This window comes from Euleptes europaea, chromosome 5 (genome assembly GCF_029931775.1).
Source record: "Euleptes europaea isolate rEulEur1 chromosome 5, rEulEur1.hap1, whole genome shotgun sequence".
NCBI classification, from domain to species: Eukaryota; Metazoa; Chordata; class Lepidosauria; order Squamata; family Sphaerodactylidae; genus Euleptes; species Euleptes europaea.
In genome coordinates, this window is record NC_079316.1 from 95,879,458 (window position 1) to 96,167,815 (window position 288,358).

General features: G+C 43.3%; 2 protein-coding genes across 3 annotated transcripts; one reads left to right on the forward strand and one right to left on the reverse strand.

Annotated features, from left to right (window-relative positions):
• Positions 1-4,343: 4,343 nt before the first annotated feature.
• Positions 4,344-204,944, forward strand: JMJD1C (jumonji domain containing 1C). Its single transcript, XM_056850359.1, has 26 exons — positions 4,344-4,499; positions 58,642-58,806; positions 104,864-104,977; positions 154,019-154,124; positions 162,167-162,291; positions 163,287-163,430; positions 163,519-163,705; positions 163,789-165,470; positions 166,715-166,887; positions 167,196-169,375; positions 173,265-173,466; positions 179,420-179,634; positions 181,382-181,534; positions 181,846-181,935; positions 183,959-184,086; positions 184,304-184,517; positions 188,062-188,276; positions 191,000-191,278; positions 192,332-192,500; positions 193,354-193,444; positions 193,539-193,669; positions 200,414-200,536; positions 201,182-201,321; positions 202,475-202,651; positions 203,941-204,072; positions 204,730-204,944. The coding sequence occupies exons 1-26, from the start codon at positions 4,353-4,355 to the stop codon at positions 204,817-204,819; spliced, it is 7,572 nt and encodes a 2,523-aa protein (XP_056706337.1). The 5' UTR covers positions 4,344-4,352; the 3' UTR covers positions 204,820-204,944.
• A 14,519-nt stretch (positions 204,945-219,463) lies between these two features.
• On the reverse strand, positions 219,464-231,237 carry NRBF2 (nuclear receptor binding factor 2). 2 transcript variants are annotated; one of them, XM_056849769.1, is made up of 4 exons: positions 231,156-231,231; positions 221,873-221,957; positions 221,122-221,162; positions 219,464-220,255 (listed from the first exon to the last, which is right to left on the reverse strand). In XM_056849769.1, the coding sequence occupies exons 1-4, from the start codon at positions 231,201-231,203 to the stop codon at positions 219,536-219,538; spliced, it is 894 nt and encodes a 297-aa protein (XP_056705747.1). In that variant the 5' UTR covers positions 231,204-231,231; the 3' UTR covers positions 219,464-219,535. The 2 variants fall into 2 exon arrangements, with proteins under 2 accessions (XP_056705747.1, XP_056705748.1); XM_056849770.1 differs by lacking the exon at positions 221,122-221,162 and having other exon boundaries at positions 231,156-231,237.
• Positions 231,238-288,358: the final 57,121 nt, after the last annotated feature.

Below are 288,358 nucleotides of genomic sequence, written 5' to 3' on the forward strand. Positions count from 1 at the left end.
TTATTCCAGTAAGACCAGAAATAATTTAAGAAAATTGTTTTCCAGATAAACCAAAGGATAGTCAAGTCATGTTTTTCCATATACCAACAGTTGCTAGAACAAATCCTGCGAGATATTGGACAAGCAATAAATTCCCTGATTTAAATAATTGGCTTCATAAGGTTAAAGAAACCTATGCTTTAATTGACATATTATAATAATGACAAAAATACGGAAGAACTGGACACTTGCTGGAATTTAACTATTTCAAGGATGGAAAAAACACTCCAGTGTGTAAATCGCAGAGAGGGAGTGATCCATTTAGAAAATATTTTGTATAACTATGTATTGACTGATAAACTTACTATACATAAGTGGAATTATATTACAATAATAACTGATTCATGTATCCAGCATGAAGATACGTTAATATTTTTAGATTCTCCCCTCTTCCTCTTTTAAAGCATTTTTATATTTTATATTTTAGACAAATAATTTTCTAGAATGGCAGAATGTATAGATTGTTAGAGAATCGCTCCAAAGTATAGCTGATAAATGTCATAGCTATGTAAAATATATCTATGTTGTGTGTTTTATGTTGTGTTGAAAATAAAAATCTTTACTCAATTTTCTTTTTTTCTTTTTTTCATAATCTAATCTGACTAACTGGACTGGCCGCACTACAATTTGATAAATTAATTGCTTACAGTTCTAGAGTCCTACACTACTTGTAACAAAGCAAGCAAGCAGCATTCATAAACTTCCATTTCTTTATTGGCCAATAACAAATCAATTGTCTCACAAAGCTTAACAGACTTACTTGTAGCCATCAGAATATGTAAGTTATCCCATTGGGCAAAGAGCAACTCCACAGGGCAGCTTCAGGTTGCTAAAATGACATGGTGTAGGCCCGGGGGAGGGGACTTTCTCCCACATGCCATGGCCCCAATCTAAATCAGGCCTGCACATGCCTGGGTGGTACAGAAAACATTAGTCTATCCTGAGGATACATTATCTCAACCCTCTATCCATTTATTTTCTGTTTTAACAGGCTATAATAATTTTATCCAGTTGCTGTAGTAACTTTAGGATCCTTAGCCTATATGCCATTGTCTCTTCCAAAGGCATAGAGGCGGTAGCTTATGGACAGGACGCCAAAACAGATTTCTCACAAATTTGGAGTCTTTTAACTGCTGTTGGAGTTGCTCACTGCAATGAGATCTAATTTCTTACCCGTACAGGCAATTTTTTGGAAGAATACTGTTTCGTTACTCTGTACCACAATCTGGCAATTGGAAAAATTAACAAATCTAGCCCCTATTGGCCAACTAAGATTATGTGTGTATATTTTGGTGCTAAAATTGTGAAAAAGCTTTGATTTCTTAGTAAGATTATATTTTTATATTATACAGCACTTTCTACAGGAAGCTTAAGAAATATTATATATCTGTAAATAATTTTAACAGCATACTAGCATTAATGTTTTGTTAATTCAGATCAAAATGTCTTTTCCTCCTGGACAGATTTAGGGTGGAACTACAAGCACAATTACATTTCAGAATTATAAAATCTCCTTCACCATCAAAACAACCTTATCAGGCATATAATTGTTACTTCTTTTTATTATTAAAAGTCTTAGTGATTTGTCCAAGGTTATCAAGTTAAATCCATGGCTGAACAGGAATTTGAATCCATATCTGCCAAATATCAGTGTCCTTTATGCACAATTTGTTTTTTGTGCGATGAATGTATATATGTTAATCATTTGTAACACGTGGTCCATATGGTCCTTGAGACTAAATTTCTGTTGTGGAGTTCTGCATTTTCTCCCAAACTCACCAGGACTCTAATCCTTTGTACCTGGCAAAATGCAATTTTGTCCCTTCTTGTACATCTACTGCTACACCAATTGCCACTTGGAATGCAATTGTACACCTAATGGATATCGACTGTTGTAATAGTGAGTGTCTTCAGATCTGTGAATTTCTATTTTTTAAGCAAGAGTCCTCAGGAACTGTGAAGAAGTGAAATCTATTACTGAAGTTACATGGTTTCCAGAGTACACCAGATTTGCTTCTTGCCCAAATCTTCCAGTTAAGCAGGAGCAACAGCAGCCACAGCTTTCCGCATCCTTTTGTCCCATCCTTTTGTCTCCCCCCCTCTACTGGCTTGTTGTGCAGCACACCTGAAATCTTGCCTGCTGCCGCAACGGGGGGGGGGGGGAGTACAGATGAAAGCACCAAGGAAAGTAGGCAATGAAGCTGCTATATCTTCTGCTTAAGCAGTAGCTTTACAGTAAGAGAGCAAATCTTCAGGTTGCCACCCAGCAATCCTAATCCCACCTTTTAATTAACCTTATGGAGAAGCAGCAGCAGTGCAACACAGCAAAATATTTGTGTATTACATGGGGACAGAGTATCCTGCTATTGATTCTGAGCGGAGGCTTGCTAAGTATCATGCTTCCACACAAAGGATAAAATGCAGCACTCATTGTTTGATTATGAGAAAAGGCCCCATACCCGTTTACCTACACAGACTGTTTAGTGACAGCTGTATGGAATATATGCTCCCTTTGCTGACGGACCTGGAAATTTGAGGCACATACTGTAATATTACAGCTCTCCTCCTGTGCCAATTAAGAAACACTTCGCAGAATATCATGCTAGTAGAGGCTGTCTGTATCTTCCCCCTTCCCCCACATTTGTTTCCAGCATTTAGCAAAAAGAAGCATGGCACTCAGCAGTACCCAGAACACAAATAAAGCTGTAATACCATATAACCTGTCAGGGCAGGCTGAACTATTTTTTGCATGACAGCTGTTTCCAGAAGAGTGGTATGAATCAACTCTATTCTTCTGTGTGCCTTCCTGAGGCTGATCCAGCTCTTCCAACTGCAGCAGAATCACCACAGCGCAGTAACCATGGCAAGCCTATGTTCAACACACACACACAAAAAAAACATTACTCTGGATAGGTAGAATTTTCCCTGGGTGGGTGTTTCATTCAGCAAGAGAGACGGTGACCTCAGCTGCCGTGAGTCATCCTGCAGAGATGCGAGGGAAGAGCACGGAAGAAAAGCAAAACAAAAAACCCCAGACGAACCCCTGCATGGGCTATAGGAGCAGGCAGCGTCTGGAATGGAAACAGGGCAGCAACCGCTTTGTGTGCGTTTGGCCGGCTCTGCAAGCCTAACCCGGGTAAGAGCCAACAGCAATGAAGCAGCCAACCACACCGGCTCCCCACGGCCTCCAATCGCCCCCTCGAATTGCTGCCGAGCTCTTCTCATTGTAGTAGCACATTTACAGCATGTTTACTACCACAGCTGCTGCTGCTGGACACGCCCGTCAGTCCCTGAAAGCGGGGGGGGGGGGAAAGACCCCCTGATGTGTGGAAAGAGCCGCTGTTGGTCTTCCCTCGAACAGGCTCCTCCGCCCCCTCCCCTAGCAACTCCCTGCTATTCCAGCTGTTCGCTTCCAGTGGCGCCAGAAGGGCTCAAGGAAGGAGGAGGGAAGGGGGGTGGGGAAGAGTGTTAGTGAAAAGCCCCCCCCCCCAATTGCATTTGTGTGTTTCAGAAACGGGGTGGGGGCGAGGGAGGCCTTCAGGGCGGCCTGGCTCCTGCCTTTCTGGGCAAGCCTCTTCCATTGCAACGCTGGCCCCGCTCCTTGTTCTCTTTCCTCGGAGGCAGCCAGGGTTAGGCGTCCTCCTCTCTTCACAGCGCCCACCCCCAAACGCCTCCCCTCTCCGTGGGGCTGAGAGCCACAAAGCCCCCCGCGGAGGCAGCTGACGCTTTCCAACCGACGCCGCGCCAGGCAACGGCTCCTTCTGCGGCGGCTCCTACGCTCTGTGGCGCGGCCGCCGACGGACTCTTTCCCGTGCGGCGGCGGCGGCCGCCTCCCGCTCCCTGCCCACATTCCGGCCCTCGCGTTTGTGTCTGGCGGAGGGAGACTGCGCGTTGCGCCGGTCTCCATGGCAGTGGGCTTCTGTGGGCGGAGTGGTCGGGGCCGCAGCGCGGCTCTGAGGGACTGAGCGGCTCCCCCGCCCCCTCCGCTCCCCCCCTCCCTTCCGTGTGTTTGTGTCAGGCTGCTCGCGGCGGCGGCGGCGGCGAAGCGGCTGGCCGGGGGCGCCCGGCTCGGAGCGGCGGCCGAGGGAGGGGAGGCAAGGAGGGCCAGGCGGGCCGAGGCGGACAACCGCCACCGAGCGGGCCGCGGGGGAGACACACGACGCCGCAGCAGCCTCCCCTCGTCTCCTCCCCGCCCCCCCCCTTCGGCTCGCTGCCGCTGGGCTCCTCTGGGCATGGGCGACCCGTAGAGAGAAGGCAGCAGCTTGGCGGTTGGTCGGCTGCCTGGTCGGTCGGTCTGTGCGGCGGCGTCCGCCATGGCGGTGGTTGTGGAGTCGCGGCCGGAGCTGGTGGGGAAGCGGTTCCTGTGTGTGTGCGGAGAGGAGCCGCCGGAGAAGGGGCGTTGGAGAGCGGGCGTGATCCGCACCGTGTCCCACCGGGACTCCCACAGCCCGGAGTTGTCGGTAAGAGGCGGCGGTTTTTCTCGTTCCCGGCCCTCTCGCTCTCTCTCAGCCCCCCCCCCCTCCGTTCAGTCGGGGGGGAGGGGGAGAAGGGGCTCCCCCCCTCCCCCCCCTTTCTCCTCCAGCCGTGGAAACGGTTCCTCTTTACAGGGCCCTTCTGAGGATTGTAGTGAGTGTGGGTGTGTGTGTTTTGGGGGGGGTGAGGTATTTTTCTCACCCCCCCATCCGAATACACGGGGCCTGAGAAGTGGAGGTGGTAACACGACACCCCCCCCCTCTGCTCCTGGAGAAAAGGGGGGGGAGAGGCGACGAGGGAGTTTAAACATGACACATCCGCTCTCATTTCCCCTTTGGTAGGCCCCGAAGAGAAGAGGGGGCTGCAGCGGGAAGCAGCACGAGAAAATCTCTCTTCTCTCTCTTCTCCCTCTCCCGTTTCTCACCCCTGTCTGATCTGTAGAGGAGGGAAGCGCCTGTTAACCCGTTTCTTCTCTGTGTTTGTGTGTGTTGGAGGGGGGGGGGATGTCTGGTGTAGAACCGGGTGGACGTGGATCGCTGAACGTAAAAAATTAGCGTGAGTACAGGAGCCGCCGCCAACTGTTGGTGATTTGCCGATGGGAGCCTTTGGAGAACCAGGGTTTGTGTCCCCCCCCCCCTCCTTCTTTCACACACGCGCGCGCCCCTTTTGCTGAGTCGCTCCCCTCTGTATTAATGTGGGGTTGTGTATGTGCCTGGCATAGGTGATAAAAGGAAATAAGCTTCTAAGGCGTTGATTTCGATATATTGTGGAGGCACTCTTATTCCTTTTAAATGCTGTGTTGTAAAACGACAGGCGTTGTCGTCTAGTGGCTGTAGGGAATTTTTTCCCCTCTTTAAAAAAAAAAAAAAAGCCACAGGTTTGATTTACAATCGGGCTGAATCTCTTAGTGTTTTTTCGCCAGTGCTTGAAAAAGCCATTGTGCTTTTTAAGCGACTGTGTTCTGCTGCTAGTGTTTTTCTAATGAATATAGGAATGCCTGTGGGTGGGGGAGGGAAGAGCCAGGATATATTCTGTGGTGGGAGGAGGGAAGGGGAAAGTGTCCAGGATTTCCTTGGTCAGCATTATGTGTAAACTGTAGGTAGAATTGTAGTCTGTAAAGGATTTCTACTTTATTACTTTTATACTCTTTTCAGAACCTAGTTTTGTTACATATGTGATGTTGCTCAAATATATGATCAATTGTAGTGCCTATACAAAAATTGGCTTCTCAGTTCTCCCAGTGATCCCCAGATTGGCTTCCTGATTGTTGTGTGTAGGCTCATAGTATTGCTAATAACAAACTGTTCAAGATTTTCCTCCTTTAATTTGATGGAAAAATAAATAATCATTGATTTTTTTTGGATGTTAAAATTTGTTTCTGCTAGTATCCTTTCTACTAGTATCCTCCTCTCAACTGTAACTCCAGTGTTGTGTGCCTCTTTGTCTTTCACATGAAAGGGTTTACTTTTGTGCTTGCGTGTACATTTTCCCCTTTTAGTACTGGTTTTTTGTGGATGTGTGTAATATGCACTTACAAAGTACTTCTTAATTAGGAAATCATGTATGGGCCCTGACCTAAACACAGTTGGGGGGAAATATTCCCTCCTATCCAGCAGAAATGAAGGCAAGAAAAATAAGACAGAGGGGATCTTTGTTCATGGGGCCCAGCCTTGTCATGATTTATGAGGGCATTTCCAGAAAATAAAAATATTTCACTTGAGCATATACACTCATATTGGTCTCAATCCCTCATCAGTCATGCAATATCCTGCCCCCCAAAAGATGAAAGGGTGAGAGTTAGTGTTGCTGCATGGGTTCATGGCTGTGGTGTTTTTTTACTTGAAGAGGTGTGAGGTAGAGATGGTGAACATGGCACCTTCAGAGAACTAAACATATTAAAGAGCAAAAAGTGTACAAAAAACCTTGGCAGTCCATTACTATGATAATGCAGAAGGGTAGCCTTGTTAGTGTTCATCACCTTCATTTGCTTTTGAAAGAGCTGTGCATTCCCGCACATAAGTGAGGCACTGGAAGGAATGCTGATTTTCTAAAGAAGGATGTAAAAAAGTCTTATAAAACTTTCCAATTGTGGGATCGGGGGTTTGAAGATGTTATCATACTAACTATTGACCAGGAATCTACCAAATTCAGTACACTTCTTAAAATATCATGGCTATGCCGGTAGGAGAAAGAACAAGATTTTCCTAGTGCGGAATATTGCTGCTTGAATCCTTGGGAAATGCATCTTAAACCTTCACGAAAGATGTTTAGCTACTTTGTACAAATGGTTGGCTGCGGTTGCGTTGTAAAGGACCATGTGGAGAGACATGGTCTTTCCATGCGCATTCTGGAGGCCAGGAAGGTACCGCGCTGGTGTCCGGGCAGCTAACGCTGGCGTTAGTGGCCCGAACGCCGGCGAGAAGGCCTGGACACCGGTTGCGGGGCACTGCCATGGAAGTGCTGGCCCGGGACACCGATTGGGCCTTTTGCTGGCATTCGAATGATGTCAACGGCTGCGCTGGTGTCCTGGGAGGCGTTCCCGGGGTGTTGTGGCGTTGGGATGGGGGCAGGGCTGCCTTTTGCTGCCTCCAAAGCTGGTTTGGGCCAGGAACGCCCCTTTTTATTTTTGGCGAGATATACCACCTTTTATTAGGTGAGATATCTCCTGTGGAACCCTATTAGGGTTGCATGGATTTTTTGCGCCGAGAGGAGGTTTTGGGGGAGCCGAAACCTCCTTTGGAGGCAGCGCAGCCATGTTGCCTCCTAAGCCCGGCACAGTCATTCCTTTCAGGAATGCACTGTTAGTTGCATTCTTGGGCATATTTACCTGGGAGTAACTATTGAACTAAAGGGATTTGCTTCTTTCAAGGCTAGAACTGGGCTGACCAAACTGCTCCTTTTCTCAACTGGTGCAACAAAACAGAAGGGTAAAAGAGCTCTGCAATTCAAAGTCCTCTTAGGGTGTTACAGCATTATATATTCCCAGCGATGTATTAAGAGTTTGAAATGTTATAAAAAATACTGTTCGCACTTTGGCCCCTTTAGCTGTTAAGACGTCTTCCAACCATTTTTTAGCCGTGGCATCCAAAAACCCTTTTAAAGCGATGTTTTTTATAACATTTTCAAACCCTTAATACATTGCTGGGAATACATAATGTGGTAACCCCCTTAGGGAATAAACTGGTTTTAGAATAGTTAAATTTTATGATATCAAGGCTTTGGGTCTGTGATCAAAAATACCAATCTTGTAGACTGGGGGGGTTACCGCATTATGTATTACCAGCGATGTATTAAGAGTTTGAAGATGTTATAAAAGACATCACTTTAAAAGGGTTTTTGGATGCCACGGCTAAAAAATGGTTGAAAGACGTCTTCACACCTAAAGGGGCCAAACAAAGTGTGAACAGTATTTTTTATAACAGTTTCAAACTCTTAATACATCGCTGGGAATACATAATGCGGTAACCCTTCCCGTTAACGAAAGAGATCTGTTTCAGTTGCTGGAATGTAGAAGGAATTTTCTTGGTCACTATTGGCTTCTCTAGTGTTTGACTGCTGTTGTGGGTGGAGCATTTTTGCTAATCCTTCTAGGCTTCCATTCTAAGATTGTTTCTATGAATAGTTTCAAAGCCTGTTGGTGCTCAGAGTTAAATTTAATTTTCTTTTTAAAAAAGCAGCTTTGTTCCGGTGTACAGGATTCCTATTAAAAACTGCCCAGTCTTGTCAGTTTTATGCAACCAAATTTAAGCTACCAGCATTAAAACTATCTGTAACATTTTTTCTAAAACTATTGGTAGTAGACCATTATTATGGCTTGCTTTACAAGCCACCTTTTGTCCTATGATGTCCCAGGAGGCCGCTTGAAATGTAACATGGAAATATTGTAAATCCAGAGTATGAGTAAGTGAGCTAGTTTTCCCTTTAAAGGGGGCGGGGGGAAGCTATATTCATGTCTTCCTTTTTCTTGGTATTTTAGTGGGATACTGAAGTGGTGTAACAAGGAGGATGGCTAAACCAGCTGGCAACAATTATTATTCTGCTGCTGGCATTTACTGTCTGGAAAATAAGTGTGTTGTCTTTGTATTGCACATTGCTTTATCTGATCCAAAATGTGGATTGTTGGTTAGCTTCAGTTATATTTCAGCTTCTATTATAATGTATACCATCCTTGTATTGAATTTCTAGGACATGTGTATGATGCATGGTTTCTTTAATCCAGACATTTTCTATGAACTTTAGGAAGGAATGTTAAATTTTGCCAGAAATTCAGCTCACAATCTTTCAGACCAACTTAAATCTCCTTTCTCCAGTCTTTCCCATCCTTTCCTGATCTTGGAAAATGGAGCTATGGAATATCTATGATAGGGATAGATCTTGGCTAGTCAGATACACCTATGGGACCTGTGTTGCCTTTCTTAGTGTAAATTACACTAATCTAAAAAAAAAGTAGTGGGTACTAAAATATTGATTCACTCATGTCTTTATACGATGCTAATGGGTGTAACTTTTTCTTCATTCTGTATTTAGAACTAAGGGTCTCTTTCCCCCTGTCATAGGTGACCATGTGAGTGGCTTTTACAAGTCTGGATTAATTTGGCAAACATCAGGGCAGAAGAGGCATCTGCTGTGAAATTGGGGTTGATGGTAGAGGGAGGATCCAGGGGTTGCCCGTTGGAGTTACGGTAGTTTTGTGTTCAGCACCTATCAAGATGAATACTTTAAAAGTCATTTGTTAATATTAAACAAGCTTTTGGAACACCATTAGTGACATTCACTGAAGAAATCAAATTTTTGCTTTGACTCAAGTAAAATGTATTGCATAATGGACTAAACGAGTTAACAATTGGAACTCAAACTGTCAACAAATGAAAGATTCCTGTTTATCTCTTCTGTTACTTATAAACAGAGGTTTGAGCTAGTCTCCAGATAACATGCTATAGGGGCAAGAGGTTTGCTTAAAACACATTTGAGAGCTGTTGTATTTTCAAATAAACCCCAAAGCATTTTAAGTGTTGAGTTGTATATAACTTATGGAGATTTAAATGTTTTGTGATTTTGGATGTTTGGGGTTACTTAAAACTTCGTATTGTCAAGATTGCATGTGTGAATTTTACTGTGAACCAGCTTTCATTTCTATTTTCAGAACACATGTACATACAGTAAAATATACGTGCAATTAGTGCACACTACATGCACCTGGATATGTTGTAAACTTCTCAGAATAAGCCTGGTTATGTTTGACTTACTGTATTGTTACTGCATGCTACATTGTTGTTCTCGCAGAAAAGAATTGAGAATGAGGGCAAACTGGGATATTCATTATTGGGGGGCTATTCATCATTGGGGGGCTGTAGACATGCTGTAGAAGGCAGCTAAACTGCAGTCAGCGAGGTCTTCAGTATTTGATCAACAATAACTAAAATGATATTTCACAGAGAAGGCGATGTTAGGCTTTTTATGGTTTAAAAAGGTAAAGGTCCCCTGTGCAAGCACCAGGTCATTCCTGACCCAAGGGGTAACATCACATCCCGACGTTTACTAGGCAGACTTTGTTTATGGGGTGGTTTGCCAGTGCCTTCCCCAGCCATCCTCCCTTTACCCCCAGCAAGCTGGGTCCTTATTTTACCGACCTCAGAAGGATGGAAGGCTGAGTCAACCTTAAGCCGGCTACCTGAAAATGGTTTACCTTCTAAAATACTTTCCATTGTGTGTGTTGCTTAACAGAAAGTTAAAATACGTAATTGGTATGTGGTTTGGTGAATTCACTAAGCTTTCAAGGAATGTATTGTGCTGTGTATGCAAATCAGCTTGCAAGGTACTAGGAAAGTTGTCTTGGTGAGAAGAGTTGATAGGACCAAGGTTTTCATAATTCCATGTGAGTGTGACAACAGTTGAAGGTCTGGTCCCTGTGGGGAGAACTGAGGGGGTTTTGATACTTTTGTATTGTATCTCATTTCATACATAGAGCTGAATATCTGGATCATGGATATATTCATATACTTTTTTATTTACATCCTTAAAATTCAGATTCCTTGAGATGAGGAAGATCTTGGTTTAATACAGGAGTTTAGATAAGATCAACATCAAGCCTCTTTGCTATCTGCAGTTGTGTAATAGTCTGCTTTTTTGTACTAGTGATAGTTTCTTTCTCCTTATTCTTGTCATATCCATTTTCCATAGGGATATGCCTCTATTAGTGTAGAGTTAGTATACTCCATATTATAATACATTGATGTCTTGGTGTTCCCCCCTGCATATTAAATTTTAAAGTTAGTAATTCTTTTTTATAGCCGGATGCAATAATTTCTAGCACCCCTATTTAATGTATACATGTGTGTTTTCTTTCCCTTTGCACAGCTCTCACATATTCTTCCTGTGCTAAGCAGTCTAACAGTAAGACCACATGCACTTTCTAGACATTTCCTCCATGAAACATGACTTTAACATCCCTTATCACTTGGCTGAGGGCTGAAAAGCAGGACCACCAGGAAGGGGCTTGAAATAGTTTTTTTTTTTAAGGGAGTAGGTGGTAGCTGACTGCTTGAAAAACAATCAGTTCACTAGTACTCTGTTTGACTGCTAAATGGGTAATTCTAAGCTTTCAACAAATTAAAAAACAAATTACTATCCACAATAGTGAGAAGCAAACCTTCTTTCTACTTAATAAGGTCTTCCAGAAAAAACGGACAGTAAAAAACTTTCTTTACTTGTTACTAAAATAGGCCATTTTGCATAACTATGAGGTTAACAAAATCTAAACATTTTAATTTACCGCTTCTGATAACTATCCTAAGAAACCTGAGTTAGCTGAAGAGCCAGCATGGTGTAGTGGATAGAGGTGCCAGAAGAGGATCTGGGAGACCAAGGTTTACATCCCCACTCTTCCCTGGAAACTTACTGGGTGATTTTTGGACAGCCACACACTCTTAGCTTGACCTACCTCAAAGAATAGTTTTTGTGAGGATAAAATGGAGGAGGGAGAATGATGCTGTAAGCTGCTTTGGGTATCTATTGGGTGAAATTGTGGGGTATAAATATCTAAATAAATTAATAATTTTCAAGATTCTCTCATAGCCTGTTATAATTGCATCCGAAAGATGTGGAGCCTGATGCTGCATCTTGACCTGGGGATATGGTGGTCCATGCAGTTTTTAGTAAAAGTCCCATGAGGCAGCATATTGCTGGATTTGGACATAGTTTTAATCAATTTTCATAAATTTATGATACTTCTATGAAAACTTTGGCGTCTTATAAGACAAATGTTGTTGTACTCTTGAGACTGCTTGTTCTGGCATTAATAGATTTGTATCATATTTTGGTGGTTCAGAAAAAACGGTGCAATCCATTTAGACAAATAATTCAAATAATGAAAAAATAAGTAGTATAACAAACTTTATCAATAAATAAGAATAAATATGCAACTTAAATTAAGTAACCTTATATAAAATACTTCACTAGTCCAGTTGAAAGTTAAAATTGTGCTTTAAAAGTAATTTTGCCATGTTTATGAAACCCAACCAAAAAGGTTGCCTTCCTTTCCTCTAGGGTGAGGCATGACATTTCATAACTAATATCTGACTTAATTGTGTTTTTTTAAAAAAAACTTATTTCTTTACAAAAAGAAAAAAAGACCAAGCAGAGGAAAAACACAAAATCCAGCAACTAAATAAAAAAAAAGGAAAAATGAAGTTTGTGTGTGTGTATATATATATATGTGTGTGTAAATATATATATATAAGACCATAAGAAGAGCCATGCTGGATCAGACCAGGGCCCATCGAGTCCAGCAGTCTGTTCACCAGTGGCCAACAAGGTGCCTCTAGGAAAGCCACAAACAAGACGACTGCAGCAGCATTATCCTGCCTGTGTTCCACAGCACCTAATATATTAGGCACACTCCTCTGATCCTGGAGAGAATAGGTATGCATCCAAGCTAAACAGCCCTAAGCGTTTTAACTGCTCCTCATAGGGCAGTTGCTGTAGCCCCTGATCATTTTGGTTGCTCTTTTCCACACCTTCTCATGCTCTGCAATATCTTTTTTTAGGTGTGGTGGCCAGAACTGTACACAGTATTCCAAGTGTATATATGAAGTTGGGATTTTTTGCCCCAATATGCATCATTTTACACTTGCTCGCATTGAATCTCACTTGCCATTTTAATGCCCATTCTTCCAGTTTGTGGAGATCCTTTTGGAGCTCTTCACAGTCCATTTTTGTTTTAACCACCCTAAATAATCTGGTGTAATCTGCAAACTTGGCCACCTCGCTGTTCACCTCTTGCTCTAGGTCGTTGATGAACAGGTTGAAAAGCACCGGTCCCAACACAGATCCCTGAGGGACTCCACTGCTTACTTCCCTCCATTGGGAGAATTGACCATTGATTCCTACTCTCTGCTTCCTATTTTTCAGCCAGCTCTCAATCCATAAGAGGACTTGTCCTCTTATCCCATGACTATGAAGTTTGCTTAGCAGTCTTTGGTGGGGGACTTTGTCAAAAGCCTTTTGGAAATCCAAATACACAATGTCTGCAGGATCATTCCTATACACATGCTTATTGACACTTTCAGAAAACTCTAAAAGGTTAGTGAGACAAGACCTACCTTTACAGAAGCCATGTTGGGTTTTGCTCATCAGGCCTTGCCCTTCTATATGCTTGACAATTCTATCTTTAATAATACTTTCCATCAATTTACCTGGAACAGACATTAAGCTAACTGGCTTGTAACTTCCTGGGTTCCCCCTGGAACCTTTTTTAATAAATGGGTGTTATATTGGCCATTCTCCTGTCCTCTGGTACAGAGGCTAATTTAAGGAACATGTTACATATCATCATTAGGAGTTCAGCAATTTCCCATCTGAGTTCTTGAACTCTAGGATGAATACTGTCTGCTCCCAGACACTTGTTAGTTTGCAGTTTGTCAAGACATTCTAGGGCTTCCTGTCTTGTTACCACTATTTGCCCCAGTTCCTCATTCTCCCGTCCCTAAAACCTCTGTTCAGGAGGAGGAATCTGCCCTATATCTTCAACAGTGAAGTCAGATGAGAAGAATTCATTGAGTTTCTCAGCATCCGCTTTATCCTCCCTTAGTGTTCCTTTACTCTCATTGTCATCCAATGGTCCAACCACTTCCTAGCTCGTTTCCTACTCCTAAAAATACTTAAAGAATTTCTTATTGTTTGTTTTGATGTCTTTGGTGTTATGTCCCTCAAAATCTTTTTTTGCATCTCTAATAGTTTGCCTGCATTTCCTTTTGCAAGTTTTTGTTTGCTTTTGTTTCCCTCATTGGGGCAATCCCCCCTTTTTCTGCAATTGCTTCCTTCACCTTACCCATTAGCCATGGTGGTGACTTCTTGGACTTATTACCACTTTTTCTGACCTGCGGTATACAATTTAGCTGAGCCTCTAGTAATGTGGACATGAGCAACCCCAAGCCTTTTCCAGAGATTTAACCCCCCTAACTGTTCTTTTCAACTTCCTCTTTACCAGGTTCCTCATTTTAGAGAAGTTTCCTCTTTTAAAGTCAAAGGTAATTATGTGAGATTTCCCAGGCACTTTCCCACCTACATATAAATTAAATTAGATGGCATTGTGGTCAGTGTTACCAATTGGCTCAACTACATTCGCATCCTGCACTAAGTTGCTGGCAGCACCACAGAGTATTAAGTCCAGGATCGCCTCCCCTCTGGTTGGGTCTATGACCAAGTGTTCAACTGCGCAGTCACTGAGGAGGTCTAAATATTTTGTCGCTTTGGCTTGACTGGAGCATGCGTTTATGTAGTCTAGCTGTCTGTCTATCTAGTAGAGACAACAAAATAACAGTGGTGGCAGATCTATACATAGAGTTCTATAAAAGGTTTCCAGATATTTAAAAATAAGAACATACATAATTGCAGTCTATATGCCATGCGTTCAAATATTGATAAAATTGTGATGTACTCAATCCACTGATTTATTGAAAATCCATAGATTTTCAGTACATTGTGTTGAAGTACATTGACCAGGTGGCCAAGGGCTGAAAAAAATGTAGAGGATAAAGAGTAGAGATGAGGCTGATTGGAGATGGGTGGTTGGGGAAAACCAAGAGCTAGCTACGCTGTTGATTTGGGGCTTGGGTTAGAAATCTGAGCTGAAGGCTGCACTATATGTACATGTTGCAGAGAATTGTGGTTGGTCTTAGGCCTTCACTGTGTATATGCAGTAAAAGAAGGTTGCAGGTAACAGCTTGGGCACACACAATTTCTATCCCAACATGTGCCTACTTATTCTTATAGCTTGTGAAGTCTCTGTAAGAAATGGAGACATCCTAGAATGGTGGGAGCAGGATGCAAATTCTTGAGGAGCAGAAAGGAGGCATGGAACTGAGAATCTGAAGATTAACAAAAAGTCCTTAAGAGCAGGAAGGGCTGTCTGTGTACCATTGGCAAGAAGACAACAGATGAATAAGGGAATTTTGGAAGGAAAAGGCACTATTTGGCCTTCTGCTGGAATGATATTGTTTGTTATTATATAAATTCTCCAACATTTGACTGTTTTTAAAGTCAAACAATTAAAATTTTTCAGTGTTTCTGACTTCAGATTTTTCTAGCAATCAGCATATTGTGCCTGAGTACATACTGAGCTTTCTGAGTGGCCTGGAATAATCTTAGTCATTTTGTGGCATATTTATGCAAATATCTTTCTTTTCTTTTCCTTTTTTTTTTTTTTTTGGTAATCAGCATGCCTTGAAATATTTGTCCATCATATTTCATATTTGTAGGTTATATAGAAGCTCCTAAAATATTTGAAGGTAATGGGTTGGGTTGAATCTACTGTTTTGTGTTAATGGAAGGCGCTTGTAAAACAGAACTTTTCTGTCTCCCCTCTCCCACAGCAGCCTACTGAGCTCCCTGGAACAAGAACAGGGAGACATTTCATGGAGTCAGTAGGCTGGAGTGAAGGGTGGGGAGAGCAGAAATGTTCCATTCTGCTGATATAAGTGCCTGCCTTCTCTTAATGGAAATCAAATTTTGGATCCAACTCAATGACATGCTTCCATGAAACCTAATCATAACCTCTGTACAGTTCCTTGTAATTGTATTAAAGCTATGACAAAAGTGTTGCAATATATAAATATAGGGGTAACCCTGGTTGCCAAAACCTCCATTTAATTGCATAGTGGAACCAGGATATGAAATCATCCACCACCATGGAATGGTATAAAGTTAAATGTACACATAAACAAGCACATTTATTTTTATGTCCTACAACCAAACGTTCTGGTGCAAGAGTTGAGTTTTGAGTTGAAACCAGCCAGCTTTGTGTGTGTGTGTGTGTGTGTGTGTGTGTGTAAAGTGCCATCAAGTCACAGCCGACTTATGGCGACCCCTTTTTGGGGTTTTCATGGCAAGAGACTAACAGAGGTGGTTTGCCAGTGCCTTCCTCTGCACAGCAACCCTGGTATTCCTTGGTGGTCTCCCATCCAAATACTAACCAGGGCTGACCCTGCTTAGCTTCTGAGATCTGACGAGATCAGGCTAGCCTGGGCCATCTTTTCTACCCTTGAACAATTCCTATTCTTATTATAGTTTCTGTTTTCTATTGCTATTGTCTGTGCAGGTCCCAAGATACCAAACATAACCTTTTTTGTGATCAAAGGGGGGTACCCTTTCCTCCCTTTTTATCATTGGAATAGCTGGTTGGATCCAACCCTTTGCACTTCCACTGAGAATTGCTGAAAATTCTAAGTGCCACAATGGAATGTCTCAGTGCTTGGAACTCATTGAGCCCTGTTCTAACACCATAGGAAATACTGCAGTGAGGACTATTATGAAATTGGATTATGGACATATGGTAGCCATTTTATGAGGTTATTAATTGCTGAGATATGGTGATGAAAGAGGATGTATTTTTGGTGGTATGTGTTAAGTTCCATGAATCTACCAAGCATATATGTTAAAAGGGGCTTCTTTTCCTGCTTTGCCATCTCAAAATATTCCAGCCAATGTGGCTATAATAGGAATTAAGGTCTATAATAAAAAAAGGATGAACATACATAGTTAGCTGCTAGATCAGTGGTTTCTACAACTTTCTAGCTGTAGGGAATTTCTCCATGCCGATTATAAAGCATTCTTGGGCACTTTCAATTCTTACAGTGTGTGGGCCAGGCCTACTAGACCTTATTGTTGCTGTTGATAAATTGAAAGTACACCTTAATTCACTCTTTCAGCTGTGCATTGAGGGTGACGAGGAAACAAACTTTCAAGGAACCTTGAAAGTGACTCTCTCACAGAGTAACCCCTGATAAGCTTCTGAGAAATCCAAGGATTCCCTGGAATGTAGTTTGAAAACCGCTTGCTAGATGATTTTCTAGATCAATTGATGAAATAGCCTCGTTTGGGGAAAAGATATTACAGTATTAACTCATTGTCTTGGTGAAAGTTAGTAAGAAAAAGCAAAGACATAGGTGTCACATGTTCTTCTGGAATGGTTTCTCTTATGCATGAGTCCAAGAACATCATAGTAATGAAGTCTATATGGTGCCCCTTCAGCCATTTTGGCAAAAATGTTGCATTTGGCTGCCTCACAGTCTTATTGGATGGAATGGATATTTTGCTAGCCTTTTAAGGTGGGGCTCTGAACTTGGAAAAGAGAGTGTATCTCAGTAATCTCCTAATTTTGTAGCTGTCTGTGGCCATGTTATAGCTACCTGTAATCTTAATAGCAGTTTGTCAGTTTTTGATTAAAAAACAGAAACCTGTCTAACTTCGCTGGACCAAACCAAATCCAGCAGGCAAGAGGGTGGAGACTAGTGGAATAATGATCAAGGCCTGAGCCAGGATAGAATTTGGCAAGACAGGTAGTGCTTGGCAGGTCCAGTGGTAGAGAAAATGGTGAAAAGACTGTAGTAGATGGGCACTGAAATTTGCTGAATTCTCAGAACCTAGTACTTAATATCCTCCAGAATGTTGTTTCACTGATTCTACCGTTAATAAACAGCAAATTAGGATTTTTGGCAACCCTAATAACAATGAGGCATAAAAAAAAACCTTATGCATGTGTATTATGTGCTCTGTGTAGGGACAGAAATCTTTCCAGTGCTTTTCAGGGGAAATTTTTCCATATCTAAATATTTATTGCTTTAAAATTAATTGCAATGAATGGATACTACTGCCAATACAATGTTAGGCATGCCTGGTGGTTTCAAAGTTGTAATTAAGTTTTTTTCTGATGAATTATGGGAGAGAGGGTACATACATGTTTTATTGATATGTAAACTGGGAGTTTGGGATGAAACTACAAATACATAAAATAATCCAAAGGGGGGGGAAATCAACCTGATTGGCTATGCTCGTTAAATGAAAATCAAAGCTGATTTTAAATTTATAGGTCTCTCACAACGTGGAAGGGGTATTCTTATCGGTAATCTGATATGAAACATGTAAAGCAAGTTCCAGTGATTTCCATGAATGAATGTTAAAGTTTGTTGAAATAGAGGAGTAGACAACCATGTCCATGGTGTATCCTGCGTAGCTCTTTGAATGTACTAAAATTAGTATGTCAACAGTTCTTAAGCGTCTTCATTTCCCCCTCTTTTAAATTTGTACAGTGTAAAGGAAGTGCATATTACATTGGCTTTAAATTTTTACAAGTATTATTCCAATAAAAGTAATTTATGTATAAAGCTTTGTATTTGTGTTAATACATTTAAACACTACTTGATTTAATGTATGATTAATACATTTAAACACCCCCCCAGTCAAATACTCAGTTTAAGTATTGCTTTTGGAACACAAAATTTATATGAGGCACCCCGTTTACAAAATATAAGTAAAAATAAACAAGCTACATCATATCACACTCTATTTAGGCTTGGGTAATTTTACAGAAAATTTTCTTTTATTTTCCAGAAAACCAACATCACTGGATGAGTTCCTGTGGGCATACAGTTTACAATTGAGTGTTCTCTAAAGCAGGAGACATTCATGTAAACAAGTGATGGTGCATTCTACTAAATTTTGCTCCCTTAATTTGTCTATAAGAACAGTGGTTGATGAATTGGTTGCTGTTATTAGCCACAATCCCCCTATCTCTCTCCCTTTCAGTTTATATTAGTTAGTGTCTAGCAGTGTTTAAACCAAAAGAAGATGAATCTGTTCAAAGGAAATGCATGCATGCTTTGAAAATCTTAGAAAAAAGCAGATGAAAACCCTTTCTTTATGCCACCAAAATTAAGTGGGTAAAGATCACTAGGGGAACAATATTGTCTTTTCAAGGCTTTATGTATATTGTGGTTTGACTGTTAATGTGGGAGGATTAGTTGTGTTCAGAATTCTGACTATTATGCCTTATATGTGAAAGAGATCTGCAAACAAAAGAAGAGACTTTATACTTAAGTATTAAGCTTGTACTTTTTTTGAGAGCTTTCATTTTGGGGAGTGATTTAGTAATTAATTCTGCAGCTGATTGGATTTGATCTCAGATAAACATTAGAGTATAATAATTTCTACTGTTCCCTTTTCATGGAGAGGTCATTACTTGGTGAGGTTTAGTCTTTTCACTAACTTGAAATACTTGCAGGATGGGTGACTACGATGATCTACTCCCAGAGGCTGATGGATCCAGATGATTTCCTGAGGGCGCTTGGGGAGTTTTAATGCAGATAAGGCTGGTGCTAGGGTGCCTGCTCGGGGTTGGGAAATACCTGGAGCTTTGGGGGTGGAGTCTGAGGAGGGCGGGGTTTGGAGATGGGAGGGACTTCAATGCTATAGAGTCCGATTGCCAAAGTGGCCACTTTCTCCAGGTGAACTGACCTCTGTTGCCTGGAGATCAGTTGTCATAGCAGGAGATCTTCAGCCACCACCTGGAGCTTTGGAAAACAGCACAGAAATTAGGGTACAATTAAGCACAAAAGACGGGGTACAAAGTAGAAAAAATCTTATTGTGTGATTATAACATGAGAGACAATATACAATAGTGCACACCAACAAACGTACTAGGTGTACTATCCTATAAATATATACATATGTACAAAGCATACATGATGCAAACTCTATGCAAGGCAGAAAGTATGGGTTCTTCTGAGTAGCAGATAAGAACAGTTCCTGTAGAATATCCAGTAAATGGTATAGTCCAAAAGAATAAGATGGGGGACGGCCGTTTCACATTATTTTCTTCAGCTCCATATTCAATCCTATATTTGGACATATAATTTCAATGACCCAGGCCGTAGATATGATTTCTCTTCTCCTAGATACTCTCTTCCATCTTACAGAATTCAGTGGTTAATAAGAAGTGGGGTGATGGTGGAAGGGCAGATCACTTGAAAGAGGACTCAAAGCAAGTATGACTAAGCACAGTTTAAAGCACATTTTAATGCCTACTTTGTGGCAGTAGCAGTGGCAAAGCATCTGCATTTCTCTACCATCACACATCTGCACAGTGTTCCAAATTGTGAGGGGGCTAAGCCACTGATGGTCTGTGCTCAGATAATAGGGGGGCTCACTTTGGCTTGTTTGTGATTGCTGGAAGGAATGTGAGCTTGGAAATATGAGGCCTACCACACCTGACTCCTGCCCATCTCGGTTTGTGATACGTTGCAATAGAGGATTGCCCAGTTAGGTTCGGGGAACAGTGAATGCTTCATTAAAGGAGGGAGTATCAACCCTGGACCTGAATTATCAAAGCTATTGGTGGATAACAAATAGCCTCTTATTAAACAAGGAATTCAAGCAGGTGGCAACAGTATAACTGCAGGCATTCTTGGTTGCAATGGACCCATTTCAGTCAGACTTCTAGCCTTGTTTTCAGACCGAAATTGTCTGGATCATTCTCATTGATTATCTTTGCCAGCAGAAAAACAGGGATTGTAGCACTTTTTATTCTCCAGGCTTTTGATAGCATACTTTTGGATTGGTTGGTTTTTTATTAAGGACACTCTGCTCTGATCCAGACTGACAGACCTGTTCTAGAAGGTACAGCTGGGAGACAACTTCTTGACTCCTTGACTGTTAAGCTATGGTGTCCCTCAGGGTTCCCTTTGGTCTCCTGTGCTATTTGTCAACTACATGATACCACCGGAAGATGTCATCCAGAAATTTGTGGTGAAGCATAATCAACATACTGATTACACCTAACTCTGTTTCTTGTCACCAGATTCCAATGAGTCAGTGAACTGGAATTAGTGCTTGGAAGGGCCAACAAATTGATATCTGTCTAGATAGACTGAGGTGCTAGCATTTTGATTGACAAAGCTTGGGAGCAAGGTCTTCCAGATCAGTCTGTACTCCCGCAAAGGAACTTGTGGCTGCTATTAGACACAGGTTTCCGCCGTGGCATGCTTTCACTAGCTTTGGTTGGTGTGCTAGCTGCAGCCTTTGCTTGGGAAGGGAGATTTACCCTCAGTTATCCATACTGGTAACATATCTTGGTTACATTACTTTATGACTTTGAAGACTGTTTGGAAATTATAGTTGGTGCAAAATGTAGCATCAAATTTGTTAACTGATGTGAATTGTAGATCATATCTTAAAAGCCTAATTCAAAATTTTGTTTACCTGTACAGTTGTAAACCATTAGGAGCCATCTTGAAGGACTAACTGTATCCTTAACTGATAGTTAGTCCTTCAAGGTGGCGCCTGTCCCATGTGCCTCCAAATTCGGTGGCAAAGATTTCTCCACAGTGGTTTGCCTATTGCTTAGCTCAGTGGTCGGCAAACTCATTAGTCAACAGAGCCAAATATCAACAGTACAACGATTGAGATTTCTTTTGAGAGCCAGTATTCTTTTGGAATACTGTGTACAGTTCTGGTCACACCTAAAAAAGGATATTGCAGAGCTTGAGAAAGTGCAGAAAAGAGCAACCAAAATGATCATGGGGCTAGAGCAATTGCCCTATGAAGAGTGGTTAAAATGCTTAGGGCTGTTTATTTTGGAAAGAAGACAGTTAAGGGGAGACATGATAGAGGTCTATAAAATTATGCACGGTATGGAGAGAGTGGACAGGAAGAAGCTTTTCTCCCTCTCTCAAGCTAGCCTGGGCCATCCAGGTCAGGGCTACCTGAATTGCCCAGGCTAGTCTGATTTTGTCATATCTCAAAAGCTTGGTAGGGCAGCCTTGGTTAGTACTTAGATGGAAGACCACCAAGGGATACCTGTTTGATCCTGGTGAATTATTCTGTGTACAGAAGGTCTGATGCTCTGTTCATCTGTGTGACTGCCCCTCACAAGAGGAGGGGAATGTCACGAGCTGCCATCAGCCATAATATTAGAAAGTGCATCGCATGGGCTTACAGAGCAAGTAACATTGCTATTCCGCCTGGTATTACTGCACACACTGTGCAAAGCAGAGCCACATCCACTGCCTTCAATTGCCAAGTGACGGTGGAGGAGATATGTAAGGCAGTGACATGGTTGTTCATATCTACCTTCACCAGAAATTACAAACTAAATTCCTCCTCTTCAGCTGACGCAGCCTTATGACGAAGAGTTCTGCAGCAGGTGGTGGAGAAAGAATAGTACCCACCCAGTAATGGGACACAGCTTTTGGAGATTGCAAGATGCCCTCCTCCTCAGAGTGAGAATGGAACACTGTTTACTTACCGTGAGGGTTCCTTCTGCTCTGGGGTAAGTAGGGCATCTTTCCCACCCCAGATGGAGTCAAGAGCACTGAAAAAGGAAGTAGTAAAAGTAAATATCTGCTTTAAAAGCCTGCTCAATACTTTTAACAGACAAACCTCAGTCAACAGGTTTCTGTCATACACAAATTAATACCCCCCCAAAAAGGAAGACAATTAGTAACACCCTAATTTCCTACTGTTCTTCTTCACTCTGTTGTGTTTAACTACGTTTAGCACCTCGTTCTGGTTATCGTTCCGCATGCCTTGCTTCTGGTTCCTTCCTGTCTCATTTTAGCTCGAAAAGTCTTTGAACTGAGGAGGAGTGGCATATTCCCACCCAAGATACAGGAAGTTGAAGATTAGTTCCTGTCTCCCTGAGCAGCTAGTGGGAATCACCCAAGATGCAAGATGCCCTTCTTACTTCACTCTATTTTATCTGGCATATTAGCCACAAATAAAAATTATTTATTTATTTATACTTCTCTCTATGAGTGAAGCCAACAGGAAGACCTGCAGATAACCAGTGTGAATCCACCTGTTCATAAGTGGGGTTTCTGAACTTCTTGTTTTAGGGGGTCTCCTGTATCTTTGAAAGCACAAAAGGCAGCTTTACGTAGGAGTGGGGAAATAGTGAAAGGGAAAGCTGAATCTATAACCCTGCTGTCTGGCATACAGCTTTTAAAGACACAGGAGCTCTGCTAGTAGAACACGAAGACTGGCAACTCTGTTAAAATTGTCTTAATTCCAGAACTCATTCTCATCACTGATGCTGTTCAATTGACTGTTTACTTTGACTGTTTCAGTTGCATGTCTGTGGTAATGAAGACAGGGATCTTCCTGCACCCCCAGTCATATTCAGTGTCTGGAATACTATGTGTGTGTGTGGGGCAAGGAGTTCAGTATCTTCACCGTATCTACACTTTGGCCACTTGAGTACTGATAAGAGGTCACAAGCTCCTTGGATACTGCTGGAGTGATAAATTGAACAAAATGCATTAAGAGGATGGTGGAATGATGTATGATAAGGTCTGTTGGAGCAATAACAAACAAATAAGCATATGGGGAGGAGTGGTTGCATGGAATGAAGGACAAGATAAAAAGCATCCTGAGGCTTGTATGAGCCAGGCAATTAGCTAAATGGGGCTAATGTTTTCATATCTTGCTGCAACTGATTAGTTGTGTAAATATTATTTTTTTGCCGTCAAATCACAGCTGACTTATGGCAACCCTGTAAGGTTTTCAAGGCAACAGACTTTCAAAGGTGGTATGCCATTGCCTGATTCCACATCACATCCCTGGTCTTCCATCCAAAACTATCCAAGGTCAGGGCTGAGAGTGTGTGACTGGCCAAGGTCACCCAGCAAACTTCCATTGCGTGAGTGGGGATTTGAATCTGGGCTTCCCAGGTCCTAGTCTGACACCTTGGTTTCTCCTTGGTTGTGTCATTACAGTCTTTTAAATATGCCTGTGTGTATGGGTGAGTGGACAGTTCCTCTGGGTCTTTCCTTATGAGAGACCATGCCTAGAACTTGGGACCTTGTATGCTAAATTTGTGCTGTCTCATAGAACTGTTCTGTCTCATTGACGACTCCTGGTTCTAGTCTGTGTGGTTGGACCCTGTGATGTGTCATGGTTCCTGTGACTGTGGGGGTATGGATTTGACCTGTGGAAGGGGAAATCTAGGTTGTAGTAGTCCTTGTTCACCTTTTCTAGTGCATGCCTTGACAAATTTCCTTTGGATCTAGGAGCATGCACAAAACTTAGGAGCCAGACTAATTTTGGAGCCCTCAGTACTCTTTATGATCACTTCTTCCAGTTATTACTAGGCGGCGGGGGCGGGGGGGGGGCCTTGGGCAGCCTCCTGCAGCCGCAGGATGGCTGCCCAAGGCCCCTCCCGCCCGGGAAAAATGGCGGCGGGGGGGCCTTGGGCAGCCATCCTGCGGCTGCAGGAGGCTGCCCAAGGCCTCTCCCACCCAGGAAAAATGGCGGCGGGGGCCGGGGGGCCGGGGCAGCCTTCCTGCGGCTGCAGGAGGCTGCCCCAGGCCGCTCCCGGCGGCAGGAAGCGGCACGGGCCCGGCGGCGGCGGTAAGTTTCCCCCCTCCCTCCTCCCTCCCTCCCCCCGTATTGACCCGCGTAGAAGCCGAGGCCGGCTTTTTCAGCCCATTTTTGGGGCTGAAAAACTCGGCTTATACGCGAGTATATACGGTATTCAAATGCTAGGGAGAGTTCTTTAGCTTTTGCTCTTAACTATAAACAAAAACGAGTCCTGGCACCTCATAGAATAGCAAATATATTGAAACATAAACCTGCATGTCCATTTCATCAGATGCATCTTCTGAAGTGAAACTTAGCTTCAATAAATGTTAGTCATTAAGGTGCCACGAGATTTTTTCCTATTTTTGTTGCAGTGGATTAGTAAGCTACTCCATTGCATTCATAGCCAGAAAATGTTATGAACCACAAAGGAATCTGCTTTCCAAATGTCCCCCTTTTCTGCAGAGTGCAGTTCCAGGAGACATGGATTTTTGTATAGGTCTCTTGTTTCAAGTCCCCCAGTTCATGGCAATCTTTAAATTTGACCTGGCTACCCTGCAGGGAGACTTAAGTTTTGCAGCCACCCATTCCAATCACTAAGTTCCTTATTTTTCGGAACTATCATCTCTTCCCCACTCATTGGTATAATTGGACAACTGTAGTAAGGCACAGGCCTGGGGAAGGATGTGAACAAATGCGGTAAGAGATTCCAGCTGACTGTTCCTCCACTCTAATTAAACTGAAAGAAAAACGCAGAGGCAGGGGAAAAGATGCTACTAAGATATACAATTCTGGGGCAGGGACTCTTATGGAAGCAAACATGCCTGTAGGAGGAATTCTATCAGTTGTGGGCTCCTTCCACCTCACCCAGCTTCTCTGGGTCTCTGGTTTTGCCCATGCCACACACTTACCGTATATACCCGTGCATAAGCCGACCCACATATAAGCCGAGATGCCTAATTTCTCCCCAAAAATGGGGAAAAGTTAGGCACCCACGTATAAGCTGAGGGTCGGCTTATAACCCCTCCCCCCCAGCAGGCTTACCTTATCCAGGTGCGCAGGCAGGCGGCGGTGGCGGGCCCCCCCCGGGGCCCAGGAGGCCCCGCAGGCCGCTCCTAGGCCTCTCCAGGCCTGGCGAAGGCGGTGGCGGGCCCCCCCGTGGCCCAGGAGGCCCTCATAGCCCGGTCCTGGCCGGGAGGAGCCGCGTGCGCCCAGTGGGGGCGGCGGCGCGGCCTTCCCGCGGCCGCAGAAGGCCCTCACAGGCCTGTCCTGGCCCGGGGGAGCCGTGCGGGTCTGGCGGCGATGGCGGTGGTAAGTTCCCCCCTCCCTCCCTCCTCTACCGTATTGACCCGCGTACAAGCCGAGGCCGACTTTTTCAGCCCTTTTTTTGGGCTGAAAACTCGGCTTATACGTGAGTATATACGGTATTTCCCCTGCCCGGGAACTAGCTACTGTACACTGTGCTCACTCACTCACCTACCTCTTCCTGGCTAAATTTCAAACAAGCTGCTCCCTTTGGGTAGAACAAAAAGCTTTTGCATGTGCCATGTAGGAGGCAATACACTCATGTTCAGGTTTATGAGGCAGGGGAAGTTTTAGACAAAGGCTGTCTGTTGCCAGTCACTTAAGAACTCCTCAAATTTGGTGAGGGGGAGGGGCCATTAAAATTACAGAGCAAGGCAAAGCTGTGCCTGTGAAACTTTCCAGGTTACCAAGGAACAGGAACTTTGCTGTGTGGGGGAGACAGTTGAGGTTAATAGAACATGGGTGCTACAAGGCATTTTCTAGACGCTGTTGTGACTTGGCGTCGGTGTTTGTGGAGCTCTTCTCTGATGTGATGGTCATTGGTTAGGCACCTGAAATGTCAGTTTTGCTTTGTGTTCAATTCAGCTCTTTCCATGACAGGATTTTAGTTTTCATCTTCACTTTCCCACAGTTATCTTACCTGCTGAGCTTCTAGAAAGCTGACAGTAGTGTTCTCTCTGTGCTTGCTGTTATGGTTTCCATTGTGGCTTTTTTTTTGTGTCTCCCCTCCTCCTCCTGCAACCCCCCCAGCAGGATTTTAAATTCTTCTCTGGGGAACCTATGTGTTGTCTGTGCCCACTTCCTCCCAGGTAAGCTATGTGTTGTAATTAGAATACTTGCCCTTCCTCTGCTGTGTGAGTCCTATGTGTGCCCATCAAAAGAATGTTCTTTAGAATTGTCTGTGTTTGTGCTGCATTAGAATTAGAGCCATATCTTCAGGCCTCCTAGAAATTAATGGCTTATTGCTGTGCTTTGCTGGACTCATGGTGGTTGTACCACAATGATATGTACTGGTGAAGGCACTACTGGGTATTGTACAGTATTTATAGTATGGTAGGATGATGTCATAGCTTATCTGCTTATCACTGAGTTGCCTCCCCAGTTCCATATGAGGGAGGAGGTGGAGGATAATTCTTCCTCCTATCCATTTTGTAAGGTAAGATAGGAGTAGGACTAACTAGTATTATATGTTCTAACATGGACTAGATTATAATTGGGTAGGTGCAAATAAAATACAGGTAGTTGTAATTCTTGTAGTGGATACTGAAAACTTAAGTTACATCTTGTAAATGAACCATATCCTTCTTGGCTGTTATTGTTAGAGAAGCAAATGTTTCATGTGAAGTGGACCATTATGTCTTTTCCAAGTAATTTTCATGGTTACTGAGACTTCTCAGTACCGTAATTTACTTCACTCAAACTTCCATGTATTTCAGTGGAGCACATCAAAGCTGGTATTCTTGTGGCATTACTTTATTTTGAGTCCCCTTTTGTTACCTATTGCTCTGGTACCTTTATTATGTCCAAATACGCGTGTGTTCAATACAAGATTTGACAGCTTCTGTTGTGGCTTAGAACTCCCAATATGCTATTTTCAAGAAATCATAATGTTAAGAGTATTACAAGTGTAAGTTTCTTTGTGTTTTCATTGTCTCTGTTATCTGAGACTTTCAAAAATCATTTTACTTGACAGCAGTGAGAAAAGAGGATGTAAACTACTTTGACATAAGCTTAATAACTACTTTCCCTTCCATCATATCCTTCAGTTTACAAACCAAAGGATGTTCTATGAGTGTGTGCCAATTTAATTGAAAATAATTACCGTATTTTCGCTCCATAACACGCACCTGACCATAACACACACCTTGTTTTTAGGGTGCCACAGACAAAAAAAAATAAAGTTTAGAGGTTTTGTCCCTGAAAGGCCTTCTTAGATCAATGGGGGAAAGGGTTGGTCTAGAACAGGGGTGGGAACCTTTTTTCTGCCAAGGGCCATTTGCATATTTATCACATCATTCGTGGGCCATACCGGTGACATACCGGTTGTAGATCTCCTGGCGGGGGGTGGGAGGGGAGAGGCTAGGGAGGTTTTTGGGGAGAAAGAGAGAGAGAAAGAGAGAAAGAAAGAAAGAAAGGCCATTTATGCATGGGAGGTTTTGCCTTGGGTTTGCTGCTCTCTAGATGCACATTTTTTCCCATTTGAATTCTCAAAACTCTGCATGGGGGCTTATTGTTGAGTTTTGAGAATTCAGATCGGGAAAATCTGCATCTAGTCTAGAGAGTGGCAAATCCAAGGCAAAACCTCCCATGCATAAATGGCAGAAGGAGGGAGGGAGGGAGAAAGAGAGGGAGAGAAAGAAAGAAAGAAATGCTATATATTGGTTGTGATTGGGAGTGATGGTGTGCTTCTCTCTTCAACAGCCCCTTGAGCTGAGGGGGGGGGGCACCTTATTTGTGTGCACATAAATAAACTTTTATTCCTTTCACCACCATGGTGTGGTTGTCTCAACAGCACCAGGGTGAAACCTTTTTTTGGCCTGGGTATCAGGAAGGAGGGAAGGGAAGGGAGAAAGAAAAAGAAAGAAAGATGGAGTGGGGAGAAAGAAAAGGACAGAGAAAAAGAAAAGGACAGAGTGTGACAGACCAAGAAAGAGACAGAAAAAAAAGGGAGAAAGAAAGGGAGAGAAAGGAGTGACAGAAAAAGGAAGAAAAGAGAGAAAAGCCTCCCCCGCACACACACACCGGGCGGCGCGCGCAACCCCACGCAACTGGGCTTCAACTTTCCCACCTCCCCATCCCACCCCACCCCCAGAGTGCCTAATCGGCTCCTGGGAGCGGCTGGCTTCTTCTTCTCCCCCCCCCCTCTCGCCGCCTGTCAGCTGTTGAGTGGCAAGAGGGAGGGGGGAAGAAGAGAAGAAGCCAAGCCGCTCCCGGCGGCGGAGCATCCGCACGGGAGGCAATTAGGCGACTCTGGGGGTGGGGTAGGGAGGCGGGAAGGTTGAAGGCCGGTTGTGTACGCCGCGGCGGCATGCAGGAACAGCTGAGGCAGTGAAAGTTTTTTTTTAAGTGTGCCGCGTTCCTGCACACCGCGGCTGTAGGGGCAGCCTTGGGGGAAGCGTCTTTCTCCCTCCCCCCACCACTCGGAAGGAACCTGGGACCTTCTGCAAGCAGGTGCGTGCCTGTGTGTGTGTGTGTGTGCAGGGGAGGGGGGAGCCGGGAAGGAACATGGAATCCTTCCCGGTTCCTCCCCTCCCCAGCGCGCACACAGGCACGCACCCGCTTTAAGAAGGTCCCAGGTTCCTTCCTGGTCCCCCCCCCTCCTCCAGCCGGCTCTGGGTGCCCCGCCCGCCTCCCAGCTGGGAGGCGGGCGAGGCAGGCGGGGCACAAGGCTGGGTGCGCTGGAACGGGGCGCCCAGCTGGTTCTGTCCGCACATTCGCTCCATAACACGCACAGACATTTCCCCTCACTTTTGAGGAGGAAAAAAGTGCGTGTTATGGAGCGAAAAATACGGTAAGTTGCTATATATGATGTTAAATGGCATGTCTTAAAGAATACTCAACTGTAAAAAATTTAGCTTCTAACAAATTTTAAACCAATATTGTTATATACTTGTATTCATTTTTTTTTTAAAAGCTGTGGATCTTAGGATTATTTTCTATTAATGTCGGAGTGTTTCTAGCAAAAGAGATGTTTTCCACTAGAGCAAGGGTGTCAAAGGTAAGGTCCATAGGTTGGATCTGGCCCTTTGAGCACTGTTATCCAGCTTGCAAGCTGAGGTGGCCATCCCCCTGCTCCCCCCACCATTCCTGATCTGGGCTGCAGACTTTGTTTGCACCTGCAGTCGAAGAATCCTCCCTTGTACAGTTCTTTTTGGCTGGGGCTTGAAGGTGTTTGTGTGGAAGGCACAGGATGATGTCAAACTGTGCCTATCGGGCACAAGTCACATTTAGCAAGAGAAGTGGGAGTAAAGTTCTCTATGCTGTGAGAGATCAGTAGGTCATCTTATAACTCAGCAAAGTGATTCTGTCTGTTTCTTTTCTTCTAACGTCTGTCCTGAAAGCTGGGAGAAGACCGATAAAGGGTGAACCAGACATAACGTGCCTGGGCTGCTGTTCGAGCCATGGGTGATCAAATCAAAACTTTGTTTTGATACAAGATCAGCTCTGAATAAAAAATAAAAAGTTAAAATAATAAAATACGTTGATGATTCTGGGAAAGATGGTTTGTGTGTGTTGGGGAGAATTCCCACTCTGGGGACAGGGCATCTTGAAAAGCTCGGGTGATTCTTGTCTGCTGCTCGGGGAGATAGAATCTAAAAAGTTCTGACTTCCTGTCTCCTGACGTGAATCTCGTGTAACTCCCAGTTTTACTCCTGCCTTGCCGGGGAGAGCGCCTCTCAGCATAGCTGCTGCTAGATTAGTCAGTATTCGGTCTTTAGGATTGTCTACTGTTACCTTTTCTTACCTTTTCTTAGTCTTATTCAGCCTATACCTATTCTTCTACATCCCCGCCTAACTTACCCGCCTCTTCTTAAAAAACTGTCTTTCTTCTTGGAAGAAGGAGCTCTTAAAATGGCTGCCGCTTCATCTTCAAGGGGAGAAGATGCAGGCTTTCTTTCCGATGGTGACCATGACCCGGCCCTGCGCGGTCAGGCCGGTAAGACCCTGGGTGAGCCCTCTGATAGTCGCCTGAGCGAGGCTAGTGAACAAGAAAGGGCAGAAAGGCTGAAAGCGGCATAATCAGCAGCAAAAAAGCCGTGGCTTGATCAGCCCGGTAAAAAAGGCAGGAAAAAGAAGCGGACCTGGAAAATGGCTGCTGAGGTCCCTGACGGCTCCCACGCCGTTTGGCAGACCCGGGGAGAACGTTCCAGCTCAGCTCCAGCCGCAAAATCCTTGGACAACAAGGCAATGAGTAAAAGTAAAAGTACATTTACTCGCAAGGAGGTTTCTGGTATGTTTACTGTAGCCCTGCAGGATCATTGTAAGGCCATACAAGCCCTGCAATTCCCTATGCCACCTCCAGGTTATGCCATGGCTCCAGCTTATGCTGCCTCTATTACCAATTCCCCTTTGCATGCACAAGCCTTTGCAAATTCCCCTTTGCACGCCCAAGCCTTTGCAAATGTTACATCAGAGGAACCTTGCTGCAGTTATTCTGCTCAAGGCAGACAATGGCTTACTAAGGCGGCAATGAAAGCCCCTTACATTCCAGAGTGTAGAGGATTGTCTTTCTATGGACCAAAACTCTGGGAAAGAAATTAGGGAAGGGGAATTTGTCCCTGATGAGGAGACTCTCACTGGACAGGAAGAGCAACCAAGGCTCTTTTCCTTTGAGGATTTTCAGTCTCTTTTGGCCAAAGCCCTATTTGCGCTTGACTTGACAGATGAGCCTGAAACACCCAGCAAGCCAAAACCAAAGTCAGGCCGCAAGGGAAAAAAGGAATATTTTTTGCTATTTGACTCCCAGAATAGAAAGGTTCTGCTCCCGGAACATTTTGAGAGGGTCATCAAAGCAGAGTGAGGTAATCCCACATCCAACAGACAGTTCTCAGCTAACACTAGGAAGCTGTATGAGATGGCCCCTTATGCTATGGAAATGCTGAAACTGCCAGTAATGGACGGACCTGTGGCAACCTTACAATATAACGACCTAATGCCTGAGGATGGAGTTGGGTCTATTAGAGATCAGCTAAACAAAAATGCTGAGTTTCAAATGTGCAAGGTGCACGAAGCCTCTGCGTTATCTATCGAGGCTAATATCACTGCTGCTATTATGGCTAGGGCATTGATTGTTTGAGCCAGGAAAATAGTTCAGCTGATACCTAACCCAGATAAGAGGGTGGCAGAGGTACTGTCCAGAATTTTAAAGGCTTCTTCCTTTTTAGCCGATGCTTCCTTGGACGCTCTTACCTTCCTGGTACGAGCCATGGCTGCCTATATTACTGTCCGCAGGGCTCTGTGGTTGAGACCATGGCAGGCAGACTTCAGGGCCAGAACAGCTCTGCTGGGCCATCCATACCAAGGTCAGAAACTTTTTGGAGAAAGACTGGATGCCATGCTGACACAAAGAAAGGACAAGATAAGGATGCCTAACAACAGATGCAGAGAGTATCGATACTCTCAATCTTCTCAGCCCTTTCAATCTTCCAACACCTGGCCTAGGTTCAGGCAGGAACAGAGAAGGTTTTCATGGAACCCCAGGGGTTCCTTTCGTCAATTTGGGCATGGAGGAAGAAGCACTCAACAGTTCTTCTGCATAGGTCAGACAAGACAATCAAGAACACCAAGTAGTGACGCCAAAATATTGGCGGTGGGAGGATGTCTACAGGAGTTCCTACCCCAGTGGATTCACTCCCAACCTGATGCTTGGGTGCTTCGGGTAATCCAGCAGGGTTACCTGATAGAATTTTAGCTTAGCTTCAGATGGCTTTGTACAGTCTTCAAGATCTCATCGACAGGAAAAGCCGATCTTGGGGTCTTAGTAGACCAAACACTGATTATGACTCAGCAGTGTGATGCAGTAACTAAAAAGGCAAATGCGATCTTGGGCTGCATCAACAGAAGTATAGTGTACTGAAGTGATGGTACTGCTTTACTCTGCTCCGGTTAGACCTCACCTAGAGTATTGTGTTCAGTTTTGGGCACCGCAATTTAAGAAGGATGTAGACAAGCTGGAATGTGTCCAGAAGAGGGCAACAAAGATGGTGAGGAGTCTGGAGACCAAGTCCTATGAGGAAAGGTTGAAGGAGCTGGGTATGTTTAGCTTGAAGAGGAGGACTGAGAGGTGATATGATAACCATCTTCAAGTACTTGAAGGGCTGTCATATAGAGGATGGTGCCGAGTTGTAATTGGGAGTAATTGGGACCACTATTCAGCAAAGTGTGATGTCCTGTAGATTATGTACAATCTGTAAAATTGTAGCTTGTTTTTTTGAATTAGACTATCTTGGGAAGGGGGGAATTATATGGAGCAAAAAAAGGTTGAGAACCACTGCTATAGAGCTACAGCAAACCAAGCAGTTCTCTGGAGATGACTACCAATGTCTCCTGGCAAAGGCAATCATGGCCCTAGAGCTCTCTGAGGCCACAGACCCAGGGGAGGAAAAGAAGAAGTCATTACCCAAAGGGTCCAAGGATTTCCCTCCCACACACTCAAACCTCTGCCAGGGCAGTTCCCTTCCCCAAACTCTTCGAGCAACTGCTGAAGAGGGAATGGGAGAAGCCTCTAACTAACAGGCAGTGCCCAGCCAGCTCTAGGAAGCTGTACACTCTGGCCCCGCACACCATGGAGTTGCTGCGGCTCCCACTAGTGGACGCTCCCATTGTGGCACTCCAGTCTTCTGGACTACTGTCAGAGGACGACTTGGGGTCATTTAAGGACTCCCTCAATACAAAAGCAGACCTTGCCTCATGAAAAACCCACAAGGCTGTGGCCACCTCCATACAGGCCTCGGCCACAACAGCCCTGTTCACCAGAGTTGCTATAGTGTGGGCCAGGAAACTGACCACGCTGATCCCACAAGAACATCACAGAGCGGTTGAAGGCCTTAACAGGGCCCTGAAGGCCGTCACCTTTCTAGCGGATGTTATCCATGACACTGAGCGCCAGGGCAGTGGCCACCAATTCAGTTTCTTGCAGGGGATATGTGGCTCGAAGCCTGGCAAGTGGACCAGGCCTCTAAGTCTCCTGGTCTACCCATTCCAGGGTGGACACCTCTTCAGGGACAAACTGGATGCAATATTAGTAGAGACCAGGGACAAGAAGAAGTCTATGCCACGGAGCCTCAGGAAGGACAACAGGAACTCACTGCCCTTGTGCTTTCTATCCTTCCACGTTTGAGATCCAACACAAGATGATCCTCCCGGTCCACTAGAAGGGGACCCTCCTGAGGGGGAAACTGATTTAGCAGGGCCAATCAGTACCAGAACCAGAGGCTCGATAAGCTTGACCACTTCTCCAAACAGAAGCGACAGTGACACTAGGGTGCCTCCAGTGGGGGGCCGGCTGTAGCACTTCAGCATCCTATGGGAACATGCAGAGCCAGACTGGTGGGTTCGAGAGGTGACCTAGAAGGGTTACCTAATAGAGTTTCAACAACTCTCCAGGGCCTCATGATAGCCTGCATAGGCTCAGTTCCCTAGGCTTGACTCCACTCATGGCCCCTACAGTGGTTCCTCAAACTCTATCAACAGCAGATCCTATAGAAGAGGATCATCTACCTGACCCTCCAAGCCTCAACCAAGCAAGCTCTACTTTGGTGGTTCCACATCACCAACCTGCAGAAGGGACAGATGCTAGCCTGCAGGGCTGGGGAGGCACCCTCAACCAGAAGGTTACTCATGGCTCAACTGACTTATCAGGGAATTTACCAAGTAGGGGGGAAATAAGCTTTGATCTGACTTCGTGGTCAAATACATTGCTTAGTGAAGTTAAAGAAACTGTGTGTGACTGTATAATATAACATTGACTATTAGCCATAGTAGCTGTTCCTTTTTTATGACATTAGCTATTCCAGCTCAAGTGATATAGCTTTTGATAAACTGGCTTCTGTCGAAGAAATATGCAAAGCAGCCATGTGATCCTCAGTGCCTACTTTAGTGAGACATTACCGCCTGAATGCCTACGCCTCAGCAGACGCAGCCTTCAGCTGCAGAGTGCTCGAGCACACCGCACACGAGGCCTAGTTCCACCCAGAAGATGTCACAGCTCTTGGAGATCCCATCTCTCAAGATGCCCTCCCCCTCAGTGTGAGAATGGAACCTTGATTACTAACCATGAAGGTCGGTTGTACTCTGAGGTAAGGAGGGCATCTTGCCCCACCCTGGGTAAAGACTAGAGCACCTGCATCTGCAAGCATCAAAATTGTGGCAGTTCATCTTCCACAAGCTATCATAAGGAGGTTCACACCTCCTTAATCAGTGACTGAACCTTTACACTGATCAGACATTTTTACCTGTTGAATTGTTGCCTGTATATGTTGTTGTTATTTCTCCCGTAAACTTGATGCAGTTTCATTGGTTGATATCGTGATTCTTTACTGACACGAGTATTAATGTTAACCTATCACATTCTTCCTGCCGGGGTCCTAGCTCAGAAAGTCTTGAAACTGGAGAGTGGGTGATTCCCGAGCAGGAAACAGGAAGTTGGTAAATTGAACCCTGCCTACCCTGAGCACTGGAAAGAAATCACCTGTCTCTCAAGGTGCCCTCCTTACCTCAGAGTAGAAGTGACCTTCATGGTAAGTAATCAAGGTTCCGTTTTCCATCTCTGCCAAGTTAGGCACCTGGCAGCCTACCTGTCTTACCTTCACCTCACCACATTGATCCATGCAATGGTCACCTCCAGGTTAGACTACTGTAACTCGCTCCATGCAGGGCTACCCTTGAGGCTGACCTGAAAACTCTTAACTTGTCCAGAATGCGGCGGCTCGGGTCCTCACAGAGACACCATGGGGAGCACACATTACACCTGTGCTCCACCAGCTGCACTGGTTCCCAGTTGAATACTGAGTCAGGTTCAAGGTTCTGATGTTAACCTTCAAAGCCCTAAAGGGTCTGGTGCCATCGTATCTGTGGGACCGTCTCTTCTGATATACCCCCCGGAGAACGCTATATTCTGTGGGAAACAACTAGCTGGTGGTCCTCAGCCCAAAGAGTATCTGGCTGTCTTTACCCAGTGCCAGAGCCTTTTTGGCTCTGGCCCCGACCTGGTAGAACTCTCTCTCTAATGAGACCAGGGCCTTGCGGGATTTATTGCAATTCTGCAGGGCCTGCAAGACTGAGATGTTTCACCAGGCCTAGGGTTGAGGGTTTTCCATCTTAGCTGACCTCCCTTCCCTTCCCTCTCCCCCTGCTCTTCCCTTTTCCTACTCTCATTTATATTAGTAGTCATGCTTATTCCTAAACTTGATCCCTCCCCTGTTAAGATAGTTCTTTATCTCTACTTGACTGGCACCCACCACTGGAATGTTTAAGGGCACCATTAGAATTTTTAATATGTTGAAGAATTTTAACTGGAATTGTATGTTTTTAAATTGTGCAATATGTTGTGAGCCACCCTGAGACTGGCATTGCCAGGGTATGGGTGGGATATAAATCAAATAGATAAATAAAACATTAGGACTCTGAACTCTCATCCTGACTGTATTCAGTTTATTTGTGGTTTGCCCGTGCTTATCTCCCCATCCCAACGAATGCTATAATTACTTCATGCTTAGTCTAAACCATAGTTGCTATTGTACTAAAATTTGCCTTCCACACAAATTGCAGATGAGCGGAACAGTTTGGCCGTTTTGATGTCACAGCAAAGTATGGTTTGTACTAAATAGGAAGTATGTAATTTAGGCTGAGCTTGCTATAGAAGTTGGGGGTGGGAAAGGGGCTGAGGGAGCGTGCAAACTCAAGCATTGTTTTTGTACTGCCAAATCATTGTCTCAGTTATTGGCAACACATTACATTTGAACATGTAACTTGAGCACAATTTGTAGCTAAAGCAGTGTTGAATATCCACAATATAAATGAATCTGAAGTAACTTTAAATTGTCAGAGAAGTAGGACATCCTATAGCAGAGGGAAGGAATAGTACTAATATTTGATAAAGTTAGCTGGTTGTCGTGTAAAAAAGTTCCTTTTGGGGCAGGGATGGGAACTACTTACAGTGCTAAGAGTTGTGTAGTTCCATTGATTGGTTCCATGAGGGTGAAATCTGACCTTTAGCAGATGTTTGAAAACTTGCCAGCACACGGTGTGATCGGTAGACTAGACAGTTTTTTCTCTCACTTTGGCAGACAACATACATTGTGTTTAGTTACTTAGCATAGCACTTTAAAAGGTTTTAAAAAACACTTCCAGTACTTTGAAAGATTTTTCAGGTACTTAGAAGTTCTGATATTTATATCAAAGCAAGTTAACATCTGAATCAAATATACCCTGTTGCATAAGCTATGAGTTAAGTACATCTTGCAGAGAAAACTGAATTTCTAAATTTTGGACCAGTTCTCTTGAATGTTACAGCATTTTAATACTTTTCTGGGCATGTGTGGGTGTGTGCTCCCCCTCCAACCAAAACAAAGATTAAAAGTGAAACATGGACCATCTGGAACTTTTGGCCAACAACTGGTTGTTGCATGACTCTTTGCATTTCCAGCAGTATTTTAAGGGGGAGGTTCAGCTGCTTAGATGTGGAAATTTAAGAAAACAGCTCCTGCTTCAGGAAAGTGAGTTATCTGATGAATACTTTGACAATACCACCAGTTCCAGGGCTGGAGCTTTTCCTGCAGATGTTCCTTTTCCTATGAGCTTTACAAATTCTTCAAGGTTATACTGAATTTAGGATTTTTAATGAAGCCAACTTTGAGATGGAATTACAAGAGTCATGTTTCATTCTCACATGTACAATGGCTGTAAAACTTTGTACTACACTTTTTAAACTCTGGATTTAAGAAAATTCTTATGTAAACCAGAGTGGAATTCAAAGGGGCATATGGGAGGGGAAGGATCTTATAATGCTAGTAATATATTGGTTTAATGAGAAGGGAGTAACCTTTGCTTAAACTGGGCCCTGCTATCTTGACTGGCTCTGACAAAAGTCCAGTTGGCGCATAGCTTCTCCTAATTACTGTTTCCTGACATTAAACTTCAAACAGAGAATCCATTTGGCCATCATTCATTCTTCTCCAGTCAGCCCAAATGTGTGTGTCTCTCTGCTAGTGTCCATCTGGGCATGTGTCTCCCTGAGTCATCCTTAAATTGTAGGGTGCTCCAGTTGTACATTAGCTGAGCAGTTACTTCCTGACTTGTATTATAATTCACAGTGGCTTCTTATAACTGAGTGTGCTCAAGTTCTCCTAGCCAATAATCTATTTACTTGTATCAATTTGATCTTCTGTTAGTGGATGCTGAATATCGAAGCTGCATCTTTGGCCAAGTTGGCAGAAAGGAAGATTATGGCCACAATTGACCAGTCTTGAGCATATGAAGTTGTCATGTACTGTCAAAATTGTACAGTCAAATAACATAGTATTGTCTACTATAATGGGATTCCACTGTCCAATGTTCAGGCAGAGAAAGTTACTATTTGAGATGCTTTAACTGTTGATAACAGGGACTGGTACCTTCTCCATTCAATACATGTTCTGAAATGCACAATGGCCACTCCTAGGGTTTTGAATCTGCTGCATTGTACAGGTATAAATTTTAGCCATGGTGTTGTAATAAATGCATTTGTAGGACAGAAATTGGATTTATTATTATTTGACTGTCTTTAGGATCTCTTGTGTATGTTAAGAAACCTTCCCACGTAAATGTACCCCAGACCTGATGGAACTTTGATTTACCCCACATTTATGTAGACTTTCTTAGTCTACTTATTGAGAGTAAGCTTTTAGTTGGCAGGGATTTTCTTGCATTGAGATCAAAGAATCTTCTAGTAGCTACTTAAGTCAGTACAGTCCTATTGTATATTGTTGGGGAAGGTGGGATGTACTAGTTACAGCTGAACTAACTTTACCAGCGGCCTGGGGTTTGCTAGGATAAGGAAAGGGATAAGAACTTAACTAATGAAGCACCAGTTCATAACAGGAAAGAAAAGGTTTGGGGGAAGCATGAAGATGGGGATGGCAGAATTAGGGGCTCTTGGGGCTTGCCACTTTCCCTTCAATCCCTGATTCTTCTATATTTTGAAGGAGTCATCAGGTTTCAGCAGACAATTTTTTTCTTGATGTGCCTTTCAGAAATGCATATATGCTAAGGTTTGAAATGGATTTAATTATATTTGATGGGTGGGTATGGCTTTTTTGTTTCTGATTGCACTGGTGCTGAATACGAAAGAAATGACCATACTTTAATATTTCCCTAGCAGTATAGAAAACATTTGTTATATTAATGAACAACTTCTACCACCACCTTTTGAACTTTCACTTAGGGTTTGTCCTATGTGTCCATACGTGTGTCTGCATGTATAACTGAGCTATCTTTCACTCTAGACTCTAACAATGCAGCCTGCTCTCTCGAGGCTTTCTTCTTAATGGAACTATTACATGTGAATTATCACATTTCATTCCTGTGTTTGTCAGTGTTTTATGAAATGAGGAAGTCTGTGTAGAACAAACGTTTCTGCTCTGAGGGAAGGGCATCTTGAAGCTTGGGTTTTCCCGCCCATTGCTTGGGGAGGAAGGATCAATTTTCTACTTCCTGTCTCTCTGGCAGGAAAGCCTGTAGCTTCCACTTTCCTTCCTGCCTTGCTGGGGAGAGCACGTTAGCTGCATAGCTTTGCTGTGCTCACTTCCTTAAAATAGTTTTGGGTAGTTAGGAGTCTCTTTTTTCCCCTGTCCTTTCTTTCTTTTTGTTTCTTTACTATAAAAAAGGCTTCTGTCCTCAACCCTTTTCACCTGTACGTACATTTGGCATTTGGGGAGAGGGGTCATAAATGCCAAGCACAAAATGGCTGCCACAGAAGACAGAGCCAAGCACAAAATATCCAGCATCCATCCAAAGCAAGCTGTAGAGATGCTTCCTCTGCACCCCACCTTGGCGCATGCTGGGGTATCACCTACTAGATGAGCCTTTTAATTGGAGATGCAGGGATCTTCTGCATACAAACCCCATGCTCTGTGTATGGCCCCAGTTATCTCTCAGTAGGACATTCCTATAAGAACACAATAATTTTATCAGTGTGCTGTATTCATTAGTTCACGACAAAAGTGTAATATTTATAATATATGTTCTGAAACTGGATTCCTAAGCATACTTATTTGGAAATAAGTTAACAGAATGGGTGTTACTTTCAAACACACTGTTTAAGTTTGGGATAAAAGAGAAACAAAATTGCACCAATACTTCAAAATAAAGCAAGCAAAACTTCTTATGCAACTTTTATGCAACTTTTTATCCTGCTCGGCCAGATTCATGGCCTCCAATGTAGCAATCCTCAGAGCCCTATGGCTCAGGGCATGGCAGGTTGATGTTAGATCTAAGTCTATTGTTCTAGACCTTCCTCTCCAGGAAGGGAAGTTGTTCGGAGATCGTCTGGACAAAATGCTGGCTGAAACTAAAGACAAAAAACGCTCTTTCACTCATCCCACAACCTCCCTCGCTTCAGACAAGACCAATGATACTCATCCTGGACCAACAACCTTTCATTGCTCCTGCCGTTATAACCGCTCCTCTCAGCAACAACAGTTCCGAGGAGAAAAAGGGGTCAAGTTTGCAAAAACCAGGAAGCAATGACGCCACCCCTGCTCCTGTGGGAGGAAGACTCAAGCTCTTCAGCTCCCAATGTGTGGACTCCCAACCCAACGCATGGGTGCTTCAAATTGTCCAGCAGGGATACGAAATCGAATTCAGCACCACGCCTCTGGACCGCTTTGTCCCATCTCCAACGTCTCGCTCTGCAACAAAGCACTTGAGAACCATGGATGCCATACTTCATATCTGCTTAACATCGGGGCCGTGGAGGAGGTCGCCCCCGAAGAACGCTTCTTGGGGGTGTATTCGATCTTCACGGTACCCAAGAAAAACTGAGGTTGGAGGACCATTCTAGATCTAAAATTTGTTAACAGGTACGTGGCCTCCAAACACTTCCGCATGGAGACCCTCACATCCATCACGGAGGCACTCCACCATTATATCCTATATAATGTCCATCGATCTACCAGAGGCATATCTGCATGTCCCCATCCATCCCACCCACAGAAGGCTCCTAAGGTTTGTACGTCAACAAGCACCTACAGTTCAGAGCGCTTCCTTTCAGCCTCAGCTCCATGCGGAGAGTCTTCTCCAAAGTCCTGATTACCTTCATGGCCTTCCTGAGAAGGGAAGGGATTCGGGTCCATCCCTATTTAGACGACCTTCTCATCTGCGCTCCATCATACCAATCGGCGAATGCCCACACTGCCAGAGTCATCCAGGTGCTCAAAGACCATGGGTATCTGATAAACTTAGAAAAAAGTCACCTGGAACCTACCCAAAGACTTCTCCACCTGGGGGTAGTCATAGACACTCGAGCAGACACATCTGTCTTCCAGAGAAAAAAGCAACAAAGATCGCCTTATTCGCAAGGGCAACCTCAAAGGTCTGCCAATCTCATCTCAATCTGGCTCGGCTGCAGGGCCTCATGATTTCTTGTACGTCAGCCGCCCCCTGGGATCGCTTCCATGCCTAATCACTCCAATGGCTTTTGAGACCTCACCAATCCCACATCACGCAGAAGATCAACAAAGTGATCTCCTTAACTCCTCAGGTGAAGGAGAGCTTGTGCTGGTAGTCGCACATTCCCAATCTTCTGAAGGGGAAACCATTCATTCTTCCGGATCCCATGCAGATTTTCACGGACACCTCCTTAGAAGGCTGGGGGGCAACTGCCAGGAAACAGATGGTTCAAGGACAGTGGTCTCCGTCAGAAAGTAACCTCCACATCAACATCCTGGAAATTCGTGCCATCCACCTGAGTCTCCGGCACTTCCAACCCAGCCTTCAACTCAAGAATGTCCTCGTCAGGACCGACAACGTCGCAGTGAAGGCCCACCTAAACAAGCAGGGTGGGTCCAGGTCATCATCTCTCCATTTAGAGGCTGATAAGATCATCCTCTGGGCAGAGAAGAACCGCCTGGATCTCAGAGCTGAACATGTTTGGGGGACTCTGAAGGTACAAGCTGACTGCCTGAGCTGCCACTCAGTGGACAAGGGGGAATGGTTGCTGTGCCTACAAGCCTTTCAGATAGTCTTAGCAAGATCTGGTCCCCTCGAGGTAGATCTCTTCGCTTCCAGGACGAACCATCTTCTACCCAGGTTCTTTATCAGATTTTACCATCTTCAGGTGGAGCAGGTCAATGCCATCCTGGCTCTCTGGCCGCAGGGGACCCTGTATGCCTTTCCCCCGCTGCCCATTCTGCTGAAGGTGCTCAGGAAGATTCGAATCGAGAGAGCCACTGTATTCCTGATCGCTCCAGACTGGCCTCATCGGCCAAGGTATGCGCACCTCATGGAATTATCCATCCAGAGTCCCTGGCGCTTCCCACCACTCCCAGGCCTCCTACATCAGGGGCCCATCTTCCATCTAGCTCCTGGTTGGTTCAAACTAACCATCTGGACATTGAAAGGCTCCGGCTAGCCCAGCTGGGCCTGAGTGATGATGTCAACACCACCATCCTAGAGGCCAGATGCCCCTCCACCAGGAGAATATACAATTATACCTGGAAGGCCTTTGTGAGGTGGTGCTGGAGGAAGGCAAAAGATCCTCTTTTGATCTTCCCTCTCTGCTCGCCTTTCTACAGGATGGAGTATCCCAAAATCTTAGACCAACTACTCTACGTAAACAGATTTTGGCCATCTCTACGATTATCCCAACTCTGGACAGGCACCAGCTAGCTAACCATTCACAGGTTAGAGCCTTCCTCAAGGGAGTCTCCCAAACAAACCCACCTCCCATCCACCGATTCCCCACCTGGAGTCTCAACATAGTCCTCCAGGCCCTCAGCAATGCTCCTTTTGAGAAGGAGAAGCCGCTTAGAGAAGTATCTCTTAGAACTCTCGGGATGAAGGTGTTATTTCTCACTGCCATCACCTCAGTCAGAAGGATTTCTGAGCTGGGAGTGCTTTCCATCCACAAAGAACTCTGTGTCTTTCACAGTGATAAGGTGACCCTTCATCTCAACCCAACCTTCATTCCCAAGGTGAACTCCCTTTATTCACAGGTAACAGGAGATCCATCAACCTTCCAATTCCAAAGAAAGATAATGGCACACCCTCGATGTGCGACGGGTGCTCAGAATATACATCAATCGCACTGCTCCTTTCAGATCCTCCGACGCTCTCTTCATATCCCAACAGGGAGCGCATGATGTCTCGACACTCCCTGAGTCGCTTGATAAAACTGTGCATTGCAGACGCCTACCATGCAACAAGCTGCCAGTCCCGGACGGCATCACGGTGCATTCTGTCCGTAGTGCGGCAGCCACCGCAGCTTCCAACAGCCAAACCTCGGGGGAGGAAATAAATAGAGCGGCCACCTGGTCCTCAATGTCCACCTTCATTCGCCATTACCACATCAACACCTATGCTTCCGCTGAAGCTGCCTTCGGCAGAAGCATTCTGCAGTATGTTGTTGAAGATGAGGATGAGTGAATTCCCACCTGTAATATCAGCTCTTGGACATCCCAAGCTTCAAGTTGCCCTTCCTCAGAGCGGGATTGTAGCCTTGCTTACTCACTGAGAGGGCTTTTTCCGCTCTGAGGTAGAAGGGTGTCTTGTGTGTGTGTGTAAAGCGCCTTCAAGTCGCAGCCGACTTATGGCGACCCCTTTTTTGGGGTTTTCATGGCAAGAGACTAACAGAGGTGGTTTGCCAGTGCCTTCCTCTGCACAGCAACCCTGGTATTCCTTGGTGGTCTCCCATCCAAATACTAACCAGGGCTGACCCTGCTTAGCTTCTGAGATCTGACGAGATCAGGCTAGCCTGGGCCATCCAGGTCAGGGCAGAAGAATGTCTTGCCCACCCAAAAAAGTATAGTTAACATCCTGGGTGGCCTCCTAATGTTGGCAAGGGATGATCCTACTGTATATAGTTCTCCCTTTTTTGTATCTGTCACCTGGAACCTTTCTTTAGTTGTCCAGTGACATAGTTCTGTGTTTTTTCACGTTGTGTATGCTACCATATTTGTACCTAGTTCTTAATCCTGTCTCCACTAGTTGGCTTTTGAAAACTGGAAGCTACAGGCTTTCCCGCCAGAGAGACAGGAAGTAGAAAATTGATCTTGCTTCTCCATGCAATGGGCGGGAGAACCCAAGCTTTAAGATGCCCTTCTACCTCAGAGCAGAAAGAGCCCTCTCGGTGAGTAAACAAGGCTACATTGCTTGTGAACTGTTCCTGACATATCCATGGAAGTGGGTAATGTTGCTTTATCTCTGTTTTGGTTCATAGCAACTTTATATTCTGACTCTGCTGGCGGTAAGCCAGCACAGTGTTATTGTTAATAGTATCAAACAAGGTGTGGTAGTAAGATGAAGGCTCAAATTCTCATTCAGCCATGTAGCTCACTAGTTGACCTTGGGCCAGGCACTTTCTCTTAACCTAACCAAACTTCACAGGGTTGTTGTAAGGGTAAAATGGAAGAGGGAAGTAGCCATGTATGCTGCCTGAATTCCTTGGAAGAAGGACGGGATATAAATATAATAAGATGTGTTGTTCTTTAACTGAGGGCTGTGAGGGTGCTCTAGGAGGCCTACAGAATAAGCAGCAAGGAATAAACCCAATTATAGACAAATCTCTTAACAGTTCCCGAGGAAGACTATTAAGAAATGTCTTTCAGTATATGAAAGAACTTAATCTGGTGGATGCATGGATAATCAAGAACCCGAATGTTAGAGACTATACATTTTACTCAGACGGTCACAATTCATATTCCAGAATTGATATGTGCTGGATTTCCAAGTCTCTGTTGACAAAACTGAAAAAAGTTGACATCATTCCTAGAACTCTTTCTGACCACAATCCACTGTAGGTATCTTGGATACAGGTACAATCCAGTATGAGAAGATGGAAATTGAACGAACAAATTTTGCGTAGAAAAAAGGTAGTGGAGCAATATGAACGAGATTTTGAAGAGTTCTTCAAAATCAATGACACCCCAAATATCTCAAGTTTCATGGTTTGGGATGCCAGCAAAGCTTTCATAAGAGGCAGAATGATTATTTTTAACGCCAAAATAAAAAAAAAATAAGGAAAAAACCCACAGAGACCTTCAAAAGGAATTGAGAGACTTAGAGAAGAGGCATCAGATCCTTTTGGACAAGAAAACAAAGCAGAAAATAAAATTGATTAAACATAAGATTGAAACCATTGAAGCGGAAGAACTACAAAGAAAAATCAAATATGCCAAGCAAAGATATTTCAAAAAAACTGGGAAGATATTTGGCAAATCAGATAAGACAAAAAACAATGAAAAGGAAAATTCTGGGAGCCAAAAAGGACAGGACAACATACAACAAGCAAGAGGAAATTGAAAGAATATTTAAAGACTTTTTAAAACAACTCTATGCCAAAGATAATCTGCAGGAAGAAGATTTAATGTCATATCTGTCTCAGGCTGGTCTGCCGAAATTAATGATGGAGAACCAAGAAAGTCTCAATCAAAAAATTACAACACAGTAAATTGTAGACTTAATCAGAGACTTGAAAAAAGATAAGGCGCCGGGTCCAGATGGGATTACCCCAACATTTTATAAACCTTTTGAACAACAACTTATTCCTAATTTGCTCAAGATGTTCAACGACATGATTGAAACTGGGAAAATCCCTAATTCATGGCAAGAAGCTCATATTTCCTTAATGCCCAAAGAAGGCACAGATCCATACTTACCAAAAGGATATAGAGACCAATCTCCCTTTTAAATGTGGACTGCTAATTATTTCTTTCCATTTTTACCAAAGGATTGCAGATGCATTGCTAAATTGGTGCACCCAGACCAGACCGGATTCATCCCCAAAAAACAGACGAAAGATAATGTTAGACTGGTTCTTAGTGCTATCAAATACATAAAATTCAATTCATTGAAGGCCACACTTATATTCTTGGATGCTGAGAAAGCATTTGATAATGTTTCCTGGAAATTTATCTCGGAAACATTAAAGCAAATGAACTGCGGAGAAGCTTTTAATACCATATTTCAAGCGATTTATTCCACCCAAAAAGCACACCATTTGATTAACGGAAGTCTATCTGAAGATTTTGATATTGCCAAGGGTACGAAACAAGGTTGTCCTTTGTCTCCGATGCTATTCGACTTGACAATGGAAGTTTTGGCAAACTATATCAGAATGGACTCTAACATAAAAGGAATGAGATACAAGAATGAAAAACACAAAATTAAAAGTTATGCTGACAATGTGGTATTAATCTGCCAAGATCCAGTGGAAGTGGTATCTAATATACAAGCTCACATTGAAAGATTTGCACAGTATTCAGGTCATAAGCTCAATAAGGCCAAAACTAAAATTTTAACTTTTAATCTTACGGAAGAAGAGCAATCGCAAATCAAAGAGATGACCAGATGCCAAGTAACCCAAAGACCCAGTGAGCTGTTTAGGCATATTTATATCATCACAGATCTAAGGGTATGGAAAGAAATAGAAAAAGACCTGAATTGTTGGTCAAGACTTAACATTTTCTTGTTGGGCAGAATATCGATGGTAAAAATGAATGTGCTTCCAAGATTAAACTTTCTGTCCTTCAGTGTTACTCCTCTGAAGATGCCTGCCACAGCTGCTGGCGAAATGTCAGGAAAGAAAATACCAAGACCATGGTCACACAGCCCGGATAACCTACAAGAACCAATTAAACTTTGTTTTAATTTCTGCAAATGGCCCAAATTGAAAAAGTGATAGATGGTTGGCAAAGAAAGGTAAATTCATCTGGAACGGAAAGAAACCTAGAGTCTGACTTAAAACACTACAAGACTATAAGAAAATAGGTGGCTCAGGGCTGCCTAACTTTAAGCTGTATTACCGTGCTTCCTGTTTGAGTTGGATCTCAGAATGGATCACATTTCCAAAAAATAGGAATCTTGTTTTAGAAAGAGCCGATCTTTGGTCTGGGTTTCACAAAATTTTATGGAATTCTAAAACACCAAAGACTCAAAGACAAATTCTGGAAGATTGCGATATTAAACCAACATTATTAAAAGTATGGGATAGCTACAAGAAGAGAATTACTCCCTCTACGCCATCTATAATGTCACTGATTGAAGCATATTATGAAGATCTTGCGTGGAAAAGTGATTCTTATCTTATAAATCAGTATATGATTGATGAAGATGGTGAAGTCAAGAGTCTGCAAACGCTCAAAAAAGAAATCAAAGATTTGAACTGGCTAACTTACCGTATATACTCATGTATAAGCCGACCCGCATATAAGCAGGCCCCGCTGGCCTCTCCCAGGCTGCAGAGAAGGCGCGGGGGGGCGGCGGCGGGGCCTTCCTGCGCTCAGGCAGGCCCCACTGGCCTCTCCCAGGCCGCAGAGAAGGCGCGGGGGGGGCGGCAGGGGGGCGGCGGCGGGGCCTTCCTGCGCTCAGGCAGGCCCCGCTGGCCTCTCCCAGGCCGCAGAGAAGGCGCGGGGGGGGCGGCGGGGGGGGCGGCGGCGGGGCCTTCCTGTGCTCAGGCAGGCCCCACTGGCCTCTCCCAGGCCGCAGAGAAGGCGCGGGGGGGGGGCGGCAGGGGGGCGGCGGCGGGGCCTTCCTGCGCTCAGGCAGGCCCCGCTGGCCGCTCCCAGGCCGGAGAGAAGGCGCGGGGGGGGGGCCTTCCTGCGCTCAGGCAGGCCCCGCTGGCCTCTTCCAGGCTGCAGAGAAGGCGTGCGGGATGGCGGCGGTAAGTTCCCCCTCTCTCCCCCCTCCCCCGCCTACCGTATTGACCCGCGTATAAGCCGAGTTGGCTTTTTTCAGTCCTTTTTTGGGGCTGAAAAACTCGGCTTATACTCGAGTATATACGGTACCTCCAATTAAAGTCTAAACTTAAAGAGGATTGTTTGAAGACTGGCACGATGAGAACCTTAACGGACTTAGAGGCAATAATAACTGAGAATGGTGATCATTTGCTTGGAAAATTTTACAAGTCGTTAAGATACGATACTGAAATTGCAACAATATTGGAAAACGACTCAGTGAGTAACAAAAAACGTTTCAGCAAAAATTTGAACTGAGACCCCAAACCCTGCTACTTGGGATAATGCCACCTGAACTGTCTATACAATTGAAAGATTTATTTAAGTATGCTACGACAGCTGCAAGAGTTATTCTTGCAAGAAGATGGAAGCAATCGACTTTACCTGACGTGGAAGAATGGAAAGATAAAATGATGGAATACGCCACAATGGCCAAACATGAATATAACTGAAGAGGAAACTTCTGGTCAGTTTAGTGATAAATGGAAACTGTTTTTTAGATACGTAGAAACTGGTGGCTGAGAAAAATACACAAGGAAAAACAGTGATTATGATCATTATATGTAGGTCTTTTCTGTCTTTAGTAAAGTTAAAGTTATAAAAATGGGTTAACTAGTCTTATAAAGCTAAAATTTTGTAGAATTGAAGTTAAAATGTTTAAAGATAGTCTGCTTACTTAGTTAGAAAAAATAGATGCTATATTCAGGTTATTGTTTATCTATCGATAATGATATATATAGATAAAGATATATAAAAGATCTATCTAGCTATCTAGCTGACGGACCCATCCCCTCTTTCCTTCTGTATCCCTTACATAAATAAATAAATTTAATTTAAAAGGCGGGGAGAATAAGCAGCAAGGGAGGAGTGCCCTTCCACTGTTTTTCTGACTCTCCAGAAAAGCTCCCTGCTTTCAGACACTATGATTCTTCCTAAATGTGATGACCAGGCAGTGTCTAATTCCAGCTGCTGTTTTCTGAGGTCAAGAAGATGAAATGGACTTGAGACAAACAAAGGCCTTAGAATTGCTTCCTACTTATTCATTATACCAGGCTTTGAATTTAGAGCATCCAGATGCAATTGATGGGTTCCCGCTCTCAGATCAACAATATGACTGCAGACATGAGGGCTGCACACCCCACTTTGGATCCTGCAGCAGCAGTATTCCCAGCCAAGCTGGGAATATTGACCTCTGTGGGTATGGAGTTTGCTTGAAGTGCTCTTTTATACTACAGAAGAGCCTTTTTTGACTGGGTTCTTGCGGATGGGCTGTTATTGATCAGGAGTTTCGTTTCTTGTTAAAGGCCTGTAAAATTATGCAGGAGAGAAAATTCCAAACACACACACACCTTCTTACTAATTTCCACATCATTCTTAAAATGTGCCTCTCACCTTTGCCCCATTAATGGAATGAATATAATTTATCCAATTCATTGCTTATTCTTAACTTCTGTAAGATTTTTCCCCTATCTTCCAACTGTTATTTTGTTTCATCAGCCTTTTTCATTTGCTGCTGTGGTGATGTGTAAAAGTAGGGTTTAGAATGGTTCATAGTGATTAACACATGTAGAATTTAAATGGAGTATAGCTGAATAATTATTTACAAAAACATGTTGCAAACATATTTTATAGACTATGTAAAATATTTTTCATTTCATTTCCCACTTTGTATATGGATGTGGCAGTCGTTTCTTTATGGATCATTTTAAGGAACAGTATTCTATACAAGATCAGAAATGCAGAGTCTAATTATACCATGCACTGGTCTAAGAATATGTATTTGAGGTTTTAGTTTCTTGCATGCTTTCAGGTTCTCTGTGCTAGCATACTGCCCGTTTAATATATTGTCTTTGGAGAAGACGACATTGTGCTGTGTTTAATTTTATTTACTTCTAAGGATTGTCTGTTCATGTCTTGATATGGAAAGCTTAGCTAGCAGTAGTGATGCTTAGCCTTCACTTAATGTTGTTGTCTCCGGTCAGCAGATAGAAGCGAGATATACATCTAATTCAGTGGTTCTCAACCTGGGGGTCGGGACCCCCAAGGGGGTCGCGAAGTGTTTTCTGGGGGGTCGCTGCCATTGTCCTGGGACAGCCCCCATCCCAGGCTGTCCAGGACTAACCCAGATGCCCTGTAACCCTGATCCGTCCGCGAGGGCAGGGAAAACCCCAAGCAGAGAGGCGAGGAACTGGCGGGCCGACTGCCGGAAGGAGCCGGGCTGCAGAGACGCGGCGGTGCGCCACCGCACACCAGCTGTAGCCCCGCCGCCCAGCTGAGAGGCGGGCGGGCCAGCCCTGGGCGCGGTCTCACCTGCGCCAGGAGGATGACGTGGCAGGATTTGTGGGAGGCCGAGGAAGCTCCCCTGGCTCAGTCAGTTCAGGTCTCGGAGGAGAAGAGGGCGGTCCCCCTTGAGGCCGCTACAGCCACATTGTTTTTACTTTTAGCCGCACTCAGGTGGGGCGGGAGCTTCAGCCTGGAATCCAAGTGCGCATGTCTGTAGTGTGGCTTCACTTTTCTGCCCCGAGTCATCAGTTCCGCTCTGGCAAGGCCAAGGGGGAGAGAGTTGAGATGCATGCGCAGTTCAGGATTTCCCCCTCGAGTGTTCAGGTTCGGTGAGGCGCAGAAGGAGCAGTGACTGGCGGAGGGGAGAAGAAGGCACGAAAAGTCTGAGCGGGATAAGCGTCCCTCGGCTCTTTCCTGGCCCTTTGCTCTCGTGAGGTGATTAAACGGAGCTCTGTTTTGAGGGATAACTGCAGTTCTGTGCACAAGCAGTGTCCCAGTCACGAGAGGGGGTTTCCTCGCGAGAGCCCCGGCCTGCTTGGAAGAGTTTTTGGGGAGAGAGGGGAGGACAAGGAATGCAGTGCATGCTCAGAGGCACTCTTTCCTCCGTGCCAGGAAAGGTTGCCTCTCCACACAGTCACAGCCGCTGCGCAACAGGTGGTAATACCGTTTGCTTGTTTGTTTTAAACTTTAAAATTTAAAGTAATTATATATATGGATACCCTGGACTGCCAAAAAAACAAATGTGTTTTCTTTATCCTATTGAAAATGTCATTTATGCAAATTTAGGCAAATTTATGCAAATGTGACGAGGGTCACAGGTTACTTGGCAATTGTAAAAGGGGGTCGCGACTCGAAAAAGGTTGAGAACCACTGATCTAAGTGAAAGCAAGACATTCTGGTATGCTGCTTTTGCCATAAATATCCGGTTATGGCAAAAGCAGGACAGAAACACTCTTTTTCTCATCTTTATCTAGCCCCTTGCACTGCTGTCTGTTTTTGTGTGTTCCAGGCATCCAAATCTCATTGTCAGTGCTCCACTGCATTTGGCTTTGCTTCTATCTGCGCTGTTGCATCTTGTTCTATCCTGTTATCTGGATGCTATTTGGGACTTGATTTAACCCTCTTCCAAATTGTACACACCCATTCCCTGTGGCTACTTTTAGGGAACATTAAAGACATCTCTCATCCAGCTTCATCACTGATTGCTCATGTTATTTGGTTTATCCCTAGCCTATCTGTTTCACCCTCTTACTTATTGCAGCGCGCGCACACATTAAGACAGGACAGCAGATGCTGCCTATCACCAAGGGGGTGAATGTGGCATTTCTCTCTATTCCAGTCTGCAGTGCTGCCTGCCTGTGTCCAAGCACTGTGTCCTCTGCCTAACAGCTGTAGTCCAAGAGAGAACAGAACAGCAAGCAAACAAGAACTGCTGCTGCTTATATAAAATAAAATAAGTCTTCCTCCTAGGCCAATGATCCAGCAATGTGATTGGTGTAAATAATACTTCTGAAAGACAGACATAATCTCCTTTGAGGGCAAGATTTATGAGTGTAACTCTGCTTGATTGATAATTGTCCCTGTCAGTTACATATCTGTTAAGGCACTCTTCACCTACCTCTGACCTTGAGTTCTAAGCCCAGCACTTGGTCTGATTGTTTTCAGGTATTACTGAAGTGATTTTTTTCAATTACTATCAATGAATGAGGCATTTTCATTTCAGTTTCTGATTACTTAATGTCCAAATAGAGAGTTCTAGCAGGTTCCTGATCCACACTGAAATTATTGTCCTTTATTGCTGCCATTGGAAATATGAAAATGCCTGGTTTAGAGAACTTCCAAGGTTGAGCTACAAACGATACAGTATAACAAAATAATTACATTTATTGCAAAATAATTACATTTATTAAAAACGCAGGGCCTGAAATATAGGCTACAAATAAAAATATCAGATATAATATTCTTATACATAGTTGATATAAAATCAATGTAAATGACTAATGCTGGACCAGTCATGTAATTATTTTGCTATAGTGTATAGCTCAACATTGGAAGCTCTCTCCACATATTTGGTTGAGTTTCCCCCCTTTTTTGTTGGTTTATTCATAGGGCCACATAGCTTGGCTTTCCGGGGAAAGAACTTTTAAAAAATGCAATGTTATGTCTGTTTAGTTGTGGTTTTTAAAAGTTAAAATTATTTCAGAGATGCAACCCAGTAGCTAAATTCAAATATTGTAAAGGAAACGAGCCTTGGACTACATACCGTGAAGGCACCTACTGCTCTGAGGTACGGATTGCATCTTCAGATCCAACCCATACAAAGAATTTACAGTTCAAAGACGAGTCAGCCTCTCTAATATCGCTCTCAGCGTAGGAAACTTAGGCTAAGTTTCCTACGCTGAGAGCTATGTTAGAGAAGCTGACTCATCGAGAGTTTGAAAGAATCATGAAAGGACAGTAAAAGAGACAGATATTCAATGGTAAATATGTTTTGAATTTGTTGAAACATTTTTATTATGTCTTTGAACTGTAAATTCTTTGTATGGGTTGGTGGCTGATGAAGCCACTGGCACAAACGGATCTTAATCTTTTATCCGGAACATCTACCTCCCTTGATCTACCTTTATCACTGCCAGTCATCCATTGAAGAGTACATTTTCCTGATCATTTTGGCAATTATTCCCTGCAGAAGACACTTTAACTCGAAGTTCATTGTGTGTTTGTTGGACTATATTTATTTTTACCTCTTTTGTGAGGTTAGGTTAGCGCATTTGCGCTTGTGTGTTACAATTCTGATACGTTTGATCCTTGTTATTATGTATTATGCTAAGTTTCTGTTAATATTGGTTGTTAAGTTTCCATAGCCTGGTGTTGTTTTGTTAAGAACAGAACCTTTATCCTGAGCTACCTGAGGTCAACAGTATGGATAGGTTTGAATGGTGATTTTGTAAGAGCTGAGAGAACAGTATGAAGCTTCCAGGTGGGAAACCTATGGCCCACTGCTGGGGAAGTGGACATAACTCCTTGCAGAAATGCCTTGATGTTGAGGGTGTTTAGGCAAAAGGTATCCTGAAACACAAGGAACCAGCGTAGTGATAGCTGCCAGCTGCATGGTTGCAGCTTTTAAGCCTAGTCGTCAGCCTTCCTGGAGAAAGGACAGAAGGTTACCCACCTAAGGTTTAAGTGGGTTTATCAACTTGCTATGACACCAGGTATCATATGCCTTCCAGGTGACGTTATAAATGCAGTGAGTGGAAGGATGCTGTGATGCCAGAATGGTGTCTGTGATGTCAGAATTGTATTTGAGCACTAATAACCTCCACCTCTCAATGACCAAGCGGTCAACTTGTACCACCCCGGGTCCAGATGGCAAATGGGTCCCTGGAGCAGTAGGTCCTGTCTGTCTGGGAACCTCTAGGGGTTCCTGAAGGACATTTTGGGGAGGGCCAGGTACCACGGCTGTCTTGGCCAGTCTGGTGCGATCAGAAGGATTATGGCCTTGAGATGGATGTGATGCAGAACCCTTGGGATCAGAGGAAGTGGAGGGAACGCGTACAGAAGTCCCGGAGGCCATGCTGCCAGAAGTGCATCTGTTTCTTCCACGTTGTATTGCTGGTAGCAGGAGAAAAACCTTGGGAGTTGATGATTGTGTTACGAGGTGAACAGATCCACCAGAGGGGTACCGAGTGTCTGGGTTAACTGATGGAAAACTTCCCGATTCAGCTCCCACTCTGCTTCATCCAGATGTTGACGGCTTCCAGAGGTCAAAGTGAGGACTAACTTGGCTTCCTTGTAAGGATGGAAAAGCATGACCTGCCCTATTTGTTCATGTGGGCCTTTGCTGCCACATTGTCCATCCTGATGAGTATATGCTTGCCTGTGAGCTGAGGGCCGAAGTGGTGAAGGGCCTTTAGGATGGCCCTGATCTCCAGGGCATTGATGTTTAGGCTTTTTTCTGGTAAGTTCCATAGCCCCTGTGCCGGTCAAGCAGATCAATTGCTGCGATAAGTGGCTATGTTTCTAGATCTTGTATTTCACTAAAAATACTTTATCCTATTTAACCAGCCATCTCAAGCAATGACACAACTTTTGCATTGTATTAAATTCCTTTTTATTGTTAATGCTTCAATACTATTAATAAAAAAGTAAAAAACTCACTAATGTATATGAAATATATGAAAATTAGATCACATGGAAAAATCTAACAGATTCTAACAAATTACTACATATCTGAAATACAGTAAAAAAAACTACAATGAAAAATACAATAGAATTACATACCCATCAATGTGTCATGCCAGGGATAATTCTCAGACAGACAGCATGCAAGCTTGCCTGGCAAAAAATATCCAACCTCTTACAATCTTAAGTCCCTTTATAAACCCTTCCAGAGGTCAACTATTTTGAGAACCAATGAAAATTGCTTTGAGAATCAGTAGAAAATTTTTATGAGAATTCTACAATATTCTCAGCCATCAAAAGACATAAGTCAAAATATCCCTTTAACAAACATCTTTCCTAACTTTGATCTCATGTCAGGCAAACAGATGACATAGGAAATAACACCCAAACATAGATATCAATATATTTTCTCAAAATAAATTCCCAGTTTTCACACTTTCATCTTCAAGGCTTATTAACCACAAAGACCAAACAAATAATCATATTGGACTTAAAAGCAAGAGAAACCACAAAAATGTGTTTTCCTCTACATCTGTGTTTTCCCCTACATCTACTATCAGCAACCTTGACAGCCTGGTTTTGGTTATATTCCCAGACTTCAAATGATTATCCAAGGTCTGGGAACATTGAAGATGACCTTGCTCTGTGGTTTTCCAAATGCCTTCCAAACATCTTTTCTCAGACAAACAACTCACAAACAACTTATTCTTTCCCATGCAGATTTACATTTGAAGCTTAAAATCATTACTTGTAGTTTAAATCCATGCTGCAGTTTGTCAATTATCTATACTTTTAACCATAAATGTATTGAAAATACAACACCTGCTGGTCTTGAAATGTTGCTCCCCAGCCCAATAGGCTTTCACCGGTGAATAACTGACTTTGAGACTTGTGAAGGTACAGAAGGCCCTTGGATAGGATGGTCGAGATGGACCACCAATTGAGGCTTTGGCGGGTCTCCTTGGAAAAGAGGAGCTTCCTGCTCTTTTTTCTCAGAATGTCTTGCTGATGTGGGCAAAGGAACCACTGCAGAGGTCTCGCATGGAACTGACCCAAGGAACTGCTGTAATGCAGGAGATTATGACACCCTGTAGTTTGGCAAGGGCCATAAGATGAGCAGCTGGTGATCTCTGAGTATGCTTGGCTATAGTTGCTAGTTTGACTACCTTCTCTTGCAGTAGGGAGTTTAGGGTTGTATCTCTCAGGACTCCCAGGTGTAGGAGCCTTTGAGAGCGCTCCAGATGACTTTTGCTCTGATTAAGAACTCACGATCTTCCAGCAGTTGCAGAACGAACTGCATATTCTCTGGAAGGGGCGCATATGAGGATGTCACCCTGTTTGCAAATTAGTACCACTAGGGTCACAAGAACCTTCGTAAAGACTCTTGGTGCCGAGGAGAGTCCAAATGGTAATGCACGGAATTGAAAATATTGCTCCTGGAAGAGGAATCTCAGAAATCACCAGTGACTGGGATGAATGGGGATATGAAGGCATGCTGCAGTAAGATCTATCGATGTAAGGAAGGAGTCGGATCGGAGAGCCTCTGTTATGGACTGCAGTGTTTCCATCCTGAAATGCTTCTGGCTGATGTGCCAGTTGACAAACTTCAGACCCAGGATGGCATACCATTCTTCTTGGGAACTGTGAAAAACACTGAGTATACGCCGGAGAACTGTTCTGATGGAAGGACATGTTCGATGGCATGGATGTCCATGAGGTGCTTTACTGCCATAGCGGTGCAAAAAAGCTTGGTTCTGCTGAGAGGCAGGGAGAGGTGATGAGGCTGTCTGGAGGGATATGGGAGAATTCTATTCGATATCCTTGATTGACAATCTGAAGTACCCAGTGATTTGCCTGGGCAGCCGCCCAGCAGTTGGCAAAGTGGCTCAACTGTCCTCCCACTGGTGGTGGAGTGGCGTCACTGCTTCGTTGGATGGGAGTTGTTGTTAGATCTATTCCGTGGAACTGGGAGTAATGTGATGTTCTCAAAAAGGGACCTCCCATGCAAAAGGATCCTCTGGACGGCGCCCATCGGCCCCGTCTTTGATCATTGTGGAACTGGGGGAGTGAGTGGAAGGAACGAAAGGAATTAGCAGGGTAACCCTTGTGCTCCCTGCGTATGCTTCTGGGCAAGGACTTCTTTTTATCCTTAGATTCCACAAGGATAGATTCCAGTGGATCCTCAAAGAGCTTGCCACCTTGGTAGGAGAACCTCATCAGCTCAGATTTGGATCATGGATCAGCTTGCCATGGGCAAAGCCACAAGGCCCTCCTAGCAGCAGATTGTGTGGTCAAGGCCTGTGCCAAAAAGGATATGGTGTCCAGAGTAGAGTTTGCCGGGAAGGTAACTGCCCTCAGAACTCTAGAAACTCCTAAAGCCCTCTTGTTATCCTCTGGAATAAGCTGACTCAACTTGCACGTCTACTATGGAAATGAGGGCAGAGGTAATGGAAGTGCTAATCGCCAGTGAAGAGGCTTCATGTGCCCTTTTGATGGCGAGGTCTGCTTTTCTGTCCAGTGGGTCTTTGATTGCCCCCAGGCCATCTCTGACAACGAGATCAAAGAAATGGAGTGCTGCGACAGGAGCCTCCACTAGGGGGACCTGCAACAACTGCATGGTGGAGTTGGCTAAGGAGTAAAACTACTTTGTAATTGCTGGAAATTGTTTATTGGCCAAGTGCTTCTCCTATTTGGCCTTCAGCAGAGTAGTGAAATAATCTGGCACTGGGATTGCCCTTGAAGAAGTGAAATGCCTATGAAAGAACCTTGGATCCTTTTAACTTGTCAGCAGAATGAGGATCATAGTCCTCGGACAAATCCAGGGTGGCTAGAGCCTTAGAGAGGAGGGGCTGGAACTCCTCTTGTGTAAATAACGTAGTCTGCTTTTTCTCCGTAGATGGGATGTCCTCGTTGGATGAGAATTCCCCCTCCTCCCTACCCTTATCATCTGAGGATGTAGGGGACATATGAGGCTCTGGGCGTCTGGCAGGGGGGCTTTTTGGGCAGTTTTTGTGAGCCACCGTTGACCCCCACACCCTTGGCAGTCATGGTGTAGTTCACTAGGATTCTCCCTGGGAGCCTGTAAGGTTGCCTTAGGGGGAAGGGAGCCATGCACCAAAGGAGCTGGGGAGGAGATTTGAGGGGCTTGAAGCCCGTCTGCATAGGCACTCCTCATTAACTCGGCCAGCTCTGATCTTAAGGCCGAAAGAGCTCTGATCTTAAGGCCTCCATCTGAGCAACCGCGGGGGTGGGAAGTATGTTACCCACCGGTGCTTTTCTGCCATCGATGTGTGAGGCAGGTTGCTCTGATGAAGAAGATCTCGTGTAAAGGTCTATGGCCAGCTGTTAAACTCTGGTTGTTGGCTTGTAAAAGGGGCTGTTCTGAAGCTTCAGAAAAAGCCTGAGGTGCAAGGGGTGTGAGGTTAGCAGCTACACCGCTTACCTTTGAAGTAGGGCTAGAAGCCACGGCGCTTCATTTTGCGCCGCTAGGTTTTGAGCCGTCAGAAGGTCCTTTCTTTTTGGCGTCCTTGCTTGATTTGGTTGAGCTGACCTCCTTAGGTTTGGTGCCAGATTTCATCTTTCCCTTCTTTGCCAAGTCACCTCCATAGCTACAGGAGGGTTGGTCCTGGCGAGCCCGGATCTAAATCCTCTGGCGAGATCTCATCATTGTGGGCCTCCGGCATTTTGTTTAGGTGGGAAAAAATTGCCTAGCCTGAGGCAAAAAGAGAGCCACACAGAACAGAAACTGGGGAAGATGGACTAGACTTGGGGGATACACAAAGTACTAACACTAAAGCAAGTAGATGTCGAATAAAAGCTAAGCAAGTAAGTTTCCTAAATATAGAAAATACCAAGACCACGGTTACACAGCCCAGATAACCTACGAGAACCAATGAACGCTGATCGTGAAAGCCTTCGACAATAAATTTCCTAAGAACAGCAGAGGGCTGCACAAGCTGCTCTCCCTATACAAGGCAGGAAACAAACTAGCTAAGGAGGAGGGAGGAGTCATTTCCCTCAGGAGACAGGAAGTATAGAGTTTGTTGTTCCTGCCTCCCTGAGCAAGAGAAGAAAATAACCTGATCTGAAGACACCCTCCTCCTCAGAGTTAGAACTAGATTGGCAGAAACTTCCAGTACCAGCCACAGATTCCCTTATCCAGAAATCTAAATGCCCAAAGTGTCCCCTTCTTTTCCTAAAGGAGTAATCATTTCTTACAATCCATGGTTTTAATAAGTCTTCACCTCCCAGGAATTTGTGTATAGTCCTGCAAACACTCCTTTCACTTTTTTTTGAGCAAGTAGTGCCTCCTGTATCCTTCATGCCAAATGCCACAAGATTCCAGTATTATTGTTTATGGTTCTATTTAACAGTAATTTGTCTGGCCCTTGAAAGGATAATAAAAGCCCAACAATGGGACCACACACAGACAAGGTCCCTACTCAGGGGCCAGGTATACAGAAAAATATGACTTTGGAAATTAACTGAAAGGAAAAAAATGAAGCACCCTAAAAATGGCCTGATGAGGACATAGTACAGCAGGAGGAGTAAATTGTTGAGAACGGGTGAGTTACATTTGAAGTAGAAAAGGGAGAGGAAGAATCACCTTGCTCAGGCCCATGAGAGTTTGTAGTTTCCTAGAACAGAATTTCCAAATAGTTCCTCACTGGGAAGTTTGGTTATAGGTCCCCAGCTCTTTTTTTAATTTTTAAAAGTGTGTACCCAACTTTCTGTATCTCTTTGGCACTTACGTAAAATAGTCCATTTATCTAAAATCATATTTACATCTGGACAGCAACAGTGTTCATGATGGCATCCCCATAGAGCCTTCAGAACTACTAATGCTGTTGGCACCACCATCTATCAATGGCACAGTAGCCCTTATGGACAGGAGGGGAGGCTGAGCCACCATTTGCTCAGGTACTAATAGCTGTAATCCTGGCAGGGAGCTAATTTATTGTACCTATGAATGAGATTGTAACTGAGTGCCCTGTTGAATTTCTTTCATTTTTATTAGTTCTAATAAGTTGTGTTGTTGTGTTTGTTTTTAAATTAGAGGGTTATATTTGGGCTTGGGCTATAATGCAACGAAGAATTTCAGAAATAGTATATTTGTTACTAATGATGTGGAACTTTCTTTTATTTGCATGTATAAAGTGCCATCAAATTGTGGCTGATTTATGGCAATCCTGTAGGGTTTTAAAGGCAAGAGACTAAAAGGAAGAGTTGAAAAATAATAAAACTTTTATACCTATTATATTGATCTATGTATCATTGCTTATGTCTCAATTTATTTCCTCAGGTATATGTGGAATTTGATGACCTTGCATGGGAAAAACGAGAATGGGTTAAAGTTTATGAAGATTTTGCAGCCTTCCTGGTGGAGTACCAGCTGGTCTGGGCAAAGAGAAAGGATCCTAGCCAGACTCAGGGGTCAAAGATCAAGCATATTCAGTGGCCTGCGTTGGTAAGATGTGTAACTGTTTTTATGAATGCTTTAGAGAAAATTTAGAAGGTAAAACAATGTGACTTTGCAACTTGGAGTTTATAAATTGGTGTGTTCTTTTTCCATACTCCTGGCATTGCCATAAGTTGTATTAGAAGTACTGTAATTGTAGTTATCTGAATGTTGGAAAAAATATGTGACCTGCTTTCCTTTATTTTATAGAATCAGAGTTGGAAGGGACCACCAGGGTCATAAAGTCCAACCCCCTGCACAATGCAGAAAAGTCACAACTACCTCCCCCACACACCCCCAGTGACCAAATGATAGCCGAAATTCCCTCCCTCTCATCATCGGTCTAAGGTCACAGAATCAGCATTGCTGACAGATGGCCATCTAACCTTTTCTTAAAAACCTCCAGGGAATGAGAGCTTACCACCTCCCGAGGAAGCCTGTTCCACTGAGCAACCGCTGTTAGAAAATTCTTCCTAATGTCTAGATGGAAACTCTTTTGATTTAATTTCAACCCGTTGGTTCTGGTCCGACCTTCTTGGGCAACAAAAAACAACTCGGCACCCTCCTCTATATGACAGCCCTTCAAGTACTTGAACATGGTTATCATATCCCCTCTCAGTCTTCTCCTCTTCAGGATAAACATACCCAGCTCCTTCAACCTTTCCTCATTGATTGAATTTATTGGCTCTTGCATTTTTCCTCATAGGACTTGGTCTCCAGACCCCTCACCATCTTTGTTGCCCTCCTCTGGACACGTTCCAGCTTATCTACATCTTTCTTAAATTGTGGTGCCCAAAACTGAACACAGTACTCTAGTTGAGGTCTAACCAGAGCACAGTAAAGCGATACCATCATTTCGCGTGATCTGGACACTATACTTCTGTTGATGGAGCCCAAGACTGCGTTTGCCTTTTTAGTTACAGCATCACACTGCTGACTCATGTTCAGTGTTTGGTCTACTAAGACCCCAAGATCCTTTTCACACACACTACTGCTCAAACAAGTCTCCCCCATCCTATAATTATGCATTTGATTTTTCCTACCTAAATGCAGAACTTTACATTTGTCTTTGTTGAAGTGCATTTTACTAGTTCTAGCCCATTTCTCCAGCCTGTCAAGATCATCCTGCATCTTGGCTCTGTCTTCTATCGTATTTGCTACCCCTCCCAATTTAGTATCATCTGCAAATTTAATAAGCATCCCCTCTATTCCTTCATCCAAATCATTTATAAAGATGTTGAACAACTCAGGGCCCAGCACAGATCCCTGAGGAACTCCACTATTCTCTCCAAGGGGACGAGGAACCATTAACTAGCACTCTTTGGGTACAATCTGTCAACCAGTTGCAGATCCACCTAACAATAATAGGATCTAACCCACATTTTCCCAATTTGCCAACTAGAATACTATGTGGGACCTTATCAAAAGCCTTACTGAAATCTAGATAAACTATGTCTACAGCTTCCCCTGATCCAGCAAGGTAGTAACTTTCTCAAAAGAGATAAGATTAGTCTGACATGACTTATTCTAGAGAAACCCATGCTGGCTCTTAGTGATCAGATCCATCCTTTCTAAATGCTCAAGGATGGACTGTTTGATTATTTGTTCGAACACTTTTCCTGGTATAGAAGTCAAGCTGATGGGTCGGTAGTTACCCGGATCCTTCTTTTTCCCCTTCTTGAAGATGGGGACAACATTTGCCTGCCTCCAATCTTCCGGCACCTCACCTGTTTGCCAAGACTTTTCAAAAATAACGGACAGAGGTTCCGAAATTACATCTGCAAGTTCTTTGAGTACCCTTGGGTGCAATTCATCTGGTCCAGAGGATTTTGTTTCATTTAAAGAAACCAGGTGTTTGTGCACTATCCCAATGCCAATTCTAGGCTGCAAATCCCTTCCCTCATCACATGTTCTGTTTATGCCATGTTAAGCACCACTTCCCTCACGAGAAAAAACTGAGGAAAAGTAGGAATTGAGGAGTTCTGCCCTGTCTTCATCTCTTGTTACAGTTTCACTGTCTGGTCCACGCAATGGGCTTATCTTGTCCTTGTTCTTACTCTTACTCTGTACATAGGAAAATAACCCTTTTTTGTTGCGTTTAGCATCTCTCGCTAGCCTAAGTTCATACTGAGCTTTAGCTTTCCTAACACTCTCCCTACGAGCACTAGTTATTTGCTTATATTCCTCTTTGGTTATAAGGCTCTCCTTCCACTTCCTAAATGAGTCTTTTTTATTTCTCAACTCTTTAAAAAGCTGTTTATAGAGCCACCCTGGCCTCTTTAGGCTCCTCCCATTTTTCCTTCTCATGGGAATGGTTTGGGATTGCGCCTTCAGTATTTTATTTTTAAGAAACGCCCACCCTTCTTGAACTCCCTTCTCCTTAAGTATTTCTGACCATGGGATTCTACCTAGCATAAGTTTGTTAAAATTTGCTCTTTTGAAGTCCAACCTACATGTCTGACTACGTACAGGTTTTCCTCTCCCCAAGATTGTAAATTCCAAGAGTACGTGGTCACTACTACCCAGGGTGCCTACTACTTTAACCTCATCAACCAGTTCTTCCCTGTTGGTGAGAATCAAGTCTAAGATAGCAGACCCCCTTGTTTCCCTGTCTACCTTCTGGAATAGGAAGTTGTCAGCAAGACAAGTCAGGAATTTATTGGATCTTGCATTTTTAGCAGCGTTGGACTTCCAACAGATATCCAGGTAATTAAAATCTCCCATGACCACCATGTCGCGTCTCTTTGAGAACTTTGTGATCTGGTCTAGGAGCATCCCATCCAAGTCCTCTGCCTGGTTTGGCGGTCGATAGCAGACCCCCACGAGAATATCACAATTATTTCTTATTCCTTTTATGTTTACCCATAGAGTCTCAACTGCACTACCATGCTCAGATTCATGTACTTCACAAGTGTACACATCTTTGACATACAGTGCTACTCCTCCCCCCTTCCTTATCAGTCTATCCCTTTTAAACAAGTTGTACCCCTCAATCTTAATATTCCAATCATGAGTGACATCCCACCAAGTTTCAGAAATGCCTATTAGGTCAAAATCTCCTTCCTGTATTAGGGCTTCAAATTCTTCCTGCTTGTTTCCCATACTCTGCGCATTAGTGTACAGACATCGGAATCCATGGTTTATGTGCCCCGTGGTTTTCGTTTCTGTACTTACCTGTGAGTTTATGCTTCCTTGCATACATGCCACTCCCTGCAAATCTTTATTGTTCTCGTCTCCAGGTATTATCAGCATACAAGGCTTTAAATTGTTGTCTTGCTCCCCCATAGGATTTAGTTTAAAGCCCTCCTGATCAGGTTTGCAAGGCTCTCCCCAAACACATTTTTTCCTACCCTCGTGAGGTGTAAACCATCCCCCGACAGAAGAGCTTCTTCTCGAAAGCGTAAGCCATGGTCCAGAAATCCAAACCTTTCTTGACGACACCACCTACGCAGCCAGTCATTAATTTGGAATATTCATTTCCCCTTCCTAAGCCACGACCTTCAACAGGCAAAACTGACGAAAACACAACCTACGCCCCCAAGTCCTTCACCTTCTCACCCAGAGCCACGTAGTCTCTTTTAATACGTTCTGGGCTGTGCCGGGCTATATCATTTGTTCCCACATGAACAAGTAAGAAAGGGTAATCTGTGGGCTTGATGAGTCTTCCTACACTTTCCGTCACATCCTGGATGCGTGCACCCGGTAAACAGCAGACCTCTCGGGACAAGGTCGGCATACTTTAGACTCTACCCCTCTCAGGAGGGAATCCTCAATTACGAGAACACGCCTTTTCCTAAATTGTGGGGTGGAAAATCGAGTCCTCTCATGCGCAGGAGCCTGAGGAATTTCTTTCACGCTTTGGGGGGATAGCCCTTGTTCCAGTGGTCCAGAATCAGTATCTATTGGGAGATCCTGGAACCGATTGCTGAGCAAGAGAGGATCAGAATGTGTCCTGATTCTCCTACTCCTGTGGGCCACATTCTTCCATGCATCCTCCTCCTGTGTTGTTTGTACCTCCATTTGTTCAGATTCCTTACTCTCCTGCTCCTGTTGCTCGCTAAAGAGAGCTTCATGAGTTCTGTCCATGAACTCTCCACCTTGCTTTAAAAAATGGAGTGTGGACAAGCGTGCCTCAAGACCCTGTATCTTCTCTTCCAGCAGGGCTACCAACTTACACTTGCTGCAAGTGTAATTAATCTTACCCTCAGGTAAAAAGACAAACATGCCACAGACCTTTCATGTTACTGCCTCGGCTCCCTCACTAGCCACAATGCTGTGATCCATTTCTGAAGTTTCTTTCCTAGGCTGCTCTGATAATTCCCCTGACAAACCTTCTTTCAAGGCTCCCTCCTTGAAGAAGTAAAACACTCAGCACATTAAAAAAAATATTAGAGCCCCCAGGCCAGACCCCCAGGCTAAGAGCCCTAGGGCAAGAGCCTGTTTAAATACTCTCAACCGCACCCTCAGCAATCAACAGCACAGCAATTACCTTCAGCCAGCTACAGCTAGATAAAACAACAAAGAGAACCAGTCAGAAACCCCCCTCCAGCAGGCGATAGGCACTCACATGCACCCAACAACCTCAACTACTGCTCCCCAGCCACTGAGGAAAACAAACACAAACTTTACAGTAAAACTTTCATTGACCTTTCTCTAAGCTCCTCCTCTGTCTCTCTCCCAGCTGCTCAGGCCAGCCTCTGGCAAGCAGAGCCTGTTTAAATACTCTCAACCCCACCCTCAGCAATCAACAGCACAGCAATTACCTTCAGCCAGCTACAGCTTTCTCTAAGCTCCTCCTCTGTCTCTCTCCCAGCTGCTCAGGCCAGCCTCTGGCAAGCAGAGCCTGTTTAAATACTCTCAACCCCACCCTCAGCAATCAACAGCGCAGCAATTACCTTCAGCCAGCTACAGCTTTCTCTAAGCTACTCCTCTGTCTCTCTCCCAGCTGCTCAGTTTTAGAACTGAAATATGAATTTCAGTTCTAAAATTCATATTGGCCTGGGAGGTAGGCAGCGCAGTCAAAAAGTGTTATTGAGTTGTGTGATGCTGCCAGGCAGAGCTTAAAGCAGGCCTGGGACTTAATGCATGGTAATCGAATGTTCCACCTCCCAGTTTTACTTGTATTGTGTAGTAAATTATCATTGACCTCTGTGATTTGGTACTCTCCTTTTTTGGCAAATTACTTGTCTCTACATTAGCTCTTGATAAGATCTGTACATAATATGTTCTGTATTTTTGCTTCTGGATGTCCAAAGCTATATGAGAAGTGGCTGGGCAGTTATTGCTTAGCAACCGTGTCAAATCTGTGTGATTATTACATCAGCAGACTGACAGGTTCTTTGAAGATCAATTTCACTAAAACTGCTTCTTTCCCTTCCACTTGGTTGGTTCTGTAGAGACCAACTGAGAATTGAATGGGCAGAGGAATGTTTTCTAGTTCTTCACTTTACATTAAGTATCTCCCGAAGTCAGTCTCATATGCCTTAAACCAAATTCAGTTATGTCTTTGTTTACTGTCAAAGGGGTAGAATCCAAAATATTTTAGTGAGAAAAACATAAATGGTGAAGTGAGAGTAGTAAATATTGTTGAATTATCTATGCTGACCTGTACCTTTGAACATGAGGATTTTCTAGAACATCTCTTCTGTTTTCAGTCCCAAAGGAGGTTCAGATCATAACATGAAAAATCTGCTTCTTGAAAAATCTGCTTCCTGTCATACTGTCTTTTAAAAAAAACTTGTAACATTCAGCCTGATGAAGCGTTCTGGTGAGGTGGAAAGCTTAACATAATGTTTTGTGTCAATATAGTTGGTCCTAAGAAGCTAAGCAGGGTCAGCCCTGGTTAGTATTTGGATGGGAGACCACCAAGGAATACCAGGGTTGCCGTGCAGAGGAAGGCACTGGCAAACCACCTCTGTTAGTCTCTTGCCATGAAAACCCCAAAAGGGGTCGCCTAAAAAGGCCAGGGTGGCTCCATAAACAGCTTTTTAAAGATTTGAGAAATAAAAAAGATGCATGTAGAAAGTGGAAGGAGGGCCTTATAACCAAAGAGGAATATAAACAACTAGTGCTTGTAGGGAGAGTGTTAGGAAAGCTAAAGCTCAGTATGAGCTTAGGCTAAACACAACAAAAAAGGGTTCTTTTCATATGTCCAGAGTAGGAACAAGGACAAGATAAGCCCATTGTGGGGAACGGAAAGTGAAATTGTAACAGATGAAGAGAGGGCAGAACTCATCAATTCCTACTTTTCTTCAATCTTTTCTTGTGAGGGAAGAGATGCTTAACATTGCATAAACAGAACACATGATGAGGGAAGGGATTTGCAGCTGAGGATTGGCATTGGGGTAGTGCACAAACACCTAGTTTCTTTAAATGAAACAGTCCTCAGGGCCAGATGAATTGCATCCAACGGTACTCAAAGAACTTGCAGATGTAATTTTTGAGCCTCTGTCCATTATTTTTGAGAAGTCTTGGAGAACAGGTGAGGTGCCAGAAGATTGGAGGTGGGCAAATGTTGTCCCCATCTTCAAGGAGCAGAAAAAGGAGGGTTTGGGTAACTACCGACCCATCAGTTTGAATTCTATACCGGGAAAAGTTTTTGAACAAATCATCAGTCAGTCAGTTCTTCAGCATTTAGAAAGGATGGATCTGATTACTAAGAGCCAGTATGGATTTCTCAAGAACAAGTCATGTCAGACTAATCTTATCTCCTTTTTTGAGATAGTTACTACCTTGCTGGATCAGGGGAATGCTGTAGACATAGTTTATATCTTGATTTCAGTAAGGCTTTTGATTAGGTTCCCCATAATCTTCTTGTTTACAAATTGGGAAAATGTGGTTTAGATCCTATTACTGTGAGGTGGATCTGTAACTGGTTGACAGATCGCACCCAAAGAGTGCTTGATAATGGTTCCTCATCCACTCGGAGAGAAGTGACTAGTGGAGTGCCTCAGGGATCCGTCATGGGCCCTGTGTTGTTCGATATCTTATAAATTATTTGGATGAAGGAATAGAGGGGATGCTTATTAAATTGGCAGATGATACTAAATTGGGCGGGGTAGCAAATACAGTATAAGACAGAGCCAGGATATAGGATGATCTTGACAGGCTGGAGAATTGGGCTAAATTGCACTTCAAAAAAGATAAATGTAAAGTTCTTTGGTTCTTGTAGGTTATCCGGGCTGTGTGACCGCGGTCTTGGTATTTTCTTTCCTGACGTTTCGCCACCAGCTGTGGCAGGCATCTTCAGAGGAGTAACACTGAAGGACAGTGTCTCTCAGTGTCAAGTGTGTAGGAAGGGCCATTAAACCAAACAAAAATCAGAAAACTCAGGAAAAACAGTCTTCCATAGGAAAGATATTCTTGCCATTTATTAAAGGAGTCACCGATAGGATGGAGAAACGTTTGAAAAAACATAACCTACAAATAGTGTTTAAACCCACCAAGAAAATACAACAAATGCTACGATCAGCAAAAGACAAAAGAGGCCCCCTCACTTCTGCAGGGTATATCGTATACCCTGCAGTTGTGGACAAGTTTACATCGGGACCACAAAACGCAGCATATAAACAAGGATAAAAGAACATGAAAGATACTGCAGACTTGGCCAACCTGAGAAATCAGCAGTGGCTGAACATGGACTGGCACAAACAGGACACAGGGTCTTATTCCAAGACACTGAAAGACTGGACAATTCTACCAACTATTTTGTCAGATTACACAGAGAAGCCATTGAAATTCATAAACATCAGCACAACTTCAACAGAAAAGAAGATAGTTTAAGAATGAATAAGGCTTGGCTTCCTGTCCTGAAAAGCTCCAGACTAACAAAGACTACAGTCCACAATAGCCATGCAGATTAGCCTTGGATTTCACACATTAACAGATCACTTCAGGATACAATGGTTCCATATTAACATACCACACCCTCATTAGCACATTATCTTGATACTTACAGGACAATGATTAGCACATTACCTTTGATACTTTTTGCAGGACAATGATTCAGCTCAAACCCAACCCCTTTCTGACTATATATTACTCTTCCTACACACTTGACACTGAGAGACACTGGCCTTCAGTGTTACTCCTCTGAAGATGCCTGCCACAGCTGCTGGTGAAATGTCAGGAAAGAAAATACCAAGACCACGGTCACACAGCCTGGATAACCTACGAGAACCAATAAACTCTGACCGTGAAAGCCTTCGACAATATTTTGTAAAGTTCTTTATTTAGGTAGGAAAAATCAAACGCATAATTATAGGATGGGCAAGACTTGTCTTAGCAGTAATGTATGTGAAAAGGATCTTGTGGTTTTAGTAGACCAAACACTGAACATGAGTCAGCAGTGTGATGCGGTAGCTAAAAAGGCAAATGCGATCTTGGGCTGTATCAACAGAAGTATAATGTCCAGATCATGCGAAGTGATGGTATCGCTTTACTCTGCTCTGGTTAGACCTCACCTAGAGTATTGTGTTCAGTTTTGGGCACCACGATTTAAGAAGAATGTAGATGAACCAAGCAAATTGTTGGAAATAGAAGAGACATTCTTCCATCAATGGTGGACTTGTAAGAAGAGTCAGCAGTATTGGAAGGTGATATACATAAGGAGATTCAAGACCCTTTAAAAGTAAACTTTGACTTAAACCCAAAATACATGTTGTTGGGTATAGTACCCTCTCAAGGGCTGTGGAACACAGGGAGGATGGTGCTGCTGCAGTCTTGTTTGTGGCTTCCTAGAGGCACCTGGTTGGCCACTGTGTGAACAGACTGCTGGACTTGATGGGCCTTGGTCTGATTCAGCAGGGCCTTTCTTATGTTCTTATGTTTTTAAGTGAGCTCAGAACGAAAGGAATTTTTTCAATATGCGATTACTGCCGCTAGAATTTTATATGCATCATATTGGAAAACTCAAAAATCCCAGTTCTGTTTGAGTGAATCCATAAGCTATTAGACTTTGCATCGATGACTGCAGTACTGCAGCTTAACACTCTGTGCCACGGGGCTCCTTTTGTTTCTGTACCCTATTATATATAGAAATAATATCTATCTGTCGATCAATCGGATGTAGACACCCAGAGGAGGGCAACAAAGATGGTGAGGGGTCTGGAGACCAAGTCCTATGAATAAAGGTTGAAGGAGCTGGGTATGTTTAGCCTGAAAAGGAGAAGACTGAGAGGGGATATCATAACCATCAAGTACTTGAAGATCTGTCATATAGAGGATGGTGCTGAGTTGTTTTCTGTTGTCCCAGAAGGTCGGACCAGTACCAACGGGTTGAAATTAAATCAAAAGAGTTTCCATCCAGACATTAGGAAGAATTTTGTAACAGACCGGTTCCTCAGTGGGACAGACTTCCTCGGGAGGTTGTAAGTGCTCCTTGGAGGTTTTTAAGCAGAGGCTAGATGGCCATCTGTCAGCAATGGTGATTCTGTGACCTTAGGCAGATGATGAGAGGGAGGGCACCTTGGCCACCACCTGGGCATGGAGTAGGGGTCACTGGGGTGTTTGTGGGAGGTAGTTGTGAATTTCCTGCATTGTGCAGGGGTTGGACTAGGTGATCCTGGTGATCCCTTCCAACTCTATGATTCTATTACAGAAGCACTTGGTCCATGAGACTTCAAAGTTTCCATAGACCTCACCAAGTCATAGCTCCACATTCTTTATAGTGAGCCTATGAATTAATGACCTCCAAAAGGTCCAACATTAACAGCCTTGCTCAGGTCTTACAAACTTGACTCTTTATTGAGTCAATCCATCTCATGTTTGGGCGTACCTCTTTCCCTAGTGCCTTCAACTATTCCATAGCACTGTTGTCTTTCCCAGTAATTCTTATTTTCTCACCAGAGAATGATTGCCTTACTTTAGTCATTTTAGATTCTAGGGAGAATTCAGGCTTGTTTTGATCTAGAACCTACTTACTTGCTTTTTGGCAGTCCATGATATCTGTAGAACTCTCCTGTGAACCACATTTCAAATGAATTGGTTTGCTTCCTTCCACCTTTCTTCATTGTCCATCTTTCACATCCATACATAGTAACGGGGAATACCATAGTATGAATTATCTTGATCTTGGTCTCCAGTTATAAAGGATTTTTCTAGTTCCTTCATGTCTGCCTTTCCAAGTTTCAGTCTCCTTCTCATTTTTTGGCTGCAATCTCCCTTTTGGTTGATGATTGAGCCAAGGAATAGAAAATCTTTAACTTTTTCAATTTCTTCATTGTCAGCCTTCGTTGTCATTGTAATTCTTCAATAGTCATTACTGTTGGCATCTTCATGTTCAGGTGTAATCCTGCTTTTGGTACTTTCTCCTTTAACCTTCAACAATAGTCATTTTAAGTCTTTACTATTTTTTCCAGTAATGTGGTATCATCTGCATATTCAATCAAACCTAAAACTACTTCATACCAACATCAATGTTCTGCTTAACAGAAATTCAAACATAGTAACAAGATCCGGAAACAAACCAAAATGTCAACTTTGTTGTCATACACATTGATATTTACTATGGTATAGAACCTACCAGTATTAGAACTACCATCTCTGGCTCATCCACTTGATCATTCTCAGATATATGCCATCATGTGCCAACAATACCATTCCACTCTTTGTGTTGGGCAAACAGGTCAGTCCTTATACAAAAGATTAAATGGACATACATTTAATATTAAAAATTACAGTATTCAGAAACCAGTAGTGAAAATTGTCATCTTCCAGGGCGTTCTGTTGAAGATTTTGAAATCACTGTTCTTCTACAGAAGCATGTCAAAGGGAGAATGTAAAGAGAAAATTATTGAATTAACATTTGTCAAGAAGTCTACCACTGTCTTTCAACCAGGTCTTAACAATGACTTGTCATTTCTTATTCACTATCGATGCTAATATCTTACATTTTCTACCCCATGCAGATTGTAATTTCTACAGTTTAGCCCTTGTAACTTCCTATTGTATCTGCTCATCTCACTTCCTCGTGCACTAGATTTCACATTTTACTAATAACAGTCGGATGTATCTCACATGTATGCTGAGAGAACTGATTACTCTTTGGATTGGATCTTGTTTTGAACAGCCTCTTTATAACACCCCACCCACACATTTCTGTTGCATGTTGAGGGCCTGCTGGGCTTACAGTCAGGTGCATCTGATGAAGTAAGCGCTGACTCACAAAATTTTGTTAGATAACACTGAACTCCTGTTTTTATGTTGTGAAAATTTTAGGACTTTTCCAAGTACGCGTTTTGTTTTTGTACTGAGCGTATGATATTTTTGGGAATCCAGATAGCATTTTCAAGAGTAGGGCTTCAGTTGCAGGAAAATGAAATCATGTACCCAGCGAAGGTCTATGTAAATCAACAGGGAGGAACTCACTCACTGACCCTTCACCTGGAAGCCAGTCACATCATCAGGTGAGTAGCAAAGTAATTGGCCTCAAGAAGAGCCAGAGCATCTGGATGGAATTTTAAATACTGTAGCAGACTGGTTGAGCAGGAAGAGATTTCAAGAACCAGAATGGACACTACGTACTGAGGTGTCCAGGAGATACTCAAGTACTTCAGCATGTCATGCATGTTTGTGAGAGCAGAAAACAAGCTGGTAAAGAGGTTCATAACTCATTTCCAGTGTACAGAGGAAAAAGGAACAGATACTCTGGAACAACAGTAGTCTGAATGCCTTCTATACACCTTCTCACCTTCCTGATTCTCCAACTATTGACATGCATCAGATTCCAGAAGGCAGAGTTGGTATTCATAACACTGCATTGGCCCAGGATACCTTGGTTTTTGGAGCTAATAGTGTCAGTGAAGCCACATTGTTTGCTCTCAGAGTGAGAGGATCTGTTGTTGCATGGGAGGAACCTCCTTTTTCAGTCATATTTTCAGCATGTGGTCTGGACAGGCACCTGGTTGGCCACTGTGTGAACAGACTGCTGGACTTGATGGGCCTTGGTCTGATCCAGCAGTGCTTTTCTTATGTTCTTATGACAGCAGTGACTAAGGGAGTGTGATTACCTGAAGCACTTCTTGAGTGCTAGAAGTGCTAGTGTTTTCTCTAGAAGGAAAGGGAGAAAGGCCTCATTGCTACCATGAAGTAGCAGACCTTAAAAGCATACTGGGTTGTAAGGGCAAACAGTCTCTTGCAACACATCCTCAGTTATGTAGGTTTTTTCAAAAGACATTATTATTAAAACTCCCAGTCATTCATTGTTTTCCTAGTGGGAATCTGAACTGGGTGCTCACAGTCCTCATGAAGGAATTAACTTTGAATTCCCTCTTTACGGTAGCCATTACTTTGGCTTGGATGGTCTGAGAATTGGGGCATTTTTGTCCAACCTGAACACGTTTCCCACACTGATGAGGAGGTCCTTAGCATTGGGTTCTCATTCATGCAAGAAATTAATGCCATGTTCTGTGTGTATTCAAGAGAAGAGGAGGCACAAACTGGATGTTAGAAACCTCAGGTTTTATTTCGACAGGACTTCAGATATTAGGAAGACAAGTGCTCGTTTATTTCAGGGTACATCCATGAACATGGTTTCCAAATCAGTTTTCTTTAGGTGGCAGAAACTAGCAATACAAGGGCTTCACATCTTCACCTGTAGGGGTCCAGGTTCACTGCACTTAGGGTTGCCAACAGGCCTGGAGAAAAATGCCCTGTGTCTGTAACAGCGATTTAATGGGATGTTATTTACCAGGTGGTGAAATTTACTTCCATTCTATGAAAAGTCTCAACTGCTCATTTTTACACATTAAGCCTTTTTAAGAGGGCAGGGCACTTTTCCCGGTCTGTTGGCACTCTAATTGCACCAGGGAGCAGCTATATCTATGGCTTTTTGAGGAGTGATGCTGTGGATGAGATTGGCAGGGCGGCCACTTGGGCCTCCATATATTAGTTTTTTAGCCATTATAAAGTAGATAGGTTCTCATCAATGGAAGCAGCAGTTCTTGGGAGAGTTCTGCAAAGAGTGTGGCCTTATAAGGATGTGCAGGCAAAGGGATGTTGCTTTTTCATGTGTTGAAGGATATAGAATGCCCTTCTCCCTCTACTGGAGAAAATGAGCATTTTCTTACCCTTCTCAGCGTGGTGTAGTGGTTGAAGTGTTGGATTAGGATCTGGGAAACACTAGTTTGAATCCCCACTGTACCATGGAAACATGCTGGGTGACCTTGGGCCAGTCACACACTCTCAGCCTTGTCCCTGGCAAGTATTTGGATGGGAGATCTCCAAGGAATACCAGGTATGATGCGGAGGCAGGCAGTGGCAGTGCCAGGAGCATCACACAGAGGCAGGCAATGGCAAATCACCTCTAGATGTCTCTTGCATTGAAAGCCCTATGGAGTTGCCATAAATCAGCTATGACTTGTTGGCAAAAAAAAAAACACATTCCTTCTTGACAACACATTATGCTGTTTGCCTTTTACTAGATTTTTGTTTAGTTACAACGGGTCAGAGTCTGATCTTTGTAGCAGTCACTGTGATGAGCAAACATGTCTTTAGAGCTGAAGTTTTTCCAAATTCACGGAAAAAATCTAATGCAGTCCTATTGTCTGTTATCTCAAAATCCAGTCCCCTCAAAATTCAGGAATGGCCTGCTTTCTTGATACAATTGAGAAGAAACAGGTAATAACTTCTGAGTGCTTAAAGACAGAGCTCGGTCCAGTAGAGAGATTGCTGATTCTATATCCTTCAGTTACTGATAATCAGTCTTTTAAAATGATTTACTAAATATACTAACATTTAGTTCTTTCCATGTGAATATGTTATGAGTTTCAGATAAAAATGTTATAATTATGACAGCCTCACATATTATGGTGTTACATTAGTCACAAGCACTATTTGACATAGAAACATAACTTCACATTTCCTTAATACTAACAAATTCCAAGAAGGTAATGAAGTTAAGAAGTACATTTTTCTTTTTGTTTGCTGGCGAGTGGAACTTGTGTGTTCATCGTCGTGTCTTCTGTGCAGTCTCACATGGGGACTGCGCACGCGCAGAGCCAGTCATGGAGATCTTTTTAGCTTCTAGAAGCCCCAGTTCTACAGAGCGCTCAACTCCCCCCATCAGTGCTGCAGTTTCCCACCCGAACAGTCACGTGACAAAGGGGGAGGGGGCGTGTTGTGTCTCAGTCCTCGCCGGGCGAGAAATCATCAGAGGAAGAGCCATGCCAGGAAGAACCAGTCCCCCCTGAACCTCAGTTGGCCGAGAGTCCAGGCCAAGTTGAACCCCAACAAGAACCACACACCAGTCCTGCTATGCTGGAGTAGATACAGAGCCAGCTCGCTTCGATGACTCAGCTCCAGCTGTAACTAAGCAGAGCCATGACCCACCCAGCTCACCTGAAGCAGTTAAACATCATAGGCAACGAGGGAGAGCTTCAGGCTAAAAGACACAGTGCCCTTTTAGAAGTCCTAAGGAGAAGGTTGGAAGATTGCGAGTCATCAGAGGATGAAGATGGCAATGAGCGGAAACTAGCTTAAAGCCTTGCCTTGGACACATCAGCATTGCGAAAGCAACTCTGCAAAAGAGCTATTGACTTTTGCTGCTGATGCTTCCCTGAGACAACTTCTTACTTTTGGACTGAATTCCTGACCTTGCTCCTGCCTGCTGACTTTGCTAGCAATGTTTCTGTGACTCAACACCACAGATTTCAGACTCTTGGACTGGACTATTGACCTTGCTTCTGTGTGCCAACCTCTAACTCTGTTTCTTAGCTCTAGGCAAGCCTCAAACCGGATGTTGGTTCCAGTGCCTGCATTCAACCTCCTGTGAGCTCCATTCTTTGGTAACCTGAGACTCACTGACTAGGCCAAGCTAGCACAGGGCGCTCTTCCCTCAGTTCTCTTTCTGCAGCTGCGGAGAGAGGACTTCTCAGCTTCAGCTTTTTTCTTTTACCTCAGAGATGACCCATTGTTTCTGAGAGGAAAAATGAAGGAAGGAGATTCCGCTAAGGAAAAGAAATCCAAGGCAAAAAAGTCATCTGGGGCCCCGTTTAAAAAATGGGTCAAATGTAAAACCAAAATGGCAAAGAAGGATGGCCACTCAGAGTGTGTCCTATGCTTAGGCGAAGGCCGTATTCCCTTCTTACCAACAGGTCTCGCCAAGAGAGAGCTGCTAGGCTTAAAGCATCTCTCTGGAAGCAATCTTTGGAGCCCCAAATGGTCCCTACAACCTCTGCAGATCGTTTGTTGGTGATCTTGGTCCCTGTTTCCACACCGACTCCCCCCCCCTTTGTGGAAAGAAGAGCCTCCTCCCTTCCCACCACCATACATACCAAAAAGAGGTTGGGGGAACCGCAAGAACAAACATCTGCTAAAAAGTTAAAATTCATAATTTCCAAGTCGACAGCATCTGCCCCGGAGGGCACCAGTCGACGTCATCTGGAGCCATCTTGACGTCAGTCTCCTTCTCCACGTTGGTCCCCTTCCCGACATCTATCTCCATCACTTGGCGCCTGTGCGGTATGTGATGTCAAAGCTCAACCTTCGTCCACTCACACTGAGCACCAGATTTCACCTTCTCCATCTTTGGAAAGTCCCGTCTCTGGTGACTCTAGCTACGGTGCCAGTATCGTGTCGCTGCGTCACAGCAGATCTCTTCGACGTCAGCCCACTTCACCTCATAGGGATGCTTTGCCGCATTGAAGCCGCTCCCCGAGGTGGGATACCTCTCCTCAATGTCAGGAATCCCATTACCAGGAGGGACCTCTACTCAATGTCGATCTGCAATGCTATCTCCTAGGCCGAGGACTCCTTCCCATTTGTAGAGGGCATTGCGCTCTAGGTCCTCTGATGACAATGTGGTGGAAGTGTCGATGTATCCTCGAGCCCATCACCATGTCCGTTACGATTACCATCATGATCACTACAGACACAGTCCAAGGGAGCACAGATACACTTGCCCTTATTATGACTGTGATTGTTCTCGATGTCACTACTCCACGTCGACAGACTTCCCTCCTCGGTGTCATCGTTCGACGTCAAGAGACTCCCGTGAGATGCGCTCGGCGTCGAGGAACTTACCTTGGGAGCCACCTTCTCGGCATCGCTGTTCGAGTTCGAGAGATTTGACACATGAACCTCCTTCTACATCAAGGTCCTTACCTGCTCGCTCTCTTCCTACAGAGCCGACCCGTCGCCGGGAGAGGCATTCCATGTCAAGAGGCCGCACTGCAGCTGTTTCCTGTCACCACTCGCTGCCAAGCCCGGGCCACTCTTGATGCCAGCATGCTTCGACATCGAAGCAGGCTTCTCCACCCCATCACTCCAGGTCTGCGTCTACCACTGGCCAAAGACCTGCCAGACCAAGGCGTTCCTTGACTCCAGAACTGGATGTCTCAGTCTGATACTGGTCCAGGGAACTCGGACCATGAGTCAGAGACTGCCTCATTGCCCTCTCTGGAGGACTTTATAGATGAGTCTATTGGGACCTCCCCTCCTGACACTGTCAGGTCTTTCATCGATCAGGTTATGAGGATGGCAAAGTCCTTGAACCTAGATTACAAACCTATCATCACTGACCCTTTGGATACTATATCCGATATTCTACAGAAGGCGGATGGTGGCCCTGTAGCCCTTCCATTTGTCATGAGCATCCTTGACATAATTCAGTCCAACTGGGCTAGGTCAGCCTCGGGTTCACCTTCAGTGCAGAAGGTGGATTCATTATATAAGAAAAGTCAGGAAGGGTGTGATTTCATATCTCACCATCCTACTCCCAACTTGATGATTGTAGAGGCCCTCCCTGGCAGGTTTAGTGCAAGCTCCCATACTTCCCCCTAGGACAGGGAGGGGAGGAAACTGGAGCTAATGGGGAAAAAATCTATACAGCTATGGTCCAGTTGGCAAAACGTTTTTGGCTGTAATGAGCTGGTACCAATTTTTCCTGTGGGACAAGATGTCCCAATATAGAGATCTCTTGAACAAGGACAAGAAGGCCCTGGCCAGGGTTTTTCCAATCTGAGGGCATGCCCATTGACTGTAGCCAGCTCGTGGCCTCCAGACATGTGGCCGACAGCACTAGCAGAGCTATGTCCACCTCTGTGGCACTTAGAAGGCACTCATGGCTGCATGTTTTGGCACTCCCATACGACACCAGGGTCTGCATCGAGGACCTCCCTTTTGAGAGATCTAATTTATTTAGTGAGCAAGCTGATGTCTTTTTAGACAGGTTAAGGAAGACCAAGTCTAGCTCTAAATCGCTGGGAATCACTGCAGCTCAGCCCTCCACCTTTAAGCCCAGGTACTTCCCTAGGCACACCCAGGCCTTCACTAGACCCTACAGGTACCAGGGTCAATCACATACCCAACCGCATTTCCGACCCCAATATGCCTCTGGGCAACATGATAGATTTCCTCCCAAGTCAAAGGGGAAAGGGGGGGCATGGACCTCACCTGGCAGGTCAAACAAAGGTAAAATAGCCTGACTAGAGAGTGTAGTCTCTTTTGATAACCGCTTGTCATTGTTTTTTCATTGTTGGATCACAATCTCTTCTCTTAGTTGGGTGTTAAAGATAGTAAAGTTGGGTTATTTTTTTGGAATTTAATACAACACCTCCCTGTTTTTCCCCCACGGCCTTGCCTTCTGTTGTCCCCCATCTCCTGCGGGATGAAGTCTGTGACCTTTTGAGAAAGGGTGCTATCTTGGTAGTACCTCAAGGAGAGGAAGGCCATGGTTGCTACTCCCGTTATTTTTTGGGAGATAAAAAAGATGGGGGGAAGAGACCAATCCTTGACCTGAGGGATCTCAACGAGTTCCTGAAGGTTAAAAAATTTAGAATGGTCTCTCTCACTGACGTTCTGCACCTGTTAGAAGTCAACAGCTAGTTTTGCATCTTAGATCTAAAAGACGTGCATTTTCACATCTCTGTCCATGAGAACTGTCAGAAATACCTCTGTTTTGTGTGTGGTCAAGAACATCAGTTTAATGTATTTCCTTTTGGCCTCGCTACCGTGCTGCGGGTTTTTTCAAAATGCATGGCGGTAGTGGTGGCACACTTGGCTACGCAGGGTTGCATCTTCTACCCATACCTAGATGATTGGTTATTTGTTGGTAACTACCCTGACCAGTTATCATCCCAGATGTCCTTTGCCATTCGTTCCTTGGAAGAGCTGGGCCTGGTCATAAACTACTCGAAGTCCATTTTTGAGCCTACCCAGAAGGTTGACTTCATAGGGGCACCACTTGATTTCGTTGTGGGTAGAGATTTCCTCCCTCCAAAAAGGATCTCCTCAATTAGGCAGGTGGTTCATTTTTTCAAACTAATAGGTTTCAGAGTGCCCTGTGCATCCAGAAACTCCTGGGGTTAATGGCCTCCACCACAGCGATGATTTTTGCAGCTAGATTGCACGAGGCCTCTGCAAAATTGGTTTTTAAGAAGGTTTAACCCTGCCAATGACTGACAGTCTAAGAAGTTGTCTATCCCCAGATATGTGCTCCGCTCTCTGCTTTGGTGGGATTCCCCTTCCAACCTTTCGGGGGGGATACCTTTTGGTTCTCCTTCGCCTCAGGTTTTCATGATCACAGACGCATCCTTCTCTGGTTGGGGAGTGTTTTGTGAGGGTCACTCTGCTAGTCTAAACTTTACATTAACCTACTTGAACTGAAGGTGATCCGATACGCTTTGCTTTCTTTTTTCAGATATTGTTGCAGGCAGAGTTGTACACGTAGCCACAGACAACATGGTAGCAAAGTGTTACATAGCAAAGCAAGGCGGTATTGAATCCATTGCACTGTGTGCGGAGGCCTCAAAGTCCTGGCACTGGGCCATTTAACATGGCACAACTCTCCTTCCCATCCACATTGCTGGGCACTCAAACACCATTGCAGATGCCTGGAGCAGGCAAACACCCGACCATCACGATTGGAGGTTGAACCCCACCTGTCTAGAGAAAATCTTCAGGGAATGGGGAACCCCTCAAATAGATTTGTTTGCCACGCCAGAAAACGGCGTATGTGTGAGCACTTGTCCCGTGATAATCCCATAAACAAACATCCACAGACGAGTAGTCCAAAAAAGAGTTGATTTATTTGAAGAGCTACAGGTTAACAGCAGCTACGAATCAAGATAGCACTAATGGAAACTAAAAGCATGGTGCAGGACCTATATCAGAGAGCATAGAACTATTCAGATGCCATGGCAACCCCCTCCCACTGAGGTAAGATTCTTACAGAGTATTGAGACAAAACAAAGAGTTGACAGTAGAGCCGACCTTGGCCAGCACCTGGAGATAGCACAACATCCTCTGTTAGATCATGCCTGGCATTCTCTGTATACTGCAGAGGCTAGGCCTGACATTCTGCCCCCCCATTATCCGGGCGCCGGCTTGTGCGGGTAGGTATCATGGAACTCACGGACTAGGAGAGTGTACCCACTCATCCTGAGCAGGACCGAAATGTTTCCAACGAACTAGATATTGGAGGGACCCATGATGTATACGGGAGTCTAAGATTTTAGCAACTTCAAAATGTTCTTTCCCCCCCCCCCACCAGTACAGGCACCTCAGGCGGTGGTTTGGGATGCCATTCTGGGGAGGGACAATGCGGCTTTAATAGACTGACATGAAACACAGGATGAACCCATCTCAGTGACTTCGGGAACGAGAGTTCTACAGTAACCGGATTGATGATGCGGGAAATAGGGAATGGACCTACAAACTTGGCACTGAGTTTGCCGCATGGGCGGGTTGACCGGAGGTTCTTGGTGGTATCCCCCACCCCGTAAGTCTTGCCCGGTGACCGGTGTTTGTCAGCTTGAGCCTTATACTTGAGCTTGGCTCGTTCCAGATTCTTTATCAACCACGGCCAGGTTGTTTGAATTGTGTGCACCCAGGCAGCCACATCTGTACCTCCCTCCTCCCCAGACATGTCAACATGGCCAATGGGGCCGAAGTCTTGTCCATACACAACTTGACAAGGGCTAAACCCAGTGGACTGGTGCACAGCATTATTGTACGCATACTCAGCAAAGGGCAACAGTTCTACCCAATCATCTTGGTGATAATTGACATAACAGCGTAAGTAGCATTCCAATACAGCATTCACCCGTTCTGTTTGGCCTTCCGTTTGGGGATGGAAGGCGGTTGACAGTCCTTGCTCCACCCCAACCAATTTTAGGAGCGACTTCCAAAATTTAGCCACATAACTACTTCCGCGGTCACTGACCACCTTGCGCAGAAATCTATGTAATCAGAAGATGTGCGTCACAAAGAGGCGGGCTAGTTTTGGGGCGGACGGGATACCTGCGCAAGGCACAAGATGCACCTGTTTTGAGAACAGGTCTGTGACTACCCAAAGTACAGTTTTACCCTCGCTGAGGGGTAGGTCAGTCATAAAATATTGCAATCACTTCCCAGGGTCTGGAGGGGGTTTCTAAAGGTTGCAACAATCCGGGCGGCTTGCCCTGGGGTCTCTTGGCAGCAACTGCGGATGAACGAATCTACGTCAGTTCGCATGCCCGCCTACCAAAATTGTCTTCTTAGTAAGTGTAAAGTCTTAAGAAAACCAAAGTGTCCCGTGGTTTTGGCCCCATGAACCTAATGCAGAACTTCCCTCCGCAGTACCTTAGGTATGTATAACTTGGCGTCTCTATACCAATAGCCCCCGCATTCAACCAACTGAGTTGGGAGGGTTTTTGCAGAGAGTTCGGCTCGGCAACTCTGGCGGAGAGATTCCCTAAAGGAATCGGTTAGCCCCTCTATGTCCAGCGTTGTGGGTGCCACGCTAGCAGGTTTTGATGCCGGGGATGGTGCCGTCGCCGTCGGGGGGGTTTGGGCGGTTGGTTCGCCTGGGCGGGCGGGCCCGTGCTTCTCGGGACTGGCAGTGCGGGATGGCCTGAGAGGTGGAGCCAGCGTCGGCGTGGAGAGTGGGGTAGACGGGCCGACCATTGTGGTCGGGCTTTGGGTTACCCCCCTGCGAAGACTGCGTTGGGAGCCGGGTCTGCGACCGGGTTTGCACTGCCAAAGTGGGCAGAAAACCCCTCTGAGCAGGAGTGAAAAGAGATTCGGTGGGGCGCTCAATCTTGGTAGGGTATTGAGGCAGTCTAGACAAAGCATCAGCCAGCAAGTTTTGCTTCCCAGGCACATATTTTAATACGAAACGAAATTGGGCAAAGAAGTCCGCCCAGCGTACTTGTTTTGCGGACAGTTTACGATCCCCCGTTAACGTTTCCAGGTTCCTGTGATCGCTCCATACTTCAAAAGGCATTTTAGAACCCTCTAAGAATTGTCTCCACACTGTGAGGGCATGCTTGACTGCGGCTGATTCTTTTTCCCAGATCGGCCAATTGAGCTGAGACTGCGTGAACTTCTTAGAGAAGAATGCGCATGGATGAAGTTGACCTTTCCTCCCTTGCTGTAGCAATGCACCCCCCATAGCAACATCTGAAGCATCCACCTGTACTATGAACATTTGTTCCGGATCTGGGTGTTTCAATGCCGGCTCGGAGGTGAACAATCGTTTGAGACTGTCAAAAGCAGCTTGGCACTGGGGTGTCCAATTCACTTTCGCCGAGGGCAGGACGGCTGCGCTTCCCTTCCCTTTAGTCTTAAGGAGCTCTGTGATGGGTAGCGCAATTTGAGCAAAGTTTGGGAGGAACCCCCTGTAGAAATTTGCGAACCCGAGAAATCTCTGAACCTGTTTACAGGGTTGAGGGTGGTTCCCAATTGGTTACGGCCAGTACTTTCTCCGGGTCCATTGTGAGTCCTTGGTGTGAAATTATATAGCCCAGAAAAGCCAACTGTTTTTGGTGAAACTCACATTTGGACACCTTAGCATAGAGTTGATTGTCTCTAAGCCATTGTAACACTTCCCTAACCAGGGCGACGTGTTCATCCATGGTTTTAGAGTAAATAAGAATGTCATCTAAATAAACCACCACTCCTTTATACAACAAGTCATGTAGTATCTCATTAATGAGTTGCATGAAGACCCCCGGAGCCCCCTTCAATCCAAAAGGCATCACCAAAAATTCAAACTTACCAAAACAACTGGAAAAGGCTGTGAGGGGTTCGTCCCCATCTCAAATTCTGATTCTATAATAGGCTTCGACCAAGTCTTAACTTGGTGAAAATGCGTCCCTCCTTTAACTGCCCCAAAAGATCTGAGATCAGAGGAATGGGGTAGGCATTGGTTTGGGTGACTGCATTGAGTTTTCAAAAGTCAATGCACAATTGCAAGTCACCAGTCTTCTTGCACAGGAAGAAAGCGGGGGCTGAATATGGAGCGGTAGAGGGTCGGATAAAACCTTGAGCTAGATTCTTGTCTAAGAAATCACAAAGCACTGTTCTTATAGAAGCGCTCATGGGATAAATTTTGCTTTGGGGCAGTTTCCCCTCCCCCACCACCTCAATAACACAGTCAGATCTGCGGTGTGGGGGGGTAGCACATCGCACTCTTGTACATTAAAGACATCCGCAAAGTCCTGATATTCGGCAGGTAGTTGGGGTGACCCAGGGGTGTCTGAAGCCAAGGCAGGGATTATCGGGAGTGTGGTTTTAACAGCCACTTCGTACCGATGCTGTTCGCAACTTGGGCTGGAAAATGTCAAAGTCTCGGGGGCCCAGTCGATGGAAGGGCTGTGTCCCCTTAGCCAATTTATTCCCAACACCACAGCGTATTGTATATTGGGGGCTATAGTGAAGTGATCTGCTCCCAATGATGGCCTATGCCCATTGCCACACCCCAAGTACGACAGTCAACGGGCCCACCTTTAAAGTCACTGCCATCCATCTGGGCGAATTGAACAGGGGTTGGTAAAGGTACTGATTTTACCTTGAGTGCCTTGAAAGTGGCTTCATTGATCAAAGAGCGGGCACATCCCGAGTCTATGAGGGCTTTAACTTGTAACTGGGGTCCCTTTCTATAATGTTGTAAGACCACGTCCACATATACAGTCTCTCCCAACTTCACTCACCATTATAGGAGCTTTGGGTTTGGCAGAAACGTCTGCAGGGGTCTGCGGGGCCGCTCCACTCACCGCAGACCCAGTCCGTTTTTTGACAGATCCAGGGGAGACTCTAGGTTTAAGGCTGCATCCTAGTGGCGGTCCTCATCCGACGAGGCGGAACCATCCCCTATTGGGGCAATTATAATCTGGGACCCCGACGGGTCCGTTGGTGAAGGCTCGTGTGTCGGCTCCTCGATGTGGAGGGCTGGGGGTGCTTTCCATCCTGGTGCGTCCTAGTGTGATTCGTCGCTGCGCTTCTCCTCTGAGTGCGTCCTCTTACGCGACGTGTCCCCTCCGGGCGGGGAGCGAAAGTTGGCTGTTCCAAACGAAATGGGCAGGCTGCAGCAAAATGACCCATGGCACCGCAAACGAGGCAGGCTCCCCTTTGAAAGCTTGACACTCGGGCGCGGGTTGAGCCGGTCTCCGTGGGGCAGGAGCTGCAGCCCTTGGAGGGGTTTTCTGGCTTCCTCCCTCTTTGGCCCCTGTTCCCTCATATAGCTGTCCACTTGGTGTAGAAAACAGGGCAACGTATCCACGGAGGCGTCATATGTCACCCGCAGACGAGGTTGATTCCACTGCACAATCGGGGCCACCGGAGGTGGAGCCGGTGGTTGCCCAGGTAGTGGTTGAAGCGGCGGCACCAAGGGTGGCTGGGCTGGTAGCGCTGGGGGCGCTTGCGGCGGCACTTGCGGCTGCGGCGGTACTTGCAGCTGTGGCACCAGTGTTTGAGTTTGCTGTAGACGGTCGTATTCATGCATCAGTAGGTCCATTTGGTCCTGCATACGAGCCATACGATCCGTTAAGTCCCGGTTTTGAAACCGTAGGACATGGATCTCCTCCTCGGATCCTCCAGTACGTCAGGGCTGGCTAACTCGGAAATGGGTATTCCATTCCTCCCCTGTATATAAGTCCTCGTCATCCGAGTACTCCAGCACGTCGGAAGCGAAGGCGAGTCGTCGTCTGCATGCCACATCTCGAGGCAGGCCACCATCCGGTGAAAACGAGGGGAAAGGCTATCCCAGTCCCCCGACTACCTTCGGTCGCACATCGGCTTCTGCCATTGCCCGTGCCTGAGTGGCAGCCGTGTCGGCCAACAGTTGCTCCTCCTCTTGCTTCTGGTTGGCGAGAGCTCGATCCTTTTCTAGTTGGACGGCGGCAGCCGCCATCATGATCGGTAAGGCCTCTTGCTGCAAGAGCAGTTCAATTTCTTTAGGTTGGCCCAACAGCGGTTGGACCCGGGGAGCCAGATCCACCGAGGCCGAGCCGAACTCAGGGATCAGCAGTTTCTCGACATCGGCCGCTGTCGTCGTAGCCGGTGGCAAGTCCAGAAAAACCATGATCGTCCGGGCTGCCACGTTCCGTGCCTCCTGTTGACACAAGGCGGGATCCAGAACGGTTTGCGGAACCTCTCCCCCCGGAGCTCCCGCCATGGGCAAATACTCGTCAGGTCCCTGGATCGGGACCGCTGACGCCTGCTGTGTCTTGCGGAGCGTAAGTCCCACCAACAAACGAGTCAGTGCCTCCAAGTCCTCTTGCGCCAGCCAGACCTCTTCCAGCAGAACGTCCAGTTGCCGGAGGTCGTCTTGGGCACAATTATCAGCGTCCGGAGTCTGCCAGGGGGCCTTTGCAGCCAGGCGACGCCACTGATCACCCACAAGTCCGATTAGGCGGGTGGCCTCTGCATCCGTCCACAGCATCTCTTCCAAAACGTCCTGCAACAGGTCAGGGTCATCGGGGAACTTGTCTGGTGTTCCCAACAAAGAAAATGAGCATCCAGGCGAACCCTCCAGGGCTCCAGCCAGAGGCAGTCCACTTGGGGAGCACGTCCTATGCTCAAAACTGAGATCCAGGTGAACCCTCCAGGGTTCCAGCCAGGAACAATTCACTCGGGGAGCACGTCCTCTGCTCCATTCCGAGATCCCGGCTATCCCTCCAGGGCTCTAGCCAGGGATTAAAAATCAGTTAAAAGAGGTAAGGACCATTAGTGCCATAATGTGAGCACTTGCCCCGTGATAATCCCATAAACAAACATCCACAGACGAGTAGTCCAAAAAAGAGTTGATTTATTTGAAGAGCTACAGGTTAACAGCAGCTACGAATCAAGATGGCACTAATGGAAACTAAAAGCATGGTGCAGGACCTATATCAGAGAGCATAGAACTATTCAGGATGCCATGGCAATCCCCCTTCCACTGAGGTAAGATTCCCACAGAGTATTGAGACAAAACAAAGAGTTGGCAGTAAAGCCGACCTTGGCCAGCACCTGGAGATAGCACAACATCCTCTGTTAGATCATGCCTGGCATTCTCTGTATACTGCAGAGGCTAGGCCTGACAATATGCCCCAAGTTCTGCACCAGGGCAGCTATAGGTCAGGGGTCCCTAGAGGACGCATTTCAGATTATATGGAGCAGCACCCTGCTGTACATGTTCTTCCCATTCCCCCTGTTGAGCAGGGTGGTCACTAAGATCAGGGAGGATGGGACTGACTGTATACTAATTGCCCCATTTTGGGCGCGTCGGCCCTGGTTCCCCATGGTGGATGCTCTGGCCAAGGGGAACATTCTGCTCCACCCATATGATGATCTTCTGACACAGGGACCATGGCAATACCCAGACATGAAATCTCTGCACCTAGCAGCGTGGAGAATTCAGCCTTGACGCAATGGCCCCAAAGGGTTCTGGATATATTGCTTGCTGCACATAAACCCTCCATGAGACGATCTTATGCTGCCAAGTGGCACAGGATTTCTGATTGGGCTACCGCAAGGGGACTTGTCCCTGTGTCTTGCCCTCTACTGAGTGTATTTACATTTTTGCTTAGTTTGAAAGACTTAGGTTTGTCTAATTCATCCATTAAAGTTTACCTAGTTGCTATATCCTCATTTCACATTGGTATTGACTCTAGAACTCTGCTCTTAAACACCTTCTCAAAGAGATTTCTTAAGGGACTCAATAATGTTTCCCCCCCTATTTTGGCACCCACACCCAAATGGAGCCTGTCCCTCGTACTTAGCAAACTCATGGGTCCCCCCTTTGAACCTATGGCCAAGCGCAACCTGCCCTTCCTTCATACAAGACAGCCTTCCTGCTGGCCATTACATCTGCCAGGAGGGTAAGCGACATGTCGGCTTTGAGGTTCGACCCTCCTTTCCCTAAATTTTACACTGTCCTTCAGTGTTACTCCTCTGAAGATGCCTGCTACAGCTGCTGGCGAAACGTCAGGAAATAAAATACCAAGACCATGGTCACACAGCCCAGATAACCTACAAGAACTGATGAACTCTGACCGTGAAAGCCTTCGACAATAATTTGTTCATTTGTTTTAAAGGCCCGAACAAGGGCAGAGCAGCCTCTTCCTAAACTATCTCCAGATGGATTGTTTCGGCTATCACCCTGGATTACCAACAAGCAAATGGCCCTTAAAAGTCACAGCCCATTCTACCAGGGCGCAAGCTTCCTCTTCTGCTTTTTCTTCCAGGTTGAGTCTTCATGACGTATGCAGAGCAGCAACTTGGTCAAGCGTGTCCACCTTCGTCAAACATTATGTGATGGACATAGACTTTGGCAGGGACTCTGCAGTGGGTAAAGCAGTACTCCAATCAATATTTCTCTAGAGGAGTCCCACACCCTCCTCCTTGGTAAGCAAGCTTGCTACTCTCCCATGTGGGACTGCACAGAGGACACGACAATGAAAAACAGAGTTGCACTTACCTGTAACTTGTTCATCGACTGTCTTCGCACAGGCACACACACCCGCTGTGGGACATGTAGTTTTTTCTTAGCATCTGTCTCCACGGCGGCTGGATGGAAAACTGAGGGGAGAGTGCCCCCTCCCCCTTTGTCACATGACTGGGCGGGAAACTGCAGCACTGACCGGGGGGGAGGGGAGCACTCTGTAGAGCTGAGGCTTCTAGAAGATAAAAAGATCTCCATGGCTGGCTGTGTGCGTGCGCAGTCCCCATGTGTGCCTGCAAAAAGACACTCGATGAACAACATTTACAGGTAAGTGCAACACTGTTTATTTTGTGACAAACATAACAAGTTTATCTGTTTTTAAAACTAATTGACCAAAGACCATCTGATTTAATCCCTAACACATTTCCTCAGCTTGTTAAATGAGAAAACAACAAATATAAGTATAATAAAGGACAACTAACTTGCTTTCTGTTTTCTTGGTGAGGGCTGTGAAGATTACTGTTTTACTCACATTTTGAAAAACTGTTGTTAAATCATGAAATGCTGAAAAGCAATCTGATATAGAACATGGCAACTGAATATGAAACAATGTAGGTTTCTATTTTAATGGAATTTCCCTTAATTTCGTAAATTGAAACATTTACTGCTTGTCATAGCAGGTAGTCTAACCCCATGGAGGACGCTGACAGAGCATTTGCTCAAAGTTTGTTATTTTTTAAGATGATGAGCTGTTTCTCAAGATTATTAATAAAGATTGTAAAAACGTTCAGAGATTTTGTAACTTTTAAAACTGTGAGATTTGTCATGCTCTGCTTCTGATGAAATCACTAACATAATTTTTACATGTGTCAAATTGCTGGAAAACAAATTCAAGCAGTCCCTACAGCTGCACTGTGTGTATGCTCACTTTTACATTATAGATATTGTGGAGCTGAATATAGCACATTATCTTTTTGCTGTGCTAATGCATGCACAGTAATTTCTTGTAGATTTGTTGACCTGAATTGCTATAAACATTTGCAATAGAAGTAACAGAAATTACTTCTTCCCCATAGTAAACTTGTGCTTTCCCCCACTGTTACCAGCTAATTTGAAATGACTTTAAATGTCTCTATATGTTAATGATACTTCAGGTTGTCTTTTTCTATTATAATAAATAGATTTTACTAAAGGTTTGAATTTTATGTGTGTTGATCCGGAATTTAAGTATTAAAAGTAGTGGTGAACTAGAAAATGGTTTAGAAGAGAGTGTGATTTTTTTTAATTTTCTCTTTGTCCTGGTGTTGTTTGGGTCTGTTAGAAGATTAGCTTTCCAGAAGTGACTCACATTTTCAGTGCTGGCTGTCAGCCAAATTGCAGATAAAAGCTTGCCAGCTGGCCATCCATCTTGCTCTACACTTCAGCGAAGAAGCTGCAGTGAAGTTCTGCTGTTGGCAGTGCAGAGCAGCTCCCTGAACAGAGTTTAATGTATAAATATTTTCCATAATTTATTTAGGGGTTAATGAACAAATAATAGAATGTTAAAATAGCACTGCTTGATAGAAGTTGATAAGAGTTCTTTAAAAGATGAAGCTTTTAGCCCTATCTTATTGAGGCAGCTTTCAATCTTAAGATCTGGTTAATACATTCAGATAAAATCTGTTTTTATCTGTATTGCCAGTGTTTTGAACTAACACACTTGAGAACTGTGAACAATACTCTGCATATCCAAACTGAAGGTTCTGAACTTGTATCTTTCGGCATGCCAAAGAAATATTTTGTGGTAGCTAAACTTACAAATTGTTGGGATCATTTTTTGTTTAATAAAGAAAGTTTTTCCCCATTGTTTTTGAGCCGCACTGAATAACTTTTTTGTAAAATAGGGCACGCTGTTAGCAGCAAGTCACCAGTTCTGTGGCAGTAAGCCAAGACAGTAATTGAAGGTCATGGATTGTTTGCGAAGTGCAGTTCTGTGTGCTGTTTTGGTCCATAAGGGGACTGGCAATGCCAAGAAACAAAGAGAGCTCTGTTTGTTTGTTTTTTTCTTTAAAGGTTATGGTATGGATTGGTTGACAATTAATGCCTGACTCTAAGATGAAACAAATGGTGGCTTAATATAATAGTATAGTGAAATTCTGTAATTGACAATGAAACTTGTCAAGCGTGAAAGTTTGTATACCTCAGTGCTCTGACTTTAGTGATCGCTTTAAAAATAAGTCACTGGTATACATGATGCAAATGCTCTCAATCTTTGTTAAAACTTTACTTTTTCCTTGCAATCTTTGCTGTTCTGTGTAAAACTGTTGCTCCAGATTTTTGGAGTAGAATTGCCATAATCCAACTGTATTTGGCTGGGCAATTTTAAGCATTCCTGAATGAAGTGGATTCTTTGGATTCTTTTCAGTCTGGTTTCAGGCCTGGTTATGGGACTAAAACACCCTTAGTCGACCTGGTGGATGACCTGTGCTGGGAGATAGACAGAGGGAATGCAACTCAGTTGATTCTCCTGAACCTTTCAATGGCTTTCAGTTCCTTCAGTCTTGGTATACTTCTGGACTACCTTTCTGAGCTGGGAAAGGAAGGTGCCTTTGCAGTGGTTCCAGTCCTACCTTGAAGGAAAGGTTTCAGAAGGTGATGCTGGGAGTCTGCAGTTCAGCCCCTTTGGCCTGTGGTATCCGACAAGGTTCCATCTTACCCCTTATGCCAGGAGTTCCCCACCTTTTTCAGCCTGTGGGTACCTTTGGAATTTTGATACAAGGTGGTGGGTACAACCACAGAATGGCTACTGCAGGAGGCAGAGCTGACCACAAAATATCAGGGAGTGAAGTAATGCACAACTCTAACAATAACACTTCATCATTTCAGACAGAAACTCTGTTTAACAAGATGCTTTTAAAAATTAACATATTGTTAAAATATTTTTTTGCATACATACTTCATGTCGTAAAGATCCTTGTGCTATTGTGGCAGCTGCTGCCAAAGCAACTTTAAAAAATCTGCACAGCCAGTCAGAATTCCTTCTGAGCCAAAGCCTACTTTCTAAAAATGCTTGGTGGGCACCAGGAAAGGTGTTGGCGTGCACCATGGTAGCCAGTGGGCACAATGTTGTGAACCCCTGGTCTGTCGTTGTCAACATCTGCAAGAAACTGCTTGGTGAGATCATCTGGAGATTTGGGTTGGGTTGTCAACAATATGCGGACGACACTCAGGTCTGTCTTGCTGTTCTGGCAGATCAGAGGGAGGCTGTAGAAATCGATGGCTAGAGGCACTTTTGGTGTGGATGCAGGCTAATAAACTGAAACTTAATCCTGACAAGATGGAAGAGTTACTAGTAGGTGGAAGGTCTGACCCAGGATTTAAGATGTCCTAGTCGGGTTAAACTCCCTTTGAAGGAACAGGTCCATAGGTTGGGAGTGCTCTTGGACCCAGGCCTTCTGCCAGATCAGTAGGTGGCAACTGTGGCTAAGAGTGCCTTTTATCAGCTTTGATTGCTTAGCTCAAAGCAGCCTTTCCTGGGCAGAAGAGATCTTAAGAAGGGAGTTCAAGAAGGGTGGGAGTTTCTTAAAAATTAAATATTGAAGGCGTAATCACAAACCATTCCTATGAAAAGGAAAAATGGGAGGAGCCTAAAGAGGCAAGGGTGGCTCCATAACTAGCTTTTTAAAGATTTGAGAAATAAAAAAGACTCATTTAGGAAGTGGAAGGAGGGCCTTATAGCCAAAGCAGAATATAAACAAATAACTAGTGCTTGTAGGGAGAGTGTTAGGAATGCTAAAGCTCAGTATGAGGTTAGGCTAGCGAGAGACGCTAAACACAACAAAAAAGGGTTCTTTTCCTATGTCCAGAGTAAGAATAAGAACAAGGACATGATAAGCCCACTGCGGGGACTGGAAAGTGAAATTGTAACAGGAGATGAAGAGAGGGCAGAACTGCTCAAGTCCTACTTTTCCTCAGTCTTTTCTTGTGAAGGAAACAGTGCTCAACATGGCATAAACAGAACACATGATGAGGGGAGTTGCAGCCTAGGATTGGCATTGAGGTAGTGCACAAACACCTAGTTTCTTTAAATGAAACAAAGTCCTCAGGGCCAGATGAATTGCATCCAAGGGTACTTAAAGAACTTGCAGATGTAATTTCTGAGCCTCTTACCATAGAATCATAGAGTTGGAAGGGACCACCAGTGTCATCTAGTCCAACCCCCTGCACAATGCAGGAAATTCACAACTACCTTCCCCACACACACCCCAGTGACCAGAAGATGGCCAAGATGCCCTCCCTCTCATCATTTGCCTTAGATCACAGAATCAGCATTGCTGACAGATGGCCATCTAACCTCGTCTTTAAAACCTCCAGGGGAGGAGAGCTTACCACCTGCCGAGGAAATCTGTTCCACTGAGGAACCGCTCTAACTGTTAGAAAATTCTTCCTAATGTCTAGATGGAAATACTTTTGATTTAATTTCAACCGTTGGTTCTGGTCCAACCTTCTTGGGCAACAGAAAACAATTTGGCACCATCCTCTGTGACAGCCACTCAAGTACTTGAAGATGGTTATATCTCTTCAGGCTAAACATACCCAGCTCCTTCAACCTTTCCTCATAGGACTTGGTCTCCAGACCCCTCACCATGTTTGTTGCCCTCCTCTGGACATGTTCCAGCTTGTCTACATCTTTCTTAAATTGTGGTGCCCAAAACTGAACACAGTACTCTAGGTGAGGTCTAACCAGAGCAGAGTAAAGTGATACGATTACTTCTCGTGATCTGAACACTATACTTCTGTTGATGGAGCCCAAGACCGCATTTGCCTTTTTAGCTACTGGATCACACTGCTGACTCATGTTCAGTGTTTGGTCGACTACGACCCCAAGATCCTTTTCACACACACTACTGTTCAGACAAATCTCCCCCATTATTTTTGAGAATTCTTGGAGAACAGGTGAGGTGCCAGAAGACTGGAGGCGGGCAAATGTCCCCATCTTCAAGAAGGGGATAAAGGAGGATCCGGGTAACTACCGACCCATCAGCTTGACTTTTATACAGGGGGAAGTTTTTGAAAAAATCATGAAACTGTCAGTCCTTGAGCATTTAGAAAGGATGGATCTGATTACTAAGAGCCGGCACTGGTTTCTCAAGAACAAGTCATGTCAGACTAAGCTTTTCCCCATTTTTGAGAAAGTCACTATCTTGCTGGATAGTTTATCTTGATGTCAGTAAGGCTTTTGATAAGGTTCCCCATAATATTCTTGTTGACAAATTGGGAAAGTGTGATTTAGATCCTGTTACTGTGAGGTGGATCTGTAACTGGTTGACAGATCGCACCCAAAGAGTGCTTGTTAATGGTTCCATCCACTTGGAGAGGAGTGTCTAGTGGAGTACCTCAGACATCTGTCCTGGGCCCTGTGTTGTTCAATATCTGTAAAAATGATTTGGATGAAGGAATAGAGGGGATGCTTATTAAATTTGCAGATGATACTAAATTGGGAGGGGGTAGCAAATACAGTAGAAGACAGACAGGATACAGGATGATCTTGACAGGCTGGAGAATTGGGCTAAAACCAATAAAATGCATTTCAACAGATAAATGTAAAGTTCTGCATTTAGGTAGGAAAAATCAAATGCATAATTATAGGATGTGGGAGACTTGTCTTAGAAGTAGTGTGTGCGAAAAGGATCTTGGGGTCTTAGTCGACCAAACACTGAACATGAGTCAGCAGTGTGATGTGGTAGCTAAAAAGGCAAATACGATCTTGGGCTGCATCCACAGAAGTATAGTGACCTTATCAGGCAAACTCTGGTTAGACCTCACCTAGAGTATTGTGTTCAGTTTTGGGCACCACAATTTAAGAAGTATGTAGACAAGCTGGAACGTGTCGAGAGGAGGGCAACAAAGATGGTGAGGAGTCTGGAGACCAAGTCCTATGACAGGTCGGCAAACTCATTAGTCAAAAGAGCCAAATATCAACAGTACAACGATTGAGATTTCTTTTGAAAGCCAAATTTCTTAAACTTAAACTATATAGGTAGGTACACTGTTTATTAACTTAAGAAACTTTAATTAAAGTTTTAAGTCTTAATTAAACTATAGGTACACTGAATAAAACTTAATATCATACTTAATAGTGATCTTATTTATTGATAAAAATTAAATTGTAAGTCCCTGCCATTTCCCCCTCCCCGTCCGGAGTCCTTGTCTGGAGGCCTGGTCTACCGCCATAAAAGCCGATTGGTAGACCTGGCCTCCTGCTGAGTCCCATTGGTAGGCCAGGTCTACCCATTGGCTTTCTTGGCAGTAGACCTGGCCTCCGGAGGCCCATAGAAGCCAATTGGTAGACCTGGCCTCTGAAGGGGGACTTTCCCCCCTCCTCAGAATCCAGGTCTACCGCCAAGAAAGCCAGTGGGTAGACATGGCCTCCCAATGGGACTCAGCCGGAGGCCAGGTCTACCAAAGGAAGCCCGCCCCGCCCAACAGCTGATAGGCGGGGGAGCCAGGAACTGCCGAGCCGCCCCCCCAGCAATCGTGCGGCTAGAGGGGAGGGGAGGCTTTAGCCTCCCAACCATTGAGGGCAAGGGAAAGGGGGACCCGGCCATTCTTCACGGCAGGGGGGGGAGAGACAGCGCGCCCGTTCACCCGCTCTGTCTCTCAGGCGCGCCGGCTCCGCAGCCCGGCTGCCGGCGCGAGCGGGCGCAAGAGCAGGGGCTCCGAACCAAGTTCGGAGAGCCGCACTCAACGGGCCAAAGAGCCGCATGGGGCTCGGGAGCCGCAGTTTGCAGACCCCTGCCTTATGAGGGGTATGTTTAGCCTGAAGAGGAGCAGACTGAGAGTTGATATAACCATCTTCACGTTCTTGAAGGGCTGTCATACAGAGGATGGCGCCGAGTTGTTTTCTTTTGCCCCAGAAGGTCGGACTAGAAGCAACGGTTGAAATTAAATTAAAAGAGTTTCTGTCTAGACATTAGGAAGAATTTTCTTACAGTTAGAGCGTTCCTCAGTGGAACAGGTTTCCTTGGGCGGTGGTAAGTGCTCCTCTCCTGGAGGTTTTTAAGCAGAGGCTAGATGGCCGTCAGCAATGCTAATTCTATGGCCTTAGGCAGTTCATAAGAGAGAGGGCATCTTGGCCAACTTGTGGGCATGGAGTCGGAGTCACTGGTGTGTGTGTGTGTGGGAGGTGTGAATTTCCTGCATTGTGCAGGGGGTTGGACTAGATGACCCTGGTGGTACCTTCCAATTGGTTCTATTATTCTGAGAGAGAGAGAGAGACACGGCGCCATAGATGTATACAGATGCATTATAATGTTGCCTGCTTTATTAACATTCCCTTTGCTAATAATCCCCTGCACAGTGTTTGCCTTTTTCAATGCTGTGGCACACTGGGTTGTCACTTTAATGCAGATATTTTCTATGACCCCAAGGTCTGTTTCCCTCTTAGTCTCAGCAGGTTCAGACCCCATTAGCATATACTTAAAGTTTGGATTTTTTTTGGTCAAATATGCATCACACTTACCTACACTGAACTTCATTTTCTACATTGTTGCCCTCTTACCCATTTTACGGAGCTCCTGTATAGTTGTGTCATCTGCAAACTTGACCACTATGCTGCTCACTCCCCATTCCACATCTTTTGTGAATAAATTAAATAGCTCTGGCCCCAATGCCAATCCTTGTGGGACCCCACTGCTTATTTCCGTGCGTTGAGAGAACTTTTCAATTATTCCTACTCTCTGCTTCCTCTTGCTTAACCAATTTTAATCCATAGGAGAACTCATCCTATAACTATGATGTATATTGGGTCAATGTTATTTACATGTTTGTTCACTTTCTGGAAGACTTCTCAAATGTTCATGGCAGCCTGGGAGAGGGCCTTCTCAGTCATGGCACCAAAACTTTCCCCAGAAAGAGTCTCCTGTCCTGTTCTGTTGCCATCTGTTGCCAGCTGGTAAAATCTTTTTTTGTTTCATCTGCCATGGTTATCCCTCCTTCCTGCCTTGTATTTTAATTGTTGTTTTAGGTTTTTGTGTGTGTGTTTTAGCTTGCTTTTTACTTGTTTTAATTATGTGTTTTTGTTTCATTTTAATGGTTTTTAAGATGTCTTTTTATTACGTATGTTTTAAATCTGTTAGCTGCCTTGGTGGCCCTGATGGGGGCAGAAAGACAGCGTATAAATTTTGGAAATAAAAAATGGCATCTTCTTAGTGTGGGCCGGTGCAGACATGATACTGCTTGTCATTCATTATATTCGCTTGTGGGCAATATTTCTTCTCTTGCACTATGTGTTCTCCATCTCATCCACCACCAGCCTTAACCATGTTTAAACTTGGTGTTGACATTACAGTTAGCCCACGCTTAATGCTAATTAAGATTAACTCTAAACTGTATTCAGCTGTAAATCCTGGTTTCAAATCCAGCAATGTGGCTGGTTATAAATCTTGGTTACCCTTGGTTAAGGTTAGCGCAGGAATTTTTCTAGGAGCAGGGGGAGGAAGTATGATCTTAGAGGCCTGCACTCAATCCCTTAACAATAATAAACAGAAATCTGGAATTACAGCTGCACTGGCCTAACGTTGTAGCCTTTTCTTTTTTAAGGACAAATTAAATTTTTACTGCTTTTTCTTTTGAAACATAAATTTAGGTCATTTTTGCACAGCATAACCCTTAGATCGCTAATATTTGTGCATCTAAAGATAACTTGTGGCTACAGCACATGGAAACAGAAAGAAGTGTGTGTATAATTATGAGCTTTTCACTTTCCTATTTTACTTCTGATATGGGTGTGCCAAGGTAGGAGGAATTCGGTATTACCTACAGCAAACAGTGACAGCATTGTTCTGAGACAGGAGGTATGGCTAAAACAATCCTGGGATTCCCTTCTGTGTAAAATGTGGGTGGTTGAGTCACAAGAAAAACCTGATTCAATAACTCTGATGATATAAACAAGTTTCTTAAGCACTAAATAAAACCTGTATTTTTAGTAGGTACTATTACAACACCTAATTCTTTGCATAAATGCTATTAATAAAACTGTCTACATGTTTTTTTTACCTGCTTTCAGGACGGTCTTGGTAATTGGTGTTTGAACACATGTTTGTCTTGGCATTAGAGAGAAATCTTTTGCAGCAGGGATTTTGTGCAATAGTGACTTGGCATGCTGTTGCAAAACTGATATTGTGTTTCATTACCATTATTGTTTAAAATTCTCCATTAAAGCTCCCTTTTAAAGGGTGTGAGGAAGAAAACAAATTAATCTAAACTATTTACTATTTACTAAACTATTAATCTAAACTATTTGTTCAGTTTTTATTTATATAACAATTGCTACGTTCTCAAAGTGCTTTGTGTTACACTAATAACTGCAGAGTATCCTTGTGTTACTACTCCCATCCTACAGATGAGGGGCTGAATTGAGAGTACCTATGTTCACCCACCAAGATCATGACTAAATTCAGGATTTTCATCTTATAGATCATGTTATGTGTTTCAACACCCATTTTATGTATTTTAGAGGCACAGGAAATAACATTGTCTAATGCAATAAAGTTTATATATTTAAAATTAACCTCAAATCAGAAGGATGGATAGAGTGACACAGGGAACGACTAAGTGACATGAACTCTCAGGGATGTTCCATCTCTCAAATATATAGCTTATTTCTCAGCAGAGCGTTTTTCCAGTTTATTGTAACAAAATTATTCTCCAGATGTTGAAGATTATGGATGAATTGTAATGATATTCCTGTAAGGTACTGGCAGGCACATACTTGTGAACACATGTTTTGTAACACAGGGAGTAGCCTAGTACTGTATATATTCATCACTCTTTGCATGCACACGGACACACATAGAGAGCAAAGCCAAGCCCTGTGTCTGCCTCCATCAGTTTGGCTGTTTCATCTATTATAGAATTCATACATCATATACCAGGGCTCGCAAGACCCCTGGTGCCTGGTCACCGTGGCACCTAGAAATTTCATTGTGTCCCCTGATACTTCCAGCAGTGATGCTATTGTAGCACCTCTCAACAATACTTAGTAGGAGACAAAGGGTTGGATCCAATAAGTTTCTCCAGTGGTGAAAAGAGGATAAAGGGTCCCTTTTGACCATCAAAAGGTCTATGGGATCATGGAACCCGTGTGGTCAAAAGCCATGTGGATCAGGGGCTGTAATAAGGAGGGAACTGGCCGAGATTGAGTGAAAAAGCTGGCTGGATCTAAACCAAAGCTTATTTATCATAACACCTCAGAATATTTTGTTGTATGACACAAAAATATATGTGCATGAGGTGCTTTGTCATTGCTTGTTTATATGTCAGTTGAACTTTGCACCTTTCATTGGTGGTGGATGAATTCATTACTTAATGAGTTGCTTTCTATTCTGGCTTCACAATTCAATTAAATTGAGCTTTTTAAAGCAATAGCAGAATTATGAGAGATGGGGGAAAGTAAGGGAAGGGTTAGACGTTAGTTTTTTGTCACCATGACCAGCAGAGTTACCCCTATATTTATATACTACAATACTTTTGGTATAGCTTTAATAAAATGATGAGAAACTGTGAAGAGGTTATCATTAAGTTTCATGGTAGCAATGATTAGAAAATGTGGTCATTCAATACAGAATCCTGAAGACTGAAAAAATGAATTTGGTTCCTGCGTTTTGGGGCTGGCTCCTACAGCCCAAGAAAAATAGTCAAGGCCTGTCATACATGATTGCGGAAGGAGGGGTGAAAAAATATAACAGCATGGGGTTCTAACATGCATTTATTAATGATATCATCACTCCTTATAGTGTGGGGGTTTAAAAACGATCTTGTATTGCTGATTCTATTTTTGGCCTTTTTTTCCATGAATGAAAGCCTTCTTTCTCTACTTTTTATGTTTAAAAGTTGTTTCAACAAAGATTTTGCTGTCTGCTTTGGTTTGTAGAAAGAACATTCAGCTCCAAAGGCCTTCAGATATCTGAATATGTTTGATATAGGGAATAATGATTTCATTTTATTAATTCCACTTATATACCTATACTGTAGTCCAGTTAGTTTCTTCTTTTTAAGGCACTGAGCAATTCATCTCTGACAATCCTGAATCTGATTACTGTGTTCAGCTAGAGAGTAAAATATCCTTGTTCTGCTATAGGGTAGGATAGGATACAGAATGTCAAGATTGTATTTAACATACAGCAGTATTCCATCATGCTGTCTTGATTTTACCCAGTTTGGTTTGCTATTAAGTTCATGAAGAGTATTTTTCTGTGCCTCAATAGTGTCTTTAGGAAAGCCAACACTCCTTCATCCCTTGTCCCTTTGCTTTGGATTCCTGTAAGATGCTGTTACTCAAATGCTGACTTTAAAACCTTTTAAAAGGCCAATGTCTTTCATTATTTTCTAGTCTTGTCTTTATTGTGTCATGATTGCTTTCAGTTCTTCAATATCTTCGGAAATCAAGGCTAAAATACCTTCCTTACCAGTTCAAATTGCTACTTTTTAGTTCAATAAATTGTTCCAAATACATTCCAGAAATATGCATGACAATTAGTGTTTAGCCCCATACCATTTTCTGAAAAGATATTTGGGTAATTGAAGGGTCATCAGATAGTGTTAAAGTGTTTAAGCCTTTATTAATATAAATCTTTATTAATAAAGCTTTACTATTAATAAATTATTAATAAAGATTTATTAATAAAGCTTTTTAAAAGCACTTATTTCTCTCTTCCCACTACCCTCAACTGAATGTTAACAAAAGACATGCCTTAGGACATCCTTTTGTACTTCCTTGACCCATAACCAAGGTATATTTCCCAGAAGCATCTCTTCTCCTCTTTCCTAACTTGGAAACACATGGAAATATCTTTGATGACAGGGCAATACTATTTCTACTTTTCCCTTGAGTATTTCTTCTGAACAGTCTATCTTTTTGATGTCTTCTAATAATTTATTAAAAGTATTTAATTTATTAAAATGTCTGCTGAGTTTCTCCCCAAAAGAAGCCCAAGGTGGCTCATACTATCATGTCTCTGTAAAGCTAGTTACACTATAAATCTTCACTGTGTGTCAAGTTGATTCTGCTTATTCCCCCTACTTCTTTTGTTTTTTTATGCAGACATTTCAAATAGCAGCTAGTTTAAAAATATTGTGATCTTAATATTAGCCATATATACTTGTATGCTCCATGAAGCAGTGTGTCTGTGGATTCATGGTGATAAGAGGAAGAGTAATAGAAATATTTAACATTTAATGTACCTTAAACCACATGTATTTTGGAGATATGCAGTATGACACCAGAATGCTTGTCATCAAGATAATGATCACGATCACTTTATGTTCAATTGGTTAGAGAATGCTCTGTTACTAACATTTAAAGGGCTTGGGAACATGGACTATATTTGGCAATTCTGTTTCCTCTTTTATGTTGCCCCTCCCCCAATATAAGCATGCATTTACTGGTGTATATCAGAAGAACAAATGTTAAAGTTGGTTGTATAATTTAAGGATTGAGCCCAAAGTTTAATAATTTACTTTGTCATCTTTGATACTCTAATGATTACTAGTTTGTGCTAAGCTATATTAAACAATACAGAAATTATTTGTTTCCTGTTGCAGACAGAATAGTACCCAAGTACAATTGTCTGTAACCTGCTTTCTTTCCAAGGAGCAAAAAGAGGTATAAAATTCAAGTAGGCTATTCCCAAATTATACTGCTCTTCATATTGAGACCCGAAGAGGTTAATGATCCCATGTTTAGAAAGTGATGCCTCAGTATGAAATCTTTGTTGCAAAATCCTTTTGGATTTAAGAACTTAAATTCCATTTTCCTCTCAAAGAACAATAGAACCAGTAAACTGTTGCTTTGTGTGTCCTTTCTCTGGTGCTGAAGTCCTGTGTTCATTTACCTGAGAGTAAGACTCGTTGAAATCAGTGGGACTTGCTGCTGAGTACATATGCCTAGGATTGGCTGTGAGTAATTGAGGAAAGTGGAAACCTGATATCTGCGTTTTTCTGTCAGTCTCTCCTCCAGTCTGGCTTTGTCTGTAGTTAAAATTATGACCTATACACTCTGGCTGTCCCAGCCAAATGAGTAATCAGTAATGTGACTCGTGCTGGAAGTGACTCCATCACCACCTGTGACGGGGGATTAGTTACAGTTCATAGAGCACCGCCTCTTCCCTTCTTTCAACATGTCGTAAGCGGAGGGCTAGGTTCTCGTTTTTTTCTGTCTGCTCTGCTGTAAACCAGCGGGTATGCAGATGAAAAGTATCACTTCAGACATTTTCTCTCCTATGGATTGTTAGCTAATGGCTCCTTTGTATGCTTGAAGATTGCTTTGTTATGTAAGCGACCTTGGCAGAAATTATCATGACCCAGATCTGGGAACGCTGTAAGTGCTTCAGTTGCAGGGTTTCTTAGTTCTTAACACACACTGCTGCTGACAAAGAGAGTTGTAATCTGCTGCAGAGCCTGGGTTGAAGGAGTGGGGGAGGCTCTCATTTGTTTAATTGTTAGGTTGCAGTCTGGACATTTTCTTTGTATATATCTTTTGTCTGAAGAAATGTAGTTGGATTTTGAATGGTGCTGATATAAACTATAATAGAGAGTATTTGAAAAATCCTGTATTGGGGGAGAACTGGAAGATTATTGCGTGACCTACTGAAGTGCCTGTGGCAATTAAAACATGATTGAAATGCATTTAGAAGCAAAATGAGGTTTGTGTCGTACTTTTAAAGTGCATGTGTATTTGTTTCTAAACTCTGCATTAATATGCTATTGAATAGTTTGGTAATCAAGACAGCAATGTTTAAACGTATGAAGTAGAATGTAGTAAAATTAAGCCCTCATTCCTTGTGGGCTCAATTTAACACTTCCCCAATTTTTAAAAAATCTTGTAGCTGTTTCTGTTGGCTTTGATATTTGAATAGGATATGATTTTTGTCTTAATGGTTTTCTCAAGTTCCTAAATGTGCCTTATTTTGGGTTATGGCCATTTTGATTAATTGAACAATTAATAAAATCCTCTAGTAAACATGGAAATATTTCCAAGACTTACAAATTATATCACATAATAATTAAAGGGTCTAAGAATGTTTCTGAGACTATTGGCTTTATAATATAGAACAATGGAATGTCTCCTTCAATAAAGTATATATATTTCCTGTTGCAGACAGGAAATCGAAATGGTGTGTTATTGGCATTGTAAGTTTGTGTTGCTGGGGGGAATGAGGGACCGAGCAGCTGAACTCTCCATTCAGAGCTGTGTCTGATTTATTTTAAAAATGCCTTTCAGGAGAAGATTATTTAGTCTGTTTTTTCTCAAGTGAATGGTATTTCGTACTGCATGGAGACCCAAACAAGACACAGTTGTTTTGAGCTTGGCTTAATATAAAGAGGCCATAATCGTAATATAGATATTTTGAGTGTACTGGCAGTTTATTTTAGCTTGTGTGATTTGCGTGCAGTAAAGTCTCTTGTTCTTACATGGAACATTATGTGTTTAAATTACAACCCTGTTTTTAATTTAAGGAATGTAATCATATGGAGGTTTTTGTTCAATATAAAAGAAGATAGCATGCACTAACTTGTTTTATGTTGAAGGGAGGCTGTTGCATTTAGTGCAGCTCACACTAAGGAACAGTGAATGATAATGGTAACATTTAATTTTAGATTTTAGATATGATTGACAATATCATGTGTTTAAATTGGAAAACGTTTGTTTACTGAGGTGCTCTGCTGTATGAAGTAATGCTAGTTTGTCATAAGTGCATGCACTTATATCAAAATACTTTTGAAGCATGGTGCAGTATGTGTTTTGTTTTTTATATTTGATTTGAGTGACCCCATTTTTAATAACCTAATGGGCTTGACTGATCAAGCTAAAGAATGACATGTACTGAAAGATGTGTTTCCCAACATCACTGTGGAGGTGGCCAGATTTCTTAATAACGTCCTAAAGATTCATCAAAAAGAGAACTGGGGGTAATCTGATGTATTTAACTATGCTTCTATGGTTGTTTGATATCTGAGTGAAATTTATATTAATTGTTATCTTATTCCATTAAAGGTTATTTGATTTGATTTGATATTTGATTTGAGATTTAAACCTTTGTACACATTTGTTTCTGTAGATTTTAAAATTGTCATTGTGTAACTATCTTGACAATTGGTGGTTCAGTCTTATACTTCCTTGTTAAGGGCAATTTATGAAAATGTACCAAAATATAGGACAATAGAGAATGAGATTTCACATAATCATTTTGCTAATTATGCCTAAACATCCCATCATTGTAATTTCTACTTTAGCCAGTTCTACCAGTTGTTTAACATTGCTCTCAGAACCCTTTGACCTTTAGAGAGAAGGAAGGATGAAGGAGATCATGTTTTCAAAGAATGTGAGGTCAGTTTAGCTAAGCAGAAAACTTTTGACAGGTTCTGTGAAAACAAGTAACTATTGTTGGCAGAAAGGGAATGCACAGGTAGAGAAACTTTAGAGACTATGGGCTATGGTTCACTGGAAGAGGAGTCCAGAGAAGATGGGTAGATGGTTCTGGAGGTGATTTGAATTTTGCATGCTCACTTGAATTAACCAGCCAGATCTTTGGCTGTAGATCTCTAGTTGTTCTTTAACCGGCACACAAGCTTTTCATTAACAAAATGCTTTAACAAGATTGCCAAGTTATTCCAGGCAAAAGGGTATTATGAATAAAGAATGTACACCATATAAGGCAAATGCTTTTGAATTGAAGTCAGTTTCATGCTGTTGAGTTCTGTGCGTACCTAAGTAAGTTAAAATAGTCATGCAGATTTTGTTTATACAGTATAGCAGACTAACTACAGTCTTGTTTATTGAACTATGTCCAAAGATTATTTTGGAAGAGAACTAGTTCTGGCCATCTGCAAATTTTAATGTTGACAATTTTCAGGTTCACCCAAAGAATGAGCATGTTGTTTTGGAAATGCACATCAGGCAGAGATTGTTTAGTGACATCTTTGTACTACAGATGTGCTAGAATGAAAGAATCTATTGCATAATGAGCCTGTTTGAGGTTTTCTCTTTGCCTGTCTAGGTACCAGTTTTATGAATGCAATTAAGTATGTGTGCAGAGAAATTAGAATGGAAATCCTTAGAATAACTGGAAACAAGCTACTATTTAATGTTGTAATATGTTGTTTGTTTTTGCTTACTTTATTTGCATGAGGTGGTAATGCCTTATAGCGCAATCTGCTGAGAGCAGGATTGCTTTATAAACAGGGTACAAACAGTTTATTTTGGTTTCAACCTTCAGATTTTTGTGTCCTTGTAGGGTTTCCAGGGTAACATTTCAACATTATTACTGTTGTTTATCTTTGAAACCACACTTTGTCTCTGCAGCTGAGTGTGGATTATTGTAGTGCATGAGGAGGAAAAAGTAGCTAGGCTTGGGAACATTTTTGCCTACAGTGTACACTGCTAGTTTTTTCTTTTTGACAGCTTGCCAAACTGGAGACTTCCTCTCCTTCCTTAAACTGATTCCATTCTGATTATATGTGTGCTTGTATTTAAAGAATTCATTTTCTTACCGCATGTAAGAAATCTGCACACCTAGCATGCTAATTATTCATTTTAACAAATTAAAACGAAAAGTACTGGGAGCCCTTCCTTTGTTATTAGACTATTTATACCATAACAGACTGCTGGAGGTTGCCAGTTAAGGGATTTAGGGAAACCAGATTAGTAGCTACTAAATTACTGGTCTGTGGAGAACCGCATTGATATGAGTAAAATGTGGAAATGAGCCTTGAAACATACAAGATGATAGCACTGGCCATATGGAACTGCATACAATGGGCTGAATAAATCTGGTGATAACATTTCCTTTGTGCTGGCTACAACCTGTCACATCATCTTTAAACTCACCCCCCCCCCACCCTTAAAGAAATGTTTGCACTTAAATTTGTGGAAGCATGTGCAGCCTGTTGTGATGTTTTTGTATGTGACCACACTGCCTTCCTAATGTGACCACGCTGCCTTCCTAACAATCAGTCTCTTTTATGCCTGGGACCATTTGGTGTTATGTAGCTATTCATTGACAACAGCTATTCACTGACAACAGTTATGTAGCTATTCATCACATGGAATGGGTGGTACATTCAATCAAAGGTTGGCAAAATACGTGAAAAGTGACTGTATACCTAGTTGGGGCAATACAATGGACTGAGGAGAAGCCTGAAAATAAACTGAAGGAGCAAAAAGGTTGCTCAAACCTAGCTTGGTTTCTGTCTTCCTGATGACTTGGATCCTTCAGATATGTTTTTCACTTTCTTCTCTTTCCCCATCAACCAGTTATTTCCCTTTCTTTCTTGTAAAAATGTTCTCCAAATGTATAAACACCTATCAATTCCACATCTCCCTGTGTTGTTTGAAGTCAGTGGAAAAAGGCAGCCTTTAATTTTTTCTGTCTCACTCAGACAGCCAAAAAGGGAATGAGGCTCTTATCTTTCCCGTTCTGTTTGCTCACCCTGTATGGCAGCGGCAGCGTCTCCTGTTACTTGGGACAGCACTACCTGCTTGTAGAAGTTGATTCCAGCAAGGCAATGGTCCAAACCAGTTGGTTTGGTTTCCACCCAACAAATCTCTCATTCCGTAGCCAAGCCTCTGCCATCATCGTGCTTCATTCTGGGAAATTGTATTGAGTCAGATTTTGTCTAACTGCATTCAGGCATCATGACATGCTGTAATTAACCTGAGATTTGCTGTAATGGCCACAAACACAGTTTATTGGTTATCCCTATGTGTAGTCTCCTAGCTTCCCCTGGCCTTTCAGAAGCCTTGAAACAAACTCCAGTTCCCCATTAGAGTCAAATTGAAGGTGTTTGAGTGAACTGGAAATTTATTTCTCTTGCAAATATGCCTCTTGCAAACTGGGATTCTAAACTGGGATTGAATTGAAGGGTTAAAATCCTCATTTATGGCATGCAACACATCCAGTTCACCCAGCCACCTGCATTTGGACATAAGGGGAACTGAAATTTTTTCAAGGCTACTCAAGCTAGGATGCCTTAATCGCACTCTCTGTGGGTGGGGGGGGGGAGGAGCAGGGAGAGTGTACAGGCAGGGAAAATGGTGGATTTGTCTGTTCCAGCAAATCTCAGTTTGATTACAGTTTGTTGGGATATCTGAATGCATCTTCCATCTTTCAAATCTGATTCCCAGTCATCAATAAGGGATGTAAATAGAGCTTCCAACTCTGGGTTGGGAAATTCCTGGAGATTTGGGGGTGGATTCTAGGGAGCATAGGGTTTGTGGAAGGGAGGGACCTCAGTCGGGTATAATGCCATAGAATTCACCCTCCAAAGCTGCCATTTTCTCCAGAGGAACTGACTTCTGTCATCTGGAGATCAGTTGTTATTCTGGGAGATCTCCAGGCCCCAACTCGAGGTTAGCAATCCTCATTCTAGAACACAATGAAAATGAAGCCATATTAGAGAGGCCTCAATTTAATTATCCTTGCTTGTGAAAATGCCTGTTAATTTCTGCCATCACTCCACAGACTTTGACCTAGGAGACTTCACAATTCTCATTCCTATTTTGTCATTTAGAAATCACCGCTTTCCTCCTCACCTTGTCCCCATTTTCTTTGTCAACCTAATCTGGTGTAGGTGATGTCTGTTTCCTTATCACAGGTTCCTTTCTTCAGTTTATATGTGTTCAAAATTCAAAAGTTATCAGATTTATCTGTGGTACAGAGAAACTACATTGTGTTAGCAAATGCCTGAGTGGAGAAGATGATAGAAGTCCAAGTTGGGGGTGGGGAGGAAAGTTATTATGTGAAGGAAAATGCTCATATGTGGGGGCAGGATAAACACAATATTCAGATTTATTTATTTTTTTCAAATTAAGATATGCTGCAGTCTCCCTATGATACTGTAGTGTCAACAGTGATGTGGGTTTTCAGGAAAAATGAAGTGCAACATTTTCCTGACAAATGTACAGTGCAAACTGGGGAAAATTGGAGCTGCAGTGATGGAAGAGGGAGGGTAATTTTGTCCCACCATCCCATTGCAATCTTTTGACCTGCATGGCTATTAATCCACATGGGTGCCATGACACTTGGAACTAAACTTTCCCATAGTGGGAAAGGACTGCTGGGGTGAGGGTGGTATGGGAAAGATCTGTGACATTTAGCGGACAGATTGCTGGATCCAACCCCAATATATGTGCTTTGTAAGGACCACTTCTGGAAAAATATAGGTACGGTTTTGAAACTGTCAAGTTTCAATGGAATTTCATTCATACAAAAATAAAAAATCTACAGGAAAAATACAGTGATGGAAAATTTTCATGGGAAATGTTTCCACCCATGTATAATATAATACTCCAGTAAGTGATTACTTTTGTAAACAAAATTTAACATTTGTTTTTTAAAAAATAACCTTTGGTATGTTTAGGATTTTAGAAACTCCAGTTTTATATTATTGTTTTGTTTTTGTCCTTAGACATTCAAACCTTTGGTTGGAAAAAGTGTATACAGTTCTATCACTGCAGTTGAATTCCTTGTGGACAAACAGCTGGATTTTGTAACTGAAGATAGTGCCTTTCAGCCCTATCAGGTAAGAAGTTTCTATTGTTCACACAAATTGTATGCATTTCAAGTTGAGAGAGATACTAGCTGTATGATCATATGCAGCATATGCAGATCATATATGTGTGTGTGTGTGTGTTGATGCTGAACATCTCCTTTTGGTCATTCAGTGAGAACAGAAGCATCATCTTAGGAGCTGATGACAACTTTAGAGGAATTGGTAGGGGTATATTGTAAAGAGTTACTGAAGTAATTATATTTCACCATTGTGGCCTCTGTGCAGTCCCACATGGGAACTGTGCATGCGCAGGCCAGCCGTGGACTCCTACTGGAAAGCTTCTTGAAGGTAGCCCAGCAACAAAGATTGCTCCCCCCTCCCCTCCATCAACGGTCCTTCCCGCCCTTTCTGACATCTGGCGGAGGGGAGGGGAGTATCCTTCCCTCAGTTCTCTTTCTGCCACCACTGTTAGAGGATGTTTGGTTAGCTTCATCTGTGATTCTCCGATCATTTTCTTGAATCCTGTAATGGCACTCTTCAAGAAATGTAAGAGTTGTAGGGCCAAGATAGCTAAAATCGATGATCATGAAGATTGTCTTCTTTGCTTGGGTGAGGGCCTTATCCCATCCACTTGCCAGGCTTGTGCCCTGTTCACCCCAAAAGCCCATCAGGAGCGGGATTTGAGGCTTAAAGCTGCACTGTGGGAGCAGGCTACGAAATTTCCTGGGGATTTGGGAGCTAAGAAGATAGAATCCCCATCTTTGATGTCGATGCCTCCAACACAATCTACTCTAAAAGTCTCTCCTCGGGTGTGAAGAGAGTGGGGTCTGAACCCCCTTTTTCTAAGAAAAAGAAGCATTCCATATCATTGAAATATTCAAAAAACTTGGGCTCTAAACCTGCAAAATGTGGGTTGTCAGCTCCCTCAACCTTGAAAGCATCCTCACCTTCAAAAAGTTCCTCGACCCCAAACCCTCAAGGTCAAAGGTCTTCCCCCTCGGAAGGGGCAACTCCTGCAAGTCAAGGCAAAGTCATACATACACCGCCAACAACTCCTATTGTTCGCTTGAGCCCCATTCACCAGATTGCTGTTGAAGTTAAACTACTCACATCCATTATAGAAAACCTACCATTGACCTTGACTGCGAGGTCTCCAGCCCATGATTCTCAGCACGGAGAGCATAAATTCAGGCCAAGACTCTGTTGGCCTCAATCAGAGGTCCGGGTCCGCGAAGACTTGTCTTCATCCTTTTGACGCTGGGATCGATGTCGGGAGGCACCGGTCATGGACAAACCCAAGATGCTGTCGAGGAGTGACTCCAAGATGTTTTCTTCTTCAGACCACTTCAGTGTCGAGGATCTTTATGACAGCCAACCCAAGGGCTTCCCAAATGAGTCCCTCGCGGGTCACTACGACTACAATGCTGATCGAGGTTATCCCCACTGGGGGCCGCATTCACCGTGGGGCTGCTGCCAACAAGACCACCACCACTGGGGTCAGGGTCACCTGTGCTGCTCCTATCGGTATAACCAACTGTTGACACAACGACAGAAGGACTTAACTTCGACATCGACCACAGCCCTGAGTCATCGGAACCAAATCCAGACTCGCATTCACAGCCAGAGGACAGTCCGGATTGGCATCCATTTCATCCCCAGATGACATTGTGGGGGACCCAACCCCTATCTCCCCCATGGAGGTCACAAAATTGTATTCTGAAATACTGACCTTCATAGCCAAGGTGCTTGGGTTTGAGGTTGCTGCCTCGGATCCAATACCAGACAACCCCATAATGGGAGTCCTTTTTTCTACCGACTCCGGTCCAGTTGAATTTCCCTGGGTCAAGGGCATTCACCAGATTGCCGATACCCTCTGGGCCAAACCTGCCTCTAACGCTCCATCGGTCAAAAAGATCGAAAATTTATATAAAATTAAACAGGATGAGGCACAATTCCTGTACCAACATCCCGCCCCAGACTCCATCATAACCTGGGTCCATGCTTCCAAGTTCCATTCTGCCCCCCTCAATAAAGAGGGCAGGAAATTGGATGTCATGGGCAGAAAAATATATTCAGCTGGGGCCCTAGGATTAAGGGTATCCAACTTTGTGGCACTCATGGGCCGCTATAAAATGTTTTTGTGAGACCAGGTGCCTTTTTGATTTCCTTCCTGAGGATAAGATCCAGGTGGGAAAAATCCTAGTGGCAGAGGGACCCAAATTAGGCTAATACCAGATTTCCACAGCCCGTCATGCAGCAGATGCTGCCAGCAGAACGGTAGCTGCTAGTGTTGTCCTGCACAGACATTCATGTTGTCCATTCCTCTCATTGTAATAAGGTCCCTACGGTGGTGGCTTGATGAATGCAATCTGCTGACAGGTGTTAAGTCTGAGGTCTCTTCTCATGACTACCAACTATTTACAGACACCTCCCTTGGGGGATGGGGGTTCACTGTCAAGATCTGTTGATAAAGGGGAGGTGGTCTACAGCCGAATCATGACTGTATATAAACGTGCTGGAGCTCAGAGCAGTGAAATACGCTCTTGCTTCTTTTTCAGAGCTCCTCGCCGGCTCCAGCTTCATAGTGGCCACTGACAACACTGCCACAAAATACTAGCTCTGCAAACAGGGAGGTACTGGGTCCGTTGCCCTATGTCAAGAGGCCATGCAGGTCTGGGAGTGGGCCATTGCCCATGGGGAGTCCCTTACAGCCATACACGTTGCTGGTGTGTCCAACGTGGCTGCAGATGCTTTAAGCCGGGATACCTCCCAGCAGCATGCATGGTCCATACAGGATAAGTACATTTTTCCTATCTTCATCCTATGGGGTACCCCAGTGTTAGGCCTGTTTGTGATATCCCAGAATGCAAAGTGCCCAACCTTCTGCTCCAGGGTGGCAGCAGAGTCCCTATCAATAGGGGACACCTTTCAGGTCTAGTGGAGAAGTGGGCTTGTGTATGCTTTTCCCCATTCCCTCTTTTGGGAAGGACCATGACAAAGATCAATAGCAGGCCTCAGCCATCCTATTGACCCAAAGTCGTTGGTTTCCCCTCCTGTGGAAACTGGCCAAGGGGATGTTTCCCTACAGGAGCATCTTTTGCTAGTTGACAGCATTCGTCACCACTATGTACCCTCTCTGCACCTGACCGCATGGCTCAAGCTGCCGTAGACTAATGGTCAGATAGAGTTGCAGATGTGCTGTTGGTATCCAGAAAGCCTGCCATTAGATGGTTTACGATGCTAAGCAGACTCATTTTTCTCATTGGGCTGCCAACAAGGGTTTCCAATCAGATAGTTGTTCCCTGTCCAAGAGTTTGATTACCTTCTGTCCCTCAAGGATTCTGGCTTATCCAATGTGTCTATCAAAGTGGCCATTTCAGCTTTCCATGTGGGCATTGATTCAGGTTCGCTGATTTCACATCCTCATTGCAAGAGGTTCCTTAAAGGATTAAACAATGTCCCCCCCTCCCAGTGAAACCACCTGTTGCTCAATGGAGCTTGTCCCTAGTTTTAGCACAACTTATTCAAAAGCCGTTTGAACCCATGGCCACTTGCCCTTCGAACCTACTGTCTTACAAGACAGCTTTCCTGGTGGCCATTACATCGGCCCATCGGGTAGGGGACCTAAGGGCTCTCCGTCATGACATGCCCTTCACAAAGTTCCATCAGGATTGGGTGGTCCTAAGGCCCAGTATAGAACATTTGCCCAAAATTGTTTTCAATTTTCATTTGTCTCATGATATTGTTTTGCCCGTGTTCTATCCTGACCCTCAGTTGCAATCAGATAGGTCCCTGCACATGTTAGATGTCAGGAGAGCACTACTTTTTTATTTAAATTGCACATCAATTTAGGCAGGATACATCTTTATTTGTTTTTTTGCTGATGTTAACAGGGGTAAGGGTGTCACCATTCAAACACTTTCCCGTTGGGTAGTCTCGGCTATTAAAAGAACTTATGCGGAGGTTGGGAGGTCTTGTCCACTCCCAGTCCATGCCCATTAAACTAGGGCCCATGTCTCTTCGACTGCCTTTGCCTCTCATGTGGACCTGCAGGATGTATGCCATGAAGCGACATGGTCCACACCTTCGATGGTCATCTGACACTACCTGTTGGACGTTGATGCGGGAATAGATGCTGCTATGGGAAAAGCGGTGTTACGATCCATTCTTCAGGTATCAGTCTCACACCCACCTCCACAGTAAGTGAGCATGCTATTCTCCCATGTGGGACTGCAAAGAGGCCACAAAGATGAAAACAGTGTTGCTTACCTGTAACTGTTGTTCATCGAGTGGTCCTCTTTGCAGGCACACATCCCTCCCTCCTTCCCCGCAGTGGACTGACTCACTGCCTTGTGGGTCTGTTTCCACGGTGGCAGGAGAACCGAGGGAAGGATGCTCCCTGCCCCTCCGTCACATGTCCAAAGTGGCGAGAAGGACCGTTGATGGAGGGGAGGGGGAGCAATCCTGGTTGCTGGGCTAACTTCAAGAATCTTTCCCGTAGGAGTCCATGGCTGGCCTGCACATGTGCAGTTCCCATGTGGGACTGCAAAGAGGACCACTCGATGAACAACAGTTACAGGTAAGCAACACTATTTTATCATTCAGTAGTCTAAAGTTATACTTTAGTCACTGAAGTTTTTCTTTATAAATACATTTGACTATATTCATTGTTATTTTTTGGAATTTAACTTCTTTGTAATCTTGGTGACGTCTTTGTTTGAGACTGCAAACTAGAAACCATTTATTGTGGAATCATCTTTTTTAAGGTCAGCAAAGTTTCTTCAGAATTGGTGGCTTCTGGATTTCAGCCAATAATTGTGATTCTTTTGCAGCTGCAGTACTCCAGCTGCATTAATCGTTGCCTTAAATATGACATTTGTGTCCTTCTAAATTCATTTAAGAGATTGTGGGGGGGAACAAAGTGTATTTTGAAAGATACCTTAAGAAAAAGAAAATTAACTCATTAGGTCACCTGTGGTGAAGTGCCCAATGCAAAGTTAACCTTTTTGAACTGCTATTATGTATTATACTAGGATGATACATGGTTTTTGTGAGATAGTTCCTACTGAAAATTGGTTCCTTCTGATTTATATTGGACTGTTTCTGAAAGGGATGCAAGTTAATTTTGACGTTTGTCAGTGTTTCAGACCAGAATGTTAATTGATGACATACTGCTGTAGTATCTCGGATTGAGTTCAAGTACTGATGCTGGTGACTGGTTAAAGTGTTCCCACATATAGGTTGCTACACATAATAAGCCATTCAGGTGAATGGCTCCACACACAATTGTGGCAATTTTCACTGTGCCAGCCCAAAATTGCACTTGTTAGAAGTTTGACATTGTGCCAATAAAACAACTGCGGGGTCATGATAATGTAGTGAGAATAACTAGGATCACATTTGGGACTGCTCACAGAATCTGTTTGCCACGTGGAACATCCTTCACATGGCTACTGTATAAAAGGCTATTCACTTGATTGCTTGTAGGAATTGAGCTTTAAGCTTTGTATGATTCATGGGCAATTCTGATTTAATCACTGCCTGAACCTTCAAGAGAAAAATAAGTTGGCTATTTCTTAGTTGAGTTACCATACTTTTCGCTCCATAGGACACACCTTTCCATAAGACGCACCTAGTTTTTAGAGGAGGAAAACAAGAAAAAATCTTGTTTTACTCCTCTAAAAACTTGTCTTACGGAGCGAATGTGCGGCCCCGTCCGCCTCCCAGCTGGCCGTCGGGGCGGGGAACGCCGGCTCGTGCCGTCCCGGCGCGCACGCGCCCAGTTGGCTCTTTGCGCCCCACCTGCCTCCCAGCTGGCGGGGCGCACAGAGCCCCGCCCCGACGGCCAGCTGGGAGGCGGGCGGGGCGCACAGGTTGTTGCATAAAATGCTACATTTTTATCTCTCAAATATCCATTTCTGATTTTTCAAACATATTCGGTCATTTTTCTACAAGAATATACCGTATTTTTTGCTCCATAAGACACACTTTTTTCCTCCTCAAAAGTGAGGGGAAATGTCAGTGCGTCTTATGGAGCGAATGCCGGCTGGGCGCGTGCGCGTCAGGACGGCGCGAGCCGGCATTCCCCGCCCCGACGGCCAACTGGGAGGTGGGCGGGGCCGCACAGAGCCGGCTGGGTGCGTGCGCCGGCTTGCTCTGTGCGGCCCCGCCCGCCTCCCAGCTGGCTGTCAGGGCAGGGAACGCTGGCTCGTGCCGTCCCGATGCACACGCGCCCAGCTGGCATTCGCTCCATAAGACGCACTGACATTTCCCCTCACTTTTGAGGAGGAAAAAAGTGCGTCTTATGGAGCAAAAAATACGGTATATTCTTGTAGAAAAATGACCAAATATGTTTGAAAAATCAGAAATGGATATTTGAGAGATAAAAATGTAGCATTTTATGCAACAACCTGTCAGCAGGTTTCTTGGCAGCTGAGCATATATTTGGTTTCATCAGTATGATGGAAGGTTGCCAAGGAGACTTTGTCCTTACAAGAAAGCCTTGGGAGTTTAATCTGAGAAGGTAAATCAGTATTGTGGCAGTGAATGAAGATGTGTCCCTGCTACACAAATTACTGTTTTCATAGCCATTGTGTTGCACTTTATTCCAATGCAAGAAAACAAAAGGCAGGGTTAACATAAGGAAAATCTTTCCTTTAGGAAAATTTACTGATAACACAAACATAATACATGAGGACACAGAGGAAGTGTCCTCATGTATTATGTTTGTGTTATCAGTAAAATTTAGAAAGTGGCATCCTCGATCATGGGGAAGGAGCATGTGTGGGCCCTTCCCCAACATGTACGTATCATACAGACAAGCAGGCAGATGCAAGGGGTGTGGCCAGTGTGCTTATACCTGCTGTCCCTCCATATCTGTTTGGTCCTATATCAGGCTAATGTGTGCATAGGGTGGGGTAGGTTTCGAGAAGAGGTACTGGCGAATCTGTGCTAGTGAGCAATGCTAATGAGAGGAAAATAGAGCAGAATTACTCCTGTCTTTAAAAGCAGTCCCCAAACCTGTCAGAATCCACAGCTATCACTGGCATCTCCACATGGCTGCAGAAGATTTAATGTTATTAATGTTCAGTACCCCCATCCATATGTGTGTGGAGGTGTTCAACCAAGACACCCAATTATAATCCCTATGTTGTTCCAAGATCAAAAGGTGTTAGAGAACAAGAGTTCCAGATACAGCAAAGGCTCAGTTTTATTCTGAATATTAACACTGAATCAGGATATCCCATGTGTTGCATCATGTGATTGCTCAAAAGCTAGACCTATCCCATCCTCACTGGTGAAAATCAGCTAAGAGAAACATAGTTTTTTACTGAGTAGAATATTCAACACGTTGGTGGAGAAGAGTAGGATGCTATAATCTATGCATATTTGATGGCTAGTTTCTCAGATTGATACTGATCCATTTGCAGTCGTCCCTTATCAGACAAATTGATTGTCATCTTGCAGCTTCCAGAGCACCAGGATACCATTGGTTCTTTACTGTAAAATGTGGCTTCCAAGAAAAAGCAAATATGATTCACTGTGTCTGCAATTTTGCTGGGGAATTGATCATAGTGGGCAAAAGATGACATAGTCTCTGCGTTGATAGAATTTTATTGGACCGTTCCCCATCTGCAACAGCTCTGTTGGATGGCACTTTGTTGATGCACTGGCAACTGACAGAAATTTTCATCTCTCCCGATGCCATGATATTGTGTTGGAAGGACTCCTCGACATAATATTTTTTGGCACAGTTCATTTGTTGTGGAATATCTGTTTATTCTCTCTGACCAACATTATCTTGTGAACCATTTTTGTTTTGCTTTTCATTCTTTGCTACAATATATTGTCTGGCAAGCTTGCCTACCAAGACTTTTCTCTGTCCACTCCCAAGTCCAGCTTGAACACTCTCATCTGCATCCTGCCATCATCACTTTAAATATTATAGGTGCTGCCAGAGGAGATGATGATAAAAGGGAACCTGGTCACTGAGAAGTTTTTCGCACACTGGAGTTACTCCTGATTTTCTTGGGAGTCGATCCACAAGCATTGGAATCAGTTTGGGCAGGTTTCTTCTGCATGTCTGCCCCCCTATACATTTTTACAGTTGTGGAGTCAGTTTATTTTCTTCCTCATGTGGCTTAATTAATGAGGATTTTCAAGGGAGGGCGCTTTCAGCTTTGGTGTCATTTTCGCCAGAGCACCCCCTTATTTTTTTAAAAACCATAAAATAACAATATAACACTGTAGTGTTAAAATTATTGTTTAAGCAGGTTCTCAGAACTCAGCTTTCATTAAAAAAAATAAGTCTCTAGCTAGCCCTTTCCCTCACAGAGATATAAGGAAAAAGCATATATTTGCGAGGGAAGGGGGCTAGGGATTTTTTAAAATTGAAAGCAGGAAATCCACAGAAGCTGCTTAAACTATCATTGCAATACTACAGCATTATATTGCTATTTTAGGGCTGTTTTTGTAAATCGGAATCACTCATGGGGGGAGTGGTTTAATAATGATGACAGGATTTATGACCATTGTTTGTATTAATTGTAACAATTTATATGCCATTAAAGGTTTATTATGATTATGATTATAATGATGACAGTCCAATAACTGAAAAGTGGGCAAGAGGTGAGTGGGACGAAGAAAACTGATAGAAATATGATGCACTAGGAAAAAGGTGACTGGGTAAAAGTGGTCTCAAAAGAGCTAGGAAAAACGGGGAAACCAAAGTGAAAATTAAAGACCCAAAAATGCATGCAAAAATTAGGGAATAAACTGAAGCAATATGGGTTGCCAACTGCCAGGTAGTAGTAGATCTCCTGCTAATACAACTGATCTCCAGCTGATAGAGATCAGATCACCTGGAGAAAAATGGCTGCTTTGGCAATTGAACTCTATGGCATTGAAGTCCCTCCCCTCCCCAAACCCCGCCCTCCTCAGGCTCCTCCCCAAAAATCTCCAACCAGTGGCGAAGAGGGACCTGGCAACCCTAGCTAGAGCTGATGGGGGAAAAACATGCAGAAAAACCCTGAAACTCTTTGGTGCATCAATGCTCATCCAGTGTGTAGCTGTGCTCACTTGTTTACTGGCTGAACAGTTGTAGCAGAACCTTTTGCTACACTGTCCTCCAGCAGAAGAGTGCACCTTTTCTGAATCACATCATAGAAGCTACAAGTTTTTATTATTTACCCCCCCCCCAAGGTTGAACAGGGGTGATAGTTGTGGCACAAACTAATTGATCACCTGGCAAAGTCCTGAAATATAAATGTGTGCCACTTGTATTCTAATAGTGCCTCCTATTTTTGTGGTATTCTATATTCCATCTATATAGTAATATGGAATTGTCTTAAGTTCCAGAATTGCACTGTTCTTGGTCCCATTTCTGGATCATAATCCTAAACAATAATAAGTAGATTTGAAGAGTTTCTTCTGCCGTAACAAAGGGCTTTCTTTGACAGAGGAAAACTGTTATTGAGCTGAAGGGAGTTTTGGAAGCAATCCTATTTGTTTTCTCATCTTTATACAGGGAAATATCCATCTAACACAACTGGCTAATGATTTGGGGGGGGTTTTACTATGATAAGAGCAGTTCTTTTCAAATGGACTAAGAAAAATTTCAGATGATAGTGTAATTGCCTGAGAGTACTAATAGTTATCCAACTAAAATCATTGTGGAGAGTGGCCCTAGTTAGTGTTTGTGAGTCTTCACAGAAATGAATAGGGGATAAAGTTGAATCCAATAGCGGGAAGTCTGTGAGTGTACTTACAATGGATTTTATTTGTTGTGTGTGTGAAGTAGGATTGCCAGGCAACTTGCAGGAGAGGGATAGGCGGGGGTCTTACCAGGTATAAAATGAGGCCTAGGCATTGATGGTGCTTACACGATGATGTCATTTCTGGATGACGTCACTTCTGGAAGTGACGTCATCACATTGCCAACGACAAGGGAGATGCTCTGGTATTTGGGCAAAAATTATATGGTAGAAGCTGTTTTTACCATACAGTTTTGCCAAAATACCAAAGTGACTCCTACGTTGTAGGCGAAGTGATCATGTCACTTCCAGAAGTGACGTCATTGCGCCGGCAGCATCAAGGCCTAGGTCTTGTTTTAAGCCTGGTAAGACCCTCAATAGCCAGCTGGACGGCACCAGGGAGAGGAGGCCCAAAGCGGAGGATCCCCACCACTGCAACCCTAGTATGAAGTTACTGTGTATGTGGTTGGTACTAGGAGGGTGGAGCAGATTTCTTAGTTGGGGTGGTGGTGTAAATCCTGTATTCTTTTCCTCTTTCTGTTTCCTCATCATCATAGTGAGGGTCCCTCCTCCCCTCTCTACTGGTGGCAGCAGAGTAGTTTCAAGCAATCATACATCCCTAATGAAAACAGAGCCAAACTGCGAGTTCAGGTTCCTATTATTCTTGATGATGCAGCTACTGTGGACTTCACACCTCAAAACTAGCTTGAAAGAGTGTTATGGAGTAGGGGGTTAAGAACAAAGATTTTTGAAGAGGGGCAGAGCAAGGGGAAGGAAGAATATGAAAGGTGACAAAAGGAAAGAGCAGACAAGGAGGGACTATGAGTGAGATAGAACAAAAAGAAGAATAGAACTTGAAAAGAAGTAAGTAAAAAGTGTGGAAGGGTGCAGAAATCAGAGTGATCAGAAAGCAGTTGGGCACCAGGAAGTAAATTAGAAGGTGCCACAGTGTATACATACACTATACTGCGGATCTAGGGTTGCCAGGTTGGGATTGGGAAATACCTGGAGATTTTGGGGGTGGAGCCTGAGGAGGGTGGGGTTTGGGGGGGACTTCAATGGGGCATAACACCATAGAGTCCACCTTCCAAAACAGCCATTTTGTCCAGGTGAACAGATCTCTATCGCCTGGAGATCGCCTGGAGAGCAGTTGTAATAGTGGGACATCTCCAGTCACCATCTGGGGGTTGGCAACCCTATGTGGATCACTATTTGTGGAAGTGAATGTTGTTTTTAATACAGTTGCCATTTCAAAGAGTGGTTTAAAGCAGATTGCACTGCCTACTGAATCTAACCTTTGTGCCTGTGAACTGTAGAAACACAGGGAAACAAGGGGATCTGCTATTTTAGACTTGATTCTCACCAACAGGGAAGAACAGCCTTTCAACTTCCCCTCCCCCAACGGATAACCAGTACTGGGCTGCTTTTATTTAAAAAAACTGGTTGATGAGGTTAAAGTAATAGGCACCCTGGGTAGTAGTGATCATGTAATCTTGGAATTTACAATCTTGGGGAAAGGAAAAACTGTACATAGTCAGACATATAGGTTGGACTTCAAGATAGCATATTTTTACTTACTGAAAGTTATGCTGGGTAGAATTCCATGGCCAGAAATACTTAAGAAGAAGGGAGTTCAAGAAGGGTGGGAGTTTCTTAAAAATGAAATATTGAAGGCATAATCACAAACCATTCCTATGAGAAGGAAAAATGGGAGGAGCCTAAAGAGGCCAGGGTGGCTTCATAAACAGCTTTTTAAAGATTTGAGAAATAAAAAAACTCATTTAGGAAGTGGAAGGCCTTATAACCAAAGCAGATTTTAAACAAATAACTAGTGCTTGTAGGGAGAATGTTAGGAAAGCTAAAGGTCAGTTTTTATCCTGAATTGGGAAACTTTGGGAACCACTAAAAACAAACACACCTAAAAAAAACCCTATTAAATATTTTTCCTTTGAAATGATAAAAACAGTTTTTTAAGACAAGGTTTTACTCACTCAAAATGTATAGCATGAAAAGGCAAGGGCTTTTTCCCTTTCAATTTTTCCAATGGAGCCCTCCCCCCTGCCTTTGTTCCCAAGCCAAATCAGGCCCCAATATACTTGGGAATAGAACCATGTTTACTCACCGAGAGGGTTCCTTCTGGTCTGAGGTAGAAGGGCATCTTGAAGCGCTGGGTTATTCCCATCCATTGCTGGGAAGGATATGACTTGCCACTTCCTGTCTCCCTGTGGGAATGACCTCAGCTTCCAGTTTACCTTAACTGAGCTATGAGACACAAACATGAGTAGAATGCATACAGAGAACAAACTGGAATGGTAATGGTAACATGGTTAAAATAGGAACTATTTAAGGAAAAAAGGTAGGAAACTGTAAACAAGATATGTAACAGTGCAGAAACTCTTAAGAGCATACTCAGTAATGCTGTTGATTTACGCTGGGTTTGAGTCCACCCTGGATCCAAGAGCATGGTCCTCATTACTGGGTTGGGCAAGATGCCCTACTACCTCAGAGCAGAAGGAATCCTCTTGGTGACTAACATGGTTCCATTCTCACTCTGAGGGAAGGGCATCTTGAAGTGCTGGGATGTCCAAGAGCTGAATATTGAGTGGGCATCTTGAAGCACTGGGATGTCCAAGAGCTGTATATTGAGTGGGTGGGTATTTAATCCTCTTTCTCTACTTCAATAATGTGTTGCAGTACTCTGCTCCCAAAGGCCACATCTGCTGAGGCAAAAGCATTGAAGCCTGTAATGTCGGATGAAGGTGGAGATATTGGGCCATGTTACTGCTCTACATATCTCCTCCACCGAAGCTTGTTTGTTAAAGGCTGCAGTTGTAGCGGCACTTTGCCCAGAGTGAGCTATAATGCCCTCCGAAACTGAGAACTTAGCAGCTTTATAAGCCTCAACGATGCCCTTTCTGATAGCACTGCTAAGAGCTGGCCTAGACATATTCTTGCCCTTGTTAGGGGCTGAGGGGTTGATGAAAAGATGTTAATTGCTTCAAGTATATAGTTTCCACTTCTAGAATAGAAAAAAATGAATCAAAACATTGCTCGAAAATTTTGCTTTTTAAGATGTAGTTTCCAATTTAAATTAGCTTGGAATGTAGTACCTGATTGACTTTACTTTTATTAACATGCCAACTGTAAACAGGGACCTTTCTATAGAAAAAAACATGAGTTGATTTTTGGGTATTGATAGATAAGGCTTTCTCTGATTATTGTTTAAAAGATAACCTAAGTATTATACAGAGGCCTGTTGGAGAGCGGGAAAGGAGCAATGTATAGTCCAGATATAACAGCAGCGGTATTGTGTGATCTGCCAGTTGTCAGGCCTTTGCCTTTTAGCTGGAGCAAGGGCTCTTGACATGAGTTAGGTCAGGTTCTGGCCACACGTCAAGTCCTTGGGTCTCATGCCTCTGAATGTCTGTGTACAGTTTTGCTCATCCTGTTTTCTGCAGCTGTGATAATGTTTAGTCTGCCTTCCTGGGAACTGCTTATCTCGGGGTTGCCTAGCAATGTTTACCTTTTCAGTTCATAGTGTCTTAAGCATGTAACCTGCCTGTATTCATCATTACTAGCCTCACCTGTGTAGGCAGTTCTTCAATCTGACTTTTTGCTCCTAATAAAGTATTACTGCTTCAGAGCTACCTGCCTGGATGAGTTTGCTTATGGGATTCTAGGGACAGACACCTGATCCTGACACCAGTATAGGAGTATGTATCAAATAGGGTGCTAGAGAGGAGGCCAAATCATGTATATATAAATTAAACAAAAAAGGAGCCAATAAACATCTCACCCCCTTGTGTTGGGGAATTTCTTGGGTTAACTGTCCAAGCATTCCCATTCAGACTTGAGCCACAGATTCTTGTAGGTTATCCGGGCTGTGTGACCGTGGTCTTGGTATTTTCTTTCCTGATGTTTCGCTTGTGCCGTCCAGACGCTCACGCGCCCAGCCGGCATTCGCTCCATAAGACAAGTTTTTAGAGGAGGAAAACAAGATTTTTTCTTGTTTTCCTCCTCTAAAAATTAGGTGCGTCTTATGGAAAGGTGCATCCTATGGAGCGAAAAATACGGTAAGTAAATATATATAGGTCACAGAATCTTGATTACTGTGATGCAGAATTTTGGTATTTTTTTCGGGTACACATTATTCAAACAAAACAACATTACAAGTTAAAACTTAATCCCCCCCCCGTATTCTTGCTGAAGGATGCTTTTGAACATGTCCTGGCTCAATAGCAAAAAGCTCCAGTAAGTACACAATTACAGTTATTACAATTTAAGCAGTAACAAACAAGGAAGTACTCAGTAGTTGGCTTTGTAGAGTATGGATAAATTAAGTGATCATATTTTAAATTCTATACTTCCAGGGAGTAATGTTCAGTATGCAAAATTTTAACCATTAAAAGTTGTGGCTACACCCAAGAGTCTTTGTTTTGAACTCAGGATTCTAAGACCTCTTAATATTCCAATCATGTCACCATTTGGGTGGGCAACCTTTTACCAAATCTGCAACACTGTCTTTTTGCCAATGTATACTTTTAGATGAGGCTAACTGCTCAAATATCTGAAAGCATACTAAAAGCAAATGTTTCAAACTTCTCGCAGGAAGTCTTGAGGTAACTCCCTTATTAATCAAACAAGCATGTATAGAATCACAGAATCAGAGTTGGAAGGGGCCACCAGGGTCATCTAATCCAACCCCCTGCACAATGCAGGAAATTCACAACTACCTCCTCCCACATCCCCAGTGACCCCTACTCCATGCCCAGAAGATGCCCAAGATGCCCTCCCTCTCATGATCTGCCTAAGGTCATACAATCAGCATTGCTGCCAGACCCCTCACCATCTTTGTTGTCCTCCTCTCGACACAGCTGCAGTCAATGGGCTGGGATTTCTCTGTACAGCGCCGCACCGTCATAGAATCATAGTGTTGGAAGGGACCCCAGGGTCATCTAGTCCAGCCCCCTGCACAATGCAGGAAATCCACAACTACCTAAATACATTTATTGACGGCAAAAGCCAGAATAAAAGTCCAACTACAAATCCACAACTACCTCCCCGCCACACCCCCAGTGACCCCTACTCCATGCCCAGAAGATGGCTAAGATGCCCTCCCTCTCGTGATCTGCCTGCCTGTCAATCTGCGGCAGCCCCTCGACTCCCACCAAGGAAGAAACCCACGTGCGGGGCGTGTCCCCCGTTCCCACGCAGTGCTTGGAAGCCCCCCCCCGTGTAGAACCCAGAAGAGCTCAGCAAGCCCCCCCCCCGGCCAACACGTGTGGGCAACCTCTCCGTGTGCGCCTTGTGCGAGGGAAAGGCGGCATTGTCGCTTGAAGGGTTCCACCACTCTCCGCCAGCAGCAGCGGCGCCCAGAGAGCCCACTCCGTCCCCACGTGCAGGCGGCGGCGAGCAAGCAGGCATGCAACAGGCGCAGCAGCGGCAGCGCGAAGGCTCGCCGGTGTGCTCACACCGCACCTGGGGGGAGCCTCGGCGGTGGCCAGCATGTCCAAGCTCCCTCCCTCGAACGGCAAGAATGGGCTGGCAGACCCCATGTTCCAGGTGCCCAGCGGAGGGCTCCGGCTTGTCTACATCTATCTTAAATTGTGGTGCCCAAAACTGAACACAATACTCTAGGTGAGGTCTAACCAGAGCAGAGTAAAGCGATACCATCACTTCGTGTGATCGGGACACTATACTTCTGTTGCTACAGCCCAAGATCGCATTTGCCTTTTTAGCTACTACATCACACTGCTGACTCATGTTTAGTGTTTGGTGTACTACGACCCCAAGATCCTTTTCACACACACAACTGCTAAGACAAGTCTCCCCCATCCTATAATTATGCATTTGATTTTTCCTACCTAAATGCAGAACTTTAGATTTATCTCTGTTGAAATGCATTTTATTGGTTTTAGCCCAATTCTCCAGCCTGTCAAGATTATCCTGTATCCTGGCTCTGTCTTCTACTGTATTTGCTACCCCTCCCAATTTAGTATCATCTGCAAATTTAATAAGCATCCCCTCTATTCCGTCATCCAAATCATTCATAAAGATATTAAACAACACAGGGCCCAGGACAGATCCCTGAGGCACTCCACTAGTAACTCTTCTCCAAGTGGATGAGGAACCATTAACAAGCACTCGTTGGGTGCGATCTGTCAACCAATTACAGATCCACCTCACAGTAACAGGATCTAAACCACATTTTCCCAATTTGTCAACAAGAATATTATGGGGAACCTTATCAAAATCCTTACTGAAATCTAGATAAACTATGTCTACAGCACTCCCCTGATCCAGCAAGGTAGTATCTTTCTCAAAAAAGGAGATAAGATTAGTCTGACATGACTTGTTCTTGAGAAACCCGTGCTGACTCTTAGTAATCAGATCCATCCTTTCTAAATGCTCAAGGACTGACTGATGATTTCTTCAAAAACTTTTCCCGGTATGGAAGTCAAGCTGATGGGTCGGTAGTTACCTGGATCGTCCTTTTCCCCTTCTTGAAGATGGGGACAACATTTGCCTGCCTCCAGTCTTCTGGCACCTCACCTGTTTTACCAGAATTCTCAAAAATAATGGACAGAGGCTCAGAAATTACATCTGCAAGTTCTTTAAGTACCCTTGGATGCAATTCATTTGGCCCTGAGGACTTTGTTTCATTTAAAGAAACTAGGTGTTTGTGCACTACCCCAATGCCAATCCTGAGCTGCAACTCCCTTCCCTCATCATGTGTTCTGTTTATGCCATGTTGAGCACCGTTTCCCTTGCAAGAAAAGACTGAGGGAAAGTAGGAATTGAGCAGTTCTGCCCTCTCTTCATCTCCTGTTACAATTTCACTTTCCTGTCCCCGCAATGGGTTTATCATGTGATACAAGCCTGATCAGTGTGGTTGTAAAAGATTAACTCCTAGGGGGCAGGTGTTTTCCTATTAACCAGCTTACTATTCAATAATAGGATGTTAAGACCTGGTAATTCCTGCCCTGGCAACTGACTTGGGCTGGGAGGGAGAAGGCAAACAAGTATACAATTGTCTAAACTCCCTCCTCCATTCTGATGCATTGAATTTCCACCACACCTCCCTCTGTCCCAGTAATTGGTATCTTATTTCCCCAGACTAGCCCCACCTTAGCATATTTTCTTTTTTCCAAACCAGCATTGAAAAGAATTCCAAAAGAAACCCAGGAGAAATTATATATAAGAAACAACTAAGAAAGGTACACCTTCCCACCTAGGGTTGCAAACTCCGGGTTGGGAAATACCTGGATATTTTTGGGGTGGAGCCTGAGGTGGGCTGGGTTTGGGGAGAGGAGGGATTTCAGTGCCATAGAGTCCAATTGTCAAAGCAGCCATTTTCTCCAGTTGTAATTACGGGGAGATCTCCAGCTACTACCTGGAGGTTGGCAGCCTTATTCCCACCTCATACCTAGGCCTAACAAATATCCAAATAAACACCAAACTTTGTGAAGTAAGGCCTCCATTCCATTTTTACCTGGAAGCAAATTTCCCCAGTCCTTACTCTCACTAAGGAGTAGAAATATACAGAGTTAAAAGTGTTGTATAGCTAGCTATGTGGTGCGGTTGCATTTGAGTGCTGTGTATGGTTCTGGTTGCCCTGTTTCAGAAAAGATACTGCAGAGTTGGAATAGTTGCAGAAAAGGGCAAACAATTGATAACTGACAAGCTTTAATTTGCTATATGGCAGTGCAAAATGGTCACAACACCTGTTTTATCTAGATCCGTGTTGACGAACCTATGGCACGCGTGCCGGACTTGGCACGCCGAGCCCTCTCTGCGCCGGTGAGTTGAGCAGCTGTCGCGTCTGCCTTCCCTGGACTCCCCGCCGCCCAGCTGGGAGTAACCCGCCGCCCCCCTTCCCTGGATTCCCCGCTGCCCAGCTGGGAGGAAACCTCAGTATTCAGGTTAAATTGGCGTGTTGGCACTTTGCGATAAATAAGTGGGTTTTGGGTTGCAGTTTGGGCACTCGGTCTCTAAAAGGTTCGCCATCACTGATCTAGATCATAGAAAACATTAACACTGGGTTACTACCATGCAATCACAAAAATAGAGACAGCAGAAGTGTTTGGAATAGAAATCAGCAAAACTGAGATTTTACTAGTGCTTTTTTCCCTCTTTGAACAATGGGGTAGAGATTATTTGGCCTTGAAACTTGTCGGGTCAGTCTATCTTTTCCAGTATGACTGTAATCATGCAACCTAATAGAAGACTTTCTATTGATACAAGATGTGGATATTTCAAAAAAGAAAATCAAGTATTTTGAGGCCTGAGAGGTTATATTTCTACATTGTCCACTAAATCAGCTAGTCATACTTTCCAGAATTGCACTGTACCTTGCAAATCATAAGTAGGTTGTTATAGTAGATCAGTGGTTCCCAGCCTTTTTTCATTTGCGTACCCCTTGGCAGCATATTTCCATAAATTGTACCCCTGTAAATGGTTGCAACTGTAAATAAATAGCCCAGTAATGGGTTTAAAAAGCAATGGAATAATAAGGTGAACAGACAGTACATATATATTTACACATACAGTTGAAACGGGCAGTAAAAAGGAACATGCTGCATGTGTGTGCTATGCAACTAGGAAAGGATTTTTTAAAGCTACATTATTCATGGCTGCACGACCGCTCTTTTAAATTGGGGTCAATGCAGCAAATTCTTAATAATGGGGGTGGGGGGTATTTGCTTCCTTGCCCCCCCTACATTGTTTCAAGTTAATGAATACTCCAAGTCAGAGACTATTTAAAGAAACCCCCAGAATCCTTCACAGCACAACCCATATAATGCTGCCAAACTAGCGTAAGCTACAGATAGCATGGGGCTCCCTCACATCCCTGCATTTATTTTGCTGGCTCGCACTGGCAGCCCAAGAGCTACAAACACCAAATCCAACCCAGATGCTGAATATGAAGAAAACACACCCTCCACCAGAATGGGGGGGATTCCAAGTGTCCAAAGATGCTGTGAAAAAAATATTGCTGTGTTATCAAAACAAGTCCACCCCTGCTTCCCATTTTCCACCAGTGCCTGGGAAGAATAGGAAACTACAACTTTGCTGCCACTCTGCACTCATTTCCCCCTCCACACCCCCCCCACAAATAAACAAACAACAATCCCCATAAAGTAGAGGGGAAAGGGAAGGAGAAAATTCATATCCTGGGTATTTTATGACTTGAGAAAGCATGGCCCCCTTTGCTAACCCCATAAACAGAAACTCACTCAAGGGAAGGCCCATTTCTATTCTTTGGAACTGGCAACCCAGTCCTTTCCCTCCAGTTAGCTAAAAGAACACAGCCTTTCAACTACCCCTCCCCCAATATATAACCTGTACTGGGCTGCTTTTATTAAAAACAACAACAACAACAGGGAAACATTTCATAATACCCAGAATGTGTCCCCAGCCCCAACCACTTGGGCCAGGAGTCTGTTCCAGCTCTCAGGGAGTGATGGAGAAGCAGAGCAGCCCTCTGTGGCCTTTTGGCTGGAGAGAAGGGCAGCTACGATGATTGGGGGGGGGGGTGTTTCCTGGCAGGGCCTGACGAGAGCTTGAGGCAGCAGAGCAGCTGGCATGCAGGCGCTTACCTGAAAAAAGACGCGCTGCAAACAGAGCATACTTCTTGGCCAGTAGCGGCAGAAGCAAGAGCAGCAGCAACAGCAGGCTTTGGATATCACATGTGCAGCTCATTACTGAGGCACCTGGCTTGCTGCAGTCACGAAGCACCCCAGCTGGCCTTTGGCAGGCTCATGCAGGCACCCTTGTGCCTCCGCTCACAGCCAGCCAATGAGGGCACCCGGTAATCTCCTCCTCAGAGTCAAAGGAACGGTGCCAACAGCAGGCTCCTCTGCTCCGCCCCTTGCTGGGTACCAGGCAAAAGAAGCCAACCACAAGGCTCACTTGGATTCCCCCTTTGCCTCTCCGCCTTCACAACTGCCACACGCCATCCCAGAGCACACCGGGACCTGCTGCAGTTGCCTCCTCCTGTCTGTTTTTACGGTGTATGTGCTTTTTTCAGCCATCACTCAATTTTTTTGTGTACCCCTAAACATCCTGGTGTGTAACCCTGGGGGTACGTGTACCTCAGGTTGGGAATCACTGCAGTAGATGATGAAATTGCATTGGTCATAGGGATAGATATTCCACAACTAAATGAAAAAAACTATTTTCCTAAGTAAATACACTTTTAAAGTAATGAAGTTTAGATGTAGAAGCAGGAAGTCAGGGGGAAAGAACCTGGAGTCGAACAAACTTTCTAACAAATTTCTGCTACATCTTGTGGATCACAAGATGTTTCGTACCTTCTGTTGAGATTAGAATTTTTGTACATTATATGGCAGAATTAACAGGGTATGTATTACAGTAATAAAATAAAGGTTAAAAGGCTAAGAGCATAGTCATGCATCATTGAGTGAAATGTATAGGGCTCAGTGGGTCTAAACCTGGCCCTTTTGGGTCTAAACCTGGCCCTTTTGCTAACATTTGTACTGGCAATTTCTTATTAAATGAACTGGGTTTTGTCGGTATTGCATGAGGTAAGTAAGAAGAGTCACACCCTTCTAAACCCGTTTACTTCAATGGATTTAGAAGGGTATAACTCTGCTTAGGATTGTCCCATTGATTAAAAATGCCTGAAACTCTACCAACAACCATTTGATTGTTTACTTATTTGACTCTATGCATGGAGATTGTACAGAGGCTATGGTAACAGTGCTTGAGAAGAATACATGGTGTATGACTTCTGCAAATTTTTATTCTAGAGGAATTGGATGTCCTAGGCCTATTTTGTTTTCATTATGAGTATTTTGACAGAGGAGGCATATTGTATTTGCTCATATAGAAGATGTGTCATAATTGGAGGGCCAACGATGGTTTATAGAAGAAAAAAAAGAGTTGGTTTTTATATGCCGACTTTCTCTACCACTTAAGGGAGACTCTAACCGGCTTACAATCACCTTCCCTTCCCCACAGCAGTCACCCTGTGCGGTAGGTTAGGCTGACAGAGCTCTAACAGAGCTGTAACTTGCCCAAGGTCACCCAGCTGGCTTCATGTGTAGGAGTGGGGAAACAAATCCAGTTCACCAGATTAGCCTCCGCCGCTCATGTGGAGGAGTGGGGAATCAAACCCGGTTCTCCAGCTCAGAGTCCACCACTCTTAACCACTACACCCTGCTGGCTGTTAATTGCTGTGGGTTAATCTTTGTGGGTTCTGTTCAGTCCTACATGGGGACTGTGCATGCGCAGGCCAGCCATGGAGAACAGAGTAGAAAGCGTCTAGAAAATCAGCTCCGAAGGAGCGTCCCCCTTCCCTCCATATGTGTAAACCACCCCTCTGTCCATCCCCCAAGCTCACTTAAATTTATTCAGCCATATACCACCATAAGAAGTCCTCAAAACTACACTACCCCCCAAAATAGCACAACTTTAATTCCCACTCCACTATAATAGTCAACAATTACACCCTCAAGGTTTTCTGGAATAAAATAAATTGCAGTATTTTTGAAATTTCACTTGCAGGGGGGAACACTCTGCACATCTCCTGGGCAGACTAAACCAGAGGATGAGGGGGTTTACAGAACAGGTGTTATCTCCTGTGCAAATCAAATGAACCTTCCAAAAGGAAGGGACCTCTGGTTGCAGATAGGTTTGTGGGCAAATATAATTTTTAACCCAGTCCTTCTGTCTTTTGCAAAGAATGTTTTGTTAGTCAGTGAGTACTAAGGAGCTGGTTAAGAGTAGATTGTTATCCAGGAGCTCCCTGGTTCATCTCTTGTCTTAGCCTCAAAGATGTATTGGGCAAGTTCCGAGGCTTCCGGTGGTGCCGCTGGGGTGAGTGCCACGTTTCCCCAGGCTGTCCTGGGAGAAATCCAAGTTTGCGTTAATTCTGGGATGCTATATGCATCCCAACCCGATCCTTTCAAGTGGGTCGGATAGCAGGAACTCCCTGCAGCCCGCAAAAGCAGTTTGACCTCCCAAATACTCTGAGGGAGCTTCTTTAAGTCCCTCGGAGTTTTGGACGCCGGTCCTGCGAGGGCACCTAGGGAAGAAATCGCCAAAACGCAACTTCGGCATAAGACTCTACCCTCCACCACCTTATAACCACCATAAGGACTACTTTAAGATAAGAACCTCACCTCTAGACGCTCAAGTGAGTACGCAAGAACCCTTCGTCTTTTACTGATGTTACTGAATAACTGGGGGGTAGATGAAGACATTCCCAGCATCCTTGTCCCTCCCTTAATCGAACTGGATAAGTTTGACCTATAAAATCCATCAGGATTAGAGGCAGGAGCCTTATCAAGTTGATCAGCTTAAACTAAAACAAAGAGCTAGAAAGATGCCTATAAGATGGACTAAAATTTCCACCAATGAGAAGTACTTTTGAGGAAAGGGGAGGGTGAACTTCTTTCTTCCGGTGGAAGAAGAAAAGGAAAAAAAAGGGGTCCTCCAGCCACGTTTGCAGCAAGGAACTCCTTAATCCGGAAGACCCTCTATATCACCCTCTCTATCATCTGGCTTACAACAACAGGAAGCAACTCGTAGGACCGGATACACGTCGCACTCGAGCAACATAGAAATAGTTCCTGAAGGGAACAACCATCGAGAAGAGGCGGTAGAAGGTCCACGGTGATATCAACTTCCGGAATACTTCCTGATTGACCCGACCTAGAGCGGCCGGCAAAACTCGCTGGTATTCCAAACTTTAAAAAGCTGTTTTAAAGTGAAATAGGGGTCTTTTTAAAGCGAAAAAATTATTAAGCTGATCATTGAAACATTTTCTATCAACAACTAATCAGAGGGTCCTGATTGAGGACATGTATTTTACCAGCCTTATTTCAATGTAAATGTCTGCATCTCGACCCCGTTCTGGCTCATTACATAGCCCTGCCTATACAAAACTGAAAGAAGCGACACAAACCTTAACCATGGAAAAGAAATTGCAAGACATGTTAGCCAAGCAAACAGAGGCAACAACTAAACAGTTTGAACAGATGTCTACACAAATGACACAGCTGACTGCTATGATGACAAATCTTGGCCAAGCATCTCAAGCTATTAACCAAAAGCTAGATGTGGTTACAGAAGACCTTAAAGTTGTAAAGACCCAAATGAATACTATGAAGATGGACATGCAAGCAATGGATTCATCAGTTAAGAAAGTGATGGAAGAACACAAGGATACAAAGAAAAAATTAGCAAGCCAAGAGAAGCAGATTGAAACAATACAAACTAATCAGACAGCTGTTAAAGATCAGATAGCAATGATGGAGATGAGAGTTAGAGAAACCAACCTTCGTCTGCGCAATTTTCCAGATATGATGGGAGACAACAAAGAAACTGTAGCCCCAAATCTGGCTTATTTATTTCAAATAGAAGAATAAGAATTGAACCAAGCCATCAACAGAGTTTACAGAATACCATTACCTGCTAGAATGAAAAGATCTAAACCAAGAGATCTCATGATTGTTTTTTATGACACTAGGATCAAGGACAGGATCATGAAGATCCACTATGACAGTCCGGTTTCAGCAGGAGATATTCCTCTAATATTATTAAAGGACATACCAAGACATTTACTCTCACAGAGGAATAATTACAAAGAATTTGTGTCTGTTTTGAAAGCTAATGGTATCAAATATCGTTGGATTATGCCACAAGGCTTGGCTTTCACCTACAAAGAAATGAAAATGACAATCTTATCTCCATCGGATGTGGGAAAATTTCTGAGGAAATACAAGACAGAGCTTAAAGGACTAACCCTGGAACAAAAGGAAGAGGAAGAAGAAGAAGAACCACAGGGAGCAGAAGGAGGCACTGTGTTATAGACTGAATATTTTGCTTCAGTAATTACTACATCATGGCAAAAGTAATTTCTTGGAATGTGAATCGTTTGAATGAAAAAACCAAACGGGCTAGAATTTTTAAATATCTACAGAAATACAAATACTCCCTAATTTGTCTGCAAGAGACTCATATAGCAACAAAACACAAAAAATACCTGGATAGGCAAATGCTTGGACAAGCATTTGTTGCATCGGCTAAAACAAAAACAAAGGGAGTTGTGATATATGCTCATTCTAGCCTTAGTCCTGAACTACTGTACAAAGACAATGAAGGCAGAATTGTAATTATCAAGACTAAAATATTGGGGCAAAAGACGATTGTAGTAGGAATATATGCACCTAACGAAGGAAAAGCTAAATTTCATGGACAACTACATGAACTGATTTCTCAGTATGCAAAGGATCAGATTCTTTTGATGGGCGATTTCAATGGTGTTACTCTCCCAATTTTGGATAAAAAATCAAAAGCAAAAGACGAAAACGAAGGATGTTTACCTAAAACTTTCTTCACCATGGCTTCAGAATTGGAAATACAAGACATCTGGAGAATAATGAATACAACGGCTAAAGAATATACTTTTTATTCAGCGAGACACGACTCACACTCCAGAATAGATATGATATGGGCTAGTAAATCTATTTTCACGCAACTACGTAAAATCCAAATTGTACCAAGAACTTTTTCTGATCATAATCCAGTTACATTTGAATGGAACAATAAACAAGCATTTAGATGGCGACTAAATGATAAACTTTTAAAGGATAACAAAATTCAAAAAGAACTACAGGACTTAATTAAAGATTTCTTTGAAATTAACCTTAATGGGGAAACTTCGCTGAATACAGTTTGGGATGCATTTAAAGCTGTTCTAAGAGGATTTATGATACAGAAACACACGGCCTGGAAGAAAACTCAACTACAATTTACCAATAATATACTTTGGGATCTACAAAATTTGGAGCAAAAACTGGTTATGGCCTTACATGAAGAAGAGAAAAATGACATACAAATGAAGATTTCTGTATCTAAACACCAACTAAATTTGATAATAATGGAGGAAATGAACAAAAATTTAAAATCCGCTAAACAAAAATACTTTGAACATGCTAATAAACCTGGAAAATTTTTGGCGACCCAACTGAAAGACTCATTTCAAAAGAAGATTATAACAAAAATTCAATCCGTTAAAGGACCAGTTTATGCAACTACGGATATACAAAAAGAATTTGTTTCATTCTATACTAAGTTATATCAGAAAGAAAATATCTCAAAAAAGAAAATAGACAAGTTTTTAAATTCAATACAGATGAATGTCCTTTCAAAGCCCCAACAAGAATGGATAGATGCACCAATTACAAAGGATGAAATACAAGAAGCAATAATGAAACAAAAAACGGACAAGACACCAGGACCAGATGGAATTACTGCACTATTTTATAAAACATTTAGTGACAATTTAGTGAACTTTTTTGTATTACTTTGTAATACAATTTTGGATAAGGGAGCATCCCCAGAGACTTGGTCACATGCATTTATATCGTTGATACCTAAGGAAGGAAGAGATCCAGAAAAAACTTCAAATTATAGACCTATCTCGCTGTTAAATGTGGATTATAAGATTTATGCTTCGGTCTTATCGAATAGGATAAAGCATTTTATTAAGGACCTTATACATGAAGACCAAGCAGGTTTTGTTCCAGGAAGGCAAATTAAAGATAATATAAGAGTTTTATTAGATTCATTGGAATATTATGACCAGAATATTCAACAAACGGCGGCCTTTGTATTTTTGGATGCAGAGAAAGCCTTTGATATGGTCCCATGGGACTTTATGAAAAAGATATTGGAAAAATTAAATTTTGGAGACCGTTTCTTGAGAGGTATATCGGCCATATATACATCCCAACAGGCAAAAATTCTGGTGAATGAATCGATGTCCGACAACTGCGCAATCAAGAAAGGAACCAGACAAGGATGTCCTCTGTCTCCATTATTATTTTTGTTGGTGTTGGAATCACTATGCTGTAAGCTAAGGAGTATGGAGGACATTCGCGGATTAAAAATTAAAAAACATGAATTCAAATTGAGAGCATTCGTGGATGATCTTCTGTTAATCTTGGAGAATCCAACACAATCAATGAAGATACTGTTGGAAACTTTGGACGATTTTGGAAATGTATCGGGATTTAAAGTTAACCAAGAAAAAACAAAGACAATATTTAAGAATTTATCAGAAACAGAACAACAGGAATTTATATCATGCACAGGTTGAGAGAAGGCTAATAGGATCAAATATTTGGGAATCTGGATCTCTGCAAAGAATAAAGACTTGATAACCAATAACTATCTTAAACTATGGGACAAAATAAAAACTGATATGATCATTTGGTCAAATAAAAAATTGTCACTTTTGGGACGTATATCAACAATCCAAATGAACAGTTTACCAAGGATGCTTTTTTATTCCAAAATTTGCCTATAATATCACATGTTAAATACTTTGATACCTGGAGGAAAGACGTATTAAATTTCATCTGGCAAGGGAAAAAACCGAGGATTGCTTATAAACATCTGGTGGACTCTAAAGTTAGAGGAGGTTTAGCACTACCTAACTTTCAACTTTACGCTGAAGCGGCCGCTTTAGTATGGCTAAAGGACTGGATGAACTTATCCAATTCGCGTTTGTTAGATCTTGAAGGTTTTAACAATATAAGTGGATGGCATGGCTATTTATGGTATGGTAAAATTAAGATACAAGCATCATTTCGTAACCATATAATCAGGTCCTCCTTATTTCATATATGGATGAGATATAAACATATTCTTGAACCAGTAACACCGATGTGGATATCACCTCAAGAAGTATTGACATTACGCCCACTTAGATTGGACAAATTTATCACCTACCAAGAGTTAATTAACTGGGAAGGAAAGAAAAGCTCACTAAAAGACTTTCAGTTACTTAAAGACGATTTACAATGGCTTCAATATCATCAAATTAAATCAGTATTTACACAAGATATGAAGAATGGATTCTCTAAAGAAAAATCATCTTTTCACAGGATGTTATTAGATAATAATACTCAACTGATTTCTAAAATGTATAATCTTCTTTTAACAATTTATTGTGAGCAGGAAATAATCAAACCAACAATGATTAATTGGGCTCAAACTGTGGGACATGATATTGCCCTAAACAAATGGGAAAGACTATGGGCGAAAGACCTGAAAGGAATAAATGCGCAGTCAATTCGAGAAAATATCTATAAAATGATGTATAGATGGCATTTAACGCCTAAGAAGATTGCAAAGATCTACAAAGTGACATCCCCTAAATGTTGGAAATGTAATAAAGAAGTTGGTTCTTTTTATCATATGTGGTGGACTTGTGACAAAGCTAAGGATTTTTGTGATATGATTTATAACGAATTAAGACTAATAGTACAAAAAAACATACACAAAACACCAGAAATGATGCTATTAAGTATGATACCTGATGATTTGTTAAAACACAGGACTTTTTTGATTTACGCCACTACAGCTGCAAGACTGCTTTATGCAGCAAAATGGAAAGGGGCAGACACTCCTGGGGAAAAAGACTGGACTATGAAAATGTTTGAACTGGTGGAAATGGCAAAACTTACAGCTATTTTAAATCAAAAAGACAATGTTCAATTTATGGGGGAATGGGAGGCGTGGATGAAATATTGTGAATATGAACTAGGACTGGGGAAAATGGAAGAATACCTTTTAATCTGATCTAGTTGACATTGTTAACATAAAGAAACGTAATCAATTATATTGATAGTATAATGTGATTGAAACCTAATTGAGATATAAGAATAATTAAGATCAGACCATATCACGATGGGATAGAATACTTTATTAAGAGGCGGACGGAGCTGATGGGGAAGTCAATAAATTTTCCTTTATTTTTTATTTTTATTTAGCACTTAAACAACATTACCTATGATTTAGTTTTTAATACTACGTATATTGTTTGTTAACATGGAAAATTTATATTATAAAAACCAATAAAAAATTTTCCAAAAAAAAAAAAAGATGTATTGGGCAAGTTCCTATGTCTCATGCTCAGCATCCTAATCTGGAATATGTGAATAATACCTATTGTACAAGGTTGTTATAAATCATGATGGGTAGACATGTTAGTCTGTCTGTAGCAGTAGAAAAGAGCAAGAGTCCAGTAGTAGCACCTTAAAGACTAACAAAATTTCTGGCAGGGTATGAGCTTTCGTGAGTCACAGTTCACTTCTTAAGATAAATTATAAGAAATACTGAGAGGTTTTTTTGTGTGAAATGATTTGAACACTCTAAAGCAGGTATATCAAACATAGGGCCTGTGAGATACATCATGGTCCACCAAATGTGATTATCCTAGCCTGCCAAATGTGTTGTTGCCCGGCACAGCAAAAAGCTGTTGCCTGTGTGTCTGCCAGGCTGTGGCACGAGCTGCTTCTAGAGTAGGGGCACAGGCAGGCAACATTTTTTTGCTGTGCTGAGCAATACATCTGCCACATCTTACGCAATGCAGCAAGGAGCAGCTTCTGCCACTGACAGCCAAGTAGACAGCTTTTTGCAGTGCCAAGCTGAGCGTCCACCATCTCTCACTCAATTCAGCAAGGAAGAGTTTCTGCTCCCAGCATGCATATATCCTTTTTCTGTGCCAAGCAATGCACCCATTGTGTCTTACTTGGCTCTGCAAAAAGATGTCGCCTGCCTGCCCATTCATGAGTGAGCCATTCCTCTGATCACTTGGGACAGGCATAGCACAGAGCTGCTTCTTCCACTCACTCAAATTACGTACACTTACAGCAGGTGGGTGAATGGAAGCTGTATTATGCTGGCTTAAGTACGTGACTGTGTTGCCTATTTTCTTTCTCAAGTCCCTTTCCCCCTACCCTTCACACACTATTCCTCCCCCTTCTTTCCCCCTTCCCTATCCTCTTTCCCCTCCAAGTTTCCTTCTCTTTTCCTCTCTTGTAGGGGGAGTACTGGCCAGCTTTGAGGCACCTGGGGCTGATGTTAGATGGAACAGCTGGATATGCCATTGGCATCAGGTCTTAGAGCCTGGGGAAGTTATAAAAGAGAAACTAGGTAATGGGGTATACGTGCCTGAGCACCACCTCCAGGGTCCCCCCCCTTGCCTCTGTCCTGTTACCTTCTCCTTCAGGGTCAGCCTCAGACTGAGCAGTGACACTGGATACGTCTCCTGATGTCTCTCATGCCCTGGATGTCTGCCTGGCAGTCTCTCTGGGCTACAGGCTCTCTGTCCATTCTCCTCCTCGGCTAGCCCTTTCCTGATCTATTTATCCCATTTCCCTAATTTCCACACCTCGTTCCTCTTTCATCCCTACCCTTTCTCCCAGGTTTTCCCCCTTTCCCATTACCTTTCTTTTCCAATTACCTCTGGGGTGGGGCCTGGCTTTGCCGCTCACCCGGGTGCTCCTTGTGAGTTGCTTGCCTGTGTCGTCTCTCCTCTTCTCCCTTTCTGCCATTCGCCCCAGGAGACTGATGGCATTCCTCTGGTTTCCTCCCCTGCTAGGCAGCCGGTGACCTTGATGGGCTGCCTGCTGGGAGGGGGTGGGGTCAGCATGTGCTTTCTGCAGCCAGGCAGAGAGGGGAGAGGATGGAGTGCTCAGCATCTGCTCCCCCACTGCCCTTTCCTGCAGGTATGTGCCCCTCCCGGGCTCCTTCAACTTCTCTCCAGCTCTCCCTTGTTGGCCCTGGGGTCCCTGTGGAGTTAGGGTGCCAGATGCCACATGGGGGCTCTCCAGCTGTCCCACGGTCGCAGCGGCATCCTCTGTCTTCCCCCGCCTTCCTCCCCGCCTTATCCTCCTCTTGTGGTGAGTGTTCCCTGAGAGGCTGTCAATGGGAAGCAGGTGTGAGGGCCATCTGGTTTTGGCTCCTATCTGTTTCTATCTCTCCCTCTTTGAACTCGTACAAGCAGTTCGCACCTCTGTGTGTCTTCCTGAGTCCCCCGCCTCGTCCTTCTTGCCCAGGTGCCACCTCTCCTCCCCTGCTGTGCCTTCTGCCTTCACTCCCTCGGGCTGACTCCGGCCTTGAAATGCAGATAGCCCTCACTGTCTCTCTAGGACTGTTTGATGTTTTATGCTGCACCGGTTTGCCTTGTAACCTCCCATGTCTCCCATGCGTGTGAACCTTCATGCCCTGTAGTAGATAAATACTGTAACCCCGATAAGCTAGTCACTCGCAACTTTGAATCCATGAGCCTGTCTTCTCTATTTGAAGCCTTCAATAAATCTTTTGTTTCTGCATCCAAGTCTGAGCAATTGATTTGGCGAAGTTTGCCCAACTAGCTGGGGACTCTCACATTAAGTTGCGAGTCCTTGCCTCTTCGTTCTGCATCTGTACCCTACGGGACAGCTATGTCAGCCGACGAGGAGAAAACGACCCCTCCGGCCTCGCCGGATGGAAGCGGTGCCCCGGACAAGCCGGCCCCGAAAGACAAACCGGACCAGAAGGTGCCAGGTGCGCCCCGACCGGGCCCAGGACCGGGCACGCGTCCCAAGACCACCTTTAACACTTGGCTGGACTCGCCGAAAGGTTGGTCGCTTTCCCGGACTGAGGCAAAGCACCGCCGCTTGGCCTTAACGGGTACGGGGTTCGAGGACGACCCCGCTCGTCGGGACGCTCTGATGGATGAGGAGCGGAGACAGTGGCAGGAGGAGCGCCAGGCGATGGTGGAGCGCATAGATGCCATGCAGCTTGTGATGGAGGAGATGGCCGCTGCCATGGACGCGCTGAAGGTACAGCCCCCGCCGGGTAACCCTCCGGATGGGACACCGGCGGCTCCCCCCGCGCCTCCTCCCAGCACCCCGGCCCGCCGGGACTTGAAAATCACGTATGATGGGTCGGGGGACCAGTTGACCTTTTTCATGGTCCAAGTGGACATTTTCATGCGGGAGCAGGGCAGGACCTTTACCTCCGAGGAGTCCCAGGTCCAGTATGTGGCCTCCCTCCTGCAAGGCGAAGCGGCCGCGTGGATGGTGTTACAGTACGAGCTCCGCTCCCCTGTGCTACGGAGTTTGGATGACTTTATGATCGCACTCCGTAACCGGTTCGAGGACCCGAACCTGGGGGAGCGGGCCAAAGCCGCTCTGGTGCAACTACGCCAAGGGGCCAAGTCAGTGGCGCAGTATGCGAGCGAGTTCCAGTCTCTGTCGAGTCGGATTCTGGACTGGAGTGAGGCTACCCGGGTGCAGTTGTTCAGGGAGAACCTAAACCCGGACCTGCAGCATTGGGCCTTTATGCAAGGCAACCCCCCTGACGTTGAGGGTTGGGTGCGCCACGCTGCCGGCATCGAAAATCGGAAGCAACTCCTGAACCTGTCCAAGCAACGTTCCGGCCGCGACTTCAAACCAAGAGGAGACAAGGCAGGTGGGATCCGGGACCCTCGCACCCCAGGCGGCAGCGGCCCCACGCCAGCGGAGCGCCGCAAGCGCTTCGAGGCAGGGGTGTGCCTGGTCTGTGGAGGAAAGGGTCACTTCGCCTCCCAATGCCCATCCCGCTCCGGACGCCCGGCTTCCATTCGCCCCGTCCCGAGCGAACCAGAGAAAGCCCCCGCAGAGGGTCAGCCGCGACGCCGAAGCAACGCTCCAGGACGTCGGAGCACCCCCTCGGCACTGCACGCGCACGCCCTGGATGAGATCGCCAGTTCGACCGGTCCATCGGGACCCCGGATTGCCAGTGCAACCTCTGACTCCGCCGAGTCACGGATTACAAATACCACGTCCCCCTCGTCCAGCGAGGAGGAAGAGTGGGATGTGCCGGCAAAAAACGCCGTCGGTCTGCTGTAAGGGGGGCTCCTCAGCAGACCGCACCGACCCTCGTGCAAGGAGCTCCACCGATGGTAAGCGCCCAGGAAGATAATGTTTATATTCGGGTTCACCTCTCACTACCCACGGGGGGCCCAGTTTTAGAATTCCCCGCGCTCGTGGACTCGGGGTGCGCCCGCACATTGATTAGCGAGGAGGCGGCCCGGAAATTGCAGGTCCGCCGCAAGCGCCTCCCGGGTCCCCTTCGCTTCTCCCAGATGGACGGGAGTGACTTTAAAAAGGGGCCTGTCACTCACCGGACTACCGCGATAGACATGACTGTAGGGGAGCATTGGGAACGGCTGTACTTTACCATTGCTCCCATAGTTGCCCCTGTAGTGCTGGGAATGAACTGGCTACGGGGCCACAACCCTTCTATTGATTGGGTCAAGCGGACCCTTACCTTCCCTGAGGATCCCTGCGCCATGCATGACAGGGACCGCATGACCGGGACCCCGGCAGCCGCCCTAGTGGGTTCCCCAGGACCCGTTTCCAATACCCCCAACCTACCCTCGGAATACTCCCAATATTCGGATGTGTTTGATGTGCGGGAGTGTGACGAACTGCCACCACACCGGGAGACCGACTGTGCGATTGAAATAGTTGGGGACGGCAAGTTGTCCAAGGGAAAGGTGTACCCCATGAGCCCCAGTGAAAAGACAGTGTTGCGGGACTATTTGGACACTAACTTGGCGAGGGGCTTCATCCGCCCCTCCAAAGCTCCGTACTCCGCCCCCGCCTTTTTTGTCAAAAAGAAAACGGGAGACTTGAGACTGTGTATTGACTTTCGGAGGCTCAACGCTGTCACGCAGTCTAACGCTTACCCCCTCCCTCTCATTCCAGACCTACTAGCACAATTGAAGGAGGGCCGGATTTTCACCAAACTGGATTTAGTGGAAGCCTACCACCGCATTCGCATAAAAGAGGGGGACGAACCAAAAACGGCTTTTTCGAGCTGTTTTGGCATGTTTGAGTATTTAGTCATGCCGTTCGGACTTTCTGGGGCTCCGAGTGTGTTCATGCAGTTAATCAACGAAGTGTTACATGATTTGTTGTTTCGGGGGGTGGTGGTATTTCTGGATGATATACTCATTTATTCTGAAACCATGGAAGAGCATGTCCGGCTGGTGCGGGAGGTCCTCCAGCGGTTACGGGACCACAAGTTATATGCCAAAGTGTCTAAGTGTGAATTCCACCAGCCTTCCATTACCTTTCTAGGCTATGTAATCTCTCACCAGGGGTTGGAAATGGATCCCGGAAAGGTTCAGGCGGTGCGAGATTGGGAACCCCCTACTACGCGCAAACAACTGCAGCAGTTCCTGGGGTTCGCCAACTTTTACCGCAATTTCATTCCCAACCTTGCGCAAGTGGCTCTTCCTCTCACTTCCCTTCTGCGCACTAAGGGAAAAGGTGCCAATGCCGCCTTGCCTTCGGCCCGACTGCAGTGGTCCCCTCCCTGCCAACAGGCTTTTGAGGACTTGAAGCTACTCTTCTCGTCCGAACCGGTCCTGGCCCACCCGGACTGCACCAAACCGTTTGTGGTCCAGGTGGACGCCTCCGATGTAGCTATGGGAGGGGCCCTCCTGCAGCGGGACGAAAATGGCGCTTTAAAGCCATGCGCCTATTTCTCCAAGAAGTTTACCCAGTCCGAAATCAACTGGGCCATCTGGGAGAAAGAAGCCGCGGCAGTTAAGCACGCCCTCACTGTGTGGAGGCATTTTCTGGAGGGGGCAGAATTCCCGTTTGAAGTGTGTACCGATCACAAAAATCTGGAGGCTCTCAAAGGAGCTAGAAAACTCAACGCCAAGCAAATACGTTGGGCCCAATTCTTTGCCAAATTTCGGTTCACCCTCAAACATGTACCCGGCAAGGAAAACGCCCTAGCCGATGCCCTATCCCGACTGCCCCAGTACCGCAACGATTTTGACCGTCCTGTGGACTCTTTATTCACTCCTGAGCAAAGGGGAGAGATCCCGGGTTTGGCAGTCTCCACCCGGTCTCAAACCCGCCACCCCAGTGGTCCCTCGCTCAAGGGAATCCCGGAGGCTTTCCAGCAGCGCCTCCGGGAAGCGTCCCTACAGGAAGCAGAGCAGCAGACGCTCCCTTCCGGTATGGAGCAGCGAGAGTCCTGGTGGGTGCAGGAAGGGAAACTCTATGTCCCGGCCTCTCTTCGCAGGGAGGTTTTGGGACTGGTCCACGGGGCCAAGCTGGCCGGTCACTTTGGGTTTGTCAAGACGTTGCATTTGGTACGGCGGCAGTTCTGGTGGCCGGGCATGAGAGGGGATGTGGAATTGTACGTTCGCAGTTGTCCCACATGCGCCACCGCCAAAAACAGGGGGGGAAAAACCCCAGGGCTTCTGAGACCTCTGGAGATCCCCACCCGGCCATGGGAGGTGATCGCCATGGATTTCTTCACCGATCTACCCCCCAGCAGGGGCAAGACCGTACTGTGGGTTGTTACGGACCTCTTTTCCAAGCAGGTCCTCTTTGTCCCCTGCGCTGGGCTCCCGTCGGCGCAGGGGTTGGCCAAGATGTTCGTCGCCCATGTCCTACGGCTTCACTCGATTCCTAGGAAGGTCCTCTCCGACAGAGGGGCCCAGTTCGTTGCCAAATTCTGGCGAGCCTTCCTGAAGCTTATGGGGGTGGGGGAACAGGGTCTCTCGTCTGCCTACCACCCGCAAACTGATGGCCAAACCGAACGGGTGAATGCCGTGGTCGAGTGCTATCTCCGATGTTATGTTAATTACCATCAGGATGACTGGGTGGACCTGTTACCCTTCGCTGAATACGCATACAACAATGCCCCCCACTCCTCCACGGGGTTTAGTCCGTTCCGTGTAGTATACCAGAAGTGCCCACTGTTGTGGGTGGGGATACCCACATGGAAGTGTCCAGGGTCTTGGATTCCAAGTGGAAAAAGGGAAAGCTGTTTTACTTTGTTCGGTGGAAACATCTAGGCGCCGCGCACGATGAATGGGTTGCATCCCCCCACATGGCCGCCCCCCGGCTCGTACACGAATTCCATTGCGCTTATCCCGAGAAGCCTCGACCTCCCGAACTCGCGGGAGGGGGGCCTTAAGGGGGGCAGAATGTGAGGGCCATCTGGTTTTGGCTCCTATCTGTTTCTATCTCTCCCTCTTTGAACTCGTACAAGCAGTTCGCACCTCTGTGTGTCTTCCTGAGTCCCCCGCCTCGTCCTTCTTGCCCAGGTGCCACCTCTCCTCCCCTGCTGTGCCTTCTGCCTTCACTCCCTCGGGCTGACTCCGGCCTTGAAATGCAGATAGCCCTCACTGTCTCTCTAGGACTGTTTGATGTTTTATGCTGCACCGGTTTGCCTTGTAACCTCCCATGTCTCCCATGCGTGTGAACCTTCATGCCCTGTAGTAGATAAATACTGTAACCCCGATAAGCTAGTCACTCGCAACTTTGAATCCATGAGCCTGTCTTCTCTATTTGAAGCCTTCAATAAATCTTTTGTTTCTGCATCCAAGTCTGAGCAATTGATTTGGCGAAGTTTGCCCAACTAGCTGGGGACTCTCACAGCAGGCTGAGGTGGCTTCACCTGCCTCATCTCTGCCTTTGATGTCTGGGGCGGCTGCTGCCATGGCGGTTCCAGCAGCCCTGTCTGCAGCTGCTTCTGGACAGGGTAAGCTGTGGTTTAGTGAGAGGGAAGCTACAACTGTGACCCTGAGTGAGAAGTTTTGACCCTTCACTCATTTGTATTTGACACCCCTACTCAAAACTAAGTATTGTAAGCTTTAACTTTCTTAGCCTTCTGCAATGTGCAGGTGATAAAGACTTCATTATTAGCACCCTCGGAAAACACAGAAGTGTATCGTACTATTTGCAGCCCTACCTTAGTCAGCGCATAGTTATTTCTAAGTCCAAATTTGCTTTGATGTTAGAATTTTCTCATCCATCAAGATTTTGTTTGTTTTATAGTACATAACTACTTTCAGTCAGAGGAGCCTCAGTGCAGTTGTACTTATCTGCTTTTTGCCATCAGCGCTACAGAGTGGTGATGCAACTATAATAGTCTGCGGATTACCCAGGACAATATGAGCTCTGAAGTCTTCCTCTTTTAATTTTGAATTTGAATTAACAAAAACTGCAGGAGGCTTAGAGTATTTCTCTTTAGAGGATGATGTGGTGATGTTTAATTTAGCAGTACTGCATGAATGGCAGTAGTGTGGATAACATGCAGGTTTGGGTTAGAGACCATCCTCTGACTGGTTTAGATGCAGCAAAGTGTGAGGTTACTACTTATTGCATACAGAAGCTGTTCAGCTTCCCTTTTATAGCAGCAGTCTATACGTTGCTCCAAGTATCATGGTTAACAGTGTCAGACTAGGAGACGTAGGTTTGAATCCTTGCTCTGCCATGGAAGCTTGCTGGGTGACCTTGGACCAATCATATATTCTCAGCCTAACCTTTTCACACAAGTTATTGTAAGTTTAGAATGGAGGAGAGGAGAATATAAACCATTTTGGGTCCCCATTAGGGAGAAATACAGGGGTAAATCCCTTTGAAGATTGGGGCTTCTCTGGCAGCACCCCATGTAGTGTGAAAAGTGTTAGGATGGAAAGGCAGAATTCACCCCTTCTCCTATGGCCAGTGTGCCTGTGGAAGTGCTTTGAGTACAGCCTTCTTTGTACCACTAGAGATGTGAAGGCCTGGCAAAAACCCCAGAATTAAAACAACAACAACAAAAGGGTGTGTAGCCAACCAGTCTGTAAGCAGTCTTCCTCTGACTTAAGAGTCTCTTCCTCTGGCTTAAGTGGCACTTCTTCCACTTAAGCTGGAGGAAGTCTCCTTAGTCTGGAGGAAGATTTCAAACTTGAGCAAAAAGGAAAGATGGAGTATAAATATGTTAAATAAATAAATAAACTTTGCTCAGTGGAGAGGTAGGATAGGGGTGGGATCTACCCCACTACTTTTTTTGGGGGGGGGGGCGGTTAAGGACTACAAAAAAATTCTGATGGAAAAAGTGGGAAATCTGGGAGAGGGCTGAAAACATCTTATGAAATATTTGCATATTTGAGTGAGAAAAATATTGTCTTACAAATAAGTTTACTCATTTCAAATGAGCAGCACGAAAAAGTCTGAGGACTTACTCAATTTTTCCAGTAGAAGTGTGTGGGGTAGGGACACTAAAAAAACCCCCTCTTATACTGTAAACTAGAAAGCATGAGCAAGATTTTTAAAAAAGTAAATAATTTTGACAACAATATGTTATAATGTGTTTAATTATACTACATTATTAAACTCAGTGTTGGTTCTCCAAGGGTTGACTGCTTTACCTCAGCTTCCAATCATTGAGTACCATGATTATTCTCCAGATATCACCATCCACGGGCCAAACAAGTGAATGCCCTAACTTCACTGTGGCCCAATGGGCTCCTGTATGCCTTCCCTCCACTTCCAGTGGTTTCAAAGGCATTGAGAAAGGTACACCAGGAGCAAGTGTTAGTTATTTCCGTGGCTCCAGAGTGACCTCACAGACCTTGGTTCCCTTTTCTGGTGGAATTACCCATACAAGAACCCTGGCACACTCCAGTGATGCAAGACATGCTACAACAAGGTCCGGTATGGCACCTGCATCCAGAGTGGCCTCAACTGACCATGTGGATCTTGAAAGGAACAGGTTGTTAGAACTAGGCTACACTGTGGAAGTTGCATAGACCATCATGGCTTCCAGGAAAATATCTGCTAAACAAATATACAATTTTACATGGAAAGCCTTTGCGAGGTGGTGCCATCGCAAACATGTCCACTAAACCCTGGTCTGATTCAAATATTATCCTTCTTCCAAGACGGGGTCTATCAGTAGCTCAGGGCATCTACCCTACGCTGACAGGTAGCGCCCATAGCTACCATAATACCTTAGGTAGCTGGCATTCCACTAACATTCCACTAACATCCTCACATTCAGAGTGGATAAAAATCAATGATTAAAAAAATAAAATTAAAAAATCAGATTTATTTTATTTAAATCAGATTTTTTAAATTTAAATTGAATTTTTAAAATTAAAATGCTTTTGGAGAAAGATAGTTTTTTATTTAAGATACATTGTAATCCAAAGGCTATTCATCAGGAAATAAAGATTAGTTTTAAATTATGAGAACATAAGAAAAGCCATGCTGGATCAGACCAAGGCCCATCAAGTCCAGCAGTCTGTTCACACAGTGGCCAACCAGGTGCCTCTAGGAAGCCCACAAACAAGACGACTGCAGCAGCACCATCCTGCCTGAGTTCCACAGCACCTAATATATTTGGCATTCTCCTCTGATCCTGGAGAGAATAGGTATGCATCATGACTAGTATCCATTTTTACTAGTAGCCATGAATACCCCTCTCTTCCATGAACATGTCAACTCCCCTCTTAAAGCCTTCCAAGTTGGCAGCCATCCCCACATCCTGGGGCAGGGAGTTCCACAATTTAACTATGCGTTGTGTAAAGAAATACTTCCTTTTATCAGTTTTGAATCTCTCACCCTCCAGCTTCAGCAGATGACCCTGCATTCTAGTATTATGAGAGAGGGAGAAAAGCTTCTCCCTGTCCACTCTTTCCAAACCATGCATAATTTTATAGACCTCTGTCATGTTCCCCCTTAACTGCCTTCTTTCCAGGCTAAACAGCCCTAAGCTTTTTAACCACTCCTCATAGGGCAGTTGCTCTAGTCTCCTGATCATTTTGGTTGCTCTTTTCTGGACCTTCTCAAGCTCTGCAATATCCTTTTTTAGGTATGGTGACCAGAACTGTACACAGTATTCCAAGTGTGGTCTCACCATGGATTTCTACAAGGGCAGTATGGTAGCAGCAGTTTTATTCTCTGTTCCTCATCTAATTATGGCCAGCATGGAATTTGCCATGCTGCACACTGGGTTGACATCTTCATCATGCGATCCACTACCACCCCAAGACCCCTTTCTAGGTCTGTCACTGCCAGCACAGATCCCATCAGTGTATATATGAAGTTGGGATTTTTTGCCCCAATATGCATCATTTTACACTTGCTCACATTATTTGCCATTTTAATGCCCATTCTTCCAGTTTGTAGAGATCCTTTTGGAGCTCTTCACAATCTGATTTTGTTTTAAAGGTAAAGGTCCCCTGTGCAAGCACCGGGTCATTCTTGACCCATGGGGTGATGTCACATCCCAACATTTTCTAGGCAGACTTTGTTTACGGGGTGGTTTGCCAGTGCCTTCCCCAGTCATCTTCCCTTTACCCTAGCAAGCTGGGTACTCATTTTCCCGACCTCGGAAGGATGGAAGGCTGAGTCAACCTTGAGCCGGCTACCTGAACCCGACTTCTGTCGGGATCGAACTCTCAGGTCGTGAGCAAAGCTTGGGACTGCAGTACTGCAGCTTACCACTCTGCGCCACGGGGCTCCTAATTTTGTTTTAACCACCCTAAATAATTTGGTATCTGCAAAATTGGCCACCTCGCTGTTCACCCCCAACTCCAGGTCATTGATGAACAGGTTGAAAAGCACCGGTCCCAACACAGATCCCTGAGGGACTCCACTGCTTACTTCCCTCCATTGGGAGAACTGACCATTGATTCCTACTCTCTGCTTCCTATTTTTCAGCCAGCTCTCAATCCATAAAAGGACTTGTCCTCTTATCACATGACTATGAAGTTTGCTTAGCAGCCTTTGGTGGGGGACTTTGTCAAAAGCTTTTTGGAAATCCAAATACACAATGTCCACAGGCTCATTCCTGTATACATGCTTACTGACACTTTCAAAAAACTCTAAAAGGTTAGTGAGACAAGACCTACCTTTACAGAAGCCATGTTGGGTTTTGCTCAGCAGGCCTTGCCATTCTGTATGCTTGACAATTCTATCTTTAATAATGCTTTCCATCAATTTACCTGGAATAGACGTTAAGCTAACTGGCATGTAATTTCCTGGGTCCCCCCTGGAACCTTTTTTATAAATGGGTGTTACGTTGGCCATTCCCCCGTCCTCTGGTACAGAGGCTGATCTAAGGGACATGTTACATATCTTTGTTAGGAGTTCAGCAATCTCCCATTTGAGTTCTTGAAGAATTATGTAGCATGAGGCTGTATATTTATTCAATGTTTACATTTTTTGGTAAATGAATTCCATTAATTCATTCACAATGTCATGCTCTTCCAGAGGTTTCTGTAAGATTATTTTGGGCAGTTTTTCTAATGAGAAGATATTATCACAGATGTTTGTTTTGCAGTTCTCAAAAGTGTAAATTTGTGTCTGCAGAGATACGGTAACAGGCCTCTTCTTCACAGCAAAAATGTTATAAAATAAACATACAGAGTTGAGGAAAAAACCTTAATCCCATTGTTGCTTTGCAAATCTATATACGCAGAATCAACCTCTTACCTCTTAAGTGCTAAGTTCCAAGAGGTTCAGTGACTAGATGGTTTGGATTGGAATAGATCTGCACAAGTAGCTAAGTGTGAAGGGGGGGGCAAGCAGTAAAAATGAAAGTGCAGCCTTGTGAGCAGAATACTCCACAAGTCTTTGTGTAATAATTGTGCAAGTCAGTTGCATGCCTGTTAGGGTTGCCAGGTGCCCGCTGGTGGCGGGCAAACCCCCGGCCATTTACCCCTCTGCCCGCCGATTACCTGAGGGTCAGCGGGCAAATGTGCATGCGCATGAGGGGCCTTTACCTCTTAGTTTGAGTGGTAAAGGGCAGCTTTACCACTCAAACTAAGAGGTAAAGGCCCCTTGCGAGGCGGCACTTCCGGTTCTAAACCGGAAGTGCTGCGCATGCGTCGGCACATACGTGCACACACAAAGAAAAGCCTCCCTCTGGAGGAGAGGAGGCACCTGGCAACCCTAATGCCTGTGCAACTCAGATTTGAGGCAAGTGCTGAAGGCACTTCAGGGCTGGCAACCTCTTCCCAACCCCAGTGGGTTCCAACAACTGCACTAACACTTAACTACAGAACAGACATTTTAATGTAGAAGCAAATCCAAAGGGATAGTGGAAACAGTAACTGGGATCTGTAAGTTTTTGGGGAGGCCTTGAAGTGCTTGCCAGTCAACTAATAAGAGTTCACTGGTTCCAGGCCCTTCTTCCCAGGGCTCACCTGACACTGTCCAAACAACAAAGTCTCTACCTGGAACTTCAGTCCTGCAGAAGGAATCCCTGAAGTTCTCTGCTCCAGTCCTTGGTTCTCCTTTTCCAGCTTTCCACCAGCCTGTTTCTCCTCCTCGGCCTGTTCTTCCTGCCAGCCTGCTCCAGCCTAGGCCCACCAACTGTATCTCTCCTCATCCCTCCTTCTCTCTGGAAAAAGGAAGGCCAGCCATTCCAGAGCCAGGGCTGCTGGAAGATATAGCCCCTTTGAAATTCCATTACATTTGTGTGTATACCCTGGCTCTGGTCACAATATTCTCTCCCTGGAAGAGAAAATCTATAATGGCAGCAGGCCATAAAAGAGACCCAGTTTGGGAATATTTTAGTGAAGTTCCTCTTCCTCGCAATAATTTCATAATTATCTGTCTGTGTGTTTCTAATAGTATAACCAAATCAGTAATTTTTGATATAGCTGTAAAAACTACTCTGAAAATTTAGTATTCCAAAAACGAAACCTTCATCTGGTTGTAAATATTAAGATTATTCTAGCAAGAATGAGTGTCTCTGTAAAAAACCATGATTTAAATCAAGTCTTACTGAGTAGTGATTTAAATCATGATTTAAATCAAATCCACCCTTCTCACATTGAATTGTTCTTCAAAGGGGTGGCACAGACTAGATTCTCTACATGGAGGCTATACATCGTGCTATCAGCCCTTATAATAGCCCCCTTCAAGCCATTGAGAGAGGCTCCACTTACGTAAGTGGCTACGCATGAAAACCTTGTTTCTAATGGCGGTGACTTCGGCTAGAAGGGTATTAGAACTAGGAGCCTTATCATCCAGAAAATGGCTCTGTGTGTTCCATGAAGACAAGGTGGTGCTTCGGCCAGACCCTACCTTTATTCCCAAAGTTTTAATTCTCTGTCCCATTTGAAAGCAATAGATTCACTTACCATCTTTTTGCCCTCAACCAGAACTTTCCAACAAAAAAGCCTGGCACACGTTGGACCTGTGTAGGACGCTCAGGATATATATTCAACGGATGGAGGCTATCAGGAAAACAGACTTTCTATTCATTTCCTTGATGGCTTCGAACAAGGGAAGGAAGATGGCCAGATCAGCTATAATATCAGACAGCGTATCTTCCAGGCCTACAAGGCCAGCAACATTCCTATACCTCCTAGCATCACAGCCGATTAAGTTCAAGGCTCAGCTACCAATGCAGCCTTTGACCAACAAGCCTCAGTAGAAGAGATATGTAAGGCAGCCACATGGTCTTCCATTTCAACCTTGGTCAGGCATTATAAAATCAGCCAATTCTCATCGGCTGATATCGTTTTTGGGCACAGAGTGTTGCACATGTGGTGGATGAAAACTAGTTCCCACCTGGATTGAGGGGCACCGCTATTGGAAGTCCTAAGGTCAATATGCCCTCCTCCTCAGAGTGAGGGTGGAACCTTGGATACTCACTGTGAGGATTCCTTCTGCTCTGAGGTAAGGAGAGCATCTTGGCCACCTCCGTCCCAAAAAGGAAAGGAAAGAACATCCCATCCGACAGTATGAGTAGACAACTAGGTATGCAGAGAGTACGCCCAGAATTATGAATGCTTACATAACAAAGCACCGATGGAGGAAGGCTAATTTTCTTACCCTTCCCCAAAACCAGTTCACTTTCTTATATGTTGTTGTGAACACACCTTGTGCTGTGGTAGTATTTTCACCCGTCTATATTTATTAGATTCCTTCAGTCCTCCTTAGCTTGGAGAGTACTTAAATGGAGCTCAGGATTTTCCCACCTGGGAGACAGGAACTGGCAATTTATTCCTGTTTCCCTGAACAGCTAGTGGGAATCACCCAAGATCAAGATGCCCTCCTTACCTCAGAACAGAAGGAACCTTCACGGTGAGTATCCAAGGTAGCATTTCAGTTCCAATTGTTTTTTTCTCTTCTTTGACAGACATGCACTTTCATTTTCTCATTGGAGTAGAGAATCAGCATTTGCATTTAAAAGAATGTTTTATGCCAGTTTGTTTGCTTGCTCAGTGAGAATTCACAGTTACATGATCAGCAGTTGCTGCTTTTTGTCATCACCATAATCTGTGTGGCATTAAAAATATGGAGTTTAATATGCAAATTTGGTAGGCAGCCATTTCATGATACATACTAGGATTCAGCCCTTAGATATCAGCATGTGTATAGTGTGGAGGAAACAGCTGCTTTTAAAAATTGGAAAAATTGGTGAGTACATGTTGACAATAATGGCTGTCCCAGTTAATTGAACACATTTGGAAGGTAAGAAACTAATCAGTTAATTCTCTTGTGCGCAAAATAGAACTTCCATTCTTTTTCTTTCAAGAAAAGGTTGTGACACAGCCATTACCATCTCCTTTTATAGCCAGGAATAAGTGAACAAAATGGAGAGTAATTCCGAATACTGGTCCTTGGAAAAACTTTCCATTATTTTCAGCTGAATTTAAACTTAGTGTGCTTACTGCTGATGTAACACTGCTAGTGCAATGCAGAGTTATAAATACTTCTGGAAAAGAAATTAAGTTGGTCATAATGTAACGTGGATAATCTTCAAAATAACATTATGTAGAAAATAATGCTGTTAGCTGTAAGCTACCCACTATGAAATTGCTACATAGATTTTTAACCATAACTGTTGTAAAGTTGAAGCTTGGCTTTCTAATTGTTGTAGTCATTTAATAACCTGAAATGTCTAACTTCTGCAGTGGTATCAACATTGGCATAAAACCAGCTCTTATTGGAATGGTCAAAATCTTTAAAATCTTGACTGAATGGATGAATTTAGGTCAGCATGTGATGCTATGGGGAGAAAAATTCTATAAAGTTGTATGTTACTACTGCTTTGTGTTTAACCATTTATTTTGAAAGTGGTGCTACATTTTAAGGAATGCTTTGTGTATGCCAGTTTTCATTTCATTGCTTGGGTTAAATCATCCATCTTTAAGCAGCTAGTGGGAACTGTAGCTAATAGGACCACAGATGGCCAAGACATGCGTTTATGACCTCTGTGAGGACTGCAAAAATCTCCTTAGTCTTTATTTTTGAAAGAAGACTTCAGTTGAAATTAATGCTTTAAAAAAAGCAATAGCCAATCTGGATTATGGGCAGTGACAAGCTGTTAAAGAAGCAAGAAGCAGGTGCTGATATGCTAGCAGCTGATGAAATACATGAAAGGTACCTGTGATTTGCCTGTAGCTCTGAATGATGAGTTTGGATTCCAAATCGTAGTTCCATTTTACTGTATTGGGTTCGTTGGATAGGGGCTATATACACACATATATACACATAGTAAATAAATATTCTGTATCAGGATAAATTGGGCCAATTGAACTTCAGTTGGTTTGCAGTGCTTGATTCTATTTCTAAGAATTAGGATTCAGGAAATTTGAATATATCTGCAAGGGCTTGGTAGTAGAAGAAAAATAGGATGATGGAGGTGCATGGAAAGGACATAGGTTTAGGACAGAGGGGGATAGCAATGAAGCCCATCCAGATCCTGTTTGATTTCTGAGCCTTGATTTCCAAGGTGGTTCTCTACAACTTCGAGAACAGACGACTCCTTAAAACAGCTGAGAATTCTCAGCATGCTGATTCCATGCTTGTGCATTGAGCCTGCGGACAGACATGTGGATTATAGAGCTGACTATGGTACTCTGTCAAATTCCTTGGGACTGGATTACTCTTGTTTCATTTTACAGAATTTCAAGTGAAATCTAAACTGGATAGCCATTAGAGCAAGCGAACTGAAGTATAACTGCTGTAGTGATGTCTGCCCTTATTTTGGAAGAATTGCTGTTCTTTATCTTGGGACATTAAGTGCACTGTTTTTAATTTTTTTAAGCAGTTTCACTGGTGCAAATAAGGCACGGGAGGAAATTGTTCGTCAGGTTATGAAAATCTATTTGAGTGTATTTACTACACATAGTAGTAAATCGTAATTCCCCAGGATATATTGGCTAAAACCAGGCTATTAGAACTTTGCCCTGCTGACCTCACTTTAAGCCACCTTGATCCTATCTCCTCTCAGTCTTTGACTGTCATATCTCTCACCGCTTTAGCTTTCCTGTGGCTCGTGTTCAAACATGTCACTGGGCTGGATTCCACACAAAATCTCAGCCGACAGAAGAGATTTCCAGCAGCAGAGCAGGACTTACTCCAAATGCCCCCTGAAATGCTGCTCCGGGGAGACGGGATTCCCAGGAACAGCATGAAGGTGGAGTTGGAGGTCTTCCACAGTTGGGTGGGGGATTGGTGAAAGTCTTCCACCCCTTCCATTAGTGGGAAATTTTCTGTTGAATGCAACCAAATGTTACAAAGTTCTCCAAAAGCCATTCTTTTATTACCCCCTTTCCAATTACTGACCAATTCTTCCATTTGCCTCCAAATTCCTAGAGTAGGCTGCATACTCCCACTGTCTCAGCTTTCTGCTAATGCCAGTTTTGAGGCTCTACAATCTGGCTGCTTCCCTCTGCATTTCACGGAAACTCTGCATGCCAAAATGACTAACCATATTGCCAAATCAACAGGTTTCTGCTCTGATCTCATCTTCCTCCTGCTGCCTGGGATACAGTTGATCACTCCCTCCTGTTTAACTCCAGGCTTCTGTGTCTACTGTTATCTGTTCTCTTACCACCTCTTATTATCAAATGTTTCCACAGGGGAAACGCTTCTGCTTTCTCTGCTGGTCCTGCATATTCCCTCCTTAGCTCTCTTCTGCATCTGGGTGACTTCATCAAATCTTCCCCAACCCTGAACTTTTTTTCTCAGTTGAGTCCCATATCTTCTGATGTTTCCATTTGGATGTTAATTGCTATCCCCTACTCAGCATGTCTAAGACTGAACTTCTCATCTCACTTCCCAAGCCTTCCTCTCCTTGTATGCTCTCCATATTAATTGGAAGTGCATAATTCACTCTGTAAAAGTGAAAGCTTTCTGTTTTTCTTTCTCTTTCTCTCCATGTATTGATTCTTCTCCCTTTACAACAATGCAAAAATAGTAGTACAAAGCAATACTAATTCCAGAAAATCCCCATTACCTATCAGAATGTCATGCAGGTTTTTAAAAAATGAAGATCAATTTCTGTGCATTTTTTAATTCAGGGAGCTATTGGAGCTTTATCAGCTTAATATATACCTTTCGGTAGGCCTCAGATTCACAAGTTGTCATCCAAGAAAATAGCAATTGACATACAATTTTGCATCTGTGTATGGATTTTAATTATAAATGGCCTCCTGTATGCAAAGTCCCAATTCCACCCTTTCATTAAGTTCCATGCTGCCATAGCGTTTTCAGAATGTGAACATGCACCTCTTATATTCAGACATTTGGTTGCAGTTTTAACCACTGTTGTATACGACGTCAAACTTTCTATCATAGCCAGACAGACTTGAAGGTCTCTGGCTGCTTGGCTCATGGCCCTCGCCAGGCCACCAGTTCTTAGGATTTCCTGCATTCTGGCAGTCTCTTGGGCCAGGTTCCATGCTCTCTGCAGTGGTTCCTTTGACAAAGCCTCAGTTGATGGATCACAATGGCCTTCAGTGCTTACACATCTCTCCGAGTCAGTTTTTCACCGACACAAGCATTATTGGGCTGGGGAACAGCTTCCTGGACCAGCCGGCACAGAGACTATGAAGACTACCGGAGAAAAGTCTAAACATCAACACCCTCGATATCAGGGCCATTCTGAAGGCTCTTCATCATTCTGGGCCTCAGATCTCAGGCAAGCACCTACTCATCAGTAGGTGTCAGCAAAGCCTCATGTGGACAAGCAGGGTGGGTCTCGCTTGTCCTCCGTTCACAAGGAGGCCAAGCTAGTCCTCGCCTGGGCGGAGAACCATCTGGCCTCCATCATGGCAGAGCATATACAGGGAACCCTGAACCTGCAAGTGGACTGGCTAAGCCATCAACATCTGGGCGAGGCAGAATGGAAACTGAATCAGGAAGTCTGCCTTCAGTTAACCCAAACTCCCTGTACCCTTCTGGTGGACCTGTTCGCCTCGTCCCTCAATCATCAACTCCCAAGGTTCTTCTCCTGCTACCCAACAGCATGATGTGGAAAAGACAGATGCGTTCCTGACACCCTGGTCTCCGGGACCTCTTTATGCATTCCCTCTGCTTCCTCTGATTCCAAGGGTTCTCCGTCACATTCACCTCCTTAAAGCCACAGTGCTACTGATTGCTCCAGGCTGGCCAAAAACGGCCATGGTACCCAGCCCTTCATGAAATGCCCTTTAGGAATCCCTGGTGGCTTCCAGTCAGGCAGGACCTGCTTCTCCAGGAGCCCATTTTCCATACAGACCCAGCGTGGTACAAGTTGACCACCTGGTCAATGAGTGGCAAGAGTTGTTAGTGCTTGGGTATGATTCCGACATCACAGACACCATTCTGGCATCACGACATCCTTCCACTCATTGCATTTATAACGTCAGCTGGAAGGCATATGGCTCCTGGTGACACAGCAGGTTGATAGGTCCACTCAAACCAAAGGTGGGTAACTTTCTGTCCTTTCTCCAGGAGAACCAATGACTGGGCCTAAAAGCCGCAACCATGCATAGACAGCTGGCGGTCATCGTTACTTTAGTTCCTCTTGTTTTGAGATACCCTCTACCAAAACACCCTCATGTAAAGGCATTTCTAAGAGGAGCTGTGGCCACTTCCCCAGCAGTGGTCTATAGGTTTCCCCCTGGAAGCTGCATGAGATCTTTCAGCTCTGATGAGATCACCATTCAAACCTCTTCATACAGTAGACCTCAAGTGGCTCAGGATGAAGGTCCTATTCTTAACAGCTATAACTTTGACATGCAGAGTCTCAGGATTAGGAGCGTTATCCATCAGGCCCAACTTATGCGAGTTCCATAGGGACAAAGTGGTCCTCTGACTGGACCGTACATTCATCACAGAGGTGAATTCCAGCTTTCTCGGGAATAGGAAATCATGCTGCCATCCTTTCTCCAGACCCAAGGCAAGTGCGGGAAAGAAATTGGCACTCTTTAGACCTCAGAAGGGACCTGCGTATATATATTAGGTGACCACAGACCTCCAGAGTGGCAGACTCTTTATCTATCACACTCATGGCTCACAATAGGGGAAAAGCCATGTCCAGAGCCTCCATCAGCTACAATATCAAACACTGCATAGCATAGGCTTACAAATCCAGCAGCTTACTGGTTCCGTCAGGAATCACGGCTCACTCCGTTAGAAGCACAGCCACCTCAGACGTATTCAACCATCATGTATCAGTCGTGGATATATGTCGTGCAGTTACTTGGTTGTCCCTTTTTGACGTTGGTGTGCCACTTCTTGATCGACCTCCTTTCGTCTGCAGATGCTTCATTTGGAAAAGTGCTGCACAGTGTGGAGGGAGTAACTAGACCCATCCGGGCATGGGATGGAGCGCTTGTAAATCCCAATCTGAAGATGCCCGCCTACCTATAACGAAAACGAGCCTTGAACTACTTACCGTGAAGGCTCTTTCTGCTCTGGGGTATGGAGGGCATCTTCCCCTCCCTATAGTTACCCGCAGCACCCAAATTTAAAATAAATAAAAATAAATCAAGGTTTATTAATCTAAAACTCATCTACAGCAGACTACACAGTATTCAGGAAGGATGAGACAATGACATGTCTCCCATTCCTTCTTTGACTCTTACAATTAAGTTCTTGTTCTAACTTATAGTTCTCTAGATGTTGTCATACATGTTTTTAATAAACTCCCGTTATTGCACATTTAGGGTCTTCTGGAGATCTCCTGCTATTACAACTGATCTTCAGATGACCAAGATCAGTTCCTCTGGAGAAAATGGCTGCTTTAAAGGATGGACTCTGTGGCATTATACCCTGCTGGGGTCCCTCCCCAGGCTCCACTCCCAAATCTCCCAATATTTCCCAACCCAGAGCTGGCAACTCTAGTTGACACAACGTATTATCATTACTGAATTCCAGCTCCTCTCCATGATACAGAAACCCAACCATGTACTGCAAATCCGAAGAAAAGTGTCCTAACAGAACCATACAATATATTGTATGATGTAAAGAATGTATGCAAATGCAATTGTACAAATCAAAGTGTTATGATTTGCATCTTCTGATAATGAAATTGGATTTTAGAACAACATTTCTAGTTGTACTTCTGCTTATAGCTAAATGAAAATGTATTAGAAATTCTACAGTTCTTTATATTTGATCATTTGCTTGTTTGATCAGTATGCTTGTATATACTAGCTTTATTGATGCTTTATTGTGGCAAATAGTATAAGGGAGCCTTGGGTTGAAAGACATCTTTTCCTTTGTGGAATGGTTTGGAACTACAAGCATGCATGAAGTGTGTGTGTGTGTGTTTAAACAGTATAATTAGATCAAACTTTAAAAGCTGGGATAGCTTTGATATGTCATTTGTCTGACATAGTGTTTTTCAGAATGCAGTGCTTTTACCAGATTATCAGATTTTGGACTTCAGAAAATGCTGTATATGTATAACATAGAGTTTTTCTTAATTTCTGCTTTAGGACGACGTAGACAGTTTAAACCCAGTTCTCAGGGACAACCCACAGCTTCAGGAGGAAGTAAAAATCTGGGTAAAGGAACAAAAGGTGCAAGAGATTTTTATGCAAGGTAATTTTGAGAAATATTTATATCTTTTAACTAATTGGATCCCTTAAACATTTTATACTGAAACATAATTGGATGAAAAATTATACTTGTAAATAGGCGTCTGAATTTGTTCTAAATTGGCTTCATAGAATTATGTTCATGTTTCTGCATTTGTGGTTTAGTATGTGTTGAACAGATTAATGGTTCAGCAGTGGCACTGGCTGTGATTTATTCTGATGTTAAAAGAGGATTATTTCAGTATTCAGATGTAATCACATGGGTTCAAGTGATGGGGGATGTGATCCACCCAGTTGCTTTTGCATTTTACGAGTAGTGTATCATTTTAAAAAGCAGCCTCTGGTTCAGAAATGGGACAGATGGAGAAAAGTAGAATGCGAAGTGTACATGAGCACTTACGGTAGCTTCCTTGGAATTGCTGGTCCAGGTTGTGTATTAAATGTAAAATTATTATATATTGTAAGGAATAAGTGCATATTGTCCAGGGTAACAAAAGGGTGCGTAACGTTTGGTTCCTTTCTGGAAACCCCTTGTATGTAACCCCTAGCGGCACCTCTGTTTAATGCTCTGAAATTACCTGTATTTTGCTGCCTCTTTAACGTCCATATTGTTCCCTAATGATTTTCACTGGCACCGAAGGCTCTTCCCTTAGACCTCTTAACTTAACCCAAAGAACAGGATGGGTTAGTTATATTTGGTAGAATGACTAGGGTTGCCAGGTCCCTCTTCACCACTGACGGGAGGTTTTGGGGCGGAGCCTGAGGAGGGTGGGGTTTAGGGAGGGACTTCAATGCCATAGAGTCTAATTGCCACAGTGGCCATTTTCTCCAGATGAACTGATCTCTATCAGCTGGAGATCAGTTGTAATCGTGGGAGGTCTCCAGCTAGTACCTGGAGGTTGGCAACCTTAAGAATGACAGAAAAATCAGCTCATGGGGGTGGTTGTGATATAAAAGGGGATCCTTTACTCTAAACAAAACTGCTGTTTTTTCCCTTCCTTTCCCTAGATTTAACAGCCATTGGCTATTCATACAGCTGTTTTTACTTAAATGGAGATATAGTTTATTAAGAACTGTAGAAGAAAGCCAGCCCAGGCTGTTCTCTCAAGATGATTATCAGTCCCTGTTATCCAAGACACTGATAGCATTGGAACTCAGTGAAGAGGCTGAAACTATGGTGGAGACTAGGCCTCAGACCTGGCCTAAGGGGATGAATGTGTATTTTCCTAAAGTGGATCAAAAAAGTAAAAAAGTCCCTCTACCTGAGTACTTCCAAAGGCTGATTAGATCAGAGTGGGATAGGCCTACCATTAACAGTACCCATCTGGTAAAAAAAGGTGTACGACATGTCTTCAGCAGCCATGGAATTTTTCCAGTTACCAGTGGTAGATGCTCCTATAGCATCTCTACAGTCTACTGATTTACTATCTGAGGACGGAGTTGGTTCTATTAGGGACCAATTGGATCGGAAAATGGAAAGTCCATGAATCCTCCACTCTAGCACTCCAGGCTACCACTACCGCAGCCATTATGGCCAGGGCTTCCATTGCCTGGGCAAAGAGGCTCTTAGCTGGTGCAGATAGTAAAATTGTAGAAGGAGTAGACAGAGTCCTCAAGGCGTCCTCATTCCTAGCTGATACCTCCCTGGATGCTCTATCGTTCTCAGCCAGATTGGTAGCTGCTAACACAGCCATACGTAGAGGTCTTTGGCTCAGGGCCTGGCAGGGTGATTTCAAATCAAAATCCCTCCTTCTGTTCCATCCTCTTCAAGCTGGGAAGCTCTTCGGTGATCACCTTGATAAGATGCTTACAGATACAAAAGACAAAACATGCATAATGGCAAAACCATACAAAAAGGAGAACAAGAGTTTTCAACAGCCCTTTTGATCTAGTCACACGCTACCACGTTTCAGACAAGACCAAAGACGGTTGTCCTGGTTGGGCAATCGGCAATCCTTTCGCCGCCCAGGGATATATTCCCGGCCCTTCCAACACCAACAGTTCCAGGGAAATAAAGGGGACAAATTCCCCAAGTCAGGGAAGCAGTGATGCCAATGATGCCCCTGTGAGAGGAAGGATGCAGCGCTTCCTCTCACGATGGAAAATAACTCAGCCAGATGCCTGGGTGCTGCAAATAGTAGAAGAGGGATATCAAATAGAATTAAAATCGACCCCAAAGGATGGGTTTGTCCCCTCCCCCACCTCCCGATCCCATACCAAACACACAGGAATCTTGAGGGCCATTTCCCACCTCCTGCAGATCGGGGCCATAGAGGATGTACCCCTGGAGGAGCACCACTCCTGGGTGTATTCCATATTTTTCACAGTCCCCAAGAAGAACGGGGACTGGAGGGTCATCCTGGATCTCAAGTATCTCAATCGCCACGGAAGATCACGGCATTTCAGGATGGAGACCCTGTCATCTATTGTGGAGGCCCTGCAACACGGTGCCTACATGACATCCATAGATCTGCAGGAAGCTTACCTTCATATACCAATATACCCCGCTCATCGGAGATTTCTCCGTTTTGTCTATATGGACCTACATCTCCAATTCAGGGCCCTTCCTTTTGGCCTGGGATCAGCTCTAAGGATATTTTCGAAGGTGCTAGTGACCCTCAAAGCAGCTCTATGGTGAGAGGTAATACAGCTGCACCCTTACCTGGATGACCTGCTGATATGTGCCTCTTCCGAGCAGACTTCCACAACACACACATCCAGAGTCATGCAAGTCTTGGAAGAACATGGCTACCTCCTAAACCAGGAAAAAAGCCATCTAATACCTTCTCAGCACATAGCTCACTTAGGGGTCATCATCAACACCACCATCGACACCCTCTTCCTCCCTAAGGAAAAAGTCAAAAGAATCTCCTTCATGGCAAAATCCTTCGCCAAGGTACAACGGGCCCACCTCATGTCATTGTCCCACCTCCAAGGGCACATGATATTCTGTATACCTGCAGTCCCTTGGGCGCGCTTTCATGCCAGGCCTCTCCAGCGGCTGTTACGGCCTCATCAGACATACATCACCCTAAAGCATGACAAAATGATCTCAGTAGATATCGAAGCTCGGAAGAGCCTCCTTTGGTGGTCACAGCCTGTCAACCCCAGAAAGGGCCTGATCTTCATCCTACCAGAACCTATCCAGATTTACACGGATGCCTGTCGGGAAGGATGGGGTGTCACGCTGGGGAACTCCATCGTCCAAGGAGAATGGTCACCAGCAGAATGGTCCCTTCGTTTTCTGTCCAGGAAAGTAATTTTTCTCACCACTATTACATCGGCTGGAAGGATATCAGAGATTGGGGCATTATCTGTGCGCAAGGATCTCTGCATCTTCCATGAAGAGAAGGTGGTACTGTGGTACTGTGTCCAGACCCCACCATCCCAAAGGTTAATTCGGTTTTTCATCGGAAACAAGCATTACATCTTCCATCCTTCTCTGCAAATCCGATCACTCCAAAACAAAGGGAATGGCATACCCTGGACATGCGCAGAGCCATTGGCACATACATTAACTGCATGGAACCATTCAGAAAGTCGGAGGCACTGTTCATTTCGATATCACCTCCTAATCAGGGACTCAAGATGTCTTGTCATTCGATTAGTTGCACAGTAAAGCAGTGCATCACAGAAGTGTACACAGGATCCAAACTGCCAGTTCTGACGGGCATAACCCTCCACTCTGTCAGAAGTGCTGCTACCACGGCAGCATATAACAACCAAGCCTCCTTGGATGAAATTTGCAAAGTGGCCACCTGGTCCACGATTTCGACTTTCGTGAGGCACTACCAAATTAACACCTTTTCTGCAGCAGACACAACCCTCCATTCCTCAAAATTCATGAGGACAGAGTAGTGCTCCATACTAGTCTGGAACACCTCCCGAAGGTGATGTCAAAGTTTCACACATCTCAAGACATTGTGTTGTCCACCTTTTTTCCAGCACCTAAGACAGCAAAAGAAAGATCTCTACATACACTGGATGTTTGAAGAGCTTTATTATTTTTTTGAACCGTACGCTACAGTTTATAAAGTAGACCCCAATCTTTTGTTTGTTTCCATGGCCCAAAAAAGGGCAAGGCTGCTACCTCTCAGACACTGTCATGATGGGTAACAAAGGCTATCCAGGAGACTGATGCTGTTGGGGGTAGAGACTGCCCATTGGAGGTCCATGCTCACTCTACAAGGGCATAGGTCTCGTTGGTGGCATTTTCGGTGTCAGTAGATATACATGACATTTTCAGAGCTGCAACATGGTCATCTCCAACAACCTTCATCCGGCATTACTATGTAGATGTAGACGCCACTGCCAATGCGGCAGTTGGGAGGGCTGTGTTGCAATCAGTTCTTCAATAAAGTTCTTACAGTTGTGCAGCCACACAGCAGCCTCCTGTGTATTTAGCTTGCTATTCTCCCATGTGGACTGCATGTTGTTCATCGAGTGGTCCTCTGTGCAGGCACACATCCCTCCCTCCTTTCCTCTTTGTGGGCTGCCTCAGCTCTTTCCTGGGGTTTCTCTATGGCAGTGAAGAGAGAACTGAGGGATGGCTGCTCCCCCGCCCCTCTGTCACATGACTGTTTTGGCGAGAAGAGCCATTGACAGAGGGGAGGGGGGAGCGTCCCTGCTAGAAGCTTTCCATCTTGAAAGTTCTCCTTGGCTGGCCTTCGCATTCGCAGTTCCCATGTATGCCTGCACAGAGGACCACTCGATAAAAAACAGTTACAGGTAAGTGCAATGCTGTTTTTATTGTAATTACACAGTCTTACACATTGTGTTCAAAGTACTTTACAGACTCTTACAAACTGTTCCTGGTTCACAGAATGGGAACATGATCCTGTGAAATAGTGCTTGATTGTATCAAAAAGCACCCTTCCAGATGTAAAAGGTGTCTTCCTACCTCAGAAGACCTGTTTTACATATTGCACTAGACTGTTGCGTAAGAAAAGTGAATCTGAATTGAAAGATGCCTTTCTCCTTGCACAAGACTATCATAGCTTGCACAGTCTTCTGCAAAGGCAGAAGCATGACAGTAAAAATAAATCCTACCTAATATAGCACTGTTAATGCAAGTGTTTCCAAAACAGCACTTCTGGCTATCCTGCTCAGTTCTTTCAAGTCAACCCAGTTGGTCCAATACATTCATATCTAAGATTAAATATGGACCAATGTTCAGTACATTGGTCCTTGCTCAGTGTTCTAAGCAGTTTTTCACATTATGGTTTCTGGATAGTCTGTATGTGGTATCTGTTGTGAATCAGAGATGCAAGTTGCTTTGAATCACATCGGGGAGTTCCCGGGATCCTGACAGTGGTCTTTTTCCCCAGGAAAAGCCATAAAATGCACAAAGATGTCAATGAAAGCAGAGATGAATTTCCACAGAGAGAGAACCATTTGCCTACCTGCCAGGGAAGGCAGATGGATGGCTGTTGTAAAATATGATCTGGGTAATGAGATGTGTGGGGTGAGAGCCCTGGGGTGATTGGGGGATAGGGGTTCATCTTCCCATACGGGGCAATTTCCTTAAAACTGGATTGGGAGAGGCTTCCTACCAATGAAGGCAGGAAGGGTTGAAAAGACTAGTAACATATGTTGGTCTTGATTCAAATGCTTTGTCTAAATGCTGGGAGCTGGATTCCCCTGCAGGGAGCTGGAGGGGTCCTGGATGTGCATTTGCACCACAGACATCCAGACAGGGATGTCAGAGGTAACTTCTGTATTCTTAAGTTTAATTTAGTGTTATGTTTTTTTTCTTTTCATTAGATCTGCAGCCAGTAGACTTATAGCTATTTCTTCTGTCTGTGCTCTAGCTTAATCTGTAGCATTAAAATCTTCTCCTGTTTAAGAAAGCAGACTGTAAATTTAAAATAATTCTGAACTGAGCCATAAAGTGTGGATCAAAAAACCCACAAAATAGGGCCGGGGTATTTTCCAACAAGCCTGGAGGAAGCCCCACGTTTGCAGAAAAATATAAAATGTAAAAAAATAAAAATTGGGGCCCAGGAAAACCTAAAAATTAGAGAAGCGACTTTTTATTTAATAAAAATGTCCCTCTGGAATCTCACAACACTTGTTATGAGGTCTTGGTGGCCATTTTTGAAATTGCTAGGCAACCTGAAGCCAACATTGCTGAGGATTCCACACCTCGGTTAGGGCCAAACTACATGTTATATCTACCACAAGACTGCCATGGGGACTTGCAGCAGGATGCTGGCAGCGTGAGAACTTAATTTAGAACACCCAGGGACCCAATTCCAATTGGGACCATGGCTTGGGGGAGGAAGGGCTCCTGCCTTCCCTTTGTGCTATTTTTTCAGTTTGAAATTACCCAGGGGAGCATCATTTCCCCCATTAGAGGGTTGCATCTGCAAGCATTCAGTTCATCTGCAGCTCCCCCAAAGCGAATAACACTTCCCCAGGGAGCCTATCCTCCTCCCACACTGTGGTCTCAATCTAAATCAGGCCCTGTGGCATCTCCTAGTTGAGTTCCCACATGGAACTCACAGCTGTTATATGGCTACAAGTCCCTGTGGCAATCACATGATACATGTAGTTTGAACCTTAATGTTGGGAGTGGGGGAGATTAAAAAAGGTAAAAGGTAGGAGGAAGAACAAGAAGCTGGAGGGGAAAGAAGCAAAAAAAAAAATTAAAAGGCAGTCTGAGATGGGGGAGGGGGACAGAGAAAGGTAAGGGAGAGAGGAGGCACAGGATGCCAGGGGGAGAAACAGGAAATGTAGGCAGGTAAATGGGTGAGAAGGAAAGGGAGGAGTTTGCATGCCACTACCAAGGCATGGCAAACAGGAAAAGCTTAAGGGAGAGAGGAATTGGGGAAATTAGATTACCTCCACAAGTCACCCTTGTTTCCCCAGTTATATTAGAAAAGAGATAAATTTGTTTAGCTGATTTGAATGACAAGATGCGAAGAAGAGCAGATTAAATCCTGATGTGGGAGAAAGTAGTTTTTATTGACTTGACAGTGATTCTGAGCCAAATGTCCCTGTATTGTCCAAAGCACAATTTTGGGTTTTAACATTCTCAACTCCTAATTTGCCTGAAGCTATTAAGGTTAATAGTATTGCAAAAGATGTAGCAATGCTAACACGTGAAGCATTGAAAATGTAAAGAATAGTTTGGTGAGGAGCAGTTTATATAGGCAGGTGATCCATAGGGTTTTCACAGAAGTCAAAGATGATTATAGTGGAACATAGCTCCAAATTATAATTACATTATGGTTTGATGCATATATTTGTTTCTGCTATATAAATAGGATTTAAGGTGGAAATAGCTTAATTTGTTGTTAGTATGAGATTTGTAATATATATGTCAAGCTTCATAGCTGCATATCTTATGGTAACACAGTAGCTGCTCTGCCACAGAGTGGTCTCTTAGTCCAAATGGCAGATGTAACTCGGATGTTATTTATTTTATTATTTTTATTTTTTAAATGACTCGGACTGTAAACCTTTGCCTGTAAGACCATTTTAGTCCATGTATCTTGTTTTATCTGACCAAGGGACGCAAATAAACTATCTGAATCATTGTAGCTGCTAGAAGGAAAAATAGGCTGCTGAGCTACTTAACTTAAACTACTGCAGAAGATTCAAAGTTATGTGATCATTGTTGGGAATGTCTTGGCAGCAGTGGAATTCAACATTTCAAGAAGGGATTGTTTCTCCAGCAAAAGAATCTTGCCATGCAAACAGCTGCTGTATGACTTCTTTCTATCCAAGGAATTATGCTTTTGCTTTTTCAGTTTAGCATTTTGAAAATTTTCACCATCTTCGCCATTACAAGTTGCTCAATTAAAAAGTATCTCCTGAAAGCACCGGGTTTCTAAATAATTTAGAGTCTATCAAATATTTCAATTGCATTTGTTAAATTCCTTTGTGAATACAAAGCAAAATGTTTGGTAGCCATGCAGGATGTTTAGTTTTTGTTCTTTATGCATGAACTTGTGATTGAATGTGCTTCTAAAACCAAATCTAAGAACTGAATGTTTTTGAGGTCATTCTCAAAATCTTCTTTTAAATTTTTTTTCTTTTAAGGTCCATATTCCTTAAACGGCTATAGGGTGAGAGTATACAGACAGGACTCTGCCACCCAGTGGTTCACTGGTATAATTACTCACCATGATCTCTTCACTCGTACTATGATAGTTATGAATGATCAGGTAACCATTTTTCTTTTACTGAAAATAATGGTTTCTCATAGATACTTGTATATTAAGATTTTGTCATCACATTCACTTTGTTATCCTGAAAACAATTCCCATGTCTTGATGTTGTTTTAAAAAGTATTAATCCAAGAGTAAGTTCAATAGTCTGGAGTCTTCAGGACTAAATTTGGAGGGGTGGGATATGTTCTTCTGCTAGCTCCCTATTTTAAGAACTTAAACACTCTTTATTTGGTCATTATCCAACCAATAAAATAAGTAAAATCAGATTAAAGGAGTTCTGTCTAAAGGAGTAACATGTTATCTTTTTTTAAAATATGTCGCGAATTACTGAGGTGTGTCACCCAGTGATTATTCGAAGTGACTATATTTTCTTCCTTTGAACAAAAAGAACTTTAAGGCTTTGTTCAGCAGTCCTAAATATTCTCATGATATAAATGGAGGACTCCCAGAGAACTTTCAGACTGCTTGTTCAGTATTAATTTTTTAAAAATAATATTTTCTTTAAGAGACCCCCCCCCCCGGAATCTGTTGTTGGAGTTGAAATAGTCCACCCTTATTTTTTCATCCTATTATTTTGCTTGACAATGGTTTTTTATATATATAATGAATCATTATTTTCATCCTCTTCCCTTCTCTTCCAAGCCAGAAAGAAACTTTCTTCCCTCCTATCTTTATACTTTGTGCCTGTGTGTTTCTATGCTTTAATATATAATACGTATGTTTTTTTTCAGTTTGATTTCCTTTTGGAGATTACAAAAGGATTGTTAGTGGTGTTCTGGCAATTATTGAATACGCTTACTGTAAAATGAAGGCATACTTTTTATGTATTCCTTTACAAAAATCTTGTGTCAATGCTGTTGCAGTCGTATGTGTCCAAATGTCCTTTATGCAATCTTTCAAGTGAGACAATTTTTATTTGCAATTGACATTCAAATGGAAAGTACAGAACCAAAATTGATTGCATATTTTCTGTTTTCCTAATAAACCAGGTGCTAGAACCACAAAATGTTGATCCATCTATGGTTCAGATGACCTTTCTAGATGATGTTGTTCACTCTTTGCTGAAAGGTGAAAATATTGGTATTACATCACGGCGCAGGTCTCGTTCCAACCAGAACAGCAACACAGCACACGTAGATATATTTTTAAATTATATTCTTTTACATTCTGTTTATTTGCATTTATTTGGATAGAGAGAAATAAATTCCTGTTTTCATTTAGGGGCACTATACCCGGGCTCAAGCAAATAGTCCCCGGCCAGCAATGAATTCCCAGAGCGCAACACCAAAACAAAATTCACACCAGCAGCAACGGAATACTCGTCCAAATAAAAGAAAAGGTTCCGACAGCAGTGTGCCCGATGAAGAAAAGATTAAAGAAGAAAAATATGACTATATAGGTCAAGGAGGTAAAGATATTTGTCCAAGGGGGTCAGAGAAGTATTTTTTAATATAATACTGTATTAAACTAAAAATATTTTTCCCTTTATAGAAAATCCCAAACATAAAAACAAACTCTTTCTTTCTAAACGAAGAAAATCTGAAGATGAAGAAAAAAAACTGAATATGAAAAGACAGAGGACAGACAACACCTCAGACTACTCGGAGAGCAGCGACTCAGAAAATTCAAACAAAAGATCGACAGATTCTTCATCCGAGCAAAATTCAGAGAATGAATTGAAAAGCAAGAGCATTTCAAAGGTAAATGGGGAAGAGGGAAAGTCTCAGAGCAGCAGTGTTGTAGAGGAACAGGCGCTCACAGACAGTCAATCGCCCTGGCATGAAATACAGGAAGATAAAAAACATCAAGAAATACAAAGACCCGAGTCAGCTGATTTGGAGCTGCAAGACATTTCACTCCATCAAGCTGAACAGCTGAAAATTTATGATGGGAGTGCCAATGATGTACGCATTCAAGAGGATGGGATAGACAAGAAAAACTCCAGGGAGCTCTTACCAAATGAACAGTTTATACTCAATGCTCCTACACCAAAAAGTTGTATTGATATGAATGTTGAAAATATCTCCACCAATGAGAGCCAGGAAAACATTTCAAGTACCTTTGGTTTGCAGGGCTGTCTGAAAATGGAACCCCATGGCAAAGATACAAAACATCTGTTTACAAATGTAAACTTTCCAGAAGTAAGGAAATCAGAAATTGATGAGAATTGGGTTAATAATGTCAGCAAAATGGATTTGCTACAACTGAAAGTTATGAAAAGTACCTCAGCAGGTGAACATCTACATTCTGAACAAGAAAAAGTTCAGTATGGCTCTACATCATCTTTAACTGTCATTTCTATAGCAGAAGAGGGCAGAATACGTAAACAAAGTCCAGTCCCAGATTCTATGATGCCAAAACATGGCCATTTGGTTGACAACCCTAAAATCAAGTCAGGTTCCTTATCTGATGTTAAATATAAACACACCCAGTCTCCAGATACTGTGAAGTCTAAACTTAGTTACCAGAACAACCATGTTACTGGAGTAACAAGGTCAGCAATTAAAACTGAGCATGATTTGCCTAGGTCTAGTTTTCATCCAGTTCCAGTTAGAGTTAGTTCATTAGAAGCTACTAAAAGTCCTCTTATCATTGACAAGAATGAACATTTCACAGTTTACAGAGATCCCGCTCTTATTGGACAAGAAACGGGAACTAACCACATATCACCCTATTTGCATCAGCATAATTATCCTCCTCATTCCACTTCCCATAGAACTTGTCTAAATCCAAACACACATCATCCAACATTAACTGGTGCATCCCATTTATTAGCTGGATCTTCAAACCAAACTCCTTTATCATCTATTAGTACTCATCCTCTTAGTGGTGCATCTCACCATTCTGTTCATCACCCACATCTACTTCCTGCAGTGTTACCTGGAGTGCCTACAGCCTCTTCTTTGGGAGGCCATCCACGACTAGAGACTGCTCATGCTAGCAGCTTAAGCCATTTGGCATTAGCACACCAGCAACAGCAACAGATGCTACAGCACCAGTCATCACATCTTCTCGGGCAAGCTCACCCTTCTGCTTCATATAATCACCTAGGACTTTATCCGATTATTTGGCAGTATCCAAATGGAACACATGCTTACTCAGGACTTGGAATACCATCATCTAAATGGGTGCATCCTGAAACTTCTGTGAATACTGAGACACCTCTGAGAAGAGTAAGTTGTATTCAATTGTCAGTTTTTTATAACTTGGTATATAATTTTTATGTATTTATAGTGCTTTTATATGGCTTTAATAAAGTTGCATGATAGTTACTCACCCAGTTAGGCAAATCATTATAATTGCTGTTATGTCATCAGACTTTTCTTCTGGAGATAGACTTAATAGCACATCATATCTTAGTATTACTTATGTGTGTTAACAGAGTGGTGTGACAGTTGATATAAAGAATATAGTACTTTTTGTAATCTATTTCAGTTGAGAATTAGAGGTTGAGAATTACTTGATGGGTTCAGCTTTTTAAAAAAAAATATGAATTACAGACCTCAATTATTGATAAGCACAAAAATTTAGCTTTGCTGTTACTAGAAGGTTATAAAATGCTGTTGAAAATGAATTAAAAAACTCAAATGTATTTTTAATTTTGAGTGTTTGCCCCAGCTTTGAGTGTTATCTTTGAGTGTTTCCCCCAACTTCTACTGATGTATCTAAACAGTAGAGTGATATATATATGGTTGTGTCCTAACACATACAAAATATGAGGCCCTAAACAGACAGAACATGATCTATCTCCTAATCATGTTGAGGAGATTGGGAACATGTCCATAGGCTTGCCTGTTCCTTCCACTTTTCACCTATATGAATCCTCCCAGCTCTGTTACAGTTAATTGTGGTTCAGCATTACATCTGTATCAGTTCATCAATTTTGCATCAAGATTAGATGCCAGTTTGTAAACCCTGGTTAATGCCAATGTTAGATAGCACCAGAACACACATAATGCTTCATCACAGTTAACACCTAAGCAGGGTAAGGGAGTGTGACGTATGGTGAGATCTGCTAGCATTATAGCTGCACCAGGTCTGATTCACTGCTTAACCAACATATTTTGCCTTGATTACTTTTCATATTGTGTGTACAATGGGTATCATGAAATAGTTTTTCTGGAAATTATCTGTTAGAGTAGAGAAGTTGGTTTACTTTTTAGTCCTACTTGCTCACTTTTCTCTCTGTCCCTGTGTATACTACCTATATTGTATTTTAATTACCTTGTTACCAACATTAAAATTGTTTAAAAATCCTTAGTACAAGTTTCCAGAACAAGATTTTGTCACTTAGCAGCCACTGTGAAAACTGAAAAGCACTTTCTATTTGATATCTAAGGTTTTTCATAAAAGGGAGTGATAACTGTGCTCAGGTTCCAGTGATAACTATGAAGTCTGATTTTGTTGCCATTTACAGAATACTCCTAGTCCTTGGTTACACCAGCCAACCCCTGTGACCTCAGCAGACGGTCTTGGGTTACTGAGTCATATACCTGTAAGACCATCCAGTGCAGAGCCACATCGGCCAGTCAAACTGACGACACACTCTAGTCCTCCATTGTCAAAAAGTATGGTGGATCATCATAAAGAGTAAGTTTGCATTGTTTAAATATGTAAACACAGAAATGAGGGAATGCTGAAAGTGTGAGGAATTGAAGTTCACTATCTAGCGTTTTGTTCCAAGTCACTTGTAACAGTGCTTCACATATTGTTTTACACAAAATGTGATCAACAGTAATCTGAAAAGTATACTAATAAGACAGATATTAGCATTGCATGTTTTGGGTTAACATTTGAAGGAAAGATAATTAAATTTTTTATGTAGCATCTAATTCATTTGAAACACAATTATCAAAGCCTTTGACAACAATTATCAAATGTTCTGTATTTTTGTACAGAGAAATGGAAAGGAAAGGTATTTTTGAACCTTTACGTTCAGTTGCGACTACTCCAGCAAAGCCTGATCTAGAACACAGCAGAACACAGAATGTAAAAGAGGGCCATTTGCAAAGGCACTTTGTAGACCCACTGCAAAGGTCACTTCAAGAAACAGGAGAGAGGCGAAGCAAGTATAAAGAAGAACATCGGCGGATACTTCAAGAAAGTATTGAGGTTGCTCCTTTTACAGCTAAAGTCAAGACACTTGAGGGGGAAAGGGAGACTTATTCCAGAATAATGCCATTATCATCTTCTAGCCCTAAAAGCCATGGAATAAAGCACGAGAAAGATTCAGAACTCTATAAAATGAAGCATTCAGTACCACAGAGCTTGCCACAAAGTAATTATTTTACCACCTTGTCAAACAGTGTGGTGAATGAACCACCAAGAACTTATTCATCCAAAGAAGTTTTAGGTATGAGTGCCGATAAACCAAGTAGTTGTCCTTCGACAACAGCTTCTGCTCAGTCACTCGCTTCTTTCACTTCATCTCTTTCAAAACCACCACCTTTAATTAAACACCAACCAGAAGCTGAAAGCTCAGTAAGCAAGATAACTGATCAACTTTCACAGCAAGTGACATCTCACTCAGTAAATTCTTTCAGAAATGACTCTAGAAGTCCTACTCAGTTATCCATTTCATCCTCAAGTACGCTCCGGACTATGCCTGCTTTACACAGAGCACCTGTGTTTCACCCTCCCGTCCATCACAGTCTGGAGAGAAAGGAAGGCAGCTATAATAGTCTTTCTCCACCAACCCTAACTCCCGTGCAGCCAGTTAATGCCGGTAGCAAAATCCATGAACTGCAAAAGCCACCAACTTTAGTACCTGAGCCAAAAGAAGCACAAAACATATACAAGAGTGCTTTGGAACAAAAAATTTCAGATATGTGGAAATGTGGTGATAATCCAAATCAAGATAAAATGGAATGGCATGTTGAGAGAACTAGTGGAAAATCACCTTCTGCCACAGCTTCTGTCATTGTACGTCCATCTTCAAGTTCTAAATATGATACCATGTCTGTAGTGCAGTCAGCTCCCAAAGAACGAATTACTGAAAGATCATCAACAGGGACAAACCAAACAGACTGTCTGAAACCAGTAGAAGCCAGAGAAACTGGAAGAATCGTTCAGCTGAACACAAGCTCAGACACGATTCATACCCAGTATGACAAGAATTTTCCAGTTGCATCCCAGGGCAACATCCCCTGCTCTGTCATGCCTACTACAGTTATACTGTGCAGTACCAAAACAGTTGCAACCATGTCTGTGGTGACTACATGTGCTCCCAGCATGGTTGGTTCAGAAGTGACTTACTGTTCATCAAACACAGCATTGTCTTGCACATCAGTTGAAAGCACTGCCTCTAGAGCCATAACACAGGAAGTGATGCAAGTACAAGAATGCTCTGTAAGTACCGCAGCTGCGGTTATACCAGCCTCCAACAAAACGGAAAGTGCTCTTCAGGCCAGCTCTGGATTCCCTGGACCATCTGATTTTATTCACTTGAAAAAGCACAAGGCAGCCTTGGCTGCAGCTCAGTTTAAAAGTAGCAGTGCCAGTGATGCAGAGTCCAGTGCTGTGAAAAATCAGTTACATCCAGCCTCTGTTTCCCTAGACCGTTCTGTCATTTCTAGTACAATAAACAAAGCAAATGCTGTAGGCAATGGGCAAGTTTCCCAGATGAGTCAAGCAAACTACCACACAAAACTGAAAAAAGCTTGGCTCACAAGACATTCAGAAGAAGATAAAAACACTAATAAAAAAGAGAATTCAGGGAACAGTGTATCGGAAATTATTAAGCCATGTACTGTTAACTTAATTGCTTCAACATCAAATGATTTGCAAAATAGTGTAGATAGTAAAATGCTAGGGGAGAAGCTTGTGAAAGAAGAGAAACACACAAGACGAAAAACAAAAAGGATTTATGAATCTGGCTCTGAAAGTGGTGATTCTGATGAAAGTGAGAGTAAGTCAGAGCAAAGGACTAAGCGGCAACCTAAGCCAACTTACAAAAAGAAACAAAATGATTTGCAGAAGAAAAAGGGTGATGCAGAGGAAGAAATAAAACCAAATGGTGTTCTCAGCAGGAGTGCCAAAGAGAAAAGCAAACTGAAGTTACAGAGCAGCAGTAGTAACAGTAAGTATATCACTACATACAAATTTGTACAGTAGCTAGTTTTATTCTTATTGATTGTACTTAATATGCCAATAAAGGTATTGAAATTGAAATTGAAATTACATACAAATTGGAACTAATAAGAAATTAGTGGTTGTAGTCTAGAGAGCCAGCGTGGTATAGTGGTTAAGAACATAAGAAAGGCCCTGCTGGATCAGACCAAGGCCCATCAAGTCCACCAGTCTGTTCACACAGTGGCCAACCAGGTGCGTCTAGGAAGCCACAAACATGACAACTGCAGCAGCACCATTCTGCCTGAGTTCCACAGCACCCAATATTAAGAGCAGTGGTTAAGAGCAGTGGTTTGGAGTGGTGGAGTCTGATCTGGAGAACCGGGTTTGATTCCCCATTCCACGTGAGTGGTGGAGGCTAATCTGGTGAACCAGGTTGGTTTCCCCACTCCTACACATGAAGCCAGCTGGGGGACCTTGGGCAAGTCACACTCTCTCAGCCCCATCTACCTCACAGGGTGTCTGTTATGGGGAGGGGAAGGTGATTGTAAGCCAATTTGGTTCTCCCTTAAGTGGCAGAGAAAGTCAGCATATAAAAACCAACTCCTTCTAGTCTGTGTGAATTCTGCATTTTTATAAAGCCTCTTAAAATTCTGTACTAAAGAAAGCTGAACCCAACAACTTGTACAAATTATGCACACTTCTGCTGATCATGGGGGAGGGTGGGGGACAAAAAGCTGAGCATAGCAACAAGGCACACTGAGCCCAGGCTTTTGAGGGTTCACAAGGCCCTTTTTCTCAAGCCTGGGTTCAGTTTTAAGATCTAAAAAGTTGTCTTTAAAAGATATAATGCTGAACTGTGCGTTGGATACTTCATTTCACTCGTTTATGGTACAGTTCTGGGAGCAGAAATTCATACGTATGCACTTGGATCCACCAGAGTGATTTCATGGACAGAAGGATTTCTTCCTATGGAGCGTGACTTTCTGACTGAAGCCCAAACTGATCCCAAAATGCTGCATTTCAGGGGGCATTGTGGGTCACAAGGACATGAGAGAAGGAAGAAAATTGTGCTCCACAGGCAGAAATCCTTCTATCTGCAGAAATGCTCTGGTAGAGCAAAGCCATGGTTCTTCTGATGATGGCTTCTTTAGTATATGAAAAAAATGTTTTTCAGCAATAGTTTCAAAAGTCAGAAGTATTGGCTTTGTTTAAAACATCAAAAAGTTACAGTTTTAACTTCATAGGATATTATTTTAAACATTTTAATAAATGCTATATGTAAAGGTCATTAATGGAGACTTAAGTTGGGAGGATGTGCTCTAGAATACTGAGAAAGTGACTGTTTACAGTGCAACCAAAACAACCAAAACAGATCACATGGTACAACTGCTACAAAAAATACTCCTTAATTTGGCTAATTTTCCATTTCTATTAAATGTTGCTAGCCCAATCTTATCACATCTTGGAAGCTAAACAGGGTTGCGGTTCAGCATTTTTTGTACAAGCTCATATAATATCCCATGCTGTGAATTGTCCTAATTAAAGTGTTATCTCTTTATGCTGATCCATGCCTCTTGCACTGTTCCAGAACTCACTTTCATGTCCTTCTGTGCCCAGTCGTGTGCTTCCAGTAGACCATATTTGCCCTTCATTTATCACCATTGTCACTCTTTGTTTCCTTACCTCTTTGTGCCTTCCATATAACTGCTATATGTCTTTCCCTCAAGCCAGCTCCAGTGTAGACAGCCCTGTTGTTTTTATCTCTATGCTTTGGTTGAATTGGTTGTCACTGTTTCAGATTCCATACAAATTTAGGGCATGTGATACATGGTCCAGACTATTTCTAAATTCCGGACAGATTTTTAGATGGATAGTTGCTTTTACAAGTCGAGAGCTGAACAAGAATTGTGCTTCTCTGTTATGTCTGTGACTAATAATTTTTGAGTGTACTTTGCCCATAGATATTTCCCCCAGGTAAATGAATGTATGGAGGAAACCAAAGCATTGCTCCAGTATTACAGGTTATAGGCCTTGCAGAAATGTCCATGATCATAGCAACTCTAAAAAGCACCACTGCAGTTGCAAAAATCATTGTAACCATGTGCCACTTTTTCATAAAGAACTTTCTTCATCCAAATGTAGGCCATGGGTGTTTTGAAGAATTATTACACAGAGAAAAATCAGCATAAAAATTGTGGTTACTAATGTGCACGTTGATTGGTAAACAAAAGGAAGTCATACTCTTAAAATTTCCTCTGCAATATTTATTTATTTATTATTAAATTTATACCCCGCCTTCCCCGGCACTACCAGGCTAATAGTTACATATTTTAAAATGTAAATAGAGTGTCAGAATTCCACAAAATGTGCTTGCTGCCTAGCCATCATTAAGTGACTGGCTTTTCTGGTTACTCTTTTAGGGGACTTCATTTTAATTACACATTGTCATGTGTATGCAAACTATTAGAAATGTTGCTGTTTTGAGATCAATAAATATGTTAAATATACACAGATCTTCAATATTCAAGAGGAGGTCAAAGATTTTACTTTATTTTGAGAGTGTGTGTGTGTGTGTGTGTGTTTAAAGTGCTGTCAAGTCACAGATGACCTATGGCAACCCCTTAGGGTTTTCTAGGCAAGAGACGTTCAGAGGTGGTTTGCCATTGCAAGTCTCTGCATGGGTTGAAAGAGTTCTGAGAGAACTGGGACTGGCCCAAGGTCACCCAGCAGGCTTCTTGTGGAGGAGTGGGGAATCAAACCCAGTTCTCCAGATTAGAGTCAGTCACTCTTAACCACTATACCATGCTGGATGTTTATTTTTTAAGTACAAGAAATTTTTTGTGTATAACTTTTATACTTATGAAGCCAATATATCATTGAGAATATTAACCATGTAGTAGTATATAGGCACTACTAGTAGTCCTGGAAAGGATGGGTTTGGGATTGTATATAGAATATTGTTGCATACAGGCAGGGACCAGGCTGAGGTGCTTGGCCTCTGACTCCACTCCCAGCAATGGAGGGTACTGGGGGGGAGCAGAGCCTGTCGCGGTTTACTCTTCCCAGTAGTGTGGGTGGACTGAGTGCGTAACCAAGGCAGCACTCTAAACAAGGAACAGGTTCCATCACCAGTACGAGTTCCTTTGCGTCAGGGTCTAGTCTTGGTCCTCCCAGGTTCTGCAGGGATGCCGGAAGGGCAGGAGCTGGTAGCTGGCACCTAAGGAAGACAATACTGTGCGCAGAGATCTCAGCACAAGCAGCAGAGCTTGTAGTAATTAGCAAAGTTGTTTCCACACTGACTGACTGGCCAGCCCGAGATTTATTGCTGTTCCTCCTCACTCCCTTCCTGGGCTAGCTGTTCTGCATCACTCGCTGGTGTTGGTTCTTGTAAACACTGAGCCGAACCTTTGATCTTTGCCGGCTAACTGGGCTGGGCGGGTCTGGAGGTGATAACCTTCTCTGTTCATCTGCTCCTTCCCAATATGCACCACCTTCTTCTGCATCTGTCATCTTTGCTGGTTCAGACCTATGGTCCAGTCGCCCTGGTAAGACTTCCACCGGTGCATCACCCTGCTCTGCCACCCCTTCCTCCTCTTCTTCCAAGGAGAGTTCAGGCTGACTCACGACAAATATTCACTTTTTTAAGTTCCTTGATCAACAGTGGGAAAATATGCTGGATCATGATCATGGGGCAAACTGATTGCAGTAAAATACAGGGAGAAAATTTAAGAACTGGGTATCTCTCCCCCAAATTTGCAATCATCATTTTGTTGGAACACTTAAGTTATAGTTAAGTTGTTGATTCCCACCACACTCTTGGGTGTTTTTTTAAGCTCTAAATATTGTATATTGATAACATGCTTGTTGCCCTTGCTAAAAAGCTGTCATTTTTGCAGCTGGCATACCTCGTTCAGTATTAAAAGACTGGCGTAAAGTAAAGAAGCTGAAGCAAACTGGAGAATCCTTTTTGCAAGATGACTCTTGCTATGAAATAGGGCCCAATTTGCAAAAATGCAGAGAATGTAGACTGGTAAGAAGTAAGAAAGGTGAAGAATCTGCCCACTCTCCAGTGTTTTGTAGATTTTACTACTTTCGTCGGTAAGTGAAAAAATCTTTAAATACTAAATCTTATTCCTTCTCTGTTTAGCAACCCCATTATGTTTTATAGTGGTTCAGGTGGTGTTAGAAGTATAGCAATGCATACAACTTTTGAAATCTAGGATGGTTGCTTTTGTGAGGAGAGGTGATTTAGGTAAAGCTGTTGTGTTCTCTTGTTGAATTATTACAGAAGCCTATCAAGATTCTGTCTTGGAGGGAAATCTATGTAAGAGCCTCAAAAAAACTGCCTCACCTCTCCCCACAGGAATTGTGTATGGGAGTAGGAATAGCTTCTCTTTTTAAGGGATGTGTGTGTAAAACAAGAGTTATGACAGGCTGCCATTTCACCAGTCCCCAGAAAAAATATATGTGCTTAGCAAATAATACTCCCGTGAAAACATTGAGGCCTGAGATAGGAGATACTACTCTTTTTGATGTCTCAAAGGTACTCCATGACTGTCATTGAACATGGATATGCTATAGCTGAATAAGACTGAAGGGGTGAGAGGAGTATAGCAACAGTTTGAGATAATGGTGGTCAGGTTACACTATAAATGAGTACCCCAGTTAATGAGACATAGAGGAGGGAAAAGTGGGTTTAGTTTACTTGTGTCACTTCAGTTGTTTTAAACCTTTAATAGTGGTTCTTCTTAGGCATGCCTTAATATGGACGTAGTCATAGAGTAATCTTTTCTGGTGAACTTTAGTAGTATTTTTCAGCTTTGAGAATCTTGTCCTGATCCTCTGAAACTATTAGGCAAAGCACCCTAGAAGTACGTTCTCATTTATATTGCAGTTTTGTAGCACCTGATTTATTATCTTTTGCATAAAATTCGTTTATGCATTGGAGCTTGACTTGAACATTGTTCTTCTGTATGTATCTAGTACAGAGAGAGGTGTTTGAGCATTGCTCAAAAAATAGAAAGTAACTGTGTGTTGATGTAAGCAAATGACATTAATTAGAAATCTTTCCTTAATGTTACTATAGCTTCTGGATTTATATTATATCCTTTAGCTTGTATGAACATTTGGCAGTTGCTCATGTGCCTAATTTTCAGCTTCTGGGAAAACCAATATCAATTTTCTGATTTGTAAGAGACTTCTCACTGTTTAGTAGTGTTTGGGTATTAAAACCATGTTAAGCTTATGTTGTATGCCTAGGGATGATATGGGAGCGAGGGTAAAATGAGTTGATCTTGTGACATTATGCAATATTTATTTATGGTGGCACATTTTTTAAAAATCCTCCCCTTTTTCTAAGTAGCCCATTGTAGTATACACCCTCTTCTCCATGTTATCCTCACAAAAACCCTGCAAGGTAGTTTAAGCTGAGAAAAAGAATTACTGGCCCAAGGTCACCAGTAAGTTTCATAGCATGTGGGGGTTTGAACCCGGGTCTCCCACTGGCAAATAAAGAGAGGTTGACTTAAAAAAATTATAGTCCCAACTAGAGTGCAGTTTAATAGAGCAGGACCTTGAAATAATTGTGTTAGGTAACACCAGCAACGGGCATGATGCTTCTGTTATTTATTTGAAACATTCCTACTTACTTCTCCATATGTGTTGCGGCTTACAATAATGATTCTTAAAGCAATACAGAAGAAGACAAATGTATAAAAACAGCAGGAATTAGAAGAAAGCAATGAAACAATTTAAAACAGCAACAGATAAAAATGTAGAAAGCCCTTGAAATCCTAAAACAGCCGGGGTGTAGACTTTCCTATTTCCCGGGAGTGGGGGCTGAGCCAGAGGCATTGCTATGACATCATAGGGAGGTGCCAGTGACATCACATGGAGGGGTCTCCGTTGCCACTATCTGTGGAGGGAGGGCTATGGGGGATTTAGGGAGGGGCTCCTCAGAAATTTAGGGGGGCTTAAACAAATGATCTTCAGACAGTTGAAATTCAACTTTAACATTTAATTAACAATGCAAACTGTTTATTTACATTTTTAAAATTACAGTAAAATCAAATATTCTCCTAATCCCCTATTACCCCTTCTGCTGCTCCCACAAGCATCCTCTCCTGCCATATCACACCTATCCTTCCCAATTTCCCTTCACCTCCCCACCCCAATAGTTGGCATGTGTTATGATTACTGCAGAAGCAAGAAGAAGCTCTGTTTGATGGAACTGTAGATTTCATTTTTTAAGAGCTCTGTCCTCGCTCCTCAGAAGATTCCATGCTGGCCATAATTAGACAAGGAATAGAGAATAAAACTGCTGCTATCGTACTGCTCTTGTACAAATCCATGGTGAGACCACACTTGGAATACTGTGTAGAGTTCTCGTCAACCACACCTAAAAAGGGATATTGCAGAGCTTGAGAAGGTGCAGAAAAGAGCAACCAAAATGATCAGAGTACTAGAGCAACTGCCCTATGAGGAGCAATTAAAACGTTTAGGGCTGTTTAGCTTGGAAAGAAGGCGGTTAAGAGGAGACATGATAGAGGCCTGGCTTTTGCTTCACATTAGAAGCTCTCTTCTCTGAAGAGGGAAGAGTCACAATCCAGCTTTGCTTGTAGGTTGTTAATAATACATTGAACTGGTTTGTGAACTGTATGTGACTACCAGAGGTAAGAACATAAGAAAGGCCGTGCAGGATCAGACCAAGGTCCATCAAGTCTAGCAGTCTGTTTACACAGTGGCCAACCAGGTGTTTCTAGGAAGACTACAAACAAGACAACTGCAGTAGCATTATCCTGCATATGTTCCAAACCACCTAATATAATAGGCATGCTCCTCTGATCCTGGAGAGAACAGGGATGCATCATGACCAGTATCCATTTTTACTAATAGCCATGAATAATCTTCTCCTCCATGACTATGTCCACGCCCCTCTTAAAGATTTCCAAGTTGGCAGCCATCACCACATCCTGGGGCAGGGAATTCCACAATTTAACTGTTTTGTGTGAAGAAATACGTCCTTTTATCTGTTTTGAATGGCTCACCCTCCAACTTCAGCAAATGACCCCGCTTTCTAGTATTATGAGAGAGGGAGAAAAGCTTCTCCCTGTCCACTCTATCCATACTATGTATAATTGTATAGACCTCTATCATGTCTCCCCTTAACCGCCTTCTTTCCAAGCTAAACAGCCCTAAACGTTTTAAATTCTCCTCATAGGGCAGTTGCTCTAGCCCCCTGATCATTTTGGTTGCTCTTTTCTGCACCTTCTCAAACTCTGCAATATCCTTTTTTAGGTGTGGTGAAGAGAACTGTACACGGTATTCCAAGTGTGGTCTCATCATGGATTTGTACAAGGGCAGTATATCAGCAGTTTTATCCTCTATTCCTTACCTAATTATGGCCAGCATGGAATTTGCCTTTTTCACAGCAGCCGCACACTGGGTTAACACCTTCATCAAGCTATCCGCTACCACCCCAAGATCCCTTTCTTGGTCAGTTGCTGTCAGCACAGATCCCATCACTGTATATGTGAAGTTGGGATTTTTTGCCACAATAAGTGTCACTTTACACTTGCTCACATTGAATCTCATTTGCCATTTTCATGCCCATTCCTCCAGTTTGAAGAGATTCTTTTGGAGCTCTTCACAGTCCAATTTTGTTTAAACCACCCTAAATAATTTGGTGTCATCTGCAAACTTGGCCACTTCGCTGTTCACCCTCAACTCCAGGTCATTGATGAACAGGTAGAAAAGATGTTCAATTGTCATTTTCTTTGGGTTTGTCTTGTAGCAAGCTTTGCCTGGGTATCATTCTGGCCTTTCCGATCATCTTTTTTTAACCATATCAGCAGGATATTGTAGTTGCAAAAATGCTCGCTGTAGCTCCTTCAAGTGAGTATCTCTGTCTGAGGGGTTGCAGCAGATGTGACTATAGTGTAGGGCTTGGCTATAGACAATGGACTGTTTGATATGGTTGGGGTGGTACCTGGAGGCATGTAGATATGCTTGCTGATCTTAATCATTCTTAATAAACAAATACATTCTTAATAAACAAATACATACTAGCAAACAGGAACAAAGCCCCCAAAATCATGGAAATTGTAATATGATACAACAAGAAGGTAGAACAGGACTGTGCTTCAGCTGCTACTGTAACTGAGCCCCTCATGTGGGCACTGGTTGCCCGGGGGGGCTCAGCCCCCCCTGGCCAAGTTTGGGGGGCTCGAGCCCCTCAGCCCCCCCATAGTTTACACCTATGAAAACAGCCCATATAAAGCCAAGAAAAGCTTATTAATAGAACTGTGGAATAACAACAGGGTAATTTAATAGACTAGATAATATAATTCCACAGGGGAAGAAGATCTAAAAGACCCAGGAGAATAACAATATCTTTGTCCAGAATCAAAAAGCTTGTAAATTCGGTACCAGGCAAGGTAGGGGGTTCAGAGCTCGAGCACCAGTACAGAAATGGTTCTGTCTTTGGTGCTCACCTACCTGGCCTGTGAAATTGGGAACACACAGATGAGGTCTTCTGATAAAGATCTTATTTGGTGGGCAGGCTCATATGGGATGATGAGTTGGTCCTTCAAGTACCCTGGTCCCTGCCCAGGAAGACATGTATGAGAAACCAACAAACAACTGGTATGGTGCTTTTAAAACTATTCTCTGCAATTTATACCTGCCAACTGGCTTGCCACCCCTTTTGGTGCTGTGGTCAAAAACTGCCCCATGTAGAGCACATTGCAGTAGCCAACAACAGATAGCGGTAGCACAGATAATTGTGGCCAAATTATGCCTTTCAATGAAAAGCCACTGTGAAACACCTTCTGTTTAAAAGTACTATGTGCTACAGGGAAGATCTAAGGCTCCATCTATAGCCCCAAATCAAAAAGTACCCCCCACCTTAAAGGGGGGGAATGCAGCCCTATCCAGAACAAGTAGATTCTTGAATCATGAGTTGACTTTGTTATCAACTAATACTACATCAAGAATGAGTCCCGTGGCACAGAGTAGTAAGCTGCAGTACTGCAGTCCAAGCTCTGCTCACGACCCGAGTTCAATCCCGACGGAAGTCAGTTTCAGGTATCCAGCTCAAAGTTGACTCAGCCTTCCATCCTTCCAAGGTCAGTAAAATGAGTACCCAGCTTGCTGGGGGTAAAGTGTAGATGACTGGGGAAGGCAATGGCAAACCACCCCGTAAACATAGTCTGCCTAGTAAACGTTGGGATGTGGCTTCACCATGGGTCAGGAATGACCCGGTGCCTGCACAGGGGACTACCTTTACCTAATACCACATCAAACCTTTATGGAATGACTTGTCAGTTTACTGGCCTTCATTCTATTACCACTTCCAGACAACAGTTCATATCCATTATTTCACCTGACTTAATTGCAAAGGAAAAGTAGAACTGGATTGTATATATGGAATTCCTATACTGTATTCCAAAAACTTCAGAGGCCCTCAGCCAGTATCATGTAGATGTTAAACATCCTAGGGGACAAAATAGAACCCTCTGAAACCCCATATTTTAGATCCTATGGGGTTGAACAGTATCACTTTATGGAATAGAATTACCAGTGTGTGTGATAACTGCTTTAGCTAACTCGCCCAGAGGGGTACCAAGTTTTGATGTTACCAAAACCTGCTGAGATGTCCAGGAGAATCAACAGTTGCACTCTCCTTATCTCTCTCCTGACAAAAGTTGTTAGCCAGGGCAACCAAGATGGGTCTGGAACCAGGTTCACGTGTTTTACTAAGTAACATAAGCAGAAGATTCCCTATCCTGAGGAGACTACAATCTGTATTTCAACCAGTGAAAGGTTGCAGGTTTCTTGATTACTGCCTGGTACATTCCCCTTCGCTTTCTAGCACTCTGCCATGAAACTGGTTCAGGAGAAGACAGAGAGATGCATGTGCTCTTATGGCCCCTTTCAGAGCATCAAACAGATTAGCTATAGTAATGCTTGACTTTCAGATAATATTTAGATTGTAATTAGGCTGCTAGTATTGTGATATTTATCTAAATCATTTGTGTATTTTGTTTTGCAGGCTTTCTTTCAGTAAGAACGGAGTGGTTAGGATTGATGGCTTTTCTTCTCCTGATCAGTATGATGACGAAGCAATAAGCTTATGGACCCATGAAAATTATGATGATGATGAAGTGGACATAGAAATGTGTAAATATATTTTAGAACACATAGGTGACAAATTTTGTCAGTTAGTGACATCTGAGAAAACAGCCATGACCTGGGTGAAAAAGGATGGTAAGGCTCTTCAGCTTTTCTACTATAACTGAATTCAAACATTTGCTTTAATAGTTGGCTCCCTTTTAATATGGCTCAAATGTCATGTTCTTCCTTGGGAATCCTCATATTGCACCGAAATGTTGTTTAATTTTACTGTTGAGAACCACAAGTAAATTTAAAAATGTAATGAGATAAACTGCCCAAGATATATTAGAGCAATCACAGTAGTTTGGATTCTCTTCAAAACTTGCTCGTTTGTAGCATTGGTTTGGGAAAATAATTTTGAGAAAGTCTATTTAACACTGATAACTGTTCCTTGGTAATATTAAGGTGAACATTTTAAGTTAGTTCCACGTGGTTGAATTTTTGTGATTGAGGTAAACATACCTTCTAAAACAACATTGTCAAAACGACAGTGCAAGAGGACAGTAAGAAAAAATAACGTAACTTTTGATTAGGGCTCCAGTATTAAAACAATCCTATTCTATTCACAAATTATAAAGTGTTTTGTCCAATGTGTGTTGTTCTTTTGTTGTCCTTTTGAAGTTCTGAGCACTCTGTGCGCCATCTTACATCTTTGATTGCCAATCAGCAAGAGAGGAAGCTATATCATACTAGCAGCGCTAGAAAGTGTATGACAAGTCTTATATGTGGACAGGAGTCATCTTCCTTGGCTGTTAACAGCGCATTCCTGAGAGGAATGCGTGCGCCAGGCTTAGGAGGTGCGAAAAATCAGTGCAACGGGAGATACGCCACCTGAAAGACGTATCTTGGCCGAAAAAAAGGGGGTGTTCCCGAGCCGAAACGGCTCAGGAAGCCACCTAATGGCGGCCCCACCCCCTGGCCAGCGCTGTAACGCCCCGGGAACGCCTCTCGGGATGCCGTTATGCCCTGGGAATGCCTCCCGGGTCGCCACTGTGGCCTCTGCCATCGGTTGGACGCCGGCGGCAGGCTCCACCGACTTCTGGGTCCAGCGCTGCCGCGGCAGCGGCCAGAGACCGGTGTCCGGCTCTGCATGCCAACACTGGGGCCACAAACACCAGCGTGCACCTCTCGGATGCCGACACTGTGGGCCCTTGCACTGGCGTGGGACGTCGCTGGCCTCCAAAGGCCTTTGGGCGTGGCTGCTGGCAGAAGTCAGAAGTGCGCGGTAAATTTAGTAAGAAAATAATGCCACTTATGTGTCTATCTGACCTTGTGAAAACCTCTGCCTAAATATCCTGAACCAAGGGACATACCTACACATAGATCTAAGTTTCCCACATTCATAATTTCTCCAAGTTGTTCCAGTTGTTATAAATATTTTATGGTTGCTCTGGGGCAAGATACCAAAAAGTGAGTCTTTTATTAAAAAAAAAGAGCGAGAGAGAGAGATTATAAAATAAATCTTCAGGAGTAAAGCACAACTTTGTTTTTAGAAGCAACAGCTCAGATTCCTGCCTTCTATTTTCCCATTAAGTTGGAAGCAAGGATAGCATTCTATTTAAATATATAGTTTGTTTTTGATATGGTAGTTATACATTGTAAGTCCTAGAAATAATAGCCTTTATAACCACAAAGGCTGGTAATAGAATTTTAGACAGAGTTGCCTAGATACTTGACAATTTAAAAAATACTTATGGTAGTTGTCAGATTTTTCCCCCTAATTGCCTGAAAGGAAACAATGACTGGTCTGTTTGGCTGAAATTTTATTTCTGTGCTACAGCTTTACAGATGTTTGCCTTTAAATTTCAGTACTTGGTCTTCTGTTTACTCTGTATTTCAGCCAAAATAGCTTGGAAGAGAGCAGTCAGAGGAGTCCGTGAAATGTGTGATGCATGTGAAGCCACTCTGTTTAACATTCACTGGGTCTGCCAAAAATGTGGATTTGTGGTCTGCTTAGATTGCTACAAGGCAAAGGAAAAGAAGAGTTCTAGAGGTCAGTGTACCCTTCTAAGAACAGCAGCTTAGAATTGCTCATTTTAAATTTGAGCTTGTTTTTTGTTCAGCTAAACACTGTATGCAAAGTAGAATTTATATGTAAAGTATCTTCATCTTTGTCCCCGAAAGCAAATTTCACTCTCTTTATTATTTTCTTTGACATGAAAATGGAGTGTAATATGCTTTGGCAAATGCAACAGCCCTAGAAGTGTGGCTGTAGGCTGTGCATCTTGAAAGCTGATTTAAAGTGCCAATATATATTGGAGTTTATAAAACTATAACTAATGTGATCTATTAATATCTTTACAGATAAAGAACTGTATGCTTGGATGAAATGCGTGAAAGGACAGCCTCATGACCATAAACATTTAATGCCCACCCAGATTATTCCTGGATCTGGTAAGATCACAACGGACTTTGAAGATGAAATGTATTTACTTTTTAAAATATATGTAGAACTCGTTATAGAGATGTCATTGATAATGATGTCTACCTTGCTATTACAAACTTGGAACAAGCTGAAGATATTTATGTCCCCTCTCCTAAACAATGTGCTTGAGTTGAAGGGCAAGATACATAGTCTTCAGACTACTAGAAAGTCTTTATGTGTAAGGATATTTATTCTTTGGAGAGAAGGCAGCATGGTATAATCTGATCTTGTCAGATCTCGGAAGCTAAGCAGAGTCAGTACTTGGAAGGGAGACCACCAAGGAAGACTCTGCAGAGGAAGGCAATGGCAAACCACCTCTGCTTAATCACATGCCTTGAAAGCCCCTTGCTGGGGTCACCATAAGTCAGCTGCGACTTGATGGCACTTTACACTCGCATTTATTCTTCAGGAAACCAGATCCTAACTGCAATCAATATGATAAGGCTGAAATGATAAACTTAGGTTGGGACATAGTCAAAGTTAAAAGTTTTAAAGTAAAGGCTGAAACAAGATTAGAATTGTTTACAGTACTGCAAACCACAGCATAAAAATAAGCCCTAACCATACTGAGCAGAGTATGAAACTGAAAAAAACCACCTCTGGTTTAAATACCTTTGTAATTATCACTATATTTAATAGTAATGTGATGCCAAGCCAATCATGTAAGCAGCAAAATTGGGCCACCCACAGAAGAAGTAGAGGTTGCTTTGTTCTTAGGGGATTCCCCAGATATACAGAAAAAATATGACACTATAAATTATCCAAAAGAGGAAAAAATGCAAAATCCATTCTGATGAGGATTGAATATATTCCAGGAATACAGAATGTTAAGGGCTGATGGGTCATTTAAAAGCCGGGGGGTGGGCGTGGGTTAGGCTGCTCAAGGTCCTGAGATCATATAGAATTCTTGAGGAAGAGATTTTGGTAGGATGCATGATGTGGGATTTCCAAATTGTTCTCCCCACAAAATGTAAAATTTCTAGAATTTTTGAAACCATAGGGAGGGGGAGAATTGTATTCATTTTTTCCAGATAGAATGGAAATTTGGGGGGCAATGGAAATATATGCAGATACGCAAACACACCTTTGCACATGTATCTTAATTTTTGTCATTTGAGAGGTAGATAAAATAAAAATTGAAGTAGAAAAATTCTGAAGTAAACAAAAGTGTATTATTTAGACAGAAACAATCTCACAGTCACAATTGGTAGGAACCAGCATATTTGGATATCAAGTTAAATGCGATAATATTGAAACACTGAATTTTTATATGAAATATTATCATTTAATACAGTGCATATTGTTGCCAAAATTCATCACATTTAAACATTCTTGAAAATATGTTATGTCTACAGTATATATAAAAATTAACTGATGTTGTTGTCATACATAAACATTTTCATACGACAATTTTGAGGGAAACCTTGTCTTATAAAGCATTTCACTCTGTACAAAAGAGATAATATTTCATAGGCGTTTTTTGTTTCAGTGCTGCCCAAAATTCTCCAGTGTTTCCACTGATCAAATTATAAAATCCCTCAGACTTTTTCATGATACACATTTTTATTTGGAAAAAACTGAGGCAGGGCAGACCCTGTATATAAAAATTATATGTAATAATTGAACTGAAAGTGCGATCCAAGCCTTTGCATTGAATTGAAACACAGCTCATTTTAAGATTTTATCCTATATTTCATTGCATGTGAGGAAGTGAGCTCTGACTCATGAAAGCTCATGCTGGAATAAATGTTAGAAGGTGCCCCTGGACGTCTGTTTGCTACCATGGACTTGTTGGCCACCCCTCTGGAATCCCATGTAGTAGACGAGTGTCAGCAAATTATAGTTTACTAAGAGGCCAGTCTCAAGAGTTCTCACTTCATTTTCTATAGCATATGAGAGGAGGTGTAACTTCAGGTTGTCACCTTCAGGACTGTACAGAGTAGTTGTGCTGTACATAGCAGAGCTATTATTTTCTTTATCCATATCTTTTAGTTCTAATGGAACTTCTCGAAGCAATGCATACTCTTAGAGAAAAACATGAGATTAAATCCCATTGGCAATGTGCCAGCAAACAGAATTTACAAGTTGGCAAGTTCCCTTCTATGAATGGGGTGTCTCAGGTAAGGCCAGTTTTATTCAAATATACTTTTGTTAATATTTGTATTATCTTATGGGGCACAATCTGGTGCACTTTTGAATATTCTTATACACTTGATTTACAGTGGCATGTAAGTGTGCTTAATGGTGGATAATTGAAACATAGAGTACAGGGGCTATTAAAATAACCATTGTTTCAATGTGTATGGACTGATTAATTTGAACTGTTGTGCCCTGCAGGTTTTACAGAATGTCCTTAATCACAGTAATAAAATTTCCCTGTGCATCCCTGAGTCACAGCAGCAGAAAACATCTCAAAAATCTGAGACCAATGGTAATACAAGCCCAGGGAGTGATGTAAGCACAGACAGCAAATTAACTCCACCTGAATCTCAGTCACCACTGCACTGGTTGGCAGATCTAGCGGAACAAAAGGCCAGAGAAGAAAAGAAAGGTAGATAATGACCTGTTTGTGAACACACACCCCTTACAAAGGTTACTTTTTATACGTAATGGGAAATGTCAGTGAATTTTGGGAAGCCTTTCTTCTATTGCTAAACCTAAAGAATTGCCAAGCGCCTGTTTATTACCTAGTTTATAGTTAACATCAAATAATATTTTATCACTAAGCACATTTCATGTTATAAAAATTAGGCATCTTTGTATGGCAAAGACAGGAATGAAGAGGAGATGGGAGGGAGCAGACAATTCTCCTAAGATAAAAAGAAAGCTAAGATAAAAATTAAGGGCTCAAGATTTCCTGTGGAAGAGGACAGTGCTGCTGGGCTTTTCCCTCTTTCCCCATGATAGATTGGCCTTTCAACAGGAGAGGTGAAAACCAGAGCATGTGTCTGTGTAGCTAAAGCTACCCCAAAGGTCATTGTGGATGTCAGCATGAAAAGGACTTGCTGTTGCATAGAGCACAAGGAGGAATAGTCCATGAATATTGAAAGAGGAAGGCAGGAGTAACTAGTGATACATCTGAGACCAGGGTTTATTAGTAAAGAGCACAATTTTATTCATTTATATCCTGCCTTTCCTCCCCAGCAGGGACCCAAAGTGGCTTACATTGTTTTTCTCCCTTCCATTTTATTATCACAACAACCTTTCGAGTTAGATTAAGCTGAGTGTGTGTGACTGGCCCAAGGTCACCTAGCAAGCTTCCATGGCAGAATGGGGACTCAAACCTGGGTCTCCCAGATCCTGGTATGACACTCTAACTACTAAAACATGCTGGCTGATCCCCAGCTTGATGCTTCTTCTGGCACCAAACTGGTGGGGAGTACAGGAGATAGAAGCAGCCTACCAAAGGGAATGCTCTAACCCCAGCTTCAGAGGGGGTTGGGGAGCAGTTAGGAATCGCTACTGGGAAGAGTGGGTTTCCCTCAATCAAAACTACTTCCTCCCTAGCTTCTGACCAAGGCTGGGCCTAGTTTGCCCTAGGGCTGTTTGTCTGAGCCGGGAAACCTGACCAGCTTATAGTAATGGTCACTAAAGTGGAATTTTTTGGTTTCCCATTTCTCTATAGCTCATCTCTTAAAGGGGCTACAGTACATTGGTAATACTAATGCAGTGCTAGTTCAGAACAAAGTCAGGATTCTAAATAAGTGTGTTATTGTCGGCCCAGAGTTCTGGGGTGGGGGAGTGAAATAGCAAGCTGGTGGACAAAAATTACTGGTGGGTGTGAACCTCTGTATTATCCTCTGTCCAAATCTATCACTGGAAAGTAACCACATCAGAGAATCAAGTTGCATCATGCATGTCTCTTTTTTCCCCTTCATTTCTCTAGTCTGAGCTCAGAGCCTTCTGTGTTGTGGTCTGTAAGCAGGAAATAGAGACTGTAACCAGAAAACATTAAAATATGGAAGAATGCCTAGAACAGGGGTTTCAAACTCAATTGTTAACCAGATATGACATAAATGTCACTTGGTCGGGCCAGACTATGCCTTGCCAGCCCACATTTAGATTGGGAGGTGGCTGGCTTGCGGGCCAGATAAGAGCTCTCAAGGAATCGAATCTGGCCCATGGGCCTTATGTTTGACACCCTTGGCCTAGAGTTGGCCTAGAGTTATAGAGAGGGCTGTAGTATACAGGAAGAGTGGTCAAAGTTGATGGAATTCCTTACTTATTTGGGCTACAATCCAGCAAGGGGATAGGTGCATTTATGCCTAGTGAAATGACTCTATGCTCTGTGTGTTCGCCCTCTAGGTTGGCAACTGTGTGAGACAGGATGCTGGACTAGATGGCAGTAACACGAGGCAGATACACAAATACTCCTTATGAGGAGAGAAACTGCTCCTGCCCTAAAAAACAACCAGTTTCGGTACCCACATCCTTCTGCACTGTGAACTACACACCTGGACAAGAGAGAAATATATAGAACCCCTCTTAAAAGCCAGTCGAGCCCAAACAGATGCGGGGCTTGTATGCTTTTTACTAAATGACTGCAATTCCCATGTAACCTGGTCGGTAGCCAAATTCCTTGTAGTTTCTCTTAGTACACTGCATAAAATGGGCCCGTGACCAGCATGTTTTAACTGATGATGCGAAATGACGCAGATATCCTAGATACTGCGGCCCCTTGTCTGCTTGGCAAATTTTATCAGTATCGGTCTGTTTATGCCAGTAAAGGTGTTGATTGATTGGTTGGTTGATTGATAGATGGACCACTGGTCTGATCCAGCAGGGCTCTTCTGATACTCTTATGAATGGTTTTAAGACTAACTCTGGCTAATGATCATGAAATTCATTATCCTTCAAGATGACTGTAAATTCCTTTAATGTTTTGAAATTAAACCAGTAATTTTTTGGCAAGCTTTTTGAAGAGCAATTCATTTATTTATAGTTTTGAACATTGGCTAGTCTGTCTTGATGTTTATTATTTTTTCTGGTAAACTATGAAAATAAAGAAGAAACAAGCAGGGAATGTGCAAAAGGTTTCATTACCTCTCCCATCTGGTCTCTCTTGTCACATTATCCCTGCCTCTTTCCCTCCCATCCACTTGCCTTTTTCTGTACACCTGCATTAGTGAACAGCACTTGGTGACTCTTAAGACTTCCTGGTAAACCCCAGAATTCTCTGTATTTTCCACACCCTTGCCAAATCACATCCCTTGACAGTGTGTGTTGGTACCCTTTTCTGGTGGCATTAAATTGTCAGATGTTATTTCTTGCATATTGATAGAAGAACCACTTGTGGAAAGCACATGTTATGTGTTAGTGTCCAGCCTCTCTTAGCTACGGCACCTTTCATTTGTGACAAGTACACTCAGCTCCATGTGTGAGAGGTTGGGGATGCCTTTTACATGGTTACATAGTGTTGACTCCTTTTTTAAAGGATCTAATTCATCCTCTGTTGTTTGTTCAAGTGAATAAAGCAGTAGTGCTACTCCAAGCAGTAGTGCTTGGAGACCAAGTCCTATGAGGAAAGGTTGAAGGAGCTGGGTATGTTTAACTTGAAGAGGAGAAGACTGAGGGGTGATATGATAACCATCTTCAAGTACTTGAAGGGCTGTCATATAGAGGATGGTGCCAAGTTGTTTTCTGTTGCCCCAGAAGGTCAGACCAGAATGAACGGGTTGAAATTAAATAAAAAGAGTTTCCAGCTAGACATTAGGAAGAATTTTCTAACAGTTAAAGTGGTTCCTCAGTGAAACATGCTTCCTCAGGAGGTGTAAAGTGCTCCTTCCCTGGAGGTTTTTAAGCAGAGGCTAGATGGCCATCTGTCAGCAATGCTGATTCTATGACCTTAGGCAGATCATGAGAGGGAGGGCATCTTGGCCATCTTCTGGGCATGGAGTAGGGGTCACTGGGAGTGTGGGGGGGGGAGGTAGTTGTGAATTTCCTGCATTGTGCAGGGGGTTGGACTAGATGACCCTGGTGGTCCCTTCCAACTCTATGGTTGTATGTATATTGCCACCATTATCAAATGCAGGCTGTCAGTATTGTTCTTGTTCTTGTGTCAGGCTTAATGCAAGATCAAATTTGTTTTATTTTAGAAAACAAAGACTGTCCTCCTGGGAAACATACCAAGGAAGAACAGGACCAAGACAGTTCAGAATCTCTCAACTGCAAGATGTCAACTCCTTTGTCTCAGAATAATGAGCAGGGGTCAACATTACGAGACTTGCTGACCACAACAGCTGGCAAACTACGTCTTGGTTCTACAGATGCTGGCATTGCTTTTGCTCCAGTTTATTCTACAGGAACTGCAGTAAGTATGTTACCAGCTGCTGGATACACTTGAATACAAAGGGTCTAATAACACCATAGCTTAGAAAAAATGTATATAAAGGGCTGCACTGAGATGAAATGAACAAACCTCCTTACCTCACACTGAGACTAGATACTTCCTGGTTGGGAACAAATTGCAGTTAGTCATGACATCCAAATCAGATACTTTAACAAATACTAACTCTTTGTTTCAAGGATATCTGGTTTAATAATTCTGGTTTAGAATCTTTGTAAGCATGAAACAAGACTACGTATTGTTAATGCTCCTGGTTCAGACATCATGATAAATTGCAGTTTTTTTGCAAACGCTAAAGTCATCAGTCCAGTAAACTGAAATGGGATGGGGTATGGAGCTCATGAGCGTAAGAACTTCTTAGCTGTCGTTTGTGTGGTCATCTGAATGCAGCCAAGATGTCAGCATTCAGTTTGTTGTTGGCCAGAATCCAAAGAACACTTTAGGGTATGCTCACTGGAATTAAAATTAAAATAAAATAACTGTAGACCCAATATTTTGGTCATATTATGAGAAGGCAAGAGTCACTAGAAAAGACAGTCATGCTAGGAAAAGTTGAGGGCAGCAGGAAAAGAGGAAGACCCAACAAGAGATGGATTGAGACTATAAAGGAAGCCACAGCCCTCAGTTTGCAAGACCTGAGCAAGGCTGTCAAAGATAGGACATTTTGGAGGACGTTGATTCATAGGGTCGCCATGAGTCGGAAGCGACTTGACGGCACTTAACACACACACACAGACCCCCTCCTCTCCATGCCATATCTCAAACTGTTTTGGAAACACTCCTCCATTTCAGAAGAAGTTTTCCATGTAGCACAGAAAGCTGGGCTTTGAGACACTAGTCCAGATTCCCTTAGGCATGCAGAGTTAGTTCTTCAGATTTATGACAAAATATGTAAAACAGAGAACCATATGAATTTCCCTGAAAGAATCAATTGGCTTCATTATAATCTAAATTTGTTAACAAATTTTTCAGAAGCAGTGGCTGCATATCAGTAACACACATTACTTGATCAACTCAGTTCATTCATTGCAATCCCATTATCTTCTACTTCAAGTATAAAAATAAGTGGGATTACACCACTTTCAGTGCTCAGTGAATCGTTGTTTAACAACTGTAACATCTTATTTTTATTTATAGTTCCTTTCTCACTGGGACTCTAGGTGGATTATGCGTATGATAGAGCTATTCAGTCAGTCAATAACCCAATTAAAATATGGTAACGTTTGAGTCTTAACAGCAAAGATTCCTAGTAAAACAACGTAATGCATTGGGTCTGAGATTGAAGAACTGGAAGAAAAACACAGTATCTCTAATAGAGATCACCTCCTGAGCTGGTCTGTTACATCACAGCTCTGCTCCTCTCCAAGAATGCCCTCCTGAACAATTCTATTTTGCATGTGAAATGATAGAAGTGTGATAGCCTCAGACAGACCGTTCCATAATGTGGGGAGCCATCACAGATCATGCAGTTGCAAGTTTTGCCTTTTTGTAGTGTGGCACCTTCCTAAGGCTTTGCCCTGATGAGCCAAGTAGGGCTGTCGATTTGATTCCACCCGAACCGCGGCGGTTTTGTGGTTCGGATGGAACCGAACCGCAAAATGACGGAAACCGCGGTCCCGAACTCAACAAGTTTGGGGGACCGCGGAAGAAATTCGGCAGGTTCGGGATCCGCCAAACCTGCCTTTCCCCACCTTTAAGGAGCTCTCTGGAAGGCAAGCTTGCTCAACCCGGGGGGGACAGGATCGCCTTCCTTTCCCCCCCCCCCCAATCTCCCGGGCGATCCTGGCACGGGATCTGTTCCCCCCCCCCCGCGTGCCTTCACAGGGCTTCCCTGAAGGCACGCAGGGGGCCCTTTAAACAGATTTGTGCCTCCCAAACGGGAGGCACAGATCTGTTCCACCTTCCCCCCGCGCGCCTTCAGGGGGCTTCCCTGAAGGCGCGCGGGGGCCCCTTTAAACAGATCTGCACCTTCGAGCTGGAAGGTGCAGATCTGTTTAAAGAGCCCCCTGCACGCCTTCATGGAAGCCCCGTGAAGGCCCGCGGGGGGGCCGAATTTTCCCCGGAACTCCGGATCTCGCCTGAATTTCGGGGATCCGAAGCGGGGGAGTTTGGACTTCAGCACGGCCCAAATTTAAAAGGGCTGAATTTTGCTGAAGCCGAACTATACCGAATTTTTTTTCAACAGCCCTAGAGCCAAGTTGTCACAGCAGAACAGCAGAAGAGGCAGTCCTGCAGGAATATGGGTCCAATGCCATGAAGAGCTTTGTAGGTGATAGTTAAACCCATGAAATGAACCTGGTACCTGATTGGTACCAGGGTCATCTAGTGGAGTGTCTGCAGAGTGGGAGTGATCTGCAGAGTCCACTTAGCACCCAGTAGTAGCCAAGCTGCAGTGTTCTGTACCAACTGTAGTTTCTGAGTTATCTTTTAAGAGCAGACTCATGTAGAGTGCATTACAGTAGTCTAGCCTCGAGGTAACCATAGCATGGATCCATATGGCCTGGTCAGTTTTTACTGGCTTATGCTGTATTAATAATAAATCTGAATCTGGTCTGGTCACTATTATAGTTATTTTGGATGCACTCTTTATCATTGTTAGCATAATAACTTTTTGTACAAGCTTGGTAATGACGTTTCCAATAGAAAAACTGAACATTACTGAAGTCCTCATTTTATTTTTCCAATAGAATAGCAAAGGTGGAAGGACTATGCCAAACATTCTTGATGACATAATTGCTTCAGTTGTAGAAAACAAGATTCCACCAAACAGAACACCAAAGATAAATATAAAATCTGAAGGGAAGGTTGAGCCAAAGGATGACAAAAAGTTCATTACAGATGACTGCAGTATATTATACAGTGAGATTCCACATTCATGGATCTGCGACAAACATGTTTTGTGGCTTCGAGACCATAAAAACTGTAACAACTGGAAACTATTTAGAGACTATTGGAAACAAGGGAAGGTATGTATTAAAGTGCACTTTAGCTTCTTAAAAAAGGCTAACAAAGGACTACATGGTTATGTCTTAGCTGTTAAATAGCCTATATGAAAGTTATGAAGAGAAATGGGAAAGGATTACCTTGGCCTGTATTGACAATTGTGGCCAACCACTGCATTCTCATACTGATCTTGATCAGCAAAGAAGCTAAAATCAAAACATAGTAAAAGTGGAGAGCCATCTCAGAGTTTGATGAAAAGTCTAAGTATGAACCAATTTTAATGATCACTTTTAGAATAATGATTTATTATGTTGGTACCTCTTTTATAGACACTTACATGCAACTATTAACCTAATAACTGCTTTTGCATTCCCATTTAGAAAGCTGAATGTAAAGACTGCTTAATACTTCTTATTCATCCTATGTTTGCACTCTATACTAAATCAGTTGCTTTTCTATATGGGAGCTAATTATGTAGTTCCTGTTAAAAGTCAGTAAAATGTGTTCTTCCTTCCAATGTGCTCTTGCAGATGCAGAAAGCACTTGCAATCACACAAGGTTTGTCCTTGTTTCCTGCCATTTTCTACTCAAGCTACACCCCCCACATACATGTTTTCTGAGGGTCTTGTGATCTTCAGGAGAAGCTTCTTGGGTATAGGGAACTCCAAACAATAGATGGATCCAAATGGATCTGTTCTGCCCCCTCGGATGAATTTGAATTTTTAAAGAAATATATAAAGGAAAAACATGCTGCAGGTCTTTAAATTGAGTTTATGCTCTTGGCAATCCAATTTGCAAATCAGCTGCAATTAAATGAGATCATAAAATAATGAGAAAGCTTGTGAACTGAGACAAGTTGCAGAAGTTAATTTAGGTTGTGAATGTTTAGTGAAATTTTTCACAGATACAAATGAAGATGTAGATGACTAGAATGCTGTTTAGCATTTGTGGATGTAAAATATTGGAAACTATTGTAAAGACAAAATGTCAGAAGTAATTTCAAGGCTGATTTCTTCTACGTCCGTTTGTTTTTACAATATCCTTTCTTATTGTCACTTTTCTGTTTTGCTTTGCAGCCTGTATTAGTGTCTGGTGTGCACAAGAAATTGAATGCCAGTTTGTGGAAGGCAGACTTAATTAGTTCAGATTTTGGTGATCTCAAAGTTGATATCTTGAATTGCAAAGACAGCATTACTTCAAGTGGCAGTGTCAAGGAATTCTGGGATGGTTTTGAAGAAGTTTCAAGTACGTATTTTGCATATTTTCTTCAGTTTCAAATAAATGAACTACACGTACTGTCTAGCAGAATATCGCTGAGATGTGTAGACCCTTGATATTTCATTCATTTGCCAGGGTTGACCCAACAAAAGTTTATTTTGGACAGTGTGCTGGTAATTGCCATTTTTAATAGGTTTTCCTGATGTTTATTGGAAAATTGGAAAATAACTTGCAGCATTATTAGGCCAAAATTCTTATTGATTTCAGTTACAGAATGAAATATATTCTTAACCCTCTGCCACAGGAATCAATGGGAATTTTTGACTGGATCATATCATAATTAATACAGTAATAAAATAGGCCTCCAAATTTTTTAATTTTGTATTGTTTCATGTATCTGATCCACTTACCTTAAATTAACCCTTCCCCCTACTCCACCCACAGCACTACCACTGTGAAATACGGTCTAGTGGGGTTCAGGGGACTCCAGAAGTACCGCTGACCATAATATGAGGGACAGCAGTGGGAGGGAGGGATTAGTGAAAATCAGCCCCCCGGTAGCAGAAAACAGTCCTTAGATACAACATAATATTGAGAGATAAGCAAGCGTTCAAATGTGAGTATTCTATCTTGTCACTTTAAATAGGAAAGTGAACTACAATGTGATATGCATTGATAAAGCAATTTTAAAATACAAGATATTAATGTTATAAATTGCTGCTCACTGTCCTTGGTCATTACCATGGCAATCTCTGTTGTTTACAGATTTAAAAAACAATATTTTCTCTATGTTGTTGTTAAAGTAGAAGACAAGCCTGTGTTATTCTTGCATCTAGTGGTAATAATGGCTTAGTACATTCATTGACTTGTATGTTTGCAGAACGGCAAAAAATAAAAAATGGGGAATCAGTTGTACTGAAGTTGAAAGACTTGCCTTCTGGTGATGACTTCAAGACCATGATGCCTGCAAGGTATTCATGTTTATTGAGAGCCTGGCCTCAGTTACTCTTTTTTGTTCTTCCTCAAATATTATTCACATTGTGACTTTTACCTTTATTTCCTCAGATATGAAGATGTATTAAAAAGTCTGCCCCTGCCAGAGTATTGTAATCCAGAAGGAAAATATAATTTGGCTTCATACTTGCCAGCTTTTTTTGTACGCCCAGATCTAGGACCCAGATTGTGCAGTGCATATGGTGAGTAAATCTCCATTAATAATTGTGTCAGACCAGGGGGACTAGCTCCTTCTTAAACAAAACAACCCCCTCCCTTTAGCCAAAGACAGCCATTGCCAAAGACACAAAGATTATAATAAGCATTAATGAATGATGAAAGATGGGAAGGTTCAAAAGGGGGGACGGACGAGGAAATACAGGTTCCCAGAGAAAGCAGAAGAGTAAGCTGGAGCATGAGAGGTGGCTGTGACAATGTAATGCTGTTTCATAGCAGGGAGCTGCAAACAGTGATTAGCCTGGTTACATGAGACTCAGATGAGAGGAGGGAAGTACACATATCCTGATAAGTTTTTTCTGATATTTTTTCTGACATTAAAAGTATATTAACGGTGCCAAGCAAGCAACTGGACCTGGGCAATACCTGTAAAATACTTTGTATCAGCTCAGCTCTTTTTTAAATCTACAGTACATCTTCGTGGCTTCTGTGCAGTCCCACATGGGATCTGTGCATGATCAAGCCTGCCGCAGAGATTTTTATGTAGAAAGCTTCTAGAAGGGACAACTCCCCCTCCCTCTCACCCAGTTTTCCGCCCAGCAACAGCTCTTCCCAACGAAACGGTCATGTGATGAGAGGGGGGGAGTCAGCCATCCTTCAGTTCTCTCTTCGCCGTGGTGGGGAGAGAACGTGTAGTGAGCTTCTGCTTCCTTTTCTCCTTTTGACTTTCGACGCATGAGTTCTTATCTTTGATATTGCTCTATTTAAGAACAGTGCTTCTTGTGGGACAAAGATGTCCCAGAACGATGACCATGCTGATTGTGTTCTTTGTCTCGGCGAGGGTCACATAACGGGTTCTTGTAAAGTTTGTAACCGCTTCAGTACCCGGGCGAAACAAGGCTGTGAAGCCAAGCTTAAAGTTTTTCTTTATGAGAAGGCCTTGAGGCCCTCGGGTTACCCTCAGGGTTCTAGTTCCAAGGCTGGGAAGAGAGCGGCTTCTACCTCTTCTTCTAGAACGTCGAAGAAGAAGTCGGTCGCTACGCCCTCCGGTTCTAAGTCTTCCGGTACCGGGTGTAAAGGTTCCAGGGGTAGGTCCCCTCGGCACCGTACCCTGTCGGTTCCGAAGGAATTGGATCTGAGAGCTTGTCGCCACTGGAGGGCCCCTCATCGGAACTGGTACCAGTGCAACCCCCTTCCGAGAAATGGCGTTCCCCCAGAGAGCACGCTCCTTTGCAGGAGTGGTCTTTGACCTCGCGAGCACCCTTGCATGGTGACGAGAGATGCCACTGCTCGAGCTCTATGTCTCCGCGGGTCCTCTCGGAACCAAGGCAACTGGCCTCTTCACACAAACGGTCCCTGCAATCGCAAGCTCCCTCGTACCATGAGGACAGACGTCATCGATCGAAATCCAAGTCTCCACGGATTTCCTCGGACCACTGTTCCAAAGTGTGCATCTCGCCCGTCAGTACCGGTGCCCATTGCTCTCTGGTGGTTGAAGAAACCATCACGATTGATATACCCTCTAGCTCGGAATCAGTGATATCTGTCCATCACCGACGCCCTTGGAGGTCCGCTAGCTGTCATTGGGATTCGGATGAGGATCTCCACTCCCAACGGTACAGTGCTTCACCTACTTACAGATCTCAATCACCTTTGTGGCGTCAGGATAGATCTCCTTCTCCCCAGTACCAAAACTCTTCGGTGCCGGGTTGGAACCGTGACCGAGATCCCCCCCCCCCCCCGTGCGTCATCGCACTCCGTCTCCATTGCCTCAGCGTGAAGCCCATCAATGGTACCATGCGGAGACAAGTCGGCCCGACCGTCGTTCTTCATCTGTTGAGCGTCATCATGCTCGGTACCGAGATGATAGAACCTCCCCTGCGGATCATCGGAGCAGGTCTCGCCACGCTTTGACGTTGAGAGACCGGATCCGAGATTCTCCGTGCCGTGATTGGACTGGTTCCACAGCTGAGGGTCGTCGCCTGGATTGGAGCTCGCCCTCGGCCAGGGACCGTTGCAGCTCATCTAAGTCCAGGCACGTGTCAGATCCTGACTGGGACTATGATTCGGAGTACAAATGTGGGTCTGACAGAGACTTGGACACTTCTTCCATTTCTTCTCTGGACAATGTTGTTGGTGCCCCGGGATATCTGGGCGTACAATGAACAACTTACAAAGATGGCTATGGCCATTGGCATGATGGTCACCCCTTCAGAGCTGGATGATGACGATCCGGTGATGGATGTGCTACACTCTAAGGAGGTGGTGCTGATACACATCCCTGTGTATTGCCCTCACCAATTGTGCTAAACTAGCTTCCCACCCTCTTGTGGCTCATAAGGTTGACAACCTTTATAAGGTCCAGGAGTCTGATTGCGATTTCCTCTACCAGCACCCGCCAAAAAATTCTGTCATTGCAGAAGCCTTGCCCTCTAAGGGTAAGGCTGGTCCACATTCTGCCCCCCTCGATAAAGAGGGAAGGAAGCTCGACCTCCTGGGGCTGAAGATCTATTCTGCTGGTTCGCTAGGAGTTAGGGTAGCCAACCATGGTGCCCTTGTGGCCAGGTATAACATGCTCATGTGGGAGCAGGTTTATGACCTTATACAATACCTTCCTGAAGAGAAGAAGGTCATAGCCTATGCCATGCAGTCTGAGGGGTACCGCTTGGGGTCCCACCAGCTTTACTCGGCCAGGCATACAGCCGAAATTGGCAGCAAGGTTATGGCCTCAGACACTCATGGCTGCGCTCTTCAAATTTACCTCCTGAGGCCAAGTCCCGGCTGGAGTACATGCCATTTGATGGCAAGGCCCTCTTTCATGACTCCACCGATGAGTTCCTTCATAAATTTAAGAAGGACAGGGTGATGGCTAAATCACTGGGTGTGACGGCACAACCTATAATCTCTGGGGCCAAACAAAGGTTCAGGCCTTTCTATTTTCAGCGAGGATTTCGCTATAGGTCGGGCTCCTATCCTTATCAACAGCAAAAGTATCCCTCCCCAGGAGCAGAAAAGGTTTACTCCCAGGGGCAGATCTAAGAAATCAGATCGTACTTCCCCTCCTAAAGGTGCGGGGAAGAAAGCACAGGCTTGACTAACCACAATTCCTGTTTGTAACCAACCCAATGTTTGCTGATAGGCTGTCTAAGTTTGTTCAGGTTTGGCAGCGTATTTCACATGATGATTGGGTATTATGCATAATATAAAATGGTTATTTCCTGGAATTTTCCTCTGTGCCTCCTTGTGCCCCCCCCCGTCAGTTCTTCCACAAAGCCCTCCTGAATTAGTCCTAGAGGTCTCCAATTTATTGGCTAAGGGGGCAGTGTCCAGAATTAACCACCACATGGGCTCTGACGGTTTCTTTTCAAGGTACCTCTTGGTGGACAAGAAGGATGGAGGGAAATGCCCCATTCTAGATCTACGCAGGCTGAACAAGTTTGTGCATGTCAGTCCTTTTTGTATGGTCTCTATCCTAGAAATAGCAGCCCTTCTCAAGCTGGGTATGTTCTTCACGGTCCTGGATCTCAAGGATGCCTACTTTCATATTTTTATCCACCCGGCATGCAGGAAGTACCTCATGTTCACCTGCGAGGGCATTCACTACCAGTACAATGTCCTCCCCTTTGGCCTTTCTAAGGCTCCCAGAGTTTTCTCAAAGTGTGTTGGCGCTGCAGTGGGGCACCTCGCCTCCCAGGGGATTCAGATTTTTCCTTACTTGGACGATTGGCTCCTTGTGGAATCTTCTGAGGAGACCCTCTCCCGGAATGTCCAAACCACCATTTCCTTACTAGAAGAGTTGGGATTAGTGGTCAACTTTGAGAAGTCCAAATTTCCTCCTACCAAACAGATTGAGTTTATTGGCACAGTCCTCGATTCCTCACTGGGCATGCTTTCCCCCCCTCTGCAAAGAGGGCAATACAGGATCTTGTGGAGGCCTTCCTAAGGGTGAGGTTCCAAAGGGCTGTCAGAATCTAAAAACATTTGGGCCTTATGGTGTCAACAACAGTGATGGTTCCCTACGCTAGGTTCAGGATGCGCCCCTTACAGCTGTGATTCTTATCTGTTTTTAAAATTAATGTGGATCATCAGGGCAGGTGCCTCTCTATTCCACATTCCGTTCTCAAGTCCCTGCGTTGGTGGACTTGTTGAAAGGTGTCTCATTCGGGGTCCCCACTCATGATTGTCAGGTATTTACTGATGCCTTCTTGGGGGGATGGGGAGCCCAGTGTGATGATTTTTCAGCTAAGGGCAGATGGTCTCCAGCTGAGTCCACCTTACACATAAATCTCCTGGAATTAAGGGCTATAAGGTACGCTCTTGTATCTTTTGCAGGTGTGCTCTGAAACAGACACGTACTTATAGCCACAGACAATACTGTGGTGAAGTACTATGTGGCCATGCAAGGAGGCATGGGTTCCAGGATGCTGTGCGACGAAGCCCTCCTTCTTTGGCAGTGGGCCATCGATCACGACATGTCTCTTTCTGCGATCCACATAGTGGGAGTTTCCAACACCACAGCAGACTCCCTCAGCAGAGTCCTCCTCACACAACACGAGTGGTTGATTGGCTGGCAATACCTGCAGCCCATATTCACCTGGTGAGGCGTTCCAGCTATAGACTTATTCGCCACTCGGGAAAATGCCCAGTGTGTGCGATTTTGTTCAAGGGCGGCAACCGACCACCTCTCAGTCGGCTATGCCTTCCAGATAGATTGGGGAGGGCATCTGATATACGCGTTTCCTCCCTTACCACTCTTACTGAGGACAATAGGAAAGATTCTTACCAACAGAGCTACAGTAATACTTGTAGCCCCCATGTGGCCCAAGAGACCTTGGTTCTCCACCCTGTGGAACCTATCTCAGGGGAGGCACATTCAGTTCCCCATGGATAAAGACCTGTTATCAGTGGGTCAGGTCAGACACCACGACATAGGGTCTCTGCACCTCAAAGCATGGCTTATCCACCAGTGATGGGGTTTTCCGACATGGTAGCCAATGTGTTGGTATTGACATGCAAAGTGTCCACGAGGAAGGTTTATTTGTTGAAATGGAACAGATTTGTGGAGTGGTGCCTGGGGAAGTTTGCAGACCCCTACACCTGCCCACTGGGGGGTTTGTTCGACTACTTACTATCTCTTAAGGAGACGGGCCTGGCCAATTCCTCAATTAAAACACACCTAGCAGCCCTCTCTGCCTTCCACCATGGTTTTGATTTTATCTCCCTTTTTCCGCACCCTCTGACTAAGAGGTTTTTGAAGGGTTTAAATAACCTTTTCCCCCCAGTGAAATTACCTACTCCACAATGGAGTTTGTCGTTAGTACTTAACACCTTACTTGGGAGGCCGTTTGAACCATTAGCCACCTGCGACCTCCCAATTTTATCTTTCAAGGTGGCCTTCCTTGTCGCCATCACATCGGCAAGGAGGGTCAGTGACCTACATGCCCTGAGGCATGATCCACCTTTCCTCAGGATATACCTGGACAAGGTTGTCCTGAGGACTAGCTTGAGGCACCTTCCCAAAGTGGTCTCTAAATTTCATACCTCCCAAGAGGTTAATTTTCCCACTTTTTATCCTAACCATAGGTCAGATACAGACAGAAGACTGCAGACAACTCACTTGATGTCAGACGTGCTTTATTATTTTACTTGGACAGGATCCTTCCCTTCCGGAAAGATGACAACCTGTTTGTCTGTTTCAAGGGTCCCAATAAAGGTAGAGCAGCTTCCTTGCAGACCATCTCCCACTGGATAGTCAGCGCCATTAGACTGGTGTATGAAACATCCAGACGTGATTGCCCTCTAACTGTTCGGGCACACTCCACCAGGGCATTGGCATCTTCGGCCGCTTTTGCTTCTGCTGTGGATATCCAAGATGTTTGCAAGGCCGCTACCTGGTCTTCTCCATTGGCTTTTATCAAGCGTTATACCAATAATGTGGATGCTTGTTCGGATGCATCTGTAGGGAATGCAGTTTGCAATATGTTTTTAAATAAGTATACGTTGAACTAAAATCTGTGTGTCGCAGTCTCACTCCCACCTCCTGGGTGTTAGCTTGCTACATTTCCCATGTGGGACTGCACAGAGGCCAAGAAGATGTAAAACAAGTTGCATTTATGTGGTCCTCTGTGCAGGCACACATCCCTCCCTCCTATCCCCTCTGTGGACTGCTTTAGTTTGTTCTGGAGCCTCCCCACGGCGGCGATGGGAGAACTGAGGGATGGCCGACTCCCCCCTTCGTCACATGACCATTTCGGTGGGAAGAACTGTTGCCAGGCAGAAAACTGGGTGAGAGGGAGGGGGAGTCATCCCTTCTAGAAGCTTTCTACATAAAAATCTCTGTGGCAGGCCTGTGCATGCCAGATCCCATGTGTGCCTGCACAGAGGACCACTCGATCAACGTTACAGGTAAGTGCAACTTGTTTTTCTTTATCTTAATTGTTAGTACATCATTATACCTCCTAAATAGAACTAGATGTCTCACATGTCACGTTTTACATTGTTCTTAATTCACAAATTAATTTGGAAAGCCGTTTGATCCTACTTAGAAAATGGCTACCTAACCTCTTTTTTTGCTGAACAGGATTTTTTCTCTTGTAAATTGTTTGTCTTTATAAATGTGACTGATTTCATTGGCTGTTTAAATCTTAACTTAAAAAATAAAAACAATCCAGCTCCCATAAATTTCACAAGAAGACGTTACAGGTCTGTTCATGAAAATTGATGAAAGCCTTAAATTCCCTTCAATATCTTATACGTTATCTTTGAAAAAGGTGTCACTGCTGCTAAGGACCATGATATAGGAACTACGAATCTTCATATCGAAGTGGCTGATTTTGTGAACATCCTTGTTAGTGTTGGCATAGCAAAAGGGAACGGAGTTCCCTCAAAATCAGGTAAGGTTAAAAAAACATCTGTGTGAATTGCCACAACAGTAAAACTGTAATCATTCATTTTTGTGTATATGTGTGTGGATTTGTAAATGAAATATGGATAATGTCCTCTTGATACTTCCAGCCAAATGTTCATCAGCATGAAAACATGTCTGCTTTTTCACTGTGTATTTGGGTGCAGTCTGGTTGCTGGCTCTAACTATTGTGATAGAGCCAGGAAGGGATAGTGACAACTATTGTTGTAGGGCAGCAGTCATAAGGAGTAGATTTGTGGGCTCATGGATTTCTGCATGAACCTGTTGTAGTCCCAGTATTATCCATAAAGCAATTGAATGATGAATTCATATCATTAAAACTTCTTTTGGCATTTTTTTGGTGTGATAAACATTATGATAACTTATTTGGTGCCATTCACCACTAGCTTGTGCTAGATTTGTACATTTGGATTAATTAACATTTGTGTGTTATCGATGCTCATCATTCAGATTTTTAGTTTAGTGCATATAGATCTGCTTGTTGCTGCTCCTCTTCTCTTTTCCCTACCCCCCTTTTTGTGATACACAAAGGAAGAGGCAGTTCTGGCATATTGCTCAACGTCGAGCAAGTCTTCTCCAGTTCTGGAATATGATGACATTTATAAATTTTCAGGAGTGTTGAAGAAGTTTGAAGAGGAAGATTTGGATGATCTTCTAAGAAAAAGGCTGAAGGATTCAAGTGAATTGCCTGGTGCTTTGTGGCATATTTATGCTGGCAAGGATACAGACAAGATAAGGGAATTCCTACAAAAGGTTAGATTTATAATGGATGCATATTAATTAGAACTCAACAATCCTACCTTCAAAAGTGAAATTCTTTATATCGGTCCTTACTGGGGGGGGGGTGTAAGGGAGAGAATAAAAAACAGTTTAGGTAAATCTCCTTAAACTGAGCAGTACTGGGGCTGTAGATGTTTACTCTGAATAGGAAATTGCACCTACCATAAGACTACAGCCCGTTTGTCTGTTTTGCTGCTTTATATACATTGCTGGATACCCCATTGGGGAAGTGGGCTTGCATTGTTGCGCTGTTTGAACTATGTGACCTAGCACACACCTGACGCTCTCCCACAGCTGCAGATTACCTGCAGTGGTGATCATGATTGCATGATTGTTAGCAATCAGTGTGGACACTATTACAGATCTTCTTATTGAGGAAACTCATGATAGGCAACTTTAAAAAGACAGTAGGTTGGATCCATTAAGCTTTTTCACTCCCTCCTTATTACAGCCCCCATCTCACATTACTTTTATCCTTTCTGGATCTATAATCCTTTTAGTGGTCAAAAGGGGATCCCCCTTCTCCCTTTTTCATCAACAGAAAAGATGTCTGGATCCAACCCAGTGTCAGTTTAAAAACCAGTAGTTCTTAGCGAAATTATGGTTTGAAAACGGGGTTCCCCTTTTCCTCTTAAATAATAACTCAGTCTCAAGGGATACCTTGCAGAATATTTTAAAAGGTGTGTGTATATACCTACAAGGTAAGAAAGTGACCATTCATTTTATGTCCAAAAATATTGTTTCTCAGGGGAAATTTTTCCCCCTGAATTAGAGGTGGTATATAGCTAGGTTTGATTACCTTTACATATCTGCTGATAGTTAATGATTAGTCAGACCTTCCACAACTTGAATTGTTATGTGGTACAACGAAGACATTTTGGATGTCCTTATATCATACAGGATATAAAGGTTAATGGACCTCCATCCCTACCTATATCTGACAAAGGGAGCTTTGACATACCCTAGAAATCTTGATGGTTTTTAAGATGCATCTGGGCTTGAATATTTCTCTTCTGCTGAATTCTAATGAGAATTCTAAATTTTAATTGTGTACATAATATAGATTTTAGGAGCAGACTATCTTCATTATTTTTGTGTATAATACAATATCACAACTGTATTACAGATAACAGAAGAACAAGGTTTAGATGTTTTACCAGAGCATGATCCAATTCGTGACCAGAGTTGGTATATGAACAGAAAACTCCGTCAAAGACTTCTTGAAGAATATGGAGTAAAAACCTGTACTCTTATCCAGTTCCTTGGTGATGCTGTTGTTTTACCAGCAGGAGCACTCCATCAGGTAAAGCTGTATTTTTCCAAAAGATGCGTATGAACGTATGCTTCAATGAGATTTTATCTTTTTACTAGTGGCTATTACAAGATATAACCAACAGTGCTTTTGTAATGACTTAAAGTTTGTCTGACCTCCCTTTTTGTACCTTGAGATGTAATTTTTTAAAACTGGGCGGGGAGAATTGTCATCAGCAAATAAAACTCTTTCCAGCTTCCCTGCCTGCTTGTATAACTTGTGTGTTGGATGGTTTGTGGTAGAAAATCTGGTGATGACCAATTTTGTGAACCACTGTGATCTTCCTTTGCTTGTTCTCTTTCTGATCAAAACTGACTCAGAAGCTTCCTGTTCTCAATCTGGTCTGACCTGAAAGTTGTATAAATGGGTTTTGTGATCTTCTGGAGCTGTGTGCTATACAGTAAAATCAAGAGGCAAGGTTGGATCCAGATCAATTTTTCCAGTGACAAAGTGGAACTTTCCTGCCTCCCTGTTTCCACTGCATCCCACTGATCGCCACAAAATGCTTCTCCTGGGAGATATGGGATCTTGAGGAATGACAGGAAGGCTCTGCAGCAGGACAGGAGAATCCATGGAAATTGCCAGTTTAGTCCAAACAAACAGTGAAAGTTTACAGATTTTGTTTTTCCAGTCACAATTGTGTACTTCTGGCTGTCATTTTAAATATATGCATAGGAAAGTGTGTAATTCATCTTAGAATCTGAAGTAGAATCTGTAGAAATTCTTGAAAGTGTGAAATACATTTAGAATCCCCTAGGCTGGAACCTGCAATCCATTGGTTCAAGAACTGAGGAACTTTCCTGTATCCCCCTGCCCAAAGCAGCCTCTTCTGGCCCTTGGAAAGTTGATTCCTGGGGTTGCAGTATCCTTGTAGAAGATAAAAGCCACTTGGGTTGGGGGCTGCTCTCAGAAGGGGGAAAGGGGAAGAGAGAGAAAGGTGAGTAATGTCCCCTTCCTCCTCCTCAGTACAGCTCCTTTCTCCTGTTGCTGTTAATCCACACGGGCCCCACAACCCCAGGAATCTGCTGTGCTTTTCCTGAGGGTCTGCTGATTCCCAGGAACAAAATTACTGAGAGTTTCATGGGCTGCAGTGAGACTCAGAAATATGTGGGACTATCTGCCCCACCCCCTTAAGAAACTTAAGGACCGTAAGATCTTCATAACTGCACTGTTGGATATAGTCCAGAGACTTGAGGTCCTAGTGAAACTGGCAGTTGTACATATTTGCTTTTCTCCTTTCCAAGAATATTTCAGTATGGGTTTTGTTTTTGTTTGCACAGGTACAGAATTTTCATAGCTGCATCCAAGTAACTGAGGACTTTGTGTCTCCAGAACATCTTGTGCAGTCGTTTCATTTAACGCAAGAATTGAGGCTGTCGAATGAAGAAATCAATTATGATGATAAGCTGCAGGTAACAAATGAGTTCTCGTCCTAATTCAGTGTTCTTTGCTGATGTTCATGTGGAATGAATGCTAATGAATATGCGACAGAAGGAATATCTTTCAGCTGTGGTAGTTTCACAGTGGCTATGTGAACACTTCCTTTCACAGTATGAGAGGCACACGTCTTGGGCTTGTGTGCTCTCTCAAGCCCCTCTTTTCTAGTACAAACTACAATATTGGGTTCTCTCTACTTGGGATCTCCTGCTGAACTTGCTCTCTATATTCCTATATCCATTGAGGTATACGTGGGGGTTGGATCTTACTACTTTGTTCCATCAGCACCTGCCAGTTCCTCCCATGTAAGACACCTTCCACTGGTGCAAGATGCTCCTGGATAGACACAAGAAAATCTTGAATCAGCAGAAGGCACCTTGCACTGGATGAATATGGTGGCACTGACGGAACAGTAGGATCTAGCCCCTAGCAATTAACCCAGTATTGTCCTCAACAAGAGCAGGATGAAGGGGTGTGGGAGCCCAAGACCTATGTGCCTTTTCTTTCGGAAACAAAAGTGTGTGCATGAACTAGGCCAATGTCTTTCTCTTTGCTCTCCCCTCCCTCCCCCAAACCTTTTTACATTATCTAAAGCTGTGTCCATCCTTAAATCACTGAAATTACTTTTACAGGTTAAAAATATCCTGTATCATGCAGTTAAGGAAATGGTGAGAGCTTTGAAGATACATGAACATGAAACAGAAAACATGGAAGAAAACTAAGTGTGCGCTCTCTCCTTTTTGTGTCAGAAGGTTATTTTTTTATGATAGTCTACTTACTAATATAGGCTGCACGCACCATCAGTGCCAAGAAAATATGTCCATTGTATTTACTTGCTACTGACACAGCAACATCTTCTAATCACAGCTGCTGTGATTTAAACTTGGGGGATTTTTTAGAAATTGAAATCCCTAAGCAGCATTCTGCTGTTATGTATTATAGTGTAAATGAAATTTGCAAAATGTCAAAGATTTAAGATGTATTTATTTTTGGAAAAAAATTCTATGCTCTATTGTTGATCGAATGTAAATGTGATTTGTACAGTTTGGTTAAAATAACTTGGATATTTTTCACTACACTGAGACAGTTACTGTGAGTAGGACACAAACACCAGCTATTGCCTGCATTTGGGATATTGCTGAATCCGCACAGCAGTCATGTCATGATCTGAAAATTTACTGCCAAATACTTGTAAACTTTGTACAATATAAAATATATAAAATAGATATTACAGACACTTCAGTATTTTATTGAAGCTATTCAGTGTACAATGAAACATTTTCAGAAAAGTGTAATTTATTTAAAATTTGTCTCATTTTGGTAAAATTTATGTGGACTTTTAAAGCTAAATATTAAACTTAATATGCTATGTAAATATATACATATATACATTCGATGATGTATTTTTTTAAAACATTGGCTTGCTTTGTTAAAAGTGCAAGTGGTACACATGCTTTGTACATTGAAAGTTGAAAGGGGTTTTACATTTTCCATTAAAAGGACTTTATCAAATGTTGTTGTCTCATTGTGTGTGTTTTTCATGTTTGTGGCACATTTGTTAAAGATGCGCTTGTCTGAGTCATTCATTCATTCACAGTGGTTGCAGATGTGTCTCTGTAATGTTGACTGTTGTAAAAGACTAGACTGTTGTGTGTTTAATTAGTGTGGATTGTTCTGCCCTCTCCAGGTTCATATGAAACTGCTCACGTGCTAGAGCACAGTTCAACTGGCTGAGCCAAAGAAAGTTTATCTGATGAGGAATAAAAATAATTAAAACATCTTGTTATGTACTGTCTTTAATTGTAGTTTTTAGTAATATGATCAATTACATAGAACAAAAATTCTCGACTTCTTCTGTGATAACCAGTAACAAAGATAAAATTCATAACATGGCAAAGGTTGTCCCTGATAACACAAGGATTTAGGAAACGATAATTATGTGGAATTTCACCTTGATGAATCCCAACAGTTTAATTTTTTGCTTCATTTTGTTTTCTAGCAGGTGATATAGCCCAAATTGTGCAGCAGTAGATGGGTTGGATCCCACAGAGGATTTCCACTGACCAGGGAGGTGAGAAAGTCACACTCAGCCTATGAAAATTATTCTGTTAGCGGAAATTTTTGTACTTTTAAATCTTAACCTTAAAACCTGACTTTTAGAGGGTTTGGGGAGGGGGATTAAACGTTGGCAGGATTAGTTGCAGAGGGTAGCCATGTTAGTCTGCAGTAGCTGGATTCAAGTCCAGTAGTACCTTAGAGACCCACAAGATTTTGGAGGTATGTGCTTTCGAGAGTCTCTTATGACGAATGGAGCTTTGACTCTTGAAAGTTCATACCCCGAAAATCTTGTTGGTCTCTAAAGTGCTACTGTACTCAAATCCAGCTGTTCAGATAATTAGGTTGTGGAATGTGACACAACACAAAAGATTGTGCCACAGAATAGCTGGAAAAGGATTGGTCTGTGTAGGAGCCCTTGCTCTGAATTCCAGGGTAAGCACCTGCATCCCGTGTCCAAATCACATTATTCCAGGGGTCAAAGACAAAAGGAAAACATAGTTCAATGTGTCTTCCAAAAGGTGATACTTTCAAACACCGTGAACAAGACACAGCAAATAGATGCTTTTATATCTCTAAAGGTAGTCCCCTGTGCAAGCACCAGGTCATTATTGACCCATAGGGTGACGTCACATCCCGACGTTTACTAGGCAGACTGCCTTCCCTAGTCGTCTACACTTTACCCCAGCAAGTTGGGTACTCATTTTAACGACCTCGGAAGGATGGAAGGCTGAGTCAACCTTGAGCCGGATACCTGAAACCAACTTCCGTTGGGATCGAACTCAGGTCATGAGAGCTTGGACTGCAGTACTGCAGCTTACCAGTCTGTGCCATGGGGCTCCTATCCTATATCTCTATCAACATGCAAATCTGAATGTGTGTGTGGTGTTCACAAAAAGTCCTCGAATTGTATAACATGATCATTACGTTCTAAGAAATTTCAGCAGCATAAGTTATTCAAATAAAATAAATTTGAGTTGCATGTCTTTTTAGTCTGAAGACTTTGGCAGTTTGTATTGTCTTTTGGCATGAAATACTAAAAGAAATTTAACTACCTACTGAGAAATATTAGGATTTCAGTGATATAGATCTTTAACTCTTAATGTGAGGCTCTTGTACCAATATTCTGCTGCTGGATAAAAAAAGCCCAGTGAATGTCTGAAGAAGCTACTGAAAAAAAATAGCAAGTGACTAGCTGTAAGGGGGGGGGTCTGTTTTCTGATCCACCTTTTGCATTGTTTCACCCACATGGAGAGAGCCAGTCCTTTATGTATATTCATCTCCAGCATCTCATCTTTAGCTGGCGATACTTTAAAGCTTTATGATAGTCTGTATTAGTTTTACTGAAGCTGCACAAACTTTAGTAAGGTTTGAAGATGCATTTAGTCCTTAGCTGCTGGAAAGCCTTTTGTTGCTCTAGCTGGAGTAAATATTACAAGTCCTACTGGTGCCACTTCACCTGTGTGTTCCTCAGATTCATTCTGTCTCCATTGCTTGGCATTCACTTTGAAGAATTCCTTCCTTCCTGTTTGTAATGTTCATTAATTGGCTTAAAGGAAGCACGCTAGGCATTTGGAATGGGCACCAGTTATTCCCATTATTTGGACTAAAATCTTCAAGTATTCTTACTCTGATCAGTGATGAGTTCTGGATTTCTGAAATGGATTATCCTTTTTACTCCGAAACACATCTTATATTTTTTGTAGCAGCTGCTGATAGAACTGAATTAATCTTAGTCATTTTTTCTGCCAGGGTACTTCTTTTTAACAAGTGGAATCTGTGTGAGGTATTCTGTTTTTTACCTTTGAACATATCCTATTAGGGGATATTTGGCAGATAATATTTGCATAAGTATGACCCATTCTGTGAGTTATTGAACACTAACTGGCATAATCCTATGACTCTTCTTCCCCAGCTGGCAGCAGATTGGCATTCATTCCTTAAACTGCTTGGGAGGAGAGCTTGGCAGGAGTTGCAGAATTCAGGCCAAGAGCTACTTTTCTCCACAGAAGTAAAATTTTCAGGAGACTTTTCTGGAAAAACAACAAAAGTCTGTCAGAAATTTATATAGTGTGGGGAGATTTCTTATGATGAAAGACACAACAACAAAATTAAGTCTGCCTGCCTTAATTTTGTAATCTATCCTGTGAATTATGGTGTACAGAAACTATTCTTGAGCTCATGCCATGTGGATTAGTAGTAGATTTCTGTTGGCATGGGGGGCTCCCCATGGAAGACATGTAATCCCTTGATGGAGTATTTTCAGAAGGGGGAGGGTTCCTGCTTCTTTCAGGATTCTCCCAGCCAATCTGTATGGACTAAGTCTGGCTCTCTCCTCCTTGCCCACTAGGGAGCCCATAGTGGAACCTAATTTACTAGAAGGCGTGATAAATAGTTGAAGAAGACTGAGCAGAATGAAACGTCCAGATGCAGGCAACCAGTCATTGTTTTTCTTAGTGTATACCGAAGTTCTTTGTACTTTATTAAAGAGGGTTTATTAAAATACTGCATTACAATAATTCTGATCTGTTAAGTATAACCAAGTAAACATATTGTTTTGAGTTCACACATTTTGCAGGCACATGTAAAATGATTTTACAATAGACTAAATATTTTGCTGCCCAGGCTAGCCTGATCTCGACAGATCTCAGAAGCTAAGCAGGGTCAGTCCTGGTTAGTATTTGGATGGGAGACCACCAAGGAATACCAGGGTTGCAGTTCAGAGGAAGGCACTGGCAAACCACCTGTTAGTATCTTGCCATGAAAACCCCAAAAAGGGGTCACCATAAGTCGGCTGCGACTTGACGGCACTTTACACATACACACACAATTATTTTGCTAGGGCTCTCCCTATATTAATGGCAACACTGTTTCCATGGTAACTAATGCATTTCATCCGGAGGAAGGTCCCAAATTAACAGAACATGGCACAGAATGAAATATGGATAAGCCTTTTTCTGTTTGGCTAATGGCAACTACATATGTGTTTCAAGGAGAAACATATGTCCCTAGGAGAAACAACAATGGCTTATTTCAGATACCACACTAAACCGTGGTTTGGCATGATGTTTGATTTGGCTGCTGTTGGAAGTTGGTAAACAAACCAGAATTTGAAACCATGGGATAGACCGTACTTCCAGCATCAGAAAAGGAGAGCTGATTTTTGCTGTTTCTTCCTTCCCGTGGCAGAGCCCCTCCCCTTTGTCACTCACTTTGGTCTCACTGATCCCTCCTCCCCAAGGGGAGGGCATAGCAAGCTCCAGCAGCATGGGGAATTGAGCCTTGGATACTCACCGTGAAGGCTCCTTCTGCTCTGAGATACGAAGGGCATCTATGATTGGGTGTTTCAGCATCGCTTGCTTCGGGAGGCAGGACTTAAAGAATTTTACTCCCACTTCCTGTCTCCTGGGAAACGCCCCCCTTCCTCTCCAGTTCAAAACTTTCTGAGAATTAGAGGGTTCGTACATACAACTCCAGGAAGGAAGCAAACTCAGGTAACAGGTTATGCATTAGAAGGAACAGTAAGAAACATGAATAAACAGAAGAAAATGTAATAATGCGATAAGTACCCCCAACTAAACCCATGTAGAACCTGGGGGAAAGGGCAATAGGCCAACTATGTAACTATTAAGGGTTAAGCTAACTATAGCTGCGGCAACCCTACAAACAGTTGTCAGTAAGGAGTGCAGAACGTCTGGGCGGGGAGATGCCCTTTGTATCTCAGAGCCAGAAGGAGCCTTCACGGTGAGTATCCAAGGCTTGTTCTCGCTCTGAGAGAAGGGCATCTATGATTGGGACCTACCAGAGCTGTCCCCTAAACGGGAGGGATTAGACGTCCTGCAATACACTCTGGAGGACCCGCCTACCGAAGGCGCGTCCGCCGAAGCGTAGAGGTTTAATTTGTAATGTCTGACAAAGGTGGAAATAGATTTCCAAGTAGCAGCCTTACATATTTCCTCCACGGAAGCCCTACGGTCAAAGGCGGGGGAGGTGGCAGAGCTCCTGAGTGGGCAGTGATTCCACTAGGAACTGGTAGATTACTGTATTTGTAGGCCTGAGAGATGCACCTAACTAGGGATCGACTAATAGCTGATCTAGACATGGATTTTCCTTTGTTGGGCAATGAAATGTTAACAAAGAGTGAGTCTGACAGCCTAAAGGGATCTGTGCGTCTGATGTAAATTCGCAAGGCTCTTCTAAGATCTAGGGAATGCCATTCTTTTTCTTTTGCTGACTTTGGGTTAGGGCAAAAGGAAGGTAATACTAACTCTTGTTCCCTATGGAATCTAGAACTTACTTTCGGGCAGAACGACGGGTCTGGTCTGAGTACCACCTTGTCTGCATGAAAAATACAAAGTTCCGGACAAATAGACAAGGCACTAAGTTCCGATACCCTGCGTGCTGAGGTCACGGCCGTCAAAAATAAAACTTTCATGCATAGGAATCTAAGTTCCGCTTGTTGCAGTGGCTCGAAAGGAAACTTACTTAGTGCTGAGAGAACAGTATGTAAGCTCCATGTCGGGAACCTGTGGGTGACAGGAGGGGATGTGAGGGTAACCCCCTTAAGAAAGGATTGAACATGAGGGTGTTTGGTAATTTTAGATCCCGACACTTTAGGCACTGTAGTTGCTATAGCCGCCAGCTGTCTGCGGAGCATAGAGACCTTCAATCTTTGCTTGCGCCCATCCTGCAGGAAGGCAAGAATATTGGATATGGTTGGTTTTAGCGGGTTGACGTGCTTGTGGCGGCTCCACCTAGTGAAGGCCTTCCACGAGGTATTGTATATTCTGACCGTAGAGTGTCTCCTGGCTGCCAAGATGGTTTCGGTGATATCTGAAGGATATCCGAGGTCTAAGAGCCTGTTCCTTTCAATGCCCAGGCGGTCAGTTTGTACCAGCCTGGGTTGGGATGGAGAATTGGACCTTGGTGAAGGAGATCTTCTCTGTCCGGCAGTCTCCACGGATCCTGGGTGGAGAGTTCCCTCAGAATCGTGAACCACAGACGACGAGGCCAATAAGGGGCCACAAGGATCACTGAAGCGTGAAGGTCTCGGATGCGACGCAATAGCCTTGGTATCAACGGCAGCGGTGGAAATGTGTAGAGGAGCTCGTCGGGCCACTGCGTCACCAGAGCATCGATCTGTTCCGCTCCGAGTTGCTTGTATCTTGAGAAGAATCTTGGCAGCTGTTGATTTCCCCTTGCCGCGAACAAATCCACAGTGGGACGACCGAATCTTAGGGTGATTTGATGGAACACTTCGTGGTGGAGAGACCACTTGGCTTCGCTCAGGACCTCCCTGCTGAGCCAGTCCGCTTGTACATTCAGGTTGCCCTGAATGTGCTCCGCCGTGATGGAAGACAGATTGGCTTCGGCCCAGGTCATCAATAGTCTGGCTTCTCTTCCGATTACCACAGAGCGAGACCCCCCTTGTTTGTTGATGTGTGCCTTCGTGGCCACATTGTCTGTTCGGATCAGGAGGTCCGCTCCTTGAATCAGGGGCGAGAAGTGTTGTAGGGCCTTCAGCACTGCTCTGGTCTCCAGTGCATTGATGTGAAGCTTCTTCTCCCAGGAAGTCCATACTCCCTGAGCCGGTAGTCCGAGCAAGGTAGCCCCCCATCCTGAGAGGCAAGCATCGGTGAACATCTCTATCGGTGTGGGTCTGATGAATGGAAGGCCTCTGGACAGTCTGTTGGGATTCACCCACCAGGCAAGACTGGACTTTACCCTTTCCGGCACTGCCAGAAGCTTGTCACGCTTCTTCGCAATGTCCCTCTGGAAAAGGTTGAGGAAACCCTGAAGCGGTCTCGCATGCAATCTTGCCCACTGCACCGTCGGTATGCAGGATATCATTAGTCCTTGCAGTTTTGCCAGCAGCATCAGTCTGGATGATTTGGATGTCATCGTTTTCTTGGCAATGGAGCACACTTTGGATACCTTGTCCTCTGGTAGAATGAGGAGGTTGTTGGAGGTGTCGATGTAGACCCCCAGATGTCGGATGTATTGGACTGGTGTCAACTGACTCTTCTCGAAGTTCGTCAGGAAACCATGATCGGCCAATATTTGTAGGACTACGGCTGTATGGTCTTGACTCTGTTCCCTTGACGAAGCACAGATCAAAAGGTCATCGAGATAGGCATGGATTCTGATGGCCCTCTCGCGGGCTAGTACCACCAGAGTTATCATCACCTTGGTGAATATCCGCGGAGCAGATGTCAGTACAAACGGAAGAGCTCTGTATTGGTAGTGTTGCTGATGAAACTGGAAACGTAGAAACTTTCGGTGGGATGGATGGATCGGTATGTGAAGGTATGCTTCCCGTAGGTCCACTAAGGTAAGGAAGTCTCCCGGTCTGAGAGCCTCTGAGATAGATTTCATCGTTTCCATGCGGAACTTCTTGCGATGGATAAATTTGTTCAGAAATTTCAAGTCGAGTATGGCTCGCCAATTGCCATCTCTTTTGGGAACGGTTAAGAAGATAGAATAAATCCCGGATCCTCTTTCTGGGGGAGGGACTTCTTTGATAGCGCGGATATCTGCTAGATGTTGTATAGCCGCCATGGTTCTCAATTGTTTTTCTTTGCTCAGTGGACGTGGGGAAGGGACCACACGGTTTGGGGGGTTGTTGAAAAATTCTATCCGATAGCCTAGGGACACAATCTTCATCACCCAGTTATCTGGTTGGGAGGAGGCCCACCGATCCGAAAATTGCTCAAGCCTGCCCCCCACCGACTGAGGGAAGGAGTCATTGCTTGGGCTGGCGAGGGGTTTTATCCCCTTTGTCAGACTGGAAAGAGGAGAAACGGGGTGACCTGGAATAGCGTCCTCCTCTGCGAAAGGAACCGCGTTGGGAATTCCACTGACCTCTCCTATTATCTTGCCTGTAACGTGGCATAGCATGAAAGAGATGAAATGAAGTCTGGTTGTGGTATTTTTTTGCTTGGCTAGATTGAATGCTAATTCTTCTATGGTAATGCAGGGCAGAATTCTGAATATACCATACTCAGACAGGATCTGCCCTTGCTCTTCTGGCTCTATTGACACATTAGCCCATGCCCTTTTGGAATGCCGCTTTTACAAGGAACTTCGATCGCACTATATTTCCCCCCTTTTAATATACAAATCCAATGCCTCTGTGACTGACATAATGCCTTTTTTACTAAGCGACAGGGACCCCAAGGCTACATTGTCAGTGGCAAGATTTATGCTGCTCAAGATCAATTGATCAAGGAGCTTCTAAGGGATAAAAGGAAAGGTAAGGTTGTGGTATTTATTATCCCGATCTAGAGCCTTAGGAAGGGCCTTTTTCTTATCCCTAGTTTCTACTAAAATGGGCTCTAAGGAATCTCCAAATAGCTTGTTGCCCTGATAAGGGAACCTCATTAAGATAATCTTGGAGCGGTGTCCAACTTGCCAGGGACGGATCCACATGGCTCTCCTAGCAGCAACGGAGGTAGCCATGGCTCTAGCAGAAAAAACCATGGTATCCAGAGAGGTGTCAGCCAAAAAGGAGACAGCTTTGAGGATTCGGGACGCCCCTCCAGAGCGTTCCGATCATCTTCGGGTATGAGCTGTGCCAGTTTTCTAACCCACACTATAGCAGCTCTGGATACTAAGGCTGCTGTAATCGAAGCGCTGGCTGCTAGGGCCGAGGCTTCATGCGATCTTTTACAGGCAAGGTCGGCCTTGCGATCCACATGGTCTCTAATCATCACATGTCCTTCAGCTGTGGCCAGATCTGCAGAGTGTAAGGCTGAAACTGGCGATTCTACAGGTGGTACACTTAGTAGCTCGGCTGAGGCGGAGGCCAAATTGTAAAACCTTTTTGAGATTTGAGGGGCCCGTTTCCCCCCCAAGGGCTTGGCCCATTCAGCTTTGACTAGTCCTGTAAAGTAATCAGGGACAGGAATACATCTGGAAGGAGCATCATTCATATGAAAGAACTCCTTTGACCCCTTCCTTTTCTCAGAGGGAGAGCTAACATCCTCTGATAGGTCTAAAGCTGCTAAAGTTTTAGTTAGGAGTGATGGGAAGTCATCCGCATTAAAGTCCTATTTTGCTTGTTTTCTGTGACTATCTCCTCTTCGCTAGAAGAGAATTCTCCCTCTTCCCTTTCCCTATCCCCTTCCTCCTGATCAGAGAAGGGAGGAATCAGGCTCATGCAAGGAGTGAGAGGAAGAAGCCTGCGGAGCCTTTGGATTGTGCTCCTTTTTGCGCCTAGAGGAGGATGCCTGTGGTGCCTTTAGGCCCGACTTTGTGCGCCGGCTCAGATCCATATCGCGCTTGGCAGGCGATTTAGCGCTGTGTTTATGCGGGGAGACCTCCTGGGAGAACTTGCGTTGGGAGGGGCTGGGCGAGGGGAAGCTAACTATTTTCAAACCCTCTGTAAATGAGTCTCTGATAAGCGCAGACAGCTCGGCCCTTAGAAATGCTAATTCCCCCGCCCCCAGGGGGCCCGCCGCTGTTACATTACCGGTAAAGGCTTCTGCTGGCCCCCTTGAAGCCGAGGCGTCGCCATCTGGTGGAATCGAAGCAGCAGCCGCCGCTGAGTGCTCCACGCCGCCCCTAGGAGTCTGAACGGACTTGGCCGTTGTATGCTCCGCAGCGCTGGCTGGGAACGGAGCGGACGTAGCCGCTGTGTCCCTGAGCGTTTGGAGGTTGAGGAGGACCTGCGCTCAATTTTGAAACCTTCGGGGGTCTATGGATCCGGGCGGCAGTGAGGAGGCGTTTGGCCGCTTTGCCGTGCGCCGACCCAACTTTCTTTTTCTTGCCCCCGGCTTTTTTGTCTTTTTTCTCTTTCCCCTTTGAGCCTGCCACCTGACTGCAGGAGGGCTGCTCCCTATCAGAAGCCGGTTTTAGAAGGGAAGGATCCAAATCTTCTTGGGCAATGAAGAGATCGGAGTGATCCGACGCCATTTTATTTTGGCAGGAACGTTGCTCCAACTTCCCCCCTCCACAAAATCTTCTATATAGGTAGAAATATAGAGATAGGAAATAGAGGTGAGATAGACCACGAAGGGTACTTAGAACAGGGGAGGGGAAAGGTAGAAGGAAAATAAGGAGAAATTAATAAACTTTCCTATAGCTGAGGCAGAGAGCTGCGAAAAACACGCTCTCCCGATAAGACAGGCAGGAAAGAACTGGAGAGGAAGGGGGGCGTTTCCCAGGAGACAGGAAGTGGGAGTAAAATTCTTTAAGTCCTGCCTCCCGAAGCAAGCGATGCTGAAACACCCAATCATAGATGCCCTTCTCTCTCAGAGCGAGAATGTTCACTTCTGCAAGATGCTCCGTTCACACTATATAGGATCCAAATTTATGGTTAGAAGTGGTTTTGCAAGGTATAATTTGCACTGGCTATGATTTGGTGTCATATCTGGAGACCAAGCAGCTGTAAACCCCAAGGTTTTCATGTGTTTGGGAGTTCAGACCATGGCGTGGCTTTTAAGTGGTGGACTGCACAAACCACAACATGGTGTTTTGGCTTTATTGACTTGGTTCATTAAACCTGAAATTAGTTTTTTAAGGCCCAGGTGACCTGAGCAGGAAGACTGTCTGATGGCATGGGCAGGTATACCATGAGGACATCTCATACTGCCCCCAATGTGTGGCCTGATATGATAAAGAGATACGCACATGCCCCTGAAATAGTTGCCATGAGATTAATGTGAACAAAGTGTAATATACTTATAATAAAACTTATTATTGAAGGTGAAACTGACATTCTTTATTAACTAAATACTGAGTGAAGCAGAGCTAGAATTAAAAAGTACAATGGAATATCATAATAAAAATGTTGACACTGCTTAAAAACCAAGCCTTGGATACCACAATAAATCTCTGCTGACAGGATTTCTGCCCGAGGTATGCCTTGCCTCCCCCCACACCCCATTGCAGCCAAAAAATGATTTTTGAAATGCTTCTTCTGGGGCCTGAGAAACCCCCTAGGAACAATGTAGGGGAGGCCCTGTCTTCTATTCAAAACTTTCCATGTGAGCCAAGCCTAGAAGTGCAATCCACCCTCAGCCTGACATGTCAGGGCTCCCGCTGAAATTGATGGATTCAAACGTTTGAAACTTAGGCTCTGTAGCACTTCTACCGATCAGTTTCTGTGTATTGTATAATTACAGTCTTGCAGCCATAACATTAAACAGTTGCTTTTAGGAAACAGGTTTATTAACAGGTGTAATCTTTCCTTGCAGGATGTTGCAAGTTGTTGAAAAGACTGGACTAGCAGAGCTGTGATAGTGGTAAGAGTGAGCACCTCAGACAACACTGTAAACTATATAGGATCTAAACATCCCCTTAAGCTGCACTCCAGCTAGAAGAAAATTGTGTTTTAGTTCAATACATTGGTAACAGGAAGAAAATAACCGACACTGTGTTGTCTGCTGTACACTTCCAATCTTTCAGGCCCCCCCCCCCCGGCCCTCATCTGCCTTCTATTTGTTGTACTCTGGGTTTTAATTATTTCTTCTGAACATTCTCTCCTCCCCTTTAAGACCATGAGGGTGCATGCACCTGCAGAATTGTTTCAGAATAGCAGGCACAGTGTTGTACAGATTAGATTACAAAATGGTTTCTTCCTATGAACATTAGTGGTCTTGGGTTTTGACCAAGGCAGTACAGGTGCCCCCAGTTGTTTTGTTTGCTCAGGAAATATGATGCCTGCACTGGAAAAATAAGTGTACGCTGATCTCCCAAAAGCTTCTACGATGAGTGTAAAAACAAATAATCTGATTCTACGTTTGCTGACATCTTGAAATTATGCACAGCAGTCCTTTCAACCTTAATTTGTCTGTAATCCTTAGTTCTATAGTCCTATATTGTGGAACCAATATTTTGCACCTATACCTGAGTTTTCTGTTTATGAAGGCTTCATAAACAGAATTTTTTCTTCATCTTCAAGTGATTGGTAATAATGGTCTTGTTCAAGAAGGCTTATACCATTTCTAAACAAAGAGGTAGACACTGAGACAGATTTTAGCCTTGTTTGACTGTTACATCCAAGACACTTTGAAGTTCTCAACGTGACATTTAATTGTTGACCAGCCTGAAAGTCTTAGCCTGAGTGTAGTTATAAATTTGAGAAAAGTATAGCCACCCCTCCCCCCCTCTTAAATTTTGAGTGTTTTGCTCAGAAGGCAAGAGCCAGGTGATCAATATTAGTCTGGAGAGATGGTTTGCTCACTTAACCAGACACCTTCTCCCCCCACTCCAAATCTCTCCATCTATGTTCAGCTTCAGTGAAAGGTCAGGTATGCTCCTGGAAGCACATTCAATCCACACAGGGCAATAGTGAGGCTCAAGCAGACCAGAACTTGTGTCCTAGAATGTGACCCAGATCCACAATGTGAGCTTCTGTGGTAGAGGTCCTTTAGCAGACATTCTGTGGAGAGTTTCCCTCCAGGCCTTCCTTCATTGCCTTAAGTCATGCACTGTGTGTCAATTAACACAAATGTTCTCACTGTACTTTGCTTCTGCTTAAGTTCAGTACAGCTAGTGTAATGCCACGTTCTTTGATGTTTTGCTGTAGAGCCAAGGACTGCAATATGACAGGCTTGTGAATCTGCAGATTGTGGCTTTAACCTTCAAAACCATTCGTGGAAAGGATTATAGAACAGGGCAACGTTGTTATCCACCAAATGGCACTATTAATACAAAAATACTTTGACAGGGCTTCAGTTGAATGTCATCATATAAAACAACTGTTCACAAACTCAAGCCCATACATGTATCTACCTTGACATATGAACAATTTATTTTCAGTTTTGTGTTCCTGCCTATTCTTACCTGAAAAGATCACTTCACCTGTCAGTGATGGTATGTGTACGTACCCTCCACCTCATGAACACTTGGATAGCCACGACTGGGAATATGATCAATCAAGAGCAATGGGAATATGATCGATCAAGGACTGGGGGGAAGGGAGAGAGGGGAAGGAAAGTGATGAAACATTTACTGAGAGGCAGAAGAAAAATGGCAAGAGTAACTACATATAAGTAATTTTCTTGGTGTAGTTCTATTACCACAGCTGTCCAACAGATCTTGGTACTTTTTAGGTCAAAGCTGAACATAAAGTAGGGCCTGGATGCTCAAGAAGAAAATTCAAGTTTTATAGAGGCAGAAGTTAAACCCCTAGCTTCTTTTAATTTGAGCTATCAACAACCTCTGCCTTTATCCATAAGGTGGTGATCTTAACTATGAGTATGAAAGGAGTATTTTAAAAAGAACTAGAAAGATTTGCGTTGATTAGATTCTAGCAGCAGGGCAATATTCCCTCATAGAATTAATTTGGAAGCTGTGTTAACCTTGCCATAGCATGAGCAGCTTTAGCATTATAAAATGACAAGCCAGAGAGAGAAAGTAACACTAGAACTTCGTAGCACCCAATAATTTGCTTCAGGTCAAACAGAAATATTTCCCCCCACACACAAGTAATAGGCAATCATTTAAATGGATAAGAAAATTCCTGTGAGGTATAGCAGCAGTTACCTGCCAGGACAGCTAAAAATAGAAACTCCATATTCAAGGACAACATACCTGCCAAAAAGCTGAGGCCAAACCCATGTTCTCTCTCTCTCTCTCTCTCTATTAAGCTCTGCTGGTGTATTTGTTTCCCACAGTTAGCTGGCTGGTCTCTGCTGAAGGCAGAATACCCCAAGAAAAAGATTCAAAACAGACCTGAAACATTTTATTTTCAATCAAGTTCTGGCAACTACCATTATGTCCATTCATGCACCAAGAATTGTTTGTTTCTGAGTATTTGCTTAAAACAATGCCTAGTTCCTTGCAAAGAAAACACATTATGAAGCACCCTGATTATGTAAACAAATAAAAAAATGTAACTAATAAAAAAATTAATAGAACTAGTTTGGTTCCTTCAGAAAAATGGTACTCTCCCGATTGGCTGACATTATGTTAAGCCAGGAGAACAAAAGCGTGGCACATAGATCCATCCTGTAAAGGAACAGAGGTGACATCCACTCTATTTATGAGTTTTTGTGCACAATTCAAATACCAATTGAATGCATGACAGCAAATGTCTTTGAAGTTGTCCCCCACTGGCTCATACCAATTTAGGTTTGCATTATTTTATGGCATTGGAGAGGCCTGTTACACATAGCATACCTTGGGGCCCTCCAAGACTGTTACATCTGAATGTCTCCCCCACATTTGGCTTGAAAAGAGTCAGAAGACATGGTTTAGTTTTTACCAACGATGGTAAACTGTAAGCCCTAGTCAACCAATCCAATGACACGGGTACTTCTCCCAGTGACAGAGATTTTTCCCTTGTTAGGGTGACGGTTGCTATCTCTGCCCTTGGCAGAGGCTTTCCCTTTTTTGGACTGTGCTGAACAACAGGCGAGCATGGGTTGTGGTCTCCACTTAGCTGTTCATGAGTCCCTTCAGAATATCCTCTGAGAGCTCCAAGAGAGGGAGCTCAGGGGATGGAATGTCCAGTGGGGGAAGGCTGGGGATTGGAATGTCCTTGCCCTTCCCTGTGTTGGTTGTAAATTTCTGCCAGGTGGATGCTGATGTTGCCGCAGCTTCGGAATGCTGCTGCAGGCCCCACAACTCTGACTTCTCGACAAAGTCAGCATCTACATCCAGCTCCTTCTCCAGGGGAGACTTGAGCAGCCTGGCTCGCTCTGCTTTGAGCTGCTTGTTCTCTCGCCTTAATCTCTCGTTTTCAGCTAAGAGAACTTCCACATGCCGTTCTAGATCAGCAATTCTGGTGGCCTGCTCCTCAATTTTTGTCTTGTCATCCTTTGGAGTTTTGCTTCCAACATGTACTTCCGCTGGTTTCTTTCTCGACTGGAGCAGAAACAGTAGTGTGTCTGGCTCCCTATCAAACAGACCATGGATTGCCTGTGAATCCTTCTCTGGAGATGGGTTGTATTTTAGACTGCCAGGAGTTGACACGTTTTGATCATCTGATTCCTCAACTGTTGGTTTATAGGAAGCTTGCAGGTGTGATACGCTATCCTTGTCAGCAGTTTGCTGCATTTTTATCCTCTCTTCCCTCTTTGCTCTCTTCCATCGCTCTTGGATTAGAAGTATCTGTTTCAGGTGACTATCCCTTTGTAATTCCAGTGATAACTGAGCCTGTGCAAAGATAAGAACAGAGGTCCACGTCACCTTCAAGTCACATTTTGCTATCCTTAGATGTAAAGGGAAACACTTAAGTGCTATTTCTATACCTTCAAACATTCTTCCGTCCAAATTGGTGTTCCAATCTTGCACAAAAAATAAATAATTGGTACTCAAGCTTGGTGCTGGCAATTTAAAATCTGTTACTCTGCTGTTTGCTTATTGAACATCTGATGCTAAGAAAACAAAGATTCCTAACCACTCCTCCATTCCCAGTCACTTATTCTTTGGTCTGAAGTTTCTCCATTTTATGCTTGCCTAAAATTAATTAAGCCTATTTATTGCTTATTTCATTGCTTATTGAACATCTGATGCTAAGAAAACAAAGATTCCTAACCACTCCTCCATTCCCAGTCACTTATTCTTTGGTCTGAAGTTTCTCCATTTTATGCTTGCCTAAAATTAATTAAGCCTATTTAAAACAAAAACACACACATTTTGCACAGAAAGAACATTTTGCACCCCCACCAAAACTACCTTTGACATGTAACACATATCAGTGCAAGACCATGTTGTTCCATTGGGGACATAAAGGAAGCTTTGATGGATGGTTACTTTTATACTGTTGACCCAACTACTGAATGGATTAAACATGTACAGTAGATTTATTGTAGGCTATACAACCTGACAGCAACTGCTCTAACCAGTCAGGGTTCCAGAAGTGAAACTGCATCTCCACGCCTATGTGGCATGTCCTTCCTTACCCCTCCTGTACAGTGTTTTGCCTTTCTAGAATGCAAGCTTGCCAGTTGATTCTTATGGTCATACAGATGAGTCACTCTAGAGGTGGCATCATTACAACTTAACGAGTGTAATCTCACCTGATCCGATTGTGTCAGCTTCATGGCCTCCAAAAGATACGCTATGTAAACACAAAATAAGAAATGTTTAGGCCACAGAGAAGCCTCAAAGTCTAGTTGTGACTAAACCTTCAGCCCCAGTAAGTGTTTACAAGACTGGTATTGCAGCAGCTTAAAAAAAAATCAAGCTGGTGAATTTTGCCATTTTAACAGAGAAGGCCCTGCTCTCTGGGACATCTACTGTGATGAAACACTCTTGCAAACAAGCTTCTTAAAAGCTTTCACAGAACTGCAGCATTGACAGCCAAGTTTAAAGTTCTGGCAGCTACTTTAGAGAACAACCCTAACCTTAGAAAGGAGTAACTCTGCATAGGATTGCACTGCTAATGACCTCTATGAAAGAGTTTTCCTGCTCTGAGGTGTGACCTTCAAGAGAGTAATTTCATTATGTCTGCAATCACTGCTTCTCTACAACCACCTTGTCAAGACTGAAAATTATTTGCCCCCCTTTTATTTGTTACAGTTCTATCATGCTCTTCTTCCATAACAGAACCCAAGCACAGGGGCCCCAGGAAGTCTCCCAAAAAGGTACTATCCAAGCACACACCCACTTACCTTCACCAAGGTTCCTGCACATGCCCTAAAGCCTAAATATATATCTGGTATCAACTTCCAGGTTCAGGCTTTTGCATCAACATATAATTTGCCCCTATGGCTGGCCTTGGCACAGGTGATGCATGCCTACTGAAGAATGCATATGTCAGGTACTCACCAGATGCCTTTTTGTGACAAGCAATTGCTTCTTCATATTTCCCCGATGCCACCAAGCGGTCAGCTTTTCGGCTTTGCTGATGAGCCTTCAAAGAAAAACCAAACACTATTGGAATAGTGTGTAACTGTTTAAGAATCTCTGCTTATGGTCCTCACAAAAAACTGACCTGCAAAGTTGACTTGAACGTAACAGATATTCCCTAAGAAGCCACATTTGCCTCGGGGATTGCCAGTTTTTCCAAAAGAACTTTTAACTTCTGTTTGTTGTTTGCAGTCTTATTTTGTTCCTTCACTAGCCTTAGTCCGTGAACACAATTGCACTGCATCCAAGACCATTTCGGAGGGACACTGTTACACCAAACATCTTCCTTTGTTAGAAACTTCCCCCACCGAGCCCCATTCGCAGCTATTATCTCACACAGCCATTATGATATACAATCCTTTAGATGCATCACCAGCCTTAGATATTTTCATCCTGCAGCTAAAAGCAGCAACAGCACAGGCACACCCATCTTGGATTGGAGTTCAGTTTTTTCAAAAGTAACAGGTGTAGAGGATGGAACAAGGGGCCCTCTTTGGCTTCTACTGCCAGTAGTGATTGCTTCAGGGGTTGTCCAGACCTTGTTAAGAGACAAGTGTTTAACATCTGATTGTCACATGCAAGCGCAGCACTGAAACGACTTAGCAGACGCCTGATGCTGCTACTTGCTCTCCTTGCCCTTCATTCTTCCTGTTCCCCATTTCTAAACCAATAATGTAAAGTATTTGATTCTTTCAATGAGGTTTCTTGCTAACAGCTCTGTGTTTCAAAACCCACCTGGAAATAGAGGCACTCTGAGCAACTCCAGAAATAGCAACCCTCTAACCAGCTTTCCCCCCCACTACCTATCAAACAGCACACTCGTAAGGGGAAATTACTTCCTCCAGCATCTTCTGCAGCCAATATAAACAAAACAGCTAGAATTATTCATTTATCCATTCTGACCTGCTCAGAGAATTACAGAAAATATTCCTGGTCTGTCATAGTGAAGCATGCAATCTCACATGGGTTAGAGAATCTTATCTAATAGCACACTACTATTTAGCAAAGTTGTTCAAAGAGACTTGCAGCAGACTGTGCGTGCATGAGACACACTTCTTTAAACTGTTTCTCTCTGCGGACGCTTCCAGCTAGAATTGCTTTCATCTGCATTGGAGAACATCATATACATTTTCTAACATTAATGTGCTTTGATTTCCAAAACCAACCATGTTGCTTATAATGTTACCATGCTATTCGTATTATAAAACTGCAAGATTTGTAAAAAATAGGGGTGTATTGTAAAGTGCCAATTGAAAATGTCATCTGAGCCCACAATATGAACAATCATGACAAAGTACAATTGTGAACAATATTCAATGTACTAATACGTGTGCAAATACACAGAAACAGTATAAATGTATAATACATTTTAAAAAGGTTAGCACACAATGCAAACTATGTGCTCTATCAGATGTAAAACAACATCAGGATGAGACATCAGGGTGAGAGATCTTTTTTTTTGGTTCCTTGGTGGCTGTTTTTAATAAACAAACAGGATAACCCAGAGATGGTCTGATGAAGATCTACTCGAAATGGAGTTTGCCTGGCAATCCGTAGTTTGTCATGTGTGTGAGCTCTTTTTGATGTACTCATACGGTTTCTTTTTCTGTGTATTTACACACTTGTTATTGGCATGCTGAATATTGTTGACAACCGTGTACTTGTCACATTTGTTTGTACTGTGGATTCAGCGGGTGTTTTCAATCTGCAGTCTCCCATAGTCCCCTATTTTTGACATATCTTCTTAAAGTAGTGTACTTCTTTTAGTGTATCTGAAGAAGTGAGCTGTGGCTCACGAAAGCTCATACCCTGCCAGAAAATTTTTTTGTTAGTCTTTAAGGTGCTACTGGACTCTTGCTCTTTTCTTTTACTAGTATACTTTGTTTTCCCATTCCTTGAAGGTGTTCTTTTTTTTCTCTGCATAAAACCGCAAAACAACAGGGCACATGTATATATGTTCTGGTGCCAAGCCCCTGTGCAAGCTGCACTGTTGCTAACTACAGAGCATCTAGTGATTGGTTTGGCTTCCTAGCCAGACCTGCTGCAAAAGCATAAATTCATTAGAATCTAGCTATTGCTTGAAGCAAAACTGGGGAAGTTATTCTGGTGTTGATTTGAAAGGCAGATTTGTGCAGCTGTTTTGTCATCCTCCTGACCACATATGGTGATGAGGAATTCCTGGCAGCGAAGGCAGGACTTGGCAGACTCCAGCAGCAGGAAGTGGCTGGTTCTCCTTCACTGCCAAGCAGCTATCCCAGTGAAAACCCAGACTCAGCTGCATTGCAACAAGAGTGACATAGAAGAGGAAGAAACTCATAATTGCTCACACATTATAAGAGAGTGTCCATGCCTTTGAAAACCAAATAGTGAGGACTACACAGAGCTTGCTGACTTAGGGGAGAGGAGGAACAAGAACTACCATCTGGAACAGTGGGAGCAGTTGGGAAATACACCCTAAGAATGGCCATGGAGATTTCCCTTGGCTAATGGGTTTTGCCTAGATTGACACATACAGGGATCTTTTGAAATGTGCATTTACTGTTCTAAACATATTTTTAAATAATAATGGTATTATTTTCTTCCTAATGAAACTAGGCCCTGACCTGGATAGCCCATGCGAGCCTAATCTCATCAGATCTTGGAAGCTAAGCAGGGTCAGCCCTGGTTAATACTTGGATGGGAGACCACCAAGGAAATGCAGGGTTGCTACGCAGAGGCAGGCAATGGCAAACTACCTCTGAACACATCTTGCCCTATAGGGTCCCTAAACGTTGGCTGTGACTTGATGACACTTTCCATCACCAATGAAACTGGATTACAGATTCCTGCCATGGAATCAGAGGGCAACCTTCTCAAAGCATCAGCATCTCTTTAGCGCCAAGATTCCTGGAACAGTGCAAGGCAAAACAAACATATATTATGCAATATAAGTTTCAGAATATTCGCCAAAGGAAGTAAAGCATGGATGCTGAAGATCCCCTATTACTGAATGCTAGCCGACACATGATCAAGGTCACTGGTGTACCACTTTGAAATGGATCACTGAAAGAGAAGGTAAAAATCTCTTTAAGCTTAGTTCTGCAACAGCTAGTAACATCTGCCATCAGTGGATGACAGAGATCATCAACATATCTGTGTTGGCTGCCTCTGGCAGGGGTGAGACCATAGTTAAAAAGGCCATCCTTGGATGTTTCTGAACTACAGACAAGCTTCACATTTGCCTTTCTAAGGAAAAAAAAGTCTTGAAAGGGCATTGAATTCTCAACTCCAACTATTTCTATAAAATACATGTTGTCTAGATCCTTTTCAATCTGGTCTCCATTATGAGCATGGCACAAATTTCTTTGGTTCTATGGGAGACTTAGGGATGTGAATGCCTGCCAAAGAAAACCCTAAACAGATCAGGAATATCTATGTTATGTTTTTAATTTGTAAACTGCCTTGAGCATTCTTTGAATGGAAAGACAGCCTAGAAATTCACTAAGCAGAGATAGCTAGCCTCCTGAGGGGTCTAGCTAACACCCCACAAGAATTTTCCCTTTGTCACAGTCACATAGCAAGTTTTAAGAATGGTTAGGGTCAGAAAGAAAGCAATAGTTACCTGCAAGATATGATGCGATTGTGAAGGTATGGATAACTGGATTTTATATATATATATATAAAATCTATATATATAGTGTGAAGGTATGGATAACTGGAATATATATAATACAGTTATCCATACCTTCACAATCGCAATCACATATATACACAAGCACACACACACACACATATATATATACACACACACACACACAGTGAGAGGAAGCATGAGAGACTCGTAACACTAGTATGAGTCTCTCGTGCAAAGTTTCCAGAACCACCCATAATAATCATTTTAATTATAACTCTGACTGCCTCTTTAACCCCTGCCATTGTACCCCCCCACTCCAAGATGCATGAACTCCACCTGCCTTTGAAGCTCATGACTCTCCACCAGGAGACAGAGATGGAGATGTACAATTTCCTGTATTATGTGTTACAGTTCTCCTGTAAGTAATTGGGCTTCTACTTCCCTGATTTGATGTGCAGTGACAGAACAGAAGCAGCCTTAAATGCAGGGGATTCCATCACTCTAGCTGTGGATTCCTTGCCTATCCTTAAGGTTTATTGCTCTTCCAACAGAGGTTGGGCCTTTCAAAATACTCCAGAGTATCCTCAGGTAGTCCCCTCGTTACTCCAGGGACTACCCTGAAAGCTATCAGCAGTCTGACATCATTTGCCAAAATCGCTGCCTGCTCCAAATCCAAGCGTTGCGAAAAACCCATGTATGGTTTTGAAACCACCCACTCTTGAAAGGTTTCCTACTTAGAATCTCAACAAATTACTGCAGCAACAAAGCGTTTGAAAAGCAGGTTATTGACTCATTTCCTCTGGAATGTTTTTCTAATCCTTAATTAAAAACCCCACATTTCAAAAGCATGGGGGGAGGACCCCATCTGGAGATCCCATGTGAATGCAAGTCCATTTATGCAAGTAACATTTCAACTACTTCATGTAATTATTCGAATTAACTTATGTGAATAACAGGGATATATTATTTTCTTGTCCCCTGAGCAATAAGGTATTCTACAACAAAGGCTTTAACACATTTCCTTCTTTCTCCAGATTTAAACATTTATGTCTGTCCAATACAAAGTTAAACCAGCCAACCACAACTTCTATCATGTATAGATTAGTGACAGGCATTCCCCCATAGGGTTCCATTCAATTTATTTGGTTAAAACTACGGGTCATCATAAACCCTCTATAATGCACAAGATCCCTTTGCTGCACCTTTTCCATTCAAACGACTGAAATGCTGCAGCTCACCAGAACACATACTTTTCATGTAGGTCTTATTACTAGCACTTGAGTAGAAGGCTGGGGAAAGACCTCTGACTCAGAGGCCTGCTACCATTCAATCCTTGTCTAGTGGTCAGACCTAGTAAGTGGGTTAAGTATGTTCATCAGCCTGTCAGCAGCTGATGAACTCTTTTGGATTTATTCAAGTACTGTTATTGTATCTCAGGGAAGCTGTTTAACATATCTCCTTCACTTACTGTATCTTTAGCCTGATTCCACAGTAGCTATGATTCTTGCTGCCCCCTTTTATATGAGTTTATCATTTTATGCCACTTTAAAGCACTTGTTCATACCTAGTGGTCAGTTTCCCTCTTTGAAGTACATTTGATCACAGTTTGTGGTGACTAATATACTAAGTAAATATGTTTGCATTTCTAATTAACTCTAGCCCCAGAATACACTAGGGCCAACATGGTATAGTGGTTAATGTTAGACTAGGATCAAGGAGACCCGAATTCAAATCCCCATTCTATCATGGAAAGTAACCTCATGCCAGTCACTCTCTTTGCAGTACATTTGATCACAGTTTGTGGTGACCGTTGGACTAGGAAACTAGGATTCAAATCTCCACTCTGCCATGAAGTTTGCTAGGTGACCTTGGGCTAGTCACTCTCATCCTAACCTATACCGCAGGGTTGTTGTAAGGGTAATATGTGGAAGGGGAAATTATGTATACCAACCTGAGCTCCTAGGAAAAAGGACAGGATAAAAATATACTAAGTAAATATGTTTGCATTTCTAATTAACTCTAGCCCCAGAATACACTAGGGCCAACATGGTATAGTGGTTACTGTTGGACTAGGATCAAGGAGACCCGAGTTCAAATCCCCATTCTATCGTGGAAAGTAACCTCATGCCAGTCACTCTCTTTCCACTTAACCTACCACATAGGATTGTTCTGAGGATAAAATGGAAGGGGAAAGTGATATACGCTGTCTTGAGCTCCTCTGGTAAAGGGCAGGATAAAACTATACTAAATAAATACAGTTATGCAGTAGTGGAATAGCACACAAGTATAGGCCTAAAACCACACCACAGCCAAGTACATTCCACCTCCAGATCATACCTAGGCAAAACACACTTTTTTTAGTAGCATGTTGCCCTCCCCTGGCTCCCAACAAATACTTTCCATATTTTGGCTATTACATACTTTTGTCATGAATCATTTGTCTCTTTATCATCACTTCCTGTTTTTGTTTAAACAACAACCAAGGCTGTCTTGGTTTGAACCTTAACCTGCATCTCAACTTTGCTCTTAGAAGTTTGTTCTACATGATGAAGTGCTCGTTTGGTTTCTCCTCCAGTTGTATTTATTTTTTACCAATTCTGATTAAAAACATGGATGGTCTAATCAGTTTCCAACATATCTGTCTGTTACGAAAAAGTGGCAGTACAAACTACTATTTTGGTAGTTCCAGTGCCTCTTTGCCACTGGATCACTGCTACTGAGTGTGAATTCCCTGCATATTTTTAGTTCACATCTTTCTAATCCTAGAGAGAGAGAATGAATTCCACAAATTGAATTGTTTTGTTGATATACACTGCTAAAGCTGTAGCTGGAATGCAGCCTCAATATTTTGTTGCAGCTTCTGAATTGAGGACACTCAAATTGGCACAAGACAGTAAATAGCAAGTTCACCCCCATCTCTAAAGAATATGTGCACAGCATAATAATTTTGCTGTTTTTATGCCCTGGCTTGTTTGGTGGGATTGTTCAGTTGTGAGATAGCACATATATTTTCTAAACTTGGCTCTGGAGTATAGATCAAAAAATCCCCCCAATGGGATTAGAGACAGACAGGGGAGATCTTTGTATAAACCTGGGTAGTTCCAGGTTGCTGAAAAAAATTAGAGACCTCTGTGTCTGACATAATGTCTTTTTTACTAAGCGATAGGGATCCCAAGGCTACATTGTCAGTGGCAAGATTTGTTTCAGTCCTTATATCCCTCAAACACTAGTTATATGCTGCTCAAGATCAATGGATCAAGGAGCTTCTAAGGGATAAAAAGGAAAAAAAATTAGAAGTTAAAAAAAAAACATTGGGGAGTTTACCCTCGCAAACCACAAAATCAATGTCTGCAACTGCAAAGAATATGCTACCAACATGTCACAGGACTACATGGGAAGATCTCAGTGGCCTAGTGGAGGGAAAGAGAGGGAGAAAGACTGAAAAGGGCAAAAAAGGAGGAAAAGGAAGAAGGGAAAGAGGGTGGCTGCAGGGGGAAGCAAGGGAGCAGATAAAAGCCAGTGACTGGAGGCTGCCAGGAAGAGGAAAAGTGGAGATCCTGCTGGGAGAGATACAGGAGATGTGTGATCCCCCCGCCATGAATCTCTGTGTATTCCACGCTTGTAAATAATTCTTTGCCACTAAGTGACAAATACTAGTAACTTTACAATGACCTTCCCTGAAATAATGTGTATTTTTTCTTTAATCCCAGTAAAACTACACAGTATCAGTCAGTATTTCATGGCCAGATGTTACACGTTATTTTATGAATACTACCTCCTGGCTCCAGTACTTAAGCACAGACCCAAGTCTACATCACACACAGTATTTTTCCATGCTAAAGCAAGAAAAATGTGTGCATTCATGTATGCTCGGATCCATTTTACCACCTACTTACCAAAGCACCAGTAGCAACTGGTACTGAGCCCCCACAACACTGTCAAATACTGTCTGTTGATTGTCGCAGAACTCATCTCCGTTAAGAAAGGAAAAGACAGCAACCCTTGTTTTGAGGATCACAAGGTCCCTCTGCGTTGATATAGGGGAAAGGATTAAGGATCCAGACTATAATGGTCTTTAAAGGTAGGAACCAGCACCTTGAACTAGATGTGGAAGCTGCTGTAATATTACTGCACACCAGTACTTCTGATGAAAGAAGGTACTCCTTGCAATACTACTGACCCCCTCCTCCAGGTACAAGGTTAGGTCCAGGAGTACCCAGAAGCTCTTTATTAGCTCTATCAGCTTCAGTAACACCCCCCGCCCCCGGACACCAGCTTTCTGACAAACATCTTATGTGGATTTACCTTCATTCAGCTTCTTCATCCTTAGCTGTTTAATCATGACTTCATAATGCTTGTTAGGTATTAGTGAAACCCCTGAGCCAAATCTGACCCTCTGAGAATACAAACAAAATGTACTGCTTAAATAGTATTTTAGATGTTCAAAGCAATGTGCATGTGTTACATCAGCAATCCTTGCAGTAATCTATTTTATGGGTTACTGCAAGGATTGCTGACATAACACATACACACTGTTTTGAACAACTACAGCACTACTTAGGCATTACATTTTGTTTGTATTCTCAGAGGGTCAGAATTGGCTCAGGGGTTTCAGTAAGTAAAACCTAACATATATTACGATGTCCATACAGGCTAACATTTGCTAATGTTCTGTCTTTTATATATTCCTTATATATGAATATATATATATATGAATATGTGTGTGTGTATATATATGTATATATAATTCCATACACATATTTGTGTGTGTATTCACACACACACACACACATATATATATATATATATATATATATATACATATATATATATATATATATATATATATATATATATATATAAATAAAATTATGGAATCAGTTACTAAAAGCCCTGGACCAAACTTGCACCCCAGGAGCCTCCATTACAAACCAAAAGGCATGTTGTGCTAATGGTCTTTACAGAACCTGGCCACTGTCAGAATAGATGGGCCATAGTATAACCCTTTCCACAATCTTCTAAATTCTCCAGGTTTTGCTGGAAAATAAGATCATGATCCCGGGTCACACCAGCCAGCTGGTCCTTCAAGAAGCCTTCAACTGAGCCTGCCGCCAGCAGCCCATCCCAGTGTTAGTGCCACTGCCTGGTCTTGAGAGATAGATTGCTTCAGAACACCGAGGTTTCATTTAGCTCTTATGACTCAGTTGGCCGTCAGCGGCATCCAGGGAACCGAGGTGCGCACCGCAAAACACCAGGAGTTTTCATAAAGGGGTGATGCAACGTGGGGAGGGGAAAGCAGGAGACGAGGATACAACAAAAACCCTAGTTGGAGTCTCGCCTCTGCCCCTAATCCTCTAGGCAGGGTGGTGGAGAAGTCCCTTCCCCCGCCCCGAGCACAGCCCCCTCCTCACTGGCAACAAAGGGATAATTGTACTGGCCTACCTTACAGGGTTGCTGTACATCCAGACACTGCCAACGCGTTTCTTTTCACGCCAATCGGAGCATCGAAAAGTGGAAGCCCCCCCCCCCGGCCACGTCAGCGAGCTGCTCTCCCCCCCCCGCACACTTACCCCCCCCCCGCACACTTACCAAGTTGAGCGGCCCCTCCATCACCTCCATGGGAGGCTGTGGGCACATGGGCGCTGGGGCGGCCTCTGCGCCGCTCTCGCCGGTGAGCCGCTGGCCTGAGGCGGCCCACAGCGACCCGAGCCGGCCAGGCCCTGCCCGAGACCAGCTGCTGTAAACACCGCCGCACCGAGGCGCTTCCGCCCCGCGCACTCCAGCAGCGACGTCATCGCGCCTCACGCCAATCACCGAGGCGGAGTCTGACCTCGCCGAGCACCGCCCCCTCGCCTTCTTTCCAACCCCCCCGCGAGAACGCTGGTTGCCTTGACAACAACGGTCGCTTGAGGTAGGAACGGTCTCCGTGGCTCCTCCCACGCCCCTTCTGAAAGGAGGTTTTGACTTGTCAGTCTCCTCACGGGCCACGCCCATCCTTTAGCGGTTGGACACATGATACTGAACCAGACCCTTGGTCCATCAGAGTCAGTACTGTCTACTCAGACCGGCAGCGGCTCTCCAGGGTCTCAGAGCCAGGGGTCTTTCCCATCACCTGCTTGCCTAGTCCCTTTAACTGGAGATGGCGGGGATTGAACCTGGGACCTTCTGCACGCCAAGCAGATGCTCTACAAACTGAGCCACAGCCCCTTCCCTTGAAACCTCTCCTCCTTATACTTCTTCTACTGTGAGCGCCAGGTGCTTATGTAGACGGGATTAAAGGTTGAAGTAGGCGGGGTTTAAGTACAGGAGTGGGCGGGTATTTTGGAATTCTGGTCAGGGGCGTGGTGGTGAAGCTTAATAAATGGAATTGGTTAAAAGGACAGGCTTTATGGATATGGATCGTATTTGATAATAAATTTACTAGCAACATTTCACTGAGTTGGTGTTAGGGAGGAAGAGGAGAACTTAAAATAAATTAAATTTCTTTTTTTTTTATATAAATTTTATTGGGTTTTATGATAGAAATTTTCCATTGCATTAAACAACATCTATAACAATATCGAATTTCAATTCTAACCTAAAGTTGTTATAATTCCATATCATATAATAAAAAAGAGAAAAGAAAAAAGAAAAAAAAGAAATGGAAAATTTTTTGACTTCCCCATCACCTCTATCTGCCTCTTAATAAAAAGTTCCTCCCGTCATAGGTAATCTAATCTTGATAAAATATCAATACCATATATAAAAAACCATAATCTGTTAGTAAATATAATTATGCTTATTCAATATAAAAAAAAAATCAAAAATAATCCTCTGGATCAGATTAGAAAATATTCTTCCATTCTTCCCAATTTTAACTCATATTCACAATAATGCATCCACGCCCCCCATTCCCCCAAAAACCGAACGTCATTTTCTTCATTTAGAATAGCTGTGAGTTTTGCCATTTCTGCCACTTCAAACATTTTAACAATCCAGTCTTTTTTCTCTGGAGTTTCTAGCCCTTTCCATTTCGCTGCATAAAGCAGTCTCGCAGCTGTTGTGGCATATATCAAAAAGGTTCTTTGTGTTGCTAAGTCGTCTGGAATCATACTCAATAACATCATTTCTGGTGTTTTGGATATATTCTTTTGTAGTATTAATCTCAGTTCGTTATAAATCATGTCCCAGAAGTCTTTGGCTTTGTCACAGGTCCACCACATGTGATAAAAGGAACCAATTTCTTTGTTACATTTCCAACAAGTAGGGGACATCGTTTTATAAATCTTTGCAATTTTCTTGGGTGTTAGATACCATCTATACATCATTTTATAGATGTTTTCTCGCACTGACTGTGCTTTTATTCCTTTTAAATCTTTAGACCATAATCTTTCCCATTTATTTAAAACAATATCATGTCCCACATTTTGAGCCCAATCGATCATAGTTGGTTTAATCGTGTCCTGCTCACAGTATATTGTTAAAAGGAGATTATACATTTTAGAAATCAGCTTTGTATTATTGTCTAGTAGAATCCTTTGAAAAGGAGATTTTTCTTTAGAGAAACCTTTTTTTGCATCTTGTACAAAAACTGATTTGATTTGGTAATATTGAAGCCATTGTAAATCATCCTTAAGCAGTTGAAAGTCTTTTAGTGAGCATTTCTTTCCTTCCCAATTAGTTAGATCTTGATAAGTAATAAATTTGTCTGGTCTAAGTGGGCGCAAAGTTAGCATTTCTTGGGGCGATATCCACATCGGTGTTTCTGGTTCCAAAATGTGTTTATATCTCATCCAAATACGAAGTAGAGAGGACCTGATTATATGATTACGGAATGTTGCTTGTAATTTAATTTTATCATACCACAAATAACCATGCCATCCACTTAAGTTATTATAACCTTCCAAGTCTAGCAAACGTACATTTGACAAATTCATCCAGTCTTTTAGCCATACTAAAGCTACCGCTTCAGCATAGAGTTGAAAGTTAGGCAGTGCTAAACCTCCTCTAGTTTTTAGATCCACCAAGTATTTATAAGCAGTCCTTGGTTTTTTTCCTTGCCAGATGAAGTTTGAAATGTCTTTCCTCCAAGTTTCAAAATATTTTGTTTGTGATATTATTGGTAAATTTTGGAATAAGAAGAGCATCCTCGGTAAGACATTCATTTGGATCGTTGAGATACGTCCCATTAATGACAATTTTTTGTTTGACCATATAATCATATCAGTTTTAATCTTACCCCATAACTTGAGGTAATTGTTGGTTAACAGATCTTTATTCTTTGCAGTGATCCAAATTCCCAGGTATTTAACTTTGTTAGCTTTCTCCCAGCCAGTATATGATATAAATTCCTGTTGTTGTATTTCCGATAAATTTTTAAATATTATCTTTGTTTTTTCTTGATTCACTTTAAAGCCTGATACAAAATCATCCAAAGTCTCCTGAAGTATATTCATTGACTGTGTTGGGTTTTCCAAAATTAGCAGTAGGTCATCCGCGAATGCTCTCAACTTAAATTCATGTTTTTTAATTCTTAGCCCGCGGATGTCCTCCATACTTCTTAGTTTCACACATAGCGGTTCCAACACCAACAAAAATAAAAGTGGAGACAAGGGACATCCCTGTCTAGTCCCTTTCGTGATTTGGCAGTTATCTGACATTGATTCATTAACCAAAATTTTAGCTTGTTGGGAGGTGTAAATAGCCGATATACCTTTCTGAAAACGATCTCCAAAATTCAATTTATCCAAAATCCGTTTCAAAAAGTTCCAAGAGACCATATCAAAGGCTTTTTCTGCATCCAAAAATACAAAAGCCGCAGTTTGTTGAATATTATGGTCATAATATTCCAGTGAATCTAGTAAAATTCTTACATTGTCTTTTATTTGCCTTCCTGGTATAAAACCTGCTTGGTCCTCATGTATAAGATCCTTAATAAATTGCTTTATCCTACATGCCAAAACCGAAGCAAAAATTTTGTAATCCACATTTAGGAGCGATATAGGTCTGTAATTAGATGTTTTTTCTGGATCTCTTCCTTCTTTGGGTATCAGTGATATAAATGCGTGTGACCAAGTCTCCGGGGATGTTCCCTCGTCCAAAATTGCATTGTAAAGTGAACCAAAAAATCCAACTAAATTGTCACTAAAAGTTCTATAAAATAGTGCAGTAATTCCATCTGGTCCAGGTGTTTTATCCGTTTTTTGTCTCAGTATTGCTTCTTGTATTTCTTCCCTTGTTACTGGAGCTTCAATACATTCTCTCTGGGTCATTGACAAAGCTTTCATCTGTATTGAGTTTAGAAATTTGTCTATTTTCTGTTTTGGAGTATTTTCTTTCTGATATAACTTAGAGTAAAATGAAACAAATTCTTTCTGAATTTCTGAAGTTGAATAAACTGGTCCTTTAGCAGTTTGGATTTTTGTTATAATCTTCTTTTGAAATGAGTCCTTCAGTTGTGTTGCTAAAAAATTTCCTGGTTTATTTGCATATTCAAAATACTTTTGTTTAGCAAGTTTCAGATTTTTATTCATTTCCTCCATTATTACCAAATTTAATTGGTGTTTAGATGCAGAAATCTGTATTTGAATTTCTCTTCTCTCCTCTTCCTGTGTTACCATTACCAATTTCTGCTCCAAATTTTGTAAATTCCAAAGTATGTTGTTTGTAAATTGCAATTGAGTCTTCTTCCAGGCCGAGTGTTTCTGTATCATAAAACCTCTCAGAACAGCTTTGAATGCGTCCCAAACTGTATTTAAAGAAGTTTCCCCATTAAGGTTAATTTCAAAAAAGTCTTTCATTAAAACCTGTAATTCCTTTTGTATCTGGTTGTCTTTTAAAAGTTTATCGTTCATTCGCCATCTAAATGCTTGTTTATTGTTCCAATCAAAGGTAACAGGATTGTGATCAGAAAAAGTTCTAGGTAAAATATGAATTTTACGTAGTTGCGTGAAAATTGATTTACTGGCCCATATCATATCGATTCTGGAGTGTGAATCGTGTCTTGCTGAATAAAAGGTGTATTCTTTAGCTGTTGTATTCATTGTTCTCCAAATGTCTTGTAATTCTAATTCTGAAGCCATGGCAAAGAAAGTTTTAGGCAAGCATCCATCATTGATATCTTTTGCTTTTGATTTTTTGTCCAGAGATGGGAGAATAATTCCATTGAAGTCGCCCATCAATAAAATTTGGTCTTGTGAGTACTGGGTTATCAGGTCATGTAATTTTTCATAGAAGGATTTTTTCCCTTCATTGGGTGCATAGATTCCAACCACTATTGTCCTTTGTCCCAATATTTTAGTTCTGATAATTACAATTCTTCCTTCATTGTCTTTATATACTAGTTCTGGACAGAGACTGGGGTGGGCATAGATTACCACTCCCTTTGTTTTAGTTTTAGCAGAAGCAATAAATGCTTGTCCAAGCATCTGTTTCTCCAAGTATTTTTTATGCTTTGAAGCTATATGGGTTTCTTGTAGGCAAATTAGGGAGTATTTATATTTCTGTAGATATTTGAAGATTCTGGCCCTTTTAGTTTTCTCATTCAGTCCATTTACATTCCAAGAAATTGCTTTTGCCATAATGTAGTATTTTTTAGCAAAATAAAAAGTCTATAATTTAGTACCACCTTCTGCACCCTGTACCTCTTCTTCTTCCTCTTCTTCTTCCTCCTTCTCTCCAGGTAATTCTTTAAGGTCCATTTTATATTTTCTCAAAAATTTCCCCACATCTGCTTGGGATAGAATTGTCGTTTTCACTTCCTTATAGGTGAAAGCCAAACCTTGTGGCATAATCCAACGATATTTGATGCCATTAGCTTTCAGTATAGACACAAAGTCTTTGTAGTTATTCCTCTGTGAAAGTAGATGCCTTGGAATATCCTTCAGTAGTATAAGAGAGGAGTCTCCTGCTGACACTGGATTTTCATAATGAATCTTCATAATCTTGTCTTTAACTCTGGTGTCATAGAACACTATCATCAAATCTCTTGGCTTAGATCTTCTCATTCTAGCAGGTAGTGGTATCCTGTATATTCTATTAATGGCTTGTTTTAATTCTTGTTCATCTATCTGAAATAAGTAGGCCAAATTTGGTATTGCAGATTCTTTATTATCTCCCATCATATCTGGAAAATTGCGTATACGAAGGTTGGTCTCTTTCACTCTCATCTCCATCATTGCCATTTGATTTTTTGCCGCCATCTGATCCGCTTGTATTGTTTCAATCTGTTTTTCTTGGCTTGTTAATTTTTTCTTTGTGTCCTTGTGCTCATCCATCACTTTCTTAATTGATACATCCATCGCTTGCATATCTGTCTTCATAACAATCATTTGAGTTTTTACTTCTTTCAAGTCTCCAGTGACCACATCCAACTTCTGATTAATAGCTTGGGATGCTTGACCAAGATTTGTCATCATAGAAGTCAACTGTGCCATCTGTGCAGACATCTGTTCAAACTGTTTATTTGTTGCCTCAGTTTGTTTAGTTAGCATATCCTGTAACTTTTTTTCCATGGTCGAGGTTTGTAAAGAGTCCCTTAGTTTAGTATAGGCAGGGCTATGTAGTGAGCCAGAGCGGGGTCGAGACATTTACATTCAAAAAAAGCTGGTAAAATACATGTCCACCGACAGGGCCTTTAAGGTGCTGGTTAAAAGATGATAGTTCAAAGATCAGCCTAGTAATTTTTTCGGGTTGAAAAGAGTCGAAATTGGCTTTAAAATTGCATTTTAAAGTTTTAAAATACCAGTGAGTTTTTTCGGTCGCTCTAGATCGGATTAATCAGGAAGTAAACAGGAAGTTACTAGTGCTGCAGACCTTCTATCGCCTCTTCTCGATGGTTATTCCTTCAGGAATGATTTGAAAGTAACTCGAGTGCGACGGATATTCAGTCCCGCGGCTACTTCCTGTTGTTTTAGTTCCAATGATAGAGAGGGTGTTATAGAGAGTCTTCCGTTCCAGGCACTCCCTTACTGCAAACGTGGCAGGAATTCGCCGGAAAATCAGGAAGAGAAATCACCCTCCCCTTCCTTCGGACCTCTCATTGGTGATAATTCTTGTCAGTCTAAAAGGTATCCTTCCGACTCTTTGTTATGGTTTAGGCTGATCGATCCGATAAGGCTCCTGTCGCTAATCCCGATGACTAACTCAGATCAAACTTTTTCAGTTCGGATTATGGAGGGGTGGGGATCCCAGAAATATTCTTATCAGCCTCCCGTCTGTTCAAATTTCTAGTAAGTAGACGAAGAGTTCTTTTGTACTCACTTAGGTGTCAAGAGGTGAGGTTCTTTTCTTTATGTAGTCCTTATGTTGGTATTAAGGCGGTGGAGGGTAGAGCTTGCTGCCAAAGTTGCGTTTTGGCGATGTCCTTCCCTAGTGCCCTCGCAGGACCGGCGTCTAGGACTCCGAGGGGCTTAAAAAAGCCCCCTCAGAGTACCTAGGAGGTCAAACCGCGTTTGCGGGCTGCAGGGAGTTCCTGCTTTCCAACCCACTTGCAAGGGTCGGATTGGGGTATCTATGTACCCCAAAAATAACGCAAACTTGGATTTCTCCCAGGACAACCTGGGGAAATGGAGTGCTCTCTCCAACGGCACCACCGGAAGCCAAAATAAATTAAATTTCTTAATGGAAGTAATTAATGCTACTTTGTTCTACTAATCCTTTTATTATCGTTGTCCTTTTTACCCTTTCTTCTTATTTCTTTCTGTTTTCTTTTTTGTTATAGTAAGGGGTAGATAAATAATGGAAATAAATATTAGGATTAGAAATTCTATGCAAAAGAATATACAAATATATTTTGAGATGGAGGAGGGTGTAGGGGAAGTTAACCTATGATTGAATGTAGCAATCTTGGCAAATGTTTTCTATCTATTCTGATGTTTATTGTTTATTTGTATTTGCTGAACTATGTGTTTAATAGTTTAGAAAAATAAAAAAATTGCATATAAAAAAAGGAGGGGCGTAGTTCTTTCTTGCGCGTCGTGGCGGGTTTCATAACTGTCATTTTTGTGGCGCGTTTCCCCCCCTCTTTTTGCTGCAATGTTCTCTCACTCGTGTCGCGCCCGTTACACGGTTAGCGCAGGCGAGTTCTAACGCTGCAGACGGAGACCTGAACGACGTCGAAAACGAAATTAAAGTGGTCCTTACAAGGGTAACAAAATGTATTGTCCGTTACAGGCTTTTCGTGAGCTACAGCCAGCTTCCTCAGATGTGGCGGAGACAATTACACCTTTCACGAATGAAGGGGGGAAAGTGTCACCTTCAGCCTGTAAAGGCGCGGTTTACCTCACCGCGTTGAAGTCAGTGGACACAGGTGCTCCGGGGCCTTGCCTAGGATCGGGATGTTCACCTGTAGCTTGAGCAGATTGTGTGTGTAAAGTGCTGTCAAGTCGCAGCCGACTTATGGCGACCCCTTTATGGGGTTTTCAAGGCAAGAGACTATCAGAGGTGGTTTGCCAGTGCCTTCCTCTGCACAGCAACCCTGGACTTCCTTGGTGGTCTCCCATCCAAATACTAACCAGGGTGGACCCTGCTTAGCTTCTGAGATCTGACGAGATCAGGCTAGCCTGGGCCATCCAGATTACAGGCTGATTTTTAATCTCTAGGGTTGCGAGGGAAGAAGAATCAAGTTCATTTTGAGGCAAGTCTGCTTTGTGGTGTTTTATTACAATAGAAGAAGAATCGTTCGTGTGTTTTTTTATGCCGACTTTCTCTACCGCTTGAGGGAGAATCAAACCGGCTTACAGTCACCTTCCCTTCCCCCCCCCCCCACAACAGACACCCTGTGAGGTAGGCGGTAGAGAGAGCTGTGACTAGCCCAAGGTCACCCAGCTGGCTTCATGTGGAGGAGCGGGGAAACAAATCCAGTTCACCAGATTAGCCTCCGCCGCTCATGTGGAGGAGGGGGGAATCAAACCGGGTTCTCCAGGTCAGAGGCCACTGCTCTTAAGCACTACATCCCGCTAGCAAGTGAGAAAACAACTATATGCTGCTTTTGGCTAGTCAGTGTTGGTTATTAAAATAGGAGTCTAGTGGCACTTTAAAGATTAACAGGCTGACTTCAAATCATTCTACTTCCCCCTCATCTGTGCTGAGCTCTTGGTAGCATGAGCAGTTTTCATGCCTGACTGCGGTGCCCTAGAAACACTTTTCTGGCAATAAACACCAGTGACTAAATTTGAGTAGGATGCTGAGTAGACCTGTTTAGGGTTGCTCTCTTAACAGTGCAGTCCTAAGCATTGACACAAGCCCACTGACTTAAGTGGGCCTTTGTAAGGTAGAGAGAGTATTAATAAGGTTTAAAAATACACATAAAATGCATTAATGTTGACTTATCATAAATGTGTGTGTAAAGTACCGTCAAGTCACAGCTGATTTATGGTGACCCCAGCAAGGGGCTTTCAAGGCAAGAGAGAAGCAGAGGTGGTTTGCTATTGCCTTTCTCTGCAGAGTCTTCCTTGGTGACCTCCTAATACCACTCTGCGTAGCTTCTGAGATCGGGCTATATCATGCCACCTTCCCTCCCTACCTTAAAAGTTGCTATTAAATGCACCCTAATAATAGGAATACATTGTCAAAAGAGAGAAGTATTTTAAAAGGGCAAACAAAGATACCATTGTAGAATAATATAATTAATATTAATCAGGATAACATTTACTAAGAAAATTAAATTCCTACAACTCATTTTCTTATTTTAGTTACTTCACTTGTACCCCACATTTCTTCCCAATGGTGATCCAAAGCAACTTCTCTGTTTTACCTTAACATTTTATCTTTACAACAATTCTGTGACGTAGATTAGGTTGAGTGTGTGATTTACCATGGCAAGCTTCCATGGCAGAGTGGGGATTCAAACCCAGGTCTCCCAGATCCTAGTCCAACACTCTGACCTCCACATCACAGAACTAACAGCTTGTCTCTGGATTTATAAATTAGTATATGTTATTTCTGTGGGGCTCCCCTCTTAAGAAATTGATAACCATCACCAATATATTTCAGCTGCTGTAGTTTCTAATCTTATCCTCTAGGTGTCTTCAGCGACCAGCGTTCTTTAAAGAGAAAAATATTTCATGAAAAAAGATTCCATGAAGTAACTGCATGCTGGATTACTATTGAGTGAAAAGGTTCTAGACTTAAAAGTTTTATGGTCCAGCTGAGTTAAGCCAGAATTCCTGGCTCTAAATTGTTTTTTCTGGGATTAAACAAAATTAAATCCAGTTATTTTCAAATTTTACTGCTTCCATAAGCAAATGAAGCATATTCCTTGTTTAAAAAAAAGTAAAGGTCCCCTGTGCAAGCACCAGGTCATTCCTGACCCATGGGGTGACGTCACATCCCGACGTTTACTAGGCAGACTTTGTTTACGGGGTGGTTTGCCAGTGCCTTCCCGTCATCTTCCCTTTACCCCCATCAAGCTGGGTACACATTTTACCAACCTCGGAAGGATGGAAGGCTGAGTCAACCTTGAGCCGGCTACGTGAAACCAATTTCCGTCGGGATCGAACTCAGGTCGTGAGCAGAGCTTGGACTGCAGTACTGCAGCTTACCACTCTGTGCCACGGGGCTCCTTTGGCATCCCTTGAATCTGATTAGTTGCCTCTTAACACATGTCCCTTTATTTTGTTTCGCTTAAGGCAAAGCTGATCTTAATTAACCACCATGGCTTTCAGTGCCAAGGAGTTCATCAAAATCATCCCCAGTTAACAGGGTTCATACTGTATTAAGGAGAATGGTGTGGAGTTCATATATATTCCTGCAACTCTTCTCCCTCCAGTTGCAGCCTCTGAGGCTGCCTTTTTTTTTTCCAGATGGAAGGCTGTTCGTTTGTCTCCTTGTAATATCTTGTTTGGCCCTCTTGGACATTTTCTGGAATCAGAGCTTCATGTGTGTGTCTAGCCTGAGCCCTCTTCAGGACCCCAGGACTTGTAGAGGCGCCGAGCGTAGGCCAGTAAACTAAAAAAAACCCACAGCCTTTAAAAAACGGAATAAGCTTTATTAAGAAAATTCAAGATAATTGATTAAAACACAGGTTACAGTTTAAGGCACACTGGCAAAGAAAATAATAAAGTCTGAACTAATCAGAATACTTACTGTTACTTAGCAGGCGTTCTAACCCACTGCTTAAGCTGGTTCAGGTCTCAGCCCGATAGGCTGGGCACAAAGCACTGCAGAGTCTACAAGTTACATGAGGTGCTGAATATTGTTGTCCCAAGCGAACGGAAAGGAAAGTTCTAGCCACCATAAAGCCTAATTGTACTTATGGATTTCTGAACCCAGGTCAGATAATCCTTCTCTCCCAATCAGTATATTAGCCAGGGAGAAACCTCTAGATCACTGGTTCCCAACCAGGGGTCCGTGGACCCCCAGGGGTCTGCGAGAACTAAATTAAGGTCCGTGAAACAAAGTTATAAACCCATAATAAATTAATATTTTCAATTAAAAGTTCTCTATTATAAATATATATATATATTCAAATATTATTCTAAGTTTAATGTTTAACTAACAGTTATGATTAAAGTTTATTTTCAAATTCTCGGAATTTTTATTTTGAACCTTGGGGTCCCTGCACCGAACTAAAAAGTCCTAGTGGTCCTTGGTCAAAAAAAGGTTGGGAACCACTGCTCTAGATGAATCAGACTGGTTCTGACTGGCACTCTTCTCAAGGGCAGAGGAGTGATCTCATCCCCCCTCTCAATTTTCTCACAGATGCACGGTGCCATCCAATTAAGCTGGAATGTAGGTGTCCTTGAACAGCTATCTGCTGGCCTAACAAGCTGCAGGTGCAGACTGCTAGATTTCTGTGAACTGAGCCTGTGGAAAATCACTGAAGCTAACACTTAGCATTTCAAAATGGAGAACAAAACTTTGGTCAAGCATGTAAAATAACCTTTCTGTCTTGACAGTCTACCAGTTATTTATTTGATTTACTTCATTTATACTCTGCCTTTCTTCCCCATGGGGACCCAAAGCGTGGTGTAGTGGTTAAGAGCAGTGGTTTGGAGCGGTGGACTCTGATCTGAAGAACCGGGTTTGATTCCCCACTCCTCCACATGAGCGGCGGAGGCTAATCTGGTGAACTGGATTTGTTTCCCCACTCCTCCACATGAAGCCAGCTGGGTGACCTTGGGCTAGTCACACTCTCTCAGCCCCATCTACCTCACAGGGTGTCCGTCGTGGGGAGGGGAAGGGAAGGTGATTGTAAGCCGGTTTGAGTCTCCCTTAAGCGGTAGAGAAAGTTGGCATATGAAAACCTACTCTTCTTCTTTATTTTCCTCTCCTCCATTTTATCCTCCCAAAATCCTATGAGGTAGAACAAAGTATAACCTTCTGCAAAATCTGCCAATTTCTGCTGAAATGAAGAAAGAACACTTTTTTCTAGTTACCAGTTTTTGAACCCTTACTCCAACTTATTTTTGGAACCCATGTTGCATCCTCATTTCTTCCCTTTCTCAGATGCAACTCTTAATACATACTTCTGTTCTGTTTTGAGCTGGCACAAGGCAGCTAGGGCAAACTACAACCACCTGCCATTTGGGAGAAAGGTCAAAAAAGGGGCACTCTTTTTGGGTGAAGGTATAAAACCTTTAAATAAACCTTATAAATAAGGTGAATGTATAAAACATATTAGAGATTAATATTCATGACTTTGAAACTTGTGGTTTGTAAGTTTGCAAAAGTCAGTTTATGCTGCTTTTGCAAACTTTTTTTTGCTTTTAGCCCCAGATTCCAATTTTACAGTGTTTGTGTTTTAAAGTCTTGCTTTGATACCCATAAGTTTTTACAGATTTCTACAATCCAATAAGATTCTTGTGTGTTGCAAATCTGTTGAATTCTCGGTTTCTACAAGAATTGTTTTCTGCATTGGGTAAAATGGCTTCAGTGCTTTGACGGTGAAGCATATCAAAGCCCATTTACCACCCACCCTTGCTTGAAAACCTCCTGCTTGCCCACCCCAGATCTCTTTCCAAACAATTACAATATTCTCTTTCTGTAACCTGAACATATAGTTTGGTGTACACTTGGGTTCTGCACTCTTAGCTTTCTAACAGGACCCTGCTGATGTTCTTCAGTTGCTGAAATCTTTGGTAAAATGCATTGGCTGAAGGGCCGTTGTTAACGAATGAGCTGCATTTTACTCAGACTGCCCTATATTTTAGTGCTTGATATCTGATCTGCTGTATTAATTACGTGGTATACTTTCATGATCCAAGGCCAGGATGTAGTCACTAATCCAGCTGCAGACTGATCTACTTAAATTCTACGTAGGTTGGGTTGTTAGATACAATGGCAGTCAAATTGTATACTATCATGCTGCTTACGTTTCCTTCAGCTTTATTAGGGTTTTTTTCTGCTGTTTGCTGGCTGATCTTGGTTTTGTAGAAAATATGGATGACCTTGTTTTTGCAATCCTAAAAGGTATTATGATTGGATGGAGCTTGGTTTGAATTAGACAAAAGGGTGTAGTTGAGAACAAATTGCTGTATTAATTGGGATACATTTTCTCAAAATTCAGCAGCTGAGCTTTTTCTCTTTCTATGTCATGAAGGTAGTGGGAGATACAACAGATCTGAAGTAATTTTTAAAAATCATATCACAGAAAAATACCCAGACTTATTCAGTTCAGTATTCTATTTTTGTTTCATAAAGTTGGTAAAAAGTAACTAATACTGAACGGTGTCCTGTCTTCCCTTCCATTTTCCTTCCCTAAATTGAATATATTCTATTACTTTCATAATTTCTGCAGTATTCCCAATCCTGTATAATGATGATTGAGGCTAAAGATCGCCATTTAGAAGTATCCTGCTGATTTATTTATTGAGAGTATTTCTGTGCTGCCTCTTCAGAGTCATGCTCAAGGCAGCTTACAATTAAAAACCACAATATTAAAAACACAAGCCATTGGACATAAGCAGCATAAAAAAACTATCCATAAAACAGGAGATCTTAGTGTCCAGGAGATAGCTGGAGATTTCCCTCAATTACAACTGGGTTGCAGAGTTTGGTTCCCCTGGAGAAAATGGCTGCTTTCGATGGTGGACTCAATGGCTAGGGTTGCCAGCTCTGGGTTGGGAAATACCTGGGTATTTTTTGGGTGGAGCCTGAGGAGGGTGGGGTTTCGGGTAGGGGAAGGACTCCAATGCTACATAGTCCATTTGCCAAAGCGGCCCCAGGTGAACTGATCTCTAATGGCTGGAGATCAGTTGTAATAGCAGGAGATTTCCAGCAGGTACCTGGAGGTTGGCAACCCTATCTATGGCATTATACTTCACTGAGGTCCCTCCCCTCCCCAAACTCTGCCTTCCCCAGGCTGTACCCCCAAAATCTGCAAAAGCTTCCCAACTCAGAACTGGCAACCATACATAAAACAGAAGGGACCATTAAAAAGCTGATAAGATAAAAACCCCATTTAAAAGCCTGGGGGTAAAGATGTGTTTTAACTTGATGCCTGTGTGTGTGTGTGTAAAGTGCCGTCAAGTCACAGCTGACTTATGGTGACCCCTTTTTGGGGTTTTCATGGCAAGAGACTAACAGAGGTGGTTTGCCAGTGCCTTCCTCTGCACAGCAACCCTGGTATTCCTTGGTGGTCTCCCATCCAAATACTAACTGGGGCTGACCCTGCTTAGCTTCTGAGATCTGACAAGATCAGGCTAGCCTGGGCTATCCAGGTCAGGGCAACTTGATGCCTAAGAGAAAGTAAGGTAGGCGTCAGTCGAGCCTCAAGGGTGAGGATGTTCCAGATGCAAGATGCCACCACAGAAAAGGCTCCATCTCTAATCATCACCTGTCTCACCTCTGAAGGCAGGGGGCACAGAGAGTAGAGCTTGAGAGGCAGAACTTAACTGGCAGGCTGGATAGTATATTTGCAGTAGCTAATAATATCCAGATTGTTTGCTGTTCCTTACTAGTTGAATTGTCCATAAATTCCAACACTATATAGATGAGTTGAGTACAATTAATGTGCAACCAGACACAAAATGTGAGATTACAGAGGGAAATGTGCAATTCCAGAAGAACTCTGTGGTTGTGCTATCAGATTCCCAGTTCTGAGGATTTTCTCCCCCTCTGTGTAGGCTTGTGGAATGTGACTTTATTTAATCATTCTTACAGCCGCCCTACCCCAGCAAAGCCGGGCTCAGAGCAGCTCACATAAACCACAAAAATACAGTAAGGCTATAAAATCAAATAAAACCATAGGTGAAAACAGCCCTAACAGATTAAAATCACATTTACCAAATGGCGCATAGAGTTGTGATATAAGGCCACAGTAAGGCCTGCAGGCAGTTCGAAACAAATACATAGCCTGCACTAAATAGCACTCGGCAGTGGTGGAGTAAGGTAAGGAGGCCAGCATGAATAGGAAAACCGTAGCTGACCTCAACCATAGGCCTGGTGGAACAGTTCTGTTTTACAGGCCCTGCGGAACTTTAAGCAACAAGCATGGATCCATACACAACAAAATGCAAAGGTGCATTATACTGGCACACAAAATGCATTAATTACAACTGCAAACCCCTGTGCAGGTCCATACCTACCTTTTGAAGAGCTCATTCATATTCAGATCTGAAGGAATTTTGAGGTCTTTATGGTCTGATCCACAGGTGAGTGGAGTTCATGGATGTTGCCTTTGCTGTATCACAAGAACAGGCAACGCAGAGCAGTTTGTACACCCTGAGAGGTGCATGAAAAATAATAGACAACTGACAGCAGTTGAAGAGAGTGTCATTAGTGTGGTGTAACTCTGCCTAGGATGGCACAGTGTAGCTCTCTGAGACCTAATTTTAACCTGAAATGACAAACCTTTGGGCAAAAACGCACGGTCGCTTTAGCCTCCTTTATTCCCTGTTTCGGCCAGGATTCATCCAGGATCGAATGCACGTTCGGCGAAACGCATGTGTTCGATCCTGGCTGAATCCTGGCTGAGACAGGGAATAAAGGAGGCTAAAGTGACCATGCGTTTTCGCCCAAAGTTTAATTTGTGGGGCTGCGTGTCAAGGGCATAGTTGTTCATTTTCCCCCAAGCTATTTTGATTAATGGGGAATATCCTATTCTAGGTGAAAAAGCAGCATTTCCCACCCAGCTGGTGGCTGATTCTTCCTGAGAATGCAGCCGCCGTGACAAGGCAGAAGATGCTGTTTTTCTTAGTGGTGCCCAGCAAGAAATGGAGCTGCTCACTAGAATGAGGAGAGGCTGCTGAGGCCTGCTCAGTCAAAGGTTGATGCCCCCTCCTCATGATCTCTGCCTCTGAGCCTGTAACAGCTAGAATGGAACTGCAAAACTCAGAGACAATTCTGCAAAGACTCACTGCCTGCACTAACAACTTCATCCCTGTGGAGACTGGGCAGGGCTGGAAGGTTCCAGTGACTGGGGAGTTCTCCAAGCCCTACTTATCCTAGCTGGTGGCCTTTGCTGTGGAGGAGCACAAGCTTTATACCTTCTACCCCTCCCTCACATCATTTCTTCACCTGGACCTCGATATGCAATATCCTTAATGTTCATCGTCGTGTCTTCAGTGCAGTCCCACATGGGACTGCGCAAGTGCAGAGCCAGCCACAGAGAATTTTTCCTAGCTTCTAGAAGCCTCAGCTCTGAAGAGTGCTCCCCTCCCCCTCAGCCAGTGCTGCAGTTTCCCACCCAAACAGTCACCTGACCAAGGGGGAGGGGGCGCTCCAACCTCAGTTCTCTTTCTGCCGCCGCAGAGAGAGGACCTATTTAGCTTCAGCTCAGTTTTTCCTCAGAGGCAATCTGAGGTGAAATAAAAGAATGAAGGAATCAGCTTCCACAGATAAGAAGAACAAATGTAAAACTAAAATGGAAAGAAGGACGGCCATGCCGAGTGTGTCCTCTGTCTCGGGTAAGGCCCCATCCCATCCTCTTGCCGGGAATGCTCCCACTTGACAAAGCGATCCCGAACAGAGAGGGCTACCAGGCTTAAAGCTGTCCTTTGGAAACAGTCCTTACAGCCCCAGATTGGATCGTCTGATTCAACCAAGCCTGCTTCAGTTGTTTCAGCTCCAGTATCTACACCGGTTGTTCCCTCAACATCCTCACAGGGCAAAGCCTCTTCCCTTCCCCCGGCGGGTACTGGGAATTCTAAGAGAACATCGGGGAAAACCCAGGAGGGTACCTCTTCAAAAAGGCTTAAATCCGTCGTTTCTCTCTTTTTTTTTTTTGAAATTTTTTTATTGGTTTTTATAATATAAATTTTCCATATTAACAAACAACAATGAAAGTAATATGAAAATCTAAATCATATCTAATGTTGTTATAATTACTTAAGTACTTAATAAAAATAAAAAATATAGGAAATTTTTTTGACTTCCCCATCACCTCCGTCCGCCTCTTAATAAAGTATTCTATCCCATCGTGATATAATCTGATCTTAATTATTCTTATATCTCAGTTAAATTTCATTTACATTAATCTGTTAATATAATTAATTACACTTCTTTGTATTAATGATAATCCGTCGTTTCTCAGTCACCTGGAATGGGGTTGACGCATCAAACTTGGGAGACGTCCCTATGTCGAGACTCCCCTCGATGTCGAACCCCTTCCCCTTGATGCACATCATCTCAGCATGACGCCGTGCTTGCCTTGGAGCAGATCGCTCCTAATGTTCAACCTAAGACTTCTGCTGATTGCCAAGTCTCTCAGTCTCCTTCAGTGGCTAGCCAAGTCTCTATTCCACTCAGTTTGGGTTCCAGTGTGGTGTCAGTCCACCGTACCACCCCATCTCGGAGTCGATCAGCTTCCCCAGCTGAGGACATCTCGTCCCGACGTCATTCCACACCTCCGTGTGGTGAAGTCTCTCGGCGTCATTCAAATTCCCCGCGCAGGGATGCTTCGCTGCGTCGAAGCCACTGCCCCGGGCGAGATGCTTCTTCTCAACGTCGAAGTGTGCCTCAAAGACAGCAGTCACCTTGGGGTCGACCAAGGTCCCCACGTCCTTCAACATCAAGGAGGTCCAGGTCTCCCCATGGCCGGCAAATGCAAGCTCACTTCCGATACTACTACCACCATAGACGTAGTCCAAGGGAGTCTCGGCACGGCAGCTACGACTGTGACTGCTGTTGACGCCATCGATCCACGTTGAGCGCTTCGTCTTCTCGCCGCATATACTCACCATGCTCTCAATGTCATGCATCTCCAGAGGCTTCCCCTGAGCGCTCCCATCAACGTCACACATCCCCAAAGCATCAGTCGATGTCCAAGAGTAGGGGTCGACGCAATTTCTCCACGTCGAGGCACTTACCTGATCGGCAACAGTGCTGCTCCAGCCCCTCTTTGCATCGACGATGTTCAACCTCTCGGTGTCGTTCAACTTCTCGACGTTGATTGGTTTCAAAGGATCGGGCTGCCCGGCACGTACATCCTCAGGCTTCGGCGTTGAACAGTTCAACTTGACGCCAGCTTGATTCTAGGTCTGCTCCCATCAATGAGCCAGTTTCTGCTGAACCACTGAGTTCCCCTATTCAGGACTCGCATGTTTCTGATTCTGATACCGCCATTGGAGAATCAGATGGGGTGGACACTGACTCCGACGCTAACTCTGTTCTTTCACCGGAGGACTTGATAGATGAGTCTATGGGTATTTCCCCTCCTGATTGCGTCAGGTCCTTCATCGATCAGGTGTCTAGAATGGCACAGTCCCTGAATATAGAATATAAACCTACAACTTCTGATCCTGTTGACGCCATATCTGAAAACCTTCATAGGCCAAATGGCGGTCCAGTGGCCCTCCCCTTTGTCAAGAGCATCCTTGACATTATACAGTCGAATTGGGCTCACCCTTCCTCTTGTTCACCCTCGGTGCGCAAGGTGGATTCACTCTATAAGATCTCCCAGGAGGGATGCGACTTTGTCACCCATCACCCTACTTCAAACTCAATGATAGTCTAGACCCTGCCGGGTAGATTCCAAACAGGCTCCCATACCTCATCCCAAGACAGGGAAGGTAGAAAGTTGGATTTGATGGGGAGAAAAATCTATATGGCTATGATGCAATTAGCAAAAATTATAAATTTTCTTGCAGTAATGAGTTGGTACCAGTTCTTCTTATGGGACAAAATGTCCCCATATATTAGTCTCTTGGAGGAAAATAACAAGACCCTCGCTAGGACTGTCCAGACTGAGGAAATGGCCATTGGTAGAAGTCTGTTGATGGGATCCAGACATGTGGCCGACAGCATAAGCAGGACCATGTCCATTTTAGTGGCGCTCAGGAGGCATTCTTGGCTCCGTGCTTCGGCGCTTCCATATGATACCAGGGTGCGCATCGAAGACTTACCCTTTGAGGGATCTCAGTTATTTAGCGAGCAAACGAATGTCTTTTTAGATAGACTCCGGAAAACAAAAACCAGCTCTAAATCCCTTGGGATTACAGCCCCCCACACTTCATCTTACAAACCTAAATATTTCCCTCGGCACTCCCAGACCTTCAACAGGCCCTATAGGTTCCAGGGTCAGTCCCATGCCCAGGGGCAGTTTCGCTCCCAGTACAATCCACCTCAACTTGAGAGGCGGTTTCCACCTAAGCCACATGGAAATAAGGGTCCTCAGGCTTTCCCTGGCAGATTCTCCAAGGGCAAAAATGTCTGACTATCCCACACCACTTCTAATGAGGTTGTTATGTTTCAGGATCGGTTATCCCAGTTCTACCATGTTTGGTGTTCAATTTCTGTTGACAAATGGGTGTTAAAAATAATAAAGGTTGGCTATTTCTTAGAATTTACATCATTGCCTCCATGTGTTTCCCCACCAGCGACCTCCCTTGCTGTTCCTCAACTGTTGTACAATGAGGTCTCCAGACTCCTGCAAAAAGGGGCCATATCGTTGGTCCCCGAAGCCGACAAAAGGTCCGGTTATTACTCATGCTACTTCCTAGTAGATAAAAAGGATGGTGGTAAGAGACCGATCCTGGACCTAAGGGGTCTTAATAAGTCTCTTCGGGTAAAGAAGTTCAGAATGGTGTCTCTTGTTGATGTCTTGCACCTCCTACATTCTAACAACTGGTTTTGTATTGTAGATCTAAAGGATATGTACTTTCACATCTCCATCCACAAGGAATGTAGGAAGTACCTTTGTTTTGTATGTGGCCAACAGTGTTATCAATTTAATGTGCTCCCATTTGGGCTTTCTACTGTCCCCTGAGTTTTTTCAAAATGCTTGGCGGTGGTGGTGGAATACTCGGCTATCCATGGTTGTACTGTCTATCCTTATTTAGACAATTGGTTATTTGTTGGAGATTCCTCTGATCTGCTATCCTCACAAGTCTCCTTCGCCCTTCAGACTTTGGAGGAGTTAAGATTAGTAGTTAACTATACTAAGTCCACCCTTCAACCCGCCCAAAGGGTGGAATTTATCGGTGCTGTTCTAGATGCTGTCAAGGGGAGGGGATTCCTTCCCTCAAAAAGAATCCGGTTCATCCGGCACCTGATACATCTCTTCCAGTCTAATCGTTTCCAGTCTGCCCTATGTATACAAAAAATGTTGGGGTTCATGGCATCTACGACCGCTGTAGACTCTGCCGCCAGATTGCACATGCGACCTCTACAGAATTCGTTTCTAAGAAAATTTAACCCCACTTTCGATCGCCAATCAAAAAAATTGTCAGTCCCTAGACAGATTGTCCTAACCCTGCAGTGGTGGAATTCCCCTGCTAATTTGTCTGAGGGTGTTTCCTTCAGTACCTACTCCCCACAGTAACCATAGCCTTTGCCTGATCATAGTCCCTAGTCAGGAGAAATTGCTGTGATAGGCCATAATACCTCAGTTTTTCCTCCATCCTCCTCCTCCATGGAGAAACAAAGGAATCCAATAGTAGGAGATGGACAAGACCCTTGGTAAAAAAAGACCAACTTTAGCCAGTAAAAGAAGACAGAGATCCATAGTCTAGCCTCTACCGTGACCATACCGGCCTCCAGTTGAATATATTGCTTACAATTTTTGAGTGAGTTCTTTCCAGCACAATCTTATTAGCAGAAAAAACAAAGTAGTGCCCCATAAAGTAATTGGGCCAAGGATTTCATACTAAATAAAAGATAGCTGCTATCCTATTTCGACCCCCTTTGGACCAATAGAATCTTTGAATAGCTTTATCAACTTGAATTCATGAGAAGCAAAGTTGGTTTGCCTGTTTTGTATGCAAATTACATTAAAAGATCTGTACCAGTATGTTTTAATATCACATTAAGATGCATGCAATTTTTACTCTTGTTCCTGTAGTGTTGGTTACAGGGTTTTTTAAATCACTGTGCAATTTAAAGTAAGCAAACATCTGTTTTGACACATGATTCTTGGCATCAATTGTATGTTTTCACATAAAAAACAAGATGGTCTATCCATCCAATGAATCTAGTCAGCAGTAGATTCAGGCTGGCAAAAGACAATACTTCATTACTCAGTGGGTGATTAAAATGTGGAATTCACTGCCAGAGGTTGTAGTGATAACCACAGCCATAGACAGCTTTAAAATGGGATCAGACAGATTTATGGTTATGGTGACTAAAGGGAACCTCCACATTTAGAGGCAACAAACATCTGAATACCAATCCCAGGAGGCAACATCAGGGGAAGGCCTGAGTCTCTGTGCCTCCAGAGAAACTGGTTGACCACTGTGTAGCCTTGGGAAAATCTTTTTAAGTTAAGGAAAAAATATTGTTCATATCAGACTGATTGCTTCTATTTAAAGCGTCACAACTGTGTTGGTAAAAAAACCCAGTATTTTTCTTAAATTGAACTGATAAAACCTAGAGATTGTCCAGAGTTGTCAGTGGGGAATTTTAGAGTAGGAGGAAAGTGTTTAATTGCCATTTTACCTGTCAAAACCATCTTTTGACATACATGATGAGCCAGCTTCATTTGACTGTTGTGTCCTTAAGAGGCAAAATTCCTCAGCCCACACTTTGCCGGGTGTTGACTGCTTCTTTATTTACTCATTGTGCCTTTGAATTTTGCCTGGACTGAGCATTTTCTGTTAAGCACCAGCTGAAGTCAAGCTCCTCAGTTGCGGCATTGTCAAAAAGCCTACATAGCCTCCCACACAGCGCCTTCCTCAAAAAGAAAATGGGGATGCCTTTTTCTTTGAAGAAGCACTTTGGAAACAAAAGGGATTTCCCTATGTGCTAATGGGCCTAAGTATCTTATTCTGCCACACAGCAGCAGCTATCTGGCTTCTAGGTCCAGCTGTATTTTGAAAATGTTCAGGAGTGATCACATTTCAGGTTCCAGCTCTGCCTAAGGGATATAAATATCTAAAAATATTTTTGCGTGGATGCTGCAGAGCCAACGTACATTAATTATGTCTTCGGTAGTTTGGGAGTGAAGTAAAGAATACTCTAGGAAAATAACAGTTTAGGATGTTCATAAATACGGAAGATAACTTCAAGTGTCTCTTTGGGTATATCCATACTACAAATTTACATTGGTTTATAACTGTCATGGCTTCCCCAAAATTAGAGTCCAGTTTTGTCAAACAATTTTTTCCAGGGTACAAGCTTTCATGAGTCACTTGTAAATTTTCACTCATAAAAGCTTATACCCTGGACAAAATTATTGTCATTTAGGTGATACATGGGCATCTCCAGTGGAATGGTCCTAGTATCAAGCGGTTTATTTAGAAGAAGAAGAAAAAGAGTTAGTTTTTATATGCCGACTTTCTCTACCACTTAAGGGAGAATTGAACCAGCTTACAATCACCTTCCCTTCCCCTCCCCACAACGGACACCCTGTGAGGTAGGTGGGGCTGAGAGAGCTGTAAGAGAGCTGTGACTAGCCCAAGGTTACCCAGCTGGCCTTATGTGTAGGAGTGGGGAAACCAACCCGGTTCACCAGATTAGCGTCCACCACTCATGTGGAGGAGTGGGGAATCAAACTTGGTTCTCCAGATTAGAGTCCACTGCTCCAAACCACCACTCTTAACCACTACATGCTGGCTCTGTTTATATCTTGCTTTTCTCCCCAATGGAGACCCAAAGTAGCTTACAGCATCACTCTCCCCTTCTCCATTTTATCCTGACAGCAGTGTGAGGTAGTTTAGGGTGAGAGTAAGTGACTGATCCAATGCATCCAGGGAGCTTCCATGTCAGAGTAGAGATTCAAACCTGGGTCTCCCAGATGCTAGTCCAGCACTGAAACTACGATAGCCGATTTGGGAAAGACCTCTGATGAAGGTTCTGGAAAGCCACTGCCAATCAGAGTAGACAATACTCAGATAGGTACACCAATGAGTATTTTCTAGGATAGCTCAAAAATTCTAGGGAGAAATCCTGAAGTCTAACCTTTCATTTTTTTTAAATTAAACATGACCGGAGATTGATGCAGATATAACTTTTAAGAGCCTGCTAACAGAAAACTGAGAGCCCTCCTCAGGCTCCGCCCCAAAAACCTCCCACTGGTGGCAAAGAGGGACCTGGCAACCCTATTCATGCTGCATTCTTAACCCAAAATGAGGCCACGTGCAGCTGTAATTTAAACTTTAAAAAATACTGGGGATCTATTCATGGTTCTCCCATCACTGTGTCTAGTGGGCTCTCTACCCTTCATAGGAATGAACAACAATATCAATGAACTGCAGTTGGGGGGGGCAGTGGAATTTGCTGAAGGAAGAGGAGGGTATATAACAAGGGTATGCTTCTTCCCAAAGCTGGCTCCTGATTTGCTGATTGCAATCCACAGAAAATCTTAGGAGTTGGAACATACTGATATTAGTGCAATGAATCAGCTAAACTTTTAATCACCACCTAAACTGTGTGTTTTGTACAGCCCCTGGCGCAATGCTATATATAAATACTGATATCAGTATGAGCATCACAGGATTGCAGATTGTACAAACTAAGCCAAATAAAGGGATAAAATAAACTATCCGCCTACTACCGAATCCATAGTAATGAATTTTGTTCATCAGTTTGAAAACAAGAGGTTTGAAATGAAAAACCCTACCATAACCATTACTTTTGGAAAAAGCATTTCATATACGTCTACCAACCAGCTTCAGGTTGTAAAGGAAACCAGGCAGCTGAGTTTGAATCCATTCTGTTTCCCAAGAACTGCTTGTATTCCATTCATAACTCTCACTGGTAAGTTTTCTCCTCTAACCATCAATATAACAGCATGGCAATATTGCCTCATCAGTCATGATTTAGTTAATGTTTTCTGAATTTAGTAATTTTTGATTAAAATTTAATGTGAACGTATCATATCATATGCCACGTATATTATTGCAGCCATTTATCAAGTAACCTTATTAATGAAATGTCGGAAGGCTGGGTGAAAAAGGAGCCACAAGCTTGATATATGTTTGGCATGGCTCTGTGAGTGATTGCTGGGGGGGAGACAGTGACGCCAATTGTACCAAGTTTCATTAATATATATTTATAGTCTTTTATGTATTGTATCATCAGATATTTTAACCTTAGTTAAGTCTGATCCTTAATTTGCTGAAAGGCACTAAATATTAATAATCTTGAAAAATATGAAGTATATGGTTAGCTCTCATAATGCCATGATGATTCATATTATATCTTTTGTAACAAAGTATGTACCAAAAATGTTGTCAAAGTTAATGGATCTTTCTGTTGTGGTTATTTAGGTGGAATAGCAGATGTCTGACACATACCTCTTTATGCCTCAAATGAAAATAAATATATGCACTTTTTTAATTTGAAAAAGGTGTCTAACAACACAGGGCATCCCTTCCCCACCAAAAAGAAGAAACATGGAGCTGCTACCAAAAATGGCAGCCTGTGTCAAGTTCCCCCTGCTGCATCATTTAACAGCCTTCTCTCCTGCTGTCAGTATTCAACATGTTTCCCCACCTACCTCCAATTCCGTATCATGTACAGCAGGAGCAGATTGGCCATTTAACTTCCAGGAAAAGTGCCTGGTGGGCTACTGCCCTAGAAGGCTGCTGGTGGCCAGAAGCAAGCATAATCAAGCTCTAGCAACTCTGCCAGATCCTCAGGGGCCATTTGGCTCAGACCCTTCATCAGTAATGGTAACTGGTATCAGTTCATCACTTGACTTTTCTCACGCTGCTGCCAGTTTGCAGGAGGAAGCAATAGGTGATCTAATTCCTATTATTTTCACCACTGAGCTGAGTGACCCCTACAGTGCTGGCTTGTAGGGCTGTTGAATTAAAAAAAATTCGGTATAGTTCAGATTCGGCTGAATTCGGCCCGTTTAGATTCGGGATATGCAGAAGTCCGAACTCCCCTGCTTCGGGTCTGTGCAATTCAGCAGGAATTCAAAGTTCGAGGAAAAAATTCAGCCGAATAAAGCCATTAAAAACACAACCGCGCCTTTCCGCGGCTCTGGGGGGCATTTTTGGGGGTAGAGGTCCCAAACTTTCAGCGGAGCTTCAAAGGACGCTTCTTGAAAGACCCCCCAAGTTTTGTAAAGATTGGGTCAGGGGGGGCTGAGATATGGGCCCGGAAAGGGGTCCCCCCCACCCTTAATGTGCATCTCTGAGCAGAGCTTGCCGCCCACGCACAAAGCTCCCAGCCCCGACAAACAGCTGGGAAGTTTGCAAAGCATTGCAACACAACTGCAAAGCAACCCGACTGAAAAGCAACACAACCTTGTAAGCAACACCTTTGCAACTGTGCAAAGCAACACCTGACACCTGGGAGTTTGCAAACCATGGAAAGGGACAGAGGCAGCTAGCTATGCATAATGAGCAGGAGGGGTGGAATTTCCCCTTTTGCATGGGACTCCAAATGCATTCTTTAAGTCACCATTTGAAAACAAGTTTTGAGCAAGCATCCAAATAGACCTAACCACTCTTATGAATGAGAGAAAACCTGAAGACACACAACTGAAACCCCCCCTCAAACCAGGGAGAGAGAGACTCGAGGGGGAACACACACCCCAGGCAGAACCGGCAAAAGCCCCCTTTGGCTTCCCCCCCACCCACAGAAACTGCTCCCTCCCCCCCACACACAGACTCTGCTTCCCCCCCCCCCACACACACAGGAGAAAAATTATAGATTAAAGCCCCCAAAGGGGTCTTACTGTGGCTGTCTTCTGTTCCATCAGGAGGGGCTGGGGAGGACTGGGTAATCCAAGATGATTCCATTTAGGCACGGGATGTTTTGCTCTGGAGATGCATACAGGATCTGCTGATCCATTCATCCCAATAGGGGAAAGGGGAAAGGGGAAAGCCCATATCTCGGGACCCCCTGACCCAATGTTTACAAAACTTGGGTGGTCTCTTAAGAAGGCTTGTCTGAAGCTCCGCTCAAAGTTTGGGATCTGCACCCCCAAAAATGCGCCCCCTGCAGCCACGGAAAGAGAAAAGGGGGGAAGCCGATATTTCTGCCCCCACTGAATTCATCTTTACAAAACTTGGGTGGTATCTTAAGAAGGATTGTCTGAAGCTATGCTGAAAGTTTGGGGGCTGTATCCCCAAAAAAGCGCCCCCTGCAGCCACGGAAATAGAAAAGGGGGGAGGGAAAGGGGGGGAGCCCATATCTCGAGACCCCCTGACCCATTGTTTACAAAACTTGGGGGGTATCTTAAGAAGGCTCATCTGAAGCTCCACTGAAAGTTTGGGGTCTGTACCCCCAAAAATGCGCCTCCTGCAGCCATGGAAAGAAAAAAGGGGGGAACCCATATCTCGGGACCCCCTGACCCAATGTTTACAAAACTTGGGTGGTCTCTTAAGAAGGCTTGTCTGAATCTCTGCTGAAAGTTTGGGGTCTGTACCCCAAAAAATACGCCCCCTGCAGCCACAGAAAGGAGCAAATGTGCACAAGCACCCCCCCCACACGAGAATTTCCCTCTCTCTCTCTCTCCCCGGCCGGGCCACACATCAGCTGATTCCTCGTACTCAATCCTGACTGATTGGCCAGAAGAAGACCCAGCTTGGCCACCGATTGGCCAGGGGAGGAGAATGCTGCTTACTGACGCCCCGAATTGGCCGGATTTATTCGTGAACTCCCGAACTCGCTGAATTCGGCTCCCCGGTTGCTCGCCATTTTTGAGTTCGGTTTGTCCCGAACTAAAAACCACCGAATCAGGGGAAATTCGGCTGTTTTTCTGTTCGGGCCGAACCGAATCAACAGCCCTACTGGCTTGTAGCACCACAGGGGCCATTCAGCTTGGCTTGCTCCATGGCCATTTTCATTTCCCAGTCCACTCCTGAGCAAGGGTGTGGGAATGAGAAAACGTAATGGTGTCAGGACACTGGGTAATTTGGAGTACAAAGTACCGTATATACTCGTGTATAAGCCGACCCGCGTATAAACCGAGGTGCCTAATTTCACCCCAAAAATGGGGAAAAATTAGGCACCCGCGTATAAGCCGAGGGTCGGCTTATACAACCCCCGGGTCGCCCTCCCGCCTGGCCTCCAGGGCCCTCCAGACCCACCCCTAGTGGGGGAGGGGGAAGAGCCCCTGAACCCCCTACTTACCGGGAGTGGCGGCGATCAGCTGGCGGTGGCGGCCCCCCCCCCGGCGCGCAGGAGGCCGCGCAGGCCGCTCCTGGGCTGGGGGAAGCGTGCTGGAGGCGGCACCCCCCGGCGCGCAGGCCGCTCCTGCAGGCCGCTCCTGGGCCGGGGAAGCGCGCTGGAGGCGGTGGCGCCCCCCCGGCATGCAGCAGGCCCTGCAGGCCGCTCCTGGGCCGAGGGAAGCGCGCTGGAGGCGGCGGCGGCAGCCCCCTCCGGTGCGCAGGCCGCTCCTGCAGGCCATTCCTGGTCCGGGGAAGCACGCTGGAGGCGGCAGTGGCGGCCCCCCCGGCGCGCAGGAGGCTGTGCAGGCCGCTCCTGGGCCGGGGGAAGCACACTGGAGGCAGAAGCGGCTCCCCCCAGTGCGCAGGAGGCCCTGCAGGCCGCTCCGGGGCCAGGGGAAGCGCGCTGGAGGCGACGGCGGCGGTAAGTCTCCCCCTCCCTCCACCTACCGTATTGACCCGGGTATAAGCCGAGTTGGGATTTTTCAACCCTTTTTTTGGGCTGAAAAACTCGGCTTATACGCTAGTATATACGGTGCAATGAAGGGGGATAAATGGACAGAGGCCTGCTGTTCTTGGAAGCAATCTCATGTTTCTTATCATGTGTAGTTCTGCCCTATTATAAAATTACTTACTTTTCAGTGCAATCATATACAGAGTTATTCCCTTCTAAATCCATTCATGTCAATGGGTTAGAAAGGTATAACTCAGCTTAGGCCTTCAATGTTAGAATGCCATTCTAAAAAGACTTATTAAGGCACTTCCCACAGACACAATTGTTAATGTAGATCTTATTGCTGCTGCAAATGCAGGGCCTTCACAGTAGCAGTGGCACATCCAGACACCAGCTTTCAATATTCTTTCCTTGCTTTAGCCTGTTCGGGCCACCATTCTCCCCAACCCCCAATTAATAAATGGAGAAATGCTAGATTGACAGAGGATGACATCATGCAGATGCTCCTGAAAACAGCCCTACTGTAGGGAAGCCAAGGTGGAGCAAATTATGTGGAAACAGCCTGTGTGTGGTTAAGCAGATTTATGAGCCAAATGATCATTCCATCTGCAGCTATTTATTAATTAAAATTGTGATTTAATTTTTGTAAGGTTCTTAGGTGCTTTTAAAAAACTATTAATATGGCTGTCCCGAGACGGACCGGGACCTGGTCCATCTGGGCCTCAACAGCCCCAACACCCCAAACGGAGCGCAAGCAATGGGGAGGGATCTGAAGGGGCCCAGGAGAAAAGGGGGGAACGACCCCTTACCGGCAGAGTTTTTATTTCCCACAGGCTTGGCGGAGGAGAAGGAGACAGACCTCGAAGAGGCCTGGTCCGGCAGGCAAAGTCCAGGGAAAGAAGCCGGCCATAAGGGCGCCACCAGAGGGCGTGGCCGCAGGCAGGAAGAGGGCCCAAGAGAAATCTTGGCCGGAGCGTGGCCAAGCTACAGGGAGGCAAGCAGCCGCAGCGTCCCAGCCAGCATCAAAGGCGATCGCCCCGCCGCCCAGCTGCATAAGAGATGATTTGTTGGCCTTTAAACCAATTTCTATATTTATCATAATAATTTAATTTATAGGTAAACCAAGATTGTTTAGCTATCTTCTCTACCATCATATCTGCCATAATGGATGCTAATAAGGATTTTCCTGGTATTAATTTATGCCTGATCCCATACATTTGTTAAGGTATTAACAACCATATTATCATTGTTGTAATACTTTTTTCTATGTTTTTTTTCAATCCATAACCATTTCTCCAGTGGAAACTGTATAAAATCTTGTTCAATGTTGACAAACGATAAATTATCTTCAGGGGTGAGTCAGGCTTTTAAACCTTCTATTTTAACAGCTAAATAATATCCAATAAAATTCGGGTACCCCGTTCCACCTTTCTCTCTTAAATCATATGAATTATTATATTTAACTCTTGATTTTTTTTATTCTGCCAAATGAATTTATTGCAGATCTGTTGCCATTCTAAAATTATTTTTTGGGGAATCTCAATAAAAAAAATTTTAAATACAAAATTTAATTTAGGAAGGATCTTCATCTTAATTAAGTTGATCCTACCAAAAAAGGAAATCTTAAATTTCTGCCAAGAGTGAATTTGGAGTATCATCCCACGAGTAATTGGGTCACAATTTAAGTTTACATTTTCCTTTTGATCTTTACTTATCCAGATACCTAACTATTTAACTTGGTCAACGATCTTCATTCCTTCTAAAACTTTTATACTATTTACTTTATCTTTGCAAGATCTAAAAAAAACCTGTATAATCTCTGTTCTCCCTTTATTTAATTTATATCCTGAAATTATCCCAAAATTGTTAATTTCTTCCAATAAAATTTTACTGGAGTTCTCTGCCTCTGTTAATGCAGAGAACTGGAGTTCTCTGCCTCTCATCTGCATATAAGCTTATTTTATGTTCAATCCCATTTATGTTAAATCCTTTTAAAGCTCTGCTACTCTTTATAGTAGTTACTAGTGGTTCAAGTGAGATGGCAAATAATAGAGGAGAAAGAGGGCAACCTTGTCTAACCCCTCTTGAGATATTACAAGGAGCTGATAATTCTCCATTTAGCCTTATTTTTGCATAACAGTTGGTTTAAAATATCTCCACCCATTTCTGAAAATTGTAACCAAATCCATAAGTATTTACTGTCTCCTTTAAAAACTTATGTTCTACCCTGTCAAAGGCCTTCTCCGCATTGAGGAACATAAGGACTGATTTTAATTTATATATTTTTTAATTGTTTCAATTAAATTATTTACTTTCCTTATATTAGTTGACAGCTGTCTTTGAGGAATAAACGCATTTGGGTCAATTGATATATATTTCCCTATAAACTGTTTAAATCTATCGGACAGGATTGTAGCGAGTACCTTATAATCAGTGTTTAGTAGACTGATTGGTCTATATGAACTGGGAGAGGTCGGGTCTTTATCTGGTTTTGAAAACAACCACAGTGCTCTCTGACCAAGAGTCAGGAAATTTCCCTTGTCTGAAAATATCCTTTATTGCATTTAAAAAGGGATTTTTAATTAAATAAAAAAAATCTTTATAAAACTCTGCAATAAAGCCGTCTGGGCCTGGTGTCTCATTAAACTTTAATTTTTTAATGACAGACTCCAATTCTTGCATATTTATCTCCCTATCCATTACTTCCTTATCTTCTTTTGATAATTATGAGATTTAGATTTTCTTTAAGAAAGCATCGATTGCGCTTTTATTAGGTTGTTCCAAGTTATACAAAGTCTGGTAGAAAGCATGAAAAGTTTGTAAGATTATTTTTTTTTTATCATGAGTTAACTTACCATCACCTAAATCCATTTTTGCTATATTTTGTTTGGCTTTAATTTTCCTAACTTTATTGGCTAATAATTTCCCTGCTTTATCTCCATATTCAAAATATTTTTGTTTTGTAAATAACATCTGTTTATGAATAGATATAGTATCTTCTGTGCTAATTTCAGTTTCTCTTGTCTAATTTCTGTCATTATTTCTTTACTTAGCATCTTTTTATGCTGATCTTCTAGTTCCTTTATCTCTTGTAAACATTTCTGCCTTTCTGTATTTCTTACTTTCTTCAGGTAGGCTGATTCACTTATTGCGAGACCTCTAAAATATGCTTTGGCAGCCTCACAGATATTTAATGCAGAGCTTTCTGCTTGGTTGTTTATTTCAAAATAAAGTTTGAGCTCCTTTTCTAACTTTCTTTTAATTATCTGATTATTCAAAAGTTCTTTATTTAATATCCACAAATTTTGGTGCTTATTATCAGTAGTTAGATATAAATAAACTGGAGCATGATCAGCATAAATCATATTGCCTATAGTTGCTTTCTTGATCTTATTCATAATCAATTTAGAAATCAGAAAATCATCTATTCTTGAGTATGATTCATGAGGGATTGAAAAAAAAGTGTAATCCTTCTCTAGAGGATTGCATTCTCTCCATACATCTATAAACTGGAATGTGAAGATGCTAATTTCCATTAATCTGCTTAAAGGGGTGTGCCCTTTAATATTCTTTTGATTTTCTTTAGACCTTTTATCTTCTTCTAAATCCATTACAGCATTAAAATCCCTTCCCAAAATACGATCACCTTCTACAAAACCTAACAGCTGTTTATGTAGCTCATCATAAACACTCTTTGAATCCATATCCCATAGTTGTTCATAATGTTTTTATTCTTAATAATTTGGTTTGGTATCCTCTTCATTTTAAAGTGAAAAATCAACCTTAGTTTATTCTGATAGCATGGTAAATATTGTGTTTTCCATAGATCAATGTAGGATGGCGGTATGTTCAAATTAATACTCAGGTGATTGACTATAATTCTCTTGTAGCTCCAATTGGGTAAATAGCTTCTTAATTGAGATATTGTTAGAGCAATCTGGTTAGTTTGGAGTACTCTGGTGATTTTGCTCCTTCCCTCCTTCTTTCCTTTCCTTTCCTTTCCTTTCCTTAAATCCCTTAGAAGCTCCTTGATCAATTGATCTTGAGCAGCATATATCTAGTGTTGGAGGGATATAAGGACTGAAACAAATCTTGCCACTGACAATGTAGCCTTGGGGTCCCTATCGCTTAGTAAAAAAGGCATTATGTCAGTCACAGAGGCATTGGATTTGTATCTTAAAAAGGGGAAAATATAGTGCAATCGAAGTTCCTCGTAAAAGCGGCATTCCAAAAGGGCATGAGCTAATGAGTCAATAGAGCCAGAAGAGCAAGGGTAGATCCTGTCTGGGTATGGTATATTCAGAATTCTGCCCTGCATTACCATAGAAGGTAATTTTATAAAATGTGATTTATGCCATCACATGCCAGCAATGCCCTTCCACAATCTACATTGGACAAACAGGTCAGTCTCTTAGACAAAGATTAAATGGACATAAGTCTGACATCAGAAAACACAATATTCAAAAACCAGTGGGAGAACATTTCAACCTTCCAGGACATTCTGTTGCAGATTTAAGAGTAGCAGTTCTCTTACAAAGGAATTTTAAAGGGAGATTGGAAAGAGAAACTGCTGAATTACAGTTGATATTCAAACTAAAGTCAATGCATTTACCTGGGCTGAATAAAGACCTTGCATTCATGGCCCATTACCAATGCTGATTTCTCCACACCCATCTCTCCCCTGGACATCACAGACTCTTCTGCATATCACACCTAATCCCATCAAGCCTGTTATTCACATTTACATACTGTTCCTCTACTTAAAGACCGATGGATTCACATTCTAGCTGTATCTGAAGAAGTGAGCTGTGGCTCACGAAAGCTCAGGCCCTACCAGAAAATATTTTTGTTAGTCTTTAAGGTGCTACTGGACTCTTGCCCTTTTTGACTACTGCAAACAGACTAACACGGCTACCCACTGTGAATTATCTTCATGGAAGGCACCACATTTAGCCGTACAGAATGGAAATCCATCAACCTTATGAAGAAACTTGCACAGGTACAGACAGACATCATTTTTCTCACCAAATGCAGAAGACTCAACATCATACCTAAGGGACTAAGAATTAAGAATCCACTGCAGTCAACTTACCCCACTAACCAAGGTGAAAGATTGTGTCATGCTTTCTCCAAGAAACTACTAAAACATTTGATCAGCATCCTATACTGGAAACAAAAACAGATCAAGGAAAAGCTTGCTGAACTGGACTCTTCCCTACATAATCAACCTGTTTCAGAATCCTTTCATAACAGAAGAAGGGACACCTACAAATTGCAACTGACTTCTCTACAAAAACAGAAAGATAAGAAACTCTCCAACCTTTTACAAGACACTTCTGGACACAACAACTCCACCAACAATATTGTCAACTTTTCCCAACATACCCTCAGCTTGGCAGAGGAATCTGTCCTTTCAAGAGGCCTATCCTTCTGCCCCACCAAGTCCACAGAGACAGTACAACTCTGTGGAGACCTGGAAGCATTTTTTCGCCGTTTACGTTTGAAGGAATATTTCTACCACAGGAACAGACCTCACAGCTTCAACAATCTACTCCTGAACAACCTCCTCACATTTCCACCATTGAACCATATAAGGATGATCAATTGGCTCCCACCCAACACCATAAAAAGAAGAACTCCATGTGGACTCCACCTGAAGGCCGCAACACTACACTGAACATGTATATTGAATGTTTTCGCCGCCAAGCCCAAACTGAAATAATCAACAGAAAACACCACTCAAGATCCAATCTCAGCTTTACAGAGAAGAATGCCATAAGCAGCCTGAGCAACAATCCAACTATTATAATAAAACAAGCTGACAATGGAGGAGCCATTGTCATAATGGACAAAACTAAATATATACAAGAAGCTGAACGACAGCTCTCAAACACCAGTTTCTACAGGCTGCTATCCACAGACCCCACTCAGGAATACCAGCGAGAACTCAACAAAATCATGAAGAAATTACCAAAACATATACAGGAACGAATTGATATGGATTCACCTCAAGAACCTCGAGCTGGCACTTTCTACCTCCTGCCTAAGATACATAAACCTGGCAACCCTGGACGCCCCATTGTTTCGAGCATTGGAACCATCACCGTAGGAGTATCAGGATATATGGACTCCCTTCTGAGACCATATGTCATTAATACCCCCAGCTATGTCCGAGACACCACAGACTTCCTAATGAAACTGCAGTCCATCAACTGTCTCCCAGAAAACAGCATTCTAGTCACCATGGATGTGGAGTCTCTATACACCAACATCCCCCATGACGACGGGCTACAAGCCATTAGAAATACCATCCCTGACAACAACACTGCAGATCTGGCTACACAACTCTGCAGGTTTGTTCTCACTCACAACTACTTCCGGTTTGGTAAGGACTTATACCTTCAAATCAATGGCACTGCCATGGGCACTCGCATGGCTCCACAATATGCCAACATTTTCATGGCAGATCTAGAACAACGTTTTCTGAACTCATACCCACTGGCACCTCTCCTTTACTTGAAATTCATTGATGACATTTTCTTTGTCTGGACTCATGGCAAAGAAGCCCTTGAAAGATTTCACCAGGCTTTCAACGACTTCCATCCCACCATCAATCTAACTATGAATTATTTCGAACAAGAAATCAACTTCCTAGACACCACAGTACGGATCCATGGGGGACACACAAGCACCACATTGTACCGGAAACCGACAGATCGGCAAACGTATCTACATGCGTCCAGCCACCACCCCAACCATATCAGACAATCCATTGTCTATAGCCAAGCCCTATGCTATAGTCGCATCTGCTCCAATCCTTCAGACAGAGATACACACTTGAGAGACCTACAGCAAACATTTTTGCAACTACAATATCCTCCAGATATGGTGCGAAAGATGATTGAGAAGGCCAGAATGATACCCAGGCACAACTTACTACAAGATAAGCCCAGAGAGAATGACAACAGAACACCTCTGGTTGTCACTTATAGCTCCCAACTAAAACCAGTCCAACGTATTATTAAGGACCTACAACCAATGCTGGATTGTGACACTTCCCTCGCTGAAGTACTAGGGGGATGTCCCTTTCTTGCTTACAGACAACCGGCTAACCTAAAACAACTTCTCACCCATGATGAAAGAATCCTAAAGAGGACTTCCGGTGGTGTCGCTGGGGTGAGTGCCACTTTTGCCCAGGAGCTCCTGGGTGAAATCCAAGGGAGGAGTAAGGGTACTGGGAATATCTTCATTTACCCCCCCGGTTATTCGGTAATGCCAGTAAGAAACAAGGAATTCTTGTGTACTCACTTGGGCATCTAGAGGTGAGGTTCTTATCTTAAAGTAGTCCTTATGTTGATTATAAGGTGGTGGAGGGTAGAGTCTTATGCCGAAGTTGCGTTTTGGCGATTTCTTTCCCTCAGTGCCCGGGCAGGACCAGCATCCAAAACTCCGGGGGACTTATGGAAGCTCCCTCGGAGTATTTAGGAGGTCAAACTGCAAAAAAGGGCTGCAGGGAATTCCTGCTATCCAACCCACTTGCAAGGGTCGGGTTGGGGTGTATAAAACTCCCCAAAGTTAACGCAAACTTGGATTTCACCCAGGAGCTCCTGGGCAAACGTGGCACTCACCCCAGAGACACCACCGGAAGTCCTCTTTAGGATTCTTTCTTGCCTGTTTCTGTGGTGGAGTGTGTTTGTCTTTTGTTGAGTACGTGATCTTTTTTTTTTACCCATTTTCCTGGTTACTTTGTTTTTTTTTCTTTTACTTTCCTCTTTATAGGTCTTAAATCACTGAATTTCCCTCACTTCTTTAGAGTAGTCTTGCTGATTGGAGCTCTGTGTCAACGTCAAGTACTGTCCCTTTAAAATGTGCTTGTTATCACACTGGCTTTCAATTTGTTCATAGTCTTTTCCAAGATAAAGATTCAAAAGATTCAGAAGCTTTGGTTCCTAGTTATACAGTATAACTATAATCCTTGTAATTCCACACTCCACATGTTTTCCTTTTAAAAGCCTTACTTGTCAGTAAGCTTGTTCAACTCTAGCCTGTTTAATAAGAGTTGTTTTAAACTGTGTAGCCAAGGCTTATCTCACATTCCTCACTGCCGGAGCTAATGACTCGCGCTTCCCAGCTGAATGGCAGATAGCCAACACAAACTTCTTAGTCAGTCAGATAATAGGCAAGAGATATAAAGAAGACGGAGTAATCAAAATATAAAATAATACTTGAGCGGAGCTCTTTCGCCATGCCGTGACTGCTGCAACCAGACCCGGAACCCAGTCCACATTCCTCTGTCATTGCCCCATAGATGTGGGCTCCAGGGCAGAAACAGCTATTTGGGAGAGTTGTCTTTTAATTTGGTGACAAGCCCACACCTGCCCCATGGTAGGTGAGCTTGCTATTCTCCCATGTGGGACTGCACAGAAGCCACAAAGATGAAAAACAGTGTTGCACTTACCTGTAACTGTTGTTCATCGAGTAGTCTTCTGTGCAGGCACGCATCCCTCCCTCCTTTCCCTGCTGTGGGCTACTGCCTTGTGGCTATGGTGGTCTTCCACTGCGGTGAAGGGAGAACTGACCATTAGGAGGGAAGCCGGCTCGCTCTTGGCCTGAGACAGAGGGGAGGGGGAGTGCTCATCAAAGCTTTCTAGTCAGTTCTCTGCGGCTGGCCTGCGCATGCGCAGTACCCATGCGTGCCTGCACAGAAGGCAACTCGATGAACAACAGTTACAGGTAAGTGCAACACTGTTTTTACCTCCCAGGAACTGTATCATATCTTTGGGCGTCTTTTATGTGCAATATAAATACGTAAGAGCATGTATTCAGCTTGGATTTGTTGCACTCATTTTGATTGAAGGTAGCCTTCAAAGATGACAGTGTGTGTTTCTGCAGTTCTATCTACAGAGATTCAGTTTAAATATATAGAGCTCTGGGGAGTGTAAGTAAAGTAGAGAATGCCAGTGCAATCTTGTGCAGAGTTACACTCTTCTAAACCAATGGATTTAGAAGGTGGTAACATTAGGATGGCACTGTGTGTCTCCTTGGTTTTGCCAGCATTGTCTAACTTTGGGATAGAATTCAGCTGTGTTAATTGCTCAAACTTTTAACTTTGTTAAGATGGAGCTCAACTTGATCTCCCATTGTGAAGTAATCTAATGTAGTAATCCTCAACTTTGTCTACCAGGACCCGCAGTAAACCCAAACTTGCAATATGGGACCCACATCTAATGTGTTAAATACATCTGCCTTTGTTTTTCTCTCTGCATTCTGCAAACACACTTCCATATTTAAACGTTTCCTACTTTGGGCTCTCCTTCCCATTCCTCATCTTTCTCCTCTGATATCTTTAGTCAAGTCACAACACTCCCTTCTGGGTGCCATCTTCCCTGTTGATGACCAGTAATTTAGTGTAGTGGTCAGGTAGTGACATGGATCTGCTTTAAACCAACATTTATTCTAGTTCTGGAAATGCTTACAACATATATTCAATTATATTACTGTCTGTAAAACTGATTTTACCTTTCTGCTGTTCTAGGAGATGCCAGTGAGGTGGGGCAGGAGGTAGACAGCCTTGCTGCCACTGAATGGCAGCCAAGGGGGCTTCAGAGCCTTGCCAACAGGCATCTTAAGGAAATCTTAAGGGGATGGGTGGAGTTGGCACAGTATAGGCTGATGGTTAGTGCCTGCATTGGGCATTGCTGGCCAGCTTAGTATGTGCATACTTGCATGTTGCTGACACCAGTTGCCCCTGTCACTGAATCTTGGCATGCACTACTGAGGGTGTGAGTTCCTCTACTACTAATTCTTTAAATGAGTACCAGGTTCTGCCCCACCTCTCCAGGCACATCCTCTCTGCAGAAGCAGAACGAACCTGATGATCCTTCTTGTAACTGACCATATAGCCCATGCAGTTGAAAATGAAAATGGTTCTCTTCCACTTTGAATATCCCATTCAACCTTATTTACACATAACCCCAAATAGTACAAGTGGCTTGATAGCATTTTTCAGTTTATGCAAGAAAATGCTATCGTGATGGACCTTATGTCTGAGTAAATATCCCAGATGTTAGGTCCATTGATTTCAGTGCCTGACTCTCTAGTAAACATGCTCAGAATTGTTGCTGTAAGATCGGCAATTCCTTAGCTGCTTAAAAAAGAAAAAGAGTTACTATAAATGTCCCGAGTGATTCCTACATGTTTAAAGAAATTTGCCCTGCAAGAGGTTGCAGCTAGCTGTAAACTTTGCAAAAATCTGTTTAATGTACTTTAATATCCTTGCATTAGAAATGAGTGATTGCTTTTTAATATTACTGGTAACCACTGATCCCCTCCTGTATAGATACATTTCTTTTGTGATTTTATTATATGCTTAATAATAGTACCAATAAGCTCAGATTTCCTTTGAATAAAAATGATTAGAAACAATATCTACCCTAAAGCATCTTTAATGTCATTACAGAAGGGTAGGAGTAAATTAAGCGGTATTTAGCCACCAAAGTCTTTAATTTCATTGCATTTGAGTGGGTGTGAGACATTATGAGGTCCAATTTAAAAAGTCGCTAATGTTTTTACATCTGAGTAGGAGTAAATTAAGCAAAATCACTCCTGAACTGCTAACATCATTTTAATTGAATGTCATTCAGTATCTAGCTCCTGCTACACAGCAGCAGGCAATGAGTTGTATATGACAAAACAATGGCAGCCCAGGTACTGTGTCTACAAGAATTGAAACTGCAGTCATGGGTCAGGCAGAAGTACTTGAAGTTGACAGTGCTTTGGTTGAGACATGCTTCCAGTATAACAACAAACCATGTTTTTTCATTACAGAACAAGCCTTGGAGATCCTCATGTTCATGAACTTCTGTTTGACACTCCACCCTATGCAGATCAGTAACCTAAGATTTCCACTTTTATGGCAAACTGTGGCTTGAATCCCATGGCAAATGTACATTGATGGAAGGGATTTCCATTAGTGGAACGAGACTTCCTTGCCTCCCCTCTTCTAGTGCAGCTAACAATCAGCCCCATAAGTTGTTCCTGGAGTCGGGGGCCCTCTAGGAACAGCGGGGGTGGGGGAGCTGAAGGTCTGCAGTGAAAGGAGAGATCTGGCAAAAACCACTCCTCTTCTGTTATTGGCAATTTTGCTAGTGATGGTGGATGATCTCCCTGTACAGATGGATGAGGGTTGAAGAAGCATCCTCATTGGTGAGGAGCTGTGGCTCTGTAGTAGAGCATCTGCTGTTACGCCAAGCTGAGGGATCTCCTTTTATTGGGGGAAATTAGCTGGGGACTGGTAAAGCTTTGCAAGAGGTTGGAGTGGGGATCTTTAAAACCCATTTCTATGCCAGATGAGCACACCAATAGAAAAGGTTCCCAATAAAGAAGTGTTTAAAAGGGTTTTAATCAAAATTTGATGCACATACACACAAAATTCCCAATACATACAGTACTCAGAAAGTAAAGGTTTGAGGGGTGGTCACAAGGATTGAGGGTCCAGATAAAGGCAGCTGCGTGGAGACAAGTGACCTGCGCTACTTGCAAGGAAAGGAAAACAATACACGCAAGTATCATGGCATACACTTTGGGTCCAGGAAAAGTGCTAGCACTTTGCTGTGGCAAATGGGGATATATTTATACCCCTGGATAGGAGTTGGAGGCTATGTCTCACTGCGCCTGGCAATGCCTGGCAATGGCTGGTCATTGCCAGTTACAAAGGCTTGATTGCTCTAGATTGGATTAGGAATGGGAAGGAGAATAGAACCATGGAGGTGAGGCATATCAGAAACAAAATCTAGGTACTTGTGGCTAAGCACCTCAGAGCAGAGCTATAGAACTGGAAATGAAGGTGAGGCTGGAAAAGTACTGGCAGGGTGAGTCAGAGGGCTTGGTTAGCTACTTGATGGCATTACTGTGTCCATCTGAATGGAGTTGATGAGATTTGGCAAGGTGTGTCTGGTCTACTGCAGGAGAGCTAAAGGAATGCTGAATGTGTCTCCTTTGTCTCTTTAGTGTACCACCAATGTTCCTTTCAGGGGGAAGCATGGTAAGCAGCATGACGTTGCCCAGTCAGCTGCTGTAGCATTGGCACTAACAAGATGGATGCCAGGAGACTCCTGTTTGTCTCTGGCTATACAGCATTGTTCCATCCTTGCACACTAGCTCCGGTCCTTAATAGCCTAGGGCTATTAGCATACCATAACAATGCTTGGTGTGCAGAAGGTCCCAGGTTCAATCCCTGGCATCGCCAGTTAAAAGGACAGGGTAGTAGATGATGTGAAAGGCTCTGCCAGAGATCCTGGAGAGCTGCTGCTAGTCTGAGCAGAAAATACTGACCTTTTTTGGTCACAAATGCACAATCTCGGACTGCTTCATGGAAATTGTAGTTGGGGGGTTTTTTGGGTGGGGGGAGGCCTATAATTCCCTAGGTAACTATGTGACTCTTGTCCTGTATCATGGCAAATAGCTGCCCTGATTGGCTGTATTCATGTGCTCATGTCCCTGTAGAGTATGAAGCAATTTATGTAGAAGAGCCTTAGAAGTGGCTACTGCACACATGCAGAGTTGCTCAGACATGGTGGTTGATTCAAACTGAACAAAAACATCAAGATGATCTGATGAAAAATCAACTGTTCATGTTAAAAGTCTTTTGATATTTAAAGGAGAACCAAAACAGCAATATATAGAAAACAGAAACAATATATGCAATACTTAATTTTATAAGTGAATAAAGTGCAAAAGTGACAATAAATATATACAATATAATACAACAAGATACAGGTAAGTAATATATCTCAATCCAGCATATTCAGGACTTGGAAACCTCTCAAGTCCATTCAGAAGTAAGTCCAATATGTCCAGTAGTTATATAGGAAGAATATTTCCTTTGTGGGAATCAGGCATAATTTCAAGTAATCTGAAACACAGAACAGTATTCTGAGACAATACACACAGAGAGAAGCACTCTTTAGGGATATCAGGCCCAAGACATGTGTTCACTAAAAATTGCTCATCCAATAGAGGCAGAGGTTTTTTGCAGCTAGTCTTACTATTTATTGAAAAATTTATTGAAAAATCAACTGTTCATCGTCGTTTCTTTGTCGCAGTCCCGCATTGGACTGCGTAGGCACAGGCTAGCCGTGGGAACATTTTACAAGCTTTACAGAGCTATCTGAATGCTCCCCGCCCCTCCCACCCTTGGGTCGGGCTCCCCTTCCCACCCAATGGGCCGTGTGATTGGGGCAGGGCCAGTGGGGAGGGATTTATTGTAATTTAGCCTCCACAAGGAACCCTGGAAATAGTTTTTTTGCACAGCTGAAAGATCCTTTTTCCACAATGATATAATGTTGAAGTGTTGTGCAGAACCTCCATTTCAATTCTGCTTATGCTTGAATGTAGAAAAGTGACCCTTTAGCAGTGCAAAGAAGTTCATCGTGAAGAACCACCCTTTGGTGATGGTGGTATCTCTAGATGCCTTCACTGAGGTACTGTTCCCAGGATTTGCTGGGGAGAAGGAATTATTACTAAAATGCATGTAAGCTAGGGAGTAGAGGTGCCCTCATTGTTTCGTGAAACTGTCAGCCCTAATTTGGGACTCCATTAACTCTGGACAAAATTATGAGCATGATTACAGATAAACTGCTAGAATGAGATATGATAGATAGATATTTAAATGCAGCAATAGAGGTAAATCAAATGAATTCATATCTAAAGATCATTAGTCAAGGGATATCTTGTCATTCTCCTAGATGAATGGACAAGATTATTGAATTTATTTCAAACTAATTCATTGTCTGGGGCAAAATCAACCACACAGCTCTCCCTGAACAAGCCTTATTGGAATGCATACAAGTCAAAACCCTGAAAAATGTATATGCATGCGTCATAACCCACTTCACACACCACATTTTTAGGTGTACACTTAAAAATGGAACATATGGATGTGACAGTAATGTGGATATCTTACAGGTATACTTGTCAGGGAGAAGGGATGCAGTTCTCTGTTTGCTGTGCACTGGGTAGCAAATGCTGTTTCTTCATGGAGTGTGAGGGTGCCAGTTCATGCTTTGTCCACTCCCTTAGTATGAACTGTGTATCTCTTCACTACCAATTGTAACAGAAACCATGGAGAGAACTACTCAGAATTATACAGGCATAAACACACACACACATGTGCACTATAACATGCACACATACACCATGCCACCAATTAAAATAAAATTAGAATGGATGGAATAGAACTGAGTTCACTGCAACCTACCATAGTGATGCTCATTCTCGAAGAAAAAGCAGCGACTTGGTTAATGGTTCCCCCTTTGAACCATTGGCTACATGTGACCCTTCCTATTTGTCATTTAAGACAGCATTCCTGTTGGCCATCACTTCGGCTAGAAGGGTCAGTGACATGGCTGCACTACGGTTCACCAAATTTTATACAGACAAAGTTATACTACGTCCCAGTCTTGATTTCTCCCTAAGGTGGTGTCTTCCTTTCACCTTTCTCAGGACATTGTCCTGCCCGTGTTTTTCCCAATCCCCAGTCAGACTCAGAAAAGACTCTCCACACATTGGATGTCCGCAGAGCCTTGTTGTTTTATTTGAGCAGGAAGATAGACCTTAGGTGTCAGGATAACCTGTTTATTTGTTTTAAAGGCCCTAATAAGGGCAAAGCAGCATCTTCCCAGACTATATCCCGATGGATTGTTTCAGCTGTCATGTTGGCCTACCAAAGGGCAGAACTTCCTTGTCCCTTGAGGGTTACAGCCCATTCCACCAGGGCCCAAGCTGCTTCTGCTGCTTTTTCTTCGAGAATGAGCATCACTGATGTCTGCAGGGCAGCGACTTGGTCAACTTTGTCCACCTTGGGTAAGGTAAAGGTCCCCTGTGCAAGTACCAGGTCATTCCTGACCCATGGGGTGACGTCACATCCCAAAGTTTTCTAGGCAGACTTTGTTTGCGGGGTGGTTTGCCAGTTCGTCCACCTTAATCAAGCATTATGTGATGGACGTGGATTCTGGCAGGGATGCTGCAGTGGGGAAAGCAGTGCTCCGGTCATTATTCCGTTGAGAGGGGTCCCACACCCTCCTCCTGGGTAAGTGAGCTTGCTATTCTCCCATGTGGGACTGCACTGAAGACACGACGATGAAAAACAGTGTTTCACTTACCTGGAACTGTTGTTCATCGAGTGTCTTCATGCAGGCATATATCCCTCCTTCCCCGCTGTGGGACACTTCTTCCTGTGTTTAACCTTTTGTCTCCGCAGCGGCAGGATTGGAGAACTGAGGGAGGAACGCCCCCTCTCCCTTGGTCGTGTGGCTGTTTTGGGTGGGAAACTGCAGCACTGGCTGAGTGGGGGAGGGGAGCGTCCCTCGGAGCTGAGGCTTCTAGAAGCTAGGGAAAAAATCTCCGTGGCTGGCTTTGCGCTTGCACAAATCCCATGTGTGCCTGCACGAAGACACTCGATGAACAACAGTTACAGGTAAGTGAAACACTGTTTTTATCGCTTTGCTCTGCTCTAGTTAGACCTCACCTAGAGTATTGATTTATTTTTCATTCTTATAACCTGATCTACCCCAGCAGGCCGGGTTCAGAGCGGCTCACATAAACTATCAAAATACAATAGAACTATAAAACCATATACAAATACAATAGAACTATAAAATCATATAAAACAATAAATTAAAACTGCCCTAACATATTAAAATCAGAATTACAGATTGCAGTATTTGGCATGCAGACGGTTATTCGGCAGTGGCAGGTAAAGTAGGGAAGCCAGCATTTATAGTAGAACCGTAGCTGACCTCAGCCGTAGGCCTGGTGGAACAGTTCTGTTTTACAGGCCCTGCGGAACTCCATATGGTCCCACAGGGCCCTGGTCTCACTAGAAAGACTATTCCACCAGTCCGGGGCTAGGGCCTAAAGAGGGAGAAAAGAACTCAGAGCCAGATAGCTTTGGGATGATGTCATTTAGATATAAATTAAATAGGGGGGCCAAGACACACCCCTACTTTACTCCTCTGATGATTGGGATTTCCTCCGTTAAAGAACCTGAGGTACCTACCCTAATTTTCGCGGAGATGTTGGTGGGCCTGTAGCAGAAATAGTAGGTGTTTATCTATGTTTGTGCCAGCCAACTTAATCCAAGTCCTTTGCTAAGGATTGGGCTAGATTGGCTTGGAGCTGTGTCGTCCACCTAAGTCTCCTTGTACCAGGCAAACTAAAGGATCAGGGGCAGGGCAGAGAAAAATGTTATCCCTGAAACCCAGCAAAAGTCTTAATGGGCAGTGGTCACTCTCAGCTCTATTACCAACCTCAAAACTGAGGATGTGGCTTAAAAGCGAGGGTGAAGTTGTTATGTAGTGCTGGCTCCCCGAGTAGATAAAAATGTATTGTGCTGGCTCCCCGAGTAGATAAAAATGTAAATGTACTACCGGAGGTATCGAACCTGGTGCCATGAATAATATGCAACTGATGGATGGATAGCAGTTCTAGTAATTTTAGCCCTGACTTATTTGTAGTCAGGTCTTGTGATGATCGGTGTGTAAAATAGGTGTGCAAAAAGATGGGGGTCTCCAAACATATTTTACACACTGATCATCACAAGACCTGACTACAAATAAGTCAGCCGCGGAGGTTTTGATGGTAGAAAGCTTCTGCCTAGTGATAGAGACGCTCCCTCCTCCCCTCTGCCAATGGCTCTTCCCGCTTTTCTGACCATGTGACAGAGGGGGGAGTCGGCCATCCCTCAGTTCTCACTTTGCCGCCTTGGGACCACAACAGGTAGAGCTGAAGCAGACCACAGAGGTGAAGGAGGGAGGGATGTGTGCCTGCACAGAGGACAACTCAATGAACAACAGTTACAGGTAAGTGCAACGTTGTTTTTCATTGTCATGGCCTCTGTGCTGTCCCACATAAGAGAATAGCAAGCTAATAAAGACAAGGAGGTGGGAGTGAGGCGGCAAAGCTCAGAACTTTATTTAAGAACTGACTTAAGTATTGTCTTTCCCACCGCTGCATCAGAAGATGCATCCACTAGAAACCATCTTTGGAAGATGCTCCAGACTTGTCTGAAGCACTACCCTATCCCTGTGAACTTGCAGAAACGGGGGGTCATGCCTCTGAGCCCTCATATCTCCTATCCTCCTGGCTGATGTGGCAGCATCCAGGAAAGCTACCTTGTAGGACAGGTAGTCCAGCTCGCAGGTTGCCAGGGGCTCAAAGGGTTTTCTCATCAATTGAGATAGGACTAGGGATAGACTCCATTGAGGAGTCACCAGTTTGACCGGGGGGAAAAGATTATTCAAAACCCGCTTACAAAGTGGATTAGTAAAGAGGGATGCAGAATCCAGACCCTCGTGGAAAGCCGACAAAGCAGCTAGATGTATCTTAATGGATGAATTGGCCAAGCCCCCATCCTTAAGGGACAACAGGTAATCAAATACTTTCGGCAAGGGGCAGGAGAAGGGATCCAGTCTTCTATGTAGTGCCCACTCGGAGAATCTCTTCCACTTCAGCCTGTAGGATCTCTTTGTGGAACCTTTGTGAGAGGACAGAAGGACTTCCACCACCCTGTCGGAGAAAATAGGTCCCACTGTATGAGCCAGGCTGTTAGCTGTAGGAAGGGAACATTGTGATGTCTGACCTGGCCTATGGAAATCAGATCCGGAACAGGTGGCAGGGAGATAAACCTGCCTCCGACCAACCTCCACAAGATTGGGAACCAGGGTCTCTTTGACCAGAAGAGGGCCACTAGCACCACTAAGGCCCTGTCTGACATTATTTTGCTCACTACTCTGTTGAGCAGAGGAATTGGGGGAATGCATACATCAGCTCGCCTTGCCAGCTGATCTGGAAAGCATCTCCTATGGATGAAGGATCTAGCGAAGCGCAGGAGCAGTATTTTGTACACTTGGCGTTTAGACCTGTTGCGAAGAGATCTATAGTAGGTGTGCCCCAAACATCAAATATTGGTTGGATATATTGCGGCTGTAGGGACCACTCGTGGAGCCCTGCGGAATCCCTGCTTAGTGCATCTGCGGTCACATTGTCCACACCTGTGACATGAATCGCAGAGATAGACACCTCGTGGGCGATAGACCAGTTCCACAACTTGACAGTTTCTGTGCAGAGAGTGAAGGATCCTGTGTTGCCTTGTTTGTTGAGATAATACATGGCTACTTTGTTGTCCGTAGCTACTAGCCCCTTCTTTCCTCTGATGATATCTGAAAAAGAAAGAAGTACGTACCTTATCACACGCAATTCTAGGAAATTTATATGCATCCCTGAAACCGATTGGGGCCATCTGCCCTGGGCTGTAAGATCCTCACAGTGGGCGCCCAAACCCCCTAAAGAGGCATCTGTGAACACTTGTGTGTCAAAAGACTGAACTCCAAAAGGCATGCCGGTCAGAAGGTTGTCCTCCCTTGATCACCAAGTGAGTGAATGGAGTATAGACCTGGGGACCAAAAGCTTCTTCCACTGTGGGTCAACATTGAGTTTGAAATTGCAGAGGAACCAGTTCTGCAGTGCCCTCATGTGGAGTCTGGCTAGTGGCACCACCGCTGTCGTGGAGGCCATAAGGCCTAGCAGTTTCTGGATAGTAACCGCTTTCTGAAACCTACTTTGTGTAAAAGCCCCAACTAGGCATTTGATAGCCCTAATAGGCTAATACTTTCTGGAGGGGGGAAGAGCTTGCCCTCTCAGGAGTCTATGTTGGCACCAATAAATTGGGTGCGTTGTGTAGGTTTCAGTTGGGATTTTTTGAAATTAATCACTAGACCCAAAAAAGAAAAGAGGTTAACAGTGGTGGAGACAGTGTCCTCCGATGATTGTGGGGTGAGCTAAACCAGTAACCAATCGTCCCGATATGGAAAGATGGTGTGGCCCTTAGCAGTTAGGTAGCCCACTACCTCGCCAATACACTTTGAAAACACCCTTGGTGCTGTTGACAATCCAAAAGGGAGAACATTATATTGGTAGTGTTGACCCTGACAGGAAAAATGAAGGAACCTCCTACAGTCCCTATTTATGGCGATATGAAAATAAGCGTCCTTGAGATCAAGGACTGTGAAATAAACCCCTTGGGTAAGCAACATCCCAATGTCGGTAAGGGAGACCATCCTGAAGGACTTGGCATGGATATATTTGTTTAGGGCCCGGAGGTCTAGGATAGGAAGCTTCCTGCCAGCATTTTTATCTACCAAGAAATACCTAGAATCCTTGCTTCAATTGGTCATGAGGGACCGTCAAAATAGCCCCCTTCTGTAGAAACTCAGAAATCTTCTGAACCAATTTGAGAGGTGCAGGAGAATCAGAGAAGAACTCGGGGATAATCAAGACATAGTGGTCTGTGTCCGAAAAATTGATGTCCTCTGGAGGCAAACGTCTCCCACAACCATAACGGTCCCGAGGAGTAGGAGACTTCCAGTGCTGAGTAGAGTCGGACCTCCGGTGCTGAGGAGAGTCGAACCTCCAGTGCCCAGGAGAGTCAGTAGATCTCCAGTGCCTAGAAGAGTCGGGTGATCTCCGGTGCTGAGGAGAAATGGGTCCCTGCTGCCAAGAGGAAACGGACAGTCAGTGCCGAGGAGATAAGGACCTCCGGTACCATGGAGACGGAGACCTCTGGTGTCGAGGCAAGGTGGATCTTCAGTGACGAGGAGACAATCCCCGGTATTGAGGAGATGAAGACCTTCGGTGCTGGATGGGAGACCTGTTCCTGGAAGGGGCATGGTGTCTGGGCGAGTGCCAGGAAGAAATGGAGGGAGAGGGGCTGCGGCGTACTGGAGCAGCTGAGTCCTCAGCTCTCTTAGAGGCTCTCGACTGGAAGGAGCCTGGGGGGAGGTGACCTTTGAGAGTGCCCACTGCGTTCCCCCTCTGACCTAGAACCCCTCATCTCCGAGCACGGAGATCAATGGTGGGATGACTTCCCGGTGCTGAATGTCGGAGCCAGGGTACCTTTTTGGTGGCTCAGTATGGAGGTATCGGCGCCGACAGACTTGGTCTTGTCCTTTTTAAATGAAGTCGAAGGACGAGACTTCGAGGATTTTTCTCCTGCCGCTGAGCCTTTGCCCAAGTGGGTCGAGGTGGTAGGAGCCACGGAGTGCTCTCTGGATCTCAGTTGGTTGGGCTTTAGAGCACTATCATACAGAGCTCCTTTCAGGCGCCGAGCATGATCCTGACGGGCGCTCTTTGTGAAGCGGCAACAGGCCCGGCAGCTCGAAGGGATGTGCCCTTCTCTGAGACACGGGACACATTGCTCGTGCTTGTCTTGTTTTGACATTTTTGTGCCACAAACTGAGCACTTTTTAAAAGGCGCTATAATCCAATTGAGAAAAAAAGCCGAGTAATTACCCAAAAGAAGAGGTGAAGCTCAAAATCCTCTCCCCACTAGAATACGGTAAGACTCCTCCGTCATGGCAAGAAGCACATATCTCACTAATCCCAAAAGAAGCTGCAGACCAATGTCTTCCTCAAGCCTATAGGCCAATATCATTACTGAACATTGACTACAAAATCTTTATTTTTATAATCACCAAAAGACTTCAAAAACATATTGGAAACTTGGTACATCCAGATCAAACAGGCTTCATTCCTAAAAGACTCATGAGAGACAATGTGAGACTGGTTCTTAGCGCAATAAAATATGCAAAGTCAAAAGCATTAAAAACAGCTATGATTTTTTTAGATGCAGAAAAAGCTTTTGATAATGTTTCCTGGCACTTTATTAGTAAAACACTACAACAAATGGATTGTGGAGAAACTTTACTCAAAGTTTTTAACACGATATATTCGGTGCAAAGAGCTCGCCTCCTGATTAACGGTCAGCTGTCTACAGAACTAAATATTACAAAAGGTACCAGACAAGGCTGTCCTCTTTCTCCATTCTTATTTGACTTATCAATGGAGGTCTTCTCAAATTACATAAGAAATGATCCAAAAGTCAAAGGTTTAACAATAGGAAATGAAGAACACAAAATTAAAAGTTATGCAGATGACGTTGTTTTAATTTGTCAGGACCCTGAGCAAACACTCCCATACGTTTATAATCATCTTACTGAATATGCAAAATACTCAGGGTACAAACTTAATAAAACAAAGACAAAAATATTGACTTTTAATTTAACTGCAGACGAAGACAAGCTTATTGAAGACATTACTGGTTGTCGGATCATTAAAGAACCAGTGAGATATTTGGGTGTCAACATATCCTCCCAAAATAATACACTTTTAAGGTCAAACTATCTGAAAACTTGGGGAGAAATAGAAAAAGATCTGACTCTATGGTCAAAGATGAACATTTCATGGCTAGGAAAGATATCGACGATAAAGATGAATGTTCTTCCTAGATTAAACTTCTTATTTCAATTTTTGCCGATAGACATCCCCGAAAGGACATTAGAGAACTGGCAAAAACAAATCAACCGATTTGTCTGGAACGGGAAAAAACCGAGAGTAAGATTCAAAGTCCTTCAAGATGAAAAGAAAAGAGGAGGGCTGGCAATGCCCAATATTAAACTATACTACCATGCAGCTTGTCTATCCTGGATAACCGAATGGATAAAACAACCTAATAGTCGGCATGTTACTTTAGAAAGGGCGGATTTGGGACAAGGTTTTCATAAAGTTCTGTGGGACTCCAAATCAAAAATTCAAAAAGATAAAGCTCAAGAAGACTGTGATGTCAAAACAGTGTTACTGAAAGTCTGGAAAAGATACAAAAAGAGGATAAGTCCCTCTCCACCATCTTTAATGTCACCAACTGAAGCCTATCATGATAATGTTAAACTAAAACCTGGTCTTCATTTTACCTACAAGGACATGATAGAGCTTACGGGAGAAATCAAAGATATGAAAAAACTTCAAGAAAAATTCCAAAAGTTGAATTGGTTAACCTTTTTACAACTGAGATCCAATTTGAAGAAAGACTGCTTATATCCACAACCATTTCGTGAACTAACCGAATTCGAGCAGTTAATATCTAAAAATGACTCACATATATTAGGAAAAATATACAAACTTCTCTTGAAATACGATACAGAAGAAGAACAAGTGAAAACAAACATGATAAAGTGGATGCAAAATTTCGGAGAAATGATTAATATGGACTCATGGGAAAAACTTTGCTCCTCCGAATTGAAATATACAGTCTCTCAAGAAGTGAAAGAAAATTGGTATAAGACTTTTTACAGATGGTACCTGACTCCCAATATGCTTTCCCAAATGACAAATCCAGGGAAAAAAGGTGCATATTGGAAATGTCAAGAATCAGACGGTTCTTATTTTCATGTTTGGTGGACGTGTCCAAAATTACAACTATACTGGAAAAGAGTTCATCGTGAACTACAATTGATGTTAGATATGAAGTTTACGTTCGACCCAAAATTTTATTTACTCAGTATAGTACCGCCAAATTTACCTCAAAAATTGCATGATGTTTTTAAATATGCTACAACAGCTGCCAGAATAATCTTAGCAAGAACATGGAAACAACCCCATACACCCGAAATTGATGATTGGAAAGAAAAATTACTGGAATATGCAGCAATGGCTAAAATGACTGACGAATTAAATCCTAAACTTAGTGAATCTACCGAGTAATTTCAGGAAAAGTGGACATCTTTTTATACATATATGAAATCCAACTAATATAAACAATCTATGCTAAAATACTGTAATACTCTGTTGTATATTTTTTATCTCAAATAATTGTTAAACAAGAATAAGAATTTTTAAAATATAAAAGATTATTATGAAGTAAGAACAACAAACTAAAAGCATTTTGTAACCATATTTTACTCAGAAAGCATTTTATAATACTGTATTGTTTTTATAATGTTAACATTTGTCCCCTTCCCTTTTTCCTTTCCTGTATCCCTTAAACTTCTAAAAGAAAATAATAATAATAAAAAAATCCTCTCCCCACGGCGGCAAAGAGAGAACTGAGGGATGGCTGCTCCCTCCCCCCTCTGACACGTGGCCAGAAATAAGGGAAGAGCCATTGGCAGAGGGGCAGAGGGAGCATCCCTATCACTAGGCAGAAGCTTTCTACCATTAAAACCTCCGCGGCTGGCCTGCGCATGCGCAGTACCCATGTGGGACTGCACAGAGGCCACGACAATGAACCACCAGATATACATTTTTGCTTCAGTTAAAAAGAACCCTTGGTTAAGGAAATAAATATATAAAAGATAATGTCTCACATAGAAGGGTATTACTAAAGACGTAGTATAATAACACATACATTGGGGCAACAAGGTGTTGCAGACAGACAATGATTTTTTTTTCTGTCTGCTAACTTTTGCTTTTTCATGAATACAGAATATTACATAACCCCTGTCCCATTTTTGCCATCCCAATGACCCAATTTTGTCTCAAGAAAATATGGTCAGCCTAAGGAGATAGGACATCCATTCTCAGTGCAGAGGATCTGTTTAGGTGTCTTTCAGCTACTTTCTTTCCTTTTCCTTAAGTTATCAAAAGCTTTCTGGCAGGAATGTACCTGGAAATCTCTACTGGTTTTTCTGATGCCTTATTGTTTTCACAGTGCAGCATTTAATATTGATTCATTCAGGTGCTGCTTTTCTACCAATGCACTCAAGGCACCTTACAATTTAAAATTAGTATAGGGAAAAGATGGGTAGAAGATGAACCCAATTGGGTGCTAACTCTTAGGGATGAGCAAGACACAATAGTGGGAGAACCCTGATTACATTTTCTCTCTTTTTTATTGTTAACAGCCTCCATATGGGAGACCCGTAAGTTTCTCTTTCTCTGTTGCAAATAGCAATTTCAATGTCTCTCTGTGTGTACTGGGTTGGGTAAATGCCAGCACCTTGCACATGCAGTCCCAGTCTGATCTGGGCCTCTCCTCATAGTTGCTATTGATTAAAATATATCTACAGAAGGTCCAATCATGGTTCTGCCATCTTTGGCCCATTACATTACACAGTGATGAAGTAGAATAGCTAGTGATGCAGACCGTTCTGGGAAAATCCCAGGTGAGCTGATGGAGAGGGGCCTGGCTTCTTCATCCTCAGATGCAGGCAGGGGAATGACTGCTGATGGAGTTTTCTTTCTTTCCTATTATCAACCACTTTGAATTTGTTTCAAATAATCAAGAAAAGGTTTTGTTCTCTGTTGTTAAATCAGAACAAAAAAAAAAACTTTCCTTAGGACTATGAATGCTGCTTGGCAGGTAACTCTGGGGTTCCTGTGGATTGTGGAGGCAGAATCCTAAGGGGAAGCTGCCTCAAGGAGGCTGCTTTTCGTGTTTCAAACAAGGAACTTTGATTTATATCTAAGTGTAAGTGCTAGTATCAGCATGAGAGGAGATCTGTGGCTTCAACAAGTTCCCTCCCCCATTGTATACTAACCGCTCAGGAATATAATACTTAATGCAGAAATTGGTGCCAATGGAATTAACTACAAATGAATCAAGCTGGATCTTTAACCCAAGATAGCTGGTCACCTTAAAATGACTGCAAGGGTAGCCTCAGAAGAAGGAACATGAAGCTGGAGGGTGAGAGATTCAAAACTGATAAAATGAAGTATATATATCCCTGTCTTATTTTAAATCCCATGGCTTTAATCCACATACCTCTTCCATTAGAAGAAGTCACAGGGACCAGACAGTATTCATCCTAGAGTTCTTCGAGAACTCAAATGGGAAATTGCTGAAATTGCTAAACTCCTAACAAAGTTATGTAACATGTCCCTTAGATCAGCCTCTGTACCAGAGGACTGGAGAATGGCCAATGTAACACCCATTTATAAAAAAGGTTCCAGGGGGGACCCAGGAAATTACAGGCCAGTTAACGTCTGTTCCAGGTAAATTGATGGAAAGCATTATTAAAGATAGAATTGTCAAGCATATAGAACGGCAAGGCCTGCTGAGCAGAACCCAACATGGCTATTGTAAAAGTAGGTCCTGTCTCACTAACCTATTAGAGTTTTTTGAAAGTGTCAATAAGCATGTGGACAGGAACGAGCCTGTGGACATTGTGTATTTGGATTTCCAAAAGGCTTTTGACGAAGTCCCCCAGCAGACTGCTAAGCAAACTTCATAGTCATGGGATAAGAGGACAAGTTCTCTTATGGATTGAGAGCTGGCTGAAAAATAGGAAGCAGGGAGTAGGAATCAATGGTCAGTTCTCCCAATGGAGGGAAGTGAGCAGTGGGGTCCCTCGGGGATCTGTGTTGGGACTGGTGCTTTTCAACCTGTTCATCAATGACCTGGTGTTCGGAGTGAACAGCGAAGTGGCCAAGTTTGCAGATGACACCAAATTATTTAGAGTGTTAAAACAAAATGGGACTGTGAAGAGCTCCAAAAGGATCTCCACAAACTGGAAGAATGGGCATTAAAATGGCAAATGAGATTCAATGTGAACAGGTGTAAAGTGATGCATATTGGGGCAAAAAAACCCAACTTCACATATACACTGATGGGATCTGTGCTGGCAGCGACAGACCTAGCAAGGGATCTTAGGGTGGTAGCGGATCGCTTGATGAAGATGTCAACCCAGTGTGCGGCTGCTGTAAAAAAGGCAAATTCCATGCTGGCCATAATTGGCGAGGAATAGAGAATAAAACTGCTGATATCATACTGCCCTTGTACAAATCCATGGTGAGACCACACTTGGAATACTGCGTACAGTTCTGGTCACCACACCTAAAAAAGGATATTGCAGAGCTTGAGAAGGTGCAGAAAAGAGCAACCAAACTGATCAGGGGACTGCCCTATGAAAAGCGGTTAAAACACTTAGGGCTGTTTAGCCTGGAAAGAAGGTAGTTAAGGGGGGGGACATGATAGAGGTCTATAAAATTATGTATTGTTTGGAGAGAGTGGACAGGGAGAAGCTTTTCTCCCTCTCTCATAATACTAAAACGCGCGGTCATCTGTTGAAGCTGGAGGGTGAGAGATTCAAAACTGATAAAATGAAGTATTTCTTTACACAACACATAGTTAAATTGTGTTGGACTCCCTGCCCCAGGATGTGGTGATGGCTGCCAACTTGGAAGGCTTTAAGAGGGGAATGGACATGTTCATGGAAGAGAGGAGTATTCATGGCTACTAGTAAAAATGGATACTAGTCATGATGCATACCTATTCTGTCCAGGATCAGAGGAGCATGCCAAATATATTAGGTGCTGTGAAACAGAGGCAGGATGGTGCTGCTGCAGTCGTCTTGTTTGTGGGCTTCCTAGAGGCACCTGGTTGGCCACTGTGTGAACAGACTGCTGGACTTGATGGGCCTTGGTCTGATCCAGCAGGGCTTTTCTTATGTTCTTAGATTTATGGCTACATGGAAAAAGCTTTCTCCTCTTCCTCCTCCTCATGATGTTGTTAGATCTCTCAACAGCCTTTGATATAGTGGATCGTAAGATACTTCTGAGGTGCCTGGAAGATGAGGGTCTGGGTTGGGTAGTATTGTGATGATTCTGGTCTTTTGTATGAAACTGCTAACAAAGGTTGCAGTGGGAGATGCTGAATCATCACCTTGGAAGCTGACTTGGGAGGGAGGTGCCACAAAGCTTCCTGTTATCTCTCATGTACTTTAATATCTATTTTTGGCCCTATAATTACATTGTCCAAAGTTTTGGAGTAGGTTTTCATCAATATACTGATGCCACTCTGCTATATATTACTCTGAATAAGCTGCTCGCTGCTGCTGTCTCTGTCTTGGCCTGGTTTCTGAATGTCGAGGTCAAAGTGGCTGAATGGGAACAAAGTGAAGCTGAATGGACATAAGATGGAAGTGGGGCTCGTTGGAAGGGCTACTGCTTTAAATGGGATTGTTTTTTCTGCCATTGATGTTTCACTGAAAGACTCTTAAGAGCTTGGGAGTCTTGCTGGATCCTGATCTCCTGTTGGAAAAGCAGATGCCCACATCAACAAAAATGTTTCCTCCCCCCCCACCCCAGCTACATCTAGTTAGGAAGCTGGCTCCCTATTTGCAGATGCCTGATCCAGCCAGACAACCATGTTTCAGTAACCTTGAGGCTACATTACTGTAACACACTGTACATGGGGCTACCCTTGAAGAAATCTGGAAAATGCAACTGGCACAAGATGCAGCAGTTCATTTATTATCTATGGCTAGTTGGCTGAATCATGTCATTTCTATTCTGAGACTCCTTCACTGGCTGCTGATTAATTTCTGGGTCCAATTCAAAGTGCTGGTGGTTACCTTTAAAACCTTTTATGACCTAGGACCTGCATACTTGAAGGACCACCACTCCCTGCATGTTATTGCACAGCAGCTTGATTCATCCCAGCAATACCACCTCCTTATCTAAGGCACATTCAGCAGCAATCCAGGTTCTAACTTTTTTATTTGCCCCTGCCTCTGGAACAGCCTCCTGGAAGAACTTGTTTGGGGGAGGGGAATCACCAACCCTCTTCGAAGAGACTGCACACCAGAGTTATTCCAGAGAGCTTTGGGGGCAGTTTGAGCCTGGGCAAAGGGGAAATACCCTGCAGAAGGTGGCATAAGGTGTTTTCATGGTTTAAAAATGTTTTTATGGCTGTTTTATCAAGTTGTTTTTATATTATTGTTACTCACCTTGGATCCTGAAATGCTCATGAGAAAGGCAGGCATGTAAATATTTTAAATTAAATTTAATATATACTTGGCCATGCTGATTTAGAGAGGAATCTTAGTTGTGCCTTAGCTCTTGACAAACAGAGCAAAAGCTTGATGGAATGAGACTATATGATGTGTCAAACCTGGTCAATAAGATCCATAAGCAACTGCAGTTCCCTGTTTCTCCATCTCATTTAGTACACGGCTATCTCTCATTGCGTGAGATCTGATGCCTCTGAATTCGACCTAGACCAAAAGCAAAATCAATACCAAGGAAATCCTTTTGTCGTTTCCAAAGGCATCACATGTAAAGAAAGCTAAGTCAAGATGTCTTTTAATAATGTTTCACAGAAATGCCTAGATTTTCCTTGTTGTGATATAATTAATTGAGCTGCCTGCCACCCACAAGGTATAGCCTTTTCCCTTATATAATTCTCCTTTAGCTTAATTGCTGTTCACTTTTTGGTTCTATTTGTCTTGAGCTATTTCTTTCTCTTGGTGTGCTTTTTTATGGTTCGGGACGTGCTTTGTACTTAGTTTTATCTTTCAGAGCTTTGGCTTCTAAATGTCAGCATAATTTTTCTGCCTTATAATATTGGCGATGTTATAACCATCAATCAGTCCCAAGGAAGAGTAGAGGAGATTAGATACCATTTGTCTGTATTGGTTGCTCATTGTAATGACCTGGTGGACAACATGAACAGATAATCTGTTGCTTTGATGGAAACTAATTAGTCTTAAGAGTGACAGCATTGGAATAGCTTTTGTGACATTGTTTTTTAAAATGATGACTACCTCACCATTCCCAGTGTTGATCTGCAGCTCAGTCGTGTTCTTCAATGATTTCCTTGTACTAGCGGCAAGGAAGCTGGCTCTGTCCTTATTTGCAAGAAAAGACCAGGTATGCTGAGAAGGAAAATCCGTAGCAATTAAGAAATAATCCTCTCAAATTTAATCTCACTATTTAAAATACTTTGTGGCTTCACTGTTTTGGGTATACGATGCTTCTGTGAATATGAATTTAGATTCATTTTGGTAGCAAGTGGCTTTGCTTGAACACTGTGTAGGCGTTTCACCTTCTGGAAAAAGTGGTCCTCAGTTTTACAAAGGAGGAGGAAAGCCAGCGGAAATTACAAGGCATCCTTTGGCATATTCAAGATATGTCCAGACCCTCCTTGATTGAAGTACAATCTGACAAAATTTGGGCCAAACTACACAATATACTTTTTTTAATGATTTGGCTCAAGACCTGACCATGAGGAGAGGTGGGGGTCCTGCCTCCTCCCCCCGCACTGTTTTCCTGAGCTGAAATGGCCCCACTTGGGAGTAAATTGCATAATTTTGGTGATACACATGCAGTTTGTTTCCCCCTGGCAACAAATTCCACATCAAGACTTATATATCAAGAATGTGAAATGGGGTAACCTAACAAGTAGGTCCATCTGGACAGGGCTTAGGTTGCTCCTACAGCTCAGTTCTTCTTCCTTGTACTCATTCACTACACTTACAAGCTTCCATCTTGGCCATGTTGACTGTACCACCTAATTCCCAACAATTATCTGCAATGTGAGGAAAGGACCTCCTGCATCTACTGGTTGCCATGGCTAGGAAATAGTCACAGACCCCATTTGCTCAGTGTAAGAACACATGCTGCATTAACACCAGGTTTTATAGTGGCTTGCACTGGCACTAGCCAATGATACCATCAGTTGTCATAGGTGTTCATCATCATGGCCTCTTTGTAGTCTCACATAGGAACTACACATACACAGGCCTGTCCAGGGCCGGATTTAGGTTTGATGAGGCCCTAAGCTATTGAAGGTAATGGGGTTCTTTATATGTCCAGCTGTCCTTTGTCAACAACAAATTGTCGCTGTTTTTTGTGTTGAATATATGCTATATGGTAATTTATGGACCTAATAGGTATCTAAAGCCATTTGCACATAACACAATATGTATTTTATCAAAGTAATTGTTGAACTGAAATATAATTAAGAAGTATATTAATAGTGAAATAATTATTAAGCTCTAACTTAATAATAAAAATGATTTTTTATTCATAACAAACTTAACAATGCAGACACATTGGTATTTGGCATCATAGGAGCCTACACACAACACAAAACACTGTTGCTGTATGTAGGTTTTATTTTATTTGTTTTTTTATCTTATATTTTGGAAATGTACATCCAGTTTTTTTTTTCCTTTAGATTTTTTTGGGGGGCCCAAGAGAGTGGGGCCCTAAGCTATAGCTTGTTTAGCTTATACGTAAATCCGGCACTGGGCCTGCCGTGGAACGCTTAGAAAGCTTCTTTTTAGCCCAGCAACAAGGATTGCTCC

What these genes read in the sequence shown, in the direction of transcription:
- JMJD1C (XM_056850359.1), top strand. Translation starts at nt 4,353, where the DNA reads ATGGCGGTGGTTGTGGAGTCGCGGCCGGAGCTGGTGGGGAAGCGGTTC. An exon ending in CCCACAGCCCGGAGTTGTCG is followed by an intron (nt 4,500 to 58,641) that starts GTAAGAGGCGGC and finishes TTATTTCCTCAG; the next exon opens with GTATATGTGGAATTTGATGA. An exon ending in ACAGAGCAGCAGTAGTAACA is followed by an intron (nt 169,376 to 173,264) that starts GTAAGTATATCA and finishes TCATTTTTGCAG; the next exon opens with CTGGCATACCTCGTTCAGTA.
- NRBF2 (XM_056849769.1), bottom strand. Translation starts at nt 231,203, where the DNA reads ATGTGCCCACAGCCTCCCATGGAGGTGATGGAGGGGCCGCTCAACTTG. An exon ending in TGGAGGGGCCGCTCAACTTG is followed by an intron (nt 221,958 to 231,155) that starts GTAAGTGTGCGG and finishes TTTTCTTTGAAG; the next exon opens with GCTCATCAGCAAAGCCGAAA. An exon ending in AGCTGACACAATCGGATCAG is followed by an intron (nt 220,256 to 221,121) that starts GTGAGATTACAC and finishes ATCTTTGCACAG; the next exon opens with GCTCAGTTATCACTGGAATT.